This window comes from Eulemur rufifrons, chromosome 17, assembly GCF_041146395.1.
Source record: "Eulemur rufifrons isolate Redbay chromosome 17, OSU_ERuf_1, whole genome shotgun sequence".
In the NCBI taxonomy this organism is placed as follows: domain Eukaryota; kingdom Metazoa; phylum Chordata; class Mammalia; order Primates; family Lemuridae; genus Eulemur; species Eulemur rufifrons.
In genome coordinates this window covers 82,118,025-82,406,382 of record NC_090999.1, presented here as the reverse complement: position 1 = coordinate 82,406,382, position 288,358 = coordinate 82,118,025, and the positions used below count along the sequence as shown (strand labels likewise).

At 38.2% G+C, this 288,358-nt stretch overlaps 1 protein-coding gene across 1 annotated transcript; it reads right to left on the bottom strand.

The window, feature by feature from the left end:
* Positions 1-115,971: 115,971 nt before the first annotated feature.
* Positions 115,972-281,940, bottom strand: COMMD10 (COMM domain containing 10). Its single transcript, XM_069492440.1, has 7 exons — positions 281,866-281,940; positions 278,803-278,893; positions 274,945-275,055; positions 273,407-273,562; positions 244,839-244,949; positions 117,516-117,575; positions 115,972-116,792 (listed from the first exon to the last, which is right to left on the bottom strand). Exons 1-7 carry the CDS (start codon positions 281,904-281,906, stop codon positions 116,754-116,756), a joined length of 609 nt encoding a protein of 202 aa, XP_069348541.1. The 5' UTR covers positions 281,907-281,940; the 3' UTR covers positions 115,972-116,753.
* Positions 281,941-288,358: the final 6,418 nt, after the last annotated feature.

Here is a 288,358-nt window from a genome sequence, read left to right as displayed (position 1 = left end):
CCCCCCCCCCCCCCCCCCCCGGTGCGCGTCCTTGCTCGCCAGCCCCCGGGCAGTGGCGGTCTCTGCCTGCCGGGGAGCCGGTCTCCTCCAGCCCCAGAGCTCTGCAGGCGCCATCTTGAAGGCGAGGGCGAAACCGCTTGGGAGCCATAAAGTGCCGAGCGGCTCTCTCTGCCCGGCGCCCTCCGCTGGTCTCTGAACCAACGCCAGGAGTGCGGGATATGCCGGGGCCGCGCTCGGGGTGAAGGGACAGAGCTGCGCTAAGGCAAAAAAAAAAAAAACAAACAAGAAGAATAGGCTCGCCAAACTGTATATTTTATTCTTGGTAAATTTCTTCTGGGTTTTGTTTGTTTGTATTTGTTTTTGTTTTTTTTGGTGTTTTTTTTTTTTTTTTTTTTTCCCCCGGCGGCTCACGAGCCGGACAGCCTCGGCGGGCACCTTTGCCCTCTGGGCCTCTGGCTGCCGCGCCTTTTTGAGCGCAGAGGTTGGATCCCCACCACCCTCGGAGCTGTGCGGGCGTGCAGACACCATCTTGAAATCCACTGCGAAACCGCCCGGGACCCAGCCGGGCGGGCGTGAAGGGGCGGAGCTGTGCTAAGGCGTAAAAACAAAAACATTTAACGGCCACTCCGGACCCAGCTGAGCGGAAGTGAAGGGGCGGAGCTGTGCTAAGGCATAAAACAAACAAACAAAAAAACAGTGAGTCGCTGAATTATATACTTCAGATTTGTGTATCTTTCTGCCTTGCAGTGTGGTGAGGTGCTATGTAGTTTGTTTTTGTTCATTTTTGTTGGCGTTTTTGGTGTTTTTTGGTTTGGCTTTTTGCGTTTCTTTTCCTTTTTTTTTCTTTCTTTTTCTTCTTTTCTCTTTCGTTTTCTCCTCTTTCTTTTCTTTCTTTCCTTTTCTTTTTTCTTTTCTTTTTTTTTTTTTTTCCCTTTCTCCTCTCTTTTCACCTTCTAACTGGGGACCCACGGTGAGCTTTGGAACGGGCCAGGTCCCTGGCTCTGGTACATACCGGATACTTAGCAGTCACCCCCAGGGCCAGCGATCTGCGGGCACGCAATCGCCATTCTAGGGCCCACAGCCAAGTCACTGCGGAGCAATAGGGTACCAAGAGGCTCCCTGGACGGCCCTCTCCCCTGGTCCACGGACCTTATATAGGGTCCCCGCCCAAGTGTAAACACTGAATACTTCTCCAGAAGCGAGAGTGTGGAACCTGATCCCTGGGGACATTGGGCCAAGACAGACTTTTGCCCGTGGGAGCTACAGCAACTGGGGCGCTGAGCAAGCGAGGTCACCGTCCTCTCCCCATAGCTAGTATCTTGCCGGCAGATAGAGTCAGAAACCTCCCCTATAGAGGAAGAACCAAAGGGAAACAAACAAACAAACAAACAAAGAGAATTTCGGTCTACTATTAGTGTGGACCCTGCCTGCCTTCTGAAAGACCACAACACAGTGTCCTAACTCACCAAAGCGGTCCTGGATCACTCCAATCCTCTAGGATTGGACCCATCGGAAGCAGTCCCCCAACGGAAACAGAAAAATCTCTAAACAACACACAACAGTCTCCCCCTCTTGCCAAAAGAAGCAACATACCTAGACTGTTTCACAGCCTAAGAATAGAGCACAAAGACTCCTGTTAACCAGACTAAATCTATAAGTAAAAATCCAACGATAAATCTAGATGGGAAGGGCCCAGCGAAAAAACACGGAGAGCACAAAGAATCAAATGGAAAGCTCATCCCCAAAGAGAATTACCAGCTCCCAACCATTTGACACAAACCAGACTCAAAACACCAACATGTCACAGGAAGAATTCCAATTATGGATTATAAACAAGCTGAATAATATACAAGAATCAATGGATAAACAACACAAGGAAAACACACAAAAAAATACAGGATTTGGAGGAAAAATTCACTAAAGAAATTGAAATATTGAAGAAAAACCAAACTGAACTCCTAGAAGTGAAGAATTCACTCAGAGAGCTACAAAACACTGTGGAAAGTCTCAAGAGCAGGGTAGATCAAACAGAGGAAAGAATCTCAGAAATTGAAGATAACTCCTTCCAACTAAATAAGTCAGTCACAGAGATAGATCGAAAAAGTAAGAGAAATGATCTGAGTCTTCAAAAAATGTGGGATTACGTGAAGAAACCTAACTTGAGAGTTATTGGCATTCCTGAGGGTGAAGAAGATAATAAGCAAGGGTTGGACAAGCTATTTGAAGACATAATCGAGGAAAATTTTCCAGGCCTTGCCAATACTCTACACATACAGATTCAAGAAGCTCAAAGGACCCCTGGGAGATTCATAGCAAATAGGAAAACACCACGCCACGTAGTCATCAGGCTGACCAAAATATCCACTAAAGACTCACTTCTCCGAGCTGTAAGGAGAAAGAAACAAGTAACTTACAAAGGAAAACCCATCAGAATTACGCCAGATTTCTCAGCTGAAACCTTACAAGCAAGAAGAGGTTGGGGCCCCATTTTCACGCTTCTGAAACAGAATAATGCCCAGCCTAGAATCTTGTACCCAGCTAAGCTAAGTTTTCTATACGAAGGAGAAATCAAGACATTTTCAGATAAACAAAGGTTGCGGGAATTCACCAAGACAAGACCAGCCCTCCAAGAAGTACTCAAAAGAGAATTACACACGGATCAGCACAAGAAAGATCCACGAATGTAAAACTACTCAAGAGCTAAAGATCAAATTCCAGATACCACAATGGCCCAGGAGAGAAAACATCACAATGAAGTTCTACCCAACAAGCTGAACAAAAAACTGTCTCACTTATCAGTTTTCTCAATAAATGTGAATGGCTTGAACTCCCCGCTCAAGAGACATAGACTGGCCCAATGGATAAAAAAACACAATCCAAGTATCTGCTGTCTTCAAGAAACTCACCTAACCTGCAAAGATGCATTTAGACTGAAAATAAAAGGATGGAAATCGATATTTCAAGCAAATGGTAACCAAAAGAAAGCTGGTGTGGCAATCTTAATTTCCAATAACTTAGCTTTCAAACCAACAAAAATAATAAAAGACAAAGATGGCTACTACATACTGATTAAAGGCACAATTCATCAAGAAGCCATGACTATACTCAATATATATGCACCCAACCTAGGTGCACCCAGATTCATAAAGCAAACCCTACTAGATCTCAACCAAATGATAGATAACAATACTGTAATAGCTGGAGACTTTAACACCCCACTGACAGTACAGGACAGATCCTCTAAACAGAAAATAAACAAAGACATAATGCACCTAAATAGAATGCTAGAACAAATGGGCATGGCTGACATCTATAGGACATTCTACCCAAAGTTCACAGAATATACATTCTTCTCATCAGCTCATGGGACATTCTCTAAGATTGACCATGTCCTAGGACATAAATCATGTCTTCAAAAATTCAAAAAAATAGAAATTATACCATGCATCTTCTCAGATCACAGTGGAATAAAAGTAACAATGATCACAAACAGAAACCCTCACTCTTACTCAAAGTCATGGAAGCTAAATAACCTTCTCCTGAATAATTATTCTATAAAAGAAGAAATCAAGATGGAAATCAAAAATTTCTTTGAATTAAATGACAATGGAGATACAACTTATCAAAATCTATGGGATGCAGCTAAAGCAGTCCTGAGAGGAAAATTCATATCCATAAATGCCTATATCAAAAAGACAGAAAACATGCAAATAGACAACCTAACGAATAGACTCAAAGAGCTGAAGAAAGAAGAACAGAATGATCCCAAACCCAGCAGAAGGCGAGAAATTACTAAGATCAAATCAGAACTAAATGAAAAGGACAACAAAGAAACTATAAGGGAAATTAATAAAACAAAAAGTTGGTTCTTTGAAAAGATAAACAAAATAGACACACCTCTGGCTAGACTAACCAAGAGCACAAAACTAAAATCTCTAATAACCTCCATTAGGAACATGAAAGGAGAAATCACAACCGACGCTACAGAGATACAAGATATCATCTATGAATTCTACAAAAATCTTTATGCACACAAACTGGAGAACGTGGAGGAAATGGACAAATTTTTAGAAACACATAGTCTTCCCAGGCTCAACCAGGAAGAAATAGAGTACCTGAACAGACCAATATCAAGAACTGAAATCGAAACAGCAATAAAAAACCTTCCCAAAAAGAAAAGCCCTGGTCCAGATGGGTTCACACCTGAATTTTACCATACATACAAAGAAGAACTGGTGCCCATCCTACATAAACTATTCTCCAATATTGAGAAGGATGGAATTCTCCCCAACACGTTCTACCAAGCCAATATAACATTGATACCAAAACCTGGAAAGGACACAACAAAAATAGAGAACTACAGACCAATTTCCCTCATGAATATAGATGCAAAAATTTTCAATAAAATACTAGCAAATCGAATCCAAGTACTTATCAAAAAAGTAATCCACCACGACCAAGTGGGCTTCATCCCCGAGATGCAGGGGTGGTTCAACATACGTAAATCTATAAATGTAATTCACCACATAAATAGAAGCAAAAACAAAAACCATATGATACTCTCATTAGATGCAGAAAAAGCATTTGACAAAATTCAGCACCCTTTTATGATAAAAACGCTTAACAAAATAGGCATTGATGGAACCTACCTAAAATTGATACGAGCCATATATGACAAACCCACAGCCAACATCATACTGAATGGGGAAAAACTGAAAGCACTCCCACTTAGAACGGGAACCAGACAGGGCTGCCCATTGTCTCCATTACTTTTCAACATAGTATTGGAAGTCCTTGCGAGAGCTATCAGGCAAGAGAGCAGAATCAAGGGAGTCCAAATAGGGAAGGAAGAGATCAAACTCTCACTTTTTGCTGATGATATGATGTTATATCTGGAAAACCCCCAGGATTCAACCATGAGACTCCTGGAATTGATTAGCGAATACAGCAAAGTCTCAGGCTACAAAATTAATATACACAAATCAGAGGCATTTATATATGCCAATAACAGTCAATCGGAAAACCAAATTAAAGACTCAATACCCTTCAAAATAGCAACAAAGAAAATAAAATATCTAGGTATATATCTAACTAAAGAGGTAAAGGACCTCTATAAGGAAAACTATGAAACACTGAGAAAAGAAATAGCAGAACTTGCAAATAGATGGAAAAATATACCATGCTCGTGGATCGGAAGAATCAACATTATTAAAATGTCTATACTACCCAAAGTGATCTACAGATTCAATGCAATCCCTATTAGATTACCAACATCATTCCTTACAGACGTAGAGAAAATAATTATACACTTTGTATGGAATCAAAGAAGACCCCGTATAGCAAAAGCAATTTTAAGCAACAAAAACAAAATGGGAGGTATTAATTTGCCAGACCTCAAACAATACTACAAGGCCGTGGTTCTTAAAACAGCCTGGTATTGGCACAAGTGCAGGGACACAGACCAGTGGAACACAACAGAAAATCCAAATATAGAACCATCCTCATATAGTCACCTAATTTTTGACAAAGCGGAAAAGAATATACTCTGGGGACAAGAATCCCTATTCAATAAATGGTGCTGGGAGAATTGGTTAGCCACTTGTAGAAGACTGAAACAGGACCCACAGCTTTCACCTCTCACAAAAATCAAATCACGGTGGATAACAGACTTAAACCTTAGGCGTGATACAATCAGAATTCTAGAAGAAAATGTAGGAAAGACTCTTACAGACATTGGCCTAGGCAAAGAATTTATGAAGAAGACTCCCAACGCAATCACAGCAGCAACAAAAATAAATGAATGGGACATGATTAAATTAAAAAGCTTCTGCACAGCCAAAGAAACAGTCCAGAGAATAAACAGACCACCTACAGAATGGGAAAAAATTTTTGCATACTACACATCAGATAAAGGACTGATAACAAGAATCTATTTAGAACTCAGGAAAATCAGCAAGAAAAAATCAAGCAATCCTATCAAAAAGTGGGCAAAGGACATGAATAGAAATTTTTCAAAAGAAGATATAAAAATGGCTAACAAACATATGAAAAAGTGTTCAACATCTCTAATCATCAGGGAAATGCAAATCAAAACCACAATGAGATATTACTTAACCCCAGTGAGAATGGCCTTTATCAAAAAAACCCAAAACAACACATGTTGGCGTGGGTGTGGAGAGACAGGAACACTCATACACTGCTGGTGGGACTGCAAACTAGTGCAACCCCTGTGGAAAGCATTATGGAGGTATCTTAAACAGATTCAAGTAGACCTGCCATTTGACCCGGCAATCCCATTACTGGGCATATACCCAAAGGAAAAAAGGTCATTCTGTAACAAAGACACATGTACCCGAATGTTTATAGCAGCACAATTCACAATAGCAAAGATGTGGAAACAACCCAAATGCCCATCAATACATGATTGGATTAGTAAGCTGTGGTATATGTATACCATGGAATATTACTCAGCTATAAGGAATGATGAAGATACGACATCTCTATGGTTCTCCTGGAGAGAGTTGGAACCCATTCTATTAAGTGAAGTATCCCAAGAATGGAAAAACAAGCAACACATGTACTCACCAGAAAATTGGTTTCCCTGATAATCACCTAAATACAAATCTGGGAACAACACCAATTGGACATCAGACTGAGGTGGGGGGTGGGGGAGGGGATGGGGGTATGCCTACACAATGAGTGCATTGCGCACCGTTTAGGGAGTGGTAACACTTGAAGGTGCTGACTCGGGAAAGGGGGGGTGGGGAAACAAAATATGAAACTGTTGTTTTTAACTTGCATTGTTCACTTAATAATTTATCATGAATATTTCCCATATTATTTCATATCATTGTACAAGAAATAATGTATACATTATGAGGACATACTGTATCTAACAAGATATACTGTTAGACTCTTTGATTCTGTAAAATTAAATTGTTATTAATGAAAAAAAAAAAATACATCATTCCCCAAATCAAACAGCTGGCAGAGATTGGCCACCCTCTCTGCACCCCTCAGCCTTGGGACTTGGGATTGGAGCCCAGGGTTTGGGGTCTGTAACTGTGGTGGCCTATGTCAGTGGGGGCCTGGCAGCCCCCCATCCCACCTGAGCAGATCACAGCTTACCTGTGCTCCCTGGAGCCTCCATTTGGGCATGGGCATTATCCACCCTCTAGAAAATTTCTCGTGTCAGCTAAGGACAGAAGGAGGGAGCACAGCCTGATTCTGGAATTCAGTAATTACCCCTTATAAGTTGGGCAGCTTAGAGAAATTACTTAAACTTTCTCAGCCTCACTTGCCTCATTTAAAAAAATGTTGGGGTTTTCTTGGAGAGAATTTAATTAGATAATTTAAGAAAAGCAGCCAGCATATACTGGCTCTCAAAAAGCCAGTCCCCTGCCTTGTCTTGGCATATAGAAGGTACCGGGGGGCCGGGGTGTGTGTGTGGGGAGGATTGGAGGACAAGAACCCTTTCCTGTGGTGTTCACGTGGTCCTGGGGACTCAAGCACATGCAGGTAGCAGTGGGTTTTTCCTAGCTTTTCTGCAGACCTGTTCTCACCATAAACACAAATTTACTGAGCTTGCCGTAACATCCAGACTCTGAGTGTGAGGCCATTAGGCTGAGTGACAGGGCTGTAAGCAGTCTCTGCGACCTGCGTGTGTTTAAACAAACATGACATTCTACAGGGCTAATGTGTGCTCAGTAGGTGCTCAAGGTATTTTTATTCTTTAATGATAAAATTTAAAAATATTCTCCCCAGAATATCAGCGCACCAGCTGTCAGGTGAGGAGAAAAAAATCTTAACATATGAATTGTACTCAGAGCTGGGGGGGAGGGGGGTGTGGTCTTGAGTGCAGTGGGCAGGGAACGCAGTTTTAATCATTAGACTCTCTCTCCTTGGCTGAGCCTCGCTCTGGTTGTTTTCGGTGTTCAGCTGACAAGAATTGCGGCATAATTCTAGTGGCCACGAAAAACAAACATATTTTCCCAAAATGCCTGTCAGAAAGTCTGAAATTGATTCCTTTCGTCAGCAAACACTCTTTGCACATCATAGTTCGCATGTTATTCTGGGGGCTGGAGAAATGCACAAGGGATGAATGTGATGTAGTGGACCATGCGCTCTGATAAGGTTCCATGTTGCCCCCTGAGGAGCCAAAGGAGGGTCCCTTCCCCACTATGGGGCTGGAGGGGGCTTTAAGAGGGCAGAGGTAACCCCCAAGCTATGTCTTAAAGGATGAGTAGCAATTAGCTACAGAAGGCGGGATGATGGTTGGGTCTGGGGGCATAGAGAGGCTGTTCCATGAGAAAGAGCACATATAAAGACCCAGGAGAATATGGCTCCTGTGAGAATGAGCAGGCACCCAAAGTCTTCAAGCCTAAGATGGACACGATTTCTTCAGATGTTGAGGTCTCTGAAAGCTTCACACATTATACAATCACTATCTATACATAATGCTGTTTTTCCCTGGACAGTGACCCTCCAGCACACACACACATTGTAACCACTGTTGACAATGTGACACGTACCCTTACCATATACTTTGTCTTTTGCAGAATTCTTTCAAATATAGGATCTATCTATATTCCCACTTACCATATATTGTGAATCCCATTATTTGCATTAGCCAGATAGCCAAGTTAATAGTAATATTATGCTTCATAATATTATAAATATTGTAAGTGTGCAGCACCATGCATTTAGTTGTTCCCATGTCAACAAGACTGTAATACATAAATTTGAACCTATACTTTCAAACACTGACATTTTTATTTATGAGATTATTAGAAATTGGATTACTATGACAAAGCATATGTGTATTGCAATATTAATAATTATTTTTGAAATTCACTTAAAAGCATTCCTATAATGCCAGGAATGCCAATAACAAGTGAGATTTCCTTTTCCTCACGCCCTGAGCACCCTTGGGGGGACTCTGCCTTTTTAAGTTTGCCCAATCTTGTGGGTAAGAGGGCTCATTGTTGTTTCAGTTTCCATGTTTCTGAATATTAGTAAAGCTAAGCAACTTTTCATTTTCTTAGGAAAACAAAAAGAGAATGTTTTCTCTTTTTTTATGGACTTTGTCCATTTCCTTAATTTATTTTGATATGTGCATAAGGCAGGCTTTAATCTTGTCTTCCAAGCAGACAAAAGGTATTCTAACCCTGTTACTGAGTATCAGTGTAATTTTGAACTCTGTCCATTCAGCTAAGCTGCAACTCTGTTTTCCAGAATTCCCTTTCCTGTATGGTTCCAGGTTATGGCTACAAAAACAATTTGGAAGATGGCAGTGACATAGCAGTCATTGTGCTTTGAAGGTCATTGTAGAATGCAAGGTGCTGTTGCCAGCTCTTGCTCGTTGTGGGTCTGGGGCAGCATCTAGGCCCACAGCTCCTTCCACTCCCACTCCCAGGTCTCCTTCAGCTGCTCTGAGTTCGAGGCCAGGTGTGCACGTTGCAGACCTGAAGCACAGGGCACCAGCTTCTCACCCACAGCATTGAGGTTGGAAGTGGTGACGGACAGAAAGAAGCAGGTTCCAGTTTGCTTTCATGCATTCCAGTTTGTCCCTGCTCCTTCACTGGAGTTTGTCCTTTCTCTCCCCACCTGCATGTCCAGGGTCCCTTCCTGACTGCTAGCCAGACTGACCTGTGCTGGCTCGGGCCCCGAGAGCATGGGCAACAGCCTTGCCTAGACTTCTCCATGAGTTCCCACTGTTGCATGAGGTCAAAGTCTGATAAATCTTTTATATCAGGGTTTCTCAACTTCATCACTACTAACATTTTGAGTAAGGGAATTCTTTGTTGTGGAGGCTGTCCTGTGCACTATAGGATGTTTATAGGATCCTCTGCCTCTTCGCATTAGATGCCAGTAGCATCTGCCTCCCAGTTGTGGCTACAAAAAACGTGTCCACACATTTCCAAATGTCGCCTTAGGTGCAAAATTATCTTCACTGAGAACTCTCACTCTATATTATTGATAGTCATTCTGCTTCTGTGATTGCACTCTGCGTGATACCATCACCTTTGTCACATATTGTTTCCAAATTTACTTGGATTTCTTTCCTTATTCTATTCAATTAATCAATTTGTGTATTTGTGTCAGCACTATATTTTGGGTTTTTTTGTTTTGTTTTTTGTTTTGTTTTGAGGCAGAGTCTCACTATACTGCCCAGGCTGGTCCCAAACTCCTGGAATGAACAATCCTCCCACTTCAGCCTCCTGAATAGCTGGGACTATAAATGCACACCACTGCACCCAGCTAGTACTATGCTTTTGAAAATTATGGAAGTTTTAAAGCAGGTAAAGCAAAGCCATCATGCTGTTTTTCCACTTAAACATTTCTTTGGCATTTATCACATATTTATCCATCCTCCTAACAACATCCTATTTAAGCCATTCTATAAAGAATAGGTGTTTAAACTGGAGTCCCCGACCTCCTTGAAATTGTATGTAAAATTGTGTGTGTCCAGAAATGGTACGTAAGGGGGTCGCTCTGAGTCTTAACATCTTTCTAATCAACCTGGCTTTTCAGAATCTCCTGCCTAAGCAGCACCTGCTAGACCAATCATGGTGGTCCATCCACAGTAAAGATGAATTCATTGTATGCACAGAACTGTAACCCTGAAATTTGTGAAAGACCCTCTCTCTGGAGAAGGGCATGAGCAAAGGACTCTGTCCCCAGGTCCAACTGGAACTGATATGAGCAGCCACAGAAACCTCAGTGCCTCCTGAATGTGACCCAGAACCCAGGGTGTGCATCTCAGGGGGCCGGGAGCACACTCCACACACAGGGAGGGAAACTTTTTGCTCTGGCAGGCAGGGAAGCATCATAAGTGGCACCATATCAGATGTTCATCTCTCATCTATTATTTATCCCCCACCTGCTTCCTAAAGGATGCGACATAGCTTTCAATGCAAAGCACAGATATGAAAGAACCCTACAAATTCTAAATCTAACGTCAGATTATAGCAGCCAAGAAGGAGAAGAGCCATAGGAGGAGGGAGTCTGTAGAATCATTATACTGGAAAGCACTGGCTTAGCTCTGAACTTCCTGTCCTCCAAAAGGAAGGAAGGAAGGAAGGAAGGTAGGTGAGGGAAGGAAGGGAGGAAATACAATGGCATATAGTTGTCTTTAGCTAGCCATAGGAAGCAGATCCTCAGGAGAGGCGTTAACAATCTGTGGGGAACTCTGGTGGCCAATGGAGACCCAGACAAGGAGAGAATAGGTGTGAGTCCCTCCCCAAACATTTATCCTCTGCAGGGACCTGTGCCCATTAAAAAAAAAAAAACTGCTAATTTTCTGGGGTCCAAGAGAAAGTCGCCTTTGCAGAACTGTTCATTTTACTCATCAAATATTTACTGGACACTGGCTCTGGCCAGACTGGTGCTGATGGTTTAAAAGTGGGAATAAGAACCTAGTGCCTTCCTGCAGGGAGCTCACAGTCAAGTGAGAAAGGGAGACCTAAGCAAATAATTAAAATGAACTGTAATAAAGTTCCAGCACAGGGATGAACACTGCTCATTGGAGTCAGAAGGAGCCAGGAACTGTTCTTGGGAGGGATGCCAGTGTGCAGGAGAGCAGGATGGAGGAAGATGAGTACTCCCAGCTGAAGACACCATACCCCCCCCCCCCGCACCCCATGTGTAAAGGAAGTGCAGAACTGGGTAGGCAGTCTGGGGGCAAAGGAGCGAGGTGGCGTGCATGAAGTGTAGAGTGCATGGTCATGGTGGAACAAGTGGAGACCTGAAAACTTGGCTGCAGTTAAATCGTGAAAAGCCTTTTATGTAAGGTTAAAGAATCTGGGCTTTGGCATGGAAGGCATCAAAGGCTTTTAAGTGGGGAGTGATGAACTCAGATCCTGGGTTTTGTGTATTTGCTTAAGATCCTCACATTTATACCCACAAAGCTTATGAAGAGGCTAGAACTGGCCAACAGATCCTCACCTGGAGCAACCCAGAGCTGAAACAAGGGCGTTTCGTACAAGCTCAGTGTTCTTTTGCAAAGCAGAACTGCGTGTCCTTTCTCATCATAAAACAGGTAACAAGGGACTCTGGCTCAGCGATCCTACTTTGGCACAGCCAAGAAGAGAAGTAAAGTCAGCAGCAGGGGGCTGCTTCCAAGGATAAATCTAGGAGTTTGGGGAGAAAAAAAGGAAAAGACATATTTTGTGAGTCATCTAAAAATACATTCCATGGTGAAGGACACACAGGTACTTTCTGCTTTTCTGTGTAGTTAAAAGGACAAAAAGTGGCCAGCTCCATTAGTACAAATGATAAAAGTGAGTTTCTAGTAGAATAAAAAGCCAAGGGCAGCACAGTTGAATGAGGGACAGAGCCAAGAATGGAAGAGGGACCAAGGACAGTGGCTTCAGGCAGAGCCCAGCGGTTTGTGGGGAATGTGGGCGGGAAATATGCCTGTTCTAAAGCCAGGGGAGGAGCACAGGGAGGCCAGGAGGGTGCTGGAAGCTGCAGCTCTGCTCTCCTATCTCTCTTCAGGAGGAAAGAGGGTGCGCCGCCTCTTGCTCAGTCTCTGACAGTAACCAAATGTCCTTCTCACTGACCAGCCTCAGGTACCCGCCCCGACCGAACCCTGGTCCTTCACTGGGTCGGCCACTGTGAAAGTGTGCTCATGACATGTGTCCTAAGCCTGAAGAATTTAATAGGACGGGAAATATCTCCATAGTTTGAACATACCAGTGATTTATGATGCCAGAAACCCCGAAGTAGGAATGGGCTGCAGTCCAGCCATGACACTTTCATTTTACGACTAGCAAGACCTCAGCGTGCAGATCCTGAGCATTAATTGTGACCCGCTGTTTGATATAGCAAGTCCTCCCACGGGGCTGCGTGATGTCATAAGTTTGTTTGCCTTTTTAAAAGCCAGAGTTATTTATTTTCCCTCTGCTCTTTCTGAGAACCAATCTTTCATAGTCTCTCATGGCTTTTATGACTTCTCTGCAAACGTGTCTGAGGCCGGCCTCGCCTATGGCCATTCAACAGCTCAGGTCTCCCAGCACCCCCTGTGGAGATGCTCCTCGAGCTAAACCCAGTGTTCTCGCCGGGCCTTGCCTCCTTCGCTCCCTGCCCCCTGTGGACTGGGATGCCTGGGTAAAATTTTGGAAATGGCTACCTTGAAGGGGTAGTGCTTTGTGAATAGAGAGCCTCCATCTGAAAGTCAGAGCTCCCCTTGTGCAAACTGATGAACCAACGCACTTCATGGCCGGCGTCCATCATCCTGCCTTGCACGTCCCCGTACTCCCGACACCTCTCTGGGATTCGGACACTTCTCTTCCTCTTAGATTCTCTACCCAGGTTTGCCTCATCACTGTCTACCTTCCAGACCTTTCCTGACGTCCACGCTTGCATCAAATCACCCAGTGTCCTGTCTCCTCATTCCCTGCGCCTGCCAATTAATCTAATGGTCAAGGGGCACCGCTGTGGGGAAAGTCACCGCTGGTGGCGGATTGCGCGGGAAGTGCTCCCGCTCCTAGAGGAGGCGTTCGGTGTGCCGTCGCCCTGGGCCGCCTCCCCTTTCCTTGTAGCAGCCCTCACGTTGCCGTGGCCGAGCCTCGTCGCCCCGTAACACGCCGCCTGTGGGCCTGGCAGTCAGGCTGCACAGACAGGGGCCAGTCGGGCTCTCCCCGAGATAACCAACGGCCGGGCCCGCCTGACGTAAAACCAGGGCTCTGGAAACGCTGTGCGCGCGTCCTGCACACCTGGCGCTTCGCACCTGGCCTGGGCCCTTCTTGTTCTTTCTCGGGCCTGAACAACCATCCAGTGAAGGCCCCCCCCCCCCCCACTCTTCCCCCTTACATTAGTCAGCAGGGCAAAAAGCCCTAATTCCATTTCTTAGCCTAAAAGAATGGTGAACTGTGGACACCTTCAGAAAAGGAAGCCCTGGAAGAGACTATTTTAGACAGAGGGGTGTTGGGGGAGGTTTGAGTGCGCTCCTCGAGAAAACAGGAAATGCCAGTCGGTGCTCCTGGCATATCACGGGGCCGCCCGGTAGTTTCTACCAAGGCTGCCCACCGAGGGGGCCATCGGAGGCCGAGACCTCTGCGTGAGCATCCGGCTCATTTCACGGTCGGCGGGGCCCACTCCGCCAAGCAGCCTGGCCATGCCCTCCGCCTGGCGCCCTCTGCGAGGTGACACTGCACGGCAGAGCTGGCCGCCATGGCCACAGGGCGCCTTGCCCTGACTGTGCACAGTGGAGAGCAAACTAGAGGGCCCAGGAGAAAGGTTCCTCCTTCTCCCCTCAGAGGAAGCCGGGCCCTGGCTCCTGGCTACTGCCCTCCTACACAAACGGGGAGGGATTACATCAAATGTGGTCGGAAGTAAAGGTACCACGAAGCTAATAAGGCTCAAGCTTCAAAGTCCATACTTGCACCGGCCCCTTCCAATCTCATAGTGTATACAGATTCACTTCCATACCGAATTTTATATTGTTATTTTATATATTTTTCATAAAGCAAGCCCTCAAAATTGTGTTAAGCCTGGGCTCACAAAACTGGGATCTCTCCCTGAACCCAATACAAACAGAGCAAAGAGAGATAAAATCAGGGAGCTCAGAGATGGGCGTTCTCTAAATGAAATTAAAAACTAAAAATGATTTTTACTTTCGAAATGGAATAAATATAACCTGGGTGTGTCAGGACCCTCCTTAGGTCTGCCTCACAGGGGATGTCCCTCACTACCTAATGCTGGCCCAGGGTGGTCCCTTGGGCTTGGGGAACTGTCTCCTGGTCTATAGTGGACTCCTTCTAGCAGCCCAAAGGGGAAGGGCCGGGCACTGCTGCAAGGTGATCAGGAAACAGGTGCTTCCTCTTTGGAAAAAACACCACCCTCGTCTTCCCCAGAAGGAGCCTGCTCTGAACTCAGCAGGGCGTTTGACTGAGGAGTCTAGAAGGTATCCTAAAGCAGACACAGTAGATGAGCCGGAAGATGGTGCTTTATTTAACTAACATTGTTCCTTGCCCCATGCAAGGCTAGGGGTGGGAGAACGAAGCCTTAGAGTTTGGGCCTTCTGGGGATGTCCCACATGCAAAGTCCTTTGTTCTTGCTCAGAGCAGTTGCTAGGTTATGCTGTGCCTCTGTGAGAATTAGGAAAATGAAGAAAGCTCCCCCACTCTAGATGTCGTTCTACATGCCTGACACCTTGGTAAGTGGAGCTAGGGCTGGATTCCAGCCTTGGGTTCTAGTCCTTGCTCATCCTCCAGCTCCTCACTAATGCACAGTGCAGTGACTGCCCAGCCTGACATGGGGGCCGCAACTCCACCTCCTGCTCATCTCCAGGACTCTGCTCCACCCCCTCTCCTGCAGTCCCTGTCTAGACTCCGATTCTTGCAGCTTCTTGTCCCCATCTGTCTGGATACAACCCTTCCCACGGGAGAAAAGCCAGCAGGGCCAAAGTGAGTGAAGTCTTCTTGTCCTCTGCTTTCTTTTGCTGGCTGTGAAGTGGAGAGGGGTGGGCCCTGTCCCATGCATGGTGGGGATCCACCCGGTGGCTCAGGCTACCTCACGGTTACCTAAGAGCAAACGACCTCATCCAATAAGATCTCATGCTCTTCTGGAGTCATTACAATCTGATTGCACACAAAGTGTGCTTGTTTTTTCTATGAACAATAGCTTGGCCCTACTCTTAGGGAAACAATAACCCTAGCATTCTTATCTCAAAGGAAATGGTACCATCTCCAAACAGTTTCATTCTGATATGAAATCCCCTGCAGCTGAATAAAGATGGAGGAGAAGTTTCAGTACATGACACCACAAAATGCTTTCAGGGCTTATCAGAGGAATAGAGCTCACTAGCCCCTTCTATGCACAGTGACTCACTTTGTTCTGCTGCTTCCCTGAAACAGTGACTTTCTCTGCTATTTAATATATGCAGCATTTATTAGGGAGTGTGAAAGCTACAAGGCAGTTACCCATTAGCTATTGCAACAATAATGCTACATAAACCCAGAGACATACAGCAAGCATTTATTTCTCCCTTACGCATCTGCAGGTCATCTGGGGTTCAGCTGATCCAGGCTGGGCTCGGTGGACTTGGCGCCACGCTGCAGGCTGGGTCCACGTCTCCTCCACATCTCTCCCCTCCTCTGTTTACCAGCAGCTTCCTGAGGCATGTTATTCCCATGGTAAAAAGTGCGAGTGCAAGAGAATAAGCTCAACCATAATTTTAAACACATTTCTAGCCTCTACTTGTGTCATATCTGCTACTATCCCAATGGCCAGAGCAAGTCACGTGGCCAAGCTCAAAGCAAATCAAGTCCCCAAACCCAATATCAGCAGGGCAGAAAAATATATTCTGCCTCCAGTGGAAGGAACTTTAAAGTCACATGGCCAATGGTGCACAGAGCAGAGTGAAGAACTGAGAATAATAAAACCACCTAGGCCGGGCGCGGTGGCTCACGCCTGTAATCCTAGCACTCTGGGAGGCCGAGGTGGGTGGATCACTCAAGGTCAGGAGTTCGAGACCAGCTTGAGCAAGAGCGAGACCCCGTCTCTACTAAAAAAAAAATAGAAAGAAATTATATGGACAACTAAAATATATATATAGAAAAATTAGCCGGGCATAGTGGCACATGCCTGTAGTCCCAGCTACTCGGGAGGCTGAGGCAGTAGGATCTCTTAAGCCAAGGAGTCTGAGGTTGCTGTGAGCTAAGCTGACGCCATGGCACTCACTCTAGCCTGGGCAACAAAGTGAGGCTCTGTCTCAAAAAAAAAAAAAAAAAAAAACCACCTGCAATAGGGAGGGAGGAGAAAGGGAAAGATGGCAAAAGAAATAATATTTTCAGGTACGTGCTTTGTGCCAAGTACTCTTCTATGTGCTTCAGGCTCAAAATTTTATTTCATCCTCCAAAAGCCCTGTGTTGTAGATGGGAAACGACATTCAGATGGGAGCTCGAATAAGCAACCGACCCAGGATTTGTACAGGGGTCTCACGGACTCCAGACCACGCCACTAGATTTAGAGCCTAAGACAGCAAACTCTGGAGCTGTTTCTTGCTCTTTCAGAGCCACAGGTGGATATTGAGCCAGGACAGAGGGAAATAAACTAAATAATTTCAAATGCAGGCTCCTTCCAATGGGCCTGAAGCAGGGACATTATACTTGAAGTGATAATCGGAGCCCAGTGACCCGCGTTCTTCACCATTACATTGTGGGTTCGCTGCTCGCTTGTTCCCAGAGCTCTTTCAGGCATTTAAACCAGTCTTAGACAAGATGATTCACATTGTTCTGCTCCAACATCTGTTATAATAGATCAGGAGCCATTTTCACGACCTATATAACAAGTTCGGGTTTTTACGTTTTTTAATTGCTTTCCGGCATTTGACTTATTTTGTGTTAATGTAGAATGCACGTACAGGAGAAAGAAGATAACGTTGTCAGACAATTTCCCAGGGGTGGTTGTGACTCTCTTAGCATCAAGTTTTAGACTGACTAGGATGCTCTGAGGAAGAACAGAACAGGACACAGACGTGTGTGGATCGGGTATTAAGTTAGCTGGTGCTGCATAAATATTTGTCGAAAGAATGAATTCATCAACAAGGATTTTCCACCTGTGCTGAGCAGCTGTGCTGTGCTTTGTGCCGTGGGTGCTTGGGCCTGGAAGGATGATCAGGATCAGGATTCTTCTAAACCACTAATACTTCTCCATTCAGAGAAAAACACAGCCTCTGAGGTTTATTCTCTCCCTTCTCCTTTTAGGCATCTAGTGGCCTCCCAAAGACTCCCCTGTATTCACTGATGCTTTGGGCTCGGGTATTACATTTTCCTGCTCCCCTGGTTCCACCCCCTTCCTGGGGAACTTGATTCCTCCGTGAATGCTCACGTAATACCAGAGCCTTGCAGTTCCCAACCCCTCAGCACCAGTGGCCTTGGTCTTCACCACACTCACCCACCCTGTGACCCGGTGTCTTGCCCTCAGATATCACCCTGGGCCGTATTTACAAACAGCAGGTCAGAGCCATTGGTGAGTCATGCTGCTAAAATCTAGTCAGTTGCAGCATTTTTACAAAATAAAATAGAAAAGTAAAGAAGATATCCAAAGCATTGCATATAATAAGGGTTTGGTTTTTTGTTTATTTTTTTTTTCATGAAACTTTTGTTTAAATTGTATGTACTGATGGGTATACATGGCTAGGATGTCAGATTTTTTGTTCTGAGAATTAAGGTCAAAAAAGTTTGAAAAATACTTCCCTTGACTTTTTCATTTGCAGAACATTCCATTTTTCAAATGTCATTCTCTCATAGCCACCTATTCTTACATCTGCTCACTCTCTACTCTTCAGATACCCACTGTTGCAGCTCTGGTTCCATGCCGGCCCATTAGCACAGCAGGGAGAAAGCTTAAGAACATGGATATTGGTGCATTATAAATCTCCTACTTCATCCTAATTCCCTCTGACACGCGCATACGTGCTCACACAGTACTTCACAGCACACACACACAAATTGTCTCTTGTGAATGGTGTGTGTGAGCACACTCACAGGAAGGAAAATACTCACACCTGAATGCATATTGAGACAGAAGGTGAGTTGCACAGCTGAGCTGACGTGGGACAAAACAGAGACACCTTACAATGACCGAGAACTCAGACATGAAAGTTTTTGAAATCTTGAGCAAAGAGGTATGAACTTGGAAATTTGAATTAATCTCATGAAATTAACTCAAGATGCAGAAAGATTTCATCTGCCATCTGGATTACAAAATTATAACCCAGAAAGGAAAGCCCAGTGTTAAAAACTCAGGCCATAATTTAAACTTGGATTCAATACAAAGTGTCAGGTTCAAAATTTCCCTTTGGATATTTAGATATAGCAGGGGTTCTCATTCTCAGCACTACTAATATGTTGGGTTGGATAATTCCTTAATTGGGGGTTGTACTGTGCATTGAAGGATGTTTAGCAGCATTCCTGGTCTCTACCAACTAGATGCCAGTAGTACCTTCCCCTTCACCTTGTGACAACAACAAATGTCACCAGACATTGCCAAATGTCACCAGACAGTGCCAAATGTCCCCTGGGGGGATTTCGTCCCCATATAGCAAGGACACCACAAGCACTGTCCTGAGGGGCCGCATTGTTGCTAAGTTCCTCTCCAGCCACGGCCCTCTTTGGCCCACAGAGCAGCCCTGCGAGGAGAGACAGGCACTGCTGGAGCCGTCAATATTCCAGGGCATCTCAGTGCTCGGGAGCTCAGCCTCAGCTTTTCAACTCTGAAATAGAGAGTCTGTGGCTTCATGTTGAATCAATCACAAAATAACCCACCTCCTACCCCATCCTCAGGGCTCTGGTAGTGCCAAGTCAGGAATCAAAATACCGGATACCGAAAATGCTTTAGGAGGCCAAGTTTGTACGTTTTCAATTTGCATCAAATCATGAGAACATGGACTATTAACATTATTTGTCTCCTCACGTACAGGAGGCTAAAGCCCAAAGAGAGAAATAACATCCCCCATGTCAAACAGGTATCGTGGTGCCTTGTGTCCTGGGCTCCAGGTCCCCTGATGCTGAGATGATGCTCAAGGACTGTGGACCACAGCCAGTTGCACTGCCCGTCTGTCTGCATCCCAATTCCAAATTCCTGGGACCAAGCCACTGTCAGGCTCTGGGGATGACAGTATTGCAAAACTCCAGGGGTCACCATTCACATAGAACATGGAAATCCCACCGGGCCTAGTTCCAGAGAATGAACAGGGCTTAAGGGACCACCCCGTGGGTAAGCAGTAAATCTCAGAGACGGTGGGAATGAACTGGATGGGCATCTCGAAAGGGTCTACTGAAGTGATCACAGGCATGTCACTAAACTTCTTGAAGTTTCAGTTCTCTCAGCTCTGTTTGCCAGTTTTAAAACATGGGCCCCAAATTCTTTGACACACCTCCCGTTAAGAAGTATAGTCTCTGTGCCTTCCCCTTGAATCGGGGCTCTGGGACAGTGTGAGTGGTAGATAATGACACAAATGCTGCTATGCTAGTGTCCAGACCTGGGTCTTTAAAAACTGCACATTTTTACTTTATATCTCCTGAAATGCTCACTCTTGGGACCCAGTCACCATGCTGTGAGGAAACCCAAGTGGCCCCTGGAGAAGCCCAACTGGGCGGCCAGCACCAACTTGCCAGCCAGGTGAGCAAACTATCCTGGAAGTTCATCTTCCAGCCCCCAGTCCAAATGTCTCAGCTTATTCCTCGTGGAACACAGATGAGCTTCTCATGGAGCACGTCCCAAATTGACCCATGAGGCCAGTAAATGATTGTCAGTATTTTCAGATGCTGTGTTTGGGGATAAGGTGTCATGGAAGAACAACCAGGAAAGCTCATACTCTCGGCCTTCCTCATGGAAGCACTATGGCAATCTAATAAGACAGAGGGCATGAGAAGGGAAAGTTCTCAGTAAACCAGAGAGAGTCCAACCGGCTTTATTTTGTATTATTCCAAGGTAAACAGGCAGCAAAGCCATGGTTCTTGGAGCCAAGTCGGCAGCTGGCCTGCGTTCAGGGGAGAGGAGGTGGTTGCTGCGGGCAGAGCCTGGAGGAGCCAGGTTGGAGGAGAGGAGGAGCCTAGGACACAGTGCTGCAGTCTGTCAGCCTCAGGGCTAAAGGTGACCCTGTGAGGTTGTCTGAGACCCTTCCTCCAGACAGGTACGTGAAGAATATTGATTGCATTTTAAAGGTTCTATGAGCAAACAAATGCCAGTGTCTAGCAGTAAATTTGAATTATTCTATATGCTCTGTCAGGAAATTCTAAACCAAGTCCCTCTGGTTTCCTATTTGGCCTGTGTCTTTGGGTTATGTTGTCAGATATATTAGGGGACAAAAGTAGAAAGTCTACAGGAGAAACAATTTAGGAGAGTTGGCTAGAAATGAGGAGCCAGACCAAAGGATGGTCTGCGGAGTGGGACAAGAGCCAGAGTGGGGGCTGGGACCTGCCAGGCACCTGCATGCGCCAGCGTATCCTTGGCCGAGGTGCATTTGGCCCAGGAGTGTTTCCAAGAGTTGCAATCACTGCAAAGGGCTGTTACTTTGTTGTCTTTTAAAAAATATTTTCCCCACATTTTAATGTATATTTTATAAACCTAGTAGAAATCTGGTAGACCCAGTCCCAGTTTGGTGACGGAAATCCATAAATTACTTTGCACATCAAGATACATACACCACCAAAGGGATCTTTCAGAACCAAGTTCAATGCCTGGTCATTGCCCTCCAGGGGTTTCCTCCTCTGCCATGCAGAGCTAGCTCTGAAGTTGGTGGAAATGGCCTTTGACCTTTCTGCTACACTGGATCTGCCAAAAAGCTAAAGGGAGGTGGACTGGCACTGAATATATCTTGGGAACTAAAGACAATGTAGGTGCTGGGGCTACTGCCACTGTATCAATACCATATAAAATCAAGACAGAAGCCAACTCACCGAAAAATGGAGAGAAAATGAGACCCAAGGACATTGTCTTAGCCCCAGATCCAGGCGTGCTGAAAGCCAGTCCTACTCCTGTTCACTGCGGCTTGCATGAATCAATACATTCTGTTTTATCTGGAGACAATTTGAGCCGGCTCTTTTGTCACTTGCAACCAAGAGTCCCAAATGACCATACTAGACAAAGAAAAGGTCCTGAGGTGACTGAGACAGGAAAAGCATATGGTAAGTGGTCCTACTCTTTGCATAAATATTATAACACAAAGACCCCCATCCCAGGGGGAGCTCTTGTTTTCTCTCCCAGCCACCCAGCAGCCTTCTTTGAGACAAAAAAGGACACTGGTAGACAACTCCTGACCATCCACATCACCTTCCCTCTCACTGCTGAGCCTCAAAGCATCAACTCAGTTCCTCTTTTCTCTCTCCCCCTACCCACCCCCTTAGTTTAGACCACGTTAGTGCACACTTATGAAAGAGCCTCAGGGTGTCAAGGCCAATAAGTCAAAAGAAACAAGGAATTAAAGTTCTGGACAATGTATAGTTACTTCAGAGCTAGCCCATAAAAACCTAGCATCGAACAGCACAAACTGTCTCCACGTGGATGCATTTACCCCTAAGAGCAAGGCCCACGAGGGGCAGGAGAAGACCCTCCACTCAGAAGCTATTTGGGTACAACCATCACTCCCCATGTTTTCTGGAACTGTCTCATTTCCAAATGCCCTACCGTGTGACCAAACCGTGTATCCTGCTTTGGGATTCTGAAAATATGGCTGCTGTACATACAGTAGCCACCATGCTGGCTGTTGTTTTCAGCTCCCAGGTGTGAGGCAGGGCCTGTCTGCAAGGTCCTTTCCCAACACCGGGGGGGGGGGGGGGGGGGAAGGCGTGAGGAGAGGGGGAGTCCTTAAAACCCCTGAGCACAGGGGTCTTGTGCAGTAGACGCTCAGGCACTGATTACCAAAGTGGGACATTTTGGATGATTTTTGAGTGCTACACAAACATTTTTTATTTCATTTGTCATGTCCTAATTTAAGGATGTTTTAGAAAAAGATATAATTAGTAAGTAATTTCATGGATAGTATTGCCTGAGATGAGACCAAAATACTTTAAAAGCGAGCCCATCTAAATTAAAATATTAAATAGATAATAGCTCGGTTATCTATTGTGATGACAAAAGTCATAAAGATGGTGGAGAAAGAAAGGAAACTTGGTCAACTCTGCCTCCGGTTGTCACTGCAATGTCTTCGAAGGCGTCTGCTCTCCTTCATCTCTCCCCCACCCGCTGGTGGAGCCCAGAAATGTCACAGTTGGCTTTGTATTAATAAAACTAGTGATGAGGCCGTCGGGCTTACAATAACTTCCCAAACTATGTTAAGAAGAGAAATTAGTCATCTTGTAAATGTACCACGGTGGTGATATAAGTTTTATGTGGTTCTAATACACACTTCACATGTAGACTTCACAGCAGAGCATGTCATAAAAGGTCAATCTGTTCACAACTTTATTTTGACCGTGGTCCAACACCTTTTAAACTTCTACTAAAGGGAATAGCAGTACTAGGTGCCGTGGTGGGGAGGGGTCAGGGTGGGGCCCGGTGGAGGAGGGATGGCCCTCTGTCCACACTCAGGATGGCCCCACACAGAGAGGGGAAGACATCAGAGCCACACATCTCATTTCATCTGCAATTCTCCAGCCCTGGTTCGTGCACCTTTCAGCTACTCTTGCACAGGAACATGCTACGGACCGTATTTCTACATTAGTCTCAAAGCCAAGCAAAAGGGACTCTCAGACCATAGAAGTAAATTTTAGAAAAATAACAGACTTGGAGTCTTAGAACTAGTTGTTACCCTGAAGGATGCACTAGAAGTAAAGCCACAAACCTGAACTTTAAAGTCAGAAAACCTGGATTCAAATCCTCACTGTCTCATGTCTTGGCTACATCATGTTCGTTTACTTATTTCTTGTATCTTTAGCCTTAGTTCCCTCGTCTTTAAAAGTAGATTGCCACATCAATCTGCCAGAGTTCTTGTGACGATTCAGACAGATTATTTGAGCATTTGGCTCGCACTTGACAAATACTGACTGTTCATTCCCTAGTTTCCTCTCCTTCCTCCTTTGCGTGCAGAAGGAGGCTGCCAGCAAGGGGCCAGGGTGGGGGCAGAGGGAAGGCGGAGGCTTAGCTGTGGTTTTCGCAGGCAGAAAGCTGCAGCTATGCTCTTTTCACCTCTGCCCCTGCAGGCCTTGGAGACAGGAACGCTTTGCTGCGCTCTCAGGAAAACCAGCCGTGAGGAGTAGACCTCACAGACGGAGACAGGGTCAGACAAGGGCAGAGAAAGTTGGGCTGAGACAGGCTTCCTTGCCAGCGGATAGATTTTGAATTTTCCCTCCTATGGATGCTTTCTGCAACTCACAGGCCTGCTTGGCAACCGGACTGCAAGTGATGGGCTTTGGCAGGTCGTGTGGCTTGGACGCCATCCCAGACTCCATGCAGTTTAGATGGTCGACTATAGCCATGGTGCAGGGCATCAGAGTCGAGAAAGGAAACACTTCTATGCTCTGTCTCTTTACTACTATTAGAAAATGACCATGTGCTTACACTAAGAAAGGGGCAGAAAACTGAGAAGTAACCAGCAATCTTGCCTCCGGGAGATAACCACATAAATGAGTCTTATCTGTAAGCATCTCGATTCTCCCTTGTTAAAAATGGAATTTCTCTGCCGCTCATTCCTTATTAAACAGGTTTCTTTTGATAGAACAAGACACTTGGCAAGCGGTTTCTATAAGGAACATTCCAAGACGATCCAAGGTTCTGCGTGAGCCCCAGTTACAGAGGAGAAGGTGGAGCCGGTCTGGAGAGGCTGCAGGGCACATCCACACGCGTCGCACACCCGGGTGTGCCCTGCGGTGGCCAGTGCTGGGGACGGGCGCCGCACGCTATTGGGGGCCAAGCCAGCCGGCCCTTCTCTGGGCTCAGAAACTCAGCAGAGAGGAGAAGTGGGATTTGCTGCCTCCAGATTTCTGCAACCACAGGACAGGTAGAGAAAGACAGGTACAGAGATGGACTAAATGGACGCTCCACTGCCTCACATTTCTGTACACTCTGGGCATTGTCCCCAGCTGCAAGGCCACTCAAGGGCGATCCATTCTGCTCACCTCAGCATTTTGAAAGTGGATGGGGGGTATAATTACTCCATATTACTATGAATTAAAATGATATTCAATTAGTACAGTGTGCATTTGAATGACTTATTTATGATGCATAATTAATAAAGTTTTGTGTACACATCTTTGCCGAGTCACTTTTTAAAAGTTTCAAGGCCTTAGATGACAACTAAGCTTTCTCTTGGCACTTGGTTTCCTTGCCACCTGCTCTTTTGGTCCTATTCCACCAAAAAGGTGGTAGTTCTTGCAACTCCAGGGTTTCTGACTTTCAAAGCAAAAACGGCTGCATCTCAGTTGCTGAGAAGCCAGGGGAGTCCTTGTATTCTGGCTGCCAACTCAGAAGGGAAAGACAGAGTAGACAGCAGGTGTGGACACTGGAGGCCGTCCTCCAGGAGCTAACGGAGCACAAAGTTGAAGTTCCACCATTCCAAGGGTGACGGGAACGCCCCCCCACCGCAGCCTGTGCCTCCAGCCACGTTTTCAGGGAGGGCTGCACACCTGGGTGGTAGGTTCACCTGTCTTCCTGTCTTGGAAGCTCATGGGCTGCCTTCATTAATCACAAGTTTGCAGCCCAAGCAGCTGAGCAGGCAGAAAAATTGGACCTGGGGCAAGTTCATCTTTGGGGGCTGTATTCATCTGCAAGGGCTGCCAGAGCAAAGAACCACAGACAGGTGGCTTACACGACAGAAAACTGTTCTCTCCCAATTCTGGAGGCCAGACGCCTGAGATCAAGGCTTTAGCAGGGTCGGTTTCTTCTAAGGCCTCTTCCGTGGCTTGTAGGTGGCCGTCTTCTCCCTGAGCCTGTACATGGCCTTCCCCTGTGTGTGTCTGTGTCCTAGTCTCCCTTTCTTATAAGGACACCAGTCACATTAGATCAGGGGCCACCCTATGACCTCACTGTAACTTAGTTACTTCTTTAAAGGCCTTGTCTCCAAATACAGTCACGTTCTGAAGTACTGGGGATTAGGACTTCAACACACGAATTTCAGAAAGATACGATTCAGCCCTAACAAGGGCGCTCTCAGCAGCAGCATGATTTCCACTCATTCTGTAAATGTCCCACCTGGGCCTCTGTCTGTCTTTGTCCAGAATCCAAAGGGCAGTGGGATGCAAACGGGAGAGAGCTGAGGGGAGGTCAGATTCAGCTATATGGTCAGCGAGGAGTAGCTATTTCCTCCCCCCAATCCCCACTGCAGGGCATTTTTCACTATCAGACCTTGAAAAGGATCTCATTTCATTGACTTTAATTTAGTAGGTGTTGTCTAAGTGCTGACTGTATTGGACAGGGCAATCATGGGCTGGTCCCTGTCACAGAGGCTGAGGAGGGCTGTTCGTTGATCAGAGGTGGCTACTCTGAGTCTCACGGCTGATCTTCCCACACACAAGCACAGCTGACTGGCCCAGAGATATTCACCTAACCAGGGACAGACAATTAATTTTTTAATTATGGAAAATTTCTTCCTAACCGCAAGTGATATTAGCTAGGTCAATCTGCTTCCCCCACCCCCAATATAAACAGGAAATGGGAGAGGAGAGCTGGCCTCTGGTAGTGGGAGAGAGAGAAGACTCAGGAAGAGGAGTCGCTGAGCCACACTAGAGTACAGATACTTTCTGACCCCACTGCCCGACACCTCTGAGTCGCCGTGGACCCAAGGACACCCCCCAAATCCAGTGGCCCTGAGCTGCACCTACTCTGGAGTTTGAGTTCTGATGTTTCCCAATGTCTGCAATATTATCATTCCAACATGTGATCAGTATAAGAATGTTCAGTAAGATATTTAGAAGCCTTTGGCATCTGGCGTGTATCCCTTCCAGACATCTCAGTGTGGATTAGCCAAGGTCAAGTGCTCAACGGCCCAATGGCTACCGCGTTGGCCTCTGCGACTCTAGGGACTCTCCAAGGGGAGCCTCCAGCCCCACCAAGTACCCAGTTAAAGGCATGGACTGGATCACTCAGGTGCTAAGCTCATCTTTTTCTTTATTGTCTAGAGTGATTTTATTTCTCTAGAATCCCAACTTCAATTATCCTGGAGCACAACAATGTATTTACCTGGGAACTTCTAGAGCAAACTTCACTTTTAGATTTGGCAATAAGGGAAAGAATGGAATGATTTGCCACCTTAAGAAAGTGTGCCAAGTGATTCAGCGTCATGTGAACCTGCCCAGCTTGTGTCATGCAGGTAGGACAACTCTGAAAGCTCACAATAGTGTCCAGCCCTGTGCCAGGCAGAGTTGCAAATGTTATTGAGTTTAACTGTCAAGACAGCTGTTGCAAGGTGGGCACCATCACCCACCTGCCCCTTACAGATGAGGAAACCGAGACTGGGAAGCGAGGTGACTTGCTGGAGGCCACTCACTCAGTAGGTGGTAGAACCAAGATTCAAATTGGGGTCCCTCTAATTCTAAAACTGGTGCTTTTCATGACACCCAAGGTTCCAGGGACTTTGGCTTAAAAAAAGCTGCTCTGGAAAATAAAATCTAAGGTGACGTGGGAAGTGTTGTTGTTATTAATGTTTTAGCAGATTCTTCAGATCCCAGCCTCAAGTGCTTTGCACATGAAAGACTCCCAGCGCTAAGCAAGCTGACCAGCCCTGGGAGAAACTGGTTCCTTCAGGATCCTGCTCTGCTGAGGAGCTGGAGGGCAAGCTAGTCTAGACCTGGCTGTCGGCAGAGGTGTTGAATAGGAAGCCCGTCCTCCTTGAAGGGTGGAGTAAGATGGATAAGGCAATGTCTGTTATGCATGTAGAGCATCTTGGAATGACGGTGCTCTGTGAAGCTTATAAACTCTCTGTCTGCCCTTAGTATGCCACGCTGCCCACACGATGATCAGTCTCTCCCTCCAACCTCTGCAACTGCTCCTTTCTCAGACCCAGCCCAGGCCTCCTGATCTCTAGCATGCACTAAAAGATTCACCTGTGTGGGTCTGAGTTTAATTACACTCGTCAGGCAAGGGATTTGGGGAGCTTTAATTTAAGGCTGGTGTTGAATGCTTTTAAATTATTTTAAATTTTCTGAGGCACCCAGGTGCAACACACATCTTTTATAAATTACAGAACAAACGCTGTGGAGGTTGGGTGCACAGAAGGGCCAAGGATCGGAACAGATCCCCAAAGGATGAAATATATTTCTGGCAACAAGGAAGAGCTTCGCGCACACCTATCATTATTGTTAATGGGACTGGAGTGGTTGGCTTGCTCTGGAGGCGCAGCACAATGCAAATTTGGCTCTTAGAATTCAGTTCTCAGCGCTCCCTGCCTGCTCGGTAGCACCGAGCCCCAGTGAAATGTGTGTCAGGTTCTTCAAAACAATTATTGCTGCTGGAGGAAAAATGATCAGCGAAATACTCTGAAGTTAACACCTCCTCAGAGCTGGAAATGGAAATGGAAATGAATTCTGGAAATGTTTGCATTCTGTTTAATATGAATCCGCAGACATCTCGGCTGCTGTGTGCAAAATGAGAGATGAGGTTTTAACAGATGATGATGAGCTTAGGAAGGAGCTTGCAAGGTGTACCGGCCAGAGCAATGGACTGGTGGTCACACTCCGAGTTCTTGCCATGGTTCTGCTGTGTGCCTTGGATGAGCTACTTAACCTCTCTGGGCCTCTTTTTGTAAGCCTGACTCACAAACGTGTTTGGACCAATAATTTATATTAGAATCTAAATAACCATGCAAGATACTGGTAAAAGCGGCTAGAAGTCCCATCAGATGTGATTGAAATCCTCCAAATGAGCAAGGAGCAAGGCATCTGAACGAACACTCCTATGCAAAGGTAAGTCTTTCTATCCCCAGAAGCACAGTGGCCCAGATCCGATTGGTTCCTCAACAGAGATAACTGGGGGAAAGGCCCAAGGATGGAATGGGAGGTGCCTCCACCAAGAACATTCTGCTTACTGTGGAAGTAGAACCAGAAAATTCTGGCATGGACCATAGGGCATGGACTGGGATGTTAAATGGGACTGATTAAGTATCAGTGAACATTAGGTGGCAAGAAAGCCCCAGTTGAGTGAAGTGCCAGACCACTTATGCCAGCCATTGTGAAGGCTTGTCCCCTGGCCATAATCTTCCTGGAGAATATAAAAGATTGGGGTTAAGGGAGCTGCCTGACTGTCTTTGGAGAGTGATGCGAGTGTGCTCTGAGTTCTGCAGATGCCCTCTCCCTGCACTGGGGTTGAGAAGGAGGAGTGACTTCCCTCCTTTTACTCCAGCTGAGACGGGCTTCAAAAGAATCACTTAGAGAGTTTGACCTGTGGCCCCTAGAGTATGTGGGGTCAGACTCATACCTGAGCAAGGCCACAGGAAAGAGGCTTGATGAAGCATCCTGCGTGGTGAATTACACTTCTATTATACAGTGGTAGATTCCCAAGGATTAGATGTGGGACCCCAGGAAAGGAGCTGGCTTAGTGAAATCTTAAACTCGGCCCACATGGACACCTGGAGGGGAAATGGGACCCAGAAGGACCAAGTGGACTGCTGAGTGCACAGGGGCTGGAGGGGCAAAGGTGATGTCCATTGCAGTGAAAATTGCTCAACCAGAGAATGTCGCCCACAGAGAACAATCAAAAGGCCTCCCTTGGGAATCTGCCCAACCAAGAGTTAACAGTGTGGGTTACAGCCACGGCAGTGAGAGACAACAACATTTCCCACCCCTTACCTCTCCTGCCTCCACCGCCTCAAAGCCCTGCAGGAGCAAGAAGAGGCCTGGTGAAGGGGGAGGAGGAGAGGACGAGGCAGGGGGAGCACAGGGAAGAGCCAGCCACTCTCCCTCCCCTACTGCTCAGGCCCCAGCTGGGAGGAGGGAGAAGATTTAACTTTTGAATTAAGTTAGAGGTTTTAATTATTAGGGCAGACTGAATATTTTAATTATTGAAATGAAGCTATCCATACAACTTAAAGTGACCAGAGAATTTTTTGTTTTCTAGGAATGACAGGAAAAGCCATAGGACTTGCCTGATCATTCATCCCATGGGTGGGGAAAAATGGTCCACAGTGAGAAAGAATGAAATTGTTTCCTGCGTGAACCACACCAATTTTAGGTCAATGTGCCAGCTATATACTCTTCAGGGACTACAGGTGTATTAGCAGTGATTAAAGTACCACCCTCTGGTACAGGTCTGACTTGGTGAAAGCAGTTAGTCAACTCACTAACCCCACTGGACATAGGAGATGGCCCACGGTGACAATGAAGCCACTGTTCCCTGGATGCTGAGCCCAGAAAGGTTTAGCGATGTGTTGTTTCTTTCCAGTCCTTGAATGTTTAGTTGGTGTTCCAGAACAAATACACTTCCAAAAGTGCTTCACTGCCTCTAGAATGTATATTTGAGTCATAAATACTCTTTGATAAAAGAATATAATTTTAATTATATACTAAAGCTCAGAGAGGTTAAGGCATTTGCTAAAGTCACTGTCCTTTTGATTGTAAATGGCAAAATTAAGCCAGAAATGGAAGGAAGGAAGGAAGGAAAGAAAGAAGAGAGGGAGAGAGAAAAGGAAGAAGAAAAATGCAGAGGAGGGGGAACATTTATTAGCTCGTGTGTTTGAAAAGTCCAGGCATTACTTGTTGCAGGTGTGGCTGCATCCAGGTGCTCAATTAATGTCCCAAATGTATCTTTCTTCATTTCTTGGCAACGCATTTGCCTTTCTATGAAGTCACAAAAAATGGCCACCAAACGCTTAGCCTTATAGTCTAGCCACTCGGCAGCCCCACTGAAAATTAAGAGATTCTTCTCAGTAGTTCCAGTAGAAGTCACAGATTAAATTTCACTGGCCTAGTTTAAATTGCATTATCGAGTGCTGAGCTAATCACCATGACTCTGAATGTTCCTAGGGCTGGAGGGAGAATCAGGTCCAGGGGAAACATGGATTGTGAGTGGGAAAGTGCTGTTGCTACTTGAAGATAGGAAGGTGGGTGACAGACAGGCAAAACCAACAAATGTCCACTCTGGACATAGGCCCAGTAAGGAAATGGCAATGCCAGAGTTAGGAATTACATCTCTTAATTCCTAATTCAAAGATCTGTGTAGGTCCAAAGTAATTTCATTCATGTGTCCCTTTAAAACATTTTCTTAGCCGGTATAAATACGGTAAATTTGAGGTTCAAACACTAAATTTATCCTGCACTCCTAGGTAAAGAGCCTGCTAAAAATAAACCCATGTAAACAATATCATTTCATATACAAGACAGAAAATGGAACCATCAGGCTCATTTTGTTAGTATTATTCAAGAAAATAATTTGTGCTCTAATTTACTCTGACACTAGAGAAAGCTCTAATTTGATAAACTCTTGATTCAGGATTACAAAGTAATGTTGCTTTCACATGAGTAAGAAAAAATTTAGAGTAAGCTGGGAATAGGGTCCAATGTATTCTTCAACGCTCTCTGGAGTTCTGTCAACCTTTCACAATTAATTCCAAAAGTGAAGAGCTTAATATGACTTGTGGAAGTGACGAAGTTGTTACTTTGTCAGACAAGAGATCAAGAGCATAAATATTAATAGAATGTCTAATGTGAAGTATGGGTTTTTTTGTTTTGTTTTGTTTATTTACTTGTGCATAATAAAAGAAAACTTTTTTTCCCAGAGATTTTTAAAACTCCATATCCCTGCTACACAAAACTTTGAAGCTTCAAAGAAACAGGCGTTGTTTCATCCTGGTGGTTGGCCAGGCCTGGGTCTGGCCATGCAATGCCTCACCTGGAGAGCAGAAGCACAGCGGTGGGAGGGCGGTGGGCTCTGATACAAATGGAGTGGGATTTTTATAACCCTCCAACTCCTGCTTCATGGGATTAAACTCAGGATTGGAAGTCCACACCCTGATCTGCCCCGGCCTGAGATGGAGTGAGAGGGAGTTGGGAGCTGGAGGGCCCCGAAAAAGACACACTGAAGGTCATTCGTGCTCTCTGACTTGTGCAGGGCTACTAGTCTCATGACAGGGCTAGGACTAGGTCCAAGTTTATCGATTACTAGTCCTAGATCTAGAGGTTTGGCCTAGGGCCAAGCATTCGGTGAAGGCCTCTTTAAAGCTTGATAAACTTCCATCCATCCTTCCACCCGTTTGTCCATTCATCTGTCTGGCCATCCATCCATCAATCCACCCAACAAATTTCCCCCTAGCGCCCACGTGTGCTAGACCGTGCGAACGAGACATAAGCTCTGCCATGTTGGAGCACATAGCATGAGGGAAGCAGCCATTGGATGAATCATTCCAGGAGTGCTGAGTATTGTAGGTGCACAAGGGCCCTGACCTAGTCTGTGGGGTCCTGCTTTCAGGAAACATGACTGCTCCAGGTGTGAATCTCTAAGAGTGTCACAGCCAACGTGGGCCAACAGCCGGAAGGATGAGGCGGCTCAGGGCGCCCTGCACAGAAGGAAGGCTTTGTGCTAGCTCAGTGTGGAAACTCTGAGTCGGGGCAGTGTGGGCTTTCAGATGGATTTCCTATCATTTATCTTCTTATCAAAAGGTTTAATCACTTTCCTCTCTCCTGACCGTAGGGGAATAATGAGCTTATTCTATCCCTACCAATACAATGCACAATAGAAACAGTTCAGAGACTCCTTGGCCTTCTAAAATGAATGTTTTTATTGTGTAAACATCATTAAAACCACAGTTAAAGGAATGTTTAAAGAAGAAAAATCAATCTCAGTAATCCCACGCACAGCTACTTCGTCACTGCATGTAGCCTGCTGGTCTTTGTGTGAATACCAAAATGAATTCTATGTGAAAATTAGTTGTCATCTCATTTCCCCAAGAAGCTGAATGTATTCTGACATGTTATGGACCTGTGGTTTTTGGAAAAGAAAGCATACTCCCTCATGATTTTCAACTTCTCTGTCCAGAATGAAAAAGTACTTAAAAATGGAAAACTAATTGCTGAGGTTTCTGAACAGAGTTCAGGGCGACTCAAGTCTTGTTCTGGAAACAGTTAAAAATTACATTACATTCCTTGAGGGCAAGGTCTATATCATATACCTTGATGCTCAATTAGCTCACCCCCTTAAACAAAGCTTCTTTATGTGAAGTCAGACATATTAAATAACAAATGCAGCGTGAAACTCGAGACATTCTAAGAGGCATTGGTCGCTAGGACTTGTTCAGCGGGCCCTGTGCAAAACGGTTGAGCCTTCGAAAGTGACTCTGGCTCACCCAGACTCTTTTTTCTGGCCTCTCTCCCAGGTCAAAGTCAGGGCCCTCATCCTCCCTCCACCATCAAAAAGGGAGAGTTCTTTGCAACTCATCAGTCATCTTGTCCTGTGAAAAGATTTATCATTGATACTGTCACTCAGGCTGTGTTAAACTTTTTATCGAGTTGTACAATGAAGGTGGATTTAGGCACCTGCAAGTAAGTGAAGAGGTATTGGGGGTGTGGGTAGATGGGCCCTAAATGCACCCCACGGCCTTGCTGCTCAAAGTGTGGTTCCCGGACCAGCAGCATCGGCATTCCCTGGGAGCTCGTTAGGAGGGCAGAAATCCAAGCCCCATATGGCAGTACCAAAGGGAAGCTGCATTGCAACAAGACCAGGGGTGGCGGGGGGCGGGGTGGGGTTGGAGTTTGCTGGTCAGAGACCACACTTTGAGAACCTCTTTCCTAGAGCTAGTCAGGGAATGTACACCCTAGAGTAATCCTCCTGGGTGTTCCGTGGTGAGGGCAGAAGAGGCAGTTTATTGGTTTTCACTGCCTTGCTATTGGAGACCAACTGGCAGGCCAACGCTTCCCTTTGCCACCAGCGGTTTCCCAGCTCCAGCCTCCCCTGCCGCCCTGCCTCTGCTCCTCCTCCCCCTGCAGGATCTCCAGCCTCAGTTATCGGGCCCATGGGGCCCCCTTTAGTTATCACAGCATGGCCACATTTCATAAAAATCTTCATTGCGCAAATCTGAAGCCGTGCCATGTAAAACAGTATTGGTAAAGTCTCATGTTACACACAACATTGGAATTAATGTCAATGCTCCAAAATTAAAAAAAAAAAAAAATCCATGAAGAATTGCATAATTCTAAGACTGCCAGAGGTCTTTGGAAACAGTTTGCACTTTTTTCACATGTCAGGCCACAGAGATGCCTGCTGTCCTTTGTCAGAATCTGTAGCCTGTGAACCTTTTTATTGTTTACCTATATCAAAGAGTTTGTTATTATAGTATCTGGGTGACTATTTTGCTATTATGTTAACCTTTACCAATATAATTTATTACCTTTTAAAAGTCTGTGAGAGCAATATCATCTAAAAACCCCCTGATCGGGGATGCTCATGCTAAGGCTGATAAAAAGTTCCCCCAAATCAAAATCTTAGCAAGGGCAGTGGGATGTGGGAAAATGCCTCAGCAAGGCCCAGCCACGCTCTCTGATGTACTGTTAATGTGGGAAAAGGCTCTGCAAAATATTAAAAATAATGCTAAGAAAATAAAAAGCAGCTTTAAAGCAAAAAAAAAAAAAAGTAGTAATTACAGATTTATGTTTTCCTGGAACACATCCGACTTTACATTTATTGCTATGGAAAAATTTGTCTTGAATTATGCAAGATCTTCAGAAAAGCATCCGTCGCATAAAATGTGAGCACCACATCTATGAGAATATTTTATTCCTCAGGTAGCTGAAGTCAGAAATATATCCTGATGTGTCCAACATGATTTCTTCACTTGGTTATGGAACCCATCCCCCACTGGGCAAGGCCTCGCAGTCTCCCTTTGTCCCCTGCGGCCCCACACATCACACTACAAGCAGCGGACACCCAATCACATGATAATTATGTCATTACAAGAGAACTGGCTTCTAATTCACTTTGTTTTTTTAATCTAGGCTGATAATTTTTTTTAGAGGCAGAGTCTTGCTCTGTCACCCAGGCTGGAGTACAGTGGCGTGATTATAACTCACTGCAGCCTGGAACTCCTGGGCTCAAGCAATCCTCCCACCATAGCCTCCCAAGTAGCTGGGACTACAAGCATGTGCCACCACACCCAGTTAATTTTTTAAATTTTTCGTAGAGATAGAGTCTCACTATGTTGCCTAGGTTGGTCTCCAACTCCTGGCCTCAAGTGATCCTCCCACCTTAGCCTCCCAAAGTGCTGGGATTGCAGGTGTGAGCCACCGCACCTGGCCTTAATCCAGGCCGATAATACTGTTTCAGCTCTGGTGTTGAACAGGGCTCTTGTCCACTCTGCTCAATGGGTGTTTTACTTATTGGTGCCTCAGTTTCCCATCTGCACAAAGATTTGCCCTCTGCCTGACAATCATTGATGGAGGGAGTTGTATGAAGACATTTGAAGATGGGGCCCTTCACAAGTGAGGAGGGGCAGGGGCCTCAGCCGTGTCCGCAGCCGGTGGGGGTGGGGAGGTGCTGGTCCATCCATACCCGCACCTTGTGGCATGGAGGCTGTGACAGGGGGGACGCAACCATCACATTCTTTTCCCTTTTGCAAGACCTATGGCAGGACCTCCTTGACGGAGGGAAACGTAGGGCTGTCTCTCAGGAGAGAGGGTGGGGTTAGCTCTGGGGTCTCTGTTAAGTGGCCAGTTGAAACTGTGAGTGGCTGAGCTCTGGGTACTACGAGGTAAGGACCACACGAGGTGGCGCCATGGGCAGCCCTCCTACCTGAGGAAGGAGAGGAGGAGGAGCCTGCAAAAGAAGAACGGAGGGAGATCATCAGGCATGTGGAGTGACTGGAGCCCCGACAGGACAGGCCCCTTGCCCCCTCTCTGCAAACTCCTCCTCAGCCCTCACCCCCATGGTTTGTCACCGAAGCCAAGGAAGAAGCTTTAAGCTGAACTATATAAAATTGCTGTTGTGAGGTAAAAACGGTTGACTATTGGCAATTCCATGTGGTTTAACCTAAAATTGCCTAGTGGGAAGGCTTGGAAGAGAAGGTGGGACCTCTGCAAGGAGTCTGTGGCGGGAGGAGGGCGTGGGAAGGGCGGCGGCGAGTGCGGCTGCGCAGTAGGTGGGGGCAGGGGGGCTCTCTGTCCCACCACGGGAAGGCGGCCTCAGGTGGGAGTCAGCTTCCGAAACAGATCCGCCTCTCCGGGTGGCGGCAGCGCATGACAGAGGGGATTGTTCCCATGAGCTGCCTCCACACCAGTGGTGCCCCTGTTGTCCTGCCTTGTCCTGTTTTGTTTTCAGGTGTATTCCAGGGGCAGGGACATTATCTCAGTCTCCAGTGTCCTCCTAGTACATGGCCTGGGGGGCCTGACCCACAGTGGAGGCTCCAACGAATGGTTACTAAATTGAAGCAGAAGCCCGCTCGTGTTGATGAAAGGTCAATAAAAAGGAAAACCTCCTTATTGTGGATTCCAATAATACAACAATTCTTGGAAAAACTAGTACCTAGGAATCTCTGAGAGTAAGGAGTAGGATACAGTATTTCTTAAAACTATTTGACCACATAATGTATTGTTTTCATGGAGCATCTCCCAGGACTGGGGTTCCCAGAATGTATTTTGGTCATTCAGACAGGAGCTGGGCTGAAATACCCATGCACTGCACTGTCTATGAACAAGAAACTAATAGTGTAAACTAGATTTCTATTTTTGATAGAAATATTAAAATACTTAGGGGGAAAAAACTGTTTCCAGAGACCTGGGAAGTCTTTCAGAAGCACCAAGTACATATGAATAATTGAAATAATATTAATAATAAATTAATTATTCATCAAAATAGGTTCCCTAAAGATATGGATGAGGCAAGACTAGATCAGCCTAGTTGAAGATATATACTAGAAAGTAATATGACTATGTTGCTTCAAATATATCAGACTTTTCAATAATTCCAACTAGTTCCACCATTTTACTCTGTACCTTAATGATTTTGATCTATTCATTTAATGCACTAATTTATTTGAAAATACGTGAAGAATACGGTGCTGGGGTATCATGGGGCTACAAAAATGAATCAAGCAGGGAATTTGCCTTCAAGGAGATTTCTATAAGAAGAGGTGCTAAACCAGGTAGATTAGACTAAATGAATGTTCTTCAAAGTAGAAAGTAATTATATGGTAGATGAAAGACAGGTAAGTGCTAAGGGCTTCTGAGGGAGGGAGGCTGCTTCTAGCTGTGGGATGACAGATGACTTTGGGAAGGGAATTCTACCTCCAGACGCAGGTGAGGAAGGGCTTTGCAGATGGCGTGAATGGCTACAGGAAAGAGCATCCTTTGGTGGGTGCCATGGGTTGTGTTTGGGCCCCTGAACACAGTGTTTGTCCAGTCAAGTAGCCAAGCTAAGGTGTGGGACTTGATTCTGTAGGTAACAAGGAACTACCAATGCGTGATCAGAAAACAAACCAGCCTGTGACAGCGGGTGTGTGGGAGGTAGAACTGACAACTGCAAACTCAAAGAGCAGGAGGTTGTGAGAAGCTTCAATGGAAAGTCCTGAGTTAAAAGAAAAAAACGTGTAATTTGAAAATATATGAAGTCCCCAGATCGGCTCTGTCTGCCTTGGTATCAGCTTATTCCACCAACACATACCTGAGAGTAACCAAGGGGATTCTGGCAATATTCACGGAGTGATTTGCCAAATGAATGAGAGTGGAAAGTGCCTTTTGGGGTCCCGCTATTTAAAATCGTGTAGGAACAAAATAAATGTGGCTGGGCCATTTCAGTGTGAGGACAGTGGGAAATGTCCTGCCAATACCACACCCACCTCACATTGGGTCACCGTTCACGGTCAGTGGCTCTGAAAAGGCACCGCCTGCGAGTGGTACCTGAGCAGGCACAGAACAAGACCACACGGTGCGCGGGCCGTGTTGGTGGACTACAGCCGGCGTGACCACGTGACTGGATGTCAGCCATGTGTTTTCATTAATTTTCACGTCAGCCCCATGTATTATATTATTCCCATTTTATAGATAAGGACACTTAGGCTCATAATAGTAAAAAAAAAAAAATCTTAAAAGATACAACTTTGCAAGCCAGGGACAGGCCTCCATTTGAATCTAGCCCATTTGACCCCAAACCCAGGGCTCTACAAAGTCTCACCTTTGCCTAATGCACCCCAGCTCCCTGTCTTTCATCTGAAAAATGAGACGTGAGTTTGCGGGAGCGGCAGGCAGCTACTAAGCCTGCTCACTTTACTGGGCCATTTTGAAGCTCAAGTGTGGAACTTTCAATTCTGAAGTCAGGACTTGATTAACAGGTGTGTTTTGATCAAGGGACGGGGCGCTGCGGGGGCTTCGCGAGGCAGGGACTCCTCTGAGAAACGGCAGAATCGGCACAGCTGGGCAGACAGGGCAGGGACATGCAAGGGGGTGGTCTGGGGAGGTGGCCCTGAGAGAAGGTAGAAGAATTAAAAGCGAATGCCTCAGGCTGTCTCTAAGGCCAGCTCTGGGTCCTAACTAAGTGGGCTTGGAACCCCCTCCCCCTTCTGGTTGTCCCCAAGGCTTTGAAATATAACTCCCAGGCCAGGGCTGGGCTGCAGGATCAACTCAGTCACCCACACGGAGTCTTTCCCGGCTGGCCTGGCCCCAGCCTCTGGCCAGGTGCTGAAGCTGATAGACAGCCCCGAGCCAGGGCCACCACCAGCAACACTGCCAAGGGGTTTGGTCTGGGGCCATGGAGCTTATCCTGCCACTGGGAGAGAAACGTATTCAAAATGCAGCCAGGATGCCTTCCTTTCTCCGCCAGCAGAGGGGGCTATGGCCCCCCACCGTCTGCGTGATAAATCAGCTCAAAGACACCAGCTTCGAGACCATCAGGGGCCCTTATTATCACAGGCCAAGCGCGGAGTCAGTGCTGCGGGATTTATTTTCTAGCTCGTAAATCTTGGTTGATTGGAGCATGTCCTCCCAGCTTTGCTGAGCCCCTCTAGCAGGAGCTGTGCTCAAAACCAGGAGCTACGGCATGGCTCTCAGCCTTTGCCTCCCGTCCCCAGGCCAACAGTCTAGGGCCAGCAGAGAAAGTACCACTTACCTAGCAAGCAACAGACTTTTGGTTTGAATTTCCAGTATAAATAAATATTGGAGGGAGGGAGGGAAGGACAGAGGGGCCCTACCTAAATTATCCAGAAAACGGCCTCTCCTGCTTGGCTTGGTGGGTGGAGAGTTGCTCTTTGGGGCTTTGGGTAGACCAGAAGTTTTTCCTGGGCTCCAGACTTTCAGCAGGCCTTTGGCGGAGTGTGAGCTGGTCCATGAACTTCCTGAAGTTGTCAGGGACATGTCTGCACCGTGTGTGTACCCGTGAGAATTCCCACTGGGACACTATAGGGTCCACAGCTTTCTTATTTCTTGAGGGAACCATGATCCAAAAATAGTTATGAACTTGTGCTCTAAGGAGATAAACCACCTCTGTTCTTCCTCTCTGAGAAGCAGGGCCCTTTGCTCCCAGACTTCAGGAGTTGTTTTCACCTGCCTGGAGCATGAGCTGCAGACAGGTTCTGTGGCTCTGGAGTTGGTATCTAGCTTCTCAGAAATTGGCAGCACTTTTTGGCAGCACACTCTCCCTGACTCTTGCAAGGACGCTCAGCCTCACCCTTCCTGGCCCTTCTTCGTTATAATAAAGCTGGTTTCTAAAAGAGTGGGAACAGACATTGAGATGCCCCCTGGAGTGGGTACCGACCAGATGGCTGCAGGGGCCTTCTGGGGACAGAGTGCAATCTTCAAGGAGACTCAGGAGGCTCTTTGCTTTCTGAGGCCTTGTGAATTGGAGGAGCCGCTGACTAGCCCCAGGAAAAGAATGTAACAGCTTGCACAGAGCTGAGTGTGCTACATAATTCTGTCTTAAAGAAGGAATACCCCCTAGAGGTAAACAAGAACTATCAGAAGGCCTCAGAGAAGCAGCAGCCACCCTAGCCAGAAGAGACATGACAACAGCAGAATTGTAACGAGCTAGCTGGAAACAGCACAAGGATGTGTCTAGATGCAAAATATTTCCAGTGCAAAGAAAAAAAAAGCCAATTTTAGAAGCCAGGGGGATTCAGGCAACAGAAGTGCCTCTCCTCCTGTCTCCTTCTGGAAGCGATGTCCTGGGGGTCCTTGAGAGCTGGTAGTGCTCCCCAGAGAGGCGGGGAGGGCCGTGCTCCAATTAAAGCCCAGGAACCCTGCAGCAGCCCAGCTGTGCTGCTGCCGCAGTTGGGAATGCAGACCTGGAACAGCGCTGCCATTCAGGAAAGCTCCAGGTCCACCTCCCGGTGCTCGTGCGTAACATGAAACCCTGAATCTTCCAGATCCACTCTTCTAAGCAACTCAGTGCATCTTTGCTGCTGTCGCCTGCTTCTTCAGAGGGAGAGGGGAGGGCGTGGAAAACAACTCTTCCCAGCAGTCCCCTATCTCTTTTTAACAATGTGCTCAGCTCCCAGCTCTGTTTCCTAAGGGGGTGGGGATGGGCCAGCAGTGGGCACCTCTGATCTTGCAGACCCGCTTTTACCATCCTGCAATCTGTGAGCAAGCCCAAGTAGTAACTCCAGTAAATGCAGGGCAACCTCCGCCTCAGTGGCTTGTTGCCATGAGAGAATGTGCACTCCACGTCTTCAGATAGGCTGGTTTTTCAAGGCAAGCAGGGAATCTGTGTTTGTGAGTGAAATGTTCCCTTTATATTGATTGATTCAAAAACTTAAAGGGTTGTTCTGTAGGACAGACCCAACCAGGGCTCTATTCTCTGCCCCCGCTGCGCTGTAGGGAGGAGCTCCCACAGGGACCCGTGCTGAGCAACCCCAGCCAACTATTTCCCCTCCTCGCCCACGTGAGCAATGTGTCCTCGCAGGGCACAGCCTGTGCAGCCACCCAGAGCAGCCACCTTTAGGAATTCTTGAGGCTAAAGAGGACATTTCCTCCTTCTGTGACATGTAGAATCTGCAAAGGCACAGACCCACTGACCCGAGCAGTAATTCTGGCCCCTCCATGATCACTATTTCTGGTCTGGAACAAGTTATCATATCCTTGTCAGCTGTAGAATCTGAAACAAGAGATGGTAGAATGACACCCACTTTAGCCTTATGCAGCTATGATGGAAGAATAATAGCCTTTAGGCATTCAGAAATCCTCTAAAAACAAATCATCATAATCGCTTCATCATAGCATACTAACATATAGTTACCGACGTTGTTACAAAACCCTAATACTCTTAAGGCACAATACTCTTGCCACATCTCTGTGAAGTACCAGAGAAATCTACTCTTTCCCCCATTTCATTGTATTGATTGAAACCGAGGAATGAAAAGTTTAAGACTGCTCAGAGCCCCCACCTGCACTCAGGATCAGGATTCTCATCTTAATATCACTACATGGGGTTTCTTCTAATCCCCCAAATCCTGCAGACATTCCTTTTTTATCCTGTGGCAGGATGGGCCTTCCTTTCCCTCTCTTTCCCCTCTTTTCTTCTTCCCTTCTTAGGAAGTTAGAGCAAATATTCAAAGTCTTAATTATTAGAATAATCTATTAAAATTTTGCTCCCAAGAGGAGGTCAATATTAGCAAGGTGATTTTTGTAGGGGCCAGGGGAAAAACTTTCCCTTTGCCCTCTGAAGGTTTGCTGAAAAATCAACAAAAGGCAGATTAATAAAGGAAATGGCATACAAATTTATTAATGTGTACACAGGGAGAATTACAGAATGATTACCCAATATCCCAATGGGGTATAGATGCTTATATACCCTACTTCTTAGGGGAAATGGAGATGGATGATTTTAGGGAGATAGTAAATGATTTTGAGTAGAATTTAATGGGTTTGAAGAATATACAATGGCCTGGGACAAAGTCTATTGGGCTCACAGAACAGACAATGGTTTGTGACAAAAATCTGTTGACAAAAGTCTGTCCATGTTTGTCGACAGATTTTAGTCTTTCCTCTTGCATATAAGTTTAGTTAATAAACACTCAGAGAAGGAAGCAGAAATAATTGTTTCCTTTTTTGACAGATCCAGATTTTAGGTGGATAAAAAACTTTAGAGCAGTGGTCCCCAACCTTTGTGGCACCAGGGACTGGTTTCATGGAAGATAATTTTTTAGGTGGGGGGGGGAATGATGGTTTCAGGATGATTCAAGCACATTGCATTTATTGTGCACTTTATTTCTACTTTTATTACATTGTAATATGTAATGAAATCATTATACGACTTGCCATAATATGGAATCTAATGCTGCTGCCTATCTGACTGGGAGGCGGAGCTCAGGTGGTGACGTGAGCGATGGGGAGCAGCTGTAAATACAGATGAAGCTTTGCTTGCTCGCCACCTGCTGTGCAGCCTGGTCCCTAACAGGCCACACAGACTAGTGCCAATCCACAGCCCGGGGGTTGGGGACTGCAGCTTTAGAGAAAACTGTATTCTGCGCTTTGGCAGACACAGAGGACTGAGAGACGGGAGGATGGGGGAGAAGATCACAGAGCCCTCGTGACTTCTTCAGTTCTGCAAATCAAAGTGCCATAGTTTGGGGTATCAGTTTCTGAGCCCCAGCATTTGCTAATAGATGACTTACTGTGAATAAGCTGAGCCCAAATCTTCCTCCAGTGACATGGTTACGGCCTCACTGATCAGATTCTTGGATACTCAGCTCCCTCCACAGTCCTTTGGGCCCCGTGAGTACTCATGACTGTTGAATGGGTGAACTTACTTTCTAGCAATGGGATGACCATACCCACATCTCCTTCTAAGTATTACAAACAAAAACAAGGAATTATCCACTTGCATATGTTTCTTTGTGAAGCATTTACAATATGGAGCCGAAGCAGATGCAACTAGGAGAGTCCTTTCAACTTCCCTTTAAGTACATTGCTTTCTGGTTTACTAGGATATTATATATATTTCATAAGGAAATGAAACATTTCTTATATCAAATCATTCAGTCTTTACAACAGAATTATATACAGTCGTCCCTGGGTATCTGTGAGGGATTGAGTACAGGACCCCAAATCCACGGATGCTCAAATTCCTGATATAAAATGACATGGTATTTGCATATAACCTACACATGTCCTCCTGTAACTTTAAATCATCTCTCAATTACTTCTAATGCCTAATACAATGTAAATGCTATGTAAATTGTTGTTGTACTGCACTGTTGAGGGAATCATGACAAGGAAAAAGTCTGCACATATTTCAATATGGACGCAACCATCCCTTTTTTATTTTTCAAATATTTTTGATTTGCAGTTGGTTGAACTAAGGCTGCAGAACCCACAGATACAGAGGGTCTCCTGTAATTACAGTGAGTAATATTATACCCATTTTACAGATGGGGAATTTGAAGTTTAGGGGGACAATCAGGATTTGATTTACATGTACTGACTTTCTTCTCTCCAGGTAACTTATTGGAGCATTTTAAAAACAAAACTCATTTCAGAGATAGCGATTTCCTCCAAATATGCATTGCGATGTTTGATATTTAAACAAAGGAAAGGGCGCAATCATGCAGATCTTATTTATTATTTTGCCTCATTACACAATCAAATTAAAGCTGCTGATACATTGAAGTGTGAGCCCAGTGTTTTGTTTCGGTTTGTTTTGTTTTATTTTGTTTTGTTAATCCCACAGTGGAGTTTCTGGTCTACTAATCAACCCTAAACCCAGCCTTTCCTCCTCTGGAGTGCTCTCGCAGGAAGGAGGAAACGCTCTCTGTTGGAGGAAGCCCACCTGGCCAGCTCTGGGCGATGGGGATCTGAGCAGGCCCAGGACCCTGCCCTTCTGCCTCTCACTACCAGGTCTGCATGGCCCCATCCCCATCCCTCCCTGCTGAGCGCCTGTGGTGCCCTGAGAGGAAGGGAGGGCACGAGTACTTTCCTCCCACTTCAGATTCTTCCAGAAGGGCTGCTGCTGGCTTCCTCATAGCTCCTTTGCAGCCTCTTCCTCCTGCTTTGAAACACCCTGATGATTTTAAAATAGAGGCTATGATCTTCAAAATGAACCCACACCAAGACAGCCCTTATAAGGGTGCAGGATATACTCTCAGTTTCCTTTTATGCTGAAAAATAAACTTGGGAGGACAAAAGACTGTTAGGGAGCCGAGGTCCCCTGCTGTGGTGGGGTTGCAATGCATTGCTGTGAGCAGAAGGGGCCCTGCCTGGTTTCAAGAAGAGCATTAATAGAGCTGGGAGTTTTGCTTGCTTGTTTTGTTTAGCAGTTCTTCAGATGTTCTGTTTGTTTGTTTTAGAAGAAATGAATTTATATGTCTTTCAATTTAATTTAATTTTTTGAATAGGAAATACTTTGCATAGTTCAAAAACCAAAATAATATAAAAATGAATACATGGAGAAATCTTTCTCATACCCATGCCTCCACCTCCTCATTCTCTCCCCTCCTTCTAGGCAACCATTTTTATTGTTAATAGTTTCCTATGTATCCTTCCATTTTTGTTGTGTAATATACTTATTTTCTCCTTTTCTTATTGAATAGTCATTCTCAATAGGGGTGAGATCACCCCCAAGGGGATGATAATTGGCTTTTGGAAGTGAAAAATTCTTACTCTTTTTTTGAATAAATCACAGATATACATTATATACACAGTACATAAACATATATGCATGGTATTAAAATTATATGGGAGGGTGGGGATTAGGAAAATATGTCTTTAGAAGGCTTCCTAGGTGAGTGATAATGAAAAAAAGATTGAGCAATACTAATAAAAAGTAGTGCACCATATGGACAGTTCTGAACCGTGCTTTTGTCACTTTATAATATATCCTGGAGACAGTTCCATATAGATTATATAGATTTATCTCATGCATAGTATTCCACTGTGTAGATGTACCATTATTTATTTAACCAGTTCCTTACTAACGACTGTTTGGGTTGATTCTAATCTTTGGCTACTATAATGTCAAGGTCAATAGCCCTTACATACACTGAATACATGCAGAGGTGTATCTGTATATAGATCCCTGGAAATGGGGTTGCTAGGTCCAAGGGTAAATTCCTCTAAAATGCAGACAGACATTGCCAGAGTTGCCTCTGTTTTGAACTCCCAACCTTGTCTATCATCCCATAAATAAGAAAATAGCTTACTTACCCTTAAAATGGCATTGTCTGACTCCTCCTAAGGATCATGTTAGTCATCGCTGGGCTAGGGGCCAGATGGTCATTGGGGCTCTGGAGCCTTCTTGGGGCTGTACGACACTACCTCAGACAAAAAAGGGGATCCTGCATCTTGGATGAGGAGCTTTCAAGCTATTAGAAAAAGCATTACTTGGAATAACCTCAGGCCATGCTGTGAGATTTAGCGCCCCTCCCCCATAATCGGGAGCCTCCAATTTGGAGCTAGCAGCTCCCTAGGTGAGCAGAACACAATCCAACCTGGACGTTCTCATGCCTGGGAGCACAGGGCCTGGCGAGGGACATTATTACTGCATGGACTATTCAGGCTGCCACACAGCTCCACTCCTGACACGATTCCCTTCCCACCGTCGTCCAGCTGCCGCAGCTGTGCAGGAAAGGAGTCAGGTAGGCAGCAGCCTCACCCTGCCTGGGCACCGCCGGGTCGCACAGGCAGGCAGGACCACAGCAGGTGCAGCGCCCTCGGTGCAGCCCCCTCCCCCTGTGATCCGAGCCGCGATTAACTGCCAGCTCACAGGCCAGACATTTGTGCTTAGCACCTAAACCGACTCTGCAAAGACTTGATCTGGTCCTTAAGTTATTTGAAACAATGTAATCATATTTGTTTCCAGCAGAAATCTGCTGTATTCACAAGTTTGACAGCGGCCAAAGGAAACCTCTGGGCTATCTCGCTGCTGCTTTGGATTCTGCATCTCCCCCGGGGGGCCATCATCTCAGCGGGAGGGGCACACATTCTCCTTTCCCTGGTGCTTAACTGAGGTCAGATAAATCACCAAATACAGAAACTTTGTGCTGCATTACAGTCACATCTAAGCTATTGCTAGGCAGGATTTTGACTCTTATAATTTATTCACGGCTTCATCTCCTTTCTTGTTTCTCGGTCAACTCTCTGAGTCCACCGCCTTTCCTGCCTGGTTCTGTAAGCAACTCTGGACTCCCGCCCTGCTCAAAGGATACTTTTTGGTTGAATGAATGAATTTAAATAAACAAACATCTGCCATAAACAGAGATGAAGTGGGCAGGGTTCCTCCCCTCGCCTCTGCAGCATCTTGGATTGCAATAAAGTTCTGTGGCCTCCAGAAACATGATAGAAGTGTCAAACTACATAAATTGCAAATCATAAGTCACAGTTCCATTTTCCCTGCCACAGTGTAAAAATTGCAAATTTTTCATCACGAAAGAAGAGCGATGAGCACCTCGGTATAACTCAGCCGCCACAACACCTCCATCACCCATGCCCACCCAGCGGCCGCACCTGCTCTGCCCCGCAGCCCGCCTGTCTGGGCCAGCACCTACGCAGCTTGTCTTCCCTGGGTGCGCACTTTCTTCACCCTCCTTCCATTGATCAATATTTCAGACAGGTTCCATCGTTGTTGCATTCATTGTACCAATAGTGGAAAAAGATGTCAAAATTGAAATCTCTTTTTTTTCTGCCTGGTCATTTTCTCTGTAGTCATTACTCTCTAACACTCCACAGCAGCTAGTGCTTGCTCACTCTCACCCTCTCTCTCGCTCTCCCTGCCCCCACCATCCCTTCTCCCCCCCCCATCACCACATTTTCTTCCACCTGCCCTGGAATTCCAAAGAGAGATGGGACAGAAAACAGCAGGGTCCCAGGCTTAAGAGAAACAACCAGGTCCTTTTACAAAATGATCCTCGGTACTTGTGTGGGAGCACCCCCAATATTTGAGGGGTCACACTATGTCTATGACAAAAATTCCATGGCTTCCCCAAGGCCATTTCTAGATATGAGTGCTCCTAAATCTTGAATTTCTGCTTCCAGACCCCACCGCTGTCTGGCCTAACTGGCCAATCTCTATGCAGTGGGCCAAGCTACGTTGCCAGATGCCAAGCACTACTGGACGGGTCTGGGCCCAGCAGTGATTTATTTCGTACCGGGCTGTGGCTAAAAGGTTTGGTTTGGGTTACGGACTCCTAGAGGGCCAGAACTAGCTTAATGCCATCTAGAAGGTCTCAATATTACCCCTGAGCAGTGATAGCATAAGATGGCATTCTGAGATGGAGAGTGCAGGACAATTTTCCAGGCAGCCTTGGGCCAATTTAGTTCTTCCTCTGTTCTCACTTGTAGTTCTCAAGGACAACTGTAGGATGTGCTGGGGATGCAACATCCGGAGGTAAGGGGGAGCTGGCTGGAGCAGTGTGTGCTCTGTTCCAGTCCCCCCTTAAAAACAGGATGACCTTCAGTGTTTTAACCTGGAGTATAAAACCAGTGTGGGCTGCTCTCCCAAGCCCCACAGCTGCGATGCAGGTGGGACACACGCAGTGGAGACTCCATTCGCCACTGTCAGGATGCTCTGAGCACTCCGGGGCTCTGGGGAACCGACTCTCAGTGAACCTCAGCCTTCTGTTGTCCCTTGCTGCCCATCTGTAAGTGATAAACCCACTTCATAAACTCGTCATGTGGGGAGGTGTTTTGTCTTCCTGGACACAGACAAGTCGGTAACCAATGCACGGTGAACCTGCTTCGCAGAAAGGATGACCATCTGATGTATGGATATTATATTTCAGAAAATGTGTTAATACTGTCATCTGAAATCTAAATCAGTTTTCCTGAGTTCTCTGTAGCTCATAACTAATGGAGGAAATTAGATCAACTTGTAAAGAATAAAAATCTTATTTATTCTTTGGGCATCCACTTATCTATTTTATAAACATGTATCAATATGCCAGGTGCCATGTGGTGGGGTGGAAAGATAGACAAGATGAGCCTCCGCCATCAGGAAGTTGAAAGGAGAAGATATAACAACAACAATGGGCCGGGCGCGGTGGCTCACGCCTGTAATCCTAGCACTCTGGGAGGCCGAGGCGGGTGGATTGCTCAAGGTCAGGAGTTCGAGACCAGCCTGAGCGAGACCCCGTCTCTACTAAAAATAGAAAGACATTATATGGACACCTAAAAAAAAAAATCTATATAGAAAAAATTAGCCGGGCATAGTGGCGCATGCCTGTAGTCCCAGCTACTCGGGAGGCTGAGGCAGTAGGATCGCTTAAGCCCAGGAGTTTGAGGTTGCTGTGAGCTAAGCTGACGCCACGGCACTCACTCTAGCCTGGGCAACAAAGTGAGACTCTGTCTCAACAAAAAAAAAAAAAAAAAAAAAAACCAACAACAATGATGATAATGAACATAGTAATAACCACAGCTAGCGTTGCTGTGCACTGCCAGTCACTGTTCTGCACACTCAGCCTGCATTTGCTTATTGGATTTGCACAAAAGTCCCATATGGTAGTTTCTCATTATTTTCCAACTTACCTGTGAAGACATTAATGCAAAGAGAAGTTAAGTCATTTGCTCAAGGTCACATAAATAATACCTAAGCCAGGATTTGTACCTAGAAAACCTGCCTTCAGAATCCACATTTTATACTTGACCACTGTACTATGAAGCTAGACGTCCATGAAATGATGCAGAAATGAATGAGATCCCAAAATAGGCTGAAATGAATAGCTGTCAGAGTCTGGAGGAGAAGGCAATCGCCTTTAGGGTGGGGAACAGGGACACTGGGGTCTCAGCCAAGGCTTCGTGGAGGGCGTGACATTTGTGTTCAACCTTAAGAATGGGTGGGTTTGGGAAACTGGAACTATTGGATGAGCTTTCCAAGTAGAGATGATGTGGTCTCAGAATCAACAAGGAAGCACATGGCTTGCACAGGAACAGTAAACTGTGCAGCAAAAAGAGCTTAAGGGAACTTGTGAGGTAGGACTGAAAATGATTGGTGAGAGGAGGTCATGCATTTTATATTGTAAAACAAATCTTCCAAGTGTTATAGGACTCATTTGGGCCTGCTTCCCTCACAGAGAAGCACAGAGAAGACAGGATGTAAGAGCATCCGGGGTGCTAGGAAAAGTGGGGTGTGAGCTGGGGGCACCCAGCAATGCAGTATTGTTGTGGCTTCAAAACTCTCCCAGTGAAACACAAGTTTTTATTATCACAGTCAGAATAGACTCAACCCATGCCTCAGATTGGCTCAGTTCCCTTTTTAAGATGAAGTATCATCAAGTTGCAAAGAGAAATGACTTGATATTAGCCGACGGCTGCTCTGGCTGACTGGGACAGTCTGCAGCCGTGTCTTTCTGCCCCGAGTCTCAGTGCATGTGTGCCCTGCTGGAGACGGCTGGCAGCTGCTTTCTTCAAGTTGAGTGGCTTGTCTCACTGCTGAAAATACCATTCTGACGACAGTGTGGTCTCTGATGATCCATTCTGGGTCGTCCCAGCCCCTGGGTTACAAGCAGAGCGACACCCCGAGAGCTGACGCCTTGCAAGCCCGGACAACATAGGCTGAGAGGTGATGCCTGAGCCCGGCCTGCAGCTCTGGCCTGGCCAACGGCGGGAAGATTCACCCCAGTGATGAAGTTTCCAGTGGTCCCGAGACCGAGGAGGCCTGGCCAGAAGGCACAGTGAGGGAAGGAGCAAGGGGCTGAGACGGTCGTCAGACTCCTGGCTGATACCAGACTCCTGGCTGATACGCCTCTCAGTTGCTCACTTGACTAAATATCCAACTTAGGCAAACAGATGGTAGTAAGATAACATCAGATGCTTCCACTTCCTCTCACTTCTCCTGCCTTGTCCTCAAGAGAGTTCCAAGGGTTTTTGTTTTGTTTTGTTTTGTTTTGTTTTTGTTTTTTAACAAAGGAAACTAGACAAAGCAGAACATAGAAATCTCTGGCACTCGGTGCGGAAGGGAGAGGGAAGTATGTTGTCTTTGCAGAGGGGCAGCTGGCATTCTCTTCTGTTCTGCATGGATCGGTGGCTCAGGAAAGGAGTTACACCAGCAAAGAGCACCGGCTTTCCGTTCCTGGGCACGAGACCACACCAGGCAAATTAATGGGCCTTCTGCACTCAGCCGAAATCTATCGCAGGGCCGCGCATGGCGGCACGGGGGAGGCGGCACGCTCTGAGCTACGCATCCCAGCACCACTTCTCCACCCGTGCTGGGGAAAATAAAGCATTTTCTTACACGTTCCTTCGTCAGACATCTTGGGCTTGCTGAGGTGAGAGAGGGAAAAAAATAACAGACCTCAAAATAGCACAGCATTGCGTGGGAAGGATGATAAAATTGTGACACTCTGAATGGTGACAGACATGGAGGCTTCATTTTGTCACTCTGTAAAGTGCGCCTCGGGAGGCTCGCTGTTTCTACTCCTCTTCGTCCTCCACGTCCCCATGTTTTCCTCACATGAATATGCACATCGTGGAATATTTTACTTCACTGTTGGCTGTTTCGCCCTCGTCTCTCCCCGCCTCACAGCCACGCAGCCTTGCTGCTCAGCAATGGCTGAGTCTGCCCCGCACAGCGTGGGATGTTCCCCAGCCCTGCCTGGCGAGGGGCCACTCCCAGGGAAACGCTGGCAGCCCCTGGCTGGCCTCCGGGCCACATCATTCAAAGACCAAGTAGGCTGCTGCCCCTCTGAAGGCAAATGCAGCTCCTGAACCTGGGAAATGGACTCCCTGGGATTTCTTCCCACCACCAGTTCACGGGAGCCAAGCACTGGAAATCTGCTGAACTGAAAGGAAACGGCTACGTGCAGCTCTCTGCCAGCCACGGCAATCTGCAGCAGCTCTTGCATCTCACCATCCCAGTTTTGTTTTGAACAGGTTGTTCCCCCAGTTGCGCTTATGTGCACAGAGCCCACCACTTCTCCATCAACCCCGATCCTAACTTGAACGGCCCAGGGGTGATGGGGAGCCTGCACGGGACAATCACTCCAGCGCTATCTGCTGGAGCAGACAGGGTTACATCAGAGAAGCACAAGCACAAGCGCTGGAGATGACTTGGACTAAGGACTCCTTAGCGTGTGCAGGGGTTGGGCCTTCTGCAAGGGTGGTGGAAGACTCCGTAGTGATGCAGTCTACCCAGGCCTTGCCTCTGCATCTACTGCTGAGTCTGCAGTCACTACTGGTCAGCCAGAGCATCAGCTGGAAGGAACTGGAACCTGCAAAGATGAACTGAGATTCACATGACAACTGGAACCCGGGGGGACAAACTGGAACCTGTTTCCATCTCTCACCACCTCAATGCTGAAGGTGACCTGTAGGAGAAGTGGTGCCCATTGCCAAAGAGTGGCATAGTCACCTGGCACAGAGCTCGGAGAAGCTGCAGGAGGAGATCTGGTAGGAGTTGGAAGACCTGCCGCCACAGGTGCTGGCCCACACCTAGGTGAGCCAGCAGGTCAGCATATGCGCTTGGTGCCCTGCGCCCACACGCAGAGCATAAGAACTGTGGCTCCTGCTTCACCTCCACCTTCCAAATTTTATTCAAAATGTCTCATGTGGCCAATGCTCACCAGAAACCATACAGGGTAGGGAATTCAGGGCACTGTGATTCCAACTTAGCAATGTTTACACAGTACAAACACCATAACAGTAAGAAAGCTGCAACCTTCCACCTCCACATCCCTCACCCCGACCTGCTGAAGAAATACTGATCCAAATATGATGTGCTCATTCCCATCAACACCTGCTATGACACTGTAAGGCCCCTGAAAGCAGAGAATGATGTGTGTTTTGTTCACTGCTGTATCACTGTGCTCCATACATTTTGGCTGAATGAGTCAATGCCAGAGATAATCAGAACAAACACTGATCTTTGCTCAAGTCTTGAGCCTGCTCTGCCTGTGTTTTTACATCAGTCTATGGATTAACAAACATTTACTGAGCACTTATTTTGACCCAAACACTGGGCTAGATTCTGAGAAGAAAGCAAAGAAGTAGAAAAAGCCACTCATTCATCTTGCTTAAGAGGTAATTCATCTAAAGCTAAATGACATCACAGTGTTACATTTGGTAAGTGGCAGGGAGTGCTAATAAATACTATAGGAATTCCAAGGCAGGAGCGATCCTTAGGGATGACTTCAGGGAAGGCTTCCCAGAGGAGGTGAGACTTCAGCCAGCACGTGAAGACAGAAAGCAGAGGGAGGAAGAGGAAGGAGCAAAGGAGCAGAAGTCAGAGTTCAAAAGGCCCACTGGAAAAAAAAAAAAAAAAAAAAAAAAAAAAGGCCCACTGGGGCTGCAGGAAGCCCTAACCCGGCTGGCTTTGCCACTGTGCACAGAGGTTGAGAGGACGAAGTTGGGGTTCATAGTCAAAGGTGACACCAGGACTGCCTGAGCTCTCCCAGCATTATGAATGGAAAATGAGCTCATTTGGAGCTTCAATGATGATTAAAAATAGCTGACATCACTAAGCATTTACAATACGCCAGTGCTAATACATCCATCACTTCATCCCAAACTAGCCATCAGGTAGTTATTATCCCCATTGATGGATGAGGAATCTGAGGCTTCAAAAGATGATGTTCCTTGTCCAAGTTCACCCAGCTCCTAAGTGGCCGAACTGGGATCTGAGTCTGTGCCAGCCAAATTCATGCCTGCGCCTTCCCTCCCTAACTGCGTGAGGACTGCCCAGCCAGGGCTGCAGTGTGAAATTCTAGTGAGGGAGATGTTGCTGCAAATGCTAAGCAACCAGCCAAATGCTAAATTCACGAGGGCTTTCTGTTGTTTAATTCCAGTTTTGATTAGGAAGGAAACACCCTAGAATTTAAACCAGCTAAATTATAAGAGAATTCTGCTGCCTAAGATAGTGGCTTTCTCTACCCAGAGGGGTGGACTGAGGAGAGAGCCTGTAGTATTTTGCTTGAAATGAGCACTTGGTACCTTTTTGCTTTTGATGTTTCAGGGTTTTCCCTCGTAGATTATAGGTTTCTATTGTGAAAAATGTTTTCAGTTCATAAGGTTGAAACACACTTGTTAATGCTGGTAATGAAAATGTGTGTGCACACAGAATTTGTCACCTACATGTCCAGCCTGCCACCGCCCTCCAGGCAGATCAGAGCCTGGCCCTGTCCCACCGGGAGCCCACCCCACCCGCTGAGAAGCCCGGGCAGTGAGGCGAGGCCCAGCTGAGGCGATGAAGCCAGAGCCGGAAAGGAGCTCAAGCTAGTAAATGTGTCAATTTATTTGGACTCCCTGCAATTTAGAAGCTGATTTCAAAGAAAAATTGCTTCAGGCTTCAGACTCCTTCTGTTGTTGCCAACTGTGGCCCATTTTTACAGCTGACTGACCACCATCTGAAAAGGGTGCCTGGTATCACGGCAACCTTGATCGCTCCCCGCCACCTCCGCTGCCCCGAGCAGAAGTCATAAGCATAATTACAGCTAATGGAGGCAGGTTGGGGCAGGCCAGCCCCGAGTCACCGCCACCTGCCTCCCCAAGGACCTGGCCGTGGCTTGCACGCGCAGCTGTTTGTTGCGAATCCCAAGTCAACAGCTGACATGATTCATTAGAACTTCACAGCCCTCCACGGCGGTCCCCACACCTCACACACAGCCCCGGCCACAGCTTCGTGCCCCTGCCTCCCCCTCCCTCCCTCGCCCCACACGACCTCCGGGGTTAATTATGCCGCCTGGAGGCCTCCACCCAGAAGGAAAATAAACAGTCTGACTTCGCTGGGAGTGACTAGATGGAAGGGACAGGGGGAAGAAGCCCGCCCCCCGCATGCATGAATCATAGCACAGGCCTTTTTCTGAGCAGCCTAAATCTGAGTGTGCCTCATTTAAAATCCATCTCTCTCCCATTGCCAGCCTGAGGTTGGGGTAAGGGGTTATCGGACTGCTCTGCGGTAAGAAGGAACACATTAATCTCAACCTAGTTTCCAGAGAGATTTTTTTTTCCCTTTTGGTTCAGAAAGGGCAGTTATTTAAAAAGGGTTGTTTGGAGGGTGAACCATTAATACGTTGTCCCCTCAACAAACCCTTTAAGAGCCTATTAACAGAGCCTCAGTTGTTCGGAGGGGCGATTCCTGTGCGCGGCTTATCTCAGGGCAACTGGAGGATGCACAGTGTCTGCTGAAAGGGAGCCTGTTCTGAGGAAACAGGCACCCCGGGAAGCTCTGAGATGGCGCCTCCGCCCCAGGGTTATTCTAGGCCGAGGTGAACCGCGGGAGGCCAGCAGCAGATGGCAGGGGCCCCAGCCGGTGGGGCCCAGGGGACCAGAGGGTGGGGCCCGATGACCTTGCTCCTCTGCAGCACTCCGGCCCTGGGCCGTCACTTTCTCCTTCTGTGAAGACAACAGTCTAGACGATGGAGATAACCTTTCCAGACCAATCCCTCACGCAACCTTTTGCCGGGACATTTGCATGCCATTCTTATGGAAAGGTCACCCAGAAAACTCTGTGGTCAAAGAGCATCCTTCCAAACAACAAATGTGACAATTAAAACAAAGCACCCTTCTCATTTGAGGGGGAGGAAGCAGCTGGGTTTCAGGACAGCTTGGCTGGCCCAGGCCTGTGGCATTTGTTACCTGAGGGAAACAATAGCAGCTCTGTGGGCATTTCTGTCTAAAAGGGCAGGAGCTGCGCGCCTGCTTCTCTGGGTCAGGCCGGCAAGAAAGGAGCATCAGGAGGCTTCCCATCAAGGCCGCAGGCCAGTGTCACATCGTCCCCAGCACCCCGTCTTCCAGTGCGTGTGCACGTGCGTATATGTGACGAAGATACACTGTTCTGATTCCAGAGCAGGACTTGAAGTGGGAGCACAGGGCAGGCCTGGAGGCTGTGAGTGTGTCTTTCATTCCACTCGGAAATAGCCAGATCGTCCATGGCTTTGTCCTTGAATTGGAAATGTAGGTTGGACTGTTATTTCTCACCTTCTCCCTGGTTTTCCAGTCTCCTGGGGAACCAGGTCTTCGTGGAAATGACAGCTTATGGGTAGCTGATGGCTCCTCTAAAAAGACTGCCACTTGCCCGCATGTGCTGGCTGTCTTGGTGGGCACCCGGTGCCTGCTGGGACCACACTTCATTCAGAGGAAAGCTGGCCCGCGTAACGCCCCTACGCTTTAGGAGGTCTAGTTGTGACCCATTCCTTTTCATCCACATCCCACCCACACAGCTGATTGAACCAGGGATCGGAGCTCTAACGCACAAAGAACCAACTGAAACTTTTACAATGACCCACAACCCACATGTTTAAAAAGAAATAAAAGAAGGGGGAGGAGGGTGAAGAATGGAACCAATTAAACTCTCTCTCATGTAAATCATGGATCAGAGAAGAATTTCCTATGGACAGCAGTCAATTCAGAATCCAAGAGGCCAAAATTAAGGGCGAGCCGAGCGGGGTGGTGGGGGGCAAGCCGGGAGCGGTTGACGGTGGGCGTGAGAGAGAGGCTGTGGCGTGGAATGGAGGCGTTTGATCACGACAGTGGAGCACGTGAGTGAGGACCCCCTGGCGTCTCTGGCAATGGCTGTAGAGCCCCCACCCCCTGCCCCCGTGAGTCCTTGTGTTCTAGTTCCAGGGGGTTCTGCCCTAGGGTTCCCAGGAGCCCCTGGCCTCCCTCATGACCCCACAAACACCTTAACATCAGTGCCCCTTTGCCCAGCCTGGCCTGAAGAGGTCCGTGCTCGTGCTCCTTCCCTAAAAACAAGCCAGGAAAACAATAACAAACATCTTGGGAGACTTGTTTCCCAGGGCCCAACAAGAAAAGAGTGATTACATTAAGAATACATTTAATTGTTGTTGTTCTATTTGATTAAAGGAAGGAAGACAAAAGCCCTGATTTATGAGGCCGTCACCCGCGCCAGGCAGAAGAATCCGGGCAGCCAGAGGCAGTGCCATTTCTGCGGACTGAGTAACCCGATTGCCCCGAGGGAGAAGGACAGGTGTCTGAGCCCTCCCACCAGCACAGCTGTCCATGTGGAAAGTTGAGAAGCTGAAGCAATGCCAGGCGCTCTCAGGTCTCTCCCTGGGCAGGGCTCGCCACGCCAGGCACCACAGCAGAGTGGCCCGGGACGAGGTCAAAACCCTGCTCCGCCTCATTCCCTCGGCTCTCAGAACCTGACAGAGGATAAGAGGGTGCAGGAGAGTCAGGCAGCTTCATGCTCTAGGCTGGGTGTCAGGTACTGAGGTGCTTTATCTTTTTCCTGTTTGATTTACAATGGACATGCCAGAGGCTCGGGAGAATGCACAGTAATTTTATAAATATCAAGAAGTTTCCAGGTCACTAAACATTCTTCACAAGTTGTTTGAGGAGGCTAGTAGAACAAAGAGCAGTCCATACAGTGTGAAAAGGCCTCAACTAACTGGAATTCAACATTCAAACTTCTCAATTAACCAGATATTTTACTTTCCTTTTTTATAAACATCAAAGATCAAATGACCCAGAAAAATCAACTTAAAAATGTCAAACTATAAGATATGCACAGAGATTTCTAGAATGATGACCTTGAGCTATTGCAGCATCTTGAATAATGTGAAAATGTCAGTTATGCTCATTAAACTCTACTTACTAAGGCATGGACATGGCCAGAAAAATTTTGGAAAGATGTGAAACTGGACGACAGGTTTCTGTTTTCATGGCAGCAGAGAACTGGATGTTTAAATGCCCACCCATGAGATACTAATCACCATTCTTTAACACTATACAACATCAGGAACATCACATTCTTTTTTCTGAGAAGGGGGATTATGAGGAGGGATTTGCCCAAAGGCCTTTGAGCCAGATAAGGACCTCAAGCACTCAAAGGCATGAATGAGCCACTGGACATAAGCAACTCTTGAGATTTGGACAAGGGAGTCAAGAGGCATGGGTTCAGGCCGGGCGCGGTGGCTCACGCCTGTAATCCTAGCACTCTGGGAGGCTGAGGCGGGAGGATCGCTGGAGGTCAGGAGTTCAAGACCAGCTTGAGCAAGGGTGAGACCCCATCTCTACTAAAAAATAGAAAGAAATTATCTGGACAACTAAAAATATATAGAAAAAATTAGCGGGGCATGGTGGCGCATGCCTGTAGTCCCAGCTACTCGGGAGGCTGAGGCAGGAGGATCGCTTAAGTCCAGGAGTGTGAGGTTGCTGTGAGCTAGGCTGATGCCACAGCACTCTAGCCCAGGCAACAGAGTGAGACTCTGTCTCAAAAAAACAAAAATAAACAAACAAAAAGAGGCATGGGTTCAAGTCCCAGCCCTGCCACTCAAGGTATGACCTTGGGAAAGCCCCTGTGTCTCAGTTGCCTCAGCTATAAAATGAATAAAATGAAGAGATTGCATTGTATTAAATGATCTATCTCCAAAGATTAGCTCAATTCCAAAACTCTGCACCACTATTTGAAGAGATAGATTAGAGGCTGCTTGTCTTCTATGTAGCCCTGGTCTCCAGGCAAGTTGTAGGAGTGGGTATCTTTCACTGAATCCCATGTTTTTCATTATAATTTCACCCTTTGAGGGAAACTTCACCTGGCATAATATTCCCGCATGGCTAGTTCTAGCTTACAAAGTCCTTTTCTGGAGGCACAAAGATCTTGGAGATTCTACAAGATTAAATGCTTAGATGTGGCATAAAAAAATATATTCCACCCATAGTAGGGACCTCCTGACCAGACGAGAAATGATATAACCAGAAGACTCCTTTCTATTCCCCAGGCCCTAAAACTCAGGCCAAAGCCAGGAGTTCTTCCAAATCCACTTGGAGGTGAGGAAGTGGGAGGCTCCATTTGGGGAAATGATGAAGTGCTTCCTTCCTCTTGGGGCTGAGTGAGCTGCCTCTTCAGGACTCCCACGGCCTCAGAGGCCAAGGTTCAGGGGCCTGAGAAATAGGGCAGACTCAGGTTTCCCTTTAGACCACAAACAGCAGGTCTGATTCCAAACTCCACCCATTGCAACACATGTACGTAATGACATCAAAGCGGAAGAGAGTACTATTTCTGATGATTACCCTCTTAGGCTCTGGGGTCACCTAATTTAAATAAGTGACTTCTTCCACTTAAGTTTTAGGCTCCTCATCTGTAAAATAGGCCTAGTAAAAGTCTTCACTTCCTAAGGTTGGCGTATAAATTCAATGAGATCATTCATGCCAAGTACTGGGATGTGGAAAGTATAGTTCTTGCTTATGCTGTGTCCCCAGGACCCTAAAACCCATTCTTTCTCTGTCTCCTCAAAGTCTCCCCTGAGGACAAGGTATCACCAGAGCTAAATTTGATATGACCTACATGTCTCATCTGTGAGAAGGGGGAGGGACTGCAGAGCCTTCTGGTTTGGGGTGGGCATGAGCCAGTTCACTGGTTGTGAACCACAGCTCTGATTTTTGCACCTGTGATTTCACTTCTCTCAAAAGCCCCGAGGTCCCAGCTCGTCCATTTGTAGATAGAGGTGAGAAATGAATCATTTTCGCCACCCTCCTTAAAGCCCTGATCATTTCAATCACACCTATGTTCATTCCTGTTCCATGTGAAACATAAAATCACTTTTAATTGAGGTTTCAAATGCACTCAAGCTGAAACAGAAAAGAGGTGGTATAATTCCACACAGAGAACAGCCAGTGGATGAACCAGTGGGATGGAGGATGCAGCCGTGATTCACTCATCCTGGCTCCGTCGCTTGCCAGCTGCAGAGTGTGGGCAAGTTGTTGAACCTCTCCAAGCCCACATTTCCTCCTTTAGGAACGAGAGGAGGGAAGAGCCTCGGGCGAAAGCCTTCCTAGGGTCATGAGAGAGACAGTGTTCTGTAGCTAAGTATTTGTTGCTACAGTTGAGTGTCGCATATTCGAAATGCTGGGGACTAGAAGGGTTTCAGATTTCAGATGTTCTCAGATCTTGGAATATTTGCATTATACTGGTTGAGCATCCCTAATCCAAAATTCAGATTCTGAAATGTTTCAGTGAGCATTTCCTTTGAGTCTCATGTCAGCTCTCAAAAAGTTCCAGATTCTGGAGCATTTCAAATTTCAGATTTTTGGATTGGGGATGCTCAACCTGTACTGAGTCCACTGAGCTTCTGTCTCAGACCCCCGGTGGCCAGTAGGCTCATGTGTTAGCCGTTGGTATCTTCCCAACGGCAGCAATCACAAGCAGGCAGCAAATCCTCCCCTTGGGCCCATCTTCAACTTATACCGTGGGCCGTACCTGAGGGATCCCAAATCCAACACCGGCAGAAGGTGCATTTTCTAGTCACCCACATGTCATCAGTCTGGGGATGAGTTGCTGCCAATAGAGCAAGAATCACTTTCACTTGATTCCCACTAGTCATCTCTTGCCCCTAGAGAGAGTCCACACCCAGCTGGAATCTGGTGGGGACAGCTCGGGGGGGATTCTGGCTCCAAGAGCATCCAGAAAAAGCCTCCTTCCCTCGTTCCCTTGACTACATCCAGGTCCTCCCGTGGGACTTCCTCTGATGTCCTTCAAGTCTTGGTCACAGCCCTTCCTCCTTTGATTTACTGTTCACTTAATGTTTTCTTACTATTAAATTTTTAGTCATTAATAGCATCGCTTAGACTACCTGAGTTTAAATGTTGCTCTTCCACTTACTACCTGTGGGATTTTAGCCAAGTTACCCGGCCCCTCTGTGTCTGTTTCCACATCTGTAAAATGGGAGTAATAATTGCTGCTCTTTGACAGGGTTGCTGTGAGGGTTAACTTGTTTTACGCAGGTAAAGCACTCAGCACAGTGTCTGGAACATAGCAAGCAGCATATGTGTTCACTATTTTATTCTTGCTTTCTTATGCCTCAGTGAGATCTCATAATTAGCAGGGTTCATCCGAGGTCTCATCCCTCAGGACAGAGAGGATAGCGACTGCCCAGTCAGCTCTTCGCTCAGGACATTGAGTTAATCCATCATCTCGTAACCCACAGTTGGACTCTTTGTGCCTGTTTATTGTGATCCCAGAGTGACTCCGGTCCTTCCTGTTCACGGGACAGTTCCTCTTTCTCCGGAACTATCTGTTTACTCACATTTCTGTATATCCACCCTTCCCCACTTAAACAGAGAGAAATACATATCTATATTTTACAACAGATATGAACTTCATTTAAAAAAATCCAAATACTGAAATATATCAGCCCCACTCCCACCATGCTTAACCCTACACCATGACCCAAGAAAAAGAACAGCTCTGTTATGTCCCTAAGTCTCCGCAAATATGGGAGGCACATAGGAGATCACGTTGGGTTTTTTAAATATTTCCCCTCAATAGCTATTTTTTCTAAAGCCACAACAACAGAGGGGTTGAATTAAGAGTTCTCTAAGCTAAGTTTGTCTTTTTTGCCACTTGAGTAAAACATATGGAAATAATATTCCAAAGCACCACACGACACCCTCTCCCTACCCAGACCCCCAATCCTTGGGGTGCACACAGCCCCTTGGGAGAAGAGTCTTCACATGAAACACCCCTGAAAGACTCAGGTGGAGAGAGGGGCCTGGGCTATGACCATGTGCCTTCCCCCGGGTGACCGAGCACCCCCTCGCTTCTCCCAGCCTGTGTGGCACAAGACACTTGGTAAAACAAAAGGCCATAAATTGGCACTTTCTTTTCTCTCTCCACCCAGGCTGTTCATGCAGGGAAAAAAAATATTTCAAGTCTACAAGTTGAAAAAAGCTTTTTTCTTTAAAAGCAGCTACCCACATTAAAGGAAGACTGTTTAATTCTAGATCTACAGCTAGAAGATCAAAAATAGGAATAATTAAAGCCTGAGATGTAACTGTTAAGAAAGGCATTTTTTTATCCTCTTTGCCAAGTCCTTAAACAGGTAAACCACATATTTAAAGAAAGCACGAAGATCTGAAAATCCCAAAGGGAATTATTTTTATGTTTAAGACGTAATGAATTCAGTCTTCAGAGACCATGAAGCTGGGTTTGTTAAGCTCTCTGAACTGTCAGCTGAATAATTATCTAGCAAAGCCCGCGTGGAGGTGACTCCCTGTGATTCAGCTTCTTTCCTGTTTTGAAACAGAAGGTGATTAACCTCTGGAACAAAATTTGGCAAAGTCAGGGAATGTCAGTTGTATGCAAACAGTATTTCCTTTTTGTGGCCTTCCTTTTTATCCTATGATATTTGATTTTTAAAAGTCTTATAAATATACTGAATTCTACTCAAATACCCTTTCCAAATGCCCCCAAGAGCAGGTGGAACTTAAAAGAAAGAAAACAAACAAAAGAAAAGAGCAACAACAACAAAAATCTCCCTTTTCCAGAGCGGCCAGAGCCAAATGAACTTTATGTCAAAACCTAGGAACAGTCTGCCTGGCAATTTATATTCCAAAGAGAAGGTGAGACAAGCACATTATGGGTCGTATGCAAAATAAGAATTCGGGAAATAAATTTCATTACTGCCAAACCTGTTGGTTATTTTAATATGATTATAATTTCAAATTGTGGCTTTAAACACTGTCTGAGTATTTGGATGTTATTGCTTTAAAGTCTCCACTTGAGAGGCTGTGGCTGTGGTTTCCCTTTTACCTAAAAGTAATCCGGACAGCTGAATAATGGGTTCATCCTTTTGTTGCATGGACCTGTTCATCATATTTTGAAACTAACTTATTCAGCCTCCTTTCCCACAGGATGCAAAGTACCTTCAAGCAAAGACAATGAATGTCATTATCTTAACCTGACTGAAGGAAAAGCTAAGCAATGAACTTGAGATCAGATGCAAAACCTGAAACGGAGCAGAGCCTGGCTTGCTGGTGTCACAAAAGAATCTTGTCTGGGTGTCAGACAAGGCTGTTGACTATACCTGACCAGGCAGGAGATGTGGGATTTGCAGAACAGAGCACAAAAACTCAGTTCATTGAGTGTAAAGAAAGAAAATTAACAGCCCACCTGTTCCAGAGCTGCCAGCTTCCCTCAAGCTTAGTCAAACAGGATATTTTGTTCTCTGCTCTAAAAACAGAAAACTACCTACTATTGTTACTGCTGCTGCCTGTGGCATCTGCCACATGTCAAAATGAGCCTGAAGTAGGCAGGTGATTTCCTGCTTTGCTCTCAGAGTAGGAGTGGAGTTGGGAGAAGGGCAATGAACAGGAATGCTATCCCGCGGACTCCTGTTCCCAGCTAAAAATAAATCGCCTTAGCTACACCGTCTCCATTATCCACCTAGAGAAAGGTGGTTAGCAGAAATGGACAAATCACCAAAGTGATTGTAGCTATTCGTGATAGGACTTTATTTCTAGACTGATCAGCCTGGGCTGTGCTTCGTGGACTGGAACCCAGTAGGCACGCCATCAGTAGTCATTGGACAAACCAGCAAATGAAAGAACAAGCATAAGAAAGCAATTTTGCAGCCACATGTTGGTAGTTTCCTCCTGGAACCAGGAGTTAAATTGTTAGAGTGCTTTATTTTACCCTGACTTTTTTTCAGGTCACCCAGCCCTGGAAAGGCACATGTCTTTGTGACTTCCTCCCACCTCAAGACAAGCTACCAACTTCTTGGGAAATTTCTCTATCCTAACACCTATACTTCAAAGTTTGGGGTTGGCATTCATCTCCTCTCTTTATTCAGGCTGCTTGATTCTCAGTGTTCCAAGCACCTTAAACATCAAAGCTTCTTTGACTGTTTCTCCCCCCAGATTTCAAAGCCCTCATCAAAACTGACTCCCGAGGTCTCTGTCCATCAGATCTTGGAGTTCCCAGCCCAGATGTGAAGATTGGGCCCTGATTAGTCTGCAAAGCCAGTTTCCAAGGTGTGGCACGCACACATACACCCAGGAGAGCTTGGCGGCTGCGACCTCAGTGCCAGCTTGCCTTTGCAACGAGGGAAATGCACAAGCACTCAGTCCACAAGAGATGCTGAGACAGTATCTCAACATACCCAGAGAATGAGGGTTCCTTTAACCCCTTGTAGTTTTTTAATAACATGAACTCCATGGCTGTGGTGATCACAGCTGTTACCAAATCCTACTGCAGTCAATCGCAGTCTTTCCCTGCTGCCTGAAGACCAGGGAGAGCTGTCTTCATCCCTCCAACCCACCCTCTTTCTTTCTAGAAAACTGGGACAATTATATGACATGCTTGAACTGACCAGTGCATACTTGGCAAGAGGTCACTTTGAGGGATATCTTTCAGTTCTTCAAAACCTATCAAATCAAATCAAAACAATCAAAAAATACAACAGCTTGATGTCATCAGGGTACGGGATGGAAATAATAAATATCTAATTTTGAGAGGTCAATGAAACGATCTTTTGAAATTTTGGTAAACCTATCTGAGAAAGAGTAAACTCATGGCCTTGATAGAAAGTCATGAGTCAAATATTACAATGTGAAATGAGCTCACCCAGAGAGATCCCATCAGAACTCCTAGGTACACTGATACCTAAGTAATTCTTTATAGGTTTCCTTAACTCTTTAGAAAATTGTTTTTGATTTTTTTCCCATGTAGGTCTTACACATTTTTTATAAAGTTTATTCCTGGGTAGCTTAGAGTTTTCTAAATGTCATCTTTTCTTTCCTCGTGACATTTTCACAATTGCTTATTAATGAGGTATATAGTGTCTGGCTAACTTGCAGAATTCTCTTATTAGTTCAAATAATTCTTCAGGTGATTTTCATGGATTTTCTAAGTAGACAATTATCTTGACTGCAAGTAAAAACAGTTTTGTCTCTTCCTTTCCAATATTTATATGTTTTATTTCTTTTTATTGTTTTATCCCATTAGCTAGGATGTTGAATAATAGTGTCAGTGTCTTATTTTCTTTGTTTCTGATCTAAAACTAGTGATTCACCATTGAGTATGATGTTTGTGTAGGGTTTCTTTTCTATATTAAAATAAAGCTGTTTTCATTTTGATTTCTAGTTTAAAGTTTTTAATTGTTAGTCCTTGTTAAATTTATTAAAATTTTCTTCTAAATCTCTGAAGATCATGTTATGATTTTTCCCTCTTAATTGTTGATCAAATGAATTACATTGGTAGATTTCCTAATGTTGAAATATGCTGCCATTCCAAGGATAAGCCCTATTTCATTAAGATGTATTGTTCTTTTAATGGATTTAATTTGCTAATGTTTCATTTGGGATTTGTGTACCTTTGTTCATAAATATGATTAATCTATAGTTTTCTTTTCCCACATTATCTTTTTTCAGTCTTGGTATATGGTTATGCAGTCCTCACAGATGAGTTGAGAAGCTTCCAATTTTATTCTGTGTTCTGAAAGAAGTGATATAGCCCCAAAATTATCTGTTCTTGGAGCTTTATGACTAACTTTGACCAACTTTTAAATGATGCTGTAAATTCTCTTTAAATAGTTAATGTTATAATTTATATTTACCTAGAAAATCATCCTTTTTTAAATCTAGATTTCAAATTTATTGTAATGAAGTTGAACATTGTATGTTTTTATATTTTAAGTTTCCTAACAGGATATTAGTGTCCTTTATCATTTCTAATATTGTTTTATGAATATCCTTCTTTGTCATAATTGTAGCCTTGCTCAATTTTTATTTTTTGCTTTTACTCCATTAACCCCTACATCATCACATGTTTATCTATTCTTTCCTTCTGCTTTGGGGGGGTTTACCTTATTATTTATCATCTAGTTTCTGATCCATAAATTTAGTTTATTTTTAAAAACTGTTTTCATTATCTAATTTGAACATTTAAAGCTATAAAATGTCCTCTGAGTATAATTTTGTACACATTTTCTGAGTTTTTTTAGTGCTGTGCTCACATTTTCATTTATTCCCAAATTGTTTGTAATTTCAGTAAGTTTTCTTCTTTAACCCAGAAGTTATTTAGAAATCTGTGTTAAAATTTCCAGGTTAAAATTGCCTGGTAGATGTATCTAGAATACAGTAAAATCTCCTACAAATTAATGCTGAAAAAACAAATAACCCATTATAAAATGAACCTAAATTTGAACAAGCTCCTCACAAAAGAAGTTATTTAAATGGCCAATAAACTTGTGAAAAGGTGTTGAACATTACTGGTCATCAGGGAAATGCAAATTAAAACCACAATGAGATGTCTTACATTCTCATGAGAGAGAGAATATAAGACATGATCTAAAACCTCATGGAGCTTACCCTATAGGGGAGAAGCCTAACTTTTTATCAAATAAATCACACAAATTTAATTCATTTACATATATTGTAATTACTGATGATTGGATGTATCTCTACAATCTTATTTTCTGTTTTTCATTTACCTAGGTTTTTTTTTTAAATCTTGTTAGTTTTCCCTGTTTTACCATTTGCTTAATTTTAAGTGTTTTGAATTTTTTTCTCTAGTACATTGGACATTATAGATCCTATTTTTATTTTTTTCTGGTGATCATCCTTAAATTTTAACACACATTTAAGCATATATTTTTCTATGAATATCTAGCATTAGTCAATGTCTCTATACTCTGCCTGAAAAGTTATCTGTTGATTTGACACAATTCCAAATTAGCCTGCTCTCACTTTCCCCATATCCACTCCATCCCAAAGTCACTATGCTGAAATCATTTGGGACTTTTGTTCCAGTTTAGTTCTATTAATTATCTTTTTTTCTTTTCTTTTTTATTTCAAAATATTATGGGGATACAAATGTTTTCAGTTATATGGGTTGCTTTTATAATGCTTGAGTCAGGGTTATAAATGTGCCCGTCACCTGGATAGTGCTCACTGTACCCATGAGGTAAGTTTTCAACTGTCCTCTCCTCCCCCCTCCCCCCCCGATTGATTTGTGTTGAGTTGTACTGCCCTCTGAGCACATGTGTGCTCATCACTTAGTTTCAATTTAATGGTGAGTACATATGGCGTTTGTTTTTCTGTTTTTTAGATACTTTGCTTAGGATAATGGTCTCCAGTTCCATCCAGATTGTTGCAAAAGGCATTAAGTCATCCTTCTTCATGGCTGAACAGTACTCCATGATATACTAATACCACATTTTGTTAATCCACTCACTAATTGATGGGCATTTGGGTTGATTCCACATCTTAGCAATTGTGAATTGTGCTGCAATAAACATTTGAGTGCAGGGAAGAAGAAGAAATTAAGGGTATCCAAATAGGGAAAGAGGAGGTCAAACTATTGCTTTTTGCAGACAACATGATCTTATACTTAGAATACCCCAAAGATTCCACCAAGAGACTCCTGGAATTGATAAATAAATTCAGAAAAATCTCAAGTTACAAAACAATATACACAAATCAGTAGCATTCCTACACACCAATAACTGTGAAGCTGAAAATCAAATCAAAGACTTAATACTATTCACAATAACTACAAAGAAAATAAAATACCTAGAAATATACTTAACCAAGGAGGTGAAAGAGAGAACCAAGGAGTTCTCTCTCTACAAAGAGAACTATGAAACACTGAGGAAAGAAATCTCAGATGACACAAACAAGTGGAAAAACATCATGCTCATGGATTGGTAGAATCAACATTGTTAAGATGTCCATACTACTCAAAGTGATTTACAGATTCAATGCAATCCCCATCAAAATACCAATGTCATATTTCACAGATCGAGAAAAAATAATTCTACACTTCGTGTAGAATCAGAAAAGAACCTGGATAGCCAAAGAAATCTTAAGCAAAAGGAATGAATCGGAAGGCATCCCATTACCAGACTTCAAACTATACTATAAGACTATAGTAAACAAAACAGCACAGTATTGGCACAAAAACAGAGACATAGACCCATGAAACAGGACAGAAAACCCAGATACAAAACCATCCACTTACAGCCATCTGATCTTTAATTATCTTTCGCATTGTGCCGTCAACAACTTTTTAGATTTAACTTATCATTTTACAAGTTTATTAATTTATTACTTTCTTGTTACTTTTTGACCACTCTCTTAGTTTCCTTTTTCTTCTTGCTAGAAATGCTTGCGTATATCTGCTCAGAGAGAGTCTATGGTGGTTATCGTTCCAGTCCTTGCATGTCAATGACTTTATTTTGCCCTTCAACTTTAATGCTAGATTGGCTCAGCACAGAATAGTCCTTCTCTTGTAGTTGTTCTCTTTTCTGCAGATGAAACCAGTGAAGTCCCCTAAATTGCTGTCATTTTTGTTCTGCTGCTTTTCCTTAGATTTCAGTTTAACAAATGCTTGTTGAGTCCCTACTATGTGCGGGGCACATTTCTAGGCACTGTGTTCAGCGTGCTGGGTTCACTCCCCACTACTGCCCCTGTTCTCCTGTTTCTCCCAGTGACCACCTTCTCTCCAACAGGCCACCTTCCTCACGGGAAGCCAATGGCGAGGCTGGGCAGCAGCCAACGGTGTGGTCTGACATTCAACAAACAAAACAACTGAGCTGCGCTGACTCAGTTCTCATTCTTATGCACTTGAATGGGGAAATGCCCAAAGAATGAAGCTGTGAAAAATAACGCTGCCTGCTCTTTGGCCACCTGCCCACTAAGGGCAGAGCTCAGGGCATCTGGTCTCTTCTGATAAATGCTCTGACCCAGCTCTGACTGAAAAACCACATCTTTCTCACTATCACTTTCTGAGCAATGACATTTGGCAGACGGAAGACTAGCTTTTTGGCAAAGTAACTCCCTGAAGAAAGAAAATAGGGCTGAGAATGGAGGGAGTGTTTATGAAATTACCTGGGGAACTCTTTCAAATGCGTATTTTTCACCCTTACCCCTAGAAAATGAGATTTGACCTCTTGGGGGCCCTAAATACATATGTTTTAAAAAAGTGTTTTGAGAAATTATCAAATATATTTTATGCATGATCAACCTGCCACCTCCAAGTGGACAACCACTGATGTTATCTAACCCTTCCATTTTATAGAGGAGAAACCATGGCCCACAGAAGAGAGGTGACTGATTTGTCTAAGGCTACAGAGCTGCTTAATAGCAGAGTCAGGATGAGACTTGAAGACATTTGTACTCTTAGAGACCCAGTGCTTCTTCTGACATCACCTATACTTGCCCTTTAACTCTTGTTTTTCTGGCAGTGACCACCACCATCATCATCATTGTTGTGGTCATCATCTTTACCAGACACTCTACTAGACACATTACATAAAATTATCTCTAAAGTTTGCAATAATCCTACAAGGCTCATATTATCTCCATTTCTCATTCTCAGTCCATGTTCCCAGTATTTACATACCGTGTATCCTGAGACTTGGGATCTGTCATCAGCAAATTCCCTTACATCTTTTGTCTCTTTCCATAAGGTCTCTTCATAGCTTGCCTAAATGGCAATGTGGCAGCCCCCTGCAAATATCACTTCATCTGCAGCCTTTCAAGTGGACATGTTCTTGCCCTGCCCCTATTCCCCTTATTACAGAAGGCCTGAAAGTAGGGTAGACATCTCATTGTACTTTCAATTCAATTCTCTTCTCTCCTCCTTCAAAACCCTCAGATCCTTTGAATTTTATGCCACCAACTTTATCATCTACCAACCTACTACCCTTCATTCACTAAAAACTTTAGCACCTGGTGCTCCACCCTTATTCCTATCACCACTCTTGGTGACTTCAGCAACCTTGTAGAGTATTGACTGATTCAATACCTTGCCCTCTGAGTTCCCTGACCTCCTTACCTCCAACAATCATTGATCTCTACTCCACCTCAGCCACATTCTCATGCCTGTATCCCTAACCATCATCACCAACTCCAAAAGCTGTATTTCAATACACCCCATCCTACGAAACCAATCCATTGACCCTTTATCTTTATCTCTTTGTCTCTTTATAAAGATATAAAATATATACACTATATATGCAAAATATATGTGTGTGTGTGTTCTTGTATCCTCACTTTCCTTCTTGTTCTGCTTAATTCTGTGGCTCAGAATTATAACCACTGCTTTATAAATTCTCTTATTTATCTTGCCTTTCTCTTTCTGTCAAACTTGTCTGGCAAAAGTTCATTGAAGATTAAGTCCGTATTCACATATCTCAAGCCTACACCTGAGATGCCTGAAGTTGTGGCAGAAAACAGAAAGGTGCTAATGGGTTTACCTTAGACACGTTACTGCACACCCAAGTAGGCGCCCAGCACACCTGGCAATTTTATGATACTTCTTTGAATGTGCCCACTTTGCCATTCTGTGATAATACTTTTTCACATCCTCTCCTCCTTCCTTATTAAACTTTAAACATGGCTGTTGTAGCCTGGGTTCCCCTAAAAGCCATGCCTGAGACACAGGCCTGCCTGGAGGTAGTTTTGATGGGAAGTGAGCCCGGGGATCCAGAGAGAAGACCCAAAAAGGAAACAGGAAAAGCGGGAAAGGCAAAGATGTGTGACTGAGTTGGCTGCTCCTATGGACGACTGATGATCAATCCCTGGGGACTTTCTGAAGACCCTGATGGGATGCAGCTCAGATTTCTCTGCCCAGGGAATGAAACGGTTGGACGTTTATCCATAGGCTCCTGTCTTCCACTGGTCAGAGGTGGCCCCTCGACACTAACTCCCCTACATCTCTAGACTGTCCGAGGTGAGTGCCCAGAGGACTCTGTGGGCATTTGGCACAGCAGCTTTGGGGAAGTCCTGGGGCAGATACGACCACACCACTGCTGGGCAAAGCTGTTTTGAGGCCTGTACAGAACCGGTCACTACCACAGTCAGTAGAGTAGGAAGTGACAGAGGGTTTGAAATGGGGCACAGGAGAGATCCCTTGCACTTCTCATATCTGTCATGGATCCTCTAAGCCCAATCTGAGTCTTTTTCAAGGCTGCAGCCTCTGCCAGGACTTCATGCAAGAGCACAAGTGACACAGTCTCTCAACCCTGTCTCAGCTGAGGTCAAGGCCATAGTTGATATTCATCACCTGCTTCTACCACCCATTCTCCGTGTCCCTCACCCTCAGTCAGCACTTAGTTGGTGTAAGTAGCTTGTTTGGGGCAGTGACAGAGACCCCGTATCCTCAAGAGGTCTGGTCCCTTATATGTCCTTCCCGGGTTGTGGGCGCTGAATTGTGGGTCTACCACAGTTTGGGTAAGAAAGTACTGAAAATCAGGCCGGTAGAGCCCGGGGGTTCAGACAGAGACTTCCAGGCACTGGTTGGCTGGAGAGCAGCAATCCAGCCCCTCGGAGCAGTGGGGGCTGCGGCAGCGTAGACAACATCTGGGCTCTGGCCCTGGGGAGAGGGTGGGGGAGACGGATGGTCCAAAAGTTTTGCATAGCAGTCGGGGGCAAAGACCTTCGAAGTTAACTTCACAAAGAAGGGCCTATCATTTCCTGAGGACCTACAATGTGCCACGTAGTTTGGGTGACTTGTTTCCACACAAGAGTGTCGCTGTTATCCTAGTTTTCGTAGGGGAAACTGCAGTTCAGAGCAGAGAACTAACTTGCCGTGAGCAGGAACTCACACCCGGAGGGACCCAGAGCCCCTCCTCTCAGTCCCCAGCGAGCTGCCTCTGCCCAGGAGGGGGACGATAAGAGGTGACATGTGAGGACGCTCCTTTCAAGGTCCAGAGAGCTCAACCTGACTAGACTTGCGTGTAAAATATAAAGAATGACGTCCTAAGGCCCTGCCAGGGAGTCGGCCAGTGACAAGGCCAGCCGCACGGCATGTGGCCTCTCTCCCTCCGTCCTTTCTCCGCTCCGCCTCTTCGCTGCTTCTCTCACTGTGCTTTTGGGAGCACGGACTGTCTCGGGCGGCCGATGGAGTGTGATCCCTTTCAAATCCATCCAGTAAACGCACCTTTCTCCTTCTTCAAGTCGCCCTCTCTTGCCAGGAGCTTCCCGGTCCACCCTCGTGAACCTGACACCCAAGCAGGTCACCTGTCGGCAGGGCTGCACAGCTCGAGCCCGGGTGGCCCGGGGCCTGCGGAGCCGCCGCGACACACCACGGCAGTGGCGGCGCGGGCAGGGCCGGAGCGTGCCGGGTGGACCCAAATTAGAGGAGCGGGCTCTTCTCAGGACAGGCGGGGACTGCAGCTAAGTTCCCCTTGAAAGCACCAGGCGGCCTGGCAGGAGCAGTCAGACGGAGGAGCCCTAAATCCAGAGCTGTCTAGAGCGGACCGCAGCGGCGCCAGGGCAAGCTGTCGGGGAAAGGGGACGTCGCCAGGGCTGACTGCGGCCGCAGGGCGAGCCTGGGCCAGAAACAGACTGTGGATTTCAAGAGCGCCACCAGGAGGGCAGCCTGGGTGCCCGCGAAGGGAGGATGGCCTGGAGATGGGTACAAGAATAGACACAGGGCACCGACCTTGTTTCCCAACCTCATTTGCCACGAGCTGTCCCCACCCCCGCGGGCTGTCCCCGCTCCAAGCGCCTCCGCCCCGGACTCAGCCTCCTCTTCTTGGGTCTCTTTCTTACACTCTGCTTGCTGGTCCCCAATGCCATTATCCTTCCAGATGGCAGCCAGAATGACACGCTGACCAGCCAGAATGACACGCTGACCCTGAGGTAGTAAGAGCCAGGGCTACTGTTCCGTGTGTGTCTCCTCTGGCCAGGTCTGGCACCAGGAGCCACCCCAGGCTTTGCAAAAGGCAGGAGAGCACAGGCTCCCTGTGCAGGCTCTGGGGCAGACTTCCTGCCTGGAATCTTCCTCTTCTGCAGCTTACGGGCTGTGAGGCCACGGACAAGTCACTTAACTTCTCTATGCCTGTTTCCTCCCTCATAAAACAGGGATGCCCAGGGTGATGACCATGCTACTTCCCTTCTAGGGTGGTGTGGATTAACCATGTGTGGAGTCCTTAGACATGTGCAGAGCTGATGTGTGTTTTGAATTATTTCATTTACTTCTTAGAACAATGTGTGAATTGTCACATTTTATAGATGGGGAAACTGAGGCTCCAAGGTGAATGGAATGACATACATCTAGCAGGAGCTGACATCGGAAACCCAAACCTTGTGACTGTAAGGCCTATGTTCTTTTTGGTCTCTTAAAGTCAGAAACACAGACAGACAGACAGGCGGAGAGAGCCCCTGCCGTGCCTAGGCTGGCCCTGGACCCCTGCCAGAAGCCGGGATTCCAGGCCGTGCTGCTTCACTTTTACTCGTACTCAGTACCTTGGAACCAGACCAGGGTCTGGAGCCAAAATTCCTCTTGTGGAATGAGAAGTCTGACTCCAAATTAGATGGATAAAAGAATAGACACAGGTAGCCTTTTCCAGCTCTTTCCTTCTCCCCTCCCCACAATCAGTGCCTCCTGGCACCCTGGCCACCTGCTGAGAAGCCACAGGCTCTGCGGGAGAAAGATGGAGCACTGTGAGGCTTATACTAAAGCAAGAGTTGCAATTAGTTTCAGAATCACATCAAAGTCCTTTCTGAGGTTCTGTTTCTGGACAGAAACCAAGTGGAGGAACAGAAGTTGTGGAATTACACTGTGTGAAGCTTCCAACCAACCACATTCTTTTAGCTCTCCCAGTCCTTGCCTTCCTCCTCAGTTTACTTCTTGCAGCCCTGTGCCAAGCATTCAATTAACCATGCTTCTCCTTCCCTCTCCCCAGTCAAATGGGCACCAGATGCACTATGTAGACCTCAGACGAAGTGGGGAAGAAAAACTTTACTCGGACAAATCAGCAGAGAAAACACAATTAGGCAAAGCAAACAGAGCTGAAGAGGCAGTAGGCAAGCCAAGTGTCCAGGAGCCCACCTGCAACACATTTCCAGGAGCCCCTCGAAAACCATCCCCTTCTAATGGGGGCCATATGGAAGCCCCTGCCCGGCAAAGCGAGGCTCTGAGCATAGCAAATCAAGACAGACGCCATGCCAGGGGCTGGGGAAGTGGAAAGAGGTAAATTTGCTTGTGTTCCACCCTGGAGTCTCCAGGAAGGATGTAGGGCCTGTGGCTGCTGTAAAAACACAAGAGCTCAGTGCCAAGAAGTAACCAGAAAATTGGCCCAGCTCCTTCCTTATCTTGCAATCTAGACTTCCAGCCAGAGCAGGGAGTTGCAATCACTGGAAGAGGGAGCGGTAAAGGCCAGGTTTGTAATAATTCTTTCTTCGGGAGGCCTGCTCAGATCCCTACACTGGAAATGAGAAATAGCAGCTGCTACCTGGGAGGCTGCCTGATGTTCTGCCATCAGACAAACACCCAGAGCACGTGGCAGTTTGGTCTTGCCACTCTCTGGGAGCAGCAGCTGAGATGCAGTACTCATTCACCCTCCACGAACACCATGGATACTACAGTGAGATTTGCAGAGCTGCCTCTTACCTCACAGAGCAGTACAGTGCTAGGAGGAAGTGCTAGGGCAGAACCTTCGGGATCAGACAGATATAATCTCAAATGGCAATTCCACCTCTTATGAGCTGTGCAGTCTTGAGCAAGTTGCTAAACCTCTCTGGGCTTATTTTTCTCATTTGCAAACTGGAGATAATAGACGTAATACACCTAAAGTTGCTAGGAAGATTAAGGGAGATATACACATGTGTGGAGCAGAACACATACCTGGTGTGTGTGAGCACTCAATAAATGGCAGCGGCTTTGTGCCGAGCTCATTAGAAAGACCTAAACAGCTGTAGAAATGGGGAGGTGGGAGAGAGAGGAGTGAATATTAGGAATAAATCTGTAGCTGAGAGGTGTGAGGAGATAAAAGAGCTATAGTTGGAAAAGACACAGCAAAGTGTCAATAGAACTACGTCATCCACACTCTCTTATAAAAAGAGAAACAGAGCTCTGCCAGCTTATTAGCAACGAAATGTTCTATTTTAAAAAGCAAACCAGCCTAAAGTCAACTGTACTGCATCTACATGGCAGGAAGGATCACCCAGTGCTTTTCCTATTCCAAAGCCCTGCAAGCTACCTGCTTGGCTCCGCTCCCCTTTTGCCCACAAGGGCTGCCTTTTTTTCTTTCCTACCTACCATCTTTGCACAGAAATGATTCCAGATGAAAAGTAGTGGGTGGATTCCAATTAACAAGGAAGGAATTCCAGGGTCCTGCTGGAGACTCAGTATTTTTTTTTTTTTTTTTTTCTGAGACAGGGTCTCACTCTGTTGCTCGGGCTAGAGTGCCGTGGCGTCACCCTAGCTCACAGCAACCTCAAACTCCTGGGCTCAAGCAGTCCTCCTGCCTCCGCCTCCCGAGTAGCTGGGACTACAGGCATGCACCACCATGCCCGGCTAATTTTTTCTATATATTTTTAGTTGTCCAGCTAATTTCTTTCTATCTTTTTTAGTAAAGACGAGGTCTCGCTCTTGCTCAGGCTGGTCTCCAACTCCTGAGCTCAAATGATCTGCCCGCCTTGGCCTCCCAGAGTGCTAGGATTACAGGCGTGAGCCACCGCGCCCGGCCAGAGACTCAGTTTTATGGCTGAGTCCCAGGAACTGGTCTTGACAGCCCAGAGGTCTGGCCAGGGCTCACCACCTCTGTCCATAGATCTGACACACCCACACCCACCAGTGCAGCCTGTATCTGCCGTGTGCCCTCCCCCAGGCTGGCCAGAGCTACGGACCTCGGCACTCACAGGGATAGCTGGAGGGGGAACCACATGGCTGAGACCCTGGAAAACCAGGCCAAGTGTTATCACTCCAAGGAGCTTGGATTTGGGGATTTAATTTAACAATGTAACAATAAATCTCACTGTGGAAAATTTAGCTTTATTTTCTTTAAATTTAAAATCCAAGCATAAGCTGCCAATTCAAGTGTCTGGTAAGAGAGATTCAGTCTAGCCACTGTCAGGACCCTTCCCTTCCCAGGCTGCACCGGAATCTGGGAGGCTTATCTCGCTCAGAAGATTGAGGGTGGAGGGGGCCGTGAGTAGTTCGAGTCTCCGGCTGCCTGGACATCAAGGTTGCCTCTCACCTCTTGTGGCCAAACCCCCTGTGATCCCTTGAAATCTCATGGCTCTTGGCTGAGTGACAGATTCCCTGTCAGGCTGGGAGTTGAGGAGGGAGGACCCTGGGCTCAGCCTGCTCAGGTGTACCCTGCAGCCATCCCCTCTGGCTTTTGAATGTGGCTACCAAATGGGACTGAGGTTTCACTCTCTCTCTCCCCATAGCTCCAACATCGTTGAGTCAAGAGAAAAATTTCTCCCTCTCCTCACTCATTGCCCACTTAGGCTCTTTAGTGGCTGAATGGTATTCCTCCAGAAGATATGTCCACTTGGAACCTCAGAATGTGACTTTATTTGGAATAAGAGGTTTTTTTCAGATGGAACTAACATAAAGATCTCAAGATGAGATCATCTTGGATTAGGGTGGTCTCTAAATCCAGTGATAAGCATCCTTCTACGAGACAGAAAACACGGAGACACAGTATGGAAGGCCACATGGAGACAGAGCCAAGGACCAAGGTCAAGGGTTGCTGACAGCCACCAGAAGCTAGGAGAGAGGCATGGAACAGATTCTCCCTCAGAGGCTCCGGAAACCAACCCTGCTGACACTTTAGTTTGGACTTCGGTACTCCAGACTTATAAAGAATAAATTTCTGTTGTTTTAAGGCACCAAGCTCATGAGTAATTTGTTACAGCAACTCTAGGATATTCACACAAGCCCTAAGGATTCTTTCTTTAATTACCTCAGGCTTTTGCAAAGGACAGCCTTTTATCTCCAGTAGCTTTTGCTTATTGCCTTGCAAAAACCTCTAAAGCACAGAAATATTGAGGCATAAGCTCCCTGCTAACAAGGGCGTGGAGGAGATAAGTACAGAGGAAGACATGCCAACTAAACTCTCAATAAATTATACTGTCTCAAAACATTTATGGAACCTTTACTTGGAACAAAGAACTGTGGTGAAAGGTCTGTGACAGGACACAGAGCTTAAACCATTAAGCACCTGGGCTGACTCTGGGCTTCCAAAGATGAATATTGGAGGGTAGGGGTTTACAAGTCCGATCTGGTGACATGGTTGATGGTTCATTTGCCCAGGAAGTCTAAGGCATCAAGCCAGGCAAATCCACCTGGTTCTGAAATTGCTTATAATTCTCATAATATGCTGCTGTGAGAAAGTTGCATCTACTGGGGACCAGTGGCCTCGGTGGGAGCTTTTGACCCAGGCAGATAGAGTAGATGTGAAGGGTAAGAATAAAGGAGAATATAGGTAAGCCCTCTCTCTCCTCCCTTTGGCTCCATTCCTGGGTATTTATGCCTGGGATTGATACTGCTCCCAAGTAATGCAATATTTTTCCTGAACACACCTAACTCTTTCTAAGTAATACATAGTGCTAATTTTAGTCTCTAAGAAGTGAATTAACATGGGTATCTAGCAAGATTTTAAAGAACTAATGATTTATAAATATAAATAAATGTTTTCTAATATAAACTGTTTTTGTTTATGTTTTTTCCATGTATCTTCTCAGAAAACCCTATATTTTTTAATCCAGTTCTCTTGGTTCTCCATAGCTATCCACAGATAACTTATTACGTCAGTGTCAGGAGTTCTATGCGACATTCAAAGGCTTCTTTAGCATTTCTTCTGCCCCCATAAAATGCAAATAGGAAAAGAGCAACAAACCAGAAATGAGCTTCTAGCCAACTTTAATCAGTTGTTGTTCAATTGCTTTGATCCCTCTTGATCAAGTGAGTCCCATGCCTCCATTGCCCTGGTTCCCGATCTGTCTAACCTCACCCTTAGACATGGCCCTCAGCACCACTTGCCTCACTGCCTCCCCTCCATATTTGGCAGAACAGTTATGATGTGAACTGGCTTAGCCCAAAAGCCAAATCTTTGGTAAGGGAAGGAGCTGACCCTCAGAGCTAATGGAACAAAGGATATGAATTTTACAATGTTTCTCTTGTTGCAGTTCCCTCTCTACTTCTCTCTGGTGTCCAGTTCATTTTCTAAGATCAGTTTCCTTCACATGGTTGGAAATTGGCCATCAGCCACTCACACAACTCAACCCTTTCATCAGAGAGGGATCTAGCTCTTTCTACAGCACCAATTAAAAAAAAAAAAAAAAAAAACAATCCTAGGGAAAGATTCTGATTAGGTTGGCTTGGCTTAGGTTATGTGCCCATTCCCATGACTATTGGGTTTTATAATTGACGGCACCAAAAAAACAAAACAAAACAAAACAAAAAACACATAGATGGTAGAATAGTAGTGCAATTTCCCTTTGATAGTGAGGATTAATCACCTCAGCCACTACAGTAACTTCCTGCTTTGCCTATTGTTTCAGAGCGACGAGGAGCCCAAAGTGGCTAGCTGGCAGTCTTAACTTCCAGTTCAATGGCATCACTGTTGCATTTCCTGGTGGAAGCATTTCCCCCTCTAGAATTCAGATCTCTAGACTAGGAGAGCATAAAGTCACAGGAACAGAAAAAACAATTTTTGCTAGTGGTGAGCAGCACTCGCTGTCTAGTTGGCTCCCTAGTGCTTTGGCAGTGTGATTTTTTATATTGCATCCAGGATTTTAGTTTTCCTCAGCAGAAAAGTTTGTCTAAATATCTTAGTTTGCTATTTTAGGTGTTACTATATCATATGTTCATAAAAAATATTAAAACAAAAAATAAGAAAGAAAAAAAGAAAAGCAAAATCATCCAAAATACTATCATCATAGATGGTAATAAAATTATAGTAAAGATATTTTTAGAACTTTCTATACATAGACTCACATGTAAATTATTCTATATAAATGGAAACCTGTATTACTAGCCAGTCTGTAACTTTTGCTCAATGTGATCATTTTGCATGTTAATATAAAAATTATAATATATAATGTTTGCATAATAATACAGTTGACCCTTTAATACACATATTTGAAATGCATGGGTTCACTTACACATGAATTTTTATCAACAAAATATATTGGAAAAGTTTTTGCAGATTTGCAATAATTTGAAAAACTCACAAACTACATAGCCTATAAATATTGGAAAAATTAAGAAAAAGTTAACTATGTCATGAATGTGTAAAATACACATAGATAATAGCCTATTTTATCATTTACTACCATAAAATATACAAAAACTGCTATAAAAAGTTAAAATTTATCAAAACTTACACACCCAAAGACTATACCTAGCGCCATTTGCAGTTGAGAGAAATATAAACAAATGTAAAGATGCAGTATTAAATTATACCTGCATAAAATTAACTGTAATAACATACTGTACTACTGTGATAACTTCACAGTCCCCTCCTGTTGCTATTGTGGTGAGCTCAAGTGTTGCAAGTATCCACTTAAAATGTGTGATGCTGCTCATCTTTGTGTGAACAGTTTGTCTCTCCAGTAAATTGTGTATTGCAGTAAAAAGTGATATCTCCTGATTCATGCATGTTTTTCATCATGTTTAGTGCAATACCATAAACTTCCAATAATGGGACCCATACAAAGTGCCACTAGTGATGCTGGAAGAGTTCCCAAGAAGCAAAGTCATGACATTACAAGAAAAAGTTGAATGTAACATAGATTGAGGTCTTCAGGTGCAGTTGCCTGCCATTTTAAGATAAATAAATCCAGCATAAGGACCATAGTATAAAAAGAAAAGGAAATTGGTGAAGCCATGGCCACAGCTATGCCAGCAAGCATGAAGACTTTGCACATCTTGTGAAATGCCTTTGTATCTCATATTGAAAATGCAGCTTCTTTGTGGGTGCAGGATTGCTATAAGAAAGGCATACCTATAGACTCTAATATGATTTGAGAAAAAGTGAAATCATTATGTGACAAATTAAAGCAATAGGAAAGTGAAGAATCTAAAGCTGGAAAATCTACTGTCAGCAAAAGATGGCTTGATAATTTTAGAAAAAGGTTTGGCTTAAAAAATGTCAAGATAATAGGAGAAGCAGCTTCTGCCAACCGAGCAGACATGTTCCGAGATGCCATTGAGAAAATCACTGAGGCTCCTCTCGTTACGACAAGGAGGTCCGTTCATCATCTGTGGTGCATGTATCTTACTCTTGCTCTGTAAACCTATCTTGTCCTTCTTCAATAAACTATTTCATGCTTGGCTTATTTTCAGTGTGTCTGGTCATTCTCTGGCCAAAAGCACACCAAGAACCAAGAACAGACAAGATTACTGACCCTTAACTCTGAAATTTTGGTGCCATGACTCGAATGATTGTGTCTAGGTAAGCCAGCTCGCCTTTTCCCATGAAAACTCTGCTGCTTTGGATCTTCCCACTTTGCAGCCAGCGCTTGAGGGGGCTTTGGTGTTTGCTTTCGCTTTTCCATCCTCGCCAATTTCTCAGCTTACTCTTACTCTGTCAACCTGTATCTTGCTCTTGCTCTGTAAACCTATCTTGTCCTTCCTCAATAAACTTCATTTCATCTTTTAATATATACCTTTATGTACTTTTATTTTTATTTATCTCTTTAGAGAAAATTCCAACAAAGAAAATTGCCATGTCAAGAGTATGTGTGTGTGTATGAGTGTGAAAAATTAGAAATGACATAGATGTCCAATGAAATAGAAACAGTTTAAAAATTCCATTTACAAATTTTAAAATTATAAATTTTGGAACATATTGCCAATCTAACCTCCAAAAACGTTTACCAATTCACAGTCCCTCCATTAGTTTATAAAAGTGCCCATGCATTGACATCCTTTTTAGCATTGAGGTTTGTCAATATTTTCTTTCTCTGCTGCTCTGAGCATTGAAAAACAGGGTTCTCGTTATTTGCATTTCCTTTCAAACAGTGTTTATTGAACTGTTACTGTCTAATGAGCTGTCTGGATTACCATTTGCTGCATTTCCTCTGTGGAGCCTTGGCTTTGACTCTGCTTTTTTCTCTTCATCAGTTTGTCCCAAGGAGAGTTCAAGTTTTGAGTTATGCTTCCTTTCAGAACAGAAGCAGCCTTCAGGATACAGGATCACCCAGAATCTCTCCTAACCCGAGAGTTCTCTTAGGATGTGGTTACTTAAGTGACCAAGATACTAATTTCAGAGCTGCTATTCTTTCCCCCTTTTATACCCTGGAATCTGCTCACTTCCTCTCTCCTTTCTAATCAATGAGTCTTCTAACAAAGAAGCTGCAGTATCCCAGCAGTTTTTTTCCCAAGCCTGTATAATCTTCTACCGAGTGTGTGAACTTTTAAACCTGTTACGCTGCTAAAAGTGACCCACATGGTTCATCTAAAAGCTGGGTTACAGTCAAACTTCAGTCTAGCAACCAAAACAGAATTTTCAAGATAATATTAATGTATTAAAGAATGTTCCTTTCCTTTGCGTATAGGGAGGACACCTCTGGAAGGCTTTATTCCCACTTCAGAGGAAAGCTGGACAGTTCTTTTTTCTCCTGCTTCAGTGGAGAATCAAGGGAAGAGGTAAGAGTGAACTTCTTGCATCCGCTGTTTCCTCAGATGCCAAGAGCCATATTTGGGGGAAGCATACCCTGAACCTCATCATAAACATGTATGTATACACAAACCTCTGTGGGAAAATTGGAGTCATACTATGTGTGAAACTGTGCACCTTACTTTTTATTCACGGTATTTTGAAAATGATGTTAAGTATTTTGTTCAAAATTATTTCAAAGAGCTGTATATTATTCTGTTGTGTGACTAAATCAGATTCATTTAACTGTTTCTATTTCATTGGACATCTAGGTTATTTCTAAATTTCACTATTATAAATAACACCATAATAAAGATTTTGTATATAAATCTTTATTTTCAACTTTGCTTATTTTCTCAGGATAGGTATCTAAAAGTGCATTTGCTAGATTAAAGAGTAAAACCCAAAGATTATTGTTTCATATTATCAAATTGTTTTTGAGAAAAATAATTCCAACTCAAAGAATGATCCATGATATGTAAAACACCCTCTCTGACAACACACTGGTGTTTCTATGACAATTAAATTTAAATTGTATTTATTTGTTGAATAAATAATACTGTACATAGTGCAAAATTTAAAAAAAATTAAAAGCAGTGAAACTTTTCCTCCCATTCTTGTCCTCCAGGCAAAACTCTCTCCAGAGGCAACTGTTACTTCTTCTGAATACTTTCAAAGACATTTTGTGCATATGTTAGCAAATATATGCAAATGTATTCTCTTCTCCCCCTCACAATCTTGCTTATTTCAGTTAACAATATTGAGTGGATCTCATTCCATATTGGTGCATAAAGGATGTTCTCATATATTTTTGTTTTGTTTAAAAACCCTGTGCAGTTGAGAAGAATGTGTATTCTGCAGCTGTTGGACAGAATGTTCTGTAAATGTCTGTTAGGTGCATTTGATGTATGATGTAGTTTAAGGCTGATATTTCTTTGTTGATTTTCTGTCTAGATGATCTGCCCATTGTGGAACGTGGGCTGTTGAAGTTCTCTACTGTTATTGTATTGCAGTCTATCTCTCCCTTTAGATCCTTAATGATATTTACTTCATCTGTTTGGGTACTCTGATGTTGGGTTCATATATATTTAGAATTGTTATTTTCCTCTTGTTGAATTGATTTCCTTATCATTATATAATGACCTCCTTTGTCTTTTTTAAAAATAATTTTTGACTTAAAGTCTATTTTGTCTGATGAAAGTATGGCTACTCCTGCTGGCTTTTGGTTTCCATTTGTGTGCAATTTCTTTTTCAATTTCTTCACTTATAGTCTGTCTTTAACAGTGAGATGAGTCTCTTGTAGGCATCATATAGTTAGGTTTTTTTAATTGGTTTTATTTTATTTTATATTGCCCAGGCCAGTGTGCACTGGCTATCTCAGGCATGATCATAGTGTTCTACATCCTCAAACTCCTGGCCTCCAGGGATCCTCCCATCTCAACCTCATTAGTAGACTGGACTACAGACACCCCCACACCCAGCCAGGTTTTGTTTTTAAACCCATTCTACCACTCTGTACCTTTTAATTGAAAAATTTAATCTATTTTACATTCAAGATTATTATTGACAGGTTAAGGATTTAATCCTGATATTTTGTTAGTTATTTTCTGTTTGGTTTGTAGATCCTTTGTTCCTTTCCTCCTCCCTTGTTATTTGCCTCTGTAGTTTAGTGATTTTCTGTGGTACTAAGCTTTGTTTCCCTTCTATTTATCATTTGTGTATCTGTTCTTTTTCTTTCTTTGTAATTATTATAGTGGGGCTAAAATAGTCTTGTAGTTATAATAGACTTTTTTTTAATGAAGGGGTAAGGGGTTGTGAGGAGGGATGCTCACTTGCCTTGTTTGTTTGTGTTGAGACAGAGTCTCACTCTGTCGCCCTGGGTAGAGTGCAGTGGCATCATTGTAGCTCACTGCAACCTCCAACTCCTGGGCTCTAATGGATCCTTCTGCCTTAGCCTCCCAGGTAGCTGGGACTACAGCCATGTGCTACAACACCGCTGGTTTTTTTTTTTTTTTTTTTTTTTTTTTTTTTTGTTTGTTTGTTTTTTGGTAGAGATAGGGTCTCACTTTTGCTCAGGCTAGTCTGGAACTCCAGAGCTCAAGAGCAATACTCCTGCCTCAGCCTCCCAGAATGCTAGGATTACAGGCATGAGCCACCACGCCTGACCTATATATAATAGACTATTTTAAGCTGATAAGAAATTAATTTTGGTCACATAAAAAATATTCAACAACCCCCTTCCACCATTTGTATTTCGGTTGTCTTAATTTACATCTTTATCTTTTGTGTATTTCTTATCTACTGATTATAGCAGATGTTTTTGAACTCTTTGACTTTAGACTTTCATACCAGAGGACTGAAAGATTTACATAGCACCATTACAGCACCGGGGCATTCTGAAATGATTATGTATTTACCTATAATGGTGATATGCTTTCATGTGTTTTTATGATAGTAATTACTGTTCTTTCATTTCCAGTTGTAGCACCACCTTAAGCATTTCTTGTGGGTCAGTCCAGTAGTGATGAATTTCCTTAGTTTTTGCTTGTCTGGGAAGTTCTCTATTTCTCCTTCATTTCTGAAGGGTAACTTTGCCAGGCATAGTATTCTTGGGTGACAGGTTTTGTTTTTCACAGCACTTTGAATATATCATCACATTTTCTCCTCCCCTGCAAGGTTTCTGCTGAGAAATTTGCTGATAGTCTAATGGAGATTCCCTTATATGTGATTTGATGTTTTTCTCTTGTAGGTTTCAGAATTCTCTCTTTGTCTTTGGCTTTTGACAGTTTGATCATAATGTGCCTTGGAGATAATTTTTGGGGAGTTGAATCACACTAAGGGCCTTTGAGCTTCCTAGATCCAGATGTCCATATCGCTCCAAAAACTTGTGAAATTTTCAGCTATTATTTCATCAAATAGGTTTTCTATGCCTTTCTCCATTTCTTCTCTCTCTCTCTCTCTCACTCCTATAATTCAAATATTTCTTCACTAATTATTTCCCCTAAGTTCCATAGGCATTTTTCTCATTTTTTATTCTAATTTCCTTTTCTCGCTCTGGGTATTTCAAAAGACCTGTTTTCAAGTTTAGAAAATCTTTTTCTTAATCTAGTCTGTTGTTGCAGCTCTCAATTGTACTTTTTATTTAATTCATTGAATTCTTCAGCTCCAAAATTTCTGTTTGGTTTGTTAAGATATCTATGTCTTTGCTGAATTTCTCATTCAGATCATGAATTGTTTTCTTGATTTTACTAATTTGTTTGTCTGTATTCTCTTAGAGTATCTTGCTGAGTTTCCTTAAGGTCATTATTTTGAATTCCTTTTCAGGCATTTCATAAATATGCTTTTCTATTGAGGGCCTATTACTGGAGACTTATTGTGTTCCTTTGGAAGTGTCCTGATTCCTTGCTTTTTCATGTTTCTTGGTTCCCTACATTGATATCTGCACATGTAGTGGAATAGTCACTTTTTCCAATTTTGTGGAGTAGCTTTTGTATGAAGAGACTTTTTTTTTTTTTTTTTTTGGTAAATGTATCCCAGAGTATCAGTTAGGAATGGTGTATTGACTTTGGTTCTGGGTGGATTCAGTTGTGTGGTCCCTGTACAGATTCTGTCTGTGATTGTCTCAACAGCGTAGGCTGTGGGAGCTTGTGACAGTGGTGGTGCAGTTTTGCTGGGAGCAGAGGTGCTGGGTTGGTTTTGGGCTGGGTGTGTGTGGGTATGGTGGGCCAGCAGGCTGTATCATGGGCTTTCTGAGAAGACAGGGCTGCCTCTGTGCTGGCTGTTGGTCTGGGCATAGATATGTGCAGGCCAAGGAGGTGTGCAGGGCTCTATCCAGTGGGGTAGAGCCACCTCTGGACTGGCTGTTGTGCTAGGGGCCAGCCAGCCAGGTGGCTGCACTGAGCTCTCTGTAGTAAGGTGAAGCTGTCTCTGGGTTGGCTGTTGGGCTGAGGATGGGTCAGCAGCTACACACGACTCTCCCTAAGACAGAACTACTTCCTAGCCAGTTGTTGTGCCAGGGGTGGGCATATACAGGCTGGACAGTTGCAGGAGGCTTCTCCACTGCACACGTCTACTTGTTTCACTGGAGTTTAGGGCGCCTCATGGGTTTGGATGGCAGAGTCTTAGTCATTTCTTTAGGTCTAGGTTATGGGTAGCCAGGAATATTGGTCTGCAGGCACTTGTGAATGTAGTGAATTGATGGCAGGGTCACAGGGATGGGGGTTTCATGGCTGCTGTTTCCCAGAGCACGACACACTACAGCTGTGGGTCCTGTTTCAAGATGGTGCTGTGCCATAGCAGCTTAGGTACAAGGGGTGGGGGAGTGTACCAAGGAAGTTCCTTGGGCAATGCAGCCATGCAGATTCCCAGGAACTGTCCACACTAGATTCAGGGTGTGTGAGGGCTGGAGAACCTTCCTGGAAATTACTGCTGGCACCTGTGATGGTGATGGGGACTGAAAAGGTGTTTTGCTTACCTTTTTACCATAAGAAGAAGTTCCCCCATCCGTAGCAGGGGAGACAGTGTGGCAGAGGCAGGATGCCTTGCTTCCCTTTCTGTTGTGCCATCCTGGGCTTCCATGCTCCACAAGGATTTTCCCACTCCCCTGGCACTCTCCAGTGTACTTTCTCAGTAACTCCAGTTGAAATATAGCTGTTTAATTGTTGTTTTTGTCTTTTTTTGTGAGCAGGGACAAATACCAGACAACTCTAGTCAGCCATCTTTCTGCTGTCACATTGTTCTCACATACTTTAGCAGCGACTTGGCATTCCATTGTGTAAAATGTACTGCAATTTTTTAAGGCAATACTCTATTGACAGACATTTGTGCTATTGCAAAAAAAAAATCACGTCATTTCACATATGTGCGTGAATATCAAGGCCATGTTCCTAGAAGCAGACTTATTGCTGTAAATGGTGTGTGTAATTAATAACTTTGTTAGATATTAACCAAATACTATGTGGAGATTGTGCTACTTTATATTCAAAACAATAGTAGCATGAGAATGCCTATTTCCCCACACTCTCACCTGGTGTATTGGTAAATAATTAACAACTGGCTTTCTGGGGCAGGGGAGGAGGGACTTGATATATAGCATTTACCACTTTCCATGACATACATACCTATACTATGACTGATTTTAAGCTATCAACACGAAATCACTACATGGGGAGTTGGAAAAAGATGTCCATAATCAGTCATTACATTGTCCTTGCCTATACAGTGTGTTAGCAAACAGTTTACTCTTTATCAATCTGACACGTGAAAAATGATATTTTGCATCAGACTGAATGTTCTTTCATATATTTAAAAACATTTGCTTTTCCAGAAGCTATTTTTTTAATGCCCTTTGTTCATTTTTCTTTTGGGTTAGGGGTCCATTTCTTATTTATTTGTAGAATCACTTCATATATTATATTTACTTATATGATTAAAATAGCAAATATTTCTTTTGGTTTATTTATATTTTGACTTTACTTATAATGATTTTTACCATGAAGAAAATTTTTTTTTTTTTTTTTGAGACAGAGTCTCAACTCTGTTGCCCAGGCTTGAGTGCTGTGACATCAGTATAGCTCACAGTAACCTCAAACTCCTGGCCTCAAGCACTCCTTCTGCCTCAGCCTCCCAAGTAGCTGGGACTATAGGCATGTGCCCTATGCCTGGCTAATTTTTTCTATATATATTTTTAGATGTGTAGCTAATTTTTTTTTTTTTTTTTTTTTTTTTTTTTAGTAGAGATGGGGTCTCGCTTTTGCTCAGGCTGGTCTCAAACTCCTGAGCTCAACTGATCCGCCCGCCTCGGCCTCCCAGAGTGCTAGGATTACAGGCGTGAGCCACCCCACCCGGCCACCATGAAGAAATTTTTATCTTCATATAGTTATATTTACATTCTTTTCTTTATGTTCCTTACAGTTAGGGCTTCTCCAAGATTTAAAAAACACAATAATTCTCACTTTTTTGTACCTTTATCATTTCAACATTTTTTTACACACAAAAAAATCTTTGAAACATTTTTTCCCCTATTTTATTTTGGGAGCATATTCTCTAAGTCAAATAGGTCAAGTTACTTGACAATGTTGCTCAAGTCTCCGATATACTTTCTGAACATTTTGGTCTACTGGTTCTGTCTATTGATATCTTCAACTATTATCTGTGGGTTTGTCTTTTTTTTTTTCCATTCTATCAGTTTTTGCCTCATGTCTTTTGAAAGTCTGTATTTGGGAACTACATACATACGTAAGTCTTTGTTTTTGTTGATTTTTTGATGCCTTTATTATTATGTAGTTGTTTTCTTTATTCCTGGAAATATTTCTTGATTTGAAACCTACTTTATCTTATATTAATATACGCACCCTAAATTCTTTTAATTAGTGTTTATATGGTATATCTTTCCCTTTCTTTACTTTTAGTCCATATCTGTCTTTATATTGGAAATGTGTTTCTTATAAACTATTACAAAGTTCATTTTTATTTTTAATTTTATAATCTCTGTCTTTTAATTGGAGTGCTTAGACCACTTATATTTAATGTAATTATCAATGATTGGGTTTATATCTATTGTATTTCTATTTGTTTTCTATTTATCATATTTGCTGTTTGCTTCTTCATTCTCTTTTTGTATTAATTTAATATTTTTAGTATATGATTTTATCTCTATTACTAGTTTATTAGGAATATCTCTTTATATTTATTTTTAATAGCTGCTCTAAGCTTTACCATATATAGCTAAATTTATCACAGTCAACTTTCATATAATATTGTACAAATTTATATAAGGTTAAAGAATCATAGAACAGTATACTTCCATTTCCCTCTTTCCATCTTTTGTGCTATTGTTTTTATATATTTACTACTACCTATATTGTAAGCCCCACCACTGTTACTATTTTTATCTTAAACAGTCAACTATATTTACACGACAGTAAAAATTAGAAAGAGTATTTTTTATATTTATCTACATATTCACCATTTCCAGTTCTCTTCATTATTTTGTGAGTGTGTGTGTGATTTCAAATTTCTATCAGAAACCATTTCACTTCAGCCTAAAAAGCTTCCTTTAACATTGATTTCTCATGCAGATCTGGTAGCAATGAATTTCCTTAGCCTTTCTTTGTCTGAAATTCTTTATTGAGTCTTCATATTTTAATAATGTTTTCATTAGGTTTAGAATTCCAGGCTGACAGCTCTCCCACTCCCCTCTCCACACACTTTAAAGATGTCATTTAAGTGTGTTCTCAAGACGTCTGCTGTTATATTTATCTTTATTTCTCTGTATATAATGTGTATGTATTTTTGTACTGGATGCTTTTTATCTTCACTTATTCCTTCTCTAATGTACTTTCTTTCTTTATACAGATTCAAGTTTCTGATCGATATCATTTTCCTTCTCTCTGAATAACTTTTTAAAAACATTTCTTGCAAAACAGGTCTACTAGCAACAGATCTCAATTTTAGTCTGAGAAAGTGTTTGTCCTTCACTATTTGTTATGGTCTGAAAGTTTTTGTCCTCTCAAAATTCATATGTTGAAACCCTAATCCCAGTGTGCTGGTATTTGGAGGTGGTGCCTTTGGGAGGTAATTAGGTCATGAGGATGGAGCCTTCATGAATGGCATTAGTCACCTAAGAGGCTGGAGAACTAGTTAGCTGCCATTTGAGGATGCAAGAAGTTTGCCATCTGGAACCCAGAAGAGAGTCTTCACCAGAAACTGACTATGCTAGCACCCCAATGTTGGACTTCCAGCCTCCAGAACTGTGAAAAACAAATTTCCGTTGTTTGTAAGCCAACTAGTCTATGATGACTTTTTATAGCAGCCCAAACTGACTGAGACACTTTTGAAGGGTAATTTCACAGAATACAGAATTCTAGGTTGGTGTTTTTATTTTATTTTTTTTTTCTCACAACATTTTAAATATTTCACTCTACTCTCTTCTTGATTACATGAGTTCTGAGGAGAAGTCAGATGAAATTTCTATCTTTGTTCCTCTATACATAAGGTATTTTTGTCTTCTACTTCTTTCAATAATTTTTCTGTTCCAATTTTTTCAGTCTTTTTCAATTCAGAAGTTTCTATTCACATATCCACAAGCTCAGAGATTCTTTCCTCAGCTGTGTCCACTCTACTAATGAGTCCACCAAAGGCATTCTTCATTTCTGTTACAGTGTTTTTGATTTATAGCATTTAGTTTTTATTCTTTGTTAGAATTTCCATCTCTCTGCTTACATTAGCCATCTGTTCTTGCATATTGTCTACTTTTCCCACTATAGCCCTTGGCATATTAATCATAATTGTTTTCAATTCCAAGTCTGATTATTTCAACATCCTTTAAGTCTAGTTCTGAGGCTTGCTCTATTTCTTCAAACTGTATTTTTTTCCCTTTTAATATGCCTTGTAATTTTTTGTTGAAAGCCAGACATACTGTACTGGGGTAAAAGAAACTCTGGTAAATAGGCCTTTAGTTACGTGGTGATAAGGCACGAGGAAAGGGAAAGCATTCCTTAGCCCTGTGATTAGGTCTCAGACTTTTAGTGAGCCTGTGCGTTTGGGCTATGAACTTCACAACAGCTTTTCAGTATTTTTTCTCCACTCCAGTGGGATAGGAGTAAGCTGGAGCTGGGTATTTCTCTCCCCCAGGTTACCTTGGCTCTAATAAAACCCCAATAGGTTGGGCTCTGGAAAAATAGTTTCCCCTGGGGGCAGCTGTTAAGAATAGAATGCTTTGGCATATTTCAAGATGATTACTTTTTCCCTCCCACTGCCAGAAGCATGAGGGAATTTTTTCATCAATATTCACTGTGCAGACCTGGTAAAGCTCCTGAGGTAAAACTTACAAAAGTGAATTTTGTGATTCACTTTTTGAGTCACACTCACTTTTATGACTGGTGCCACCTGGAGTTTTTAACTCTCAGACTTGTCCATACCCAGCCTCCAGCAATTTGTTAATTATAGTTTGTTTAGTTTTTTCTACGCTGGTACTAGTTCCTCCAGAGGTCTCTGCTTACGGGTTTCTGCTCTGGTAACTTGCGACTCTCTGTGTTTACCTGTCTGTCTCTCCAGTTTTGGCGGCAGTGCTTTGCCCCAGACCTCACTACTCTGACGGATCCAAGAATAGTTGTTGATTTTTCCGTTTGTTTAGCTTTGCACTTGTTAAGGTGGAGTGATGACTTCCAAGCTCTTTACATGCTGAACCAGAACCATAAGTTGGATGCTTTTTAAGATTTGTCTTTTTATCATTGGTTTTCAGCAATTTGATTATGATGTACCTTGGTGTGTTTTTTGTTATGTTTCTTATACTTGCGGTTCATTGAGTTTCTTGGGTCTGTGGGTTTAAAGTTTTTGTCAAATTTAAAAAAAAAATTTGCCCACTACTTTTTCAAATATTTTTTCTGTTCCCCCTCACTGCCTATCTTTCTGATATCCCACTTACATGCATGTGTGACTGCTTAATATTGCTCCACAACTCACTGATGCTCTGTTCATTTGTTCAAGTCTGTTTTCTCTCTTTTGCATTTTGGGTAATTTATATTTCTATAACTTCAAATTCACTGATCTTTCCCCTTGAAGCATCATTTGCTCTTAAACTCAGTGTATTTTTCATTTCAGTTATTGCATTTTTCATTGCTTGAAGTTTCAATTAATTCTTCTTTATTTCTTCCATTTCCCTAATTATGTCCATTTTTTAAATTAGTGGAACAAACAGAACATATTTATAGCAGGTGTTTTGATGTCCTTTTCTGATAATTCAATCATCTCTGCCATTTTCAGATTTATTTGTATTAATGGATTTTTCTTCCAACTATGAATTGCATTTTCCTAATTCTTTTATTGGCACTCAGACATGTGAATTTAAAATCATAGAGTGCTCAATTTTGTTGTATTCCTTTAATTAGTGTTGAACATTTTCTGGCAGGTAGTTAAGTTACCTTCACATGAATTTGATCCTTTTGGGGTGTTTGTTAAAAATTCTATTTAAAAAAAGAGTAGAGGAGCCCTTATTTTATGGCAATTTTGCCCCACTTTTAAGGCTTGGCCCTTCTCACATTTCTATTGAATGTCCTTGAATTCAACAATATCTATTCATTCTGGTTGGACAGTAGTCAAATAATCCCAGTCCTGTGGGAGCTCTGGGAATTTTTTATCTTACAGTTTCCCTGTAATCATTTTACTTTTGAAGCTGTTATTGCCCAACTTTGTGGGGTGTCTTCCCTTTTTCTCCTCATTATGTTTATGTTTTCCTTTAATTTTCTGAACAAACAGAGCATGCACAGATTTGTAATCAACCAAAGACTCAAGGAATCCCTGTGCACACTTCTATAGCAGTTAATACTTCATGCGCAGAAACAGAAGTCACTATGTCTATGTTTCATTGGGATGGAGGGAGATGCAGAAGTTTTGTACTATATTTTTGCCCTCAACTTCTCATATCCCACTCAAGTGATCAAAGATTATTTTTGAAAATATTCTCCAAAATATTTATGTATTAAGTATTTTCCTATGGTTTGAATGCTTTTGTCCTCTCCAAAACTCTTGTTGAAATTTAATCCCCAACGAAACAGCATTGGGAATTGGGGCCAAATGGGAGGTAGTTAGGTCATGAAGTCTCCACCCTCATGAATAGATTAATGCCATTATGAAAAGGCCTCATGGGAGTGGGTTCACTCGCTTACACTGTTGCCCTTCTGCCTTACATCATGTACATCATGGCACAGTGAGAAGGCCCTTGTCGTATGCAGGGGCCTTGATCTTGGACTTTCCAGCCTCTAGAACTGTGAAACAATACATTTGTGTTAATTATAAATTACCCAGTCTCAAGTATTCTGTTATAGCAGCACAACACTGACTAAGGCAGAAATATTCCCTATTCTTAGAGATAAGCCATTCAGGACCATATCTAATTTTTTTTTTTTAATATCCAACAAAACTTCTGTTCTAAGGATCCTTGCTCAAAATAAAGCAAAAAATACATGATGAAAGGGGTTCATACCTGAGCACAATAAATGGTCCAGCTTTATAAAAGTTAGGAAAAATCTATTACACACTCCATTTTCTTGTGAGTGGGGCCTAGACTTTAACTTCTATAATCTAGTTGAACCAATTCCCACTACTCTAAGCCACTGAAAAAATTTAGGGATAACAAAACAACTGCACGTCCTCCCCTCTTGTCTTCTATCACTCTGAACGGAGATGCTCAGAGGGTATATTACTGCAAAGACCTCTGACTGTATCTCCAAAGGTTTCCTGGGTTATCCAAGACTTCTTATGTCAACAACCTAACACCCAACTCTTCTCTGACCTGTGGACAGCTCTGGAAGGGCTGTAGCAGGATTTTGAAAAGAGAATTCACTGCCAGAGAGACCTCAGCAGCAATTCTTATGGGTTTTTTTCCTCAATAAGTAGCACAGAGCTGAATCCTGATAGCACATTCAGTCCTGATCTCTTTTCTACTAAAGATAGAAAAATTGGTAAAACAGTATTTTCTGAGATGAAATAGTGGAATGGAAATAGATTATTCATAATCATTTTAAATGTTGGTATCAGCAGAGCTGGAAAAATCCCCTGGCTCAATCCCATGGTAAAAATTTGCTAATTTTGAGGGGATTTCATCAAGTGAATAGTTTTGGATGGGCAGAAAATGAAAGTAGCCGTTCTGACAGTTAAACTACTCCAGGGAAGGAAACTTAATTTTCAAGTCTCTAAAAATAATTGCAAGTAGAATTTGGTATTTTTTAAGCCACACAATTGGGACTATTTCTTATGATAAAATTTACATTTCTATAATCTCTGCATGCCAGTAGTGTTAACATTTTATTCAGATAAATATATAGTTTAACTATTACTGTTTGGAAACCATTAGATAGTAATCTCTCCGTTTACCTTATCAAAAAAGGACCCAGGCCTGCTTGGATCTTGTTGATATAATAATCCCCATAGAAGATTTTCTTTCACATTTTCAACACAGTAGTAAAGCTCTGAGAATGATATTAATATAGTGAGCAGAGGATAGTGGCCTGTGGGGTCAGTTTCAAACTATGAGGAACACAAAACTTTCCCAATTCTCTTGCTTACAACTTTCTGCCTGGCCAGTACTAACTGAAAAGATATAAAGTTGGCAGAAGTTATAGGCAGGAAAGAAAAACAAAGAACATCTCATTAACCATATTACTAAAACTCTTCACTGAGCAACTGCTAGGCCATCAAAACTGCAGAAAAAGCTGTGATGAGGATCTGGGAACGCCGCTGGGGTAGAGATTTGTGTGTCGTTTTACTCCTGCATCCTCAGTGCCTAGTACACTTCTGGACACAGAGCAGAGGTTGAACACATAACTGATGCATCATCAGTGGTAGAACCTTGGGGAGCCCCCTCTCTCTGAGAAGAGATGAGCCTCCCTTTCTTCCTTTGCGAAGGCAGTGGTCAAGAGGAGGAAATAGGCCCAGATGGGGTTCACTCCTCCTCTCCCCAAAGACATGTCTTCCCTGATGGACTTTTATGGACTTCATTTTTATGACCAAAATGTGAGGTCTTACTGTTTCCACCTGTCTCATGTCTTGTTTGAGAATTAGGATTTTTCCAGCAGAGGAAACAAGATGTGATAAAGTAGGCAGGCAAAAACATTGTAGAGCACGTTTGTGAAATTGTTGGCTCTTGGGCATTATCCCCCCATCCTTTTTCCTGTGTGGGCTGTCTAGAGCAAGTGCAGAGATGAGAGTGAATCATTCTCCTTTGTTCATGCTATATTATCATGATTGGGCTGTTTAGGTTTCTCTATTGTTTTATTTATGTAGCTATTACTTTTCTTGTAAATGGGCTTCTGTTCTTGTGACAAAGGCTCCCATTGATTATTACATTGATAACAGATAACCCCTGTGACAAAAAGTCATATGAAATTTTTTAAAAGAAATCATTTGTATAAAGACATCTGAGGGGATAAGGTTCTGGAGAGAGACAGAAGAGAAGTGTACTCGTCTCCTACAGCTGCTCTTCCTCAGGAGGCATTTGTTGATTGTGGCCAAAGGCCAAGAGCCTGAGAATCAGGCTTTGCCTGAGTGCAGGCAGAGAAACTGGCAGAACCTTCAGGCAGTCTCACAGGGCTGGAGCCCTGAGGGGCCTCAACATACTTCCAGTTTGCCCTAAAGACATTTGCCAAGTTTTGAAGATACATTAATTGGGAACCTAAAAAGCTTAATAAGAAAGCCTTTGAAAAGCAGAATGTAGTTTGGGGCAGTCTCACAGTGTGGAGGAAATAAAGAATAGAGTCTAGGACTTAGCAAAATGAGGGGCTGCAATGACCACACCAGGCTCACAATGGGAAAATTCGGAAGGCTTTACTCTAACAGCAGGGATGAATTCTAGGTAGATGGAGACTTACAAAAATTGCAAGTAAACATTTTCTTAGCTCAGCTTCTGATTGGATCAAGAAATCTGTACCCACTCTATGTCTAATAAAGAAAAGGATGAAACAACTCTGGTAAAAGATATTCATCATTTGAAGTCTCTAAAATTTTTAAAATCCACAATGTCTAGCATAAATAAAACTAGAGTTAAGAAGCAGGAAAGTGGCCGGGCGCGGTGGCTCACGCCTGTAATCCTAGCACTCTGGGAGGCCGAGGCGGGTGGATCGCTCAAGGTCAGGAGTTCAAGACCAGCCTGAGCAAGAGTGAGACCCCGTCTCTACTAAAAATAGAAAGAAATTATCTGGCCAACTAAAATATATAGAGAGAAAAAATTAGCCGGGCATGGTGGCGCATGCCTGTAGTCCCAGCTACTCGGGAGGCTGAGGCAGTAGGATCGCTTAAGTCCAGGAGTTTGAGGTTGCTGTGAGCTAGGCTGACGCCACGGCACTCACTCTAGCCTGGGCAACAAAGCGAGACTCTGTCTCCAAAAAAAAAAAAAAAAAAGAAGCAGGAAAGTGATTGATAATCAAGGGATTAAACAGTTAACAGAAGTAGATGGAGAAATGAACCAGATACTGAAGTTTGCAAACAAGGACTCCAACATACATAAGATTAATATACATATAAAATAGAAAAAATAGATGAAACACATGTATGGAACAAATGAAACATTATAATAGAGAATTTGAATCTGTATTTTAAGAGTCAAGCTGACATTTTAGAACTGCAAAATATAGTATCTGAGAGTTTCTGCTTCCAGTAAAGAAGGAGTGAGCTCCTAGTACAACCGATCCTTTTTCAAATAACAGCTAAAACACTTTAAAAATACAAAACAGAAAAAAGCTATCTAAAAGCTCTGGAGACTAAAAAACACAGGCTGATTATGGAGGGAGTTGAAATTTAAAAAGTGATCAGCACACAGTGAATTTCTCATTTTTAAGTTACTTTGCTCTAAGGGCAGCAATAGATATAGTAACAACAGTGCCAGGTCACCAAAATACTGATAGAAAAACCCACCAACTGATAGTCTAGAAGAAACAGAAAAAAAAAATCTTGGGATAACCAGAGTCACTGAAGAGTGAATGGGGAACCTTGGAAAATAGAGGGGAGAGAAAGAAGTTCTACTTCCATGTGTAAATTTGGCTCATGTCTATGGCTGACCAATGAACTATGCATGTTTGGGAGAAACAGGAAGCAGCTTGTAGCTAAAATTTAGACAACCAAGCCACCACAGATATGACAGTATGCAATTTGAGTCTAAATGTTAATGCATATAATTCTCCATGTTTGTGCTCTTGAGGTTAGAATGGGCTCAAATCAAGTGGGGCTGTCAGGATTATCACAAGAGCTGATAATTAATAGGAGTCTGTTGGGACTCTTAGGGCTTTAGCTGTCACCAGTTATGGAAAGAGGGTTCAGGAATATAGTTTTAGTTGTTAATTCTATTATTTACCAAACCCCTATGTCTCATGATAACCTGGCTCTCCAGACTCGCCAACATGCCAGTGTCTACGCTTAGCAGTATATAAATCTGCAGTGGAGATTTGGCCTGAGCTCCTACAGAAAATTGTTTCATTTTAGTTTCTTGGACTGTGGGAGATTGATATTCTACTGAGTCTTGAGACAGTCTCTATGTTTCGTGTGCTGCCATATCCCCAATGCCTAGCACAGTGCCTGGCCTAGGGTAAATGCTTGCTTAATAAATATTTGCTGAATTGAACTTTGGAGAAAAATTTAAGTGACTTCATCCCAACTATCCAAGAACATATTTTTCCTGCTCCCTGCCACCTGTAACAGGTAAAACTTATAAAATCTCTGTGTGGAAGTCCCTCAGGCTTATGTAAGTAGATGAACAGCTGCTGTGTGGTTACCAGAGGCTTCATATACTCCATGTATTTAATGTAGGAGTTCCAGTTGTTTTTGATCTTTGTCTAAGATTCAGATTCCTGCTGGAATCAGCATAGATTGTGTTCCCGGGCTTAGGCCGTCTACTTTCCAAGAGGTGGACAACACTATGTATGAATCAAAGTTCTGACTACTGGGAAGATTTTTTTCCACCCTACTGTCTTTCCAGACACCTTGAGTGGGACAGTAACATTTGCAGCATTTGCAGCTGCCAACATGCAAAATCATCTGTAATTGATCCTGAATTTCAATTTGTTTTCTCCTCAGGTAGCTGGTCATAGGGAACTTTCCATGAGGCCTGTGAGATGTGGCAGGCCCTGATTTCAAAAACATTACTTCCTGTAATGGAACGCTTCTTGGCCTGCTCACTATTATAGACAGAGAAAGCAGAAAGCATTCATGGTGGCTGGTTTGGATCATGTGGTCACCCAGCATCCCATGTTCGAAACCCATTAGAGTCCAGTAAAGAGCCAGAGCAACGTTTCACAGAAGAAGAGTTACTTGTCAAAGAGGCCTTGCTCCAGAACCATAAAGGCCTCAACACAGGCTTGATATGACACCCCAAGCTGTTGCAGATACCACAAGACCTTTTGGAATACGCTGGGTCACTAGCACCGATGCCTGGGCTCACTGGAGAGCCTTTTCTTAAGAACTACTCAAATCTCAAATTTCACAGTTTTTTAAAAATCACATGTCAGGTGAAGGCTAGAGTATCCACTAAATGAACAGAGTATATTCTTAGGGGGAGAAAAGAGACAGACAGATAAACAGAAGGAGAGAGGAATATTGAATGATGACCTTTAATGAACATGTCTAGATTTTTTGAAATCTGAAAACACAGAAAAAATTCTTTAATTTTAACAAAGACATAAATTGTGCCTTTTCATAAGCTAAAATTTTATTTTGGATTACATAGCAAAATAATTTCAGTGCTTAGGTACATTAAAGGTCTTAATCAGATATTTGGGAAACGGGCCAAAGCAACCACCCCATTGAGAAATATTTTACCTCCGGAAACCAAACAAGTCCACCAAGCATCATGCCGCTCTTTAGTAGAACGGGCACAAGATTCAGCAACTTGTCTGGCACGTACCTGACCCCTGGCCAGATCCTCTCCTATTTAACTGAGTTGAAAACTCTCTATATTTTCAGGAATGTAGCTCTTTTCTGTTGACTCATGTATCTTTTCAATCTTCAAGCTTAAGCAGTCTAGTTGACAGTTCAGAAATCCTCTACGGTTTACTCCAATGTGGTAGACAAATATTTCCTGTGTGTAGCACAACGTGAGAGAAAGTTTGGGAGACGCTGAGGTCAATATGCTAACAGTGACATTTTGTAAAAAGGGTTCTTAACGTTTCCTTAGGAGCTGTATTGAATTTTGCCCTAGCCTGGGTATCATACTCTTCTCAGTGAAAATTATTAATAAATACTTCTGTGCCTGTTTGCTTACCACAGGCATCACCATTCAGCTAGAGACAGGAACCAAAACTCAATCCTAGAGCACAGGAACAGTTAATCAGGCTCTATAAAGTTTATCCTTGTGACTCAAAGCTTTTAATGATGGAGAATGTCACCTAAGGAGAAAGGAAATCTTCACTGTACTCACTAAAACCTCCTGGCTACGATACTCTGTGTTTCGGACCCAATGTGTCTCACTGCCTGACTGGGGTCAGAGGGTAGGAAGAATTCTTTTATCTATGAACCCCCAGAATAGTGCCTAGAACCACAATGGTCTATGGAATCCATGATCAAATCACAAAGACTTTTAGCCTTTTTGTCCTGGGATTCACTCCTTGGGTCTCTAAGGAGGTGGTTCAGTTTTCAGTTTCATCTTTTCCGTTATCTTCCTAGCATTGACATATAAAAGGTGATTTTTTTTTCTCCTTGAGGCTTTTCTAATGCAAAGAATCATAGGTGGGGAAGATCCCAAGGAGATTCTTATTGCTAAAGCCAAATAGACAAATAGCAAGCAGCTGTACATGCTCACGTTCCAAACACGGTCTCCGGGGCGTGGGGGAGGGCAGTCACACAGGCCCTTTCCTCTCCTCTGCACGATTCCCACAATGCAGGCAGAGCTGGGCTACCTCATGAGGGTCCGAGAAAGGAGATGTCAAAGTGCCACCCTCAGTCTCCTCTCTTTTCCTGGGTTCCTTCACTGCAGGGGAAGAGGGGCTGCAAAAGTGTTACCCTGAACACTTTCTCCAAAAGTAGTACCTTCAAGATCCAGACACTGTTAAATAGGCACAGGCTGGTGGCTCTTTGTGTGCTGGTTCCCCAGCAGTAGAACCTGGTCAGCCCTGGGTTTTCTTTCCTGTGGGAAACAGGCCTCAGAATCCTTTTGGTTGCATGCAGATGAGAGCTAATGGGTAATCTTTAAAAACATTAAGTTGAAAGTAGCTGAGGCTTCACTTAACAGATTCTGGGAGATTCCTTACTACTGCACAGTGGAATAAATCTTTGTGAGGCCATGAGTGTAGTCACACAAACCTCTTCTGTGAGCAATCGGTGAGATACATTTCCACAATCTAAGAGCTCAGGTAGAATATGTGCCTTACTGCTTTTTGTCTAAAACAGAAATTTTTAGAATGTTTTTCATCCCCAGATTCCTCTGCATTATTATTAGAGTTACTTACTTAAACTTAGTTGTATTAAAATTTCAGTGTTGGCCGGGCGCGGTGGCTCACGCCTGTAATCCTAGCACTCTGGGAGGCCGAGGTGGGCGGATCGTTTGAGCTCAGGAGTTCGAGACCAGCCTGAGCAAGAGCGAGACCCCATCTCTACTAAAAAAAAAAAATAGAAAGAAATGATATAGACAGCTAAAAATATATATATAGAAAAAATTAGCCGGGCATGGTGGTGCATGTCTGTAGTCCCAGCTACTCGGGAGGCTGAGGCAGGAGGATCGCTTGAGCTCAGGAGTTTGAGGTTGCTGTGAGCTAGGCTGACGCCACGGCACTCATTCTAGCCTGGGCAACAGAGTGAGACTCTGTCTCAAAAAAAAAAAAAAAAAAAAAAAAAAATTTCAGTGTTTTCAGCTTCTAGATGCAGAGAGCAGAGGCCTGGACTAATGCAGGCAAGTAAGGCACTTAGCTCAGTAACCAAAATAAATCATATCTTAGCCTCTGCACCCTAGCCCAGGCAACAGAACAAGACCTTGTCTCAAAAGCAAAAAAGTCTGAATTGGTACTAACTTTTTGGAAGGCAATATTAAAAATTTTAATATTCACACTTTTGACCCAACAATTGTACATCTGGAAAGTTTTTCTAAAAATTGCAAAAAGATGTATGTATAGAGATGTTCATTGCAGCAGTGTTTATGGTCCATCTATTTATAGAGGAAAATAGGGAGCCACTAAAAATAAAGAGGTCGCTGGCGCCTGCTCATGCTGATCACATGTATATATATATATATATGTAAATTTTATATTATGAGTATGTAATCAAAATAAATTTTTGAAAATAAAAATTCACAAAAAATTTATAATGAAGAAAATAACAAAATTTTTAAAAAAGGATCAGCAATAGTGCCATTCTGAGCCACATCAGAACCTGAGACAAATGAAAAATTGAGAAATATTTTGTTCATTATGGACACATGATCTCTTCATATTATACAAAGAGATATTTATCAGAACTGGACTCAACTCAGATGTTGGAACTACCAGAGAATTTAAAACAGCTATGATTACTAATGTTGAAAGCTCTAATGGAAAAGATAGACAATATACAAGATCAGACAGGTAATTTCAGCAGAGAAATGGAAACCATGAGAAAAAAATAAATGCAAATGTAAAAAATAGAAAAACACAACAGATAAAGATTTCCTTCAACAGGCTCAAAAGGAGACTTCACACAGCTGGGAAAAAAGAATCCATGAACTCAAAGACAGGTCAACAGAATTTACACAAACTGAAACACAAAGACAAAGAGGGTAGGAGAAAAAAACTGGAACAGATAGCAAAGAGCTGTGGGACACTATCAAGTGTTCTAATGTGTTTGTAAGGAGAATCCTAAAGAAATAATGCGTGAGAATTTTCTAAAATTAATAACAGACAACAAACAGAGATTCAAGAAGCCCAGAGAACAATAAAGAAGATTAAAACAAACAAACAAAAGCAAAAGAACTAGGCATATTATAGCCAAACTGCAAAAAACCAAAGAGAAAGAGAAAGTCTTAAAGGAAGTCAGAGGTAAAAAGGACACATTAACAACAAGGGAACAGGATAAGAATTACAGCCAGTATCTTCTCAGAAACCAAGCGAGCAAGAAGACAATGGAATAAGATCTTAAAGGGCTGAAAGAAAACACTGTCAATTCAGAATGCTATAGGAACTGAAAATATCCTTTTAAATGGAAGAGAAATAAAGACTCTCAGACAAACAAAAATCAGGGAACTGAGGGATTTCATTGCCAGCAGAACTACCCTATATAAAATGTTAAAGTTCTTCAGGCAGAAATAAGATGACATAGGTTAGAATTTGGGTCTACACAAAGAAATGAAGAGGGTTATAAATGGAAAAAATGAAGATAAAATGATGATTATCTCTCTTATTTTAAAAAATTGCCCTGAAAGATAACTGATTCTTTAAAGCAAAATAGTAACAATGTATTATGTATTTATAGCACATCTAGAAGTAAGATATATAACAACAATAGCACAAATGAGAAGCAGGAGGCATTGGGAATATACTGTTATAAGGTCCATAAACTATACAGAAAGTGATAAAATATTATTTGAAGGTAGATTCAGGTTACTTTAAAAATGTATATTATAAATTCAAAGAAACTCACTAAAGTTTTTAAAGCATAAATAGTAAGTCATTAGAGTAGATAAAATGGAATAATAAAAAATGCTCAATTAAACACAGAAAAGGCAGGAAAAGAGGAAAAAAGAAACAAAGAACAAATGGATTTTAATCCAACCATATCAATGGTGACTATAAATGTAAATAGTCTAAAAACAGCTAAAAGAAGAAGAATGTCAGTTGGAAGGAAAAGCATGGCCCTGTATGGACTGTATTCCATAAACAAGAAACCCACTTTAAATATAAAGACCTAGATAAGTTAAAAGTCAAAAATGGAGAAAGTTGCATTACTATCACGCAGAGACTCATACTTTCCCTCTAAGATAGGGAACAAGGCAAGGCTGTTTGTTCTTACCACTTCTATTTAATACTGTCCTGGAAATTCTAGCTAGTGCAATAAAGTAAGAAAAAAATTGCGTAGAGATCATAAAGGAATAAGTAAAACTGTATTTTTCCCACACTACATGGTCACATGTGTAGAAAATCTAAAGGAATCCTCAAAAAGCTACTAGAACTAAGAAGTGAGCTTATCAAGGTCACAGGATAAAGATTAAAAAACAAGCACTATTGACAACAGCCAAGATAGGGAATCAACCGAAGTGCCCGTCCATGGGTGAATAAGAAGAAAATGTGGTACAGATACACAATGGAATATTATGCAGCCAGAAAGAATGAAATCCTGTCATTTGTAGCAATATGGATGGACCTGAAGAACATTATGTTAAGTGAAATAAACCAGGCACACAAAGACAAAATTTGCATGTTCTCACTCATATGTGGAGCTAAGAATTTAAAAAATCGAACTCATGGAAATAGAGAATAGAATGATGGTTACCAGAGGCTGGGAAGGGTAGTGGGTGGGGTGGGGAATAAAATGGGCATGGTTAGTGGGTTAGTGGGTACAAAATACAGTGAGAATGAATAAGATTTAGTATTTGGTGCAAAATAGGGTAACTATAGTTATTAATAACTTACTGTAGATTTTAAAATAACTAAAAGAATAGAATTTGAATGTTCCTAACATAAAGAAATGATAAATGCTTGGGGTAATGGATACCTCAATTAACTCAATTTTGATCATTACACATTATATGACTACATCAAAACATCATATGTACCTCATAAATATATGCAACTATTATGTACTCATAATTAAACATTAAAAAATTAAAATACAAATATGAGTTGTATTTTTACATATTATAATAGCAGTGAACAATTAGAAAATAAAATATAAAAAATAACATTTAATGCAGCATTAAAAAGAAATGAAACCCTAAGGGATAAATTAAATAAAACAAATTAAAGACCCAAATAAATCCAAATTGTTCAGTAGATTAAATGCAGTCTCAATAAAAATCCCAGACTTATTTTTGTAGCAATTGACAAGCTCATTGTAAAATTTATAGGAAAATCCGATGACCTAGAACATCCTAAGCACTCTTAAAAAATTATAAAAAAGTTTATTTCATGACTTACTATACAGCTACAATTATTAAGTAATGTGGATTTGGTGTAAGGCTAGATATATGTAATATATGGTACCAAATAAAGAGTTCAGAAATAGATCTATAAAATTAGTGGTCAAATGATTTTGACAAAAGTATTAAGATAGTTCAAGAGGGGAAAGATATTCTTTTTGACAAATGATGCTAGAAAAACAGGACATCCATTTAGAAAGAAATGAACTTGGTCCTCTCTCATACCATTTATCAAAATTATCTTAAAACAAATTATAGATTTAAACATAAAAACTAAAACTATAAAACTTAAACATTGTGACTTTGGAGAAGGCAAACTATTTCTTAGGACACAGAAAGCACAAATCATAAGAGAAAAAAATGGCAAGAGTAGACTTTTAAAAATAAAGCATTCTGCTCTTCAAAGGCAAGGCACTGACAGGGAGAAAATATTTGCAAAAGATATATCTGACAAAGGAGTTGTTTCCAGATAATATAAAGAACTCTTATAAATCAACAAGGAGACAACCAACACAATTTTTAAAATGAGAAAAATATTTGAAAGGACAATTCTCAAAAGAAGATATATGAATGGCCAATAAGCACAAGAAAAACTGCTCAATATCATCAGTCATCAAGGAAATGCAAATTAAAACCACAACACATCTTGAAAAGCTAAATTAGAAAGAGTCACAACACCAAGTGTTGGTGAGGATATGGATCACTAAGAACCATCATAGAAGGGTGGTAGGAATATAACATGGGACAATTATTTCAGAAAAGTTTGGCAGTTTCTTATAACGTTAAACAAACACTTTCTATATGACTCATCCCACTCCTAGGCATTTCCACAATAGAAATGAAATCATTTGTCTCCCAAAAGACAGGCACAAATTTTCATAGCAGCTTTATTCATAATAGCCCCAAACTGGAAATAATCCAAAAGCCTATCAACAGATAAACAGACAAACATTTTGTAGCATATCCACCCGGCAGAACACTCTTCAGCAATAAAAAGGAACAAACCGGATATACACAACAAAGCGATAAATCTCAAAAATATGCTAAACAAACGAAGCCAGACACAAAGTATACATATTGTATATTTCCCATTTGCCCGAAGTTCTAGGATAGGCAAAACTAATCCATCCTAACAGAAAGTACATCAGCTGTTGCCTGGGGCCAGGGTGGAGGAGACTGCAAAGGAGCATACGGGATCTTTTTGGATGGTGGAAATGTCCTGTCTTAACTGCAGTGGTGATTATATGGATCTGTGTATACACTTGTCAAAACTTATCGAACTACATTTACAGTTAAAATGATCTATTTTATTATATTTAAATTAAATCTCAATAAAGTTGACTACAAATAAATTCTATTTTTTAATTTTTAGTTTTCCGATAGCTGATCTCAACATCCAGGATAATGCATTGCAATAGAGCAAGCTATACCATTCCAAGGCCAGAGCTCTGCTAGCCAGCTGCTGGACCAGAGCCCTGAGACTGCCTTCCTCTCAAACTTGATGACATCCCAGGTCTGAAAGTCCACTATTCTCAATGTCTCTGTTACAGAATCCTATACCGGGTGTTAAGAGAGGATGGCAAAGTCTTGGCTAACACAGGAAGTCTCATGAAGGGCTGCTGTATTCCCAGAGTTTAGCACAGTGTCTTTTGAATGAATGAATAAGACAAAAGTAAAAGAAGTGTATTTTCAGAGAAAACCTTAGAGCTCTAGAGTAGTATATATGGAAAGACTGAGAGTCAGGGGACAAGAGTGGGAGAAAAATAATGGCTTTGTGGAAACCCTCAGGCCAGAGAGTGTCTCAGTACTGGCTCTTAATAGCAATCCCAGGCTATGAAGTACAAAGCCTAAGTAAGCATTTCCAAATCCTGGCAATGTCTTCCTCACTGATTTCACTAGGCCAGGTAAACAGAACCATCCTCACTGTAGCAGATTCCCCAGTGATGGATATTTTATCTCCCATGCACCTGCAACTCCCAATGAGACACATCTCCAGCCAGGCCTCACCTGCAAAGTACAGCTCTCATTTCACTGGAACTCCCTGCAGAGCATCTGGCCTCTCACAGGACACTCACAGGCAGGTACATTTTCCCTGGACCCACGTGTCTCTTGCTTCCCAACACAGGGGTGTATGCACATCCCAAATCAATTAATCAGCATGGGCTCCTTCCCAATGACAGCCAACAAAGACATTCTAAACATGGCTTGACTAAGCTCATAAAGCTCCTGCTACTCCACATTCCTCCTTGGCTCATATGTGACCCATCTGTTGATGAAAAATTAATGAAACAGTGTGTCACATATGCCCATACATTCATTGGAGGAGTCAAGCTAGAAGTCATGCTTTGTGGGAAGCTTAGAAGAGTATGTGAAACAGGCTCTATTGGCTCTCCCCCACTTAATAACGGATTCCATGCCTTGGCTCCCTGGAAAAACATCTGATCAGAAATAGCAGAATGTCCTGCTAAGTAAACCAACATGATAAAGGAAGATCATTAGCATAATTAAGCTGCAGATGTTGGAAAGGAATGATGCAGAGGCTTTACATAGGGGTAATACGACCAAATCAGAGAAACGAGGGATGCTCTGAGGAGGGTAGGACAGGGAACATATTGCTTTGCCTCAGAAGCCTGGGATGCGGTGGTTTAACAGGTGAGTGATTACCTTGAGGGGAGTCAAATTCCAAATTCAGCATATTTGACTGCTAGCTGCTTTGGTAATAGCATTGGCAGGGGAATTTCTTGGATCCCCCAAATGGACTTTTTTATAACTACTAGAGATAACCATATTTTGGGGTGTTCTATTTTTTATTTTTATTTTTATTTTTTACCACTTTCCACAATAGCAGTGTATTACCATCCCACTTGGAGAAGCAATGCAGCGCAATAGCAAAGGTCTGGACTGAGGACAAGGAGACCTACTTTTTACTCCTGGCTCTGCCAAGAAGGGGCCACATGACACAGGACAAGTCACTTATCTTCTCTGAGCCTCAGAAGTGGTTAGACCACTTGCTATTTCCCTGGTTCCTTCTAGATCGTACTATGTTGTTTTCATTCCTTCCTCCTGAATATTCCCTTAGCTTGCCCTCTAGTAGCAACCATTTACTTGACCCCCCAGTTGGGGGCCAATGCTGCTGTTTGACCTGCTGCTGGGACCTATGCTGCTCATCTCAGTCAGAATCAATCAATTTTATTGAACAAACGAATGGTCACATTCATAAACAAATTTCTGACTCTGTGCATGCTGGTCCTCTCAGTGGGCTGCTGTTACATCCTGTCAAACAGGGGAGTTAAATTAAACTGTGTTCAGTTAATCAGTACTTATTCAAGACTTTCTATGTGTCAGGCATCAAAGTAGGCAGGTGCTTGTAGTGATCAAAAATATATGACAAGATCTCTGCCCACAAGAAACTTTAACTCTTTCCTTTATCTGTGACTTCACACCAACATACGGTGAGTGCATCAATTTTGGTCCAATAGGAGACAGGAACCACACAGTGATTTAAATAAGGGATGCTTAATATAAAGCATTATTAAGTCATCATAAAACAGTAATATAAGATGTAAGAGAACGTCATGGGGTACCACGGGGCTGAGGGAGAGGGCCTAAGGAGGGATGAACTTGGAAGGGGATCACCCCTCAAGGCCAAGGTTCACACCTGGCTGGAGAAGGTGTAGTTGCAGTCCACTGGATAGAAGAGAAATTTGCCGACTTGCCATTCCAGAGCAACCTTCTAGGAAATAAGTGAGCCGCACAGGTGTACAGGCAGTGCCACTGTGGGTAGGAAGGTTGGCATAGCTGGTGTCCATGTCAAGACAGCGAATCTTAGGGACAGGGTGCAAGTGAGTCATAGCTAGTGGGCAGCGGAGTGGGCATGCAGAGAGGCTGGAGGTATTGCTCTGGGCAAGAGGCCCAGAGTAACCAGTGTCTGTGCTGGGAGGGCCACGGGAAGGTGATCACTAGGCAAGGACAGGGCTGCAAGCTCAGCAAGGGACTCTGTGCTCTGGGCATGGCCGGGGCAGAGCACCGCCAGATGCTCTCACAGTCGTACCAGTGACTGACAGTACAGTTGCTGGAACTTGCAAGAGAAGTCCCTTCCTCCTGTATTGTTCTTCCAGCAGCCTCTACCGAGAAAGCTTAATATGGTGCTCACATAAAGGAGAAGAGTGTAAAAGGATCCCAATCATTATCGTAAAGCAAGTATCAAAGGGAAAATTTGGAGCTAAGAGGCAAAAATTGATAAATGGCACAGTGAGGTATCAAAAGGGATCAGAAATCTGAGTTCCCATCTGCGTTCAGCTGTGTGATATTAGGCAAGTGACTTAGGTGTCCTGGTTCTAGTTTGTTCATTTATGAAATGGAAATAACACTTGTCCAATTTATTAAAGAAGAATACCATGAGGATCAATTGAGATCAAGCATATGAAAGGGCTTTGCAAACTGTAAAGTGCTACAAATTTCCAATGGTTCATTGCTGTGGTAGCTGTATTCAGTGTCACACTCACTGCTCCGTCAAGCTGGGAAACGTTCCGCCTAGTATTAAGGCCACAGAGACGAGACTGTCTTATTTTCAATCTATGGTACCTAGCACACTAATTGGATCAAAATAAACAGTTAGTCTTTGTTACCAGAACTACACTGTTTTACTTATTTATTGATGGATATTCTCACTAAGGAGCTGAAGGTAATGCTGTGTCTGACCAACCAAGGACCAACTGTCATCCCTCAGAGGTGACCCACACTAAAGTTCCCCCGTCTTCCTTCCTACCAGATTGCCGCTGGAGAAGTCAGAGCTTCATCCTGATCAACTTCTACCTGAGGATCTGGGCAATGCCTTTATTGTGGATCCTGATATGCAAGTAAAACAAGAAAATTCCTGCAGTACCTCACTTGCGGGCCCATTAAATAGCTAGTGGATAAATAAATGTATAAATGAATGAATGGCTAAGCAAACAGAGCTGCCCAGCTAAGGCCTTGCCCAGCATCCTATTTGAATATGATAATCATAAGGCCACCAAAAAACATTTTTCCTTAAATATAATGCCTTTAAATATACGCACATAATCTTTGTCAATTTCTTTCTTCATTCCTCCCTCCCTTCTTCTTTTGTAATAAAGTAAAAACCTGAGTATATATGCAAAACAACTGTTGATTTATTGACTGACTGACTGATTGTTTGATTGTATTTTTCTGCAGAAACTTTACAGTAGAATATACCAGGGTTCTGTGTGGGCATCTTGGGCGCTGCTGTCTGAGATCTGAAGAGTCTCTCTGCGTGAAGCGTAAGTTCCTGGTGGTCTGTGGCTCCCACTCTGCCTTTCCTGGAGCTGCTAATGATTCCTGCAGGCAGGAAGCTGGGAACAAGCTGTGGGTGGAAGGGGCAAAATACTGAGGACATGCTGATTGGTCTGGGGGAGGACCTTCTGCCATCTGGCTGTCCTCCCCCGCAATGGTAGTCCTAAAGCAGCAGCAGAAAGCGGCAAACAAGTTTAATTACTCTGAAACATATCCTGCAACATTTCAAAGCCCCCTGCAGGGAATTGAAATGTTGCATGTTCTTCAAAGCTAAACGTCATTAATTAGAATTTTTTTGGTACCACCTTATTGTTGTTCAGCCAACAAGCACTTAAATTGATTTTGGCATCGTAGTAGTTAATTGTTTGAGACAGAAGCAACTTAGCAATGCAGAATCAGTTCATTCTGCCTTTGATACACAGGGGGACGGGTTAAATACTTTAGGGTTAAAATAACATGTGGAAGAAGACTTTAATTCATTCATTCCCCTGCCCAAAGCACATCCTGTGGGTTTCATATGATGTAAATCAGGCCTATTAGCAGATGACCAAATACATTTAGAAAAGAAGGCACAAAGGTAGCCCTGAACTGGCTTGGACATCTGTTACTGGAGCACACACAGATAACTTCATCTGCCAGTTAACATCTCATCCTCTCTTTTTCTTGGTTTCCTACTTAGCTGTGTTGCATTGTAAACGCTTAATCTAGAAAGAGAGGATCAGTGTTTTCTATTGTTCTTTTTCCTTCCACAAATGAAGCAAACCACCAAAAGACAGAATCACGTCAGGCTATCAAGGGCACATTCCATACCTCCTTACTTTCCTAGGGAGCTTGTTCAAGTTCTCACTCAGAAGCTTAGAAGAAGGTGAGTGTGAGGTCAATTTCCATTCTGCCAAGAACTGGGAGTGAAGCCTCTCATTGGCCTGTTGTGGCCAGTGGTTAACCAATGAGCCTTTAAAACTGACCCAGCAACGTCTCCCCTCTGCTTTTAGAGAAGGGGAAATTTCTGCTTATTTAGAATGGAGGCTTAGAAGTGTTAAGGGGTCTTCTTTGGAAGGAGTCAGAGTCATTGATTTCCAAGCCGCCTTCTCTTACTCAATGCCCACGTGAGAGTTGAAAGGTATGAATGATGCCTTTGATATTTTTGTCCATAGCTCTCTATACATGTTTATCACTGAAAAATAAGACAGATCTGCCAAGAGGTATATGGGATAGAGGTTGAAATTGTGATCACATTAATGGCACTTGACTAGAGAACCTTCAAATGGCCAAATCTTGTCGTACCATTCACTCCTCACCCCAGAGAGCTGCACACAGAAAGACTGAGAGCAAATGGGAAACAAAGCGACACTTTATTACTATCTTTCAGAGGTTGGCAAGGTTGGGGTAGAGCACATGGTTCACTGGTAAGGCCTGAGGACACCTTCCACCCTGCACCAGCCTCCCTTTCCCCACACACCTCAGCTTCCCCTCAAAGTTTGGACTATGTCTAGTCCCTGCCAGCTACATGGCATGAAACTAGAGCAATGACTATTTGCTGAGGCAGGGAAAGACAGCCAGACCCTGAGGGATCCTTGGTATTGGCAATTCCTATCCATGGAGCTGGGCTCTTTGTCAGAGTTTTGGCGCTTCTTACTGCAAAATATGTTCTGTCCTTTACTTGTGCGATTTAAAGTAACCAGAGTAGTATAAAGAAAGTCAGAGTTTGGATGCTTTAGCTTTCTGGACTTGCAAATTACCTAATGTAGGCATTCCTCACACAACAGGATTGGAGGACTCGGGGGGTGGCCACCTTTGCTAGATATGCTATTAACCTCCCTCAAGGGTTTGGGTCAGCGTTCTTGTGAAGTTCTGCTTGGCAGTCTCAGATGTGTTGATAGGTGCCCTAAGCTGATTGACCGGTAGAGTGTGACCACCATCTGTGAGGTTATTCCTTCAGGTTCTCAATGAGCAGTTGCCCAAATGTACTGATTTTACAGTGCTCTATTCTCCTATACTGGCTCCCCTGAACCACTCATCTCCACCTTTGATTTTCCCAGATCATTTTCCTTGGGTTAATGACAGTCCCATAAATGCCTTTCCTATATATGAATTTCTACTTTTGGACCCCTTTTCTTTAGTTTACACTTTCAGTTAAACTTGTGATCAAGATAATCTTAAAAATATTTTAATTCTTACATTGAGCTCCATATTTTATGCAGTGGGTTCAGGGTTACAAGAGTTTGCTTGAAAAGAAGGGGGCCACAACAAATGAAATTTTCTTTCCATAGAATCAAATTTTTGAGATGTGAAAAATTCTCATATAATTAAGTAATAACTCCATATTTGAACAGCTAAGACTAAATATGTATTTCAGGGTTTATTAAAGGAAGCCACCTCACTTCCATAAGCTTCTCTGAATAAAGTTTGTAATAGAACACTTTTATGGGGAGAAGGTAAATGTTTTGTAGGGGAAGAAATGCTTCTGCCTCTCCACTTAATGCCCTACTGCCCCTCTTTCTAGCTCCCCCACATCCTTTAAGGAAGAATGATTTGCCATTCTGTTTGGTCAGTTACCATACTGGCTGGCCATGTCCACTGATGGACAGAGCAACTATAAAAAGACCATGTCCATGGATGGTGCTCCTCTCTTGCACTTCTTGGTTGCGTAGGGAAATTTTAAACTAAAATTTTACTGAAGAGCTTGCTGCATGGCTGTCAGCATCTTGCCCGCATTCTGCATTATCTATGTGAACTTTTTCAGATTTTTGTCCAGTCAGTACATTTGTGGTAACTTGGAACAATTTTTGCCATGTAAAGGGAGACTTTTTTTAAAAACTTTGTCAGAATAGTCTCTCATCAGCGAGGAAAGCATCTTGGTAGGCAGTGTGTGTGTGCGTGTGTGTGTGTGTGTGTGTGTGTGTATGTGTGTATGTATGTATGCCTGTCTTTAATCAAGAGACACTCTTTTCAGTAGGAAATTAAAATTTCCTGGGTAATGGACTCACAAAATCTATACAACTGAACATATGTCTCAATATAAGAATGTTGTTGATGTCTCCCTGGAGCACTTCATTTGAACCTAAGTCACCCCTGAATTTGGTAGAAATGTAATTGTTTTTCAGTCTTTGCAGCATCAGTACCCAGAAGCATGTCCAGGTCAACTTCATGACTATCAAAAATCTCTTCACAGCTATGGGAGAACTTGCTCTAGCCTTCTGGACAGCAGAAATCTGGGTCGCTAGCTGGCTATAAGGCTTTATTCTCCTCATGTATCTCCTGGTCAATGAATAAATGGATCTGTGACTTCAACAGATCCTCCCCAGAAGAGATGTGGCTATTCCCTAAAGGAATTACCAGTGTATTTGCTAAAGTAGTTCGAAAACTGCTCTTGTACATCTTGAGGTTTACAATGATTTTAAGAATTCAGATGGTACTGTGCAAATAAAGGGAGGCAAAAGGAGAGAAACCATTAATGTATTCCATTAATTCATTCAGCCAATATGTCTTAAGTGTCCCAATGTTCACAGAACTACTTACATCAGCACGTAATAAAGCGAGAGGCTGGATTGCAAAGCAGAGCACATGGTCTGGGATGCTTGAGTCACTCTTTCTCCAATCATTTGGAAAATTACTGTGCTTCTCTGCCAAAGCATAACCGTATTCCTGGATGGGGAGGGATGCTGGAATTTCCAATGTTGAAGTATTAAAGCAGCTTTTTCTGGGGACAGCTTTTTGCTTTGTCACCTTAGGTAGCCTGGTTGAATCTTAGGAAAGAATCTGAAATGTGGACTAGAAACAGGTCATGAAGGAAACAGAAATCTTAGAAGCGAGGAGACAGGAGAAAAGACCTTGAGAAATCACTGGGCTCCATGCCTCACAGCAAATCCACGTTGATTATAGATGAGAAAAACTTTATTATCAACTTTTCTTTAAACAATTTAGGTATAATGTGTTGTGTTCTTTAAAACTAGATTTCAAAACCAAATGTCTATAATTTTTATCTGTAAATTAAAAAACAAGAAAACACAAAATAAATCAGAAAAAAATGAATAAATGCAACTAGTAAATTTCCTATCAACTACTTTCCCCTGCTTTCCTTTACTTAGATTTCTTGGAAGAAAAAATATGTTTAAAGTATCAGGTCATTTAAAAAATGAGATTCTAAGATCTTACTAAAATATGCTAAAAATGACTGAACTCTGGTTTTACTAAAGGAACAGTGTTGTATATTCATTATTTTTCTGCCTTGGAGATTAAAACCGTCTAAGCCAAAAGCACCCTCTTCCTTACAAATTTATAGACTGGACCTGCTTCACCTTTCTTGTCTTTGCAGACAATTTCTTTTGAAATAAAAACCACTAACTTTCCATTTCAAATAAAACAAAGCAGGCTATGAAAACTGCCATCACTTAGACTTGGATTGTAGGCCTCCATATCAGCTAATACAATCTCATACTTCAGAGAAAAGCAAAAGAGCTTTTCAAAAAGATTTCCAGAGTCCATGTGTATGTGAGGAGGGGAGAGCAATGATAAAAATCCTTCAAATTCTCCAAAATTATAAATTCCATTAAGCTTTACTATAAAATCCCTCAAATTAATGTGTTCCTAATTTTAGCATTCAATGAGGCTGGTCTATTGAGTAGAACTATTTGCATAATGATGGCAAAAAATCAAAGTTTTAGGGAAGCAAAATTGACTGATCTGAAACTTAAATTCTAATTCCTGAGCTGCTTCTGACTAATGAGCCTGAACAAGTCAGAATTGTCCCAGGCTGCTTCTTCAGCAGTAGAAAAGGAATTATCTAAAGACTTTGGGGGAAATTTACAATACATACCTATGGTTTCTCAAGCTTTTCTTTCAAAGTAGCCACACTGGGGGAAGAGGGTGAATAATATGTTCCCAGGAGCTCTGAGAATTTAGCTTGAAGTTGTAGGCTACATTTGAAGTTTCCCATTTTCTCTTTATCATGTATATGTATTTTGTACTATATGCTGTAAAATATTAATCTCTTCAAAAATATATTTTAAATTACTGGCCAATTAAAATTATATTACTACCATATTAGTTAGGCTACAGGCTAAACTGGTGCTTCTACCCTAAACTGACCCCAAGTATAATTGTTCAAACAAGATCTTTTATTTTTCATGTAACACTCTGCATGTCAAAGGCGTGTAGACATGAGTGCTCCATGAAGATATTCAGGACCCAAGTTTTTTCCATCTTATTGCTCCCTACCTCTTAAGGCATCATCATTTTTGTCTGCTCAATTAAAGCTGACACGGCTCCAAATCTGTTTCAGTCACAGAAAGGGGGAAGGAAAAGTAGAGAGGAATATCATTTTCACTCGCAATTCACTAATAAGACTTAGTCACATGACTGCAGTAGCTGCAAAGGAGGATGGAAAATGTAATTTCTAGTCGGATGGCCATGTGCCTAACAAAAACTAAAGTGATGCTATAGAAACATAGACCACGTCCATCTTAAAACTTTCTGTGTTCCCGACCAACTGCTACATTCCTCTAGGGATGCCCTAGTTTAGGGAGCACAGTATAAAGCAAGGGTCTGCATATGTTTTTCTGTAAAGGGCCAGGTGGTAAATATTTTAGGCTTTGTGGGCCATATGGTCTCTGAGGCAACTAATCAACTCTGCTGTTGTAATGCAAAAGCAGCTACAGATTATATGTAAACAAAGAGCATGGCTGTTGTTTTATCTGCTGCTGTGTTAAAAACTACTACAAAGAAGTTTAAAACAACGCACAGTTACCATCTCACAATTACCTCTCGGGTCATGAATTCAAGCATGGCTTAGTTGGGCCCCTTGTTTAGAATCTTACAAGGCTACAAATTTAGGAGTCACTTGGACTGTGTTCTCATCTGGAAGTTTGGGAAAAAAATCTACTTCCCAGCTCATTCAGATTGCTTGCAGAATGTATTTCCTTGAGGCTGTAGAGTTAAGGGCCTCAACTTCTTGCTGGCTGTTGCTATCCCTCAGCTCCTAGAGGTCATCCACAGTTCCTTGCCATGTGGCTCTGTCCATAGCCTCTCTCATATCATGGCAGATTACTTCTTCAAAGTGAAGAAGGGAAAAAGTCTCTAGAGTGAGTTTGGCAGTAAGACAGCTGTGTTTCAATAAAATATGATTTATAAAAACTAGTGGTAGGCCACAGCCATCATTTGCTGTCCCTTAGTATAATGAATAAGATGTAGAAGACATTATTTAAGGTAAGAAGAAATCAAAATTCATTGAGTAGAGTTATAGAAAAAGTTAGAATTCTGAGAGACAGAAGAGCCATATGGAAAAGTACTCACAGAAAAATATTTCTTTCATTCTGATCCCATAATACACCTATAACCTTACTTTGGTAATAAAAAAAGTGGGACTGGCATTGCATTAGAATCCAGTTATTATAAGATAGAGCTGTCATTAGAATTCCAAATAAATTCAAAGTGAAGGGGCTTCATAGCAAGCTTCTTGCAATTTTGACTTTAATTAAAACCTTACCTGGAACAATTTCAGCAGAAAGCCTGGTTATTTTCTTAGTGATTATAAAATGACAGCTAATACTTATTATGTGATTGAGAATCAGGGATTATGCAAAATGTTTAACATGAATCTCATTTAATCTTCAAAATACTCCTATGTTATTTAGGTTATTATTCTTCCTATTACAAAGACAATGAAAGTGAGCTTTAGCAAATTAAGTAACTTGCTCAACATGTATACACAAAGTTGTAGAACTAGGATATGCTCTTGCATTTTCTGAAGGGCCAGATCATTACATTTTATTTGATGTGTAATGGGCTCCTTTGAAGGATTTAAACAGGGAGATGGTATAATTAATAGGATTACCATTTTAAAAATTAGCTTTGTATGAAGACTGGACTAGAGGAGGGTTAAATTAGAAGCCGGACAGTCCAGGGCAAAGATGATGGTGGCCTGGACACAGTAGTGCCCTAGAGATATATTTGCAGTATATCTTGCTGGTAGAAATGACAAGACTTGGTGAGAGAATGGCTCCTTGTCTACCTCTAACTGTGGAGCACTCCACTGTGTCATTTGTTCACTTTAGTATCTGGAGTGTAGTGATCTGTGGTTCCTGAAATGCGCTAAGCCTTTTCCAAGCTCTGGGATATTGCATGGACTATTCTCTCTGCCTAGAATGCTTGCCACTCTATTCTTCTATTGTGTCATTCTAACTCATTCTATTTGAAGAGTCAGCTCAAATGTACTCCTCAGAGAAGTCTTCCTTGATGTCCCAATATAAGTTTGATCCTATGTTCAGTTTTTTCTTAACAGAATTCAATTATATCCTGTCCCATATTTGTCAATTTATTCCATACTTATTTGCTTTTTTAATTGACTAACACATATTTCAAGAAGCTAAACATTACATTTATTTTGTTCCTCACTGTTAACATGGTGCCTAGCAGACACAGTTCCTGACACCATAGCCACTCAGTGAGTATCTGTTGAGGAAATAAATGTCTGACTTCAAAGCTCTTAAACTTAAATACTGTGCTATTGCCTCTCACATTTGTTAATTTTTGAAGAGACTTCCTTTTCAATCCTGTTGGAGTTATCAACATGACATAACCCAATTAATAAGCGATGTTCCCATCTCCAACTCACTCTCACCCTACACTCTTCTCAAACCCTGATCCCAGGTTAGAAAGAACATTGAGGGTGAAATGTATAGCAGGAACAAGGGACTGATAAGGATGGCTTGAAGTATGTGAATTCTCATTCACTGTTGATGGGAATACAAATTGATACAATTCTTTGGGGAAACAATTTATCAATATATATCAAAAGCCTTGAAATAAATGTAAACAAAATTAAAAAATACACAAGAGGTGTATATATTTGTATTATATAAGATGTCTGAAAGGATATTTAATATAAACCAAAATGTTTGTAGTATTAGGTAGGTACTTCTAGGGAGTGAAATGGCAAAAGAGAGCAACTTTATATTTTTAAATGGGCAACTATGATTTTCATAATAAAAATCCTACTAAAGATAAAAATAGAAAATAAATCCTCATACTTTGGTTATAGTAACTTGAATTCTAGGAATCTATTATGAGAGATGTGGTCTAGGGTTTATGTATAATGATATTTACTCGTGAGTTCCTTATCATGTTCAAAAATTAGAAATAATCTAAATGTCCAATAATAGAGGTGTAACTAAAGTATAGCTCTCAAATGATAAACTATTTAATATATGCTGAAATTATTTTAGATAATATTTAAAGATACAAAAATGCTGTTATAGTGCTATATAAACAAAGCTAAATATGAAACCACATATATGGTATTATGTCAATTTGTTAGGAAAAGAAAAAAAAAATGGAAAAGATACATGTAAAGAAAAAAAACTGCAATAAAATCTACCAAAATGACATTAATGGCCATTTCTGAATGATGGGACTCTATAAGTTAGGTTAGTTCTTTATGATTTTTTTGTACTTCCTAATTAAAAATAATCATATGATAATTATTCAGAGAAGAATTGCAAATATTTGTAGTTGGAATAAACATAGTACATTAGTCCCTTTTTCTAACAAGTAATTCTATTTCTATCTATTCCTCATGTCAAGCACTCATAGAAGACATATGGCATATTTATTTGCTAAGATGATAGGTTCCAGTCCCCACTAATCCCCCAACCCATCTTACTTTTATGGAAAAGTAACAGGCATTTAATATTGTTTAGAAATGTCACATTTTCTTTAACTTGTGCATCATAACAATAGTAATACCTTACGGAATAAAGTTATCTTCAATTAAATATATTTCAGAAATAATTATGTTCTTAGTTGGAATTAGACCTTTTACTTGGTCCTTTCTTCAGTGCCTTTGAGTCAGACTTTGTTCAACTAGGAGAGAATACATTTATCAAGTTTTTGCATAAGTTTAGATATACTCTTAGAGAATATAAAACTAGCTCTTTTAGAGAGCATAAAACAAACTACTTTTAGAAAACTTCACTTTTAATTTTTTTTATGAAAACTTCATTTCTAACCATTATATTTAATTTAGATACCTACACTGAGAATTCAGTTTGACCATTAAACCAATGAAAACTTCTACCTATCTATATGGCCACTGTCAAAAATGCCAAATTCAACTTGGAATGATACATATTTATACATACATGATGGAAAGTCTGAAAGAATGTTTACCAAAATGTTTATAATATCTCTAGGAACTGGCAAAACAGGGCATAAAAAAGTAAGAGAGATCCTACAAGCCACATATAGAAACTAATCCCATTACATTACAAACATGCCTTCCAGATATCCTACCAATAGAACTTTCATTTTAAAAACTTTTATATCAACCAATGATGGACAAAAATTATAATATTTGCTTTCTGAAATAGTCTAAACTCTCAATTCTTTTGAGCAACAACATATAAATACACATATAAACAAATGTGGGCATAAATTTCATATACTGAACATCTATTTGAAAGACAGTTAATACTGGTATTATCTCAAATGAGAAATATGCTTCAATTTCAATGGTTTTGTTTCACTATAAGATATTTCTAAAATAAAATTCCTTCATGTGAAGAAAGTCATGTGTGACTCAATCTCTCTCTCTCTCTCTCTGGAAATAATACAAGATAGATATTTCATTCATAAAAAATTCAATTGATTTTTTTACAGGCAACCACACTCACATTTACACACATTATTAGCATAAAATATACTATAAAATACATAAAATAAAAAAAACTGCACATTTTAGTCCAACTAATCCTAAGATACCAAATTTTATTAACTGAAATCAATTAACATTTACAGAAAAAAAATGTAAAAGTTACTAGATTTGAATAAGGATGCCCATTTAGAACTCATTATAATTATTTTTATTCATGATCTGAATCTATCTCCCACACTATGAAGTGAATCATTATTAATTTGAAGTACAAAGAAAAACACATAAAAACAAAGACTGTTAATAAATCATTAAACTCAGAGAAAAAAATTAAAATTAACAGAGAAGCTCACACTGGAATTAATTGATATAATACTCCTAGCTCTATTTTAAATTTCTTTCTTATATTATTTCCCAAGCAAAATATACACATCATATTCAAGGAAAAAATGCCATAATGTATCTGACTGCATGTGGCTATTTTCTTAATTTTATTAACGTAATAAAGAAAGCTCTGTATTCTGTTAGGGTACACATTATACTTTGTATCCATGGATCCTCCTTGATATATAAAGATGTCATCAAGCATGTAAAAAATAAGCAGGTCAGGCAATAAACAACAGTATTCACTTTTGTTCCTTTTAAAGCAAAAGCATTCTTAACAATTGCTGTTGGCTCACAGAACTAGAGAAAGTATATTAGAAGCCCAGTACTATTAACAGTGATTTCCCTTGGCTGTTATTTGTCTAAGAAGTGATAAGCCATATAATTTACAGAAAGAAAGCCACTGAATCTTTCAGAAAACACAACCTGGCAATCTATCTTCAATGCAAAATAATGAGGTGGCAGGAGTGTGATGGAAGAACCAGTCTTCGAACACATCATGTAAGGGAATCCAGCTGTGCTTGTATGGTCTCTAGCTATTTACAAAGACAAAGAGAAAAGAAAGTTAGTGAAGGGAACAAGATTCACATGAAGTGCTGTTTAGAAACAGGCAAATAGAAAGTAAAGAATGGCATTGGTAACTATGCATATTAAATCCATTCAAATAGCAATAAAAATACCACAGAATATTTTTCTTTTTATGAGAAGATATTAGAATTCATGCTTGCAATTTCAGTTTCAAATTTGTATAGAAAGAGGATTACTAAACACTGCTATTTTAAATACCCCCAGCTGTTTCATTTTAACTTATCACTACATGATAAGATTTTAAAGTTGGGGGTATGGAGAGAATGCATTTTCCTGGATTACAAAATCAGTATTTGGAAGGAAATATGAAATATACTCAAAGATAAATCCCTAAAGGCATGTTTCCCTTCAGATTCGGGCCCAGAAATTAAAGTATTTAACATTATCTATACTTAAAGTGTCAGTGTGGCTAGGTATGACATAGTTCATTACTTAATGCTTTATATTAAAGCAATAATCCTATTGCTTTAATTAAAATCATTTCCATTTTCTTCCTGATTTAGTTCTTCAGATCCCCTTTATTTTGGCTATTGCTTCCTACTGTGAACATGAAGTGCTTATAATGGAAGTTTAAAGAACTCCATAATAGGACATTTAAAAATAAGAATTCATAAAATGAAGGAAACAATACGAAAAACCCACATATCAGAAAATTATTTTAAAAATTAGACCTTGTTATAGAAATCAAACAACTCCTTGTGACTGAATTCCACAAGAACTTTCTCCAGGTTCTGTAAAGAAGAAAAACAAAGAAAAGAGAATTTAGTTGCATGCAATTTACATTGCATTTTTTCCTCTCCAGCAAGCCTCTGAATATGCCATAATATTATTCCCAGAGTGGTTTTTAAAAAAATACTTACCTGCTCTACTCAACCCGACAATTCCTAGAACTCACCAATGCACTTAATAACACTCCACTTTAGCAAAAGGTTTCAACTCTACAGGGACATCTGTTCTTTAAGTTGATTCTACAAAGGTTAATAAAATATATGCCAGCAAGAGAACAATTTCATTATCTATTTTTTCAAGACGGAAAGATAATACATGAAATTATATTTCATCTTTCTCAGCAGTCCATTTGAAATCTAGTAAATACCATTACACAAAGACACTGGAGACAGCATCTCTGACTGAACTCATGCAGCCATTAATGCCTCACATCAGCACAGCTACTGCCTCCAAGCACTCATCTAGCAGTTATGATCTTAACATGCTGAGACTGTTACCTTCTTAATGTACAGACTCAGCAAAAGTTCACAATTAACACAACAGTTTCAAAGCTGGGACTTAAACACTCTCCTTCCTTTCACCTCACATACATTAGAGAAACCTTTATGGGTGCTACAGATGCCAAACAATATTGTGTGTGTCTATGTACGTATGATGGGGTAGTAAAGTGTGACATTAAAGTAAACCCTGCCCAACTCAACCCTACCTGCTTTTGGTTGATTCTGTACACTGAGGAAACAATTCAAACTAGTTGCTAAGGATTGTCCACATGTGTTAATTTTATTCAAGGTCCCTTTGGAGAAGTGAAAGTTAATGAGGAGAGAATGACAATAATGTGCTACCTGCTCTGACCCCACTGCTGTGCTTGCATGACACAAAATGGGCACCATGAACTGAAGAAGTGAAAAATTGCTGCAAATAGTCATTGATTCATTCACAATTTGTGATCATTTCCAACTTATTATTAATTCTAGTTCCCAGATTCTATGTTCACTTTTTTGGTTTCTTTTGTCTGTTTTAATGATTTCCATTTCTTTTTTCAAAGCCAACATTTTCATACCAATTTATCTCCAGCTAACTCTAGGAGAGTCAATGGGGCTATGTTCAGAAATAGCACCTCCCTCTTCACGAAGCTAAGGCATACGGGAGCAAATTTCACACTTCTTCATTTACTCTCATTCACCTAAGTACTTAAACTTTAAAATGAATGATGAAGTAATCTGCTTTAAAGCCTCTTCCTCTAGGAACTATTGTCACAGGAAAGTAATTCCCAATGCTGGGAAGCACCTGAAGTCCAAGTGGGTCTTTGGCTTCATGCAAGAAAGAATTCAGGAGCGAGCTGATGGTGTAAAGTGGAAGCGAGTTTTATTTAGGAGGCATAGAAAATCTCCTCCACAGGCATAGTAGAGGCTAGTTCTCCCTGCAGAGGAGAACAGCCACCATGTTTCCTTTAGCCCCTCTAAGCAACAGCTTAATTATAGGCTAAACAAGGGAGGAATGTTCATGTTATTTCTCAGAAAGGGGCAGTGTTTCCTAGAATTAGGGTGACACCCTTCTTTTGACTAAATGTGGTCAATCCAGAACTGTGATGGCGTGAGGTGCATGATGGGAGTGAGAGGTTCCCTTAGAAAGTTTTATGGTAATGAGGGTATAACGAAGATGCAAGGTCAAGAAGTGGTCGATTCCTCTACCATCTTGATTCTAACTGGTTGGAACTTGTCCTGTCCGCCGTCTTGGTTTGATCAGCGTAGTTCAAAGCTTCCTCATTTACATCCTATCAGGGTGGTTTGAAACTTCCTGACTCAGTTAAGCACTGCCTGCCAGTTTCCTACCTCAGAATGACATAAAATTATGAAGTTTTAAAATTGCATTAGAAACATTCATTGGCTAATTGTCACATATCATTAAACCTCCAAAGGTTTAATCAGCATCATCTAGCACTACTATATGTCCTTCCAGCAGTTAAAGGGGGATAATATGTCTAGGTTTAGCCCCAAGTTCCAAGAAAAGCAAGTTAAGTTCACTACTCTCAGCTCTATGCAAAAAAAGAGGCAATCAGTATGTAAAGAACTGATCTGATGTAGCCCTAGAAGTTTGGAAGGCACTGAGGGCACTGACAACAGAGGTGATCCTGTGCGTGCTCCTGTTCAGGTGAGACAGAAACCAGTTCCTTCAGCAGTCCCTCGACAAGCCAGAGTGTTGGATTCTTTCAAATGTCGGAATACATTGTTCACTCTTTTGTTTCTGTCCTGCGGCAGGAGCTCTGGTATGGCAGGGGTTTTCCACCTGGTGGCTCCACCTGTAATTATCTGTCTCACACCAGTGAATATACTTAACACTACTGAACTATACGCTTAAAAATGGTTAAGACGGTTAAATTTTATGTGCTATGAGTTTTTACCACAATAAAAAATAATAGTAGCTAACATAGTGTACATGTGAATGTATGTGTGTGTGTATGTGTATTTATATATGTAGATAGACATAAAATTTGACTTATGTCTGGCATAATCATTGGTATTATCATTGTCATTTCCCATTCAACCCACAATGACTTAGAGTAGACCATGGGGAATTTGAGAGTGGTTAGTTTTTTATATCTATATGTAGATAGTAAATACTCAGAATTTGAGAATCTGTGATTTCCCAAAGGGTAACCCAGAGCCACCTCTTGGGCTGTTTTTTTGTAGGGGAATAAGGATGGAGCTTAGATGCATGGAATAAAAAAGAAAGAGTGGCTGGCCAGGGGCCAACTCCTCACATCGTCATGTTCTGACCACAGAGTCCAAAAATTTTCAATTTAAACTTGGCTTCCTAGGACATCATGAAGATATCTTATTAAGTAAGAAGTATAGAACACATTTTAGTTAAAAGTTTGGTAGCTTTATTTATGACTTTTAAATTTAGACATATGATATGTGGCCTCCATTTTTACTCTTACTTCAGGTCCCACAAATATTAGGAGTAGGTCTGGTCAAAAGCTCTTCTGGGGCTGGGTGTGGTAGCACATGCCTGTAGTCCCAGTTGCCTGGGTGGCAGAGGTGTGAGGATCATTTTAGCCCAGGAGTTTGAGGCTGTAGTGAGCTATGATTTTGTCACTCCAGCCTGGGCAACACAGTAACATTCTGTGTCTTAAAATAATTAAAACAAAAAAATACAAAACCAAAAGCTCTCCTGGGGAGCCACTGCATTTCTAAGAGGAAAACACACTCAGCTTTCCTTAAGATTATAATTAGGAAGTCACAAATTTGCTTATAAAACCAGAATCAACTGTCTAACTTCATTTTTTACTCTTCAGAAAATGTATGGAAGGATTTATCCATTAAGAAGTATGTTTTTGGCTGGGCATAGTAGCTCACCCTTGTAACCTCCTAGCATTCTGGGAGGCTGAGGTGGGAGGATTGCTTGAGCCCAAGAATTTGAAGTTACAGTGATGTCACTGCACTCTAGCCTGGGCAACAGAGCAAGACCTTGTCTCAAAAAAAAAAAAAAGTATGTTTTCAAACAACTTCTCTTCAGTTTAATGTCTGGACACAAATCAGTGACAACAAAAATGTATGAAAAGCATTAAGTTCAACGAGAGTTCAATTATTAGTATTTAAGCGGTGCTTCTCTTGGATTGTCTAGGCTCTATGTATCTCTTCTTTATATATGAAGCGGTGTTTATTTTTATAGGCCTTTGAGCCAACTCATGGTTCATTAGTATCTTTGTTAAGGGAAGAAGAGGAGAAAATAAATTGAAATTCAAACTTGTCATCTTAGCTATCAGTAGCAACTCTAACAACAGACTTTGTGGAGGAAAATGTAGAAACTCCTGGTTAAAGTAGTTTTATAGGCTGAATTTGACAATGGATTTAATTATCCATGTGCTTCCTGTCTATCACTGTCATTAGATAATGGGACTTGACTATTTGGTCCTGTTTTTTTCCCCCAGGGTCAGAAAGATAGACTGGATAATAAAATGTAGTCTACTATGTCATACTGAATAAAGAGAAATATCCTAACAGCATAAGTAATGAAAATGCATCCTCATCTTGTCAGTCACATAGCAAAACTATCTTAAACTTGAACTAAACCAAAATAAGTATGTACTTAGAAAGTACTGTACAGTTTTTTTTAATATTCATGTGTTTTCAGAAAAAGGTTTATATTACATCTGCATTCTTCCAGAAATCAGATATAAACGATATTTTTATATAATACAAAACTGGGGATTTTAAGTTATAAGATTTTAAAGAAATTGATTTTGCTGATAATTCTAAGAGAGTGTTCCAAAGGAATGACTGGATAAGTAATATAAACTATTTCTGGGAAGACTTTTTGTTGCTTATTTAAAGTTTAACAGTAGTATCAACAGATCCTGCTATTATCCAGGACTACCAATGGGAAACATTTACCAAATTTGGTTAAAAAGTCGTCATTTGGTGACAGCTATTAATAGATAGGTCAAGATATTGATAAATGTACAAATTTTTCCAACACAAATGAAGAAATTTTTAAACATAAAGATGAAGTCAGCAAATAAGGTAGGTTTTTGTTGTTGTTGTTGTTGTTGTTGTTGTTACTGTTTTTGTTGTGGGTAGAGAGAATGGTGGTTGTTTTTATAGGAGAGGTGGTAGATCTGCACTAAGTCATTCACACTAGAGCATGGTCCCCCCGAGACAAAAGTATCTATATGCAATATGTTTTGGAGGCTACTGCAAATGATACCTGCTCACATGAGAATAAGGCAGGACAATATTTTTCTTAGTCTTCTTGGTTTTACACAATCTTCCCTAATCTAACTTTCTGGTTTTATTTCCCACAGACCCACCAAAATCTCTGCTCCCACCAAATTCGTGCATTCATTGTCTCTCAAGTACTCCGCACTTTCCCATCTCTGTTTTTGTTTTTGTGGTTTCCTATTTCCAGATGGATTATAGTTCTAAATGGGAAAGGTAAAACAAAGAAGCTTCTAAAAGAAAATATTATGTAAATGAAAATCTCCATAACCTAGGGGTATAGGAAGACTTTGTAAAAAAACAAAAATTGTATAAAGAAAACAATTCAAAAATTAGAATATATTAAAATTCAGAATTTCTATTCATCAAAACATACCATTAAGACATTGAAAATGTTAGCCACTGATTTATATTCAGAATACATGGAGAAGTACAAACTATGAACAAACATGAAAGTGAAAGAGCCAGTCCTTTGAGATGGATCCCAAGTGGCTAACTGGGCTTAAAAATTTTAAATAGAGCCAAGTGGCTATTTGCTGACTAGAGGTCATGCATGTATTCTGAGTTCCCAGGAAAACTCACACCTTTGTTTAACTTTTGGGACTTTCAGAGCTCACCTAAACCAACCAAGCAGGACTCAACTCTATTGACGAATCAGAACTTAGCTGTGGTGACTAATCAGAAGTAAGCAACTTTGAATCTTTCCTTTGTTCTTTCCTGAGCAAGAACTTTTGCTGTAAAACCTTAACCCTTCCTTTGCTCCCTGGAACACACCTTCATTTTACACCAGGATTCCTCTCCCTGGTTTGTAAAATATTCACTGGAATAAAATCTCTTTCCTCCAAATTCCTTTTCAGAGAACTTACGTACATAAAAACAATAAAAACAGACAAAAACCCAGATAAAAATGGACCAGAGACTTGAACAGGCACCTCATATAAGATGATATCCAAACCACCCACAAACATATGAAAACATATTGGTCATTATACTATTAGAAGGACTGAAAATTTGCATACTACTTTGGAACTTGTTTTGCATTATTCCTTATAGCTGAGTATATGCACAACCTATGATCTAGCAATTTATTACTAAGATTAATATTATACTCAATAGAAATGTGTACATGTGGATACCATGAGATGTGCACAAGAATACTGATAGCCCTGTTATTCAAAATAACCAACACTATTTTGGAAATAAGGGGTAATGGCTGCACAACACTGTAAAGGTAATTAATGCCACTGAATTGTACACATACAATGGTTAAAATGCAAATTTTATGTTATATACCTTTTGCCACATTAAAAAATAGTAAAAAATAATAAGAGTCAAGGAAACAAACTTGGAACATAATTAATTAAGGGAAAAGCATTCTAGCAAAAGTACTATATGTCTGTAATAAATATGCCTTGTTTCTGAATGCCTTTGTCAGAAACTATGCTGATTATTCTACTTCATATCCCTGCAGAGCTGGCACAGTTTCACAAAGGAAGTTCATTTGTTCATTCATTCAGTTCATTCATTCAGCACATACCCATGGAACCCTTACAGTGCGCCAAGCACTTTGCTAGGTATTTGGGATGTGAATAGTCCTGGCCTTTATGGCAGTCAGAGTCTGGAGTCTGGAGTGGAGACAGGGAACTAAGGTGTCAGATTATAATCAAAATTGTCTTAAATGCAATTTAAAAATGGTGGTGGTGGGGGATACAAAGTGGTACTTCATTTACCAAAAAAGAGTAAAATTTAAAGTATGATTTGGACAAATCAGTCAGATGAATGGGGGTAAGAAGGGGAAGAAAACAAAGGAATTTTAGAGTAAAGGAAGTTCCAAGCAGAGGAAAGAATGAGTGAAGAATCTGAGGTGGGGAAAAGCTTGGTGCTTTTGATGGACAGGAAAAGATCATGGCAGGAGTAAGGCGTGGAAAAGAAATGTAAGTGTTGCTCCTCTGAAAACATTCTCTAGAGGCAGTACCTTTTCAACAACTATTTAAGGGACTATGTTGACACAATAGTAGTTAAGGTTTTGTTGAAAAGATAGTAGAAGGAAACATGACCATAGGTATGAGCTATTACTCAGAGCAGTGCATTTTGTTCGTGCTTATTCCTCCATCAACTGTCGTTTAGGCTCTGTTATGGGCTGAATTCTGTTTGCTCAAATTTCATATGCTGAAGTCCTAACCCCCAGTACCTCAGAATGTGACTCTACTTGGAGATAGAGCTTGGGGTAATTAAGGTAAAATGAGGTCATGAGAGTGGGTCCTAATCCAGTATGACTGGTACCTTTGTAGGAGGAGACGAGGATACAAACACTTAAAAACGAAAGACCATATGAAGACACCAGAGGAAGATGATAATTTACAAGCCAAGGAGAGAGGCTTTAGAAGAAACCAACCCTGTCTACACCTTGGTCTTGGACTTCTAGCCTCCAGAACTATGAGGACATAACTTCTGTTGCTTAAACCACCCAGTCTGTGGCACTTCGTTTTGGCAGCCCAAACAAGCTAATTTAGGCCCCATCACCTCTTTTGGGACAGATAAAAGAGGAGATCTTTATTATAAGAGCAAGGAAAAGCCATTGCTGAGTTTTAGGTATAACAGTGATATAATTTTATTTACATATTTAACAACTCACTTTGGCTTTTATTTGGAAATAGATTAGAACTGGCCAGATTATATGAGGAGAAACCAGTTAGGAGGCTACTGCATTAGTCCAGCCAAGAGATAGTGACTTGATTTAATGTGATGACAGCAGTGAAAGAAAAAAGTGAAAAATTTTGAAATAATGTTTAGAGGTGGAAGAGATAGCACTTGGGACAGATTTGAGTTGGGGTAGAGGGTGGTGAAGGAATAAAAGGAGTCAAGAATGACTCTCAGGTTTCTGGCAAAGAAGCTGGATGGATGGAACTGGGATTAGAAACACTAGAGCAGAAGATCTGAAGAAGGGAAGAATCAAAAGTATAGTTACAGACACAATTAGCTTAGTATGTCTGTAAGATTTCCCTGAAAACATATGAAATAAGTCTGGAAAGCCAGAAAAGAGATTTATGTAAGAGATATACATTTAGGAATCACTGATATATTGAGGATATGTAAAACCATAACAGTGTACAATATTTAAAACCAAGTTTCCTTTGACCAGGAAAAGAATGTAGTATGAGAAGACAGGTAGCCTACAGCTGAGTCCTAAGAACTCCAATATCTAGGGTAGGTAGGTGATCAACAAATGTTGAGTATCACCAGCTTCACAAATGTTTTCTGCATGGTATTTTGAAATGTACAGTGGACATTTATTACATGAAATCAAAATAAGACAGTAAGTTAATATACAGGCAATAAAAGTGGATGGCTTATTTTTAAATATGCCTTCAATCTTCCATTTCCCTGTAAAAGCCACTGAAATCACTAATATTGTTAACTAAACATATACAGACTAGAATATATACTCTCTTTCTTCTGCCTTATACATAAGATTACAACTAAGAACCCACTTAGGAAATTCATTACTTCTATCGTCTAAGCTGATCTCACGTATTAATTACCAAACTCAGACTTTCTGCACCTGATCTGAAAACACTGCAAAGTGAAAATGAAAGTGCAAAGATTAACACTCTGCCAATTTCTTGGAAGAAAGATGTATTTGTTCACCCATTCCTTTTTATTTTTAACTTGTAATCCTATCTATGAGCACCTAGATAATGTTGCACATACCCATTAGCAAAATTCCCATGGAAATAGAATTTGGTAAAGTCTTTAGAAAGGTCTGACTTGATGAAAGCTGACACTAAAAATAGCGTCTGCGTTCCCATTAGTTGGTATTAGGAACACATATACATTTTTCAAGAAAGAAATGCATTAACCTCTTTACAAATTATCAAAGCAGAAATAGTCTGTAAATAATATAGACACAAACTATATAAGAATTAAAACCAAATTGACATTGCTTAGCTTTTAAATTTAAATTGGATATCAGAATTAGAAATTATATAATTATCCTTTCACCTAGACGATCAAGAGGTAGAATATTCCAGTAAAAAAATACTCCTCATCTCTTGTCCAGGTTAAATCTAAAAATACTTTGCTAGGTACTTAAAGAGGAAGTTTCCTTTTTAGTTATAGAAAGGCTGAGATAAAATCTAAATAATATTTCAAGTCCTACTGAATGAATTTATAAAACAAAAATCATTAGGCATCATTTACTAAATAAATATCTATAGATAATATTCTCTATAACCATATACAATTATAAATAATTGCAAACATATTCTAGTAGCTCTATTATTTGTTGACTATCTTTACTAATATTGCTGTTCAAAAATCTAGGGATATAATTTCAGCTCCTACCACAGACTGAATAAACCATGAAAGTCTACCCATATGTTCAACTGTTAGTCATTTCTGACATCCATAATACTCAGTCATCCAATAAGCATTTAAAGAATGCCAGGTACTATGCAAGGAAGGTGCTCATGATACAAAGATGAATAAACCACAGGAAGGAATATACTCTTGACCAAAGAAAGGTCCTTCTCTATGTTAGCAGGTTGCCCTCTACAACTAAGCTCCCAAATATGGGAAGAATGTACATGGGACAATGAAGGAGGAAGGGGATCCTCTTCCCATCTGCTGGATCCATAGAATCAATCTCGGCAACCAAAGGGGTAACAAATGTCACAACCCGCCCTGATTCAAAGGGTGCCAGCTTGAGAAGGTGTAAGCAAAGCATCCTGAGCAGGGGGAAAGAACAAATTTCCACTTTTCTCTGAGGCAGCTTGACTGCATGATCTCCCAAGATTCTTTCCAATTCTATGCTTCAAGGATGTTAAAAAGTACACCTATATTTGCAAATCAAATTAGTGAACTGAGGTAGTTAGAACCACAAAATGTCAGTAAGAACAAGCTTTAGAAATAACCTGGCTCAACTCTCTTATTTAACAGAAGAGGAAACTGGTGCCCACAAAGGTGAAATAACTTATATAGGATGTAGAAGTGGGACAAGTCATTGTTCTTTCAACTGCATTACTGTGGTAACTCAAGACTGTTACAGAACTTGCACCTGCGTACCAAGATCATATAGAGGACCCCTCACCATAAATTTTCATAATTACTCCCATTCAATAACTCATTCTACACAGAAATATATAAAAGCTATGCTGAGGCTAAATATTTTGATAAACATAGCTGATGAAGTGTCAAGCTGTCTTAAGTAATAAGAGGTATAATGCGAAGCTACAATCTTCAATTTCTCAAAATGTTCCAAAAAAAAAAAAAAAAAATCAAATCTCTTTGCCTTGGCCACATTCATTAAATCAAAAGCAACAAAAAACTAGCCACATGAAAATTTCACAAACATAATCTCATTGCCATGTTTAAAATCCTAATGCCAAACCAAAAAAAAAGTTAGCCCCATGAATATACTGTACAGTATAGAAACAGGGCAAGAAAACTCATCACTTTCACCTGAATTTCAGCTGATTTCTGTTGCTGCCTCAAGCCCTCTGATTCCAAAGACTCTTCATTAAAATATTACCCAGTCCAGCAGATTCCAAAACCTCACAGGCATGGCCCCGCTCATTGAGAGCAGTGGGCAAACTGAAAATCCTGAGCTCACATCAAAGTTTGATAAAAGTTACAGAAGGACAGCTATAACAAATACACGGAATACAAGACACAAAAGGCATTTTCCCAAGGTTAAGTCAACCAAATTATAACTTTGTTTTTAATCTTTGAATAGTTTGACAAAATGCTTATCTATTTAAGAATATAAGAAGCATATAAACAGCAAAAGCAAATTCTAAGCTTATTATCCTGGCATTCAAGACTTCAAAAATCTGGCTTGTGACTCCTTCCACTGATCCATCTTCTGCATATGCAGGGAGTACTGAAGTACTGAAGTAGTGTTCTGCATACTGCCCTGTGGGTCTTTGTTCATGCTGCTTCCTGTGTTCTCCCAGCAGTGCTCCCGACTGCATGCATGCACACTCTTGCACACACATACATGCACATATACCAGCTATTTGGCTAGATCCATTATTATATATCATACAATTTTTGACATATCATTTTTCCCTGAAGAAAAAATACATGTGGAGAACAACAGAATAAGTGGATATTGTCTGAATGATTACAATATTTTCCTATTATACTGCAGTACTTGACTCCAGTGATGATAATAGTCTTGTAGGTCTCCCACCTATTGTTCACTCAAGATATATGGGCTAAATAGTACAGTAATTAAACCCTAAGTATTGATTCCTTAGCTTGAAAAATGGCTTCTTTACACTTGAAGGGCTATGAGTCAAGCTGGTTAAAGCAGAAAATTTTGGATTTTATACATATTTGGCTAAAAAAAAATACAATAGATTTGGCTATCAAAATGACAACAAACCATTTCTTGGCCAGAAATCTTTATTAAGTACAAAAATTGTACAAGAGTGTTCGTGAAATATTTTCACTAAATGTTTAATCAGGTCTATCTATTTTGGCTGTTGGGACATTTTACCTGTTATCTGTATATGTCCTTTTCATTCTGGCTAAGATATTACTTTGCTCCTGTGTAGATAAAAAATATGTTTGGCAGTCATACCATCACGTTCTTTCCTCTTAAAAATACAATGTGCTATGCATGAGCAGATCACAAACTTGGAACCAATCAAAATACACTTCCTATAGCATTCATTAACTGTAATTTATTATGTGTGTGCTGATATGTCATTACAATTTTGAGCTTCAGTATTGAAATATTTAGTTATGGTTGCTGAATATAATCAGCAAGAGGTTTTGAATATAAGTACATGAAGCTTCTTAAACAGTGAGAAATTATGTTAAGAAGAGCACTGACAGCTAAAATAAATGGAGACTTTTTTCTGTACAAAATACTATGGGTGATGCTATATTTTTCCAGAAATTATAATTTATTCTAATTACAAATACTTATCTGATTACTTAAACATCATTTGGCATAGCTACATTACTTAACTTCTTAAAACATGTGTTAATATCCTAGCTTAGGGATTCTGGGTAAATTAAAAATACCAAATTGAAATCCTGTTATGTTTCTGGTGTGTAGTTTTAAAGACTAAGAGCTCAACACCCAAATTTAGGTTTCTTTTTTCCTCATAAAAGCACTTTATTGGATTCATAGGCAGAAACTTAAATGATACAGGTATACTTTCGGGAGCTACTATGTATTTGGCATCCTAAATTAAATAACATAATATAATTCGTGGTTTAAGAAAAAGGTAATTAAAAACATATGCTCGTTTAATTTTTTTCTATCTTGTGCTATCACGTCAGTCTTCAAGGAAAAGAGGACCAATATGTGTACCTAAATGAGTATTAATTTCAGAATTTAGTTAAATTAACATGTCTTATAAGCTAATTGGAAGCTATGTTTCGGCAAAATAAAAAGGGCAAGTTCGGCATTTGCTTCATGTTAGGAAGGGCATTGAATTTATCAAAAAATGTTCAGCTGAAAAGCCATTGTTAACTGCAGCATAATAATAAGAAACACCCTATTTTACCCTAACACTTATAAACCCAAATTCCTAAAGACAGTCAGGTACAATAACTAATTTGATAGGGTATGTGGTTAATTTAAGGCAGTAACTGTCTAGAGGAAATTTTTAACCTGTAATGGTGTTGTTCAAAATATATATATGACAGATGAAATGGAGCTCATTTTTCCATCCACATTAGTTCTCTGGTAATCTAATTACCTGATTACTATTTGCAAAATCTTCTTGGAATTATCAAGTGAATGAATGATTCATATTCTAAAAGCTAATTGGTTTAAACAAGTTGATGTATTTCTGTAATCCTTAGTGTATCTGGAGCTCAAAAATAAGGTTTTCAATTTTATGTTTGAAATACAGTGTCTTTAGCATACTAATGTGAATTCAACACAATAAGAGCGGATAGTTCAGTCTGTACTATGATACTTCAGTAGAGGATGAAGCATGGGTTTTATTTTTAGTGAAAATCATAACACTGAAGAATTTAGCTTATATTTTGTAACAGCTTTATGGAAATATTCACATACCATACAATTCACCCATTTCAAGTGTATAATTCAATGGTTTTTAGTATATTCATAGAGTTGCAAAACCAGCACCACAATTAAGTTTAGAACATATTTATCACTCCAAAAATAAACCCCATTCCCTTTAGTTATCATCCATCAACCTTTCTGGCCTACCCCTAGTGTACCCTTCTCCCAGCCCCAGGCAACCAGTAATCTACTTTGTCCTTATAGATTTGCCTATTCAGGAAACCATTATCAATTCTAAATGGAATCATTTAATATGTGGTCTTTTGTGACCAGTTTCATTCATTCAGCATAATGTTTTCAAGGTTTATTCATGTTGTAGCATGTATCAGTATAACTTCTATTTAGTAAAAATTATATCTCAATTTAAGCAACTAAATTGTTAAGGTTAGATTTTAAAATTTAGAATTAAAAAAAAATCACATATGACACAAACACAGGCTTAAACATAATATATGATAAACAATGTTATTAACACATTTTGATTTTCCTTGGACAATTAAGAAAATATTTCTGGATCCTGTTTTATATGATGTTATATATTTTATTTATTTGAAATTAATTTCTTTTTTTTTTCCTGACAACCTCTTACTCATACTTTAAGCCTCCTGAAATGTCACTTCCTCTGTGAAACCTTACCTGATTTCCTCCACCCTCCTGTCCACCTGTTGCCTGTTTTAGTGCTCTACAGCACAGTGAGACCACCTCTGTGAGTACTTACAATGATGCTTTACAATGGAGGCTTCTAAAACAATGTGTGTTCCTTGAGGTCAAGGGTAGTATGTATATGTATGTTTGTGTGGGTGTACATTTTTTTTTTTTTTGAGACAGGGTCTCACTCTGTTGCCCAGGCTAGAGTGTGGTGGCATCATCATAGGTCAACGCAACCTCAAACACCTAGGCTCAAGTGATCCTCCTACCTCAGCCACCCAAGTAGCTAGGACTACACATGTGAGCCACCAACCCCAGCTAATTTTTCTATTTTTTATAGAGACGGGGGTCTCACTATGTTGCTCAGGCTGGTCTCAAAGGGAGACCTGCCTCTGCCTCCCAAAGTGTTAGGACTATATGTGTGAGCCACTGCACCTGGCCACGTATATATATTTTTAATCCCCAGTACCTAACATAGAATATGGACATGGTAGGTTTTCAATACATATTTCTTAAATGAAAAAATTGCTAAATTTTAGACACATTTTAATTGTATTAGATACTCTTGAGAATTTTCAATGGCCATTTATAGAATTTAATGTTTATCATTTCAAATGATGAAGTAAAAAATATATAGAATACAAAGTTAGAAGAAATTTAAATAATAATAGCAAACACTTATGTATCAGTTACTATGTGCCAGGTACTGTTCTAAGTACTTTATACCTATTAGCAAATTTAATTCTTGTACTAATCCCATGAAGTATTATTATTTCCATTAACAATAAGGAATCTGAAGCTCAGGGAGTTTGGGCAATTGACATAGTTCTTATACCCAACAAGTGGCAAAGCCAGAATTCTAATCAGGCTGTGAGGCCCCAGAAGCCTATGCTCTTACCAGGGTCTCTGAGGTGTTTTAAATTTTAGAGGCCCTGTGGTGAAGAATGAAGATCTGGAGTCAGAAAGACCACTTAGTTTGAATCCTAGTCACTATACTTCCCTGAGCTTTAGTTCTTGGATTGTCAAATAGCAGTAAGAATACCTAGTCTGCCAGGCTTAGCGAAAGTGGTTTAGTATTTAGCACAGAGCCTGTAATACACATAAATGTCTATTTAGCAATATGTGTACACTATTAAAAACAATTAAGGCACTAAACTCGTATATTAAGGACTGTAAGGCTGAAGACATGGAACTACTTTTTAGTTTCAGCACATATCACCTCAATCACTTCTAGGATTTTTTTCCTTTTGTTTCTTTATAATAGATATACTTTTTAATGACATTAGAAATTCTCAATTGCCAGAAAAAAATACGTAATGCTATGCATTTTTACCACACCATACATTTTAAAGTGATAAATCTAGGAGAAAAGGGGTATATAATTATTACTCTTTAATTTGTTCTTTGTATGAAGTTATGGAGAATTATAGAATATCTTTATGTTTATCAGATTAATGCTAATGGATGTTTTTATAATTTTCATTACTAAAATGCTATACTACTTTTAATAAAAAATACATGCAAACTGAAAATGTATTTAAAATAAGATCAACTGAAAAGGAGATGGCTCTTACTATGTTTCTATGAAATTAACCTCTAGAAATAATTTCTGATAATCAAACAATCTCTAAGAGGTAGCCTTAATATATTATGTAAATCAAATTCAGTTTACTTCTTTACTTTCCCTCTAAAATCCAGGATTCAACACAAATACGACATATTTATATTACCTATAAGCACAGTGATTATGTGTATGCACATTAATATATGGCAAAGCAAATCTGGCCATTAGCAGTGTATGGGTTGGTGATTTAGGGTCTAATGTTCTATATAAAACACCTATGTGAAGTGTGACATCTTGATATCATTGATTTATTCAATTTTCTAGTTATATACTTTCTTTAACTGATCCTGCAAATTAAGCTCACCACATATGTTCTGGTGCTTTGATATGTCTAGAACACTGTGTATTTTATAGATATTGAGACTGATTTCATTTCTTTTTTTTTAAACATATATTTACAAGCAACGTGCTAGGCTGCTAGGGTTATAGCAGTGATGAAGACAATGCATATGATCGTTGCTTTCCTTAAGTTTAAGACTCCAACAGAGACAAATAAGCAGAGATTACAAAATGATATAATAAATGCCATAATAGGTAAGGTATAGGGAACAAAGAATAAACACTAGATGCAGATTCTGGAATCAATAAAGGATTCCTAGTATAAGTGATATCTAACCTGAGACTTGAAAGATAAAATATTGGAAATGGAGGAGGGTAGGGGGATATTCCTACCAGCAAAAGAGAACATGAGAGGGAAAAGCAGTGCAGTGTGGTAGTAATTGAAATTAGAGATGGGTGGCCTGAACTAGGGTAGAAACAATAGAGAATTAACAGAAATACGTAGATTTAAGAGCTATTTAGGAGGCAGGATTCACAAACTCCATGATTCTTTCAACGAGACAAATGGGTGAGACAAAAGCAGTTTGGAACCAGAGCTGAAGCATAGGTAGGTATCTGGCTTGGGCAACTGAAACATGGGTAGGATCATTTACTGAGATAGGATGGGGTTGAAAGAAGCAGTTTTGAGGATGAAATAGAGGCTGAGAATTATTAGTTCAGTTTAAGACATGTTGATTTTGAAGTACCTTTGGATAAATAAGGGGAAAAGAGCAGCAGGCCAGTATATATACAAACTCAATATTCAAGTTAGAGATCTGGGCTATAGATTAATATTTGAGAGTCCTCAGGAGGGGGAAAAAAAAGTCAGGAATTCAGCTACAGGAGCACAAAGTATAGCCTAAGGTGAATGTGCCAAGAAGATAAAAAATAAATCCCTAAGGCACACCAATAATTAAGAGGCTGCCTTGAAAGGTAGGTTAAAAACTAGAAAAATACTATCATAGACTAAAGAAAAAAAGAGTCTTAAGCAGGAAAGAGTGATTAGAATGTCAGCAGCTCCCAAGAAGCCAACTGAGACAAGGACTGGTAAGTTTTTATTTTAGATTCAATGACAAGGGACAATATTACTGATATGGGAAAAAGTATTTATGGTGGAGTGATGGGGAAAAATGAAAATGAGTTGATTAGTGGGGCAAGTATAGAGTAAGGAAGTCAAATGGATGTAGACCAGGGGTTGGTAAACTATAGTTCAGAGGCCAAATCTGACCTATTGTCAGTTTTTGTAAATAAAGTTTTATTGGAACACAGATACTCTCATTCTTTTATGTGTTGTTTACACTGCCTTTGTGTTACAACAGCAGAGCTATATAGTCTGCAAGCTTAAAATATTTACTATTAGGCCCTTTACAGAAGAAAGCTTGCCAACCTCTACTGTAGACAAATGTCTTATTAGTTCTGTTTACCAAAAGTGACCTAACAAGCATCTATATTCCTCATTATGTTCATCACTGCCAGTTAAAAGGACCTGTTGTCTATATGTAAGTGGAATGAATATAGTATAATCACTACCCTCTAATATTGCTGTTTTATAGGAAAGGCTGGTGATAGTTGCAGAGTCTGTTAGATCATATCTTTGTGATAAATAAAATATATTACTTAGCAGATCATATTTATGTATACCTACATTAGTAATGACTTACATCATGTAAACTTTTTAAAGAGAAAATGCATACAATTTTAAGATTGATACTTTCAAAAAACTAAATTATGAGATAAAAGGGATAAGAGTTATCTCTTTTCCATAGTTTATTAATAATAAATGCATTTTTAATGAAGACTATGGTTACTTCCAAGTACTTTAATGAGTCACATATTCATACGAAGTCAATAAAAAATTTGAGTGTCAGTTTTAAAACTACAGTTTATCTATATAAAGAAGTAAGAAGTCAAAGGCTTGGATCAGAAACATTGTAACTGTGCTATTCGGCTTTTGCTTGTGATATGTGGTCTTTGGAATGACTCATTGCATAACAAAGCTTCACAATTTAATGTTTTGTATCTGTTAATGATTAGAGAGGCCAAATGCCTCTGTAGTCTAGTTGTTAATATTAATGAGTTTTGTGACCTAGGCCAAGTTAATAAAACAAACTTTTAAATAGCCTGTTAAAAAGTTCTCCATAATAATTTTGAACTTGAAATTGTTTTATAGATGTTTTTGTAGTGTTGGAAAATAAACAAAGGTTTCAAAGGCATTTCCTGTCCTGGACAAGGAAAAAAATGACAGAATGGTGAGAGCATCTATCAAACATATCACTTTTTGATTATAGGTCACATATGGCTGCTTCAAAATCATAGATTGATGGAATAGGGAATTGTTAATAAGACATAGATTGCAAGGGGTCTTCAAAAAGTTCATGGAAAATACACATTATGAAAAAACTATGCAAGGATTTCAAAAATTTTTTTGCACCAAAATATACTTGTACTAACCTGTATGTAACATGTCTGAACAGGATCTAGTTTGAGGCATGAAGAAGTATTAATATAAGACATCTGTTCGAAAAGAGCCCCTATCAGAGCAACATGAATTCTACTGAAATTGAAACAGGAACAAACATTAAACTTATGGTGAAGTTTGAGTGGAAGAATCCTTCATGAAAATTTTATGGGGACAGTGTTCCAAAGAAGTCAGCAGTTTACAAATGGATAATTCCTTTTAAGAAGGGATGAAATGATGTTGAAGGTGAAGCCCTCTGCAGCAGACCATCCACATTAATTGGCGAGGAAAAAATTAGTCTTGTTCATACCCTAATTGAAGAAGATTGGTGATTAACAGCAGCAACACTAGATTAATAGCACAAACAATTATGTAAACTGAACCAATTGAGATATCTATTAGCTTGCACAATTCTGACTGAAAAATTAAAGTTGAGCAAACTTTCCACTTGATGGGTGCCAAAACTGTTGTGCCCAGATCAGCTGTGGACAAGAAGAGAGCTTTCAGTGAAAATTTTAAACAAGTGGGATCAAAATCCCAAAGCATTTCTTCAAAGAATTATAACAGAAGATGAAACATGGCTTTATCAGTATGATCCCAAAGACAAAGCAAAATCAAAGCAGTGGCTACCAAGAGGTGGAAGCAGTCCAGTCAAAGCAAAAATGCACTGGTCAAGAGCAAAGGTCATGGCAACAGTTTTTTGGGTTGCTCAAAGCATTTTACTTTCTTACTTTCTCGGGGGCCAAAGAATGATAACATCTGCTTCTTGTGAGAGTGTTTTGAGAAAGCTAGCCAAAGCTTTAGCAGAAGAATGCCCAGGAAAGCTTCACCAGAGAGTCCTTCTCCACCATGGTAATGCTCCTCCTCATTCCCCTCATCAAATCAGGGCAATTTTGTGAGAGTTTCAATGGGAAATCTTTAGGCATCCATCTTACAGTCCTGATTTGGCTCCTTCTGACTTTCTCTTTCCTAACCTTAAAAAATCTGTAAAGGGCACCCATTTTTCTTCAATTAATAATGTAAAAAAAGACTTGATTGACACGGTTAAGTTCCCCAGGACCCTCAGTTCTTTAGGGATGGACTAAATGGCTGTATTATCATTTACAAAAGTGTTTTGAACTTGATCGAGTGTATATTGAAAAATAAAGTTTGTATTTTTAATTTTTATCTTTTAGTTCCATTTTTTTTACTAACTTTTTGAAGTCTCTTCATATTCTACAGATGACTGGAATGCAATATGGCAACAAGTTAAATCTTTTAAGTCCCAAAGAGGTTATAAGTAATTTTTACTTTCATGTCAGATATAAGTTAAAAAATATAAAATTGAGAAGTTGGTAGTTATTAAAAAACCCCTTATTTTTTTGGAAAGTCAATGATTTTGCAAAAACAAAATGCATGTTTGAAGCAATACTGGGAGTTGGAGTTGGGAAAAAGTCAATGATTTTATAAAAATAAAATGCACGTATGGATCAATATTATTTAATGTAGGGTGAAATAATGGCTTAAGGGTTTCCTATTAGACATATTTAAGCAGGGACTGACTTAAATAAAGTTTTGTTGAAACTTGTTGAAGAAGCCAAAGACAATGTTGCAAATCAGAACTCTTCCACATAGACACAGCCTCCTTCAAACTGGTCCATGCTAATGTGAAACCAGGTAACAGAGATGACTGATATCCTTCTTAAAAGATGATCTTCCACACTGGTGGCTTAGGAGTAAAAAACCATATTACTGGTCATGCTCTCAGTTTGGTCTTGGTTTAGAATGTTAACCTAGTTCATACAGAGTGCTTATATTTTTCAATACGAACTAGATGTGAGATAGGTTCTAAAGTATACAAAATGTATTAAGCAGAATTAGTAATATACCCCTTTATTTGGGAATGCTTAAAAAAATGATTATATAAAGTAGCAGCATCCCTTTACATTCCCCTTTTCTTTCTATTCCCCATGCCACTACCTCATCTAAGCACATACTTTTAAAAAATTAGAATGTTGAACTGACTTAAATTCTTAGCCAGGCATGGTAGCTCATGCCTGTAATCCCAGCACTTTGGGAGGCTGAGGCAGGAGGATCACTTGAGGCCAGGAGTTTGAGACCAGCCTGGGCAACATAGCAAGACCCTGTCTCTATAAAAAAAAATTAAAAATTAGCTAGGCATGGTGGCATGCACCTATAGTCCCAACTACTTGGGAGGCAGAGGCAGGAGGATGCTTGAGCCCAGGAGTTTGAGGTTACAGTGAGCTGTAATTGGGCCATTGATCAAAATGTCACTTTCTACTAAAAACAGTCTTTTCCATTACCAAAAGTAAAGTTCTACCTCTTTTGCCTAGAAGTTAAAGCTTTTCATAAACTGGTTCAGTCTAATTTTTCCATTTCAATTACAAAATATTTACAATATTAAAATTGGAGGAATAAACTAATATAATAGATATTCATGTAACCCAACACCCAGATATAATACATATTAACTTTCTGCCTTTGAAATGAGTAAATAAAGCGTCTAGTTAAAGTCTGCCATTCATCCATTTCTTTTCCTTTAGTAGAAGGATAAAGACTTGCTGTGTCTTCGTCCTTTTTGTATTGCTATAAAATAATACCTGAGGCTAAGTAACTCATAGAGAAAAAAGCTTATTTGGCTCACAGATCTGCAGGCTAGACAGGAAACAGGGCACCAGCATCTGCCTCTGGTGAGGGCCTCAGGAAGCTTCCACTCATGGCGGAAGGCAGAGGGGAACAGGTATCACATGGTGAGAGGAAGGATGCAAGAGAGAAAGAAGGGAGACAGGTGCCAGGTTCTTTCTAACAATCAGCTCTGGGGAGGGGGGCGGGGAACTAAGGGAACTAATGGAGTGACAACCCACTCATAACCATGAGGATGGCACCAAGCCATGCATGAAGGATCCACCCCCCATGATCTAAACATCTCCCTCCAGGCTTCATCTCTAACACTGGAGATAAAATTTTAACGTAAGATTGGAGGGGACAAATATCCAAATGATATCATGCTACAAATAAAAATATAAAAATACATTTTTCACTATATCAAGATTTGAAGAATGATTTTTAAAAATGCTATCCATTTACTAACCTTACATAAGAAAGTTGAAAATAAGTCAGAAAATAACAATAAAATTGGCAATTAATACATCTTTTATCTTCCTTTCAAGTTTGTGACAGAAGTGAAATTAGACCTAGTCTTTGGAAATGGGATTTAAATATGTAGAAATAGGGTAAAAAGTAAACACTAATTTTCTCATCCTTATCCCTCATTTCTCTAACAAAAAGTAGTGAAGTAAGACTTCTTCTAAGTAAGGCATAGATCAGGAAAGGTGGAAGGCAATTATCTTCTTTAATAAATTTTAAGTATGCAAACTAAGAAGGCTTACAACTTGAGGAACCAAAATAATTGGTAAAAATCAATGCTTAGTACATTTATGAAAAAGTTGAGGGGCAAAGGAGGCTTAAGAGGAGGCTAAAATATCAGAGATGAATCAGTATGGTATTTTTAGAAAAAGATAACAGAAAATCTTAAAATTTAAAATATAAAATTATGTAAAAATTATCAAAAGGAACACAAGAATGCCTGAAAAAAGAGACCAGATAAAAATATGGCTCAGACTAATCCAATTTTTCTAACTTGAACTATGTAAGACTTTTTACTCAGAAATCTAAAAGTTAACATAACCTATGAAGTAAAATGTGAAAGTCATAAGGAGAAATCACAGACCGCATAATGACCTCACTGTAACTTGGTTCGCAAATTGGGTCAGGAAATCACAGGTTGGTGGGTGGCCCAAGAGTTTTCCAAGTGTTATTAGTTTTTCTTTGACAGGCTTGGTAGGAATTTTTTTTTCTAGAAATACTATGCTCAGAGAACACTATTTCAGTACTTTGAAATATGATATTCACATGCAGCTATTCGTATGACAGTAAAATGAACTTTGTTGTGAGTGTAATTCTCTGTAGTTGTACTTTAAATATTGATAGGTTATGGAAAGAAATTTAAATTAAAGAGTGTAAGAAAGTAGTTCCTACAGAAGTTAGGTTTGTTTCTGTTCCATCAACTCAGACCTATTACTATTAGTTCTACTACAGATAATGTCCTCTAAGATTAGATGTAAAACAAAATTGAAATCTCTAAAATATTTTATAATACTTTTATAAGAAAGAAATGTTAGTCCCTAGCACCTTGGCCAGATTTCAATTTGGATAACTTCATTCCATTGACATATACCCCTACAGTTAAAAAAGAAAAATATAACAATTCAATCTTTTAAAAACGTATCATTTGGATCTATAATTTATTAATAGCTCAAAAAAATTTATATAAAGTTTCTAATTTTCAATGAAAACATATGCATTATATTCAAAGGTCTCTGTTAAGTATAAAGATTTTTCTTTTTCACATAGTCAAATTAACTTTGGCCACTGCATTTTTCTCAAAACAATACCTTTGTTCCCATTGCCTCCTTTAGTGAGAATAGATTTCTCTAATTTCCACTTGGCAAAATCTTGCCTATTCTTTAAGGTCAGCTAAAACATTTCTTCCAGACGCCTTCCTCACTTCAATAAATGGGCAAAGGAACATGAATAGAAACTTTTCAAAAGAAGACAGAATAATGGCCAGCAAACATAAAAAAATGCTCAACATCTCTAATCATTAGGGAAGTGCAAATCAAAACCACAATGAGATATCACCTAACCCCAGTGAGATTGGCCTTTATCAAAAAATCCCAAAACAACAAATGCTGGTGAGGATGTGGAGAGACAGGAACACTCTTACATTGCTGGTGGGACTGCAAATTGGTGCAACCTCTGTGGAAAAGAATTTGGAGACACCACAAAGAGCTAAAAATAGAAATACCATTCGATCCAGCAATAGCACTATTAGGCATCTACCCAAAAGAACAAAAGTCATTCTAAAAAAAAAGTCATTCTGTAATAAAGACACCTGCACCCAAATGTTTATGGCAGCACAATTCACTACTGCAAGGATGTGGAAACAACCCAAGTGCCTGTCAATTCATGAGTGGATTAATAAAATTTGGTATATGTATATAATGGAATATTACTCAATTATAAGAAATGATGGTGATCTAGCACCTCTTATATTTTCCTGGATAGAGCTTGAGCCCATCCTCCGAAGTGAGGTATCACAAGAATGGAAGAATAGGCTCCACATGTACTCGCTGTCAAACTGGCACTGACTGATCAACACTATGGTGCTCACACAGTAGTAATATTCTTCAGGGATTCGGGGGATGGGGTGGGGAAACTCACAGCTAATGGACGCGGTGAGTGTTGTGGGGGGAAAAGGCACGCCTCAAATCATGGTTTGGGCGTGGCAAAGTCATAACATGTAACCAAAATGTTTGTACCCCCATAACATCCTGAAATTAATTAATTAATTTTAATAATAAAAATGTGATCTCTGGCATCAAACTGCTGTGTTTTAAGCCAGTCTTCCAAAGTCACTGGATGTGTGACCTTGAGAAAATTATAAAATGTTCTATGCCTCAGTTTCCTCATTTGTAACATGGGATAACAATAGCACCTACCTGACAGGGATATGAGGATTAAATATGTGCCAGAAGCACTTAGGCCAATGGTCTGGTCTGGCACTTAGTAAATAATCAACGATTGCAAGTGTTTGCAATCGTCATCATCATCATTTTTAATGTTCTAGCTCAGGGCTTTGATTGTAATAGATGTTTAACAAACGCTTATTAACTTGAATTTTTTTGACTTTTCAAACTGAATGGAAAATAAAGCCACATGGAATATGCTGAGTAGGGAAAACAAGCACAAAAACTCTCTCAAATGTAATGTTTTAAATAAGCAATAAATAGATAAATTCAAGTACATAGTATTACATAAATGTTGTCCCAATAAATTACTTTTTGGGTATAACATCACTGCTTGGATATAATCTAAACATGGTTACAATTCTGAAAGCTATTCTCATACCCATAGGTTCTCTGAAAGCCCCTTTATATATAATCAAGGTCAATTTCAATAGTATTACCAGAACTTCAAGAAAAACCCTGACTTTGGGGGACAGCGAAAAAGAGCCAATATGTAGAATATTACTCTCTCGGCAGAGAGCATGTGGAGAGTTGGCCTCCTTTCTCACGTAATATTGTTTCATATTAAAATTATAATTTCCAGCTATTTTTAGATGTGATGTTTCTTGAACACAGACCACTAATAATGCAAAATTATGTTACTGTTTTGTGAAGTAGACAAAATGTCTAAAATAGAATGAGTCTATTAAATGCATTTCGCTTGTGACCAAATCCAGAGATTAAGCCATAATAATATCAGAAATATTTTCACTACTCTTTTTAATGAACACATGAAAACAAAATCAAATGTCAGCTACTCTGAATATAGGCAGTATCTGAGATTTTTAGGAAATAAAGTTATTCATGGTAAGCCATATGACTATGTTATTTATACAGTACGGACTTGTTTTAAAAATCAAATTATGTCTTAGACTAAAAGAACTGACCACATTTAACATTTATATGACACCTATTTTTCAAGGAGTTCAAGACATTTTGTAAAATCTGACAGATATCTTATCTCTCTCCATCAAGATGCTAACTAGGAAAAATATATGTTAAGAAACAGAGAAATTAGCAATATGGTACAGTGCTCAGACCTAACAGTGGTAAAGGAGATCACAATGCTGTATCTGTTATATAAGCAGGTGGGCCTCAAAACTGTAGGCTTCTATTTTCAAATTAAGCCTTGACTTGTCCTTTATAAGGCATTGCAGTTAATGCTCTCTCATCTTCTGATAACAGAGGAGACGGAGATGTAGAAAGAAAATCCTTGCATGCTAAGTGCTATAGTGAATGTAACAGTAATGTCAGCTGCTGTGAAGTGAACTGTCAAATTACAGACCTAGATTTTACAGGAGGGATATCCTGACTAGCTGAGCTTTCACTAAGCAGTAATTTCTGTAACGACTAACGGGAATGAACTAAAATATTAAACAGTACTATGGCTTCATACATACATTCAAAATTTGACCTGAATTACAGCTGAACAAACCTGCAAAATAACCCCCTCTTTCTTCAGCCTCAGCACCATGTCCTGTACTTGAATCACTAAAATTAATCTAACAATGTACTGGTGGGAAGGCATGGCCAGGTGGATCCTATACAGCAAGAGGCAGCTGGGACACAGAATAGTTAGACTTCATTTAGGGGCCACTCCATTAGTCACAGGGTCTAAAGCTATGGCATTTTAAACACTAGGTATATATAGGTTAATGCTCTGAATAAAGTCCAGTTCCAACTCTTATTCTTCCTAGGAAGTATGGTTTGCTCCAATTCAAATAATCTTAGTGTTTAATACATGTTTTTAAAAAGTCCTCTCAGAACAAAATATGAATTATTCATTTTCAAAAATGTATGTAAATAAAAACATGCTTATATATTAGTGAATAATATCTATACAACCATAGAAATTTTTAGTCATGAGAATCAATATCAAACCAAGCTCAAGTGATTAAAAATAATTTTAGCATGACAACTCATTTAAACCAGTATTAAGTTTTTTACTTTCCTTAACTATTTCTATTATAGTGACTAAAGAGACAATTTCCAAAGAACTGTTTTCAAATTTTATGCTCTTTTAAAAAAGGAAACAATAGTGCCTGATAATATTTACTTACATTGGCCATTTTAAATGACAGATTGTAAAATATTTGACATAGAAATATTGCCAAATATTGTGCAAATGAGCATAACTTGTACCTCAAATAATTTTTAAAATGAGAAATGAAGTTATGAAAATTCATTTTCTTTTTTTGGTACAAAATTAAAGAACAAATTGCTTAGGCATTGTACCTTCAGCTTGCTTCAGAGTAAAAGATTTGAGAATACATAGAATTGATAACCAATGCTTAATACATGTGAAAAAACTAACCCTAAATTCAACCTTCAACTCTAAGAAAATCGTATTTTAATTGCAATTGATGAAATCCAGGCATTATAATGTTTTGTCATAGTATTGGCAATTAAGAAACTGAACAATTATGGATTAAAGAAACACACATATGTATGTCACTTCTAAATCCTCTTAGGTCTAACTTTGAACCTTGTAATGATTGTTCTAAGTTACTTTCAAAGTTCAACACAAAGAAATTTGTCCATAACATGTATCAAACTTCCATTCTGTTGAAAACTATATTCACTGGTACTTGAGCAGTTTTGAGGGATGCAGAAATTTTTAACGTAATATGCATGTGTGAGCCAAATGGAAGTTTAAGAAACTACGCCGAAATAGGAGAGATGTGAGAAAACACTGATGAGAAGAGTAGCATCTAAAGATTAAAAGTACTGACTCTTTAGTCAGATTGCCCGTGTTTGAATCTCTGGTTCCATTACTTACTAGTTGTATGGCTTCACACAAGGTAATTGCCTCTCTGTGCCTTACTTTCTTTATCTACAAGTGAGAAAAATTATACTAATTTATCTCAAAGGATTCTGATAAAGAACATATGATATGTAAAATGCTTAGAATAGTGAATGATACAAAGTGCTCAAGAAATATTAGCTAATATTATTATAAAACAAAAGGGAAAAGAATATTTCTAAAGCTAAAATAGTAAGAATGGCTGGCCAGTAGTACCAGAGGTCGAAGAGAGATCTAGAAGACATAGATACAGATAGCAGCATTGCATCTACTGGGAAGTCATAAACAATAACAATTTAAGTTGCTAAGTGAAAAGTCAGACCACTAAAAGTCTGGTTGATAGGAATGAAGCCAGAAATCTGCATATATATAAAAGCATGCAAAATAAAGAATGAAAAAATGGATAAAAACAAAGAAGAGGCAGGAGTCAGGTGAATAATAACCAGAAAGATGTCAAATAAATGCACTGAAGTGAAAACTTCTAGTCATGACAATCTATTTTTAGAGGTACCCAGCTGCCAGCTGCACTGACCAATGATAAAAGACCTTTACTAAGATGTGCTAAGAATATACATCCACATCACTCATGCCTTAGCAAAAAACAAAAAATAAAATAAGGAAGATCACTACCACCTGCAATAAGAAAATCCTCCAAACACACATAGAACTACTCAGTGTTATCCTAGCAAGATTAGCAAAACCTTAAAAGGAAATAGCAATTGTCACATTAAAATTTTTAGATTCAGTATCTCCATGGGTACACCTCTGATTTCTGATTGCATCCAGCTTTTCTGTTCAATAAACAGTTTTGAACATTATAATCAACTTCTTTTTAATCAAAACTAGTCATATTGGCAAATTAGGTAGTACTGAGAAATGTAATGCATTATGGCTGTTTTCTTTTTAAAGTATGTTTTTAATCAGTTTTGGATGCAGGTGCACTTTTAAAAGAAAAGCAACAAATTTCTATGGGCTACTGATGTCTCTAAAGTAGCAATTGCCTTTGCTAGAAAAAAGTAAAAGAGAAAAATAAAGTCGAATTTTCTAAGTCTCCACAAGGCAATACATGTACACAAGCAATCCCACTGATTTGTTAATAATTCCCAACATTCGCAAAGTGAACGTGTCGTTTCACTTATTCCTATTTTTGAATACTTTAATGACAAATATGTAATACTTATTCCATAAATAAACCTGAGCGATATAAATGAAAATCTTTTCTTATTCTCTTCAAAACATCTATTAGCAAACTGTTTCAATATACTATTATGAAAAATATGACAAATTCAATCCCAGGGTCTAATTTTAAATTGAATTTATTTTCCAAAAATGTAATTCATTAAAATGAGGTTATAAATAAATCTCTGTGCATTTTATCAGACAGTTAATTTACTTATGCAGATTAGGTATTGCTTTGCATGACCATTAATATAACACCTAATTTTCTCCGTTTACTAAATCTTATCTAGAGCAAGACAGTGAAGTTCTTTATAATTCCTATTAAAGTACATCAAGGTTTACTTCTTTCCTATAGATAAGTTAAAATTTACCAATCAAAAATGCTGACATACCATGCTATTTTTCAAAATAACATGCCTATTTTTAAAAAAAAGGGTCAATAGTATTGATAAATCAAAATAATCCATTTATTACCATAAAATAAAATTACCATCTTAGGCAAAGCAAGTTCTTCTTAAACAGTATGACTAACAATAAATACTGCCCAAGAAATTTCACCAAAGTCAATAGTTTTAATTTGTGTTCTTGGGAAAAAATAATGAAGTCATAATGGAGGCTAATACTAAATAAATGGCCATTCATTATACATCATAAACAGTACATTTTCCCCCTTTAAAATGTGTTAAGCCTCCATTACTATGGTTTCATCATCTATTTAATTTCTCTTAAATTCAAAATCTGTACTTCTACATTTTACTTTAAAAGAGAATGGATCATAATGGCAAATGAGGACACATTTACTTTTTCCCCGTCCCCTCAAAGTCCATATAGAATATATTTTTTTAAAAAAGAAATATTAATAGTGCAGGAAAATAAGAAAGAACATCATTGTAGACTAGAAAATTTGATGAAGTTCTATAAACTAAAAATCTAAGGAGATTTGATTAAAGGCAAAATCAGATCAGGGAAAAGTGCAGCTAAAACAAGCAAATGAGAGTCTACTAGAGGCCCAGAGAAACTCAAAGCTCAAGATCAATAAATAACAAAAGCAGAGTATAATTTCTCGAATGGGATTTCTGACTGTGGAGTACCCTAGGGTGGACAACAGGATTAGAGGAACAGAACAAGGAGGCAGGTAACTTAAGGGAAAGAAGTTTCAAACCCAGAGGACAAACTCCTGCAACAAGTAACATTCTGTCCAGCCATACCCCTTCTTTTGCCCTGCAGTTACTCTTCTGTGATTGGAATCCACATACCCCAAGAAGTTAAGAGGGATTCGCATTTGGACTGAGGAGTAAGTATTCTTCACCCACCAAGACTACTTAATGTAGGCTCTCAACTATACATATTAACAAATAACCAAGAATCACCAAAAATTTGAGGAAAAATTAATAAGAAAGTCATCAATCAACAAATTGAAGTAACATTCAGCAGAGTAAAAGAGAAGAAAATTTTAAATATGATTGTAATTCTCAGTGAGATTTGAAAAGATAGCACATTAACAAAAAAGAAAAAGCTACTATAAAAATGAGTGCTACAAAATTAAAAACATAACTAATAAAATAAGGACAAAAACAAAGCCTTAAAAAAACTGACTAGAAATTTAAAGGACCCAGCTAAAAATCAAATTACTAAGCTAGGAGATAAAGACAAAAGATTGTTCAGAATCCACTGCAAAACGATAAAAAGAGAAAGTGAGAGGGTAGGTTTAGAAGTTTTAGGGCCAGGTGCAGTGGCTCATGCCTGTAATCCTAGCACTCTGGGGAGGCCGAGGCAGGAGGATTGCTTGAGCTCAGGAGTTCGAGACCAGCCTGAGCAAGAGTGAGACCCCATTTCTACAAAAATAAATAAATAAATAAATAGAACTATAGAAGTTTTAGTAGCTACCTAATTTAATAAAAGGATGAAATGGAGAAACTGGGTGGAAAAAATAACCACAGAAATAAAAGAAGAAAATTTCCCTTAGCTAAAGATTCAGGCTCAGACAAAAGTTGAGGGATAGGCACCTGAGGCAGAGCAATAACAATAATAACAGCAACAATACTTAATCACATCCTAGTGTAATATTAGAACTCTAAGGATAAAAATTCCAAAATCTTCCAGAGGAAAAAAGAGAGAGAGATGGAAGAGATGGAAATAGTTTATCCACAAAGGTATGAAAATTAAATTGATATCAGAATTCTTTTTAGCGGGCCGGGCGCGGTGGCTCATGCCTGTAATCCTAGCACTCTGGGAGGCCGAGGTGGGCGGATCGTTTGAGCTCAGGAGTTCGAGACCAGCCTGAGCAAGAGCGAGACCCCACCTCTACTAAAAATAGAAAGAAATTATATGGACAGCTAAAAAATATATATAGAAAAAATTAGCCGGGCATGGTGGCGCATGCCTGTAGTCCCAGCTACTCAGGAGGCTGAGACAGGAGGATCGCTTGAGCTCAGGAGTTTGAGGTTGCTGTGAGCTAGGCTGACGCCACGGCACTCACTCTAGCCTGGGCAACAGAGTGAGACTCTGTCTCAAAAAAAAAAAGAATTCTTTTTAGCAATATCAAATAACAAGTCAATAAAATAGTACCTTCGAAGATCTAAGATAAAATTACTTAAACATAGGAGTCTATGTCATGTCTAATTAGCATTCAAGTGAGAGATTAAATATTCATTTTCAGTCATGTGAATACTCAGGCTAGCTTAACACCTTCAGATACAATCTAAAGACATTGATTACTAAATGTTCAATTCTAGTAAAACAAAGGAAATAAACATAGAAACAAAAGAGATGTGAAATAAAAGAAACATGGTGTCCAAAAAGCAGTAAAACTAAATTTAATTATTGCATAATTTTAAAAATAAATAATCTAAATTCAATATACAAAAGTATTTGGAATAGCATCAGAGAGGAAGAAAGTTAAGTGTGCTAGAAATCTTGCATAGGGAGGAATAGATACAAACTACAAAATTTTAGACATTGTTAGAAAAGAATGTTGACATTCAGTAAGAGAAAAAGCTTTTGGATGTCCTCAAAAGATTCCTTTTATTCAGTTACATAAAGAGATGCCTGTGAGTGGAAAAGAGATCCAATTTATGTGCTTTAGGGTCAATATGAGTTTGTTTTTCTCCAAATACACCTATATTTGTATATCCATACTGCTGTGTAAACATCATTCACCATTATTCCTGGTGCTGCTCAACCCTCTTTAATTAGACAAAAATGATTATATATGGCCCTGAATGTCCTATATGAAATACAACCAAATACCAAAATCAAGTATACAAAATTAAGACCCAAAAAGCTTCCATATTAATTCTTGGAAAATTACTTCTCCCAAAATTCAGACAACCACAAAATCTTTACCTTGGAGCTACATTACACAAAAACAATAGAAAACATTACACAAAAAAAATAGAAAACCCTAAAATTTTCTATTGCTAATGTTCTTAATTGACTTGAATCCACCACAATATTCTTCCTTTTAAACAGTAAATAGTTTGATGCATTTTTTTCCTGAAAAATTTACCTAATTTTGAAAAGAATTGGTATTTACAAAAAAGAACATGAAGTCCTAAACTAGTACCATGATTTCAAGTAGGCAGTCGCCTGCTAAGAAAAATTTTGAGGGTCTAAATGAGCCTTCCATTTACTGTGTACTTATATGCACTCATTAAGAGCAAACCAACTGTCCAAAATTGTTTTGTCTTATTGTTTTGCTAAAATGCCCTCCTGTGCATTTTCCTTTCATAAATTTCAGATGAAAATAAATAAATGTTTTTATGGTATGGAGCATCTGGAATTGGGTAATACAGAAGTTGAAAATATTAAGTCAAGGGAAAAACAAAAGAAGTCTTTCTACTTAGTAGACAATAAGTATGTATTTAAAATATCTATAAAGACTCTTTGCAACACTTAAACTTGTTTGTACAGGTTGAGCATCCCTAATACAAAAATGTCAAATCCAAAATGCTCCAAAATCTGAAAACTTTTGAGCACTGACATGATACCACAAGTTGAAAATTTCACACCTGACCTCATGGGATGGGTCATGGTCAAAATGCAGGTGCAGAAACACACAATTTACTCAGAATCACTCCTTATCCCTAGGGGACCCACTTTCTTTTCCCTCAATGGCTTCTGATGTTTCTTCTCACCTAAAAAAATTAAAAATGTAGTATAACTAACCTTTCAGTCAAAACACAGAATTTTAGGTGGAGATTGAAAGCTTGCCATTTGTTGTTGCTGTTGTTAACTAGCTGACATTTAACTGTATTCTGGTGATGCTACTGTGCTGCTTTGTCACTCCGAACATAGTATTTTTTCACTATATTAATGGTATGTCATACTTTCTGCTATTAAGCATTTATGTGTGAATAAGTTTAAGAAAATGATTGCTTATTGGTAGCACATAAGTTCAGAGTCAGGAATGATGGTGATGCTAATAACCAGAGTGTTCAATATGGGTAGCTGAGATGGTGACATCTTTGCTTTCTGATGGCTCAATGTATACAAACTTTGTTTCACGCACAAAATTATTAAAAATATTGTATAAAATTATCTTTAACCTATGTATATAAGGTATATATAAGACATAAATATTTTATTTTTAGACTTGGGTCCCATCCCCAAGGTATCTCATTATGTATATGCAAATATTTCATAATCCAAAAAGATCCAAAATCCAAAACACTTCTGGACCCAAGCATTTTGGATAAGGGATGCTCAACCTGTATCTTGTTTTAAACATCAAAGTAAGACAGAGAGGAGAAAAATGCCCATCCTCTGATTTAAACATAAATCCAAGGACCATTTAATCAAGGCTCTTCAGATCTTAACCATTACATAGATACATAAGGAAAGATAATTTTTGTAGCACCCAAAGTATAAAACATTAAAGTCTACTACAGATTAAAATTAACACCCAAATTATACTTCAACATAATCATGTCAATGCTACTGACTTTCAGAAATGGAAAAATAATAGTCTTCATCTACTCAATAACCCAAAAGTGAATACAAGTTTCCACTAGTCTACGAGATAGTCACATTCAGTGATTCATTTTTGACTTTACAACGGTATTGTTAACTTTCGTTACATTTTAGATTCTTTTCTTCTGGTCATGTATCCATCCAGAAGCCAGGTACATTTTAATAAAGTAAAATATTACAGACTTGTCACTCTTGGGATATTTTTCAAATGCTTTTGGAAATTTTTATAACAAGTAATTTCAGTCTTGCATATTTGGGCTAATTTATTTAGTTGAGATTGGATACAAAAATAGCCCAATATGCATATCCATGGAAATTTAAAGAAATGAGAAGAATTAAGAGTGTATCTAACTGCAATGTTTCTGAAGATTACATTTAATTTATATTACTAAATGTTTTAAAGACAAGAAATATGCTCTTCTCTTCCACTGAATATTCTCAATGTTTTAACAAGACATTCTATATTATAGGCAAAAAAAAAAAAATACAATTCAAACAGTAAATAAATATGAATTTGCACTTTGCATATATGTACACTATTAAATACCGATGTTAGCTTATGCTATTATTAAATTTACACTAAGATTATGAAATGTAAAGATTATCTAATTGTTCCTAAATTACATCCCATCAATATGTAAGCAAATGAAAATGCTTCAGAAGAAAAAGTCATTTCTGGTAGATTCCTAAGACTGGTCTACAAAAGTGAACTACTCTTGAAAATAGAGTCTGCTTCAATTTGTAAAAAGTCTGTGCAATGGGGAACAAATACTTAATGAACAATAAAACAAGATAAGAACATAACAAAGTCAAACATTTGAAATGAGGCCTTCAGAAAACAATGGGCAAGCATAATAATGAAAATAGATTCCATCTGTTTTCTTGCCTGCTTGGTAGCATTAACTAGGAGCTCTGTGTACATGGGTACCCTTGGACATTGGCAAGCTTCAGTGTAGGCAGAAACTTAAGCGAGCAGGTAGGAAACCCAGCTGTCAGGCTGCAACTCCCACAGCCAGAATAATGTAGGCTTAGTTGTGGAGTGCCAAGATGCACAACAGAAACCTCACCCTTTCCCATTACCTTTCTTCTGGTTCATTACCTTTCTTCTGAGATCAGACTGGTTTCTAACCTGGGGCTGTAGAGTAGGGTAAGGGAGCCAATTGTCCTAGTTTCAGATACAGAGGTTTAACTAATTTTCCTCTTTTCAGCTGTAAGTCTTCTTCATGCCCTTCTTCATACTTGCAGATTCTCAGTCCAGAGACTCTCCAGGGTTCAGACAGGTTGACTGATCCCCTCCCACTTCCTCTACAGCCTTCTCACAGCTTATTTTCTCATCTCACGTCTATCTTTCCTTCTCTAAGTAATGTCTCGAAAACTTCAAAGTGCCCGTGAGTCTCTCTGATTTTCTTTGCTGCATGGATCTATTCCTTGGTGTGCTTCTATGCTCTTATTTTAGTGAGGTTCTCAGGAGCGACGAGAAGTCATCACATATGCTCAGTTCTCCATTTTAAATCAGGTAGGGCTTACTTTTTCCTTTTCCCCCCTTTTTAACCAGATGACTTCCATCTAGCATCTGCAATTGTATATAAAAATCTTATCTCTTAACCTATAAAACAACTAACCTTTCTAAGATCTAAACAAATAAACAAAAACTCCACAGCATTTAAATTTAATATAAATTGTGCATAGATTGGAAACTAGCAGTTATTTTCATACCTGAAAGAGGAAACAATATTGTTACTATACCCAAAGCATAATTAAGAAAACGTAATTCATCTAGTGAATCTTAACAAGATTCAGTTTCTGTTTCAGGTTCAAAAGTTTCCGTACAAGTTAAAAGACAAAAATGTAATTGTTTCCAGTTATCATGGTGATCGAATTAGCTGTAAGATAACGAAAACTGGATGTTTGAAAGTAAGAATTCAGATTCTTTTCAAAGAAGGCAATGAACAGAAAGGATCAACATTAATAGTATATGGAAGTTTGGGGGACTATAAATTATCATTATCTATAAAATCAAAATTTGAAAAAAATAGCAATAATATAAACTTTAAAATTCTGGAAACACATATTAACTTTATGACAAACATAACACTAAACAAATATGATTGCTAAGTGACTTACGTGAATCATAGCTAATTGAATCATTATGTTGACTTATCATTGTACTGTCACTGTCTCATTGTTGGTTAAATTTCATAAAATCAGATGTGGACCTGATCTCTTGCCAAGAATTCCCCTCAAAACAGAAATACAACAAGAAGCATAAAAAAAAAAACAAACCCATAAGCCATATAAAGGCAGCTTGAAATCTGTACTATCTTAAATAGTCTATTTTTAAGATTTTAATTGGTGACAGAAAGAGAATAACATTTTTAAAATTATAAAATAGTTTACTTGATACAAATCCATCGGCTGTGATAGTCATGCCAGCATTATCTTTTAGAATTCAAGTTTTATGTAGCCCGGCCGGGCGCGGTGGCTCACGCCTGTAATCCTAGCACTCTGGGAGGCCGAGGTGGGTGGATCGCTCGAGGTCAGGAGTTCGAGACCAGCCTGAGCAAGAACGAGACCCCGTCTCTACTAAAAATAGAAAGAAATTATATGGACAACTAAAAATCTATATAGAAAAAATTAGCCGGGCATAGTGGCGCATGCCTGTAGTCCCAGCTACTCGGGAGGCTGAGGCAGGAGGATCACTTAAGCCCAGGAGTTTGAGGTTGCTGTGAGCTATGCTGACGCCACGGCACTCACTCTAGCCTGGGCAACAAAGTGAGACTCTGTCTCAACAAAAAAAAAAAAAAAAAAAAGTTTTATGTAGCCCAAAGCGGGTAGCAGTGAGTATGGGGGGAGTGACCTTGACTTGTCCCTTCTCATCTTCTCATTTCTAAATTCTCTAGTCAATTTCACATTCTAAATACTTTATATTTTATTATCATTACAAATAAGTTACTTTTTATTTACTATCACAGTAACTTCAAAATCCTTGTGATGCATCAAATGTGTTTAGAATTGAAATCCTTCACTGAAACAAATGAGTGCTACAAAACCAAATTTTGTGGTTTGCCATGGCCAGGCTATTTGGTTTATCCAGATGTCTGACAGATGAAAGATCTAAATACTAATCCGCAATAATCACAGAACTAATGTTTGGGAACCTACCTAATTGCTGTCATAAAATGAATAAAACCAAAAAATATTTCAATAAAAAGTAAACATTTATTTATAATTATTTACATATTTGAAATAGCCCCAACCACAGTGGTCCTAAATATACCAAGGTAAAGAAAATATGTGGTGAAAAACTTGACTTTCAGGGAAGAATATGGCCAGTAATAATGCTCTGATGTGAACTAATAAAATATTCTAGTAAATATTTTTTCTTTCACTTACAAAAATAAGAGTTGCTAAATAAAGACAGTATCATTGACATTTAATGTAGCTTCAAATTATAATAATGGGTATTATACTACTTATTGTTATTTATTATTCCTTGATTTTAGAAATCTCCAGGATGTTTAAATGAGATGTCGATAAATTCATTTTGTTTTGTTTCAAATAATATACATTCTGAGAAACTGCCTTTTTCCTCCTTGTATCTAGTCTTCTATTTGAATTTTGTTAGTACATTTCAAGATCCAAGCATTAGTGACATACATGGGTTACCTCAAATGATAGATTTTTGACTTTCATTTTAATATTGTTTTAAAAGTTGGTAGAAAAGTAAAGGAAAACAAGATAATTTGCACAGCCAGGCCACGGTAATTCTCAATTTTGGCTCTTACAGAATCAACAGGGACTTTTATTAAAAAATTTCTACATAGAGGGCCACTCCCAGAGATCCTGTAAGTCTTTAGACAAGGGCAGGTATATTTAAAACAAAACAAAACAAAATTACAACAAAAACAAAACTGCCAGGCTATTTTGATGCCTAACTAGGATCTGGGACATCTGGCATAGATCAGCTCTAAGGGCTTTATTTCTCACGTTTCCCTTTACTTTTCTCAAGTCTTTATTGTAAAAACCTTAATTCTTTATCTCTGATACAGGTTACCTGCTCTACATATGCCCAACTTTCACATTATACGTTTTAAAATTATGCCTCACAGGAGTTTAAGACTAGCCTGGGCAAGAAAGTGAGACCCTGTCTCCACGGAAAAAAGAAAAAAAAAGAAAAAAAAAGCTAGGTGTGGTGGCACATGTCTGTAGTCCCAGCTACTCAGGGAGCTGAGGCAGGAGAATCTCTTGAGCCCAGGAGTTCAAAGTTACAGTAAGCTATGATCATGCCACTATCCAGCTTGGGTGACAGAGCAAGACCCTGCATCTAAAAAAAAAAAAAAAAAGCTACACTGAAGTCAATTTACTCACTCTAAAATCTTATTTAAGGGGAATTCAAGGTCACAGAAGGATGACTGTTTAATGAATATTCTGATGGAGCACACACTGGTATAGGGTTTAAAGAAAAATGCTCAGGTTTCGAGACTGCATTTAAGAAAAGCAATACATGACAAAAAGCAAGAGTTTCTGGTGACAAGCAGTGCAGGTGAATTTAATGATATATCCGTTTCTACCTGGCAGATTTCTGTATCCCAATATACATTGCTTTGAAACTCAACAATCATCCAGGTAATGTATAAAAGAAAAAAAAAAAGAAAAAGAAAGAAACCCAGTAATCTGAAGGAAAAAATCTTGATAATCTTTTGGTCAAAAGCAATTTTTAATATTAAGGTAATCTTCATCGGTTGTTTCAGGAGCTCTACTGAAGCAGTCTATGCATGGTACCCCTCTTGTGGATTTAAATAGATTATGTGTGTTGCCGGGCGTGGTGGCTCACGCCTGTAATCCTAGCACTCTGGGAGGCTGAGGCGGGTGGATCGCTCGAGGTCAGGAGTTCGAGACCAGCCTGAGCAAGAGCGAGACCCCGTCTCTACTAAAAATAGAAATTATATGGACAACTGAAATATATATACACACACACAAAAAAAAAAAATTAGCCGGGCATGGTGGCGCATGCCTGTAGTCCCAGCTACTCGGGAGGCTGAGGCAGTAGGATCGCTTAAGCCCAGGAGTTTGAGGTTGCTGTGAGCTAGGCTGACGCCACGGCACTCACTCTAGCCTGGGCAACAGAGTGAGACTCTGTCTCAAAAAAAAAAAAAAAATAGATTATGTGGCCTAGAGATGGTTACATATATCGTGGTTCAGTTTAAAATTCATGTCTCTACCCTCTTTGCCTTTTACATTTTTGAACAACATTTTTGAAAATGCTTATGTTTTTCTAACAGACTTATTTGGCTTTAATATTTTCTAATTTCTTACTTATTCTTTAATTACTAATCTCATATGAATATCATAAAAATAACTACTGGTCTTATCACTATCATACACAATTTACCAACCTTCAGACTACATACACATGTTAATAAAATATATTACACTTCAGAAGTTACCCTTAATACAATTAATTTTAATCATATCAGACTTTTGCTTTTGTTTTTCACTCTATATCCAAACCTAAAGCTTTTTACTCTGGGTCAAGTGCATTAAAATTGCATCTCATCAGAATTCAATTTTTCTGATAACTATGTAATCACCTTCAAAAACTAATGGCTACATAGTGGAGGTTACTGGGAAACTAGATGCTCAAATAATTCCAGGAAACCTACCTCCTTCTTGATTGTTTGAAAATCAAATTAATACTAAGATATTCTTTATATTGTCTTCCTTTTGACCTTAAGGATTAAAGAACAAGTTCAAAGGTTTTATTTTTGAGGCAGGAGAAGACTCTAACATTAAAAGAATTCTTATGTAAGAGCCAAAAAATAACCCTAATTTTTTCTTTCTTTCTTCCTCTCTCTCTCTTTCTTTCTTTTTTTGCTAAAGACCTCAAACTAAGTTGTCCAAGATAAGAATAGAAAAGGTTAAAGTTAAACAGACAAATTAAAGTTTGGGTTGAGAGAATATTTCTCTTATTTCTTTTTAAGCAACACATTCCAAACCTAGATTTCATTTAAAATATGCCAATTCCTATAGAAAGCAGATATTACACATGTGCTTATTCCAAAATAACATTTGTAAATTGTCTAATTTGGGCACTGCTGATCCTATATATATAAAATAAGAAGCTTTCTGAGAGGGAAAGAGTTGGAGGACATTTATTGGGGTTAGTGACTAAAGTCAATGCAAACTACAAATTATGTACTGGTGAATAGTACAATTCTTTAAAAAAAGAAAAAAAAGTCTCTGTCCAGCTACTGAACAACAACATAAAAAAAAAAAAAGAAAAAAATGAAAAGCAAATTGGGCAATTTTCTCTTAACTCTTCATGGTTAGTTAAAATATTATAAATATTTTATATAAATAAGAAATTTCTTACATGAATATATAACGTAGGGAGCTTTTTGGTGAATCATTTGACAACTTAAAGTAGAGAAATAAAATGATTACATTTACATTTTGGAAAACTCAAGTATTTGTTGAATGTCATTTGCCTAACTAATGGGAGGCTATGGTAGTTCCTAAATTACCATATGTAAAAATTTTGAGAATAACTTCTAACTTTTAGATAGAATATTTTTCTCAAATTTAAATCAAGGGAAAATTTCCAAATAAAAGCTTTCTGGCTAGACAATCAATGAGTTTAGTTTCCTATTTAATACTCTAAATAATATACTTAATATTATTTGATTCTAAAAAGGCTGATATGAAGTCTAGTATACATAAATCAGGAAATGCAAAACATGATACTGAGGCATGAAAAATATCAGAACATATATGTAATTACCTAATTCTTTTCTATTTTCTGTGCTTTTATGTACAAATGAGGACACCATACATATATGATTCATATAAATTATACTTATATAGATGGTACATAGTCCAAAATTTTTATTGATGCGTTATCTAGTCAAGGAAGGCTAGAGTGAAACAATAAAATTTTCAGACATAACACTAGAGAATATTTCATGGCCTTGGATTGGAGTTATTACTTAAATAGGGTACACAAAGAAGAACACTCAAAGACAAGTGAAAAATAAGTCACGTTAAAACTGAAAATTTCTCCTTATCAAAAGATACCTTAAAACAGTTAAAAGGCAAGCCATAGAGTGGGAAAAGATAATGCAACACACATTTTCCACAATAGGCCTGTATAATTTCTACAAAAGCCTAAAGCCATCAGAAGAAATAACAAAGGTTAGAGCGGAACTAAATAAAATGGAAAACAAAAAAAGTAATACAAAAGATCAACAAAAGTTGGTTCTTTGAAAAGATAAACAAAATCAACAGACTTCTTGCTAGATTAACCAGGAATAGAAGAGAAAGAACCCAAATAGGCTCAGTCAGAAATGAAAAAGGAGACACCACAATGGATACCACAGAAATATAAAACATCATCCATGAATACTATGAAAATCTCTACACACATAAACTAGAAAACATAGAGAAAATGGACAAATTCCTAGAAACATAAAACCTTCCAAGACTCCATCAGGAAGAAACAGAATTCCGGAACAGACCAATAATGAGCAAAGAGATGAAAGCAGTAATAAAAAATCTTCCAACAACAAAAAACAGCCCTGGACCAGATGGATTCACAGTTGAATTCTAACAGAACTACAAAGAAGAGCTGGTTACTCATACTACAGAAGTTATTCCATAATGTCAAGAAAGAGAGAATTCTCCCCCCTCATTCTATGAAGCCAGTATCACCTTGATATGAAAGCCAGGAAAGGACACAACAAAAAAATAAAACTACAGACCAATAACCCTAATAAATATAGATGCAAAAATCCTCAATAAAATACTAGCAAACTGCATTTAACAGTGCATCAAAAAAAAAATCCACCATGGCCAAGTGGGCTTCATCCCAGGGATGCAAGGATGGTTGAACATACACAAATCAATAAATATGATTCCTAGAAAACATAAACAAAAACATACCACATGATCATCTCAACAGATGCAGAAAAAGCATTTGACAAAATGCAGCACCTTTCATGATGAAAACTCTCAACAAACTAGGCACAGAAAACAAATATCTCAAAATTAGAAAAGCCATATATGCCAAACCAGCAGCCAACATCATACTGAATGGGAAAAAGTTGAAAATATTCCTCCTAAGAACTGGAACAAGACAAGGGTGCCCACTGTTACTACTTCTATTCAATATAGTACTAGAAGTCCTACCCAGAGCTATTAGGCAAGAGAATGAAATTGATATCCAAATTGGAAGAGAGGAGGTCAAACTATTGCTTTTTGCTGATGATATGATCTTGTATCTAGAAAACCCCAAAGATTCTGCCAAGAGGTTCCTAGAATTAATAATTTCAGCAAAGTCTCAGGTTACATAATCAATGTACATAAATCAGTGGCATTTCTATATACCAATAACAGTCAAGCTGAGAGTCAAATCAAAGACTCAATACCATTCACAATAGCTTAAAAAAAAAAAAAATAGCTAACAACATACTTAACCAAGGAGATGAAAGATCTCTACAAGGAGAACTCTGAACCACTGAGAAAAGAAATCACAGATGATACAAACAAATGGAAGAACATATCATGCTCATGGGCTAATAACTATGTGGGGTGGTGACTGCCTTTTCACATTGAGTCTCCTGGGAGTTCTGTATGCTTCTTGTATCTAGATATCTAGATTTCTGGCCAGGCCGGGTATGTTTTCCTCCCTTATCCCAAGAAATAGATTTTCCAGCCCTTGTGTATTTTCTTCCTCTCTCTCTGGGATGCCTGTAATTCTTATGTTTGGTTTCCTTACATAATCCCACATTTCTTATATGTTTGGTTCATGTCTCTTGCTTCTGTGTTCTTTTTCTTCATCTAATTTGTTTAGCACATAGGCATTAACTTCAAGCTCTAACATTCTTTCCTCTGCATGATCCAACCTATTCTTAAGGCTTTCCACTGTGTTTTGTAGTTCCTTGAATGCCTCTTTCATTTCTAGTATTTCTGTTTGGTTCTTTCATAATACTTCAATTTCTTTAGAGAATTTTTCATTCATTTCTTCTATTATTCTTGTGGCTTCTTTGTGTTGGGTTTCTATTTTCTCTTTAATTTCAATGAGTTTTCTTAAAATCCATATTCAGAATTCTTCCTCTGTCATTTTAATCATTTCATTTAAGTTGGTATCCGTTGTTCAGGATCTAATGATTTCTTTTGGGGGTGACTTTTCTCTCTGATATTTCATGTTTTGTGTATTCTTTCACGGATTCTTTCTTATCAGGTTTCTTGGTCGAGAACTAGGTGTGCTAGGACTGGTTTATGGCCCTATCTCCAACTCCCCAATGTCATTCCTTGACAGTGCTGGGGAGAGGTGGGCTGGTCCTGAATTGCCTTAGGGTTTTTTTTAGAAAGTTGGGTTACCTCTGATCTGTCGTCTTCACCTCTTACCAATTGAGGCTAGTGAGTTTGATCCCCCAGCTTAAGCTCCAAGGTGGATTGCACTTGTGGGTATGATTCCACGGCCCTCTAATAGCTTGAGATGGAAGGCACTGTGTTAAGTTTTGGGGTTACACTCTCTGTTGTTGTTTGTAGTTTACATGGAGGAGTCAGTTTTCGAGGTAATCTGATGTCTCTGTGGTAGACTCTGGTCCCCTGGATAGAGTATACAAATGCCCTAATCTTTGGGAGGGGCCTTGCCTCTCCTGAGGGTTGCTTGGACATTGTTCTTCCCTTATGGTGGGAGTAGGGGCAAGACAGATCACAGCTGGTGCACCGAAGCCTGGGTGTGTGTGCATCTACTGTTGCTTGACCTGTTGCTATGGGGGAGCCACTAATATGTTATTCAGGGCTCTTTCACCACACTTGGAAGGCTGCTCCTGGTGGGAGGGATCAACTGGTGCAATTGCTGAGGTCTCTGGCCAGGTTTTTCCTTCCCTGACCACAAACTCCAATGCTGGTGGCCACCTGGACCTGGAGAGCAAGCCCTGGAGTTATGTTCTTATTAGATGGCTCAAGCCAGTCCAGTCGGCCAAATTAACAGGCTGCTGACTTTTTTCAGCACCAAAGCCCTGTAGATTCATGTCAACCACACAGAGGAACGGGCTTTTCTTGCTTCTCCCTGCCTCCAAGGATGGAGTCTGCTGCACCCAGCATAAAAGTCTCCGGGCTCAGGGAAGGGTGTTGTCTGAAACTGCCCCCCCCCCCAGCAGCATCTCTGGTCTAGGGACCCCAAAGATGACGGCCGTCCTCCTGGAGAACTGGCGTTGGGGATGAGAACTCAAGAATCAGTGGCCACTGGTCCAGTGAGCCAAATCAATAGGCCACCGACTATTTTGAGCATCAAAGTCACGCAGATTCCTGCCAGCTGAACAGAGAAAGCGTTTTTTTTCTCTCCTTCCCACCTTTAGGTGCGGAGTCTGCCACACCTGGCATGAAAGTAACCACTCAGACCAGTCCCTCCCCCTCCAGTGAGCTCCCAGCACCAAGCACAAGAAAGTTCAAAATGTTTCCTGTTATTGTCTCCTCTCCACAGTCTCCGCCCTCCTGTGCCAGAACTTTGCACGGAATTCACGCGTGTCCCTGTCTGAGTGGGTGTGGAGGTCTGTGGGGGAGCCGGGCGTCCTCCTGTGGGTCAGATCACACTGCGCTGGCTGGCCAGGTGGGTGGCCCTCCCATGCTACTTTCTATTCTCAATTTTATTTCTTGCACTCTCCAGTCTTTGCTTATGTATCTCCCTTTCACCTTTTTTCCTGCACTGAGAGTCCCACACTATTTCTCTGCAGATTCACAATGCTATTCTAAGGCAGAGGAGGTGGGGGAGTGATCCACTCATGTGTAGCAGTCCTTTACCTTCTTCTCTGGGAGCAGTGAGCCAGGAGGCCACCACTAATCTGCCATTTTCACTGCTAAAAGAATGGATTTTATTAAAAAGTCCAAAAACAATAGACGAGAATGTGGATGCAGAGAGAAAGGAATGCTTACCCACTGTTGGTGGGACTGAAAATTAGTACAACTTCTATGGAAAACAGCATGGAGATTCCTCCAAGAACTAAAAGTAGACCTACCATTCATTCCAGCAATCCCTCTACTAACTATCTACCCAAAGGAAAAGAAGTTATTTTCTCAAAATGCCACCTGCATTCAAATGTTTCTTGCAGCACAATTCATAATTGCAAAGATGTGGAATCAACCCAAGTACCCATCAATTCATGAGTGGATCAACAAAATGTGGTAAATGTATAACATGGAGTACTACTAATATAAAAGTCCATAAAAAAGGACGACTTAATGCTTTTTGCAACAATTTCGATGGAATTGGAGACCATTATCCTAAGTGAAGTATCTCAAGAATTGAGAAACATCATATGTACTCTCTGTTAAATTGGAACTAACCGACAGGCACACGTGTGCAGAGGGAAGTAAAAGTTATTGGAAACCAAACAGGGGGAAGAGGGGAGGAGAGAAGAGACAAAAACATACCTAACAGGTACAATGAACCCTACTGGGGTGATAGGCACACTTATAGCCATGACTGAAGCATTACAAAAGTGATCCATGTAATAAGAACATTTGTATCCCCTTAATATTCTGAAATAAAAAAAATAAAATAAAATATGTGGAGAAAAATCAATATAAAAAACAGACAACTGGATAAATGGACAAAAGACTTGAAAAGGCACTTTACATAAATACATATCTAGATAGTCAATAAACATGTTAAAAGGTGCTCAACTCAGTAATCAGGGAAATGCTAACTAAAAGCTCAATGTGACACATTTATACTAACTCATCAGAATGGCTGTGATTTAAAACCCTGATAGTATCAAATGTTGGAAAAGATTTGTACCAACCACAACCCTCATAAACATCTGGTAGGAAGCAAACTGGTACAACCACAATAGAAAACTGGTATTATCTGCTAAAGTTGAACTCGTGATTCAGCAATTCATATCTAAGTATGTATTCAACAGAAATGCATGTACACATGCAACAATCATAGTAACAACTCAAATTTCCATCATTAAAACATGATTACATATATTGTGATATGGTCATACAATAGAATACTTACTGCTTGGAACATAAAGTATTACTACATAAAACATGGAGGAACCTCATGCAGTAATGTTAATGTAATGTTGAGCAAAAGTACCCAGAGATAAAAAAGTACATTCTGATTCTATTTATTCAAAATGTATAAAACAGGCAAAACTAATCTATCATATTAGAATAGTTGAGAGAGTGGTTAACTTTGGAGAGCAGAAAAAGGGTAGTGGTTAGTAAGAGAGGCGGTTATATGGATGTGTTCATTTTGTGATAACTCATGAGCTGTCATATACATTATACTTCACTAAAACATGGAGACCAAAGGCAGGTAGCTTTATTCTGAAGACAAATTTAATATTTTCTTAAACAATGGGCAAAGTTTTCTTCTTACTTTTCATATTCCTATTGACTAAAGGGAAAAATAAAACTATTTTAGTATGATAGCCAAAATACTCTCATTCTTTTAAAATCTTCATTTTAACTTTTGTATTACTGTCACGGGCAATCTAAAAGTCTTCAAAGAAATCATTTGGGAAGAAACAGTTGAACATGAACACTGGTGTGGTTATTTTAGGACAATCCAGAAAATAACAGATAAAGAGTATATAATGTAATGTTTTTTACAAAAAAAAAAAAAAAGTCAAGTTGTATTTAAAGAACAGTTTAAGATAAGTAGGAAACAACTACTATTGAACAATGGAATGACACTACTTTATACTCCCCCAATGGCAAAGAGGTCACCTAAATTCAGCTGTAGTCAACTGCACCACAATGAAGAGTCATTTCACGCTGAGCTAAATTTCATATGGGAGCTGGAGAGAGCCACAGACTTCACTGCCATGCTCTAAAGGGCAGGAAGCCTGCTTCTGACACCAAACAGTATGTCAGGATTATATACTATATCTATTTCAGAAGTCCAAGTTACATTTGCTTTTTTTGTTTGTTTGTTTTTGTCACCAGTAGCAAGTAAGCTGCCTTTTGTGATTTATCCACTGGCTTACTGGGGTGCACCAAAGTAGCTCTGATTAGAAATGAAGGGCTTTGAGATGTTACAACTGGGAGCCCAGAAGTGGGTATAATATTGTACATATACAGACTGAATTATCACCATCTTAAAGTCTTTCATATTGAAATATCAAAATGACGATTAAAAACAAAAGATAAACGAGTTAGGACAAATTCAGTCCATGGTGTTGGGACTAGTACTCTCCACCTCAAAAATGTTCAGACCAGTGGAACAGAACAGAAAATCCAAATATAAAACCATCCTTATATAGCCATCTAATCTTTGACAAGGCAGACAAAAACATACTCTGGGAAAAAGATTCCTTATTTAATAAATGGTACTGGGAAAACTGGATAGCCACATGTAGAAGACTAAAACAGGACACACAGCTCTCACCTCTCACAAAAATCAAATCACGGTGGTTAACAGACTTAAACCTTAGGTCGGAAACTGTTAGAATTCTAGAAGAAAACGTAGGAAAGACTCTTACAGACATTGGCCTAGGCAAAGAATTTATGAAGAAGACCCCTAAGGCAATCACAGTAACAACAAAAATAAATAAATGGGACCTGATCAAATTAAAAAGCTTCTGCACAGCCAAAGAAACAGTCACGAGAGTAAACAGACAACCGACAGAATGGGAAAAAATTTTCCCATACTACACATCAGACAAAGGACTGATAACAAGAATCTATTTAGAACTCAGGAAAATCAGTAAGAAAAAATCAAACAACCCTATCAAAAAGTGGGCAAGGTACACAATGAGTGCATTGCGCACCGTTTGGCGAATGGTAACACTTGAAGGTGCTGACTCGGGAAGGGGGGGGTGGGGAAGGGAGGGATATATACCTACATGATGGGTGCAACGCGCACTACCTAGGGAACAGACACGCCTGGAGCTCTGACTTGGGGGGAAAGGCGGTACATGGGTAACGTATGTAACCTGCAATTCTGTATCCCCCATAACAATAAGATGAAATAAAAAAAAAAAAATTAAAAAAAAAAATTGAGCAATAGAACCGTTCTGATATTACCCCCTCCCCCCAGTTTCTTCTATCATTAACATTTTACATTAACATGGTATATTTATTATAATAAATGATTAATTATAATTAACTAAAAAAAAAGTGGGCAAGGGACATGAATAGAAATTTTTCAAAAGAAGATATAAAAATGGCTAACAAACATATGAAAAAGTGTTCAACATCTCTAATCATCAGGGAAATGCAAATCAAAACCACAATGAGATATCACTTAACTCCAGTGAGAATGGCCTTTATCAAAAGTCCCAAAACTATACATGTTGACGTGGATGTGGAGAGACAGGTACACTCATACACTGCTGGTGGGACTGCAAACTAGTGCAACCCCTGTGGAAAGCAATGTGGAGATACCTTAAACAGATTCAAGTAGACCTACCATTCTATCCAGCAATCCCATTATTGGGCATCTACCCAGAAGAACAAAAGTCATTCTATAAAAAAGACACCTGCACCTGAATGTTTATAGCAGCACAATTCACAATCGCAAAGATGTGGAAACAACCCAAATGCTCATCAATTCATGAATGGATTAGCAAAATGTGGTATATGTATACCATGGAATATTACTCAGCTATTAGAAATAATGGCAATATGGTATCTCTTTGGTTCTCCTGGACAGAGCTGGAACCCATTCTATTAAGTGAAGTATCCCAAGAATGGAAAAATAAGCACCACATGTACTCACCAGCAAACTGATTTCCCTGAGTGCACATTTGGGAATAACACCAATTGGGTATCGGACAGAGGTCGGGGCTGGGGGGAAGGGATGGGTGTATACCTACTTGATGAGTGCGATGCGCACTGCCTGGGGAATGGACACGCTTGAAGTTCTGACTGGGGAGATGGGGTGGGGGGAGGGGATGGGTGCACACCTACATGATGAGAGTGATGTGCACTGTCTGGGGAATGGACACAATTGAAGCTCAGACTCGGGGGGATGGGGAGGCATGGGCAATATATATAGCCTGAACTTTTGTACCCCATAATGAGCTGAAAAACAAACAAACAAAAAATGTTCAGAAATAACAAAGCTCAATAAACTGAAAAATGTAATAAAAGAAAATTTGATGTTGCATATTTCCTTAGACATAAAATTATAGAGTACATACATATGCCAGGTACTGTTTTAATTGCTTTACAGATATTAACTCATTTAATTTTCAAGCAACTTATAAGATACAGGATAAAACAAAGCTTGCACAAGGTCAAATGAATGGCATTTGAACCCAGGCAATCTGAATATAATTCCATGCTATTAGCTTAAAGGGATTGGTCAATTCTAGCTACATAGTATACCCATATCAAATACGGAAGGAATATAGTACATTTATAATATTCATTCACTCAACAAATATTTATTGAATGCTCATGATGGGCCAGGCAATGTTCTAGGTGTTTAGAATACATTAGTTCCCCGCTCTTACCCTCAGTTTTGCTTTTCGTGGTTTCAGTTACCCCTGGTCGACCACAATCTGAAAACAAGTGAGTATGATATAGTGAGATATTTTGAGAGGGAGAGAGAGAGAGAGAGAGAGAGAGAGAGGGAAAGACCCCACATTCACGTTTTTATTATATTATTATAATTGTTCTATTTATTATTAGTTGTTAATCTCTTACTGTGCCTACTTTATAAATTAAACTTAATCATAGATATGCATATATAGAAAAAAACGTAGTATATATAGAGGTCAGTATTCTCCGTGGTTTCGGGTATCCACTGGGGATCTTCGGACATATCCACCACAGAGAAGGAGGACTACTGTATAACAGTTTATAAAACTAAAGTCCTCTGCCTTTATGAAGCTTGCATTCTAGTGGAGGTTCACAGATGATAAAACATATAGCCTGTCTGTAGCTATGAGGCACGGGGTGTGCTGGAGGTGTGGGGAATTGTTATTTGATAAAGTGGTCAAGGAAGTCTCACTGATAAGGTAACATCTGAGTAAAAATCTCAGTAAGGAGATAAACCATGAGGATATCTGTAAGTAGAACTTTCCAGACAAAGGAATCAGCTAGTGGAAAGTCCCTGGAGAAAGTGTGCTTGGTGTCTTTAAGCACAACAAAGAGACAGTGTGACTAAAACGCAGTAAATAAGAGAGAGATTAGCAGATGAAAAGGTGAGAGAGGTAGTAGAGGGACAGATTATATAAAGCCCCGGTTAGCATTTTGGCTATTGTTTTCAGATTGGAAGCCATTTGAGGGATTTGCAGGGAAAATCAAAACCTCAAAGTATGCAGGGCTTTAAGGGTTCTAGAAGAATCCTTGGTAACTAGAAAAGTGAGGTTTTGCATTAACAGAAGAGGTGAAGAGTAATAAACAAAAATAGAAAAATTGTAACCAGTGATGCTAACATGTCTGAAAGGTCAGGGTCCCTACTGGTGACCCTGTGAGGAAAGGAAGAGTAAGAAAGGAAGTGAACAAAGGTAAAATTTTCACTCACATTGTACTTGGAAAGACTGCGGTCTGAGTGGACATCTGCTACAGAGGCTAAGTGAAAGTGGAGGCAGAAATAACAAAGGAAGGTAGGGAAATTCTCAGTAACATCAGAGTCATATAATGAGATTTCTCATAGAAATACTATCAGGAAAAGACAGAGAATGCCATTCCAATCAACTAGGACAGCTTTGCTATCTAACAGACACTCTTAAATCTGGCATTTGAAAGACTGCCTGTTTTAAAAACAAACAAAAATGTACTAGAGAGCACTGAAAGAAAAACTGTTTCAATTTTACAGTAATTATTAATACAAGGTCACATAGACAGGAAAAAATACCCATATTCACATATAAATTCTCATGGTAGCAATAATCTAATGCATATGGCTTTAAAGATGGATAAAATTATTACTTTAATACAATAAAACAGGTGAATCAAGAATGATATAGACTGCTTATGCAAATACATTGGAAATAAAGTAAAATTCAGTGTTCAAATGGAGAAGCTACTGAAGTGTCCAGTAATGATGCATTTAAATAAGGCAATTTGGCTGAAACTGCATTCATCTGTAAATAATTTATACACAGAACTAGTTATGAACTACCTAAAAAAATAGTATGAATTCTAAAAACATACCCAATTGGATAATTTCATCTCTGTGTTTAAAGAGTGCTGATTTTAAAAGGGTCTCAGAGTCCCTTTTGTGAAGAGATCTTAAAGTATAAATGGTTGACAGAACACAGGGAACAGCTGACTTGGAGCCTCAGGAGTACTGGGGGAAGGGGACACAGCTCCACTAACCAGCCACTTAGAGCAGAGTTGAGTCAGAGCAGTCTCTGCAGGGCCTGAAACTTTTCTTTCACTGGAAAACCCTCACCCGGTCTCTGTTTGCATCCTACCAGTGAACTTCTTCAAATGTAAAGCTATTTGTAAGAGGATATACAAATCAATCATTTGTCCAATATAATTTCAGGTCGGTGCCTTTCATACATATTTTTGTCATTTGTTTTTTGGTAAATTGTGAAATGTGCCAACAACTACTTTTAAAAAAACAAATAAAAAAAAGGAACACTGATACATTTAAGAAGAGAGAATGTGGGTTACTAACAAGAAGCTAATCAATCAAAAACACAGATTGAACAGAGAACAGGTTGATAATGAATACTTTTTAACTCCTTTAAGGAGTGTTTTTGGTCCTTCAGTATACAGAATTATGATATCCATAATTCCCTTTGGCTGTTAGCTGTGGGACTGTTGCTTGCCTGTTAGATTTTGAGTTCCAAGTTGAATCAGTTGCTTTCTTGGACAGCTCCAAAATGGTCACTTTAGCATTTCAGGTATTTTACTTTCCTATTACAATCGTGAGTAAGATTCACTGTTTCTTGGCTCTTACCTATTCGTCTATTATAATTTTCTCCCTCATTTAATTGGAGTAGATTCTCAGGGATCTTCCACAAAAAAGGCATAATGGAGATTCACTGTCAGAGTCCTTCCATCTCTGATTTATTTTTGTTTGCTTTCACATTTAATGGATAGTTTGGCTGAGTATGTAGACTTCTAGTTTCAAAATCATTCCCCTACAGAACCCTAAAGGCAATTCCTCCACTGTGTCCTAGAATTCAGGGTTGCTGGTGAGAAACAGAATACCAATTTAATTCATGTTCTTTTATTCGTAACTTCTTTTTTCCCTCTTTGGAATCTCTTAGGATTTTCTTCTTTATCTTTGGTGAACTAAAACTTTCAAAGAATATATTTGGACACAAGTATTTTATTTATTCATTCCTCTTGATACTCACTCTGCCCTTCCAGCTGAAGATTAATAGCTTTCTTCAGGTCTGGTGATTTTTTTTTTTTTTTTTTACTATTTCCTTAATTTCCTTTCTTAATACACATAAATTATTTGTACCCATTCATTAGTTTTGAACACTCTTTTATATGTTTTATTTCCCACATTATGGTCTTAAAAATAAGAACATTATACAGCTTGTTAAAAAATGATGCATGCTATTGAAAAAGAAAAAGTAGAGCAGAGAAGAAAACCTGGAAGACCCTTGGTACTGTGATGATTTTTTAATACACCACCAAAGACAGGATTCATTAAAGAAATAACTGACAAACTAGACTTCATTAAAATTAAAATTCTCTTTTCTCTTCCTGTATTTTTTCCATTCTATTAACTCTATTACCTCTTCCATTTTCTTCCATTTTTCTGCATTCACGTGCATACACTTACATTCTCATATTTATGTATCTTATTCACTTGCCATTCTGCCTTTCCTTTATTAAACCTAAAAGAGGACTCACCATGGCCTCATACAGTGATCTCCTACTTTCTACCTGTCCTTCCTTATGTTCATGTTTATGAAGCAAAGTACAGTACAAAGAAATTCAAGGCTAGTGTGATCTTATGATACCTCAACTCTTCTACTCTGATAACACCACCGGCCATTCTGGACTCTCTTCTCTTCTGGAGGAGTGAAAAGGAAACAGAACTGTTATTAGTAGATGGTGCCAGTGGTTCAAAGAAGAGACAAAGTTCCTGCCTTGTGAATCATTTAAATGCACACACCTGGAGCAGTCCTTGTGTCATGTATAGCTATAAACTCTGTGAGAACAGGAGCACCTAAGGTAGCACCCTGCTCATATTGGTAGAACTGATTTATGAAAGACCATCATAGAGACTCATCACCTTACGTATTTAAATAGTTATGACAGAGCTCTTTAATTGGTTTTCACATAGATTCTGATGAAATGACAGCTGCTATTGTTTCCACTGTTTTGACCGACCCTTTATGAATCTTCTACGTGCCTTGGAAGTTGGCAGCTCCAGCAAAGGCTGCTCCAACATAAAGCCGAATGTTACTATGGTCAGCTTTTATTTTCTTCCTGACTTACTGAGAGGTATGGCTTACAGAGAGGTAAAGCTCATATAAATGTTCTGCTACCCATGTGAGCTGCTTTTAGCTCCAGCATCAAATGACTTTTAAAAAAAATTTTAAATTTGATTTCTGAAATAATGACCTTGAAAAAAAAGTTAAAAATAAAAAAATACATAAATTCCTATTTGTCAAAATATCTTGGTGTTTAAATAATTCAATACTGAAATATAGTTTGGCCAAAAGTAAGCTAGCTGGCACTAAAAAGCTGTATTATAAAAAACTATAACATCAAAAATTCCAGGTGAGTAGTTAGTAAATTTATTAACACGGTATCACTGAATTAATGACTCTGTTTCAAATAGAAAACATTTAGCCAAAGTGATAGCACCAATACCTACCACCAGTAGGCTGTGGAAGCAGCTTGATCTTATTTCAGAACATCCAAGAAGCTTCTAAGAGCTGGCAAAGCTATCTAAGAATATGCATTGATAGTGTGTAGACTGCATTTATTCAGGATTTGAACCACTCCAAGCCAGCCTCAGAAATAACCTTAAAAAAGATAAGCCAGAGACCAAATACTGTCTACCCCTAAAATTAAAAATGCAATTTGAATCTATATCTGAAATCATTAAGTCAGTGGAGCACTGGGAGGAAGGCAGTATCAATCAACATTTGAAAAGCTGTTTCTACTAAGGATGTACACATATACATTATTTCTATATATCATATCTGTATTTGGACTGATTTAAGGAGTCCATGTGCTTGTTAAGGCAAGTTCAAAAACTGTTGATTGTACAGGGAAATGCATATCATGGTTTTTCCTATCAATTTTCCTAAAATTATATGGTAGAGGTCGGGACTGATAAAAGAGGAGGCTGCTTTTTTTCTTTATTTTTTTTTTTAACAGTATGTCCATATCACTGGGTGTTAAAGATTCATTCCCCCTGGACACATCTACAGGATGTACTCCTTGTTTACTGAAAGAACTAAATGCAGTAACAAACTTTGTCTGTCATAGTGATGTTTTATTCATTTAATTAAGTATATATTAAAAAATCTATGATGTACCAATAACTATATAAGGTCCTGGTGATAGGGCAAAGACGCCAGTCTAGTGAATCAGATGAATAAATTTATTAAAATATAAAAATACAATGATATATGTCATGAGACGTATAAGAAGCATGGAGGTACAGTGGAGAAATACCTAAAGAAAGGCAAAGAGGAGGAGAAAGCTTCCCAGACAAAACTGAATCTTTTCAAAGTAAGATATTTTAAAAATCTACTAGACCGTTCCACTTAAGTAATGGAGGAAAAAATAACAAAAAACATAATGTAGCGAGGCTGCTTTGCTACATGGCCTCCTTACACAAAGCTAAGGAGATTACTACATGGCCTCCTTTTTAATGAACATAATTCAAAACACCTTAATACTGGAAAAATAAATTGTATTTAGATGATACATAGAAGAATACAATTCAGAATACCTAGATTTTGAAAAAATAAACTATATTTAGAATACTGCAAAATAAAGTGAATGAACCTTTATGATATATGAGGCAAAGAAAGACTAGTGAATAAAACCTAATGAAGTTTATACTCAATGGATTGAACGATTAGTAGGTAGTAAATTATTCTTGCATTTATTTAGTGTCTCATGTATGAAGTGATCATATATCTAATTGATGCTTTTACATTGGGCTAAAGGATACTTTAAATAGACATCTTTTCAATTACTGGGTTTTTTCCCTCATTTTAAATAACCAAAGATCTCGATTAACCCAGACTATGTTACTTTATGCTGCCATATAAAATTTCACATCATAAAGATATATCTTTCCACTTGCTGGACAAATACACTGTGCTTGTTTTCTGTTGTATGAACAATTCCACATTCAATTATATACTGTCATATTTTGCTCTCTAGCTGTTTCATACATGAACTATTTATCTCCCAAATTAGATGTTAAATTTCTTTAGGGCAAATAGTACTGTCTTATCCTTTTATATCCTTTAGCAGCTAACAACACAGTGTTAAGCTATAGAACTGCTCAATAAATGCTTGTTGAATTGAACAGTATCCTTAATCATTGCCATTTCTTTTCTCTGAAGTTTAGTTGAATAGATTTAATGCTGTGGTACTGTCAGTTTTTATACTTCATCCTGCTTCTCACCTTGCCAGAAGAAGGCAAATCCAATCTTTATATTTATTCAATCAATGTTGCTCCTGCCAGGATTATCGACAATGACAGTCAATGCCAGTTCAAGTGGTGAATTTTATTATACATGACTACCTGTCACCTAGAGATTGAACCCAAAAATGCCTGTATCAGACTTAGTCATTACTGTATTAGTCTGCCCTTGACTCTCAACAAATGATCAATCTTAAATACAGGTTCACTGCCTCTTTCATTCTATAAGTGGGAATAAAAAATAGTATAAAGGAAAATAATAAAAATAATTTTTGAAGTAGATAAATTATAAATGCCCTCTATGCACTGCCTCTTTTATGCCTAAATGTAAAGGCAAATCAGATTTTTCTAACATGAAACCCCTCTAGTCTAAATTGTAATGTCTATAAGCAGATATTTATTTTATACTATTTTAGAAGAAGACAGAATAATCTACCTTAATCCTATCCAAAGCTGGAAGTAAAAATAAAAAGTATGATTCACACAATAAGTTTCCAAATACAAGAATATGTCTCAATGCTTATTTATTGAAGTGAAATAATTTTTCTTTGCCAATGCCAAAAGATTATATTAAGAAATATTAATAGTTAGAGCTTATTCATAATCAAGGCTAAGTTATGGCATGAAACTAATAAGGATATAGTTGCAATGATTCTAAAAGGTTTTATTTTAATAAGCTGGAGAGGAAAAGGACCAGAATCCAGACTTGTCATTTACAATCCTATATATAATTCATGAAAAACCACAATTGATACAACCATAAAAGCACTCATTTAAAAATCACAGGACCATATTATCTCTTAAGGTTTAATTGAAACTTTGAAAAGAAAAAAAAAAGCAGTGGTCTATTGAAGAAACCTTTGACAAATCTACTTTGTTATTAAAAACAAATTTTCAAATATTTTTTAAATCTATAATTCAAGGCCACGCATGGTAGCTCATCTCCTGTAATTCTAGTATTTTGGGAGGATGATATGGGAGGATAGCTTGAGGCCAGGAGTTTGAGACTACCCTGGGTAACATAGCAAGACCCCATCTCTACAAAAAATTTAAAAAACTACTTGGGCATGGTAGCTCATGCCTGTACTCCCAGCTACTCGGGAGGCTGAGGCAGGAGGATCACTTGAGCCCAGGAGTTTGAAGATGCAGTGAGCTATGATCATGCCACTACACTCCAGCCTGAGCAACAGTAAGAGTCTGTCTCAAAAAAAAAAAAAAAAAAAAAAACCAAACAAACAAAAAACCAGCCATAGTTATTTTTTTTTTGAAATAAGAAAAATAATTATATATGAAAGTGATAAAATAGGATATTTCCTTACTTTAATTACTTTGCTTAAATTAATTCAAGTTAATATTAATATCTAGCTTCATGTAACTATGCAGAATCAACAATGTGAATAAAATTTTCTATTTTTGAATTTTGAAATTTTAAAACTATAGCCTTCAATCTGAATGATGGTAACTTATCAAAATGGTGGTTTTGTGGCTGACATCACACTATATTTCATTTCTCCCTCTTACTCAGTTTTTAAAAGTGAATTAGAAGCATATTTTTCAATAAAACCCCTACAATGACTGTTATATATGTGGCTAAAAAACTCTTATATGTAAACAAAATTGAGTTTTTTGGGTTTTTTTTTCCTAATTTAATGAAAGCAGGGATAAGATCTAAGCGAACACCTAAGAAAGAGTCATAGTGACAATAACGGTATTCACATTTACCACTACAAGGGAGAAAAACCTTCCTAATATTGTTTCCTATAAAAGATTTTAAGCTCCATTGAAATATAAGCATATGTGCATTATTCTGATGACGTTTTATTCCCTTTCTTGCTTTGTTGACATTTACAACATGACCTAGTTCAGCTAAAATTACCATAGTGAAAAAGCAGCTGCAGTGTGATAAGTGATTTTACCTAGACATGATGTCTGGTTCCCACTGGTATACATACACACTGACATCCCTGGGTTCAGAGAACTAATTCCTTCTACTTGTCTTTTTCATGATAAAAGGCATTGATAGCGACTTTTTAAAATTCCTTTCTTCTAAGCTGAGGAACTGAAAAGCTGAGAATGCTCAGCATCACCAATCAAGTCAGCAAACAAGGCCCTGTAATAACACAAGGAAAAAAGAATATCCTGAAGCCAATATCTTGGGAAATGAAGATAACAGGAATGAAATCGCCTAAAAGTGTGGTCTTAGTTATTTCTGGCCATCTTCCCTAACCCCCACAGGTAACAGCAGACTGGCAGCTGGGAGGCATATGAGACAAAACATAAGTGTGTAATATCAAGGATAGCATTCTTCTATCTTAAAGTGGCAGGAATATGAACTGAATAAAATTTTTTGCGGGTTGTGTCAGATTAAAGATATAAAGAAAAGGGGATTCTCAAAGATCCTGTGAAAGACAGAAGAAGGAAATTAGAAAAGTACCTAAAATGAACTGATAGAGAATAAAGAGGATGGGTAATCATGATTAAATTACAAGAAAGTTATTAGAATTATTGGCAGGAATAATTATGTTTGCTCAAAGGATCTCAAGCCATGTTGATTGAGAATGGAAATTTTCCATTAATGAGAAAACTAGGTAAGAGGCTTAGGGCCATGAAATATGGAGAAAAGATCATCACGGAATTTCTGTTAACAGCAGCTGGATCCAGTGCTCAAGTAGTAATACATTTTAAGTGATCAACTCTAATTTATGCCAAAAATAGTGAACCAATACAGTACAGATAGAAATGGATCCTGCTTACCACCCTTGTGAAACCAGAAGGCAAGAGAGAGTGAGAGTGAGTCAGATAAAGTTTACTACACTAGAGCAGTAAACTTAACTATACCTTGGGCCTGGGGCACAGAATAATATGAGCTTATACGAAATGAAAGTGAAGTTAGAAAAAGTCTGAAAAAGAGTGTTTAATGTTTTAAACTGTCAAGCTCAGCATTTTGACTATATATAAAATCCTTAGTAATTCATGCTTCCTGCCACTTTAACATAGGATAGTTCTATCCTCAAAATTCCACATATGCCTCCCAGCTGACAGTCTACTATTACCTGCGGAGGTTAGGGAACATAGCCAGAAGTACTAAAGCCACTCACTTAGGTGATTTCATTTCTGTTATCTTCATTTCCCAAGGCATGGGCTTCAGGATATTATTTTCTCCTCGTGTTATTACAAGGCTTAGTTTTCTGACTTAATTGGTGCCTTTTAATTCTAAGTTTCCCAAGAGCACTACCAAGTTCAATGCCAAGCTATTTTCCAACCAACTGTCTAGAATATCTGAAGTAGTGGCAAATGAATAGTGACTTTAAATGCACTACTAAACACACACACACACAAAATTAAGAGAAACTGAGGAAAGTCATAAAATATAAACTTACTGTTCCTTAAAAAAAAAAGAGAGAAGTATGAACTGTAAACATGAACTCAAGAACTTGGAAGAGTTGAGGTACCAGTTAATGTCTAAAACTTCACTTAAATTTTATTGAATGTTTAGAAGCCCTTTTAAAGAATGTACAATTTGGAATCAAAAGGGATGAAGAAGTTCAGCTTCTGGTCATGTTGAAGGACTGAAGTAGTCACACAAAACCCCAGACATGACAATGATAAAATACTAGATTAAACCAAACAAACAAACAAACTACTTAAAGGTACTTTAAAGCTTTCAAAAGCAGACATAAGGCTGAAGAGAGTTTAATTTTGAAAACTGAAAGTGGAGGAGGTAAGAATTGATAGTTCATGGCTTACTGGCCGTAGGGTACTGACCAAACTCTATAGCTACAGTGACAAAAAAATGAAGAGGAAAAAAAATAGTCATACTGGCTAAAGGTGCTAGGAATTAGAGTTTAGAGCCGGGAAAGCAGCTGAAAATTTAAAGGAGAATTCTTGACAGCAAGCCAACCTCAGAAGGCATGAGACCCAAACACAAAGCACAAACTACACAAATTCCCAGCTGACAGCAAAATTATATATGAGCAAGAGAAACCTATGAAGTCGAGTGAAAAAGCAGGAAGAAGAAAATACCAGATTTTTGAATTTGTGATTCTTTTATTAACTTAATACATTCATCAACCTTTTGCAGCTTGAGAGGGAGAAAGACGAATCTGGATAGCCCTGATTTGTCAGAGTATAGTGCTCAAAGCCAACAGAGCCACTGTCAATTATAAGGGAATTCTGAGAGCAAAGAGACAATAGAGAGGGTGAGCACCATCTTTGCCAAAATCTTTGGGCTGACTGCCAAACTGTGCTTGTACAAGGGAGACAGAGAGGGATTCAGGCTAAAAAAGCAGCAGTGGAAAGCTATAAGCTGTATACTTCACAGGAGAAGTGAAGAACTTACTTCACTAAGTTTGCAGTTTCAACCCAGGCAAGTTAACTACCTACCAGAACAAAAAGCCAAGGTCTTCAAATGAATATGACAGAACTGAGAGTCACTTCACCATATAATCCACAATGTCCAGTTTTCAACCAGAAATTCCTAGACATGCAAAGAAACAGGAAAGTGTTCATATACTTCAGAAAACATGCAGTCAATAAAAATGACTCTGGGCTCAAATGCTGAATTTAGCAGATAAAATAATTCAAAGAAGCTCTTACGAATATACACAAAGAATTGAAGGAAAATACACTATCAGTGGAGTGAACACAGAAAAAAAATCTAAAGAGAAAAGTGAAAACTGAAAAAAGAAAATTCTAGATCTCAAAAGTATAAAAGCTGAACTAAAATGTTCGCCAAATGGGCACAGCAACAAATTGGAGATAGCAGAAGAATCAGTAAAATTGAAGATGGATTAATAGAAATTATCCAGTCCAAAATTGAAAGAGAAGAAAAAATAAAGTAAAATAATCAGAACATCAAAGACCTGTAAGATAATAGGAAAGAATCCAACATAAGTGTAATTTGGAATCTTAGCAGGACAGGTGACAAAGGGGAAGAAATAAAATTCATAGATACAATAGATTAAAAATTCTAAAATTTGATGGAAAACAGTAGGTTAAGATCCAAGAAATTCATTAAAATCTAACAGTATAAATACAAGGAAAATTTCCCCTAGAAATAACAGTAAAATAGCTGAAAAGCAAAGATCAAACAACAAATCTTCAAAGAGGATAGGGAAAAATGACATACTTTCCATAAAGGAAATAATGAAATGACTGACAGCTGAATTTTCATCAGAACCTATGGGAGTCAAAGGAATTAGAACAACACATTCACAGTGCAGAAACTAAGAATTCTATTTCCAGGAAGGCCATCCTTCAATAATAAAAGTAAAATAAGGACATATTAAGAAAAAAAAAAAAAACTGAGAGAATATGTTGACAGCAGACCTGAATTATAAGAAATTCTAACAGAAATTCTTCAATCTAAAAAAAAAGAAAAAGTCACTAAATGGCAACTCAGAACTATAGAAAAGATAAGAATGGGTAAATATAGAGTACATACAATTTTCCTTTCTTTGCTTAATTTAAAATGTTATATATACATATGACTATTTAAAGTAAAAGTTATAATATTGTATGGACTTTATTTTAATAATAATGTATTAATATTGATTCATCCATTGTAACAAATGGGCCACACTAATGCAAGATGTTAATAATAGGAGAAACTGTGGGGAGGTAGGAAAGGATAGATGGTCACTCTGTACATTCTGTTCAATTTTTCTGTATACCTAAAATTGCTCTAAAAATCCAATCTGTAATAATTTAATTACTAATATAAAGTAATATGATAGTAATTATATCATAATTCCAATTTTTAAAGAATTATTTGGTATTAATATAATGGCAACCCCAGCATCAAACAAAATCTTAAAAAAAATTATCAACAAACTAGGTAGTAATGGAGGAGAATTTACTCAAAAGGCATATATGAAAAACCTACAACTATCATCATGTTTTATAATGAAAGACTAGATGCTTTCCCCTTAAGTTCAGGAACAAGGCAAGTAGGTATGCTCTAATCACTTCTACTTAACATTGTATGAGAGGTTCTAGAATGAGGAATAAGGCAAGAAGAAGAAATTAAAAGCAAAATATTTGAAAAGAAAAAATAAAACGACTGTATTCTCAGATAACATGATCTTATATATAGAAAATCCTAAGGAATCCACCAAAAAAAATGTACTAGAACTAATAAACACATTCACTAAGGACACAGGTTACAAGGTCAATATTAAAAATTACTTGTGTTCTATATACTGGCAACAATTCAAAAATAAATTAAGAAAACAATTCCATTTATAGGAGAATTCAAAAATAAAATACTCAGAAGCAGAAAACGTAATCATTGAAAACTACCAAACACTGCTAAGAAAATTTAAAGAAAATATAAACAAATGGAGCTGCATCTCAGGTTTGTGGGTTGGAAGACTGAATATTGTTAAGATGGCAATTTTTCAAACTTTATCTATAATAAAATGCAACCTAAAACAAAATCTCAGTATTTTATAGAAATTGACAAGCCAATTTTAAAATTTATATATGGAAATACAGAGAACCTAAAATAGGCAAAATAATTTTGAGAAAGAAAAGCACAATGGACGGAATTACATTACCCAGTTTCAAAAAATTTCTATAAGGCTACAGTAGTTAAGACACTGTAGTATTGATCTAAAAACAGATATATACATCAATGCAGCAGAATAGGAAGTACAGAAGAAAACTCTTCCACTTATGATAAATTAACTTTAGACAAAGATGCCACCAAGAGAATTACATGGAGGAATACACACACACACACACACACACACACACACACATATATATATATAAACTTAGACTTTTTCTTCATACCACAAACAAAAAATCAACTGAAAGTAGTTCATGGACTTAATAAAACTTTTAGGAGAAACTATAGGAGAAAATCTTTTTGACTTTGGATTAGGCAAATATTTCTTAAATGATATATAAAAGAAAAATATATAAAAGTAAAATGTGATAAATTAGACTTCAGCAAAATTAAAAACTTTTGTTCCTCAAAAGACACCATAAATAAAATGAAAAGACAAGCCACTGACTGGGAGAAAATATTTGCAAATCTGGTAAAGTATTGTATCCAGAATAAATAAAGATCTTCAACAATTCATTAATAAGAAGATAAATAACACAGTAAAAAGATCGGGGCAGGCCGGGCGCGGTGGCTCACGCCTGTAATCCTAGCACTCTGGGAGGCCGAGGTGGGTGGATTGCTCGAGGTCAGAAGTTCGAGACCAGCCTCAGCCTGAGCAAGAGCGAGACCCCGTCTCTACTAAAAATAGACAGAAATTATCTGGCCAACTAAAATATATATAGAAAAAAAATTAGCTGGGCATGGTGGCGCATGCCTGTAGTCCCAGCTACTCGGGAGGCTGAGGCAGTAGGATCGCTTGAGCCCAGGAGTTTGAGGTTGCTGTGAGCTAGGCTGACGCCACGGCACTCACTCTAGCCCGGGCAACAGAGTGAGACTCTGTCTCAAAAAAAAAAAAAAAAAAAGATCGGGGCAAAAGATCTAAATAGATATTTCACCACAGAAGATATAAGCAAAGTAGATATAATGGCTGAAAAGCACATGAAAATTTGCCCAACGTCATTAGTCCTGAGGGAAAGCAAACTTAAAACCACAATGAGATCACTACAGAACTACTAGAAGGGCTATAATCATAAAGATTTCGTGGTTTTCAAGTGTTGGTGAGGATATGGAACAACTGAAAGTTTCATTCATTTTTGGTGGGAATGCAAAATGGTACACATACTTTGGAAAAGAGGTCAGCAATTTAAATGTAGTTTCATTTAAATTAATTTAAATTTAGTTACATGGTTTAATTTAAAAAGTTAAATATAAACTTACCATATGACCCAGCAATTTCACTCCTAGGTATCCGTATAAGATAAATGTCCACATAAAGACTTACCCATGAATGTTCACAAAAGCACTATTCATATTAATCCTAAACTGCAAATAATCCAAATATCCATACACTATGGAATGGATAAACAAAACAAGATATATTCATACAATGAGAAGCCATTCATGGATACATTCTATAACATGGAACCTCAAAAACATAATGCTAAGTGAAAGAATCCAGACCATTTATATGAAATTTCCAGAAAAGACAAATCTATAGAAACAGAAAACAGATCAGTAGTTACCTAGGTCTAGGAGCAGGTGCAAGAATGAAAGAACTTCTTGGGGTGATGCAAATATTCTAAAACTGGACTGTGATCATGGTTGCACAACTCTGTAAAGTCATGAAAAATGATTGAATTCTATACTTACAATGGGTAAATTGTATGGCACATAAACTGTACTTCAATAAAGTTAATTTAAAAAACTGATTTAATAGAGGACTAGTAAAACTTAGTCTCCCTACAAATAAAAATGTGGTGGTTTACAACATCTAACTGCTTTGTCTGATTCTCTATACAATTATAGCATAAAACTTCAAGAAATCCAATTCTTATTCTTTTTATTCTACAATATATGTCTTCTTAATATTAAACTCCCACTGATTTCAAAAGAAGCCTCATAAACTAAAGATTAACATACAGACTGCTAAGGGATATTATATAAAATGTTAAAATAATATTCTTATCCATCTTATATTTAAATTTAATGGAAATGATTATTCAAATAATATTACAATATTCCATTCACTGTAGGCCTAAATTTTAATCACAGAACCACAGAACTATCAAATACCCAACAGGACTTACAGCAAAAATAAAATTTAGTGCTGATGAAATTTAGTATTAATTTAATCAATAATTAGTGCATCAATTATATACCAGGCAATGGCTAGACACTGAAGACAAAATGATAAGTGAAAAGCAAAGATGTATCTACATGTAGTTTCCTCATTCTAGTGAACAAGCATAAAGGAATTTCCCTACTGAAGTCCTCATATAGATTAATGATTTATGTGAGCAGCAAGATTTATAGACTATCTCTCATTGAAAAAGTATACTGGTTCAATTTGCAAAGAAGGATTACGAGTTACACTTCCAAACTCATATTCCTTAGAGGACTTGGGTTGGGAGACAGAAAGATCATAGTTAACAGCCCTGGAGATGGAAGTTGAAAATGGAAGCTTTGTTCGTTAAAAACGCACAACAAAAGAAGAGACAAAGAGTAAAACTATTTCCAGGGTCTTACAATGGTGCTTCTAAGACTTGCTTTACTTTAAAAAAAATTTTTTTTAATTAATTCCGTACTTAGAAACATAAAAATATTTTTAAGCAATTTGGCAAGAAGCATTAATTAGAATACCTTCATTCTTAAGGCTATGTTGGAATACATAATTTTAATCAGGTCATTTCAAGAGTTGCTTTTTGAATCATTTCAGTCTGGCTTTACTTCATCTCACTGCCTCCCTTCTAGTGATCATGAACTTCTTTCAGAGTATCTTAAAATACATTACAGTTTCTTCAGGGTTTCTGAACATACTATTTCTGCATTCCTGTAACACTCTCTCCAAACCCCTTCTCTCTCTCTCTGGCTCTGACTCGACTTTACAGTCTCAGCTTATGGTCTCTGTCACACAGATCTTTCCTGAATTTCCCTGAATTAAGTTAAATTTCCCTGGACTTTGCTCCAAAAGAACCATGAGCTTTTCCCTTTTTTAAAACTCCCCAAATTTTTAATTATAAATTTAATGTGTGATTGACAAATATGTTCACAAATATATTCACCCAGCCTAGGATAATCTCTAGTACTTAATTTGGAACACAATAAATATTTGTTAAATAAATGATATTCAAGTAAAATGTAGACAATCCTACTCTCAGTTTCTTGCTTCACATATCACTTTATAGTGAAAACTCTTCTCTCCAGAGTATAAATTTAACTTATTTTATACTTCTCCATACTAAAGAAACATAAATCCACTGATTTTTCTAAAATAGTTCTTAGATTTCATTTCCTCACATTTTATCGCAACTCCTTTTTCACTTTATAAGAAAAATATCATTTATTACAGAAAATATAACTCCTACAAAGATTTAAATGTATAATTTTATAGATGACAGCAAAAATACAAGGAAAGATATCAACTTCAAAGAAATAAGAATCAAGTAAAACTAAAATAACACAAATTATTAAATATTTATATACTTAAATCAAGAGCAATCTGAAGATACCAATCAACTAAAATAAGCGTAATATTAAAAAAGGCTAAATGTTGTTTTGAATTCTAGTTCTTTCATGAAAAGGTCAAAATGAAAAACTGAGATAATTTCTTGTAAGATAATCTTTCTATCCAGCCTCATGTTCCTGAACAGAACATTAAATTCCCTCATAAAACATTGTGTCAACTTTATGACTACAAGTAAACTGTATTCTCCTTATGAAAGCATATTCCCATTTAACTGAGTCAATGAGTCAATTTAAGATCTGAAATACAAGAGTTTGATAGTAGAATGGGTACAGAAACTGTAACTGTTGACCAAAATAATTCTAATCCATATTAAAATATTTCATGTTTTTACCAAGAGAGATTTCAAGATGTGTAGATTTCTAAAGTAAACTATTAAAATTTATTTCCAACAAAGTTAGTTTTGACTAACTAACTTTTCTTAAGATCCATAGAGACTGCCTTACTATTTATTCTCTTCAACTCTTGGGAATATTTTCATGAAAATGGAATAACAGGCTTAAATGGGATTTAACTATCAATTACAGAGAGTAACAAATCACAATTTCTTCTCAATAATGCTCTCTGCCCTTCCCTAACTCCTTAATACCCCAAGGAGCATTAACATTTTTTTCCTCCATTTATCACATCTCTATTTGGAACATATCATGCACTTATTAATGCTGGCTGCTGCACCAACGCTTACCCACATCCACTCTTGCTAACTAAACAGATCAGTACATCTTCTCATAAAACTGCTACACAGATTTTATTTTTTTCTGGTTGAACTGCCTGCCTGTCTTCCTATCTATCTATCTATGTAGCTATTTTTCCTCTGGTAAGAAAAATTCTGGGAAAATAAGCAAAGGACTCCAAAAATCCATGCGTATTTTCCCCTTGACTTCTTATCCATTAAATAAAGAATGGTGGCAAGAACAACTAAAGCCTAATGTACAAAACAATCAGTGGGTCCACCTCAAAAATAGTTCACTGAACTGGAAGTACAAAAAAGTTAAAATTTAAGAACAATTTTATAAAAACGGGAGCTATCCTGCATCTTTCAAAAAGCAACAATGTAACTTTCAATTTATACATAGCCTATAGTCAGGAGATGCGGGTATCTATAGTTTTTCAAAGTAAAACACCTTAATTAGTACTGTAATCCTAAAATGTTTTCTTCTTAGCATTGCTAAGGGATCTTGAAAAGACAGGCTCTCATCAGAGTTCTGTGACTAACTAGCAATGTAATAATGAGTAACTAGATAACTATGATTATGCCAGCAATAAGATAAAGGGACTATTTAGAAGATGGTCCCTATGGGGGAAAGAAAAAAAAAAAAAACCAGCAAAAACCCACTTTGCAAACTTTCAAAGGATAGTAAGTACAAGCTGTTATTATTTATTGCTTGAAAGCATTAATAACTAAAGGCACCATAAAAATTCAGAAACATACTTTTTTCAGTTTACATTTATGATTTAGATTTATTTATGAAGTAATCAGGTATATTTCAAAATCTAAACTAATAGATGTGTGAGTTGTATTATTTTTTCAGTGTTTACATAGTGTTTGGGTTGTATATGGATCCATGGATCGATCCTTCATAATAACTCCACTTTTCATTCTCTCACAAAAAGTCCAAGACCACAAGCTCAGAAACTTTCATCTATACAAATACTTTTCCTACCATCTTCTAACACTCTCAAAGTTTATGATTCTATGGTGTTCGCTTCTTCCAAACCAGAACAAAACAGAATGAAAGAACCATAAGGAGAACATAAATATAATCACCTCTCAGTCATCCACTATGATATTCTCTAGTGGCTTAGAATTCCTTTGCTTCCTGACTGAATCCCCCAGAACTCATAAAGTATTCCTGAAGAACATAAATGGAGCAGAATATGGTTGAAAACTCAGTACCAAGATTATTATCTGAGGCTATAATACTTGATTATGCTCCACAGGTAACTATAAATGACTTTTGGATGTACTGCTATGTCTTACTATCTAAAACACCTCTTTCTTAAGGTTTCTCCTGCTTAGGAACCAAAAATAGCTCCCAATTGCCTATCACAGAAAGCTTCAGCTTTGATGTATGACTTTCAAGGTTAGCATAATATGGGCTCCCATTACATATTCAAAACAATTTAACATAACCTTAAGACCAATACCTGAGAAAGAGAATAAAAAAGAAAAATTAGAGATTAATTTAATTCCTTAATATAAAATTCTGTCATCAAAATATTATTAAATCCACTCGTATATTAAAAAATATACCAGGACTAAGTAGAGTTTATCCAAAAATAAGATGATGGTTCAACAATAAATAATCAACATAGTTCATTACCTCACAAATTAAAAAGCAAAAATATTATTCAAAATCATAACATTACATCATTAGACACCAAAAAGTATTTTGTATTTTCAGTAGCTATTTGTATCAGTTGCCTATGGCTGCTGCTTTTCTTTATTAAGGCAACATTTACAGGGTCCAAGGATTAGCACCTGATATCCATGGGGAGCTGTTATTCTGCCTACCACGCTATTCCAAAAAAAGAAAAAAAGAAGGAAGGAAGGAAGGAAACATTACTCTCTATATTGGTTTGCTAGGGCTGCCATAACAAAATACCACAGACTAGGTGGCTTAAAGAATAGAAATTTATTTCCTCACAGTTCTAGAGGCTGGAGGAAGCCTAAGAACAAGATGCTGGCATATTTCTCCTGAGGCCTTTTTCCTTGGCTCGCAGCTGGCCACCTTCCCACTGTGTTCTCACAGGGCCTATCCTCTGTGGTGCATACATCCCTGTAGCTCTTCTTTTTTTTTTTATAAAGACATCAATCGTACTGGATTACAGCCCCACTCTGTGACCTCATTTAACATTAATGTCCCCATTAAAGGCCCTATCTCCAAATGCAGTCACACTGGGAGCAAGGGCTTCAATATACAAATTTTGAGGAAACACTATTCAATCCATAATCCTCTCTAAGAATGTTCATTCTTAGAGAACATTCTAGGGTAGCCCTATTCAAGTCTAGTTGGAACTTCCTCATGACAAAAAATTCAATGTAAGTTCTTTTTGAGCCCTTACTACTCTTCTACTACCCAAGATTGGCCCTAAAGGGTTCTTATCGCATGTATTCTTTCTTCTATTCTGCCTCACCAAGAGACTGCTTCCTGAAAATATGGTTTTACTTCCTCTGCTTCCTGAAACTATCTACCAAATCTGGCTTAGAGAAGCTCCTACAGTTTAACCTATATGCCTCTTCCTAAAGTTCCAAATAAAGAAGTCTTGGTTTTGTTTACCAAATTCTATCAATTTCTTTAGAAAGTTGTGTTCTGCTGTTATTAGGAAACAACCTTTGAAATCATTCAAGGCAAAACTATTTTTAATAGTGAAACAACCTAAATCTATACAATAGTCAATATTTATAAAGAGTTTACTGTTAAGAGTGGTTGACTTGCATGGTGGCACTGGGGGGACTTTTTTTCTTCTTTATATTCGTTTGTATTTTCCAAATCTACCCTAGTGGTCATCTATTACTTTTAGAATTTAAAAGCCCTTTTATAAAAATATATAAAACTTTGTTGTTTTAATGACTATTTAGTGACTATGTTTATGCAAAAGCAACTTCCAAAAGATCTATTAAAATCTATCCCCCTAAAATATTGCTCTAAATACTATGATCCTAACTGAAAAGTTTTCACTATTTTTGTACTGAAGATATAGTGAAAGAATTAAAGAGATTAAAAACTCAAAATTGCAGTGTAGAATTGATATAATGTACATCCACTTTAAAAAGTTTTATGAACATGTGTAACATTGTTGATGACTATGATTACTATTTGTAATAATTTTGGTGAAAATGGGTCTTAGACAAAAACATAACCTAATATTATGCAACTATTTCTATGAGAACATCAGATTTTTTTTATGTCTCTATTGAAAGCACAAGAACAAACTTTCCAGTTCATATAAATATTATATGTATGCTACATGTTTTGTGTGATCAGTTTTTCCTTTGGTTAATATACATAATTGAGAAGTATGTAAAATAATGTTCTCAATTAACAGAAAAAAATCAAGCTTTCTTCTTGATGTGAAATCTTCTGATCAGTTTGCTATCTATTCTTTTTCCAATAATAAAAATTTTATGTAATGGCTAAAAATATAAATCAAAGGAAAAAGGATCTCCTTAATGTTATAAAATTGCCTCTTCTGTAAGCAAAAACACTGTACCCCAAAATATTGGATATTGAGTTCTTTTTAGGATTAAACCTCTAATCTGTCTAATTGGAGAAAATTATCACTTCTGTAATGGTCTGGACTCTGGACTGTTTTATTTGAGAACAACTGTCCTCTTGACATCAAATTCTATAAATAATAAGTCTTTTCCTTTTCTACAGAGGGCAACTTCAAAAACAGCTCTTCTACTCTGACCTCAATATTAAGAAGGAAAGCAAAGTTATTTTCCTTCCAAGTACTCAGCATATCTTCCAATATTCACCTCAAGATTTTCTTCACAAATGAAATTTTTATTTAAAAAAAGGCTCTACATTGAGTACAAATAAAAATATTAAAATAGTGATTATAAACAAATGAGAATAAGGGAAAATGCATTTATTTTTAAATTAATTGTGATACTTAAATAAAATATTTAATATAATCCCCATGAATTTTTAAAAATTCTTCCATTTTATAAAAGTTACATGTAGCAGGACATGACAATATTATTTTCTATCATATTCCCTCAACTAAATGAATTTGACCATAATGCATCAATACTAGCTATAACACTTAAAATATTGATGCATTTTCTTTAATAAAAACAAACTTTCTCTGCATACTTACACCTTTATAAAATGCTGACTATACAATGAAATTTTTCATTTCTTTTTCTCATATACCATAACACATATATTTGATATCTATTTGCAGAATTAATAACTACTATTTAAAAATGAGGCTAACTTCTTAAAATGAGAGACAGCAAAGCTATAATTATGATGTATCTATAAAAATACATAGTATCTCTAAAGAAACTAAACCAAAGTAAGTAAAAAATATATTAAGAATTACTTTTTAGGGAAAACAACACAAACTATTAAGAAAGATGAAGACCCTTCTCTATTGGCATATGACGCTGTGCAGAAAAAACCTCCAATATCACAACCAATCTCCAGCCCAATAATTGGTGATTATAAGTAGGAATGGAAGTATAAAAAAAAATCTGCTTCACTTAGCTTTCACTTAGGATTACAAAAGAGATCATATTTCTGTGAAATGTTATGATAAAAGCTTGCTACACACTGCTTTGATTATAAAATGAATAATCACTGCATGAAACAGAAAGGCACGTATTTCACTGGGTGCATTTCCATATGCTATGTGTATTGAAGCCTGGGGTCCTAAGGCCATAATTTAACCACAGATAAATGGGGAAATAAAAATGGTAAAAAAGGTAAGGATCAGAGATTCACAGATTTCAATGCAATTCAATTTAACAAATATTGATCACTTACTATTGCCTGGTTTTGAAGGTTACATAGAACACCTTGAACAAGCTGCTATGTTTTTTAGTTTCCTCATCAAAATGTCATACTCTTTCTTATTTCTTACAGTTTTAAAGATCAAATGAGGTGATATGTAAAAGTGCCTGTAATAAGGTAAACAGCCAATGAATGTTAATTCTAGTAGTTTTATTTATTAACATAACTGACATGCTTCCTTTCTTTGGTGACAGAATAAAAATTTTTTGCTTTAAAAAATTTAATCCCCAAATCAGCAAAACAGTTCCACATTTGCTCATTATGGTAGTTGGTAAATTTCATGATAGTAGATACTATAATTGTGAAATTATTCATTGTCTAGTTCATAAACATTAATTAAGGTGAGACTACAATTACATCTTCTAATTCTTTCCATTTTCAACTTTCTCTATGGTTCCACTTTCTCAGAAGTTTGCATCCCTTAGGCAACAAAGGTCCAGAAAGCAATAGCTAAAGCTTTAAAGACGAAGTCTCTTTCATAAAGTCCAGTTCAAACAGAATCAAATATTCACAAACACAACAATCAACCATTGTGTCTCCCCTTTATACAGTACTACTATTTTCTGTATGATAAGATCATATTTTTACAGAATGAATTAGGGTTATGTACTTCCATAAAAGCAGATATTTCCTAAACATTTTCCTAAACATGAAAATTAAAAAGTCAAGCCAAAATTTGTTTTAAAATATTCTACTCCATGAGAAGAACTGAATGTAAAACATAAAAATTGCTTTTTGCTCCCTTAAATAATAAATTCAGGTATACAAATAAATTTCTCATTCACATTTTATCAATCACATTAACATTGTGTTTGCATTAAAATATGAATTCACAAACAAAAGAACTAGCACTATATTTTGAAAAGACCACAAATTTTCTGCACTGTAAAATTAAAATAAGACTGATAAATAAACACACAGTAGCTACATTTTTCTAGAGGTAAATGCTGTATATCAAGAAAATGAGATGGCAAATGTTTACTCAATGCAAAAGACCTCTGAAGAGGTTATGAATCCATCGGTCCTTAACTTTTCATGGGTTACAGACTTAAAGGTACTCATATATGTTTCACAGAAAAAATGTATAGGCACACATACATAAAATGTAGCTTATAATTTCAGAAGCTTCATAGATACTCTGAAGATAGAACTCATACAGGTTAAGAATGTTTATATAGATCCTTAATATTCAGTGATTATTTTTAACATGACCCAAAGGTCCAGGGCTTGTACTAATTTCTCATTTTGCTAAAACCCACATTTGAATCACACTAACAGAAAGCTGTAAGACTAATGTGAAGCAACAAGTGACTCAACTAGCAAGGGAGCCTAGCATTCACATCTGTTTGACTCTGGCATCTTTACAACTCATATTAGTAGAATAATTATTAATAGTGCTCTAGTGATAATCAATATACTCAGAAAATCTTTGAACTTCTCATAATAAAAATGTGTAGATTGTGCTTTTATACCCTAAGGCTCCTTGGCAAGTTATATCATAAAGGTTCTTTAGAACTGTGCTCCCCAACCCCCAGGGGCCGAGTACCTGTACTGGTCTATAGCCTGTTAGGAACCAGACTGCACAGCAGGAGGTGAGCGGCGGGCAAGGGAAGAAGCTTCATCTACATTTACTGCCGCTCCCCATTGCTCTCATCACTGCATAAACTCCGCCTCCTGTCAGATCGGCAGCAGCATTAGATTCTCATAGGAGCATGAGCCTTACTGCAAATTGCACATGGGAGGGATCTGGTTGTGCCCTCCTTATGAGAATCTAATGCCTGATGATCTGAGGTGGAGCTGAGGTGGTGATGCTAGTGTGCTGGGGAGCAGCTGCAAATACAGATTATCACGAGCAAAACAGTTTGGCTGCACAATGAACGTAATGCACTTGAATCATCCCCAAACCATCTCCCTCCCAGTCCATGAAAAAATTGTCTTCCATGAAACTGGTCCCTGGTGCCAAAAAGGTTGGGGACCACTGCTCTAGAAGAAAGCCTATAAAAGATGACAAACCAACAAAAAAAGGAAGTATATTATCTTTGTAGATAGCCATTAATATATTTATTAAATTCGTATTTTGTAGAAGGTAATTCCTATCGTTGTATGATTTATAGGGATAAAAGATAAAAGACCTAACTTTCCATACACATTTAATATTATATACCAAGCTTATTTCTGGAAATACCTATCCCAAAAAACCATATTACAGAAGTTTTTTTATAGGTACCCTAAACAAGCAATTATAAGTGTCAGATATATTTACAATATTCCACAATTCCTATAATCATCAAAATTCTAATATCAGTTTTCTGATAGCCTTCAATGTTTGTGCTGTTATACATCACTATCATATTAAAATAAACCTTAAAAAATCCAGCTAGTTTTCTTAAAATAAATAAAGTTGGGATTATAAAATATCATGAATTCATTACTTAATTTCAACAAAATACCAAGAGTAATTCCTTGAAATAGTGTACAGTTTACATGCTTTTATTAAAATCAGAAGTTTAACGCATCCATCATGCTGGCCTACCTCTTCACTTTACACCCTCTTGGCCCTCTCTATCCAACACCCCTCACCCCTTGCCATCACACACACATATACACACTGTCACCCACCCCCCGCCACACACACACACACACACACACACACACGCACACACACACATGTGTTTCAGCACCTCCTGTCACTGGAACCTTGCAAGGCTCACTCTGCAAAAAATCCCAAGCCCCAGGCAACTGGAGCCACCACCACAGGCTTGGATACGTGGATATATTTATTTCTATTCCTAAAACAGTAGAAGGGTGCCTGGGGAGAGGATTACTGCTTCTATTCCTAGAACTTTAGGAGGGAAAAATATAGTTTCTGGCATTTTATATTGGAACTCTGACTGTATTTTCCTGTCAAACCACTGCTACAGATGGTTGTTTCACTCCATGGTATTAGTTACATTATGCTAAGTTACATTATGGATCAAATCAACTTTTGAGAGCTGAAACAAAAACCCAAATGATATTTATCAATTTGTGCTCAGGGGCAAGAAATTAGAATTAAAATACTGATGGTTTACTGAGTAAGGTGTATACGGGGCGCTGTGCTAAGTAGTTTGTACATACTGTCATTTAATCGACAGAAAGAAGTATCACGATTTGACACATAGAAAACCAAGGCTCAGAAAGTGCAGGGCTGCAGTTCAAATGCAGTTCTATCTGATATCGTTGGTGCTCCTGGCCATCACACTTCATTGTCTTATGAGTATTTAAAGTATTAACTATCTCTGTATAATATAATCTTATTTCATGAATGGTTGACTGCCTTTGTGTGTGTATGTCTGTGTGTATGTATGTGTGTGTATAGAATGTGGTGTCAAACAGACATGTACTGAAACAAACTTGTTTTGATCTTTGGAATCCATGTATTTAAATTCTCCATATATTTAAGAAGCAATTTAAAAAATTCTCATCTATATATGTGATTTGAGTATTACTAGAAATTCTTTTACACAAATGCATATTAATATATTCATGAGTATCAAAGATATATACAGTCATGTGTCGCACAGCAAAGTTTTGGTCAACAATAGACTGCATATACAATAGTGGTCCCATAAGATTATAATAAAGCTGAAAAATTCCTATTGCCTAGTTACGACATAGTTGTCAAACACTGCAGTCATCATAATGTTCTACCACAATACATTACCGTTTCTATGTTTAGATATACAAATACTTACCATTGTGTTACAACTGCCTACAGTATTCAGTACAGTAACATGCTGTCTAGGTTTACAGCTTTGGATTAATAGGCTATACCATATAATCTAGGTGTGCAGTAGGCAATATCATCTTTGTGTAAGTATACTCTGCGATGTTTGCACAATGATGAAATTGCCTAACAATACATTTCTCAGAATGTATCCCTGTCATTAAGTGACGCATGACTGTCTATACATAATATATATACACACATATATATATATATATGATTATATAGGGATATAGTCATTCCCTATTAGTTTTGTTTCTCTGAAGAATCCTAATATGATTCCACTGTGATTTTGTTTACTAAAATTTAAATTCTTAACGAAATATACAGATCACTGATAAAAACCTAAAACTAGCATTAAATATAATAATTTCAAAAGTTAAATCTCCTTCCTCAATTCTGTTTTTGTAACGTGGTATTATTATGCTTTCTAGAAAAATAATATTATGCAGCAAAGCAAAAAATTTTTAAAAATTACTTGTTTGTTTCTATTTTTTATGTAAAACGTGCAAGAAAAATAAGTTCTTTCACCTACAATGAATGATTGTAAAAAAAATCATAATATTATAAACACTTGGACAAAACACCATAGTAAATAAGTGATCTCTGATTTTGACGTAAGGTGGTAGTGATAAAGGTAGCTAGAAGTGGTTGCATTTAGCTTATATTCTGAAAGCAGAAGTAAGATTTGTTGATGAACTGGATGTTGGGTGTGAACACACTGATCATGACAGACATTCATAAATGTTGACTGGATAAATAACAATATCCAATAATAAGTTTGTAGTATGATCTATTACCTGTCAACAAATAACACCTTAATTTATTAAGCAGTTTTCAAAGTACTGAGTATATTCTCTATAATATTCAGATTGTATTTCAAATCTTCATCTGCTGTCATTCATACAGTCAATATTTTTTTAAATAATTATGACTCTTCCTAGATAAAAAGATTTATAAATGCACATATAAACATATAAGTATGTCTATATATGTATCTTTGTGTGTATGTGCATATATACATACATAATTTTAACAGCATCAAATGCTTAAGTTTGACAAAATAGGTAATTGCTATGGTTTGAATGTCCACTCTAAAATTCCTGCTGAAATTTAATTGCCATTGTGAGAGTACTGAGTGGTAGGACCCTTAAGAAATGATTAGGTCAAGGTGCACCATCCTCAAGAATGGATTAAGGCCATTATCACAGGATTGAGGTCAGTTATCTTACGAATGGGTTGGTTATAAAAAAGATAAGTTCAGACCAAATTTTCTGTCTTCTAAGCATGCTTCCTCTCCATGTGATATCCTCCATCATGTTACAACGCAGCAGGAAAGCCCTCACCAAATGCTAGTGCTATGCTCTTGGACTTCCCAGTGTCCAGAACTATGGGCCAAATAAATCTCTTTTCTTTATAAATTACCCTGTCTGTGGTATTCTGTTATATAGCAGCAGAATACAAACGAAGACACTAACTACATAGAAAGTTATTTTTTAATTAATATGTCACCATTTCTGTGACTGAGTAGCTAACAATATCTTAAAGAATGCAAAATATAATAGATCTATCCAAAAACTTTTTAAGTACATAAAACCATATCCTTTAAGAGAAGCTCTGAGGAAGTTAATTTAAAATGTTTTAAAATGTATACTATGATTAAAGTAACATTTCAGTCCCTGCTACTAATTGCTATTGTATTGTTACCATTGGCATTTTTTAGTGTTTTAATTTCAATTTAAAACAATTTAACTACGAGGCAGATAACATCTATTTCAGTTTAGTAACACCACCATATACTAGCCATATGAATGAACAAATAAGTCTGTTTGACTCTCCTAAGTCTATTATTTCCTCTGCAAAATGAGAATAATGATAGTGATACTTGCAAGGTACTTCTAGAACTAAAAATCTATAGTTTTTGGTTGTGATTTGCCAAGAAACACTACTTTGAAATCAGTATTAACTGAAACATTTAGTGGACCAAACTGGCAATATAAAGTTAGTGGTCAGTTAAATCTTTTCTCTTATAAAACAATGAAAATATTAAGTGCTAGGTATACAAAGCTGAGCATGTATTTGTTTTTTTAAAAAAGTCTTACACTTAATCTTTTGTTTTTATAAAGGTCATAAGAAAACAAAATAAAAATAAAAACTTCAATACAGAATTATAATGAAAAAGAAAAAAGAGTATTTATTTATTTATTTTTTTAGAGACAAGATCTCATTCTGCTGCCCAGATGGGAATGCAGTGGCATGATCATAGCTCACTGCAACCTTGAACTCCTGGCCTCAAGTGATCTTCCCACCTTAGCCTCCCAAAGCTCTAAGATTACAGGCGTAAGTCACAGCACCTAAACATAATTATTTATTAAATGAATGAAAGTATAGAATATAATATGCAAACTATGAATAAAAAGAAAAAAAAGAAGAGCTGACTTAATCACAGTGTGGCCAATGAATATAATCTAATTATAAAGCTTTGAAAGGCTTTAGGGGAACACTTGGACAAACCTCAACAGCTAAGGAAGAGAAATTGGAGATCAAGAACAAAGAAAAGAGAGGAATATCTGGTAAATAAATCAAAAAGCAAAACAAAAGTAAATACTTAGAAAATTATAATGGAGAAATAGTACCTGCATTCCATAAATACACAGCTAAAACTGTGTAAAAGCTTAATAATAAAAGAGGTAACCCTTACAAAGGGTTCAACAGAAATTAGGATAAAAGGATGATAAAAGGAAACAGTTCTTACTGCCCTGTTTTTCTCAATCACAGAGAAAGACTAATGAAAAAACAAAAATAGCAACAAAAAACTTGTGGCCACCTCTGCTCATCCATGGGGAAAAAAAGGTACACTCACCTCCACTGAAATTGTTTTTACATATTTCAATTATTAAATGCCTATTGTACAAGCTATCACATAAACCAAGGCAGATTGTTATGATCCCTACACTTCTAAGGACTTATATAAACAAATAATGAATAACTGATAAGATGCCAGACAGTCACATTTCAAATAAATAAATAAAGAAAGAAATAATCCACATTTACTCCATGTACAAGGAAGAAATAACTGGCCATTACTGCACAGTGCATAACAGGGAGTTGTGGTTACTACACATATAGACTGTCTAGCCAGGAGATGTTAAATGAGAAAGCTTCCAAGAAGTGATGGAATTTCAGGAACTTTTTAAAAGAAAAGATGAACAGAGGGTATTCCAGAGGTTATATAGGACTGGAAAAAGACTCCAAAGGTGAAATAAAATGTTTATAACTGAATAAAGCTGGTCAAATCACTTTTACAACATAGCTAGAGACACTACCCTATATGTTCCCTTTCCTAACATCAGTGCTATATGTTTTATAAGCATTATTTAATCCATGCATTATCTCATGTAAGGCAGAGTTATTATATTCATTTGGGCAAGGAGGAAATTGAAACAAATAATGAAATGACCTGTTCAACTTCACTACTAAGTAGTACAACCAAGAGTAGAACTCAGGCAGTACAATTTAGGAGCCCATGTTCTCATCTGCCATCTCTACTACGCTGTAACTCCGTAATAGCAGAGACTATTAAGCGCTCTTATTTCCAGAGATTTACACAATCTCTGGCTTATGGTAGGAAATTCTTAAATAACAGCCAAGAGAAAGAATGGGATGCATTGCTAAAGGTCAAAAGTGTGATACAGAAAAAAATATTAATAATATTTTTCCCTCTCTCTGACACTACGATGTTTTAAAACCAATTGAGAAAACTTGATGAACAGGAGAAAACACCTCCATTATCTTTATACGACCTCCTGAAGGGCCAAAGAGAAGAATCTAAGAAGTTAAGAGAACTTGAACCCTGTTCATGTCCTTCTCTAGTACGGGGAATTGTTCATTTCAGTGGTTCACTACTTGGATACGCAGATTCACCTCAACTATTCATAATAAAACATAATGAAGTTCATATCAACTTAAAACACAGCTATTAGACATTTATAGCAACTAAAAATTAAATGTTTACATGCTTATTTCAAGACCATGGGAGTAAAAAACCCAAGTATTCTAGATTGAATATAACATACATAGTAATGCAATAATTATAATTATTAATAGAGAAATTTGCCTGATTCAAGTGACTCAGTTGAAGAAGAGTTAAAACATTTCAGAAGTACTTCAGAGTCTCCTTAAGCTCACTAATCTTAGTTCTTAAAACTTAAAGGCCTATTAAAGTAGCAAAAGAAGAAAAAGCTAGATTGTATATTTGCAGTTATTTTCACACAGCATTTCTATTTATAATTTCTGGGTGGAGGAAGAGAGAAGAGCTGAATGCTTCCTCGTGCCTACTAGCACAACAACATGGGGTTGCTCCTGCTTCTCAAAGCAAGTTACACTGAATAGTCTGCATTGGTTGGAATATATTTCTGACTTAAAAATTTGCCAAAGAGGTTTGCTTATTGCAGTTTATCTTCCATAGAGTAAATATATAAATTTTATTTTTACTTCACTAATCCTATTTTCAGGAGAATTTCCCAAGATTATTCTCCCTCCTTTAAATCTGTGAGCAAAAGCATCCAATTTCTGTGGTTTTTCCAGTGCTAGAAGTCAATGATAAATGTGCGTATGGGTTCAGCTACCTATTAAAAGTAGAAACTGCTGTTTCAACACTAAGGCTACTCAATGGAACAAGTAGATTAGAAAATTTACACAGTTCAGTTGGCCAAAAATTCATAATAAATTTGTAGAAATCTTCTCCATGAATTTTGCACAACAAACAATCATACTCCCATCCCCATAAACTAAATATGAAGCCCCTTCCTGGTAGTTGATATCCTGACTTGAAGATACTTCAGCAATGAACTAATAATTTCAGAAAACAATTTTTAGAATTAAGTATGATGAAATTTTATTCACCTTTGTTTCTAAACTGCTTTCTTACTTTCAGATAGTATCATATAAATGATGTATGTAAACTAACAAAGGAGGAAAAAGAATCAGTGGAGGTAGAATTCAAAGTGTTTTAGGGAAATAAACACTAAGAATAATATGAAGCAAATATATAACTAAGAGGATCGAGAAAACAAAGTAGAAATCAAATACATTCTAAAAGATGTCTAAACTAAATTAAAAATACTCAAGTATCTGTAATATCTATGATGTGAAGGTGAAAGAACTGTTCTAACAGCTTAATTTCTTAAAAGGAGTCATCTTGACCTCCTTTTGTATTATTTTATAATTTTCCAAGGTATGACATGGAATACTATTTTGAAAATAACCTACAGATACACATGGAAACACACATGCCTATACATATATATGCATATACATATACACATATATGTACATATACAAGCGTATATGTATATGAGACAATTTTCAACAAATCCTGTAACTGAAAGGAAGACTAGAAAAGTTAACTAATGAAACAGAATCCTGGAATCTTTTCCTCCAGGTAAAGAATGATAACTGCACTGCTTTTAGATGCTGGTAAAAATTCAGTAACACCAGCTGCTACTATAAGATAGTATGGCTAATTAAGATTTAATGTACTTTTCTGCTTCAACAATTAAATGGTAAGGGACTGCAGGGAATTGTTTTATATTGCTAGGAAAATCATATAATGGCCAGAAAAGTAAAAATAAATTCCATGAAAAATTGTTTGCTTTCATTTGTTTAAAAAATATTTTCACATTTGAGGTAGCCCCTTCTTCCCTTTCATTTGGAATTTAAAATTTATGTTGTAGATTTTAGTGTTTTCAGAGTAAGAAGTTTCATATCATGACCATCTAGGAAATCTACATTTAATGGAATAAAAAGAAGAGCCGCTGGAGCTTGGCAGCCATTTTATTACTGTCTGATTTAGCAGCATCTAACAGAGTGGCAAGTTTTATCATGTACCTTTAACTACCAAATTCACAAAACAAACAGAAGGTTTACCATGGGAGGTAGAGAATGATCAGACTATATCCTCTAGTTACTCTTCCAGTAAAACAGCATGTGTTGTCTAAAATTGCTATGGGAACCTGGGAGCTCATCAGAAAAATTGAGTTTTCGTTGAATGTCTTCTTTAATATCCTATGCCATGACCTCCACAGTAAATAAAAGGTTTACATGCAGATACCCATTATACGTAAGATCAAATATTAACATTAAAATGGCATACAATGATGTTAAACTTTATAACTTAATTATGGGACTGAATTCTTATTAAACATGTAAATAGTTTCCATGCATGATTTTTTGTTTGCATGTTACTATTGATTTGAAGCTACTCTGTAAATTAAAATGAATAAGGGGAAAGACAGATTTGTGTTCCAGTTCCTCTTCTACTTATAAAATAGACAAAGAGGATTATGCTATTATTTCCTCCTCAAAAATGGCAGCTTTCCTCTAAAATTATTCAGTACCATCAGCAATCAAAACTAAAAGAAAAACTATTAAAGAAGGTGCAGATGACAAGGGGAGGGGGAAAATACACCTGAATCAATATGAGATTCATTACAATATTCAAAACAATAACTTAAGTCTCATTGTAATATTTCCCTATATGAAACATTTATATTACCATTCAGAAAACTGGAATTTAATTAGGAGTCCAAATACTTAGGTTCTAGTCCCATCTCCACCATTTACAGGTTTGTGTAACTTTGGGTAAATCAAAAACCTTTCTGGCCTTTGTTTCACAGACTTAAAACCCAACCACAACTTCTTATTCTCTTCAATTAATGCTACAGTGTAATCAGTATCCATTTGTGACATTAAACTGATTTCCAGGGACTTCAGGTTTCTAGTCAAGCATGTAGGAAGATTGGAAATCACCATTCTGTCCTAACAAGTAAAAAGCTCAACAAAGTGAAAAATCAACAACTCTTCTTGGATCCATGAAAGAAGTGGGTCCACAGGGTAAACAACTGCCAAAAAAGTTGGAGAGCCAGACAGGTGAATACAGAGGATCACAACTTATTGGAACATTAACCCATAAGCAGAAACCTCTGTGGGAACCACTGCTAGTGTAGGAAACTTTGAACAGCTACTGACTAACTGCTGGAGTCTCAGCGTAGACAACCGTGAGAGTTAAAAGCTCAAGAGTAGGAGCCAGCAGTAAGAGGGTCCCTGCCCTCCAGGAGCTCAACCTGGTTCTCACTGTGAATACTGAAGAAAAATCCATTCATGCTTCTGGCAATGGAAGGAGAAAAGGAACCATTTTGAAATAAGCCAGATCACTCTGTTCTTCTTAACAAGGTCTACTCATAAAAATAACTATTTAAACAGAGCCTAACACACTGGGGTTTTATCAGAGCCTAAATGACCTACAGAAAGGGAAACATCCATCTCTAGCCAGCACTAGCCTTCCAGGTTTGAGAAAGAAAATACCCAACTCCAACCCACACTAGCCATCTGTCCAGCTGAAGGGGGGATTGAAAAAAAAATTAAGAAGCACTTGTGAAATTCATAGTCAAGAAGCACAGGCTTTCTAAAAGATTGATACCTAATAATAGGATAACTGAATATTTCCTCTTCCCCCACAAAAACAGTTTGAAGAGGACAGGACTACTACTAAATCTAAGGAAAGAATCTCTAAGCTTGAGGATATCTCAATAGAAAATTCCAAAACTAAAGAGCAAAGAGAAAAAAGACTAGAAAAGAAAGAAAATATCTAGAACTGTGGGATAACTATAAAAAGTATAACATATGTATGATAGAAACTCTTGAAGAAAGAAAAAAGAAGACAAAAGCAATCACTCAATCAATCAATAACAAATGAAGTAATAATGACTGAGAATTTCCTTGAATTAATGTCAGATACATAACTACAGATCGAGGAAGATAAGAGCACACCAAACAGAATAAATACCAAAGAAGCTATTAATACACCTAAGGATATCATATTCAAACTACTGAAAATCAAAGATAAAGTCAAATTCTGAAAGACGCCAGAGGATAAAAGCACCTTATCTACAGAAGAGCAAAGATAAGAATTATAGCCAATTTCTCCTTAGAAACAATATAAGCAAAAAGAGAGCTGAACAAAATATCACTTGTTGAAAGGAAAAAACCCACTACCTAGAATTCTGTACCCTGAAATATTATCCTTCAAAAGTGAAGAGAAATAAAAATTTTCTCAAACAAAAATCGAGGGGAAAAAAAAAAAACTGAGGAAATTTTAGGCCAGTGGGCCTGCCTGGCAAGAAATGTTTTTAAATGTTCTTTAGAGAGATGGAAAATGATATTGGTCAGAAACTCAGATCTGTGTAAAGAAATAGCAAGCATTGAGAAATAATAAATGAAGGTAAAATAAAACTTTTATTTGTATTTTCTTAATTGATTTAATGGATAACAGCTTATTAAAAATAATAGTAGCAACAATGCATGCTTTTTTACATAAAAGCATACATTATATATGCATATGTATTAAGAAAGCAGAGAAACAGAATCCTATAAAATGACCAATTAAAACCACAAAAGGCAGAAAAAAGAATGAAAGACAAAAATAGGAACAAATAACCAAGGAAACAAATAGAAAACACTAACAAATATGGCAGATATTAATACAACTGTATCAGTAATAACTTTAAATGTTAATGGCTAAATATACCAATTAAATGACAGAGACTGTAAGAGTGAATCAAAAAAAGAAAACCAACTATTATATATGTTGTCTACAAGAAACCTGCTTTAAATATAAAGACACACATGGATTAAAAGTAAATGGATAAGCCGGGCGCGGTGGCTCACGCCTGTAATCCTAGCACTCTGGGAGGCCGAGGCGGGTGGATCGCTCGAGGTCAGGAGTTCGAGACCAGCCTGAGCAGGAGTGAGACCTCGTCTCTACTAAAAATAGAAAGAAATTATATGGACAACTAAAATATATATATACAAAAAATTAGCCAGGCATGGTGGCGCATGCCTGTAGTCCCAGCTACTCGGGAGGCTGAGGCAGTAGGATCGCTTAAGCCCAGGAGTTTGAGGTTGCTGTGAGCTAGACTGACGCCACGGCACTCACTCTAGCCCGGGCAACAGAGTGAGACTCTGTCTCAAAAAAAAAAAAGTAAATGGATGGAGAAAGATATATTATGCTAATATTATTCAAAAGAAAGCAGGGTAGCTATATTAATTTCAGACAGAACAGATTTTAGAGCAATGAAAATTATCAGGGATAAAAAATGTCATTACATAATGGTAAAGGGGTCAATTCTCCAAGAAGACAATAATCCTAACATCAGTGTCAAAATACGTAAGGCAAGAACTGATAGAACTACAAGGAGAAATAGATGAATCCACTATTATAGTTATAATATGTTAGCCTTCAATATATAGTTATATCAACATTCCTCTATCAGAAATAGATTCAGCAGGCAGAAAATCAGTAGGATATATTGATAGTTTAACTCAACAACACCATCAATCAACAGGATATAATTAGCATCTATAGACATCCAATAATAACAGAATACATATTCTTCCTCCAGTTCACATGGAAAATTAACAGACATAGACCACATTTGGAGACATAAAGCACACCTTAAGAAATTTTAAAGAACAGAAATCATACAATAGCTATTCTTGGATCATAGTGGAATTAAACTAAAAATCAGTAACAGAAACATATCTGGAAAATCCCAAATACTTGGTGATTTAACAACACAATTATAATAATACATACTATGGTTCAAAGAAAAAATCTGAAGAGAAAGAAATAAAAAATATTTTGAACTAAGTGAAAATGAAAACACAAATTACCAAAATTTGGGGGATGCAACAAAGGCAGTGCTTAGACTGTAATTTATAGCATTAAATTCACATATCAAAAATGAAGAAAGAATTAAAATCAATAATCTAAGCTTCAAATTTAAGAAACTATAAGAAGAACAAATTAAATCCAAACTAAGCAGAAGAATAAAACAATAAAAATTAGAGAAGAAATCAATGAAATTCAAACCTCACCACACAGACACACATACACACACATACAAATGGTGACTATGAGTGGTGATGGATATATTCATTGTGTAATCAGAATATAATGTATATGTATATGAAATCATTTTGTACACATTGAATATATACATTTATTTTTCAATTAAATATTTTAAATTAAAAAATTTATAAAAGGCAATCAATAGAGTAAGTCAACAAAGAGCCCCCAAATAGACCCACATAAATACAGCCAACTGATCTTTGACGAAGGAGCAAAGACAATGCAATGGAGAAAACATAGTCTCTTCAACAAATGGTTCTGAAACAACTGGACATCCACATGCAAAAAAAGCAAGGCTACATGCAGACCTTACAACCTTTACCAAAATTAACTCAAAATGGATTACAGACCTAAATGTAGAATGTAAAAGTATAAAGTTCCTAGAAGACAAAATAGCAGAAAACCTAAACGGCCTTGGGTTTGTTTAGCAATAACTTTTTAGATACAACATCAAAGCCATGATCCCTGAAAGAAAGAAGTTATAAGCTGTACTTCCCGAAATTTCAAAATTTGTATTCTGTGAAAGACACTTGAAGAAAAGAAAAAGACAAGCCAAAGATGACTGGGAGAAAATATTTGCAAGAGACATATGTGATATAAGAGCTTTTATCTAAAATATACAAAAACACTTAAAACTCAACAATAAGAAAACAACAAAATTAAAAAATGGGCCAAAGACCTTAACACATGCTTCACCAAAGAAGATATACAAATAGCAAGTAAACTTATGAAAAGATGTTCCACATCATATGTCAGCAGGGAAATGGAAATTAAAACAAAAATGAGAAACCACTACACACTTTTTTTAAAATAGCTAAAATTCAGAACACTGACAACACCAAATGTTGATGAGGATATGAAGCAACAAGAACTCTCATTCATTACTAGTGGGAATGCAAAATGGTACAGCCAATTTGGAAGACAGTTTGGCAGTTTCTCACAAAACTAAACATACTCTTCACACACAATCCAGCAACTGTGCTCCTTGGTATTTACCCAAAGGAGTTGAAAACTTATGTGCCCACAAAAGCCTGCACATGGAAGGTATACTAACTTTATTTATACTTACCAAAACTTGGAAGCAACCAAGATGTCTTTCAGGAGGCAGATAAACTATAGTACATTCAGACAATAGAATATTATTCAGTGCTAAAAAGAAATGAGCTATCAAGGCATGAAAGGACATAGCGGAACCTTAAATGCATATTACTAATTTAAAGAAGCCAATGAGAAAAGACTACAAACTATATGATTCCAACTATATGACATTTTGGAAAAGCTAAACAGGAGCATAGAGGATTTTTAGGGCAGTGAAAAAACTCTATATGATACTATAATGGTAGATATATGAAACCTCTGAAATGTACAAGAGTAATAGTGATGTGTCAGTGTAAGTTCACCTATTGTGACAAATATACCACTCTGGTGGTGGATGTTGATAAGAGGTTATGCTATGCATGCATGGAGTAAGAGAGTATATGGGAAATCTCCATACCTTCCTCTCAATTTTGCTGTGGACCTAACACTGCTCTAAAGTCTATTAAGAAAAGAAAGTATGGTCATCCTATTAAAAAATTATTTTCACAGTAACCAACTAAGTCAATATAGTATTAGGAATTCTTTCTAGTATTGGCCAAAATCAAGAGACTGGCTTCTAAAGGTTAACATCTACTAAAAGCATGTATCTCTAAAATACAAGAGGAAAACCAAAATGTACTTAAAGCTTAAGCTGTTCCTTCTAGGTTTCCTCCTGTCTCTTCAGCTGTGACTAATATTAAGGTCTCTCTCCTTAAGGGTAGCAATGAACATTTCTGAGGATAACTTAATTTAGGTTTAAAAAAATTAATCAAAATTTTGTGTAGGTGTGTGTATGCTGGTAGAGAAAATTATCAAAATAATGAAGATTACGTATGTGGTGTGGGTGGGGGAGGCGGGAGGGAGGAGAGAAGAGATGTTCTTTTCATCTTTGATTGTCAAGCATTCCAGGTAATAACCACAAGGAAAGCATCCATGGCTCTGAGCTGAACTGACTTGTGAATCAGGGCTTAGTACTTCAATTCTACCTCTCCTACTGACTCAATATATAAATAACCTAGGCAAGTCATGTAATATCCCTGTGCTTCTGTATCTGAATTGGACTCTACTCAAAGGGTAACTGTGTATTTACACGGAGAACCATACAGTAATTTGCACTCAACTGCACTTTCAGAAACGGAAAGTGGCAGAGTCCTTCCATGAATTTTCTGTTTCAATAAAAATAAAATTGTTTTCAACTATGCTTATAATTTTTATTGGCAAGAAATATAGAAAAAGTACTGTAATTTCATGTAATGTTTACATGAAATATAATGACATTTTGGAAAATAAAAAATGTTGCACTAGGTTTTAATTTCTTATTAGGTCTTCAAAGTACACACAGTACCACCAAATGGATGGGGAATGAATGAAATGACCTTTATGGTCTCTTCCAAAACTGAAGATTCTATGACCATGAACTAGATTATGCAAAATGTAAAAGACAACCCCACACCATAAACTGCCAAGAATGTTTACTACAAAAAATATTAAAAAGGATATTTGACAGAAACATTGTTTTCTTGATTATATACTTCTGATTTAAATTACTGAAAATCTATAAAGGGAAAATACTGAGCATCAAGTTGTTATCTTTATGTAAGCACATATTAATGACAGGAATACAGATGTAGCAATGCTACTAAGCTTTATTTAGTAAATCATGTCACAAAAAAACAATGTCCATTTTTTTTAGGTTTTGCTCCATGTATTTTATTAAGTTGAAAATCAGTAATATAGCCTTTATATATGAAGATAAAGATTAATCATTTAGAATATACTATATTAGCTATTTTTCCAGTCATCACATTAGACTGGGACAAGCCATTTGTACAAACAGATTTAGTATTTCTGTGACTAAAAGCATGATGAATGTTTGAATATAAGCATGCACTGTCTATAGCCATAAATAGTAAATTTTTATTAAAAGTAAACCAGTACAATATCAATTCTATAACCTTCTTTAATGTCATGTGATAATCACATATACTCACTAAAGCAGGATCAGGAGTGCTAACAGATTTGGCTATTAACTTTTTTACATTAGAAAGTCATATTATAGCTCTGTGTGTCTAAGATTATTGAACTTACTGATAACAGTTGAAAGTGTCAAATAACTTTTTCAAATAGGTATGAATACAATTACTCTAAATCCTCCTAATATGAATAGCCTTTAAAATATTCATCTGTACTGTTATTAATAAAACTTGCCCATCCTCCATGTGGCTGTGTATGTTTATCCTGGCATTTCTGTGTAACTTTCATTGAAATAAGTTTTCATAATGAATAGTCTCAAGTTTAGAAGAATTCTTGTCTGCTTACCATAAAAACATTTCCTAACATTGAGTCAATCAACACACTACCCTAAAGGACTTCAAGGACTACAAGGCTATAAAGTAACAGGACTTTTAGAGAGAAATACTAAATATCCGAATACAAAAGTAAAATGAAAAATCTTGAAATTTCATCTGCAGCTTAATTTGTCCAATCAAGCTACCCCCAAAGAAAGCCACATGATAATGATATGACTTTTTATAGCAGTTAGCAGCCTCTGCAAATATACTTTATTCTTTTAGAATATACTTTATTTCTACCATTTTATTAAAAGATTCTGACCCTTACTTACTTGACTGCCTGCCCCTCATAAACAGAATAACTAGATACAATCTAAAAACACAGTAAACATAGGCACGTCTCACTGAAGAATGAGTTACGTTACAAAAATATATTTTCTTCAAGTTGAAAAAAAAACTTGAAACCCCTTTCCTTACAGAACTATAAATAAACAGTAGTAAGACTTCCAGACTAGTATATAAAATTTAATGTGAGCTTTAATTTAATGTGTTCTTAGTTGAACCTACAGAACACTGCTGAACTCTTTTTTTTTTTTTTTTTTTTTTTTTTTGTTGAGACAGAGTCTCACTTTGTTGCCCAGGCTAGAGTGAGTGCCGTGGCGTCAGCTTAGCTCACAGCAACCTCAGACTCCTCGGCTTAAGCGATCCTACTGCCTCAGCCTCCCGAGTAGCTGGGACTACAGGCATGCGCCACTATGCCCGGCTAATTTTTTCTATATAGATTTTTTTTTTTTTTTTTTTTGAGACAGAGTCTCACTCTGTTGCCCGGGCTAGAGTGAGTGCCGTGGCGTCAGTCTAGCTCACAGCAACCTCAAACTCCTGGGCTTAAGCGATCCTACTGCCTCAGCCTCCCGAGTAGCTGGGACTACAGGCATGCGCCACCATGCTCGGCTAATTTTTTGTATATATATATTTTAGTTGTCCATATAATGTCTTTCTATTTTTAGTAGAGACGCGGTCTCACTCTTGCTCAGGCTGGTCTCGAACTCCTGACCTTGAGCGATCCACCCGCCTCGGCCTCCCAGAGTGCTAGGATTACAGGCGTGAGCCACCGCGCCCGGCCTCTATATAGATTTTTAGTTGTCCATATAATGTCTTTCCATTTTTAGTAGAGACGGGGTCTCGCTCAGGCTGGTCTCGAACTCCTGACCTTGAGCAATCCACCCGCCTCGGCCTCCCAGAGTGCTAGGATTACAGGCGTGAGCCACCGCGCCCGGCCTTGAACTCTTAATTCTAGGTAATTGGGCCCATTGGGAACAGGGTAGCAAAAGGGTAGTGTTTATCATTACTGGTTTTAGTAGAGGGAGTAATAATATCAGCTATCACTTACAGAGCACCCACGATGTGCTAGGCATTATAACAAAGGCTTTACATAGTTTGCTTCATTTAGTTTTCATAATCACTCTATGAAATAGGTATTATGATTTTCATTTCACAGGTTAAAAAAGTGGGCTTTGAAAAATTACATGACTAGCCTAAGGTCATACAGATGAGAAGTGGGAGAGTCCCAGCACTCATATCCAGGTCCACATAACTTCCAAAATCCACACTGTCTACCACTTTGCCACACTGGCAGGCTTAAAGATACCCAATTTCCTTCCCACAGCCAAAATTTCCAATCCTTCAATAAAAGTGATCCCAGCTACCTATTATGAGACACCATTCCGATCTAATTTATACTGGATATAAATGATCCAATCATGCCAAAGGAGTAGGTTCATCTTTTAAAAAGAAGGTAACTTAACTAAAATAATTCAATTATGGTATATTAAATAGTAAAATAAAAGTAAGGGAATCAGCTTGCAGTGGAAAAGTAGGAAGACCAGCCCTACTTAAGAGGACACTTATGCTTGTCTGACTGGCATCTTTGCTTTTTTGAAAATATCTCTCTACTCCATTCAATGTGATTCTGATAGAGTCATGAATCATGTGGCCTTCCTTTCTCATTATTTTTTTCCCTTGGAGATTACTAATTGCCACTGGGGAAAACAATAATCAATCATAATTATATGAAATACAGAACTATTAATATAAGAATGATAGACTGTACATATTCAGTCCATGAAGAGACCCTAGCAGAGAATAAAGCCAACACAGAGGAAAGAAAAGCAGAATGATGCAGAGACAGATTGTGCTGCTTGAACCCCTGGATTCTGCCATGGCTGAGGCTAGAGATTCATTTCTTCTTTCATCATTCATTCACTTGAAGCATTAAATTTCCTATTTTTATTAAGTTAATTTGTGTTAGGTCTCTAATGCTAGCATTCAAAAGAATCCTCACTAACATAGGTTTCTAAGAGTTTGCTCTTAGAAAACTCTTGAGGTCATGTTTCCTAGGAAGTGCTTTCAGAAGCTTTTTTCTTTATCCATTTTCATACCTACAGATGTGGTACAAGCAAGAAGGAAAATGAAGAAAATCAATTTCATCAAATGCTATTTCTGCATCTATTGAGAGGATCATATGGGCTTTGTTTTTGCTTCTATTTATATGGTGAATTATATTTATAGATTTGCATATGTTGAATCATCCTTGCATCTCTCGGATGAAGCCCACTTGGTCATGGTGAATTATTTTTTTGATGTGCAGTTGAATTCAGTATGCTAAGATTTTATTTAGCACACTTTTATGATAACAACTCTTAACAAAATAGGCATAGATGGGACATACCTCAAAATAATTAAAGCCATATAAGACAAACACACAGCCAACGTCATACTGAACGGGGAAAAATTGAAAGCATTCCTGTTTAGAACTGGAACCAGACAAGGTTGCCCACTATCACCATTTCCATTCAACATAGTGCTGAAAGTCTTGCCAGAGCAATCAGACAAAAGAACGAAATCAAGGATATCCAAATGGGGAAAGAAGAGATCAAACTATCGCTCTGTGCTGAGGATATGATCTTGTATCTAGAAAACCCCAAAGATTCAACCAAGAGACGTCTGGAATTGATAAATGAATTCAGCAAAGTCTCAGGCTACAAAATCAATGCACACAAATCAGTAGCTTTCATATATGCCAATATTAGTTAAGCTGAGCATCAAATCAAAGACTCAATACCTTTCACAATAGGAACGAAGAAAAAAATACTTAGGAATATATTTAACTAAGGAGGTGAAAGACCTCCATAGGGAGAACTAAGAAACACCAAGGAAAGAAATTTCAGAGGATGTAAACAGATGGAAAAACATATCATGCTCGTGAATCAGCAGAATCAACATTGTTAAAATGTTTATGCTACCCAAAGTGATTTACAAATTCAGTCCAATCCCCATTAACACACCAATGTTATTTTTTGCAGACCTCAAAAAAATAATTCTATGCCTCATGTGGAATCAGAAAAGACCCTGAATAACTAATGTAATCCTGTGTAATAAGAATAAATCAGGAGGCATCACTTTACCAGACTTCAAGCTATACGACAAGGCTATAATAACCAAAACAGCATGGTACTAGTACAAAAACAGAGACATAGATCTATGGATCAGAACAGAGAACATAGATATGAATCCATCCTCATATTGCCATCTGGTCTTTGACAAAGCAGAAAAAAACATACACTAAAGAATTCCAATTCAATAAATGATGCTGGGGAAATTGCATAGCCACATGTAGAAGGCAGAAACAGGATCAGCACCTCTCACTTTTCACAAAAATTCATTCATGATGGATAACAGACTTAAACCTAAGGCATGAAACTATAATAATTCTAGAAGAAAATGCTGGAAAAACTCTATTAGATATCAGCCTAGGCAAAGAATTTATGAAGAAGACCCCAAAAGCAATCAAAGCAACAACAAAAATAAATAAATGAGACCTGATCAAATTAAAAAGCTTCTGCACAGCCAAGGACACAATCAATAGAGCCAATAAACAATCTACAAAATGGGAGAAAAATATCTGCATGCTATACATTCAATAGAGGGCTGACAATCAGAATCTACAAAGAACTCAAGCAAATCAGCAAGGAAAAAGAAATCAAACAAGCCCATTAAAAAGTGGGCAAAAGATATGAACAGAAACTTTTCAAAAGATGATAGACTAATGGGCAACAAACACATGAGAAAATGCATCAAGGAAATGCAAATCAAAACCACAATGAAATATCACATAACTCCAGTAGAATGGCTTTTATCAAAAAGTCCCAAAACAACAGATGCTGGCAAGGATGTGGAGAGAAAGGTACATTTATATACTGTTGGCGGGACTATAAGCTAGTACAATCTCTATGGAAAGTAGTATGGAGATACCTGAAAGAACTAAAAGTAGACCTACCATTTGATCCAGCAATCTCACTCAGTATTTACCCAAAGGAAAAACAGACATTTTATAAAAAAACCATTTGCATTCGAATGTTTATAACAGCACAATTGACAATCACAAAGAAGTGCAATCAACTCAAATGCCCATCAATACATGAGTGTATTAATAAAATGTGGCATATGTATACAATGGAGCACTACTCAGCCATAAAAAAAAAAAATGGTGATCTAGTATCTTTTGTAACAACCTGGATGGAACTGGAAGCCATTCTTCTTAGTGTAGTATTGCAAGAATGGAAAAATAAACACCACATATACTCAATACTAAATTGTAATGAATCAATCAACACTTATGTACACATATGGAAGTAAAACCCAAGGGAAATCAAGTAGGTGTGGGGGGGGAAGGGATGAGTAAATTCACACCTAATGGGTATAATGCACACTAACTGGGTGAAGGGCACACTTATAACTTTGACTCAAACTTCACAAAAGCAAACTATGTAACCAAAATATGTGTACACCCATAAAATTCTGAAATTAAAAAAAAAATCAATTTCAATTTCATATCAAGAATGACTAGTGAAGGGTATATACAGGGATACAGAATGAGGTTGGGGCAATTAAAGGAAGTATTGATAAATATATTTTCCTGCTTAAAATATCTATGTACAAAAATCTGGAAATAGCATGATTCCTACCCATAAGCTCATATTTCACTCATGATGTTTGACAGAAAGTCAAGATGTTATAATATCAAAACTATGGAAAGTTATATAATAAGGCAAAAAGAGAGTATAAAATGTAGAAAAGTGCATATTACTCAGCTTGGATTCGGCTTAGAATCCTTTTCTATTATACAAATCAAATATAATTCCAGAAAATACTGGTAATATGTTTAACTTGACTTTTTAAAATACACAGTTTACACGACTTAAATATTCTTTTTAAGTTTTTGTTTCCCAACTTGTATTCTATAGCTTTAAATCACATAGAAAATAAAAATGCACCTATCTCAACGTTTTACAGAACTTAAGGTTTGAGTTCTTATTTTCATATTTCTGGATTAGTACTTTACCTTCAAGTATTAGTTGTCTTTCCTTGTTACTACTTCAGGTACAAAAGTTATATGTAATTAAGATATAAATAAAAGGTAACCTTAAAAACATAGTAGCAATGTGATTACAAATCAAGATTATTTAGCATTTATATTCCAAAGAAACACAGAACTTGCCAATGACAGAAAACCTAACCCAAACTGGCATAAAGCAAAAAGACAATGCACTGGGTCATAGAACTGAAAGTGTAGGAGTAGGAATAGCTTCAGGCACAGCTGTATTTAGGCCTCAAAACATATCACTAGGATTCAGTTTCTCTCCCCCTACCATCTCAGTTCTACTTTCTTATATGCTGGCTTCCTTTTCAGGCTCCATGTGATGTGTAAGGAGGGGCGTAGTGTTTGAGGCTGCTACTGCTATCTTTCAAAGTATTCTGATATACACCCATCCAATCCGAACCAATCACTGTGTCGAAGGAGATGCAGTGTGCTGATTGCTCAGGTGTAGGTTATATATACCATCGCTGAGTTGCTGGGCTTAGCACAGGGTAACAGATGGAGTACTCAAAGGAAAATCAAGGGATGTTTTTCAGAAGATCAAGAATACGTGCCCAACACAAACTATGTCTTTCATAATAAAGAATATATGAACAAACAATAACATCTACAAAAATGCTTAATTTTCCTAAAAAGTGAATCATTTCTTAAAATAATACTCTTCATGAGATTTGCATTATTGGTTTCTTCTGATACCACAACTTAAATAATTGAAACTTCCATTTTCCCTCTTTCAAATTTCTTTTACAGTGTTAACTAAAATTCACGGTTTTGATAGCTGTGGCTGTCACACACACACAAAAAGATATATTTCCCAATAGCTAGAGATTAAGACCAACTTTTCTCAAGAGTAATTGTACTAGTCAGAATTCTTGGTTGCAAAGCGTGCAAGTGACTTCTGGTTAACTTAAGTGGAAGAGGACTTGAGTAGCACAGAAAAATGATAAAGCTGAAGAAAGAGGCTTGGGAAACAAGCTGGCACTAAAGGTGGCTAGGAAGTAAAAATAATGTGGAAAGAAAAGTTGGCTTAGAAAGAGCCTCTGCTGGGAATGTGGCATGATCACCATTTTTGGTACCAGTACATCCACTGGTATCAGACACTGGGTGCTGCTATAGCCACTACAGGAATAAATTCTGAACTGTTCCCTGCTTCTTTGCATCACTCACGCACAGACATTTCCAGCTGGTTGATGGTAGGTCATCTGCCCCAAACTTTAGCTGTCACAAGAGTTATGGGAAGAACTATCTGCCCCATTTTGGCTTCCACAGTGGAGGGTAAGCCCTCAATAAATATAATCTATTATTCTCATAAAACATTGTTTAAGTAATTGCGTGGCATATATTGTTTTCACAATGGTACAATGTGATTGATAGCATAATCTTCATTGAAAACAGACACAAGAAACATATTACCAATATCATACAATTATTGGTAGAATAGAGGCAGAAACTGATTACTCTGAATCAACCCTTTTGGCTCTAATTCCAGCACCCCCACCCCCAAAAAAAACCTTAAAAATAAATTACATGCTCCTCTCCCCCAATTTATCTGTGTTTAGAATATACTTTAAGTGGGCTTAATAAGGAAAAACAATAAACCTGAGAGGCAGTCAAACTCTGACCCTCTAAGGTGGATCATGGTTTGTCATGGATAGGTTATTCCCCTCTTACCATGAGTGATAATTGGTCAAATAAAGTCAGTCACTTACTGCAAAGTAGGTACAAATGTTCATCTAGGTTAATTTCCATTACAGCTATTAGAAACTAATAGAGTCAACCTTCCATTGTAAAGTGACAGAATGATGTGTTAGCTCACCCCTAAAGATTCCTGTCCAGACTCTGGATCTATATATTTGGATAGGAAGAGCTGTCAGTTGGCTCCTACATTACTAAACTGCTTCTGTGATTGCAAGATAAAGTCTATTGTTACTCTCTTAGAATTATATTTAAGACACAGGGATATAATTTAAAGAAAATTAAGTATAAGATATAAAGGAAGTATTTAAAAGGAAAATACTGCTTACAATATACAGTGGTTTTAATTAAAGTACAAGTACTTGGAATCCAGAAATTTTATTTATAAAACAGCTTTGTCAAAGAGAAGACAGAATTGAATTACTACACTGTTTTCTCAACTCTGTTAAACATAAACTACATTCATTTCCATATTCCCACTGTTTATTTGAATTAGAATATGCTAGAAATATATTATATATAAATGTTAATACATTAATTTATAAATCATTTAATCCACTTCATAGTAGTAGCCCAAATTCTATCATTCTTCTGTCATATCTACATATGGATAAGTTGCTGGAAAGTTTTCTTTTTTTTTTTTTTTATTTCATCTTGTTATGGGGGATACAGAATTGCAGGTTACATACGTTGCTCCTGTACCGCCTTTCCCCCCAAGCCAGAGCTCCAGGCGTGTCTATTCCCCAGGTCGTGCGCATTGCACCCATCATGTAGGTATATATCCCTCCCTTCCCCACCCCCCCTTCCCGAGTCAGCACCTTCAAGTGTTACCATTCCCCAAACGGTGCGCAATGCACTCATTGTGTAGGCATATCCCCATCCCCTCCCCCACCCCCCACCTCAGTCTGATATCCAATTGGTGTCGTTCCCAGATTGTATTTAGGTGATGATCAGGGAAACCAATTTTCTGGTGAGTACATGTGATGCTTGTTTTTCCATTCTTGGGATACTTCACTTAATATAATGGGTTCCAACTCACTCCAGGAGAACCATAAAGATGTCGTATCTTCATCATTCCTTATAGCTGAGTAATATTCCATGGTATACATATACCACAGCTTACTAATCCAATCATGTATTGATGGGCATTTGGGTTGTTTCCACATCTTTGCTATTGTGAATTGTGCTGCTATAAACATTCGGGTACATGTGTCTTTGTTAAAGAATGACCTTTTTTCCTTTGGGTATATGCCCAGTAATGGGATTGCTGGGTCAAATGGCAGGTCTACTTGAATCTGTTTAAGATACCTCCATAATGCTTGGAAAGTTTTCTTTTTACATCAATAATGTAGCTATGCAATTAATAAAAAGGTTATTTCTAAACACTAAAATATCTTTGAAATCCAATTCTATCTACCAGTCCATAAAATATGGCAGCAATCTCTGTACATATGTATAACATTCAATTATATTTAAATTCATATACTATTATTTCGTATACAAATGAGAAGTTTACAAAACAAATGCACTGTCACTGCTATCTATTCCTTTGTATGTTCATCATCATATATTTTTAGCTGTCAAATAGTTCTTAATTATAAAAGTTTCTTAACATTTACTACAGCATTATGAGCTGAGAAGGGTCTAATATATTCAGATAGAAAACAGAAAACGAAATTTCTGAGGCTTCTTTTGAATACATGTACTACTACACTGCTTTTAAAGTTTCTCATGATTTTTAGAAACTTGAATCGTTTCTGATATTTTAATGATTCACTTTAGAATACAAACTGAATACTACTCAAAAATGTGATTTGATTAACTCAAAATGCCATAAGAAACAAAATACTCAACTTCCTAATAAATATTTGAAATGATTACATATTTCTAGCTATTTCTAAAGAAAAAAGCAGAGGACAATAAAGGAAAAACCATATGTGCGATGCAGCTATTATGCACTATTGGCCGCACTGCTAGGGGAAGAACTAATAGTTTTATCACCACTTAAAATTCATTAAACTGCCAAAGGAACGAAACTTTGATAAGGTCAAGGACACAAATGATGTACTAAATTAGGAAAGGATAAAGTTGTTAATTTACTCAGTCATTTCTTCAACAAATATTTCTTGAGCTCCTTATAAGTATCAGGCCCTATAACCAGTGAGATCCCTCCTCTCTAGAAGTTAACATTAAAAAGACGTGGGAAGAAAAACATTAAATCAATTATGACAAATGTGACAAGTGCTGAGAAGAGGAGGTATAAAGTAGGAGGATTTAGCCCGGTCAGGGAAAACCTCCTTCAAGAGATGACATTTGGTACCTGAACAGGAAGTGGGAGGGGTGAGCAAGGAGGAGAGTATTCTCCGGGTCGAGTTAATAGAACCTGCAAAAACCCAGAGAGGAGGAGAAAACTAACTACATTTGATGAAATGAAGGAAGTGCTCGTAGCTAGAAAGAAGCAGAATGGTATGAATATTTAGTTAGGGATATGACACTATCATAAGGTAATGGGAAGGCTGCTAAACATTAAGTAGGGAAGTGGAACAATCTGTATAAGCAGTTTTGGTAAAGGGAGCAGAACCTATATTAGAGTGGGCTAAAGATCATGAAAATAAACACTTTGTTTAAAAAGTTTGGCTGTGAAGGGAAAAAGAGAGTTGTAGCTGAAACAGCAAATTGATTCATTTAATATTTTCATTTGATTCTTGGATTCATTTGAACATGTTTAAATGTTGATGGTAAGAGGCCAATAGGGAGAAAGTTTGAAGGAGGAGAGAGAAATCCCTCAGATGACTAAAAGGGATGGAACCCAGAGCTCAGGAAATTATAGGTAACTAATCAGGCCTGTTTTTATTTTCTCCACCAATGCTTGATGGCAGAATGAAATCAGACAAGATTCCAGGGTCAGAGTTCTTGCTGGTGGGTACAGGGAAGACTAGTAGGAAAAGAACTTGTGGACTCTGAAAAGAAGAGTAAAGTGATGGATCAGAGTCTAAGATAAATAGGAAGATAATGAAAACAGGAAGGGTTTAATAAAGAGATCTCAGTGAAGATAGATAGGAGGAAGTCATCAGAGGCAAGATGTCTGTATTTGATATTTAGCACTTGCAAAGTTTCTGATGGTGGCTCAAAATGTAGCTCTGTATGGGTAGAGATTATTGCTAAAGCTAAGGAGGTCAAGAAACTCTTCCACCAGGAGTGCATAGGACCTCCTCTTTGCATAGGACCTTTGTCCTTTAGTTATGCTTTGCTCTCTGAGAACTCCATGCAATAAGACAGACTGGAACTCCTCCCCATTCTCCCACTCTGCCCCTCAACCATTCCCACAACCTTTAAAAGGCCAAGGAGAAAGCAGGGTGGAACCTGAAAGGGAAGCCAAGGAATAGACTGCTTGAGCAATGGTTTCTCAAGCTCTTTTTGTAATACACAGACTTCTTTGTTCAATCAGTATCTTACATGGAAATACAAATGGCAAAACAGATTTGTGTAGCTGCTCTGCTAGAAGTAGGACCTAGGGTCCCGTTAAACTCCCCTTACTTGCCCTCGTCCTTCCTATATACTTATATCTAGCAGACACCTAGGACTTCAGAGCACAAATTGATCTTTTGCTCAAAGTGAACAAAAAAGTAAAGATTCCATGCTTTCTTAAAACATACATCTTAGCTGAGATCATTGTGGATTACTTAGGTTGAGACAATATAGAGATCTATGGGGACAAATCTCTAGCAAATGATGAAGAAACTTTATTCTTATCTCCCTTTCTATACTTAGCAGTAGGACTTGTTCATTTTCAGGGAAAAACCTTTCCGTGCCAAAACTTTCATTAGGCATTTTTTGTATGTAATTGCATTTTATTCTTTCAAAATTCTTGTCACAAAGTCATAGTATTCTCATGTTGCAAAATAGGAAGTTGAGGCCCAGAGAGGTCAAGTAACTTTCCCACAGTCACAAAGTTATTAAGTGAAGGGGTCACGATTCAAAGCTGATCCCAAAGCCCAGAGTCGATTCCATCACATTGCCTCCAAGTTCATAAATGTTCCACACTGTTCCTCTATTACCCTTGGATATAAAATCATCTGGCTAAAAGCCCAAAAAATGTTTTCTCACACATGCTATTAAAACCAGCTCGACCCTTAAGAATTACAATCTAACTGTTTTAGAGTAATAATGTATAATGCAGTCATTCTGAAAGATCTCTGCTCAATCTGTTTTCTTTTGGTAAAAAATTATTCTCCCCATGCTACTGGAGTAAAAAACTGACATTGCTTTTTTAGGCTTGGTGTTCATTATATCCTATTTCTACACCTACATAATTGATGAGATTCTACTGTAGGAGTTAATGTTACCAGTATTATTAACCCAGAAAGACTGGCTGGAGGAGAAACTGCAACCACTAAAATGTGTTGATATATTAATATAAGTAACAAAGGTCATGGCAACAAATATTTGAGAAAATATTCACTGAATAACAGGATCATGAGAAAAAGGAACCCAAAGCAATTCAAATTATAGAACAATGCTGATTTTAATCAAGAGCTTCAGAAAAAAAGTCAGGTACATAATTAAGAAAAATAAAGAAAGTACAGATACATAATTAAGGAATGAATACAAAAGGACTGACAAGCTAGATTAAAAAAAATAAAGAACTATATGGGCCAGGGAGATATGTATGTGATTTTTCTACATGTGACTACAGTAATAAGTATATTCATTGGACTTCCAGAAACAAATCCAAGTAAAATATCTCATCTGAGATCCATAAATCTTCTTTCATAATCATTAACGATATTTGTTCCCAAGAGCATCATGAACTCAATAATTTACAATTTGGAACTTAGGAACAACATGATTTATTAATCTTAAACAGGAGAATGATTGAAATAATTAAAATCCACATGAAATCTAAAAGTAATTTATATTTGCTTTAAAATAAACACCAGTATGCTCTGCAATGCATGGAAACATGTAATATCAAAAACATCTTACCCATTTCTGATAAGCACTAATCTTATTCAGGTACAGCCTGCTATCATACGTACTTGATACAGTCACAGTGTTATCTCCTAGGCCACCACAAAAGAACTGCTTTGTAAATATCAGCTTTCCAGATAACCCAAAACTAAACATAAAATTTACATTCATACATTCATTCAACAAGTATTTATTAAATTCTTACTATGTGGCTGGCAGTATGCTAAGTGCAGTAAATATATTAGTGAATGAAACAGAAATGGTCTATTTCTTTCAGATGTAAAGAAACAGCATTCTCTTAGAACACAAAGAAAGTCACAAGTTTAAATTAAATATTACTCAGAAAGTCTGTACCTTTATTAATCTTAAGGAGGCCTATAATTCACTTTCATAAGGATACAGATTATTTAAGTCCTTCCAATAGTTCCTTGGAGAACTGGAAAATATCACATTAAAAATAGAAACAGGATTGACTTTCACTTTAAGGAGTTAATATTCTATGTAATCGTTGACATTCTAAGGCATGAGCTAGCTAAACCAAGATTTTCAAAACTACTTTAGGCATTTAAATTTTTTCTCAACCAGTTTACTAAGATCTTTAGATTTTAGATTCTTCAGAAACTGATTTTTCTTTCAATTCTGGCATTGACCCATTAGGCTCCCCTATTAATACAAACATTTCATATTTCAGCTATAATGTCTGATATTGTATGTACATGACAATTAATTTATTTGTATCTTTTCTGGTGAGCCAATGGCCTTTCTCATCAACAATCTCTTTATGGTTATATATCAGTTTACTATTTTCACTTACCTTCTGGACAATCTGCTTTTTTCAACTTGACTAGAATTTTAATCACTTTTTACTTGGCTTTCTAATTTTTTAATCTTTGTAAACGTCAATATTCATTTAAAGCTCCCAAAATAGACTGCTTTTCTTTTAATCCTTGCTAATCTTGGTGTTTTCTCTAGACTACTACTTTGTTTCCCTAAATTTTATTAATATCTCAGGAATATTCTAAATTTCTCATAATAATTAAAGTTTCTTCTCTGTGGATTCTTACTTTAATGTAGAAACAATTTTAATCACCTCAACAGACCTTTTCTTTGCCCAAACTCTATCAAAACACAGCCAAGCTCCCAATGACCCTATACACACACAAAACTCTTTCCCATTTCAGAAAACAGTATTATCATTCATTTACATAAACCAGAAACCTATTGATTACTCTTAACTTCTTTCCTCTTTCTCCCTAACCTCCCTCCCTATCTTCTACCCATAACTTTACTAGTAGGCTAGTATACTTTCAGTTCCTAAAGAAACTTTGTCTTGCATCAGTGCCTTGGTACATTCAATTGTTTCTGCTAAAATAATGTTCCACTCTCCTCTCAACAGACCTAGTTGCTTCTTTTCTGAGTCTCAACTTCAATCTTATCCCTTCAGAGATCACCAAACCTAACACGGTTTGCTCTCTCATCATATCAATCTTCTCCTTGACTGTGTCTTTCATATGACATATTTCAACTGGCAACTACATAACTTGGCTGTTTACCTGTTTTTGTCTATATATGTCCCCTAAGAGAATGGAAACTCCATGAGGGCAGAAGCTATGTCTGTCTTAATCTTTATCTCTAGTTCTAAATATGCCTGGCACATATGTTTAGTAAATAGTTACTGAATAAATGAAATGAATACATTAGAAAGTTTAAATGAAGAAATGCTAAGATGCTGTCCAATTTTATAACATACTGCCACTATGATAAGCAAGACCATGATGCTAGAAGTTAAAGATTGCTTTCTTAAATTAAAAAACCTTCCTTCTCATTTTCATTTTGATTATGTCAAATGGTTCTACCATGATCTATTATAGTGGTTCTCAAAGTAGCAGGCATCAGGATAATAGTACTATTTGAAAATGATGGTTCTCTAAAAATATTTGTTGAATTTAACTGAACAGACTTCCTATTACTATTTCCTTCTTTATGTAAATATTTATGATTAACTATGTTTTATACTTTTTAAAATCTGTGACTCAGATAACTCAGTAGCAATAATGTACATAGATTTAACCTATTTTGACTTCTGCTAATTTCTTTCACATTAGTTGCAAATCACTAGCATAATTTTAATTTACTTTGTATTTTTATTTCATATAACTTCAGAATATGGGAGATATAGAGCATTATCTTAGTCAATAACAAGGACATTGGTAAACAAACATCCCATAGGTATAAAAGTCAGTATTTATCAGTCTCATATTGAATAGTCACAGACCAGACACCCACATACTACTTCCACAGATCTCAATTTAATCCAACAGAGAAGTACACCTGAGAAATAAAATAGATTTGTAACTAAAATGGAGGCATGGCAAAAATAATAAAGATTTTTTAAAATAAACATTTCTTCATTTTCTCCTAAAAATTGCAACAAAAAATTAAGATTAATACAGAAAAAAATGGAATTGGAAAAAATATCCATTTCTTCTATTGCTCTATTTCAGTGGCCTAGGACCTAAACAAAAGATAAATGAATAACCTAATGGGAGAAGGAATCTGATGAACAGATTTAAAAATGCATTCTAAGCAACAGAGCACTGACAATCACAAATTCATGTATATTATTGCTAATTAGTCTTAAACCACATCCATTGTGGGTTTTGTGAACCTGAATATAAGCAGTATTCCACTCAAAAATGTTTACACATATAACTGAAATCATACAAAGTCTCTAAGTGTATACAACGGGCATAACTGATTATTAATCCTAAATTCAAAAACTTCATTATTGACTGTGCAAAGATATGGGAAACTCAAATGAAAATCTAAAATCCTATATTTTACAGTAAGCCTTCCTTAACACTTAGTAGTAATCCTTTTAATACTAAGAACAGTAAAAGCTTCCGCAGTTCTTACTCTTTAAATTGGAATCTACTTAATTCTACTTCAAAGCTGACTCATCGCTGCACAACCTGCATACAAACGTGCATCTAATTTAACTGCATTATGACTCCATTACACTACTTTACCCAAAACCCATCTTCCTAAGCTTATATATTAACTTTTGTATTTTTCAGTGCCAGTGACATTTCTTTATTCTTTATAGACTTTATGGCCCTATTTATCTTGTTTATTGAATGTAACTATGTATCAAAGACTGAGCTAAGCTCTTTTCTGGCTTATGGCTCATAGTAACCCTTACCTAAACTATAGGTACTATTACTATCCCATTTTACATATGAAAAATCAACTTTTAAAAAGAGATAACTTACCTAAATGTAACAAAGCTAACTGGAAGTAGAGGATGAACTCCATTCTAAGTCTGTCTGGGACCAAAGTCCATAATGCTCTGAGCTATTCTCCTTCTAGACTTAAGTTTTTAATTCTTTGTGCATCCTTTTTAGTTCCTCTACTTTTCCTTTTCCTCTTCGATTATAGGTTACATTGCCAAGACTGCCTCTACTGCTCATTTTCTACTGCTATTTCTTTAGTAAGCTCATACCCTGCCTGACAATTTCAAAATGATCATGTAGATAAGAGACCAAACTCTTTCCTTTGGCCCTTTCACTTCAGTGCTGTATTTCCAAATACCCAAGGGATATACTTAGTGGGGCAACCTAATATCTTCCCCAAACTCAGCATAGGTTAGATGATTTCCAAAATCCTTTATTACTTCAACCTTAATTTCACACAAAAAAATCTCAATTCATTCTAGCCCTCCTTCCAAGTTGTTTTATTAGTATTTCTGTCCGTGGAAATAACCATTCTTCTACACTCTTCTTCTCTTCATTCTCTATATAAAACTGCCACCTAGTCCAATCATTCCCCTCCCCCCTAAGAAATTCCTGGCCTTGGTATTACTTTACTTCAATCTTTCATGCTCACCAACACATATTGATCTTCTAATTGATAAAATCAATACAATTTTTATCAAGTCATTTTGCTCAAAAAAACTATAAAGCACCCCAGTGCCTACCACATAACAACGACCTGGTTTGCAAAGACTTCCTTAATTCAAGCCCGGGCTACTAATTAAACTTAGTTCCTTCTATGTGCCTTCTACTCTCATTGTTCTCCAGGTCTTCTGCACTTCCATGCTATTCCCTCCATAGAGGAACACCACCTCTTCTCCCCACCATCTACCCATTCTTTTCAATGTCTCCCTTCCTCTATATGCCTTGAATCAAGCCCACTTCATACAGGCTCAAGATTATTTACCAATGGAAAGAGTAGTAGGCTAAAGTCAGGAAACCTTAGTTTTAATTCTGGTTCTGACATTATCCGATAGTGTGACTACAGGCAGATTTTTGAGGCAACAAGAAGTCTGGCAGTTCAGATTTCTGTTTCCTCATCAGTAAAGTGAGGTATCAGACTGGACTGTCTCTAAAATCTCTTTGTTTTAAAACCCTTTAACTCCTAGAACACTTATTATCTTAATACTTTAGCACTTAATCATACATTAAAGGTCTTATGAGTATTTAATATTATTTACTAGGTTACAAAATTTTTGAAAATAAAAGTTATGTATTATATGTTTCATGTTTTTGTAAACTCAGCAAAGCATGGCATAGTGTTTGATAGCATAGTGGTTCTCTTTCAGCTGTTTTATTTTAGTCACAGGATCATAAAATTTCATGGATAAAGATGGGGCCAGTAGCACGATGCGTTACACTTTAAAACATGCTTATTTTATATCCCTTTAACATAGAGTATCTGAAACCCATAAGTCTCTGGTCCAGGTACATTATTGAATAACATATATCTAATACAATTGAATGATTAAAGTATACAATGTTATATTTTCTAACTTTGGAATGGAAGATGTTTATATGAATACATTCTATTGGCTGTTTTCATCAACCACCAGATAAAACTCCTGAGAATATATTACGGCATCAAACTTTATGTTAAAACCTGATTATCAAACCAATTTTCCTTAAGGCTACTGAGAAAAGCAGAGTCAAAGGCAAAAAACCTTATCTAGGCTGGAAAGTAAACTTTGCCAAAGAGACTCTATATCTTGGTACTATAATTTTCAGTGCTTCTTAGGAATTAGAATGGTGAACTTTTTCAGAGACAGGAACTGAAAAAGGGGGCATCATCACCCATATTGCAGTTATATGCCAATTTAAAAAATTATAAATAGGCACACATGTACGTGCATGTACAAGATATATTTTTGTGTCTTCAAGGGATATAGCATACTGTTGACTAAATTTATAATTTTATTGTATTTTATTCAATGTTATTTTATAATTTTATAATAAATTCAAATATTTAACCTAATCACCTACTTTAGAACAAATTTAAAATAAGCTTTGTTTAAGGCTTAAATCTTACTAATTACTCACAGAATCTCAGAGGTAGAAGAGAACCTAGAATCATAGATCTAACACAATTTGTTACATAGTAGGGACTCAATAAATAAGTATTTGTCTACTTCATATTGTAACAGTAGAAAGAATAAAGAAAGACAATCCAAAATGAAGAGATTTCTAATTTTAACTCCATCATTCATTTAAATACTGGCTCATTTTCACCTTATCTCTAACTTGCTGTACCTATCACACAGCAATATATATTTAAGCATTAGGAAAATGGAAGAATTATAGAAATTAATGTATTATTTCTTTCACAGGCATAGAACACACAGAGCCCCAATAACTCTCAATCATAATGTGTATCATTCTGAACCATATCCTTTTAAGTTATGGCAGATAATCAGATTATCTGAGTAAAAAAATATTAAAGCCAAGAATACATGTTTATTCATGCAGATAACAAACATTTATTGGGCACCCACTACGTGCTATATAGGACACTAAATACCAAGAGTAAAAAGACGAATAAGGTAACAAAACTCACCTCCACGGTGTGATGAAAGATACATAAATAGAAGCATGTTCAAAATGAAAGGGTCACCTATCATTGAGGAAGGTTTGGGCAAACAGGGAAAGACTAGGTTGGAGTGCAGACCTTGTGGAGAAGGTATGATTACAGCCTACTGGATCTTTAAGTTAACTCAGGTTATTACTTGCAAATAATACGAGAACCAATAACTAGGAAATTTAAAAAAAACAATAAAATATGGAAATGAAAGTATAACACCTATTAAGAGTACAACCTTACAGGACCTCAACATCAGAAAACATAGAATTTAAGACTTTAGAATAAGAATCTGATATATACATAATTAAGCCAAAATTATAGAAAAATAATGATTAACAATATGAGCTTAAGTACTTAGAAATGAGAAAATACAAAATTAAAGGCCAAAGAATAATACTAGCAAACTCCTATCTTGGTGAATATCGGGTTAAATGCTTTGGATTCTATCTGTTAAACCCTAGAGTAGAACAGTGAATAAGTACACTTATAAGCACTTATAACAACCTGTTAGAGTATACACTTATTCAATCCGTTTATGTTCTTTTTCCACTTACTGGAATGAACGCTCTAAGCAGACAGGGACTTTTGCTTTGATTACTACTATATCCCTAATACCTGGAAGTACCTGGCACATGGTATGCTTTCAACAGAGAAATGAATGACTGAATCCATATTACTAGTGTTCTCACTATCCTTGTTCCAGGAAAAAAAAAGTTAAAAATGCATCAATGAGGAAGTCAACGGTTTGGCTTCTTCAGTTAGCACATGCAATTTTATTTGTATTTCTATAATATATCTAGAGAATATGGATGATTTATGAAACTATAACTCTTCTACTGAAAACAAAGAACTGACCAGAACTTTTGGAATGACTTCTGATCATAGCTAGAGAGACGGAAATTGAAAGCTACCAAAAGTGAAGGGCAAACACCAAATATTTCACCCTGTAAACAGGATCAAAATTATTCTTTTTTAAAAACTTTTCATAATGTGATGGCTGAAAATAACCATTACCTCTTTGAATATAAATATATTTATACTAACTATATAAATTAAATTGCATGATCCAGCCCACCAAAGCAAAGTAGACAGTTAAATTGTTAAAAGTCAGGAAATTCCAAAGTTTATATTCCTACTCTAATATTAACTTGCTTAACTTGGCTTATATAACATTTTAAAAGCATAACAGGAAAATTGAAAATTACTGTACTCATAGAAATAACGTTGAAATATGGTTGCTAGAGGAAGCATAACTTAGGAATTTCCTGATTTCTAAGAAATGAAGTTTAATGCCAAGACATTAACATCAATTTTTTTTTCATTTGTAAACTACTTTAAAAATGAAATAAATGGGGAACAAGAGGGAGCCATTAGATAAATTAAGATGATATGACTTTGTCTTGACCTTAATATTTATTACCTAAATATGTTCATTATATATTAAGAGATAATATGCATACAAAACAGAGGGTTATACATATTAACTTACATTATAATAATCCTAAATAAAGACTACAATACTGCCGTAATTTTAGGTAGTTTAAATTTTACAAAACTTTACAAGCACCAAAGTCAAAGATCTGATTATATTACATAAAATTATTAAAGATGTCCTCTCATATTAAATCAATCCTTGCTTTTACAAGAATAACCATACTGAAATATCAATTTTTAAAAAAATTATAAAGCACAGAGAGTTTAAGCTCCAAAGCCTCATTATCTCGGATGAGTAACAGATTAGTAAAATATTTTTTAATTTTAACCTCCATATATGCACAGTCGGGACTCAAGAGCCCTATGCCCCTCTTCTCCATGGTTCTTGCCTGGTCCAGGGCCATGGCTAGAGAAGACATACTAGACTTCACAACACAAAACACTGTAAGTAAATCTTTTCAAATGGGAACTCATCTCTGTTTTCTAAATTATCAGACTAAACTCTGTAGAACTGAATATTTCCTACCTAAGATAGATACCATAAAGCAATAGTTAGTCTGAGCAAATGCTCCAAATCTGAGGGAACTCCTATGCTTTTGTGGAACCAAAAAAGCTAAAGGTCCCTGGTAATTTGAGGTAACACATTTCGAAGAGGCAAAAGAGGCAGCATCAATATTCCTACAAAATACAATTAGCATCATCATCGTATTTTTCTTTATATAATCTCTTTCACTCTCCCCCTGTCTACCTCTCTACTCCTTTCCCCCCTTTTTATCCCTGAAGTAGTGTAAATAATAACTTTCCTACTGCTTTAAAAATCCAAAGCTTTTCTCTACTTTCCTCCCCATCTCCATTTAGCCTTAGATATTAACTTAAATCAATTTTTTTTTGTATAAAAATACCAGCTGCTAAGCCAATATGGGATGTTTCCTTAACATTTTACATACTTCTCAATATGTTAATACATGAATTGCTGGGCTTAGATATTCTTCCAGTCTTAGATTATTCTGTAAGCTTTAGACATATCAGTAAGCAAAATCTTTTATTTTGGGCACCAACCACCAACAGCTGAATTTAAATATGATAATTCACAAAACAAAGCACAGCATTTTGGTTTATTTGCATGTGATAGTACAAATAAAACTTGCTAAAATTTTCCCCAGAGTGCTTACCCATATAGAATTACAATTATCTTTGGAAAATGGGCATGTCTGGCCACTTACAGAGTCTTAAGCTCGGAATTAGAAGATCTGGGTTGAAGTCCTTAAGATTTGCAAATAATAATAACACTATACATTTTTATAAAAAATAACTAACCTTCACATCTTTATGGTTCAAAATATATTTTCCCTTAAACAATCATGAGCAATTACAACTTTGTGGAGCAACCATTATTACCGCCATTTTACAGAGAAATAGACTCAAGTCCATAGAGCTAGAAGTGCCAAAGTGAAGCACTAAAACTATAGAAATATTTAAATGTGCTAGTTCTTCCAGCCACACAAGTCCAGGTATGCCGTAAGTGATGCGGGATAGTTCCCAATGAACTTGGGATGACATTCTTAGTGAGTTTGCCACCATAGTTGACCCATCACAATATATGTCCCCAAAATGAGAGTTGACCAAAAAAGGGTAAGGGAGACCACACCTCAGAGGCAGGTACAGGGTAACCAAGTATTATGAACTGAATGCTTGTACTCCAATATTCACATGTTGAAGCCTTAAATTCCAGTGTGGTTGTATTTGGAGATGGGGCCTCTAAGGAGGTAATTAAAGTTAAAAGAGGTCACAGGGTAGGGCCCTGATAGGATAGGATTAGTACCCCTATAAGAAGAGACATCAGAGAGCTTACTTTCTCTTCCAACGTGCATACACCAAGGAAAGGCCGTGTAAGGACAGAACAAGAAGGTGGTCATCTACAAGCTAGAAAGAATGCCCTCACCAGAAACTGACTTTGTCAGCACCATGATTTTGAACTTTCCAGCCTCCAGAACTGTTAGAAATAAATGTCTGTTTTTCACGCCACCCACTCTGTAGTACTTGCTATGGCAGCACCAGCCAACCAATACACCAAGTACATAGATGTGTAAGAGTGGCCAATTATTAATTTACAGTAAGTATAATTACCAAAAATACGATTATGATCTGTACAGCTCTGTATTCCTTGTCAGAGCTGTGCTTAGAGTCAGAACCAAAACCAGGAGAACTTGATAAAGAGGCTATTTTAAATAGCCTAAAGTATCCTTCTTACCATTGGCACTCCATCAACAACGGAACCAGATTATTCAGACTTTTCTGATTTAAATTCCCTTTCTTCATGCACTGCCAGTGCTGATCCTAGTCTCAGAGACAATCACTAGGCCTGAACAGCACAAGGCCACTTCAGGAACTTGAAAGGAACACACACTTTCTTTAGCTATGTTAAATAATTAGAAAAGCTATAAGCATAGACTGAGATTAATACTGGCTTTATCTATAACTTTTTATACCTTGGTCATGATTCATTCTGTGTAGAACATATAAGATAACTCTCTGAGGAAAAAGCATTTTCTTCACTTCCAAGTTTTTAGGGGGTGTTTAACTCTATCTCCAAGGACTTCAAACAAATTCTAGGGCTCAGACTGTAACCTCTAGGTGCATCCTACTTTACCAAGGGCACATTATAGCTTATTAAGTGGCTATATGTAAAATATCATATTTGATCTGTACAATACAAGCCCCCTGTGTTTTTTCCCCCCAAAAAATTATGAAGCTAAGTCTTAGTAAGCAGCAAAAATCCACACTTTTTACTACTTCACATATTATTATGAGAAAATAAATGAAGTACCCCAGAATTCCCTTGAAATAAAGATATATGTGGTCATTTGTAAACCTTAACAGTTAGCCTTTACAATTAGTGTTTTACAAGTTAGACAGGTACTATTAATATTTTTGCTTTACATTTTTATTTCATTAGCAGTAATGGCATGAACATTCAACAACACAGGCATGCTCACTGGGAGGACTTATTCTAAATTGATGAAAATTTCATCACAGAACTATCTAAAGCTTTGTACAAACTACTGTCAATTTCCCACACTTATCTGGTAGTAAGGGAAAAGATAACTAATACTTCAAAATAGAGGCTAATTAGAATTTGTTTATATTAGTTAAGTAAAATAGTTACACAAAGTACCTCAATCACTCCTTTGTAGCTAAACCCACAACTTCAACAAGGAAAGAGAGGAAACTATGTTTATTTACTCACATACAAGACATAACAAAATCTTATACATACATTTCACTCAAATGGAAATTGGGTGGGTTTTCCTTTGCACATCATTTAATTTTAAAAATTAAATAAACATTATTTCATCTTTTTTTAGAAAGCACAAAAGTGTTCTAAACAAAAATGATTTTATGAATAAAATACCATAATTTGCTGCTACGTATTATAATAAAAGCATGATCTCTTACTAATTCAAGAATATAATGCCCATAAAATAAATCCAACTATATACTATAAACTATTCACAAAATTGTCAATATAATTTCCTTGTGTTGGTTTTTGAGTTTGTCTTTCTTCTTTTTAATTATCTTTCCAAGAAGGCCAATATTTTAAAAATTAATTTTATAAAGATACTTTAAAAAAAATCTAAGAAGATCTAGCTAGTAGGTACTAATAAGTATGTTTTATCTTTTGATATCAAAAGTATTTGCATACATCTTTTTAATTGCTGTATTATTTAAAAATTATTCACTAAGGTAAAATAATTATTATTTTCCTTTTAGCTTATTCTTTAAGTCAAGACTTCTCTTTTCTTATTTGAACCTCTAAAGAAATGGCAAGGAGCCCTAAGAATGACAGAGAGGTTTCTAGAAATTGAGGGGGAAGAATGGGAAGGACAAATTATTAACAATGCATGACTTCCTCACTTCAATTCACCCAAAAAGAGTTACTCCATTTTTGTCCATATATAAATATATTAGGACTCTGAATATTTGATATATTTTTTAAAGGGTGCTATATCTAAAATAGTTCACAAATTACTGCTCCAAAGTAGATCTTACAAGGTGTCCTCTATATCACAATCAAACACCGATGGAGACATTCATAAGTATCTCTCCAAAAGACTTATATTTCTCAACTTAATCTCACACAAACTGTCCTTTCAGACAACAAGGTGCACACTTGCCAATTTTGTGGCTCATTATAGTGTTGTATCATCTACAATTTAAAGTCTTCAATCAAAATTAGTTCAATTAGCAAGTTCAATTATGCAGAATAAATGTACATAATCCACCCAGCTGGGCTGGGGCTTGGTTACTCTCCACCTCTACCACATACATTCTTTCTTACAGCAAAGAAATTTACCAAAAGCTACTGAGTTGGATCACAACCTAGCCTGGCATTTTGGTAGCTAACTATAGAGACAACAGTTAGTAAAGGTTACAGCCCATGCCTAATTAAAATTTTACACATACTATACATATATATATAGTCTATCTATATTGATATATAATCACTAAATGAAAATTGATTTGCATATGTCTTATTTAGTTGAATTACTTTATATAGAAATCTCTAAGTGTTTAAAGCAACTTGAAAAAGGTCCTCTAAAATATATAAATTAAAAAAAAAAAAACTTTGTTGCTCATAAACCTGAAAGACAGTATCTGGGCCTATTCCAGCTGTCTACACCAAGAAAGATTTCCTTTGGCTGACTTTATCTAACTGCCATGGCAACAATTCTTGTCCTTGTAGTTCAGTGCAAGCAAGGGGGTTTGGTGATTAGATATATTCTGCTTCAGAATTATAAGGTTATTAATGTGACCTTGGGGAAATCATTCTCTCTGTCATAAAACTCCCAACTTATAAGAAAATAAGGATTAAAATGTTTCATAGGAGGCAAGAGAGAAAAATAAATGCTGAAAATGCACTAGGTCCTAATAAAGTTGTCCTTGACATAAATGATAGCAAAATAAAAACACAAAGACAACTACACTAGTTATCTTAACATCTGGCTCTGATTATCATTTATTAACCATGACTAACTATGCTAGTAACTTAGCCATCTTGGCTACAGTTTTCTCTTATATGCAAAATGGAAATATTAATATGTATAGTATATACCACACCTACTTAGAAGCATTAATAACATAATGCTTGAAAATACTTTGGAACAATAAAATCCATACTTTGATAATTACATATTATAGTTATAAGTATAAATAATGAGACTGGGAAAATTTACATCTAATACTTTGCTAACATGACAGTGTAAAATGGTGGGTTCATTACCACAGTATTTTGTTCAATGTCTGATTTATTTTACCACAATAAAATTTAAAATCTTTAAATTTTTCTCTAAATTTGAGTTATTTTTCTTTGTTATATCACTCAAACACTATATTAACTCCCTTATCCAATATTGTCAAATAATTTAAAATCAATACATATTTATTAAATTCCAAATATGGACAAGGAACTCTGCCATGTTAATTTACTAAGAAGTTCAAACTGTGGATTGCCAAGGTCTCTTCCTTTCTTCATTTTTTCTCTTGGGTTTATATTCAACTTAAAGTTGACCCTTGAACAACACAGGTTTGAACTACATGGGTCTACTTATAAGCAGATTTTTTTAATAAAAGTTACACTGAGTGTGCCTGCCTCTCTCCTGCCTCCCCTTCCACCCACCTCCTCTACCTCCTCTGCCTCTGCCCACCCTGAGATAGCAAGACCAACCCTTTCTCTTTCTCTTCCTCCTCATCCTTTTCAATGTGAAGATGACAAGGATGAAGACATTTATGATGATCTACTTCCACTTAATGAATAGTATATATAGTTTCTCTTCCTTATGATTTTCTTAGTAACATTTTCTTTTCTCTTACTTTACTATAAAAATACAATATATAATACATATAATGGACAGATTTTGTGTTAATTGTTTATGTTATGAGCAAGGCTTTCAGTCAACAGCAGGCTATTAGTTTTAATAGTTAAGTTTTTGGGGACTCCAAGGTTATACTTGGAATTTAGACTCAGAAGAGTCAGTGCCCCATCCCCTGCTTTGTTCAATGGTAAATTGCACTTGTAACTGTACCTGGGATTCCCTGTACCCACAACAACTTATGAGAAAAAAGAAGAAAGGAAAGTAAAGTTGTTCAGCTCCTACTATGCACCTGGCACTACAACATTATACATACATTATTTCAGTCAATTCTCACAACAACCCTAGTAAGTATTCACATCCTCATTTTAGAGAAGAAAAAGATTAAGAGCCATAGCACGGAAAAAATTTAAACCAGGTTTGCTGAATCAAAAGTCCATGATCTTTCTACTCAATCAGTAGTTCCCAGACATTTAGATTTCACAGACCTGTACAATACATACATATATATATACACACACACATACACGTACACACACACACACATAACTGGTGGACTTCATGGGACTGTAAACATTTTATTTTCTAAGAAATGATATATTTTTTTCAAAGCTCCACTATTTACCATCAGCATTATTTTATAAAACAAAATGATATTAACATGAAAAAGAATAAAAAGACATAATATCAAAATAAGAAACAAGCTTTCCAAACAAAGCCGTATGCTGGTATTTCCACCACAGAACAGCACAGGTTTTCCAAGTAGCAAGTGAGAATAACTGCACTGAATCACACTATTTCCCATAAGAGAAAAGCAGAACACAGAACCTAAAACATTCTTCTATATACTCTTCCTAATTTCAGTAAAGGTGATGAGAATACATGCTGCCTTCACTAAAAGTCAAGGGTTTTGTGAAAGTTTTTATGTCAAGGTTCTGAGGACAAAGAATATTATAGAGGCTTAAAAAATAAGTTAAAGAAGCTTCTGGTATCAATGAATGTGTTCATTTTCAATACAGGTATTACTTTGTGTTTTCACAGATAGCAGTTTCCTCCTTAGGCTTTTCCTTCAAATAAAATCTGTATATCTGATGCAATCGAAACAGCTGTTAGGGTATAGATCTATTACCTCATACCTAAGAGACTCATCCATCTTCAGTTGCTTTCCTGCCTTTACAGCCTTGTCTATCACATTTAATTAAAAAGAGCAAGGATCTCATCTTGCTCATGTTTTGGTGCAATATGTGACATTAGGATGCTAAGTTACTATTTGAGGATCAATATACAACGGGTTTAGCTCGTTGCCAATGCCAGGACAAATGTTAAATATTAATAAATGAATTTGAGCTAAATTTTCAGAATAAATTTACATTTTTAAAAAATTCAGTTCGTCATCAAAACAGTAACCAGCAGCAGAAGTCATAATAGTTCTGAAACACATAAATCTGAATATTCACTAGTGTCTCCCATGTCTCTCAGAGAATGGGATCGAGGGCCTAAGGAAGGAAGCAAATACACAGAAAATAACCTGTTGTTTGTTGTCCTGCTGCACCAAAACAGTAACCAGCAGCAGAAGTCATAATAATTCTGAAACACATAAATCTGAATATTCACTAGTCTCTCCCATATCTCTCAGAGAATAGGATCGAGGCTCTAAGGAAGGAAACAAATACACAGAAAATAACCTGTTGTTTGTTGTCCTGCTGCACTTGGAAACCAACCTCTAAAATCCATTATTATTTACGAATATCTAGTGTATCAAGCACCACATTAGGTACTTTACTGCCTCTAATACCTAGTCCATCACTATTTCATCCTGAATTATCCTTAAATGTCTTTTTTTTTTTATCCTTAAATGTCTTAAGAATGAAGTGGTATCACTAGATACCTACAGCTTCTAAATGATCACTTAGAAATAAAGTTCACAGTTTTATGAAATAACATTCAGGTCAACATACTTGAGAAATTATGTCGTTTAAGGATTAAACAGTATCCTGATTAATCAACTATACTTTACCTGGTAATTTAATAGTATTATGATTGATCTACATTTTACTGGTACAGTTATTAATTTTAAAAATTAAAATAAATACCTGATTTTGTCACTGACTCTCTTTAAGGTCATAATACAATGTTATTGGAACAAACTACTCATATTGTAAAATGAAATGCTAACTATTAAATTCAAAAGCCACGAGGGAGGTTAATTAATCGTTTTTCTGGGCGATACATTTAAATTCAATCTTTCTGAATTTAGTCATTGTGTATACTCTTCCCTTTACCCAGACTATCCATTCCTTTTTTCACTCACTTACTAAGGCCTAATTCAAATGTACTTTCCTCTGTGGATCTTTCCCTATGGATCTAGACAAGATCAATCCCATGTACACTGCACTTTGAATAAGCCTCCATAATTCATTACCATTTATAAGCACCTAGTGTTTGGGGCACCATTTTAGTGCTTAACATATTTCCTAATTAACTGCAGTGCATCCAAGCCTTTTTCTCTCACATCACTGTGAGTCTGACTAAAGTAGAAATTTTGATATCCATTTTCATCAACTTAATCACCTAGCTCAGAATTTGGATAAAGAGTGGGATGCTATAATTATTTGTAATGTGTGTTCAGAAAAGGCCTCTCTCTGATAAGATTATACTTAAGCGGAGACCTAATGGAGGGGATATGCCAATCCATGTGGATATCTAGGGAAGAGGCATTCTAGGAGAGGAAACAAAAATACAAAGGCGGCCAGGCATGGTGGCTCATTCCTGTAATCCTACACTTTGGGAGGCTGAGGAGGGAGGATTACTCGAGGTCAGGAGTTCGAGACCAGCCTGAGCAAGAGTGAGACCCCAGTCTCAAAGAAATTATCTGGACAACTAAAAATATACATACGGAAAAAATTAGTCGGGTGTGGTGGCTCATGCCTGTAGTCCCAGCAACTCGGGAGACTGAGACAGAAGGATTGATTAAGCCCAGGAGTCTGAGGTTGCTGTGAGCTAGGCTGATGCCATGGCACTCTAGCCCGGGCAACAGAGCGAGATTCTGTCTCAAAGAAAAAAAAAAATGCAAAGCCCCTGAGGCAGGAGCATTTTAGAATATCAGGAAAAACAAGGCAACTTCTATGGTTACTGCAAAATAGGTGGGGGCAAGGTAAGACATGAAGTCAAACAGGCAGTGTAGGTTTAGATCATACAGGTTATGCTAAGGCCTTTGGGTTTTACTTTGAGTTATAAGGAAAGCCTTTAAAATATCCAGAACAAAGAAATAACATAATCTGAATTATATTTAAAACTTATGACTACTGTGAGAAAAATACGCTACAGAGGACAAAGGTGGAAGCAAAGGAGACCAGAGGCACAGATCACAGATTCATGTCAAATGTAAATGATTAGCCACAGGAAAAATAAAATTTCCTGGACTTAATTAATGAACATGGTGACCTAGACTCTCTATTCCCTGTGACAAGACTGTAAAAGATGTTAGCACCTGTTACTTGTCAAGCACAACAAAATTGTTTGTCAACAAATTAGTCTTGACCTCAGGGAAAAAAAAATTGTTTGCAAGGTGAATGATACTTCATTTACAAAGGACTTTACAAAATGCACATTAATGTTTAAATTATTAATGCAAATGAATCCTTAACTAAAAACTTGGCAAAATTACAAACAAAAATTTAAAAACATTGGCTTAAAGGCATTAGAGAGGTAAAAGCAAAGTTAAAACAAAGTAACGGTTTACAGGACTGGATCTAGGAGAAATGGCAGCCCAAGAAGGTAAACTCAAACTCTGGAGGCACTCCTCCCCTCCCCCTTCACCTAAGTAGATATTCGAATGGCCAATTAAAAAAAAGGATAAAGGTAAGTCATCTGACAAGCAATTAAGAGAATAAATATTAACACCATAATAAAACACCATTAGGTACCCATCAAAATAGCTAAAACTAAAAAGACTATTACTATCAAATTCTAGGAACAATGTAGGAGGAGGGAAATAGATTCTAATTGTTGATAGAACATGCTGCAAAGTCATACTTCAAAGGTCATGTCTATAGCAAGGGGTGAAGAACTGAGATCACTTTTGCAATTTACTAAAATACATATGTGTGGGTGTATATACAAATACATATGTTTAATTTTAAAGTGGTTGTACAGTTTACACTCCCACCAGCAGTGTATAAAAATTGTTACTGTTCTACATAGAACCTGAGATAAGTAGTATATAAGGCAATATGGCTACACTAAACAACAAATTTTCAATATAGGTGTAACAGCCTTCTATTGGAAAAGGATGCCATCTAGGACTTTTATAGCTAGAGAGGAGAAGTCAATGCCTGGCATCAAAATTTCAAAGGACAGATTGGCTCTCTTGTTAAAAGCTAATACATCTGGTGACTTTAAGTTAAAGCCAGATGTAGAATTGTTTTTGAGCCATGCCTCCTTCTCCTAGACTTATTTTGGATGTATCAGACTGCTCTGAGACAATTCTTTTAAGATTGAAGAAGGCTTTACTTTAGCTTGCAGGATTTAGCAGGCATCTCCATAATCTTTTAGGGGCATTAACAAAGGGTTTTACAGCTATTCCCCTGATTTGATCTATAGTGCCAGGCCATATTGTATTTGGAGAATATTTTGCCAACTGAGAGACTGGAGATGAGAAACAGTTGTATTCTCCAGCCCAGCAAGTCCTGGCCCTTATTTGTTCCTTCTAAATTTTGCTTGTAACTGATCAGTTTTTTCTTTAGCACATCTCTTTCTTGTCATATGGCCTTATATACAGTTAGGAACAACCAGCTAACTTTCAACATTCTGCCTAGATATCTTAGGCAAATCCAAATGTTTACTAAGCAGATTTTCTTCCATCTTCTGAGTTACACAGACAACACAATTTTGCCAATTGTTTTATTACTGCATATCTCAGGTTCTATTTTTTCAGCCTCCAGTAAAAATTTTCTTACATTTTCTAGCTGCTGCTAATAGTTTGCTCACCATTTTTCAAGTCCTAGCCCACTATTTGGTTCCAAAGCCAATATCACATATTTTGTTTTTTAAATTACAACAGTTACCTCACTTGTTGGCTAGATCTTCTGGATACCTTGCCACAGCTTCTGTACCAGCACTTCCCGCTTCACCTTACACTTTTATGTTATGGAGACATTCTTTCCTTAAACCTCATGAACCAACCTCTGCTAACTTCTAACTTTTCTTCTATAGTTTCTTCACCTCTCTCAGTCTTCATAGAATTGAAGAAAGTTAGGACCTTGTTCTGGAGTAGGCTTTGACTTAAAGGAATATTGTGGCTAGTTTGATCTCCTATCTGGGCCACTAAAGCTTTCTTCGTATCAGCAATAAGGCTGTTTCCCTCTCTTATTCCTGTGTTCAGTGGAGAAGCACTTTTAATTTCCTTCAAGACCTTTTCCTTTGCATTCACAGTTGTGCTGTTTGGCACAAGAGGCCTAGCCTTCAGCCTATCTCAGCTTTTAACATGCTTTCCTTATAAGCTTAATCATTTCTAGCTTTTGATTTAAAATGAGAGCCATGCAACTCTTCCTTTCACTTGAACATTTAGAGGCTATTGTAGCATTATTAATTGGCCTAATTTCTACATTGTTGTGTCTCAGGGAATAGAAAGGCTCAAGGAGGATAGAGAAAGAGATCAGGGAATAGCTGGGCAAAGAGCAGGCAGAACACACACGACATTTATTAAGTTTGCCATCTTACACAGTTGTGGTGTGTGGGGCCCCAAAACAACTACTATAGTAACATCAAAGATTACTGATCACACATTACCATGAGAGATAAAATAATAATGTAAAAGTTTGATATACTGTGAGAAAAATCACAGTGCGACACGTAGACATGAAATAAGCGCATGTTGTTGGGAAAATGGCACTAATAGACTTGCTGGATGCAGGGCTGCCACAAATCTTCAATTTGTAAAGAATGCAGTATCTCTGAAGCACAATAAAGTGAAGTTCAAAACAATGAGGTATACCGTACAATGAAATATTTAGCCTTAAAAAGGAAGGAAATTGTGACCTATGCTATAAAAATAACTTGCCAATATTTTTTAAATCTTCCTTTTTGCTTATCGTATTTTTAATTGAGACCATTGCATGCTAAACGATTTTGCTTGACCAAGTGACAATCTTAAGTAATTTTTTAGTTAGGTTCAATTCACTGAAACTTCTTTCCCAGAACATCAGTGTTACTGGTATTATAAAAAAAAAAAAAAAAAAAAAAAAGTCTCAAAGTCACTTACACATTTGGGTAAGATTGCACTAAGCATATTTCATGATCCAGTTCTAGAAGATCCAAACATCATACTGATTTTATATTATTATTATTGACAGTGTATGTTGCTTAAAAGGTAATATTTTTTAGTACTTAAATAGCATGAATATTTAAGAACCAAGTCAGTGGGTGCTTTTTGTAGATAGATGTATTCATAGAAAGCAACTCTCCATTAAAAATTCAAAAATCTGAAGACACTTCATTTAATTTTTCATATGTCCATTACAAATGTGAAATTAGGATGTCTATAATCTTCCTAATTTCTATTTGATATGCACTTTTCCCATAATAATGAAATGATTTGTACATTTCTAATTTCTTTACTTTTTTACTTTCAAATTAAGGAAGTATAATTCATATCTCTAAAGTTTTATATTCATCAAACATTCAAAGATACAGTCTCATTTTTTATAAGCAAGGGACATACTTTCTATTGAGCAAACAGCTTTATATATAGTTTTTATTATAAAGCTTTATTAACTTTTTCCACTTAAATAGTCACAATAATGAGCCCAAATTTTTACTCCAACCCCAATAACAAAGGTTAAAATTTGCCATCCTAGCAGAAAATAACCAAATAAATCCTAAGTTCAAACACCACTACTATGCCTAATCCATCAAGAATATTTAACAAATCAGTCTATATATAAAAAAAGAACCATATAATTACCAATACATTCAGTTCAAGGCTACATGCAAAACAGGTTATAATTAAAGATCCAATAAATTTAAAAATACCAATGTAAAAACAAGAGAATATTCACAAATTCAAAAGAGAGTCCATTGTATTAAGATTTCCTCACATGAAGATTGTAATAGAAAATGTTAACAAATTATAGTAGGCTTTTATTATTTGTGTTTCTAAGTGAGTCATTTCCTCCAAAACATTCTGACAGTATCTCTTCTTTGATTTAATATTTCTAAATACAAGTTTTCTTTAAATGTTCAAGACATTGCATATATTCTAATACTCTTAAAACGGACATTATTTCTAAAGAAGTTGACAATTGCTGAGTGGCTTACCCAAATTCATTCAAAAAGTAACAGAACTGGAGCCAGGTGCAGTGGTATATGTAGATCCAGCTACTCAAGAGGCTAAAGCTGGAGGATCGCTGAGCTCAGGAATTTGAGACCAGACTGAGCAACACAGTGAGACACTCTGCTACCAATACCACTACCACATCCTAGTCTCTTAAAAAAAAAAGTCTAGCACTCTGGGAGGCCGAGGTGGGCGGATCGTTTGAGCTCAGGAGTTCGAGACCAGCCTGAGCAAGAGCGAGACCCCATCTCTACTAAAAATAGAAAGAAATTATATGGACAGCTAAAAATATATATATAGAAAAAATTAGCCGGGCATGGTGGTGCATGCCTGTAGTCCCAGCTACTCGGGAGGCTGAGACAGGAGGATCGCTTGAGCTCAGGAGTTTGAGGTTGCTGTGAGCTAGGCTGACGCCACGGCACTCACTCTAGCCTGGGCAACAGAGTGAGACTCTGTCTCAAAAAAAAAAAAAAAAAAAAAAAGTAACAGAATTGGATCCAACTTTTTGCCTGAATGCTTACTGAGTATTCTTTCCTGATTTTTACTTAGTATCCTTTTCTGATTTGAGTTCTGATTAAGTTATTAATGAAAAGAAGGTTACTAGAACCAAAGAACAAAGTTTAGTAAATCCTTTTTAACAGACCTAACATTCCCTTAAATATTTTCTTCCAATGCCATCAAACAGCAATGAAATTTATCCTAAAGATATTAGAGATACTATTAAAAATAGAAGGAATTATCTTATGTCTTCTTTCACAGCTAGTTTCACTTTTGTCAAAGCTCAAATTTGTAAGCTTTGGCCTTACAAAGAGCTGGGCATTTTAATTCTCCAGCCCTAACCTGGAAAGACCTCTTCAAGGAATGGAGATATCAGTGAACGAAACTGTACTGTAATAGACATTTTCACATTTGCTATCATATTTAATTCTCAGAAAAACCTTATGAGGTAGCTAGTATTATTCCAATTTTCAGATCAGAATTTAAGTCTCAGTCAGATAAGTAATCTGCCTGAGATCCTCCAGCTACTTCCTAGGTGGCAGACAGTCAAACCCTGTGCTGTTCTGACTACCAATGCCACCATCAGTCCTTCACTTTATTCTCTATTATCTGTCAAAATAGATTACAGGGGGCTTTTTTTTTAGTTGGATGGCAGAGATCACTTAATTTAAACCCTTTATTTTGTACATGAATGCACTAAGATAAGAGAGGTAAAATGCTTTGTCTCAGGACAACCAGCTATTTAGTAACAAAGTCTAAGCCCTTTCTAAGCACTCTCTACATTATTATTAACATGAAGAAAAAATCAACCACAAATAGTAATCTTCAGCTAGACCTTTTTAAATATAATAAATTAGATGTTACAGTTCTCAAAAATGTTAGGACCTTAATTTGTTAAAATAATTGATTTCTATAACTTCTTGTACTAATGAATGTAATATATTTTAATGTTCTAAAATGAAGAAAAATTAATGGATAATTAATGATACTAATACAAATAAAAGTAAACCCCTACTGTCTAAAGCATATAAGTAAAGCCTACAAGAGTGGAAATCATGGCAGACAGTCATATATAACACTAAATCTAATAAAAATAACTTGGCTGAAAACAATAGAATCTGACTCAATATATTTGGAGAGTAAAAAAGAATCGCGTAATCATTAGAATTCTTCAAATTAGATACTCATTAAGTCAATATGCTCACATCTTTCCCTTTGTCAATGTAAAAATTAGCACCTACCACCTATGCTATCTTATCCTCTCCGTTTTTCACTAGGACACACAGGATGTCTGTTTACCTGCAAAATTTTCACAAAAATCTACTTATCTAGCAAATACAGAATAACAATAAGTTTATATTTAAGAACCTTTTGCTCTCCTAACAGGCTCTGATGCTATAAACCGATAGGTAATTGGTAATAGGTAGGAGACTTTCTTAATGAACACAGTAATACCTTGAAATTTTAAGAAATGAAAGAGAACCTGAAGATTCTGATGGCATCCATAAGTAAAACATAAGAAGGACAAAGCACAAACAACGCAAGTCATCGAGTAATACAATAGGGTAGCTTGATATTTAATTTATGTGAATTTAACTATGATTCACCTGTATGAATTCAACCAGAAACTTTGCAACAAGAAATAGAATAGGCCGGGCGCGGTGGCTCACGCCTGTAATCCTAGCACTCTGGGAGGCCGAGGTGGGCGGTGAGCTCAGGAGTTCGAGACCAGCCTGAGCAAGAGCGAGACCCCATCTCTACTAAAAATAGAAAGAAATTATATGGACAGCTAAAAATATATATAGAAAAAATTAGCCGGGCATGGTGGTGCATGCCTGTAGTCCCAGCTACTCGGGAGGCTGAGACAGGAGGATCCCTTGAGCTCAGGAGTTTGAGGTTGCTGTGAGCTAGGCTGATGCCACGGCACTCACTCTAGCCTGGGCAATAGAGTGAGACTCTGTCTCAAAAAAAAAAAAAAAAGGAATTACTATTAATTAGGCCCCATTTTAGTTTGTATTTTGAAACTGGTTATGTATCTTAACCTATAGAATCTCTCTCCATGTCCACTCTTAAAAAAGATACAGCCAAAATATATAGGATTAGGTAGCACTATTTTATTCATAAAGGGCATGTGTACCCTTGAAAAGAAGCATAAATACGATATTATGTGGCAGCAGTCGTACTATTAAATAGTCATTACCATGCTGACCTAAAATACCTGAGTGGGTGACTATTACATAACTTTTAAATAACTGGAAACAAAATAACTGCTTGCAAAGACAAGACATCTATAAATTATTGTGCTCACCTGTGTATAGCAAGAAAGATTTGATAAATTTAAATAGCACAATGAAACTACTTTTGGCTTCTAATTTTCATATTTTCTTGTACTTTAGAATCACATGAGGTCAATAAACATTATGATTAGTCAAAAAGTAGAGAAAATACCCAAATAAAAATGGGGATGAAATTTTGACCATCATTCACATGAGGCAGAAGACCTTTTGGTTTCTCATTTTAAAATAAGACCATGCTGTAACTACCAGCATATTTTTATTAGACAATTTCTTCTCTTATTTTAGCGCCGACAAAAAATATCATTCTCCTCCTCTCTTAACAAAAAAGAATGACTACTGTATGCCTGCCTCAGTGGAGTGTTTTGAGACCCAATATTTTTAAAGAGTTTTGAGCCCTATAGCTGAAAGCTACTAAGTAAATACAAAGTATTATAATTGAAGATGGTAATATAAAAGCAAAAATGGCTTAATACAATAGAAAATTACATTTATAGTTGGCACATTGCCATACCACCCTTGTGGATTTCTTCTTTCAGAGCTCATACTGTATGAAAAGTCACTGTGGGTGAAAAAAAGAAATCCCACAGAGTTCATGTAGCCTACGATACAACATTAGTAATTAAGGAAGTGGTATTCTTCCTCTATATTCACCTGGGAATCATTTCCACTAATTAGGAGAAAAGGAACAGTGATTTGTTAAAAATGATGGCTACATACAACTCAGTCTCAATTCTAATAGCCGGGTTACAAAGCAGAATATTGTACCACTGAACAATTTTTTTTTCAAAGAGCAAACTATTATACAAGCCGTCAGGGCAGTATTCAACTATCCTCCTAGATAATAAATTCCAAGATAACATATTCCTAAAAAATATTTTCCAGATTAATTTATGTTTCTAACATAATAGTAAACTAAAGGATTGCAAATTCAAATTCAAAGTTAAAGTATTAATGTCATGCAAAATTACCAACATTTGTTACATATTTGCTATTCCTTATAAATAAAGAAAATTCAACTGACTATAATTGGCCTGGAACTAGTTATACTATAACCTAACAGAGCCATTCAATTATCTTGAGAATTATTTTATTCCCTTTTATCATAAAGAAATTAATACATGTAACAAAAAAGTCAATAGTGTAGAAGGCTTTTTACTAAATTCCATTTTGGCAAATGATCATATACAAATTAAAAGCTGCATCATGATGATTTCGTTTATTTGTCCCATACATATCTGATTAATAGGCATTAATTTTGTTTATGGGAACAAAAGAACTCTATTATTACGTACAGATTAGAAATGTAAACACTTAGCATCTCCCACAACTACTGACATCACAAATCATTTTGAATGGTATTTCAAGTAACACTGAATGCCAGAAAAAGTTAGGCAAGCAAAGCACTCTACTGCCCCCTAATGAAATAAACTTTTTTAAAAACCAGAGAACAGGAAAATAATCTTACTTTGCTAAATGCAGTAGACAAACACTGAGACAATTAAATGAAAACAACTACAATATACATCAAAATACTGTAGGAAAGCTACAATCACCCAGCTTTCATGATAAAATTAGTAGCAAAACAGGAAAGCCTTGAGACAAAAATGTTCTAAGAGAAAGGAGACCACAGTCAAACAATGTTATCTAGTGTGATAGCAATTAAAACTTCACTGCAGGCTACATTTTTCATGTGTATGTTGGAAGTGAAAAAGAAGAACAAGAGCTCCTTAGAAACCACACTCTTTGGTGAATTACAGTTAAGTTTTCAGTTCAACAGCTCAAAAGTAAACACCATCAAAATATTTTCCCCCAATTTGCACTGACTCTAATCCTCTCAGATGTATTTTAATGTATGTATACATTCAGGATTACTATCCTGTAAAATACACCATTAAAAGAATTTTACCTAATAGCTTCCCATTTTAAACAAACACCCATTTAGTAAGTATGACACCTTTGTCCTTTATGGTAATTTATATTATAAACTAAGCTGTGATAACTTTTAATCTTCCTTTTTTTTATTCTTTTTTTGCTTTTTTTCTTTACTTTGTTTTTTTTCTATTTTTTTTTAGTATTTTTGCCTAGACTTTACCACTACACATTAATCTTCCTTTTAATAAAAGCTCTCTCTTCCTTTAACAAGCTTAGTTTTTGAAACATACTCCATACCCCTACTCCTTTTACTTAATATTCCAACTTGTCAAGAATTCCTGAAATCTCATTTCAGAACAGAGCAAATATTTGGCAGAAAAGTTTATGGTCCTTAATAACAGGAGTTACATAAAAATTAACATCAAGGAACCAGATGAATTAAGAGTAAAAAGAATAGAATATCAAATCATAAAAACAGGGAGAATGTAAACAAAAGAAAAAGCAATAAATCCAAGCAGCAGTTCACTGAGGCAAGTAAGTATAGTAGTTAACTGTGCCTTTATAGCTAGGGCACATCACCTCACTTGGAGGGCATGTTTCTGCCCAGGTTGACAGTAGTTCTGTACTTCATTATGTGTCCACTGTTTAGAAGATATAAGAAATAGAGACCAAATCCCCCCAATGCCATAGGCTAGAAAGACAATGAAGAGACAAAAGTCATTTAAGTCTGTACACAAGATGAAAAAAAATATCTTCTACATTTGTGTGCCGTTGCTCTTCCTCTGAGTGTCTGTTAATGAAAATAATGCACTAGGTCTGCAAGTTAAAAGGCTAACCAACATGTGCATATATATTTATTCAAAATTGCAAAATAGTAACACACATAAAACCTTAAATGCACTCAAGCTCATATCTCAGGTGAGTTGGATTTCACATCTATATTGACTTTCTGAATAATATAAATTAAAACATGGCTGTTTTACCAGAAGTATTACTCTTTCATTCCTACTACCTAAAAATATAACAGACATATAGGCATATTTTAAAGCTGCAAAGAAGCTAGGAGGACTTAAGAAACCCAAAGTCAAGCACTGCCAAAGTCATGATGCTTAAAGCACATCCAATATATGGTTGAAATATTATCCTTCCAACCTATAAGATGCTTTTAGCTACCCAGACTTAGCATACAGTAGTCATCAGAAAAAAAACAAGAAGATGTATAAATACTTGGAGTATGCACATATGTATATTTGCATTTTTACTCATAGAATAGTGAAGTCTACACTAGTGAGTTCCAGATCCTAAACCTAAAGGAACGCCTTCCCCAGTTCATGGGAGAAAAATAAAAGGACTTTCTATGCTTTCCTTCTCCTACTTACCAATAAGTATGTGTGTGTGTGTGTGTGTGTGTGTGTATACATATATATGCAAAATATAATCAAGAAAAAAGAGAGGGAGAATGAAAGGAATGGGGGATAAAAAGGTAATCATTTCATCAGGAAATATTAATAAATTGAGAACTTTGGCTTAAAACAAAGGGGTTTATTTATTTAGCACAAAAATAGTTTTATTAATGATGGTAGCAGCCTGCATTTATTAAGCATATACCATAATTCCAAGCACTCAACTTTCCCTATACTAAATATTTAATCTTCATAAAAATCCTGTGAGATAGAAACTATTACCCCCATTTTACTGATGAAGAAACTAAGACTCAAAGATAATGTCACATGCCCAAGGTTACACCACTACTAAATCTTAGAGCATACAGCAATACCCCTTTATATGCAGGGGACACATTCCAAGACCTCCAGTGGACGCCTGAAACCATAGATAGCACCAAACCCTATATACACTATGTTTTTTTTCCTATACATGCATACCTAAGACAAACTTTAATTTATAAATTAGGCACAGTAAGAGATTAACAACAGTAACTAATAATGAAATAGAATAATTATAACAATATAGTGTAATAAAAGTTATGAGACTGTGATGTTTCTCTCATACACACACACACACACACACACACACACACGCACACACACAATCTTACTGTACTGTACTCATCTCTTTTGGGATGGTAGTTGACCACGAATAACTAAAACCACAGAAAGCAAAACTACACATAAGGGGGAACTACTGTACATAATATACCAGTCAGTTTGACTCTTAACTACTAAGTTTATATTACTTTCCAGTGAAAATGTATGAAAAAAATGACACTTTTGAGATGCTGTAATAAACTAATAAATTATAATAATATGAGACCCAAGTCAATTTTATAGAATTTTGTAGTCATGTAACCTGTGCTAGGCACTGGTCTAGGTTCTTAAAGACAGAAATGTGCATGATATAATAAATAATAGTGAAAATGCTAACAGAAAAGTAATAATATTCCCATCCTTCAATATCCATTATAAATAGTAACATTTCTTCCATTTTTCTCTTATTGAATTACACCACCGTAATCTCTCCTTCTTAAGATCTTCCATAAAACCTCATTTTTAATTCTGTTTTGTCTTAAAATGAGATAAAGTCTCCTCTATTGAAGGAAAAAAAGTCACTCCCTCTTTTCTATGTTAAAAAGATAATCAATTACAATATAAAATATAATAGCTCTCATTAAATCTAAAACACGTATTTCTCTATATGCCAAAGTAAGAAATGCTTAAAATTCCATAGCAATTCTTTGATCTTTGGTAATGATGTTCAAGTTGTTCTGAAATTAATGTTAAAGGAGAAATCACCATGTGGTATAAAACTAACCCAAAATTCTATTTTGCAAGATCTGGGATTTAAACCATGCCCACATACTACACACACACACAAATACAATTCAGGTCACCATCATATCATATTATTCTAGGCATTGGCTAGACAACAAACAATACTCCCTCTATCATATGTATGCAGCTTAAAACACAAAATACCCAGGAATATCCAGAAATATTTAAAACATTAAAATCTTAATTTTATATTGTCTCCAATTATTTTCATTGCAGAATTTAAAAGAAGACATTATGAAATGTTCTAGTAAGAAAAGTACCTTGCAAGATAAGCTGTTTCTTCAGATAAATAAGTGATATTTAAATGACATCAAAACCTGTCACAAATAAATATCTATCGATTTATTAATCCTTTTTTAACTGAAATATGTTTAGATTTTAAATCCAGAGAGCAAAGACCCTGCTAACAATAAAACCTAACAAACAAAATGCATCATTGCAACAGGATACCATTACTTACCTTTGAATCTTCATTGCTCACTCCTAGTTGTAACACAGCTTGAGGAGATTTTAGTTTTGCTTGAGCAGAGTGAGCCATTTGAAGGTTAAGCTGCCATCCGACAGTCTCTAGCTATAAAAGACAAGTGCAGATTGGAATCAGATGGTACAGAAGGAAGAAAATGGTCAACTTTAAGCAAATCTCCACTCAACAGGAATGAACAAAGATAGCCTGGGCTTCATGGAACGTCAGTTCTAGGGTTCCTTTAACCTGCATACTCTGCAAGTTCTCCCTTTGGGCTCATTAGATTGGCCTCTCGCCATGCCTGTCAAATTCAACAGTACAAGTGATCTTTAAATACACTCTATTCTAAAAATAAAAATTCTAAGACTAAGCAATGAAATATACTAAAAGAGCCAGTGGTTTTTAAATAGTAAATTACTATTTTAAAACACTATTTTTTAAAACCAATAAATTTTAACTACAAATTTCAACTAGTAAATAGCATAAATTATTGAAAAGCATTTTAATGACTTCCCATTATCTTTGAAAAAATCTTTGCAAATCTACCTACTATACAGGTAGACTTGCTTTTTTTTTTTTTTTTTTTTTTAATTTATAGGGACATTGAAGCACCTACATGGTAAGAGGTTCACACCTTTAGACACAGTTAGTGAGACTGGAATAGAGCCAGGCAAAGAATTGGTTATCTACTAGTCAGCAGGTGTTATCCCATAGACTATCATACTTACCAAATTACTCTAACTTTCTATGGTTCCCAGTTATGACAGAAACTAATTAGAGCAGGTCCTTTGAATTTATTAATTAACATAACAGCAAAATTTAATCAGGTAAGACAAAAATAGTAAAGAAAGACTAAGGCAGTGTAAATTTTTTAAAATATTAAGCAGCACAAATGTGGCTTTATTGAACTTGACAGCTTATTGGTGCTTCCCACCTCAGGTGTATGAGTATAAGATTTTAGATTTAATTTCCTGTAACTCTCAAATATCAACATTTAGGGATGTTTTGTGAAATGCAATTGTCATATGCCTCTGATAACCTGACCCTAATAGTGTATTTAGTAAAACTAGCTTAGCTATACCCGGTAAGAATGGCAGCCTCACAACAATTTTTACTTGACCAGAATGCTAATCACTTAACTTGAAAGACTGTTCAACAACTAGAATCACAGCAGTGACTCAAAGCCAAGTTGGAAAGAGAGCAATGAAAGTATTATCTATTCGAGAGAGGATGTGATGAGAAAATAAAGATACAGTTCTGTTCTTTCTGACACTGATCCTTTTAGAGGTTATGGGTAAAAAGGGGGAAGATACTGTAGAGACATAATCTATAATACCTAATAAGTAGAAAATCAATTTAACGGTGCATGTTATAATAAGTAAGGATCTCTTATGTACTCACCTTCAACACTGATTATAATAAGCATAGTGTTTGATACCATCCTGCTACTATTTTCGAAAGTCACATGTAATAGATCCGCCAATAAAACAGGAATAAATATGTTATAGCCACACTCATATATCCAAAGCATTTTGACACGTCATATCTTAATCGAAAAGCACCTTCTAGGTATTCATATGAACCTGTACAACACTGCGCTGACATTACTTAAGTAACCCTATCTCTGTCCATTAGGCACTTAACTGATGAAGACAAATATTAGTGATTAAATTAAAACACATGCCCCATTGTGGTGAAGCCTTGACATTAACTAACGTGTGCTTAGGCACCTACACGGAGGTGGTGCGGGGAAATTAGAAGCAGCCCTGAACTTACGAAGCTTATGCTATACGGTTCAAACTATCACTCACTAGCTATGTGACGCTGGCTAAGTCACAATCTTTCAAGATCTCAATTTCCTCATATAAAATGGAAATAAATCTATCTGAACTATCTTCTTTTCTGAATTACTGATGATACCAAATAAGAAAATGCATATTCAAAGTGTTTTAGAAACTGCAAAGTATTATAAATATAAAGCATTTTGGTCACCTAATTATTTCTATAGTATCTTTCAAATATTTTCCAAAATTTATGACTCAGTTCAGACCCTTATCACCCGTCTCTTCCCAGACTGCCACAGTAGTCTTCTAAGAGGGAGACCTGCGTGCTATTGAACCCAATCCCATCATTCCATTTCCCTTCTTAAAATTTTCCAGTAGCTCCTTAATACCCACAAAATAAAATCTAAACTGTTCTTAGAATACAAATCCCTCAAGATGTGATGCCTAATTACCTTTCTAGTCCTGTGTTCTAATACACCTGACTAATTATCTATAATTTAGCCACATTGAACAAAATGTCATTCCGAGAACACACTATGCTATTTCACATGTCTATTCTTTTGCTCCAGTGTCACCTCCTGGTTTCCCTTCCCTCTGTAGTTTGCCATTCTGTTCCCTCAGCACTGAGTATCCTTCCCTATTAGCATTTAGATCAGTATACTGCAATAATTTGCCTCCATGTCTATCTCCTCAGAGTAAACTGTAATCTCCATTAGGAGAAGGCTGGGGTCTTATTCACCTTTATGTCCTTGCGACCTACAACAACCTCTGATGGAGTCAACATTGAAAGATTCTTCTCAAACAAGTGATCAATCACATGATATATATGAGCTTTCAAGAGAGAGTATTTACATGAAAATGAATGTCAGAAAGGGGAGGGAAAAAAGTTATTTCCACTTGGATGTGGCTTTGTAGAAGGCAAGATTGTAACTTAGAGAGCTGGCATGCGGTTGATTCTTTACACACACGCACACAAACACACACACACACAATAAATTTTGGTATCTGCAGATCAAAGCATATCCAGAAATCCTTTTTATAATGTGTAAACATTATAGTTTTCATTCAGTTGACTGAGTAGCAGTTAAGAGTGTGGGCTGTGGGGTTCCATATTAGTTGACCTTAAGCAAGTTATATATTCACCTCTTTAAGCCCAAGTATCTTCATCTGCAAAATGGAGGCAATAAAACCCACCTCATTAAGTTATAAAAGATTAAATGCTGTATTATCACATATTAAGTTAGTGGTATCTCCTCTCTGACGTCTCCAATTCAGTATTCTTTCCAATTTCTCTATTCTTTCCCTGAATAGATACGTGTATATTTATAATATGGCTATGAGTTATCCTTCTTTGTTCATATTATGTTATCTTTTTGAAAATACAACCTAGAATCTACATCATCAGTGCAAGAAACTATCAAGCATTTTCATTTAAAATCATAAACAAAAACTACTTTAAACTGTTATATTCATAATATATTTATTATATTCATTTTAGAAAATTATTAAAAAGCAACAAGTCATTTGATGAAAAGATAGAGTTACTAATTGGGGATAGGTACAGAATGGCTGGTCTGCAAACCTCATGTTAATCAAGATTTTGTTATTCATTCATGAAACTACTTAGCCATGTGGCTAGAAGAAACGACAAAATAGAGCAGTCCTTTAAATATTTTAGGTCACAGACCATTTGATAACTGAATGAAAGGTACAGAATCTTAGAAAAATGCACACACATTCAGAACCACATCCAATTTTGAAAGACTAATGCACTACCCACTCCCCAAGTTGAACCAAGTTAATGAGAATGACTGATACAACAAATGCCCAGGAGACAGAGAAGCAGGGTCAACAAATTCATAAAGTATATTCTCAGACCCTGGATAACAGAAAACTAGTAAGTGGATATGTATGTATGTCATTACTTGCTCTGCTTTATCTTCTTAGAGCTATCATCATATATATGGTATTTATTTGTTGACTATCACCTACGATTCTAAGCTCCTTGACAACAGTTTTTCTCCTTGCTGTATCATAATATATTAATATATAGTATTTATTTGTTTGGTGACTATAACCTATGATTCTAAGCTCCTTGAGATCAGAGGTTTACATCCTTTTTCTCAGTACTGTATCCAGAGCACTTAGAATAATACCCAGCATATAGCAGGCATTCTGTATCTATCTATTCAATTGAATTTGTATGAACCAGAGTATGCACAAGGAAAGGTAATTTTTAAGAATCATGACTAAAAAGTATTTGTGGGTTGACTTTCTTAATTTCCAGAGCCTTTTCTATTGTCTTTTTTGATTTAAAAATATTGTCCCAGAACAATAAAAAATTTAAAAAAATTTTCTAAGCTCATACGTGAGAATATGCACATACAAACATCCACACAAAGTTTTACAGAAAATAATCAGTATTTGGAAACCTTAAATGAAAAGGGAGATAACTAGTATTACAAAAGAATACTTACTAGTTACAGAAAGCAATAGGAAAAACAAAACAGGCCGGGTGCATTGGCTCACACCTGTAATTCCAGCACTCCGGGAGGCCAAGGTGGGAGGATTGCTTGAGCTCAGGAGTTTGAGACCAGCCTGAGCAACAGCAAGACCCCGTCTCTACTAAAAATAGAAAGAAATTAGCCAAACAACTAAAAATAGAAAAAATTAGCCGGGCATGGTGGCGCATGCCTGTAGTCCCAGCTACCCAGGAGGCTGAGACAGGAGGATCGCTTGAGCCCAGGAGTTTGAGGTTGCTGTGAGCCAGGCTGATGCCACAGCACTCTAGCCCAGGCAAGAGAGTGAGACTCTGTCTCAAAAAAAGAAAAAAAAAAAAACAAAAACACTTCTCTTTTTAGTGAAACTAGAAGACAAAGAAAACTAATACCACTGTGAGATAGGTACTCTTATCCCTTTATAGATTAAAAATCTAAAAGAAATGCAAACAATTGGTGAATCAGGGTAAAAATATGTGATTCCTACATCATTATAACAACTTTAAGTTTGAAATTACATAAAAATCAAAATTTACAAGAAATTTATTCAAGTAAGAATTATCAGTGGATATTAAATCAAAGTGGGAGAAGTTTGATGTGGAATTGGATGTTTACATAGTCACAAAGTATCTACCCACAATTGTTTTTTATTTACAAAAGGAAAAAAAGTAATTACACAGTGGAGAAAACAAACACCACCACCTTACCAAAGAGATAAAAATTAACATCACCAAAATGTGACAAATGGACATAGAGCATCTTGAGGTAAGATATTCTGCAAAGACTACAACATTACTTAAATAGTATTCTAACCAAAAAATCCTTACCTGAATTAGATGATAAAGAAACAATAGAAGGCTGGGCGCGGTAGCTCACGCCTGTAATCCTAGCACTCTGGGAGGCCGAGGCGGGTGGATCGCTCGAGGTCAGGAGTTCAAGACCAGCCTGAGCAAGAGCGAGACCCCGTCTCTACTGAAAATAGAAAGAAATTATATGGACAACTAAAAATATATAGAGAAAAAATTAGCCGGGCATGGTGGTGCATGCCTGTAGTCCCAGCTACTCGGGAGGCTGAGGCAGTAGGATCGCTTAAGCCCAGGAGTTTGAGGTTGCTGTGAGCTAGGCTGACGCCACGGCACTCACTCTAGCCCGGGCAACAAAGTGAGACTCTGTCTCAAAAAAAAAAAAAAAAAAAAAAGAAACAATAGAAGAATTAAAACTAAGGAATACCCTATAAAATAAGTGGCATGTATACTTCAGAAATATCAATGTCCTAAAAGACAAAGAAAAGCCAAGGAAGGAAGGAATTCCTTACACTGCTTAGAATGTATTATTATATTATTTGCCAGGTCTATAATAGGCATTGATGATATAAATATGAACAAAATACAGTTCCTTTTTTAAGGTGAAAGTCTCACAGTATACCTCTGAGACTTGTAACCAAGAAACAAATAAGATAGTCACTAATATTTTAATTACATAGAAACAACAAAATCTAGCGTAGAGTTTTACCTTAAGTTAGCTAAATAACATTTGTTTCTACTTAAAATAAAATTCTGTGTACATCCTACATTTGTACACTAAAATACCAAGGAACTATTTAAATGTAACTTGTTTTATTATTTCATATTCAAATTTAAGTCTGAGGGTCCTTGTATCTTAGTTAACATCCTAGGTTTAAATTGTCACCAAAATACAATAAAACAGAAAAATAAGCCATTAATATTTTTAAAAGTTTTCAACCCATGCCAAAACTATGGGTTAATATGGTAGTTCTCAGGCATCTCACTCACATTACTTCTCACCTGAGATTGTTACTAAAATATCATTTCAAAATATAATGACTTCATTCTACCTCTAATTTCCACGTAACAACTTCAAAATAATCTTAAATTCTCATAATTGCTCTGTAAACCACAATATTAAGCACACCCAAAACTAGCCAAAATTATAATATTAACTCTTTGAAACTGAAAAAGAAAATGTAAGATTATCACCTAAATTATAAAAACAGTACCATTAAAGTTTTTTAGGCCATGTTCCACAGTAAGAAATACTTTTTATGTTGTAAACAATTACACATACACAAAAGTTTCACAAAACAATTTTTATCCAGAGCAGTGTTTTCTAATAATCTCTATAATGTTTCTTTTTTTTAAAATAGCATCTCAGAATCTTCTACATTTATTTCATTACCCAGGACTAAACCACTAATAGATCAGGTATCTACAGTTTGAAAAACACTGCTCAGAAATAATGAATGGCTGGGTGCGGTGGCTCACTCCTGTAATCCTAGCACTCTGGGAGGCCGAGGGGGGTGGATTGTTAGAGCTCAGGAGTTCGAGACCGGCCTGAGCAATAGTGAGACCCCGTCTCTACTAAAAATAGAAAGAAATTATATGAACATCTACAAATATATATAAAAAAAAAAAATTAGCCAGGCATGGTGGCGCATGCCTGTAGTCCCAGCTACTCCGGAGGCTGAGGCAGGATTGCTTAAGCCCAGGAGTTTGAGGTTGCTGTGAGCTAGGCTGATGCCACGGCACTCTAGCCCAGGCAACAGAGTGACACTCTGTCTCAAAAAAAAAAAAAAAAAAAAAAAAGAAATAATGAATGAGTTTTAGGAACTATGAGTATTCATGAAAGTTATTTTTTATTATAATAAATCATAAAAACATAATGTTAGAGCCATAACTACCAAAATTGACATCTAAGTTCTATTGTTATAATCCACCATTCATTTTACAACTGGCAAATAACATAAACAGAAATTCTATTAATATATATGTATGGCTCCTTATACAAGCTACAGGCATACCACACATATATTGTGGGTTTGGTCCTAGACAACCACAATAAAGCAAGTATCACAATACAATAAGTCACATGAATGTTTTGGTTTCTCCATGCATATAAAAGTGGGAGACTTAAACACTCCACTCACAGCACTACACAGACCATCAAGACAGACAATCAACAAAGAAACACTGGATGTATTGGACTTTAGACTAAATAGACATAACAGACATTTATAGAACATTCTTACCAAAACTGCAAAATATGCGTTCTTCTCATCAGCACATGGAACATTCTCCAAGACAGACCATATGTTAGGCCACAAAACTTGCCACAATAAATTTTTTAAAAATGAAATCATATCAAGTATCTTCTCAGACCACAGCAGAATAAAACAGAAATCAATACCAAGAGGAATTCTCGAAACTATAAAAATTAAGAATGTTCCTGAACAATCTTTGGGTCAATGATGAAATTAAGATGGAAAGTAAAATATTTTTTGAAACGAATGAAAATAGATACACAACAAACCAAAACCTCTGGGATTTTGCAAAAGCAGTGCTAGCAAGGAAGTTAATAACATCAAATGTCTACATCAAAAAAATAGAAAGATCTGGAAGCCAGCCAGGCATGGTAACTCACATCTGTAATCTCAGCATTTTGGTAGGCTGAGGTGGGAGGATCATTTGAGGCCAAGAGTTCAAGACCAGCCTGGACAACATAGCAAAAACCAGACTTCTAGTCAAAGAGCATTCTTAAAAATAATTTATTAGGAAGGCATAGTAATCAAACACATGAACGTGCCTTACAATATATAAAGCAAAAATTGATGGAATTTTAAAACAGGGTATGTTTCAAATGCTAATACACAGGCTACTGCATACCTAATACATTTTCCAATGGTGGAAGATGGGAAGGTCAACGGCAGAAATTATGATTTTCTTTTACCTATTCAAATTTAAAAAGAAAAATCTATTATTTTCTTCAATACTAGTAATAGATAAGAAAGGAATATTGTTTAAAGAAGGGAAAGAAAGAGGTATACTAAGAAATATGGAGATTTTCAAGGAAAACTGGACAAAGATAGAGGTTAATAGGACTTAATATTTGGAGGTATATTTCTTTAGCATGATTTTGGGCAAATATGAACAGCTTCCTTTTTCAAGTGACAAATTTAGAGATGGGAGCAAATATCAGGGAATTGGACTCAGGTTCCTTATGTATTGATAAAACCTCTTTAATCACAAACTGACTTTTTTTCAGGTTTTAAAATTGGGATGCAGACTTAACCAATATTTCTGCAATATTTTGTGAAATCTTTGAGCCTCCATAATAAGATCATTAATTGTTTTTTAATCAGTCAAACCTGTATTCAGATTTCAGGCCCACTACTCTTAGTTGCATGCTACTGGACAAACTACCTAATCCTCCTAATCCACAGTTTCTTAACATTGTGTAAAATAGAGGAAACCTAAATTTAACTATCTCATTTGGCTTTTGTGGGTAATAAGTAAGATGGTAATATATTAAACTACCAGCAAAGCATGTGACAAACAAGAGATTAAAAATATGTTACTTTCCAGTCCTCCCTTTCACTTCAACATCAGTGTCAATTATTTTCATAGTAATATTTTACAGTCTCTTTAAAAGACCTTAAAATTTTTCAAACAAGTTAAACAGTATCCTTTCATGTTTATCTAATTTATTTCATGACAAGTAGTCCTCATTTGCTGAAAACTGTAATCAAAATTATGGGAGGGTGGGAAAAGGGAAAAAAATTACATTATCTCTTCAAAAGTATTTTAGGATCAAAACTTCTTCCCTTCCTGTGTATTAAATTGCAGGATTCGGTTCTAGATATACAGTATGCCTTATATGGCTTTATTTCTTTTAAATGCCATTGCTCCAAAATATCTCTTGGTCATAATCCAGTATCTATAACTATGTTCCAGCCTTATTCTTTCAGTGCGTAAGTATACACTGATTCCTGGCATGGAACTCCAATTTCTCTTTTCACGTCTGTTTCCTTTTGACCTTTGAATCACATACCTGTTGTTTTTCAAATGCATTAAATATCAATTTGTTTTGGATATATCTCTTGTGTAAAGCCCAGAGTTGGTTTTACCCTATGATCCGTTGTCCAAAGAATTTTCTATAAGTAGGTAATTTGGTAATTTCTATTTATTGTTATAAAGATGTTTGATCTTTGTTCTGAATGATTTTATATTACATATTCTGTTTCTGCAACTTTTTAAATCTCATTATGTGATCTATTTGTTATATATGTATATATTACTTTGGATACACATATAGAATGTATTCTCTGACCACAATAGTATCAAACTACAAATCAAAAACAGACGGATCACTGGAAAATCCCCAAATATTTGGAAACTAAACAAGACACTTTTAAATAATCCATGAGTCAAAGAGAAAGTCAAGAGAAATCAAAATATACACTGAACTAATTGAAAATGAAAATACATTGTATCAAAATGTGTGAAAATACAGTCAGAGTGCTAGCTTTCCTCCATCCAGCCTCTTTTCCTTCCCTTCCCCTGCCCTGCCTGTGGGTGCCCAGAGAGGCAATTGACCCAGGGTTCTCAGGAGCTGCTGTTTTGCCCTGTTAGTGCATATACCACACTGGGGCTTCCTCAGAGACAGGGGCTCTAACCTCTCCTCTTAAAGACCTGAAGAGGACTAAGGGACGCTCAGACCGTGAGCTCCCTGCTCACCAGCCCTCCCCAGTGCTGCTTGCCTGGCTGCTCCATCAGAGCAGGGCATGAGGGATACCAAACCTGCTTGAGCACCCCACAGGCAACTTGCACCAGCACACCTCTCCCTGCCATGGTCAGGGACTGATCTTCAGAGACTCCAGGACAGGCCCACAGGCCACATCCCGTACGTAACTACAGGACTGGATTGTGTTGCTTGGGGACACAGAGGGGAAATCTGAGAACTAATCCTGGCACACGAGGGACCCTGCATGGGCAGAACTGAAAAGAAAGTGCAGTGTGGGTGCCAGCCACAGCACATTCATGAAGCAGCCCTCCCCCGACAGGAAAGCAGTGCTCTCAGTCTAGGGTGTGATCCTGGACAGGAAAGGTCCCAGCCCACAACACCATCATAGGGGAGCTCAACTAGTTTGAGCTCCTATCTGCTAGCAGACACAAAGGGATATCACAGAGCAGGAGAAGGGGGACAAAAGTGAAACCTGCTCATGAAAGCCAGATTGTGAATCTCAGACAGTTCTGCCTCTAAAAGCAGACCTTCTGGCTGGGTGGAGCCACTTTAGCCCCTCCTAGCAGCCGTCTCCATAAGCTAAGAACAGACCTTTGACCCCTGCTGAAACAACTACCTTACCAGCTTTTGCAGAGCCTGAGAGCAAGCTTGCCCACCCCAACCCTGCCCAGCCTCACTCCCTCAGGTGTCTCTGCTGTGGAGGAGAATAAGGACTCACCTGGAAGTTCCAGGACCCCACCCACCACCTGGGGCATTCCAGTGCTCCTCCAGAGGGTTAGAACCAGTCACAGGTCCCAAAAACAACACTGCAGCTTATTCGTGCTGGCAAGCACCACCCACTGAAAGGGAGGTCAATTTATACAGACCTTTACAGCATTTACTGACTCAATCACACAGGGTATGGGTGATTCTTACCCACAAGCACCTGCTAGTGTCTCAGAGACTAAATCGGGCATACCAATACAATTAACACTACCGAGAAAACCACAGGACTAGGAAAAGAGAAAGGATTTCCAAGATCTCCATTCTCCCTCAAAGAGAGACAAGGAATCTTCCCACACACACACAGCTCACCACTGCTGCAGCCTACAAACAACTAGCAACTGAGAAAACCACCAGAGTAAGGATATCTAGTACCAAGGCATCCATCCAGAACCTAGATCACCATCAAAGCATCCACAAGCAAAGCCAAAAATTCTTACCCAACATATGCTACAGACACGCCTTTACAAGTGAAGGGGGAGGGGAACCCCATCTAAACAAAAGAAAATCCAAAAATAAGAAGTGATAGCTGCCCCACATGAGAAGGAATCAGTAAAAGAACTCCGCAATATGAAAAACCAGAGAGAAAGGACACCCCCAAAAGGGAACACCGTCTCTCTGGCAATGGATACCAACCAAACTGAAAGTATTGAAATGACAGATAAAAAATTCAAAATATGGGTTGTAAGGAATCTCAATGAAATCCAGGAAAAAATGGAAAACCCAAAATAAACCAGAAAAACAATTCAGGAAATGAATGAAAAATTCACTAAAGAGATCAACATATTAACAAAAAACCAAATAGAACTTCTGGAAATGACAAATTCATTTAAGGAAATACAAAACACAGTGCAGAGTTTTAATAGACTAGACCAGGCAGAAGATAGAATATCCAAGATTGAAGACAACTTTTTTGAATGAACTTAGATAAAAATAAAGAACAGATAATTAAGAGGAATGAACAAAGCCTAAAAGAAATATGGGATTGTGTAACATGGCCAAATATAAGAATCATAGGCATCCCTGAGGGTGAAGAAGAAAACACACAAGGGCTGGAAAACCTATTTGAGGGAATAATTGAGGAAAACTTCTTTGGTCTTGTTAGAGATTTAGACATGCAGGTATAAGAAGTTCAAGAAACACCTGGGAGATTCATTGCAAAGAGGTAATCACAAAGACACATAGTCATCAGACTGGCCAAAGTCAACATGAAGAAGGAACTCCTGCAAGCTATGAGGCAAAAACATCAAGTAACTTACAAAGGAAAACCCATCAGGCTAACTACAGACTTCTTAACTGAGACCTTACAAGCCAGAAGGCACAGGGGCCCCATTTTCGGTTGTCTTAAACAAAACAACTGCCAGCCTAGAATTTTGTATCCTCCAAAACTAAGTTTCACATATGAAGGAGAAATAAAGACTTCCTGATACGAAAACACTGAAGAAATCTGTCAAGATCAGACCTGCCCTACAGGAAATACTCAGAACTACATTACACATGGATAAGCACAGTAGAAACCAACCAGTGTAAAACCACACAAAAGCTAAAGCTCAGAGCTCATATAAAACAATAGCACAAGAAGCAAAACAAAGCAATAAGGTGCTAACCAAAAGGATGAAAAGAACCGCATCCCACATATCAATTCTATCAACATGAACAGTCTCAATGCCCTACTCAACATATACAGGGTGGCTGAATGGCTTGGAAAAAAAAAACAATTATCTACTATCTCGATGAAACACATCTAACCCACAAAGACTCATGTAGACACAAGGTAAAAGGATGGAAAAAAATATTCCATGCAAACAGAAACCAACAGAAAGCAGGAGTAGCCATTCTCATATCAGATAAAATTGACTTTAAATCAACAATAGTAAAGAAAGACAAGGATGGTCATTACATGATGGTAAAGGGAGCAATTCAACAAGAAGACATAACCATCCTAAATATTCATACACGTAACACAGGACTGACCAGAGTCATAAAGCAAACCCTACTAGGTCTAAGCAAAGAGATAAACAGCAGCATTGTAATTGCCAAGGACTTCAACATCCCACTGACAGAACTGGACATATCATCAAAGCAGAAAATAAACACTGGACTTCAACAGGACTCTAGAACAAATGGGCCTAGCAGACTTTTACAAAACATTTTATCCAAAAGCTATAGAATATACATTCTTCTCATCAGCACATGGAACATTCTCCAAGACTGATCATATCTTAGGCCACAAAGCATGGCTCAATGAATTTAAAAAAAACAGAAATCACACCATGTATCTTCTCAGACCACAGTGGAATAAAACTGGAAATCAACTCCAAAAGAAACACTCCATTCTACACAAAGTCATGGAAATTAAACAACCTGTGGCTGAACCATTATTGGGTCAATAAGGAAACCGAGATGGAAATCAAAAGATCCTCAAACTGAACTACAAAGGCAACATAAGCTTTCAAAATCTACGGGATTCAGCAAAAGCAGACCTAAGGGGAAAATTCAGAGCCTTAAATGCCTACATCAAAAAAACAGAAAGATCACAAATCAACAATATAATGACAAGTCTGAAGAAAACAGAAAAGGAAGAGCAAACCAAACCCAAAGCCAACAGAAGAAAAATAAATAACTAAGGTCAGAGCAGAACTAAATGAAATGGAAAACAAGAAAGCAAGACAAAGGATCAATGAAACAAAAACTTGGTTCTTTGAAAAGATAAACAAAACTGATAGACTTCTTGCTAGATTAACCAGGAATAGAAGAGAAAGGACCCAAACCTCAATCAGAAATGGAAAAGGAGCTATTACAACTGACACCATGGAAATACAAAACATCATCCATGAAGACTACAAAAATCTCTATGCACATAAACTAGAAAACGTAAAGGAAATGGACACATTCCTAGAAAAAAACAACCTCACAAGTTTCAACCAAGAAGAAACAGAACTCCTGAACAGACCAATAATGAGCAACAAGATTGAAGCAGTAATAAAAAAGATTCCAAAGAAAAGAAGCCACGGACCAGATGGATACACAGCCAAATTTTACCAGACCTACAAAGAAGAGCTGGTACCAATATGACAAAAATTATTCCATAACACTGAAAAGGAAAGAATCCTCCCCAACTCATTCTATAAAGCCAGTGTCACCTTGATACCAAAGCCAGGAAAGGACACAAGAAAAAAAGAAAACTACAGACCAATATCCCTTATGAATACAGATGCAAAAATCCTCAATAAAATACTAACAAACTGAATTCAACACCACATCAAAAAAATAATTCAACATGACCAAGTGGGCTTCATCCCAGAAATGCATGGATGGTTCAACAAATGGAAATCTGTAAGTATGATTCACCACATAAATAGAAGCAAAAACAAAGACCATGTGATCATCTGAATAGGTGCTGAAAATGCATTCAACAAAATCCAGCACTCTATTGTGATTACAAACTCATAACAAACTAGGCATAGAAAGAACATATCTAAAAATTATAAAAGCCACATATGACAAACCCATAGCCAACATCGTGTTGAATGGAGAAAAGTTGAAAGCATTCCCACTAAGAACTGGAACAAGACAATGGTGCCCACTCTCACCACTTCTATTCAACATAGTACTGGAAGTCCTAGCTAGAGCAATCAGGCAAGAGAAAGAAATAAAGGCCATCCAAATCAGGAAAGAAGAGGTCAAACAAAAAAGACTCCACCAAGAGACTCCTGGAATTGATAAATAATTTCAGCAAAGTCTCAGGTTACAAAATCAATGTACACAAATAAGTAGCATTCCTATATAGCAATAACAGTCAAGCTGAGCGTCAAATCAAAGACTCAATACCATTCACAATAGCTTCAAAGAAAATAAAATACCTAGAAATATACTCAGCCAAGGAGAAGAAAGATCTCTACAAAGAGAACTACAAACACTGAGGAAAGAAATCACAGATAACACAAGTGGAAAAACATCATGCTCATGGATTGGTGGAATCAATATTGTTAAAATGCCCGTACTACCCAAAGTGATATATAGATTCAATGCAATCCTCATCAAAATGCAAACATCATATTTCACAGATCTAGAAAAAAATAATTCTACACCTCGTTTGGAACCAGAAAAGAACCTGAATAGCCAAAGCAATCTTAAGCAAAAAGAACAAGTCTGGAGGCATCACATTACCAGACTTCTAACTATACTACAAGGCTATAAGTAACCAAAACAGCTTCATTTTCACACAAAAATAAAGACATAGCCAATGGAACAGAACAGAGAACACAGATATAAAACCATCCACATGCTGCCAACTGATCTTTGACAAAGCAGTCGACAATATACACTGGAGAATAAAACCCTACTCAATAAATTGTGCTGGGAAAATTGGATAGCCACATGCAGAAGAATGAATCAGGACCCCTACCTCTAACCCCTCACAAAAATTAACTCAAGATGGATAAGAGAGTTCGATCTAAAGTTTGAAACCAAAAGAATATTTAGGGGGAAATTTTGGAAAAACTCTTCTAGATATTGGCCTAGGCAAAGAATTTATGAAGACGACCCCAATGGCAATCACAGTCACAACAAAAATAAATAAATGGGACTTGATTAAATTAAAAAGCTTACGCACAGCTAGGGAAATAATCAGCAGAGCAAATATATGACCTGAGAATGGGAGAAAATATTCACAAGCTACACATCCAATAAAAGTCTAATATCCAGAATCTACAAAGAATTCAAGCAAATCAGCAAGAAAAAAACAACCCCATTTAAAAGTGGGCAAAAGACATGAACAGAAGCTTTTCAAGAGAAGTCAGACAAATGGCAAAAAAATATGACAAAAATGTTCAATGTCACTAATCATCAGGGAAATGCAAATTAAAACCACAGTGAGATATCACATAACTATGGTAAGAATGGCATTTATTAAAAAATCCAAAAATAATAGATGCTGGCATGGATGCAGATAAAAAAGCACGCTTATACACTGTTAGTGGGACTGCAAATTAGTAATTCTATGGAAAACAGTATGGAGATTCCTCAACGAAGTAAAAGTAGACCTACCATTTGACCCAGCAACCCCATTACTGGGTATCTACCCAAAGGAAAAGAAATCATTTTATCAAAAAGACAACTGCACATGAATGTTTATTGCCACACAATTCACAATTGCAAAGATGTGGAATCAACCTAAGTGCCCATCAATTCATGAGTGGATTAACAAAATGTGGTATATGTATACTATGGAATACTACACAGCCATTAAGAAGGATGAATTAAGGCCTTTTGTAACAAATTGGATGGAACTGGAGACCATTATCCTAAGTGAAGTATCTGAAGAATGGAAGAACAAACACCACATGTACTCACTATTAAACTGGAACTATTAAACAATGAGCACACATGTGCACAGAGGGAAGTAAAACTCAGTAGAAATCAAGCAATGGAAGGAAGGAATGGGCAAAAAAACCTACCTAACATATACAATGAACACTATGTGATAGGCATGCTGATAACCCTGATTCAAGCATAACAGAAATAATCCATGTAACCAAAAACATTTGTACCACCATAATATTTTGAAATAATTTTTTTAAAGGCTTAGGCTTAATTTGTGGTGCTTTATGTTGTGGTTTCTGCAATATCCCAACAGACAAGACAGCAGCCTACAGATGCTTCAAGATTTGGGCTTATTGGAATCTCTTCATGAATGCCTCCTCCTAGAACTCATTGGTCTAAAAGCAGCCCCCACTGGTTGGTTTTATTAGCATTAATGGCTCCTGCCTCTCTGAGCAGTTTCAAAGCTTTCACTTAGAAGGGATCTCAGAGAACATGGCTAAGACTTTTTCTTTCCCAGAATCCCATCCACAACAATCCCAACAAGCTCTTATTCTGTCCTTGTGGGAAAATCTCCAGTGATGGTGAACTTGCTACTTTCCACATAGCCCCTTCCACACAGGGATCTTGAAATGAGATCCTGGCCTGATCATAGGTGTAAGATTCATAAATATGAGGCTGTGGCATGAAATGCAGAGGTTTGATAGTATCAGAGCATGGAGCTCAAACCCTGATGGAAAACTCCACCTGAGACCCACCCAGAAGAGCAGATCTCTCTCACCCTACCTGCCACATGGCACCAGGATGTCCCAGAAGGCACCACTGCTGAGAATGCCCAACCTAAATGGGGGTGAAGTGAGGCCCCGTAGAGTTGCCAGTGTGGCACACTCTGGTTTTCACCATATCTGTGGCAGGAAGAAGGCTGGGCTGAGGGCAGGCACGTGTGCCAACCACACTGGAAAGATGATACCACCTAGTACAGCTGTTCTCCAACCTAATGGTCTCAGGACCCTGCTATACTACTAAAAACTACTGAGCACCCTACAGAGCTTTCCTGAGTTATAGCTACCAAAACTAAAAATTAAAACTTAATATGTTCTTAAATATCTATTTGGTAATTTATTTTAAAATAAAAATAAACCCATTCTGTTTTCTAAATGCAAAATAAAATAAATAAAATAACAGATTGAGAGTAACTCTACCTTTGTCTAAAATAAAGAAGTTTCCATTCTTTCCATCTTACTGTATGGAGATTTACTTCTTCAGGAAATACGGACTTGCCAAAGGAAACAAGATGACACTCCCAATTTAGGAGTACATTTCATTGGAAACAACACTCTATATACCAGAGCAGGATACTGCAGCACAGATGATCACAACTCAATTTTTTACCTAATTTTCTTTGGAAAGAAAATACTACAGAATAAGAAGAAGGTACTTATAATCAGCTAAAATAGGTTCGTTAATCAAATGAGCGAAATTTTAAACAATCTGTCATTTGGAGGCCCTCCAGGAGATTCCAAGTGTTATTCCTCATTTTTAGGCTGACAGCGCCCAACAGCGCCCAACTTATAGAGTTGTATTCTAAAAATATAGTTGTTTGGAAGTTAGAACAAGTTTGCAAACAGAATAATATTACAAATGGTGATTATATCACTAAATAATTTAATAGAAGGAATGTAAGTAGTTCCCTACTTTTGTATATAATAGATTCCTAACTGGAGGACTGTCTAAAATTCAAAAAATAATAAAGGAGGTTCCACCACCCCTAACATCCAGGGCTAAAAACAAATTACACCACAGCAATAAGACAAACCTTCAATTTCTAGCATTTTATATATGTGGTTTTCTTAAATATTACATACATATATATCAGCCCGAAAACACCAAGTATCCAATTTGAGGAAAAGCCTGGTGTTTTCAGGATACTAATGATTCATACCTCTATGTAAACTACATTATTTATGAAACCTATTCTTATCAATAGAATCAGACTTTCATCTTGGTTTTCTATTCATTTTAACAAACAATGGCAAAATGATATAAAGATTACATCAATCATCACTGCAGTGTAAAGTGGGCAATGCTATCAAAGCTTAAGTTTTAACAGCAAGACATAGAGAAGGCTGTATTTCCAAATGTCCATTAGTCACCTGATGAACGTAAGTCTGTGTTTAGCACTCTAAAAGAATTATAGTGGTACTGATGGAGAATATATGAAAATAAATATTAGTGCAGAAGTCAAGAACCACCTATGTAAATAAACTCACTCTCAGTCTGAGGCCTCTACCTCTTTTTACCTTTGGAAGAAATGAAGGTATTTGGATAAAGGTGCTACCCTGTCCATCAAGGGACTTAAAAGAGAGAGAGAGGGAGGGGAAGATGGCAAACCAGGAGCCCACATGTGCGCCACTCTCACGGAAAGGATAGAAAATTGCAGGCAGATGCCTACCTACAGATGACTCGCCCAGGAAAGAACATTGTAAAACCCCCATAAAGCGATATAGGACACACAGAGTGAAGGAGAAGGTGACAGGGCAATTAAATAAACATCAGTAAATACCATGCTCATGAATTTAAAGGTTCAACTGATATAATGTAAAATGTCTCCCTAAAGTGCTCTACAGATTTAGGGAAATGCCAATTAAATTCTCAGCAGGCATTTTTAAAACTGATAAGCTCATTCTAAAATTTAAATAGAAATGCAGATGACCTAAAAGAGCCAAAGCAATTTAAAAAAATTAGAGGAGTTACACCATCTTACTTAGAGCAATCAAGACAACTGGCATTGGCCAAAGGATAGACATATAGACCAACCAGTTAATTTCTTACAAAGGTGCCAAGGTAAATGATGTTGGAACAACTGGAAATCTGTATTTAAAAAAACGAACATCACCTACCTCACACCAAACACAAAAGTTAACTCAAAATGCAAGACAGAACTAAATGTAAGCTCTAAAACTATCAAACTTCTACACAAAAGAAAATCTTTTTGATCTTGTGATACGGAGAGATTTTAGATAGGCCATTAAAAGCATAAACCATAAAAGAAAAAAAAGAATAAAGTGGAATTCATCAAAATTTAAAAAATTCTGATCTTTAAAAGTCATTATTGAGGAAAAGAAAAGGCACACCATAGACAGATAAAATATTCACGGTACATATATCTGACAATGGAAGAATTCTTACCACTCACTAATAATGAAACAAAAAAATGTATACCAAAATGTGAAAGGTAATTCACAAAATTCAATTCACTTCACTTGTAGTGGCCATACAAGTGCCCACTAAAATACATAAAAATATGTTAAACATCCTTAGTCATAAGGAAAATGCAAATGAAAAATGAAAATGATGACATACCACTATATATACTCATTAGAGTATATATAGTGGTATATATTAGAATGGCTAAAATGAAAAAGACTGGCAATACCAAGTGTTAGCCAGGATGTAGAGCAATTGCAGGTTAGAATGTAAAATCGCATAAACCACTTTTGAAAATTGTTTGGCTGTTTCTTATAAAGTTAAACCTACACCCACCCTATAATGCAGCCAATTCACTCATAAGTATTTACCCAAGGGAAATAAAAATACATACCATACAAAAAGATATACTTAATAGCAGATTTATTCACAATAGCAAAAACCTAGAAATAGCCCAAATTTCCATCAAGAGGTGAATAAACAAATTGTGGTATATCCATATAATAGAATACTACTCTCTAATAAAAAAGAACTATGAACATATGTAAAAAAAAAGATGAATCTTAAAATCATTACATTGAGTGGACAAAGCCAGACACAAAAAAGTATATCTGTATGATTCTGTTTATATAAAATTCTAGAAAATGCCATCTACAGTGACAGAATGCAAATCAGTGGTTGCCTGAGGCCAGGTTAGAGGAGGCAGGGATGCAAAGAGGCATGAGGAAACGTTTAAGGGTAATGAAAATGCTCTGTATTTTGATTATAGTGGTGATCTCAAGGGTGTACATCTACTAAAATTCATGAAACTATACAATTTAAAAGGTTACAGTTTATATTATGCAAATTATAACTTTAAAGATTAATTTTTAAAGATACAATATATTATATGCTGTACCAAAAGAATGTATAGATGAAATAAAAGAACATCTTCAGCTGCCTACTATCAATCATTCTCTGTGCCATCTTCTAGTCCTTGGCAAGAACAGGATGCAATAAGCCACCAAGGACCAAGCCACACTACTGCTTGCCTCCCAGAGAAAGAACCCTCTACTGTGACCACTGTGAGTATACAAAGACAATGTCAGGATCTCAGAAATGACTGGTCTGCAATATGATACCTATATTACATAGATGTGTGTATATTATATTTTATGTAGATGCGAAAAACTTCTTGAATTTACACTAGAGTTATCCAGCACCCAGGTGATTGCCTACCACAACAATATATACTGCACAAATCTCCAACAGGTCTACCTGTTAGGCAATCTCCAGAGGACGTGAGGAATCTGTTGCCCTCTGCAAAAATCCAAAGATGACTAAGCCAATGCCCTCTTTTGGCACTCTGTGCTTTTAATTTTGCTACTACATCAAATCATAATAAAGCTTCAAATGCTTTATTACAAACACCACAACTTAGGGATACTCCCTAATCAATATCCTCAAGTTTGGACACCACATAAGTCAGTTTAGTCTTACTGCTAAGGTGACAAGAAACAATTACACCTCTTGACCCACAGACTTGGCCAAAGTACCTAATCATGAGATTGGTCTTCATATCCAAGTTGTAAGGAGTTGAGGGGAAACATCAATGAATTATCTTTCAGACTGTCACCTCTGCATACCAAGAATATATGAAAATAATAGTACAATTTTGAAAACACTGAAGTGTCATTCAACAAATGCTGTCACAATTGGCACATTCTGAAAATGTACATCAACTCTATTTAGAAAGTGCACATCTTTGAATACTATGACATCAGAGTAATTTTGCTAACAGCACAGTTCCTTGGCATTAACAAAATCTTTACTCATTTTGTTAATGGTCTGGTTTCAGCCAATTACTTATGAAGCACAGAATATATTTCTGTTTCAAATAAGACTGATTAAGGGTCTCTTAGATCTAAAGCTCTTTAAATTGATTGCTGCATCAACAGCTAAGTCCATTACATTTTTTCCTGGAGAATTTCCATCTCTTTCAAACTAAAGCAATTCTTTCTATGTTTCCACTTTTAAAGAGGAAAATTTTTAAATGACTGAAATCAAGTATTCTAGCAAAATTCAAGAGCCATAAAATAAATGAACCACAAAAAGGCTTAAAGTACTACCAAAATGAAAACACAAAAGAACATTCAGAAATACAAAAATACAATTCATTCCCTCCTCTCTTTACTGATTTCTCCACCAATAAATAGAAATATCCTTCTTTATAAGAAAACTCAATAGACTGAACTTCAAAATATCACAATTTGCAAAGCAAGGATATTGAACATTTATTAATTCAACAACTATTTATTAGGTCTCCACTAACTCCCAAAGGCCATTAAAGTAGTGAAAATAGAGCAGTGAGCCAAAGAGACAAAAATTCCTACCCTTGTGGAGCTTATATTCTAATGGTCAAGAGAGAAAACAAAAAACTAAACAGGTAAAATATATAGTGAGTGAGATAAAAATAAATATTATGGGTAAAAATGAGATAAGAAAGTGCCATAGAGGTGGAGGTTCTTTTAACTACGATATTCAGAGAAAGACTCATTGATAAATGTCACATTTAAACAAAGATCTGGCCAGGCACAATGGGTCATGCCTGTAGTCCCAGCAACTCGGGAGGCTGAGGCAGGAGGATCACTTGAGGCCAGGAGTTTGAGACCAGCCTGGGCAACATAGTAAGATCTCGTCTCTAAAAAAATAAAATAAAGATCTGAAGAAGCTAAAAAAGCCAGCCCTATGGACATCCCGGAGAAGAACTTTTGAGGTAAAGAGATGAGAAGTATTCACAGTGAGCCAGACGGAGGATTTAAGAAGTGAAAGTCAACAAGATATGTAGTGGGTCAAGGGGGATATAGATCATGTAGGTCCTTAAAGAGTTGTAAGGACTCTGACTTCTATTATAAGCAACACAGAAAGACTTTAGTGGATGTGAGACAAGGGAGGGATGAAACAAGACTTATAGTTTAAAAGAACCACTTTCAAAGTTGCTGATAGAGTAACAGGTGGGAAGTGCTTTATATCACTCTAAGCTCCAAGATAAAAATGATAACCTCTAGACAAAATATTTTTGAAAAACAATAATTTGAAGGCATTTAAGAATGAGTAGGCCGGGCATGGTGGCTCATGCCTGTAATCCTAGCACTTTGGGAGGCCGAGGTGGGAGGATCGCTTGAGGTCAGGAGTTTGAGACCAGCCTGAGCAAGAGCAAGACCCCATCTCTACTAAAAATAGAAAGAAATTATCTGAACAACTAAAAATATATATAGAAAAAATTAGCCAGGCATGGTGGTGTAGGCCTGTAGTCCCAGCTACTCAGGAGGCTGAGGCAGGAGGCTCACTTGAGCCCAGGAGTTTGAGGTTGCTGTGAGCTAGGCTGACGCCACGGCACACCAGCCCGGGCAACAGAGTGAGACTCTGTCTCAAAAAAATGAATGACTAAAAGTAGGCAAAAGTTAAAGGGAATTCAACTTTTAAAAGAAGGGAATCATCACAATACACACAGGAGGACTGTAGATGACACATTGAATAACAGGTTTTAACGAATAAATTGCTCTGGAAACAAAAACAAAAAAGGGGGAGAATCACCTAAGGTGAGAGATTCACATATATATGACTTTTCCCAATCCATGTAGCATGGGGTGGCTAAAACCCAATAGAAAACCTCAGACTTTTTGGCTTGTGGGGTCAGCAATGCCATCACTGGATATTTACACAAGGGAAATGAAAACACTTGTCTATAATATGACTTGTACACAAATGCTCATAGGAATCTTGTACGTAATAACCAGAATCTGGAAACAACCCAGATGTTCATGAACAGAAATATGGATAAACAAATAGTGAGATTTTCATATAATGCAATACCACTCAACAATAAAAGAATTACTGATACATGTAATAATATGAATGAATCTAAAAAAGTTATGTTGAGGTACATTAGTCAGACACAAATTATATGAGTCCATTTATATTAACTCCAAGAGCAAACAAAAGTAACCTACAGTGACAGATGAGGTTAGAGGGAATCGACTGTAACTGGGCACTTTCCAGGTGATGAAAATTTTCTATATCCTGCTTTCTATATTTTGTTATAGAACAAAATATGACTTATATTTTCTTTAGTCATGTATTTCATATGATTAAATGGGTATATATAATTCCTGAAACCCATCAAACTGAACACTTAAAATCTACATTTTAATACAGGTAAATTATATTTCAATAAAAAGTAGTAAATAAAAATACATAGCAACATTTAAATCTCATACCCACTTATATTCAGTTAATTCAAGCACATAGAAAAACTATGCCTTTCACATGGTAACATGCCAACAATCAAAGTAACAAAAGAGGCGGACATTTGAGTTGTTATGTGAATACAATTACAATCTTTTCTATACTTTTCTTATAAATAAAAACAATAATGTTAAGAAGCATTAAAATCTTGAAGAAGTTCTCATATATATATATTCACAGTTATATATTGTGTTTCAAGATTTAGCTATATAAAGTATGCTTTTTCTGTCCTCTTTATAATAAAGCCATTCATCCATTCTTAGAATTCTAAAAGAAATGAAATAAGAGTAAAGAAAATAATAAAACAATATCAATTTCAAATTTCTACTTTATTACTCCATATAAAAGACAGATATTTAATAATTAATGAAACAATTAGTTGCTATACTTAACAATAAATTAAATTTTACTATGGCTTAAAGGGGATTTTTTTTAATGGTATAGGGACAGTATTGCCTTAGGAATATTGGCCATTTTTTTTTTTTTTTTTTTTTTTTGAGACATGGTCTCACTCTGTTGCCCAGGTTACAGTGGCCATCCATTTTTACATGTAGGTTTCTCAAGAGCCTGTAAGAAGATACAAAAATTCGCAATATAATGAAATGAGTTTATATTATGAAAAAAATTACCATGTAATTGGTAAAGTTAAGAATACTCTTAACAGGAGAAAATCATATTAAACACATTTTGAACATTCAAAACAGCTAAAACTGTCAAATTTATATTTTGAAACTCCCTAACAAAAACTTAAGCGCATGTTAAGAAAAGGAGTCAATGAGTGTATCTTTTAAAGAGCAAGCTATTCAGAAGTGCTTAAAATGCGATTTACGTATATATCTCATAATCTTATTTGTAGAAATATTTTGGAAAATATATACAAAAGAACTCAGGGCTTTTCCTCAAGCTAGAAAAAAAGATACATTGATGTCAAAAATATTTGGCATGTCAGTGTTTACATTTAATATAGTAGGAATACATGTAAAAGAACTCTAAACAGAATTACAGAATTAAAATTAAACATAATATTTAATTTCTGTCTGAAAGGAGATTCATAGTTTAATAAATGTTATGACCACACAAGCATTAAAATAAAAATCCAACAGAAACCCTATTAGAAGAACTCTGCTGACAGTCAACATTAAAAAAAGAGGAAAGAATACAAATTCTAATAAGTAGTGGTGACATTTCAGTCTCAAGTACCCAAAGAGGTTAAGATAAAGGGTTAAAAAGTGAGATAGGATAAAAGTTAAAAGTACCTTCAATCACATAATACAAAAAGTTATCATTAAGATTATTTTTCAATCTGCCTCTCTCACTTAGATATAAATAATAAAAGACAAAAAGGTGTTTTTCAACTAATGTTTGACAAGGACGCTAAGAATACACAATGGGAAAACGATGGTCTCTTCAATAAATGGTGCTGGGAAAACTGGATATTCACACACAAAATAATGAAACTGGACCCTTATCTTACACCATATACAAAAATTAACTCCAAATGGATTATATGTAAGATGTGAAACTGTAAAACTCCTAGAAGGAAACACAGGGAAAAAGCTCCTTGACATTGGCCTTGGCAATGATTTTTTGATATGACACCAAAAGCATATGATTTTTTGGATATAATAAAGGTAACAAAAACAAAAATAAACAAGTGGGACTACATCAAACTAAAAAACTTCTGCACAGCAAAGGAAATAATCGATAAAAAGAAAAGGCAACCTACGAATGTGAGAATATATAGGTTAAGCTTCCCTAACCCAAAAATCCAAAATGCTCCAAAATCTGAAACAAAATTTTGAGCTCTGCCATGATGCCACGAGGGGAAAATTTCCCAACTGGCTTTATGTGATGGGTCATAGACAAAACTTTATTTCATGCACAAAATTATTAAAATTACTGTATAAAACTACTTTCAGGCTACAAATACAAGGTATATATAAAACATAAGTAATCTTCATGTTTAGACTTGAGTCTCATCCCCAAGACATCTCCTTCTGTATACGCGAATATCCCAAAATCCAAAAATATTCAAAATCCAAAATACTTTTGGGTTCCAAGCATTTCAGATATGTGATACTCAACCTGTATTTGCAAACTATATATCTGATAAGGGATCAATATCCAAAATATATATGGAACTCACAAACTCAGTAACACAAAAAACACATAACCCATTTAAAAATGGGCAAAGGATCTGAATGAATATTTTTCCGAAGCCGATGTAAAAATGGCCAACAGATATATGAAAAAGTGCTCAATATCACTAATCATCAGGAAAATGCAAATCAAAACCACAATAGGGTATCATTTCACATCTGTTAGAATGACTATTACCAAAAAGATAAGAGATAGCAAGTGTAAGCAAAAGTATAGAGAAAAAGGAATCCTTGTACACTATTGATAGGAATGTAAATTGGTATAGCCATTATGAAAAACAGATGGAGGTTCCTCAAAACATTAACAATAGAACCACCATACAATCCAGCAATCCTACTGCTTGGTATATATCCAAAGGAAATGAAATCAGTATTTTGAAGAGATATCTGTACCCCTGCTCACTGCAGCATTATACACAATGGCCAAGGTATGGATACAGCCTAAATGCCTGTCAATGGATGAATAAAGAAAATGTGATAAATCTATATAATGGAATATTATTCACTCTCCAACAAGGAAAAGCTGCCACTTGTAAGAAGATAGATGAACCTGGAGCACATGATAAGTGAAATAAGCTAGTCACAAAAAGACAAATACTATATGATCTCACTTTTACATGGATTCTAAAAGGTCAAACTCATAGAAGCAGAGAATAGAATGGTTGTTGCTAGGGGATGGGGCATGAAGGAAATGGGGAGATCCTGGTCAAAGGATACAAACTTTCAGTTATAAGATGAGTAGGTTCTGTGAATCTAATGTATAGCATAGGGATCATAATTAATAATACTGCATTATTTACTTATAATTTTCTAACAGAGTAGATCTTAAATGTCCTCACATCCACCAAAAGAAAGGGGGGGTAACTATGTGTGGTGATAGATGTGTTGATCGATTTGATTGGAGTAATCATTACAAAATATATACAAATACCAAATCATCACATTGCACAACTTGAATACATATAATTTTTATTTGTCAATTATATTTCATTAAGCTAAAAAAGAGGTGTTTTTAAAAATTGAATTAATAAAAATAAATACCTTTTCTTAAACTTATTATTTAATTGAATCTTACTCTCTTTGAATTTAGAATTAGTCTTCCCTCAGTATCTGTGGGGGATTGGTTACAGGAGCCCCCTCAGACCCTAAAGTCTCTCATATAAGATGGCATAGTATTTACATATAACCTATGCACATCCTCCCATATACTTTAAATCATCTCCAGATTATTTATAATACCTAAAACAATGCCAACACATCACTTCACTTACATGAATTCAACACAGTACTCAGCAAGCAGCAAATTCAAGTTCTGCTTTTTGGAACTTTTTGGAATTTTTTGTTTTTTAAATATTTTTGATCTACAGCTAGTTGAATCCATGGATGTCCCCATGGATGTGTAATCCACACATAAAGAGGACAGATTGTATTACCCACATATATTTCACTGCAAGCACCATGCAGACAATTTTCACAGGTAAGCCTCAATGTTACCCTAAACCAACAGTTAAAGTACACCTTTTTTCATCATATAAGTCAGTGTCAGTTACCATTTAAATGACATGATCTAATTTCACACATGGCTGTTTTAGCCACCATATCCTAAATTGTTATCAGAGTGGAAAAGGAAGACAGCATTATAGCTGCCAGAGGTAACACGATATAAAAGGAACAAATCTTAAGAGATAAACAGATCTGATTCTCATCTCAGCTACATCATAGACCTCTTGGGATAACATGGTATAGTTATTTACACTATTATCTAAAGTTTTATTTCCCTACTTTTGAAAGATGTAAAACACCCACACAACTATATATATATCACTGCATAATGCCTGACACAGAAAAATTTCACAGCTAACATCTATGCAGTAATATAGTATAATGGCTTAAGAGTGTAACTATTAATGTCAAATCCCAACTCTGCCACTTAGCTACATAACCACGGGCAAGATATTTAATCTCTCTAAGCCTCAATTTTACAAATACATACATAAACTAGAACTATTAATGGATTTTGTAAGATATAAAGCACTTAGCCCCACAATAAACACAATAAACGTTTGCTATAATTTTATTATCTTAATTAAGCATTTATGGCTTTAAAATAATGTATTAGCTATCCTATGATTTACAAAGAATTAGCAAAACACAATTTCCAGCATTTTCAATGAGCCAATATACAATTAATCAGGTCTTTCTAACTTCTTTTTTGCATATTTTATATGACAACTGATTAAACCATTTCTTTTTTTTTTTTTTTTTTTTTTTTGAGACAGAGTCTCACTCTGTTGCCCAGGCTAGAGTGAGTGCCATGGCGTTAGCCTAGCTCACAGCAACCTCAAACTCCTGAGCTCAAGCGATCCTCCTGTCTCAGCCTCCCGAGTAGCTGGGACTACAGGCATGCACCACCATGCCCGGCTAATTTTTTCTCTATATATTTTTAGCTGTCCATATAATTTCTTTCTATTTTTAGTAGAGATGGGGTCTCGCTCTTGCTCAGGCTGGTCTCGAACTCCTGAGCTCAAACGATCCGCCCACCTCGGCCTCCCAGAGTGCTAGGATTACAGGCATGAGCCACCGCGCCCGGCCTAAACCATTTCTTAAACAGATGCTTTTATAATACAACTATTGCGGAAAAAATATTAAACAATCATCCAGAAGACTTACTACTGGAGGTGAGCGGCGCTCCCAGTGAGCCACACAATCACAAAACAAGCAATACTCCACAGTGTACTGTGTTGTCAGTGTTTTTTGGATATCGTGTGTTGTGTTTTCATATCCTATCATGTCTATAAAATGCCCATTTTTGACTCAGGATATTTTCAATTTATGATGGATCTATCAGGATGTAACTCCATCATAAGTTGAGGAGCATCTGTGTATACTTTCTTTCTTTTACCTGACTCTACCTCTCAACAAAATATTATCACTTTAAAACCTCTTCATGTATAATAATTTATGATGTACATTACTAAAAAATGCCTTTAGGCTAGTATATGCTATACCTTTTGGGGAGCGAGAATCCTCTGCCTGAACTTTTCAACCGTTTCTTGACCCATAGAAGACCAAGCGTTCACAAATGCTTCTGCTTTGTCTTGTCTAAGATGAATGTTCTCTAATTGCTGCTGCAAAGCTGTTGGCTTCACGTTGTGATATACTGCCTATTAAAGAGAAAAATATTACATAAATCTTTCATATTCATATAGAGATCTCAAAATGTAATCAATACAAAATTATTTTTAAATGATTTAAATCAAAAGAATATTTCACATTCCTATTCCAGACATTTTTGGTTATTTTACAAGTAATAAAACACACAACCAAAGGACCAGAAGGTTCAGGATCAAATGGCCTAAATTGTTCAGGCTTTTCTTCATTTTTGCCTGTGGTTTAAGCAATTCTAAATCCACTTAATAATCAAAATATTTCTTTATGTTGGTTATGTAAATGGTACCTTATTTAAAATTGTTTTTTCATTTATTTAATTATTTCAAAAAGTATACAATGGTTTTGTTTCCCAACTAACAAATTTTTTCCAAGAAGCATTTTCTCGCAACTACTTCATTTACCAATTTCCTCAGTTATATATAACAAAAAATTATAAAATATTTTAACAATGATACCAGTTCTGTTTCCTACATTACTCTGGAACAACTTTCCCATCAACCCCATGCTGTGCTGTCCTAGTCAATGATCCTTTTCTTCTGTTGAAGGACTAGAAGGGTTAGAAGCACAGTTATCTTTAGGATCGGTAATCTGGATAAGGCTGTAACAGATAACCGGCAGCTTGTCCTCCTTATAGTACCTGTTCACTAGAATGCTCATGAAGCTACAGAACTATTTAAACTTTTATTTCACAAATATTCCCATTTAACCAACCAACAGGAATTTATTGAGGATCTATTTTAAGCCCAGCAATTTGACAGGCTTACACAAGATACACAAAAAATATAATTCTCACTCCCCGTAAGTTCAAAATCCAGTGAAGAAGACATAACTGACACATGTAAACTAATGAAAGATTAACGGTGTTCTACTACGATAAGCCAAGAATAAAAAACATCCAAATAGGGGAAGACAGCAAGTACAAGGGGTCAAGGCTGAAATAAAGGAGGTGTGACTTGAACAGGAGCTTAAATAATGAGCAGAATTTAAATAAGAAAAGATGCAGAATGGCAGCTCAGCAGGAAGAAATATTATGACAATACTTCTTTTCTAAATGTCCTATTTATCCTCCCAGTCAAAAGTATCCCCCAAATCATTTATTTAATTTGTTAAATAAAATGTGTTCATTTTTCCAAATTATTATAGCAAGTAGCAATGAATTCAAATCTCTTGTAACTGTCTCCAATGAGTCTCAATTCATATTGTCATTACTTTATAAATCTTCAAATAATTTTACTACATTGAAATTCATCAGTAAAATATATTCACAGTTTCCATCTTGCACACGTTTTTATAAAAACATAGAAAGTCCGTATATATCATAGCACTAAAAATGTGCAATAAACTATGGTCAGGAAATTTGAAGCAATAAAAATACCTGTTCTAAAATAAATGATATTGTTTCAAGAACTAGGTGAAGATCTTGTTTCTCTAGAGAAAATGCAGCTTGAAGTTTTTCTTCCTCTTCTTCACTGAAACTGCTCTCAGCCTACAACCCAAATGATAATCTATTAGTACACATTCAGGTATTCGAAACTTACACTTGACAGAAAATTCATTTATTCATATATGAGATGAAAACTTTAAAGAAAAGTGAATATATGGTGAAAAGAAATTGATACGCCTATAAATTTCTAAAATGTATGGTGCCCATTATAGATTTTTGTAAATACAGTAAATTGAATTAAAAGTCATAATTATGAGCTTCAAATTTCTGCACTGCAGTATCCTAAAGAACTGCTGAAAGACATGGATGATTTTTAACTTTAATTAAAAAAAAAAAACACCTCACTTCTGTGCTTTTACATTTCCTGTGCCTGATTTTCATAATTCTTCCATTTTATTTCATGATCAGCAGTCACTTCATGAAGCTGCCGACATGCCCCATGACAACAGTACCTTCATCCTCCAGTTTGCTCTCTCTAGTCTGCTACGGTCAGGAAGCCAGATGCCTGACCTCTCAGAATACACAGCATAGTTACTTCAATAAGCTTTGTGTGAGGCCTAAAAATCTCTCCAATGGAGGCAAGTATATGAGGTTTTTTATTGCACGAGTTGTGACAGCCACTTTTGAAGCTGAAAATCCACAAATGTTTATTTCTGAATTCCTAGCTCTGGAAGTTCATCTGATTTCCATCAGTGTTTCCCAATGCAGACTGTTGGCATGCTGGATTGGACAATTCTTTGTGCAAGACTGTCTTACACTTTGCAAGATCTTTAAAGTCCCTGGCTATTAAATGCCATCAGTACCCCTCCACACACTGTAGCAAAACAAAAACAAAAACAAACCCCATATATTTGTATATGCTAGGATGAGCCAGGAAAATGGCCAGTTCAAAAAAGGACCTCCAGGCTGGGCGTAGTGGCTCATACCTGTAATCCCAGCATTTTGGAAGGCCAGGAGTTCAAGACCAACCTGGACAACATAGCAAGACCCTGTCTCTACAAAAATTTAAAAATTAGCAAGGTGTATTGGCATGTACTGGTAGTCCTAGCTACTCAGGAGGCCGAGGCCAGAGGATTACTTGAGCCCAGGAGTCCAAGATTACAATAAGCTGTGATTGTGCCACTGCACGCCAGCCTAGGTGACAGAGCAAGGCCTTGTCTTGAAAAAATAAAAAGACACCCCCCCACACACACACAGATCCATGTTCAAGCATGCCCTATTCTATACCTAAGCTGTCTTAGTTTCCTTATGTTGATTCTTACCAGGAATTAATACCAAGAAACCAGTCTGTACAAAAAAAAGATATCTTCTGCCCATAAGCGGATTAAATCTGGTAATATCAAAGTGCCAAGCTGATGGCATTTAGAGTAGCCAACAAATCCCTAAAACTCTTCACCAATCCACCTGTCTCAGCTTCTACTATTCTAAGGGCTCTGCTTGTCTCAAGGCAAAGGCCAACTTGGCAGACCTAGAGTACATTAAGGGAAGCTGGCAGATCTTGAAATTCACTGCAAACTTGATTTGAGAGCCCTTATCACAGTAGGAGCCCCTCTAAAAGATCAACCCCTGAAACTAGGAAAAAAAATTTACACCTTTCCTTATATATTCGTAGCAGGAAAGTATTACATGCATACATTTCCATCTTCAGTAGCTTCAGTTTTCAAGAAGTACACCTTCTCATCCCCACTCCACTACCTCTGATGGCAAAGCATTCAAGCACCTCTATAGAATACTTCAGTCACTTGGTTAACTCTAAGATAGATAGAATTTATTCTCAACTCCAGATGTGACTGAAAGGGTCAAAAACAAACTACACATCACAATCATCCCTGCAAGTGTTCCATCCCCCTCAGTATGAAGAACAAAAAAATGTGTCCAAGAGTTTCTTACCCCATATTGTTTTACATATTTAAGAAGGCAGCCATCAGCTCAATAAATAAAACAAAACTTCTATTATCTACTGCCTGCATCGTTCACTTTAGGGCTGATTTAGAAAATGTTTCATACTCCTTTCTGAGATTGAATGTAATGGGGTAAGTGATGGATTCTGGAGCCAGACTGCCTTTTTAGCTAGCTGTGTGACCTTGGTCAATTACTTCATTGGTTTCTATCTCAGTTTCTTCATAGATAAAATAAGGATGACAACAGTACCTACTTCTTCAAGTTGCTGTAAGGATTAGATGAGTTAACAATACAAAGTCATGAGAATAGGACCAGTCATGGAGCCAGCAATGTAACTTTACAAATAGCAAATACCATACAATGTTGCAATTGTTGTTCCTCCCGTTTCCCCATCTACATCATAAATTCCTTATAGGCAGGAATATAGTGACCTACATTTGTTTTGTGTCATGGTAAGAAAAAGAACTCCAAGAATATGTATTGAGTTCCAACTATATAAGTAGCAACATATTAGTTATAAGAAGTATAAAGATGAGTAGACATGATCCTCAAGACATTTAAGGCCAGAGGAAGGTAAACTGATAAAAAAAAGTTTAGGGACGTGGTGGCCTTCTAATCATGAAGCAAATACTTATGATGCAGTACTAAAGTGAGGTAAGAATGAACTGAGTGTTTTGGAAGCACAGAAGAGAGAACAACAAACTCTGCTGAGAATGAGACTGCAAAATGCTTGAAGGATAAATAGTTTCCTCAGTAAATAAGGGAAGAAGGACATTTGTAGGCAAGGGAAGAGTATATGCATAGACACATAATTGAGAAAGTTCATAGCGAGTTGTAGTAAAAGGGTACGGCCAGTGTGACTGTAGCACTCACAGAGTGGGGAGAAGGAAGGTGGCAGACATATCCTAATAGGTCTTGCACACAATGTTAGGGATTTTGAACTTTTCTCCATAGGGCAATGGATAGTCACTGATGGCTCCAAACACTATAAAAATATGATCAACCTTTTTTTTTAGGAAAAAAAATATTTAGAAAGGTAACTGAGATAGTATTATGAAGAAGTGATAGGAATCAAGAAGGCTGCAGGCAAGGATACCTGTTTGAAAGTAACTATTGTCACCTAAGGGAGAGATAATAAGGATCTGAACTAGGACTGTCAGGAGAACTTGGATTTTAGAGATACTTCAGAGGGAGAAAAGCTGGGGCTGGCTCCTGGGCAGGAAAAAGAAGTGGACAGAATAAGAGTCCCAGCTCTCATTGGGTGGTGATAACTGGCACCAGGGAGAGCTGTTAGTGGCTGCTCCATAAACATGTGTCAGATGGAATTAAATTTTTATAACCTGATAGAGAAATTAACTTGGGTTGGCACCAGGCAGTGAATTACTAAATATCCACATGTCTAAAACAACCACACCCTTAAAGTAAAAGTAAAAGAGAAACAAAACTAAATGAAAGATTAGATATTGGCTGATAGCAAATACCACAGAATTATTTTTAAGAGGAAGAAAAAATGAAACCATGAAATAAGAATTTTCCCAAAGTATGTTCCACTGAACATTAGTCTCAAAATGTATATCATAACAAAACAGTTCAAAGGTGAAACACATTTGGAAAATGTTACACACCATATTCACCCTTAAATACTTACCACAAACACTAGCATATTAAATACTCTGAAAAGTTCCATAATAAAATAAAATTAACTTTATTGAAAAGAGAGTTTCCGAAATTTTTAACCATGGAATATTATCAAATCTTCCTAGACCCAGTGTCCCTCAGAACACACTGGAGAACATTATACCGCGCAAAAATTCTCCAGATAATAACAGAGACTTTCATGAAATCAGAAGGAAGTATTACAAGCTATAGAAATATAAAAATACATACCTTCAAATGAAGTTTTTGAAGAATCCGAGTGAGCAATCGTGGAAATCTTCCTATATCTATTGCATTTATCAGTGACACTGCTTTTTTCATGCTAAATAAATTTGTAAAACAAAGTTTTAAAATGAGTTTTCCAAGTTGAACTGTACTTGCTATTGTTATCTATAAGTTTTCATTTCAACAACTCTGATTGCTATATGCTAAGTCTGAGTAAAATAAAGAAAAACAGAGAAGAGGCAGAGCAATCTGAACATTTCCAAAAACATGCCCCCAAAATGACTTCTGTTGAAAGGGCCCATCTGGCAAATTTCCCTTCTTTTGGGCAAAGCAAACTACTAGGGGAAACTTGTACTGTATGGGGGAATGGCATTAATTTAGCAGTGGTTGTTTATGTAAACACTTAACCCAAAATGGAACTCTGAAGGGGAGCAGCAACTAAGGCAAACTACTAAAACATAAATAATACTGTACAGCAAATAATGGAATTTAAAAAATACATATGTTACATACAAAATCATCTGGGGTCACTAAGTACACAGTTGTTTTAAAACCCTGTTTCAATTGTAATAATCAACTTTAAATGATGGGATGAGAAAAATTCTACTGCATCATATTGGATACGTTTACTGAAGTGTGTGATTCCCAGGACATGGATATGAGGAAAGGAACTGGCTATTGGGACTAAAAAAAATTCAGTAATTAGGAAAAACTTTAAAATGACAGCTCTCACTGTAGAAAAGAATCCTTATTCAATAAATGGTGCTGGGAAAACTGGATAGCCACATGTAGAAGACTGAAATAGGATGTGCACCTCTCACCTCTCACAAAAATCAACTTACGGTGGATAACAGACTTAAACCTAAGGCATGAAACTATAAGAATTCTAGAAGAAAATGTTAGAAAAACTCTTAAAGACATTGGCCCAGGCAAAGAATTTATGAAGAAGACCCCAAAGGCAATCACAGCAGCAACAAAAATAAATAAATGGGACCTGATCAAATTAAAAAGCTTCTGCACAGCCAAGGAAACTGTCACAAGAGCAAACAGACAACCTACAGAATGGGAGAAAATATTCACATTTTACGCATCTGATAAAGGACTGATAACTAGAATCTATATAGAACTCAGGAAAGGCTGGGTGTGGTGGCTCACGCCTGTAATCCTAGCACTCTGAGAGGCCCAGGTGGGAGGATCGCTCGAGGTCAGGAGTTCAAGACCAGCATAAATAAGAGCGAGACCCCGTCTCTACTAAAAATAGAAAGAAATTAGCTGGATAACTAAAATTATATAGAAAAAATTAACCAGGCATGGTGGCGCATGTCTGTAGTCCCAGCTACTCAGGAGGCTGAGGCAGAAGGATTGCTTGAGCCCAGGAGTTTGAGGTTGCTGTGAGCTAGGCTGATACTACAGCACTCTAGCCTGGGCAACAAAGCGAAACTCTTGTCTCAAAAAAAAAAAAAAAAAAAAAAAAGAACTCAGAAAAATCAGTAAGAAAAAAATCAATCCTATCAAAAAGTGGGCAAAGGACATGAACAGAAATTTTTCAAAAGAAGACAGGCTAATGGCCAAAAAACATGAAAAAATGCTCAACATCTCTAATCAGCAGGGAAATGAAAATCAAAACCACAATGATATCATTATCTCCAGTGAGAATGACCTTTATCAAAAAGTCCCAAAACAATAAATGTTGGCATGCATGCAGAAAGATAGGAACACTCATACACTGCTGGTGGGACTGCAAACTAGTACAACCTCTGTGGAAAGTAATATGGAGATACCTGAAAGAGATACAAGTAGATCTACCATTTGATCCAGCAATCCCATTACTTCTATCCAAAAGAACAAAAGACATTCTATAAAAAAGACATCTGCACTCGAATGTTTATAGCAGCACAATTCACAATTGCAAAGATGTGGAAACAACCCAAGTGCCCATCAATACATGAGCGGATTAATAAAATGTGGTGTATGTATACCATGGAGTTCTACTCAGCCACAAAAAGCAATGGTGATCTAGCATCTCTTGTATTATCCTGGATAGAACAGGAGCCCATTCTACTAAGTGAAGTATCACAAGAATGGAAAAACAAGCTCCACATGTACTCACCACAGAATTGGTATTAACTGATCAACACTTAAGTGCACACATAGTAATAACATTCATCGAGTGTTGGGCAGATGGGAGGCAGGAGAAGAGGATGGGCATATACACACCTAATGGGTGCGGTGGGCACCTTCTGGGGGAATGGACACGCTTGAAGCTCTGACTTGGGTAGGGCAAAGGCAATATATGTAAACTAAACATTTGTACCCCTGTAATATGCTGAAATAAAAAAAAAAATTTTTTTTAATGACAGCTCTATTCTTCAGGAAGATTTCTGCCTAATCCAGGCACAAAGAAGTTACTCTCCAACTTCAATTACTTGTCTATATACTTCAGTATTTTTTCTGTGCACACATCACCTGCATTATTTTTCATTAAATTGAGTCATTTTTACTTAAATAATTTTATTTTTAAAAAAAAGAACTTTACATTACCACCATGGGCAGCCAACTTTACCTACCATACATAGAAATTAACCAAACATAAATAAAATAGAAGCAAAAGCGATGTTAAGTATGGCTAGATATGGTTACTAGCCAAAAACTCCTGGCCTGAGGCCTCTTCGATCTTGATCTAAAAGGAGTATTAACACGTATTAGGTATTAAAGACCCTCCAGCACCAGTGTGAGCCTTTCTCATCACCAGGTCTGAAAGAGAATTGAATACGGAAACGGAATACCGTTCCACGTGATTTGGCAGTACTCAAGGTAGCCCCAGGGAACTTCCGATACCCAACTGTGCAAACGCTCATACTGGCCTCAGCCGCCAGGCGCCCTGCAAGCCCCACGCAGACGGACCACCGTGAAGGTGGAGGTGCCACACGGTCCCACGCGCGCCCCCGCCGCAGCCCAGCCCTCCCAACCCGCGCCCGCCACGGCGCCCCGGCAACAGGTAGCTGCAGCAGGGACATCCTCGCGCGGGCCCTGTCCGCGCCACAAGTGTAGCCCCAGCAGATCAGCTACCTGGGGCTCTCCCGCAGGATCAACGCCGCGGACGCCGCCATCCTCGTAGCCGGCTGCCCCGCCCGGCCGCCGCCTGTCAGCTGCGCCGAGCCCAGCCAATGGCGTCTGCGGCGGACGGAAACCCGGAAGGCCCAAGCCGCGCTGCGGCCACCAGGGCCTCGGACTCCCGCGGGCCGGGCGTCGTGAGACCTGCCCTGCGGTGCCAGAGGGCAGAGGGCGTGAGCTCTTGTGCTCCCCGCCCGTCTAGTGGTGTCAGAGTTAGGACTGTGCCTGTAGATTTATTTATTTATATGTATGCATTTGCTTATATAGTGGGTATGTACATCTTTGGATGGATGGGATGTGTGTGTGTGTGTGTGTGAGAGAGAGAGAGAGAGAGAATATACATACATATACATATATATATATGTGTATATATATATATTTTTTTAATGGGGCAGGTTTAAGCAAGTCCCGCGGCGCGTGGCCCGCGGAGAGGCGGGCGGTGGAGCGGGCTCCCCGAGCGCTCCCAGGACGCCCTGCATCCCCGAGCTGGAGAGGTAGTGCCGCCAGCTGAATACCGGGCACTGTGTGATCAGCCCGTCCTGTATCTGCATCCCCGAAGTGAAGCTTTGCAGGGCGCCACCCGGAGCTTGTATTATATACGTTCGATTCCTTCAACAACATTCATTGAGGGCCTACTATGTGCTAAGCACTGCACTAGGCACTGGGGGTACAGAAGACCTAAATTCCTGCCCTCGGGGTTTGCCAGCGGTTCAGATGGACAAGCATTTGTTGCGACCCTCTTTTCAGTAGTAAGGGAAACGAACCGCCACAGAGCGTGCCATCAAGGATCTCACCGGAGACTAGGGGAACAAAGCGGTCTCACTAATACCCGGGGCTGCCTCGGTGAAAAACATGGAGTGCATCAAGGGGAGTCAGAGGTGGGAACAGTGAAGGGCTTGGGAGGCAGATCAGGAAGAGCTTGCTGGGGCAGGTGACATACACAGTGGGTCGGCAGAGACAGAAGGGTGAGGCTGTGCAATTCAGGGAAAGGGAGAAGAGTGCACAAAGGCGAAGGAGTGAAAGAGCTGTTTGAACGGAGTAAGAACAGTCAGAAATTTAGGCTAGAGGAAGCTTTACTGACAAGTTGTGGCATATGCACGTAATCTGATGAGCAATAAGTAGCCATTAAATGTTGGGGTTGTTTTTTTTAACTGTTTTCAAGTTAAGAAATTTTGTGATGGGAGCTTTTTTTTTTTTTTTTTTTTTTTTTAGATTACTGTCAGCAGGGTGATGAATGGATTGGAAAGAGATAAGCAGGAAAGCTACCTAGGAAAGTATTGCAATAGTTGATGAAAGCAGTACAGTTCTGTGGTACTAAAAAGGCACTGGAGAATGAAAAGATAGTGGGTGGATCAGCGGTGGAATCTTAAAGAGCAGGCAAAAGATTTAATTTAATTTTCCTTCCTAATTATGTTTTACTTAAGTTATTATTTAAATTAGTTGGCATTCCTGGAGCAGCCCAAAAACATCCTAACTGAAAGGAGAAACCAGAAACTTGCAAATTAAAACTTGCAAATTAAAAGTTAATAATTTCCACATGGATAATTGAGTCAATTATACAGTGTGTTGAACACATACAAATACATTTCGTTCCACAGTACTCAACGCACTCCCTAATGTATGCATATCTGAAAAAGATATATGTGAATCTACATAAATTATAGATTACCTTACCTGCAACTTGAAAAGGGTCCCAGTTCCCTCAACCTTTGAATCATTTCCTTTTTGTTTTGACCTATTGCCTGAAGTAGAGCCACTAAACAGCTGAAACTGTTTCAAATCTTTAGTGAAGTTTACCTCCTCCTCTATTGCCTTTAAAAACATAGCTGGGATTTTGAGCAAAAGAGCATCAAGATGGTCCAACTCCCAAATCTGTGTAACCTTGGACAAAGTACTTAATCTCACTAAGCTTTCCATTCCTGATCTGTAAAATGGGAATGAGAAAAATGTCTGCTCTCCTGGACTGTGGTGAGAATTAATTGTGATGTGTACACGCAAGAAATAACCTATTCTCCTTAGAAAACAAAACAGACCTCTAAGGTTTTCACAAAAGGGAGTCTCTACTAGGCACAGATGCCACTCACTCTAATTCTCTTCATGTCCAATGACAGGCTCGTTATTTCTTATTGCTACTTGTTGCTATAAAAGCTTAATGCTGTGAATAATTCCATCCTCAAATGAGAACCTCACCCAAGGTATCTCTGCATTCTCTGAAGTATAGGCATATATGACCATGAAAAAGTCCTTTTAGTTGTCTACCTGTTGCCACCTTCTATAGAACAAGAAATGTACTTCTTAGGGGCAGAATTTGAACCACACTTTACCCTTAACCCCTAAGTTTGAAAACCCATCCTGAAGGTGAATCCAGAGCCCAGATCTGCAGCCCCTGATCTCTTATGGCTACTAAGCCATGCTGAATACCTAGAGGCTTTTTCATATCCTTGCCTTCATCACAAACTTTCACCAAGTTCACCTTTTCTACATTCTGTGTTAACCTGGGTTCTCTTGAAAACAACCTGAGTTACGTGCCAGTGCCTCACTGGGGACTATAACTGCAAGGAAGTAGGAGTGAGGGCAAAAGAGAAATAAGGAAGAGAAGGAGGAAATCACATACAGGATGGAATATTACCCAACTGGTTACAGCTTCTAAAAGCTAGCTTATTTTTCGGTATTGTGGGATATTTCTAAAGAAACTATTTGAAATCACTGTGTCATGGACCAGCCTGGGGGTGGGAGTGGAAGAAAGAAATTTCTCTGCAAACTCTTTCCAATTTTTTCTCTCTTGTTGGCCACAATTTGTCCTATGGCTCATACCACTCTTGCACTTCTGGAGTGTGTCACCTGGTGCCTCTAGGCAGCCCTGCTGGAGAATCCAGAGCTTCCATAGGTCTGGTAGAGTAGAAACTGAGTCCTGGAGCTATAAGAGAAGAGGAGCTCATGGCTAAACCTCTGCCCACACTCTCCTCCAGATTCCTTCCCCCTGCCCTGCCAAAGGTGGCAGTGAGTGACAGGGGAACACTTCAGAGTTCCCAGGGGCCATTTTTTGGGGAAAGTAGAGGAACATGCTGAAGCTCAGGAAGCAAGTGGGGATGAGCTTATCTGGAGAGGTATTTAATATATCTGGAGACAGTTATATTCTGTTAATGGAGTCTCAAAACAAGAGTTTCCTGGGCCCAGGATGCTTCAGTCTTTATTGTGCAGTTTTTTCAATTCACATATACCTTGTTTTCCCAAAGTACATCACAGCACAGGTTGGAGTGAGGTCTGGTGTCAGTCCTCCGCCATATCCTGGGAGCTAACACTTCCTTCTGGGTGTGAGCTCTGTCCTGTTTGGAAGGCGTAAAGGGTCGTCTGTGGTCTCTGCCTGTAGCCTCAGTGTGCACTGACGCTCTCCTTACTAGGCAGGGTTTGTATATTTGACAACCAATGAAGTAATGCCAAGGTCTGGGACTTGTTTTCTCCCGGAAGTCTCCTCTAACTCTAAGTAAACTCTGGACACACCAAAGAGCCCCACCCAAATCTATCCTTCAACATTCCAGTCCCAAATGCAAATGATTAGAGGAAGGTTGATACCTACTCACCCACCAGAACGGCATCTAAGCCCAGGATCCTAGTCCAGCTGAAATGACCTTTTAAGTAAGTTTTTAATATATATCATCAGATTGGAGGGTACAGGCATTTTATGATGTGCCCAGACTGTTCTGTCAGTGAGTAGGCTGATTATGTGACCCAGGTCCTTAATATTTTGAAAGTCAGTCCTACGACTTGTCCTGAGTTAACCAAAGAATGGCCCAGTTATCTCCTTCCCACCCCCACACTGCACACACACCTCCCCTTCTCCACACCATCACTGAGATGCCGTGTTTTTAGCCCTGTTTTTAGCTCTGCACTCAGCACTTGCCTCATAGGTGTAAGAGAATCAATTGGAGTGTAATTGAAGAACACTTTTCTCGGTGGTAAACATGTAATTGTTCATTCCACACTTTCTCCCCAGATTCTCAGGGGAATGAAGTTTTTAAATTAAATATTTTTATTTATGAATTATGTGAATGTTGTTTAATGTGATATACACAAGGAATAAAGAACACTTGGACATAATCTATTCTCGGGGTATTTACGGAACAGGCTATAATGTGGAAAGAAGTGAGAAGCTGAGAAAAAAAAGAAAGAATAATATGAAGGTTGTAGGCCACATTTGCCCATGAAAAACAGTATGTTTTCCCACCCTGAGCCAAATGGAGCGGGGGAGGGCAGAGGAGGGAAACCTTTATTAAAATGTAGCAAAAACACTCTTTGTGATAGATGAACAGATCCCGTTCTAATCTATTCTCAAAGTTGAAAACCATCTCAAATTATCACCCTTCCGTTTTCATTTGCACCTAGTTTCCTCCATTCTACCTCCCAGAGGCCTGTCCCATTAAAGGAGCTGATATTTACACATAGGATGTGTGGAAGGCTGAGTGGTTTCTTCAGTAATTTTCACCAGCGAACACTGCTTGAAAAGAATCAGAGGGTGCTGCCCATGCAGACATGTCAGAGTAAGGCAAGAATATCCGTTGCCTTTTACCCAGTGACTGGTAAAGGAAATAAAAAATAGTAAACACCACAAATACACAACAAGAAAAAGAAATGCACTCCATCAACAGCAAACACAGAAACAAGCTTAACTTAATGATACACTTGAAAAAAATATCTGAAAAGAAAAGAAACAGAGCTTCTGCCTTTGCTAAGCTGGGTCATAAAGGTGGTCCCCGACTTGCTGAAACAGCGCTAGGAAAAGAAATTTTCCACAAAACCATGAGAATTCTCTTTCCCCCAAATTGGAGAGGAGCAGAATTAGAGGTGAACTGGCAGCCAAGAAAAAGCCATGGGAAATGCCTGGAGAGTAGAAGTCCCTGCAGGCCAGTGCAGGACTGGGTGGAGGCTAGAGGATGCTCCAAGGGTCACTCTCGATGCGTCTGAGTGAGGAGAAAATAGAGCAATAAGGCAGAAAAAAATTGCATTACATCTAATTATCCCAAATGATAAATAGGGAGCTAGCAAATTTGAAAATAAAAGAGAAAATAAGAATAAGAGATACACTGAGGCAAAAAAAAAAAAAAAGCAGTGGAAAAGGCTACATTGTAGCTGCAGTGAAAATAGCCTTCCCTCAACCTCCCTGCCTCCTTGTTAACACTGGCTGAAACCCGCAGGCACCCTACTCCTTTCCCTATGCTAAGTGGAAATGAAAGAATGAAATAAGGAAGTGAAAAGCCAGGGCTGACTTAAGAGGAATCCGAGGCTCTGGGCCTCCACAATTGAGGAAGGGCTGATCTGGAGCCTGGGCTATGCCCTCAGGGGTTGGACCTGCCCCTAGCAAGTGGAGTGAATCCTGACACAGCACAGTTAACAAAATCTCGGAGCTGAAACAGTAAAAACTAAATCCACTAACAAATGCTACCCTTAGCCTCAGCTTCTTTTTAAGCTCATATTAATATTAAGAAGTAGACAGAATGCAATATTGAGCCATCAAGCCAGAATCCTAGATGGAAAGATAAACACGTCTCCCATAAATCAGCAAAAGAACCAAAAAGACACAACATCAGAGAAAATAGAGGTCTGGGTAGAGAGGTCCATGCCAAATACAAGCAGGATAGGAAGAAATGGCATGACAACTAGGCAATTATCCTATGGAAAAATATATGAAAGAAAGGTTTCCAGCATGCAAAACAGATGAAAATTCCGTGTGAATGCTCCTTAAGATAGAACTCCACGAGGAAATTGATTCAGTGAAATAAGAACTAGCACACAACGTGATAAAACAAAAAAATTAAATATACAGCACAAAACTAAAGAAAGAAATTGAGTACTAAAAACACACCATTTCCTATCATACAACTTAGAAACTGCAAGAAAAAAATTAGACATGATTTCAAATTGAATTATTGACAGAGAGGATGGGCTACGCATAGTAAAAGCAAAAGGAACAAGCACAAACTATACTGAAAACAAAAGCCAACATAAGGATCACTTTGTCCCCAAGGCAAAGAACCTAATGAATAGACACAAAAACACATTCAAATGTTGTGAAGAGTCTGACTCCATTTTTGAGGTTTGACTGCTGACAGTTGTCAAGCCCCACCGCTCCCTCTCCCCCTTCTGCCTCACCTCTGGGCAAAGTGTTAAGGAAACCCAGGTGCTAACTTCCTTGGCACTGGTGAGAAATTCAACCCACAGAAGCCCCAGACTGCATGTGGCGACCTCACCCTGGCCCCAGTCCCCAACACCATAAAACCCAGTTGCTCTTCCTCCCTCTCAAGCAATTTGGGGATCTGCTCGGAAGTCTGTTCTGCTCTCCCCCAGGAAGCCTCATTATGCGAGTAATAAACATTTTTACGTCTCCCTGCTGCATGTGTGGCATCATCAGTCTAGACACCAAACCAAATTTAGGGTGGGGAGTCCATTTTGC

Coding starts and splice junctions, on each gene's coding strand:
- COMMD10 (XM_069492440.1), bottom strand. CDS start 281,906: ATGGCGGCGTCCGCGGCGTTGATCCTGCGGGAGAGCCCCAG. Junction 275,056..278,802: donor TTCAAAAACTTCATTTGAAG/GTATGTATTTTT, acceptor TTTGGGTTGTAG/GCTGAGAGCAGTTTCAGTGA. Junction 116,793..117,515: donor TGTTTGATTTCTATAACAAG/GTCTAATTTTTA, acceptor CTTTGTAAATAG/CTAGAGACCATACAAGCACA.